At 34.5% G+C, this 288,358-nt stretch overlaps 1 protein-coding gene across 5 annotated transcripts; it reads right to left on the bottom strand.

Annotated features, from left to right (window-relative positions):
• Positions 1–61,329: 61,329 nt before the first annotated feature.
• On the bottom strand, positions 61,330–251,415 carry DPH6 (diphthamine biosynthesis 6). Of its 5 annotated transcripts, XR_004320523.1 has the most exons (12): positions 251,260–251,415; positions 248,865–248,959; positions 242,664–242,857; positions 167,322–167,395; positions 162,994–163,112; positions 131,536–131,597; positions 113,053–113,147; positions 106,539–106,626; positions 98,756–98,880; positions 78,085–78,215; positions 74,377–74,530; positions 68,913–68,955 (listed from the first exon to the last, which is right to left on the bottom strand). XR_004320523.1 is itself a non-coding variant. In XM_032481551.1 (9 exons), exons 1-9 carry the CDS (start codon positions 251,280–251,282, stop codon positions 98,860–98,862), a joined length of 771 nt encoding a protein of 256 aa, XP_032337442.1. In that variant the 5' UTR covers positions 251,283–251,415; the 3' UTR covers positions 97,345–98,859. The 5 variants fall into 5 exon arrangements, 3 of the variants coding, with proteins under 3 accessions (XP_032337442.1, XP_032337441.1, XP_032337443.1); XR_004320524.1 differs by lacking the exons at positions 68,913–68,955; positions 74,377–74,530 and adding an exon at positions 61,330–61,456; XM_032481551.1 differs by lacking the exons at positions 68,913–68,955; positions 74,377–74,530; positions 78,085–78,215 and having other exon boundaries at positions 97,345–98,880.
• Between the last annotated feature and the right edge of the window lie 36,943 nt (positions 251,416–288,358).

Here is a 288,358-nt window from a genome sequence, read left to right as displayed (position 1 = left end):
AAATGCTTGAATTCCTATGTACCACGGTCAGTGCTTACACCCTTACTCTTTCCACAGTGTGCTATATTCGTCGTGAGAGATTCGTTATCTGAGTTGTAGGGAAATATACTGCTGCTGCAGGATATTCAACTTAGAAATTACTGATTGGGACTTCAAAGTTTAATTTGTGGTATGAATATTTTCTTAGTTAAAACAGAAACAACCAAAAAAACCCTGTGACTAATAGTGTACTGAAATAACACCGCCACATATGCTGATTTCAATGTGTGATTAGATGGAATTAAAAACCTAAGTGCTTTCTAATCTACTATTTATATGGAAGCAGGAAGTTTTTTCGGTTTAAGTTTCACGTTCTTAGTTTCATTATATGTATGTAGAAGTATGAGATGCCACATAGGTGACATATTAAGTCAGCCTTATACTGTTTATGGAAAACTAATCATTTCATTTTTATAAATTTGACTTATAGGTCAATATAAATAGTCAAAAAGTACGAAGTTTCAAGTTGGATTTTGGTGAAATTTTTTCAAATAGGAATAATTTTGAATAGTTGAAAAAGTAATAATTATGGGCCATGGAATCTCTTAAAGGAATCTGCCTTATTGTAATTACATGTCAGAAAACGAAGTGTTGTTCTGGTATTTACTGTTTATATGAATTACATACGTATTGTAATGGTAGTCTACCCAGGATTTTGATGTCCTTTCTGTAGACCATCACTAGCTATAAGCTGGTGTAATTTGATGAGTTTAGATAAATAATCAGTAGTAGGAATTAATAATTAAATAATATCATCTGGAAGTCATTTAGTTATTCAATATCTTCAAGACCTGGATTCTTACATAGTTCTTTCTATGACAGAATGTATTCTGTTAATAAACACTGTTTGAAGTTCATAGTGGACAAAATTGATAGATAAATAACAAATGGTTCACTCAAATTATATCATCTGGTGAGTTGTGGACGGCAGTGGACCTGAGAATTCTCAAATTAATAGTTAAGTGGTTAAGAAAGTCTTAGGGAGATTTTAATAAAATGTTACTTGTAAGCCATATAAAACTTATACTTACCTGTGAATTTCACTAGTGGATATTATACTTTCAATAAAATACAATTAGGAAAGCTTTCAATCTAAGACTCATAATGTTGCTAATATAATACAAATATAAGAGAAAACATTGGTCTTTAGGGTTAGACTTGACTTAAAATCCATTTTCTTTAGCTATTGTCATGTTGTGTGACCTTGGACCACCTAGGTAACATCCTTCTAAGTCTTATTTTGATATTAAAGAGGAGATTAAAGCATCTTCTTTGGAGGGTGATTGTGAGGACTATCTAAGCTAATATAAGGAAGATGCTGGTTTATCACTGGCTCTCAATAAATGACAGCTATTATTGTTATTGTTGTTAGTGGTAGAAAACTCTTGAGATTAGAGCATTACTTACAGGTTGAATGCTACTTTCGATCCATAGTGATACTAATCAAGCTAGACTGTTGGTAAAGATTCATGGATTTCACATGGCCTTAGATGCAGTTGGCTTCGTTGTCATCATCTATAAAATTTAAACCAATAGTCATTTTTCAGTTCCTCTTATATGTATAGTACCACTTAGGCACCAACAGAATTCAAGAAATTCTTACCTTTAAATAGTTTACAAACAAGCGGGACAACAGATGAGCCTACAGCAACCTACAATATAAGACAAAGTATGATAAAATCTCATATTTTTAAATAAATGGTTGTTCTCTGTTTTAAGAGTGATTAACAGAGGAAAGTGATGGAAGGCAGTAACCACTACCATCTTTTACTATGATGTTAATACAGATGAGAAAGGGAAAGATCTGTCCATGCAGCTAACAAATGGAAGAGGCAGAATTCAGACCCTGTCTGTCCAGTCCACAAGCTGATGCTCTCAATTTCTGTACTAAACACTGTACACTGTCTAGGTGCTGTAGTTTTCATAGCATATATCATGGTTACTACTGGTTTCCTTGTGTTGGAATGGATACACTTCATCACTGTTTGGCTGCTTTGGTTTTCCTCTACAATTATACTTTGATGGTGACCCTTGTGTTGAATTTTTACCAGATACCAACTTGAAAAGCCAGCAAAGAAGGAGTGACTACAAGCAGTAAATGACGTCATGCTCTCAGGATTGCTTCCTGCCTACAAAATCACTTTATTGGCAGTGGCTGCCTTTCCCCACTACTGGGCAACATTTTATTAAGATATTTCAATATGTTTCCTGCTTTAACTAGCTATGCAAATGGTACACCACCTTAAGGAGCAAATACTAATAAGAACTGAGCCCCTTGGGAAGCAAATTCCCAGATCTGCAATTCAGCAATGAGATTATCTTGGACAAACTTTTTCATATTTCTATGGTTCCCTTTATTTCCTTGGAAATTTGGGAATAGACAATGTTGCTCATACAGTTCTGTCATTTAACTTCTTTCTATTTTGCATCATAGTTATTTACATACTAATTTTATTTGCCTTACCAATGTAAACTACTTCAAGGCAGCACCTAAAGTAGTGTTTTGCACATGACTGATAATTATGGGATGAATGACCCATAAAACTGAAATATTTCCAATGAATGTTTGTATCTTTAATGCTCAAGAAAAGCAGAAATATTGGATTATAATTCAGTACAGTGATGAAAGCTTTGAGGAGAAAACACTTTTTAGCCTTTAAGCTCCTTGAAGGCAGAAGCTATTCACAAATGTCAACTTTTGAATGTTCAGATAAGAGTGGAACATACCAAATGATGTTTAGTTAATGCTTTTGAGTCAATATGAAATGAGAATGATTCATACTACAGTGGTTTTTTTTTTTTTTTTCTTCTTTAAATTCCAAATGGTAGGCTTTTCTATGGCAATTTGCTCCCTACTCTCTTTTTCTTCCCCTCTGGGAACTTGAAGAGCCCCTGGAATGACCTCTTTAGAGGCTAAGCTTTCTCTATAGCACTTTAGTGTGAAATCTTTTCTCCTTCTGAAAAGCTGTAGGGAGCTTCCAGAATGATTGATTGGTGAGGCGTCCCCTGGACATAGTGGTGCAAACACCATGCAACCACTGATTGATGTGCTCGCTCTTTCACGAACACATTCATTTTCTCTTCTCTAACTCACACAATTTATTCATCCCATGATGCATTTATGCATCCATTATCACTGTCTTTCAATTTCTAAGCAGGTGAAAAGATGAAAAGTTAAAGCTTATAAGGTTATATGGCTTATAAGGCAGGTCTATCTTATGTAAAATATCTGATCTTTATATATATCCAGAAGAATATTTTCTCGAGGGTTTCTTTTACTCTCAAATTTATCTCAGATTTATCTCAAATTTAAAACAACTTTGGAATTGTGAAAGGAGATAGTGTGAGGTGGGGAAGTGAAACTACAGACTTCTACTACTTACTTGGGTTGAGTCAGCTGTTAATACCAGGGCTAAAATGGGGGTCAGGAGACCAAAATTCTAATTAGGGGCCTATCATTGCCCATGAGCTTGGGAAAGTACACTTTTTGGAGTTCAGCTTCCTTTTGTGCAAAATGTGAGGACTGAACTAGATAACTCTGAAGGCTCCATCTGGATACAATGTTCTGTCATTCCTTAACTGCCACCGACAGGTATTAACATCATGAAGAAATCTGACACTCATGAGAAATTTACACCAAAGTCAGTACACTTCTGTGGGGAGGCTAATCATGGTCCACATCACTGATGTGATTTAAATATGAACAGCACGCCCACACAGCAAAAATATAGACAATTTACAAAATAATCCATCATATAACTCAAGATTCTATAAAACCAGAAAAAAGTCTCCAATCCATACATAGTTTAGGGGCAAACATTAATCCTTTGAATATTTCTGGGTCATTGTTTACATTGAGGTCAGGAAGAGAAATGAAGGAAAGTAGAAATTTAGTTTTAAAATTGGTTAATTTGGGGGTTTACTAAGGAGAGAAAGCCTTATCTGATGCAAGGGAAGGTTGTTTTTATTTTCAAGAAGACATTTCCATTTGGCTTACCACTTCAGTGAACTGCAGAACAGCCCTTTCAATTCAACCAAATCAACACATTTTAACTTTTCATGAAATTAAGCATTTTGAAATGCCTTAACTCCAAAGCCTCCCGCAAAAAAATAACTTACAGTGTTATCTATAGGAAATTCCAATCACATAAGAAGGCTTAAGGAATATGATCCAGGATGCGCTGAAGCAAATGCTAACAGAGTCTGAGAGATAAGGTTCATTAGCAGGTTAAAACCTACTAGTGAACATTCATTTCTTCAATCATTAATTCAGATAATATTTGTTGAGCCCCACTTAGTTGTCTGGCACAGTCTGTTGTTAATTTTGTTCATCCATATATCCTTACTCGAGATGACACAGACTCAGATGATAATTTGTTTATTGTGATATCAGTTACCATGCTCTACCCGTTTCCCTGTCAGAATCTCCTTTTTGAATAGTATTTTCCTTCAAAGCTCTGCCTGTCTTTTACTGAGCAATGGGATTAGCCCCAGACTGTGGTAAGCAATTTACTCATCCTTGGAGAGCACATTTGCACTACCCCATGATACAGGCATTTAAACGATTTTATTCACTCACCTGTGTTGAACATTAAGGGGGTAAATTTTCAGCCTAGGGATTTCACTTTAAAACTCCAATTGATGTTAATGAGAATTGGTAATGAGCCCCTTCTTCTTAATTAGTGGCACCATACCTGTGACTGTAGGAGGCATGGCTCAGACGTGGGGAGCTTAACGAGGTGATAACAAGGAGAAAATGTTTAAGCCTGGATTTTGGCCTGGTCCATACTTTACTATGCAAACATACTTTAGCAGCTGATGCTTTAAAGTAAATTTATTACCTGACTTTTATGGCTGTGTAGACCTTCCCTAAGAACAATCTGTCTTTTCTATAAAAATACTCTTGTTCCATAGAAAAAGAGTGACATAGAAGAAGCTAAATCAAAGGAGCAAGAACATGATCAGATTTTCTCTCCTTGTTCATGTAGAGCAAATGTGATGTTGAAACAAACTATCTCTTGCCGTTTGTTCTGTTTGCCTCAATTAAGGAACATCACAGCTTATAAATCTCATTCCACACTGAGGGACAAAATTCTTTTCTTTAGGTAAATTGAATCTCTAAATACCATTCAGGATATTACATGGATAATTTAAGAAAGTAAGAGTCTGCCTTTTATAGAATCTTTCCTTGAATATTATATGATCATTATGGTATGTGGGTAAAAACACAAGTTTTGATCTTGCATATTCTATCTACCTGAGATACTTCTTACTGCTACAGCACATGACCTAATCCAGGAAGAATAAAATGATCACAGAATAATAAAATATTCACTGTACCCAGCAAAGGACATAAAATTTGGATTATTGATTTTGTTTGAATGATATGCTGTAATTTTATACATCAACAGAGTGGAGCACAAATCCTGGCCTGCCAGCTGTCATTACTGAGACTCCAAGTAACTTCTACCAAGTCACAGAATAAATACGGATTTCTTACTTTACAGAAAATGAATCTCTTTAGCCCCAGGTAATTAATAGGAATTTCAGGACTATAGTAGATCTGCTTCAATTGGGAAAGGAGGAGAAATACCCAAATATAGATCTGTTACTATTTCTCTAGTCTGCAATTATTCCCATGCCAAAGACAAATATTGTGCATGTGATTTCTAAATCTTGACTGGATCTCTTTGCCCCCTTGATATATCTGTTTCTGGTTCTTTGAACTGGTTTCACTGTGCTGGTTTAAAAAATAGTAATATTAAAGTAAAAAAACTATGCATCAAAACAAGATATAAAAAGCAGGCAGAAGTCAAAGTGGACAGGTCTGATCACTGCATTTACTGTTTTGCTTTAGCTGTCATACATTCATAGACCCAGATCTGAAACCTGGATTAATGGTCTAACAGTTATATTCTACTGAATTTTAAGTGGAAACGTGTGGATGACAGTATAAATTCAATGGTAAGCACTGCAAAGGGCATAACATATTAGTTTGTCCGTGATGCAATCCTATGTACAAAAAAATACTTTAGAAATCCACGTGTAACTAAAAGCATGTGCTGTGCAAGTGACCAACTATCTCAAACTTATTTAACCGCAAGAGGTTTGTGATACAAATGATACGTACCAACTAAATTAGAATTTTACACCACCAGGAGGAGCTGTTTCTATAATAACCAGTGATGGTTATATAATTAAAGGGCAAGTAATTCTTAAAGTTTTACGCATTATAATTTTTCTTCCTTGCTCTAGTAATCGTGTCAAAAGTATCAGAATTAACCATGAATAAAGATGGCGAGCTTGCAGGACTACAGGAAACTGTAGAATTATATTACAAAATTCCAGATTCTTGGAATACTTTATCATCACTTGAAGAAGTGGTGAGTCAGGATGAAGGTTAATATAGTGGCTACACAAATGAGAGCTGTGTTCCTTTTACTGAACAACAGATGGCCTATGTACTTTCAGGGACTACAGTCTCTAACCTTGTCCCTCAAGAAAGCAGTCTCTTATGAACCATATTCATTGTTGTGAATGAAATTACTCTACTACTTGGAGAAAACCTGGCACATTACAGGGAATTAGAAAAGACCTGTGATTAAAAAAAATATGTAAGGGGGAGGGTATAGCTCAAGTGGTAGAGCATATGCTTAGCATGTACAAGGTCCTGGGTTCAATCCCCAGTACCTCCTCTAAAAATAAATAAACCTAATTACCCCACCCCCCACCAAAGTAAAAAATAATTAAATAATAAATAAATTAAATAATTTTTAAAATCTAGATTGAAAAAGTTGAGTATTTAGGTTAAAAGAGGTTTGGGAATGAGAGAAGTTTTCATGGTCACATTCCCTTTTCAAAGCATAAATTCTTTTCCTAAAAATAAAAAGAAAGTAGAAATACAGAGATACATGGTATAAATCTACATTCCTTGTGGTAACAAAGGCATGGATAAATTATTTAAATTATTTTATGAAAAATTCTTTATGGTGGAATGAATAATTATTAAAACTTTTAAGACCTTCCACAGTCTTTATATTGGTTATTTTTTATTTCTTGTCTCTGTGGGACAGATTTATAACCTTGATACTGCTTAAGTAGACTGGAGAGCAGAAAGTAATATGCTGCTCCAATTTGGAAGTTAAGAACAACTTTAAAAATAGCAAATTAGTTCTGAATTCGGAGCCGATAATGTCTTTTCCGCTATCATTTAAGTTCGTGTGACGTGTTAGGGAATGAGGAAAACTGGCACAACATAAAATTAGATGAAAGATACTTATAAGCACAGCATGAGGTAATAGGAAGAGCAGTCAACCAACTTCCGATAAGACTGTGTAACATATAACCTGACGGCCTAACGTCTCCAGAAGACTAGAGCTTCCTGTGTCTTCAGACAGAAGGCAATGCCAACAGAGTCCCACAACCGAGAAGAGAGGCTGATTGTTAAAATAGATGACTTAAAATGCCAGCTTCTTTGATATTTAATAAACACCAAACTAAGAGTTTGGGCTTATTTTTCCACTAATATTCATATAACATGTCAGCTGAAATGTATGCTGCATGGCAATATAACCGTAAGGTTTTGAAGGTATAAGAAACACATTATACAAAAGTTCTTATGTGATATTTTATAACTAATACTGCTGAACACTTTTTTACATTTCTCTTTTTAGAATGAAATTAGACTAACAGTGTTTCAAATATTAGGTACCTAAACCTTTCATGAAGCACTTCCTATGTATCATTTGTGGATGGATCTGGAAATACAAAGACAAATAAGATTCAAGAAACTCAGAATGAGATAGAAAAGAGGAGAGTAGAGGGAAGCACTGGAATAATAAATATAATAAAACTATTAGAAGTGCTTTAGCTGAGCCATGTGTAAAATTTTGTGAGCATGAGATAAGGAAGCAATTTTTCACTATGATTTTTAACTTTGCATATGGCATCTCACATTTAATTTTTAAATGTGTATTCACATATACTTCCAGTAAGTTATTTGGTGAGTTAGTCACTTTTGATTTGTATTACGAGTAGTTTTCATGAGTCGTATCAAGTAATCCACACATATATTCAATTAGTCCCTCTTGACAAGGTCATTGTTATAAAACTGATGGCGGGCTGTGGACAACTGGATGTTTCTTTTTTGAAAAAAGACTTTGAAAAATAGTGTCTCTATTTATAAAACTCAATTGAATCACCATCTACATAATCTTTCAAACTAGACATACCAGCCTTATCTTTGGTTTCTCCATTTTTTTAAATACCTCTTCCCCCAATGGATTCTTGTCAATTCTACCTCAGAAATGTCTCTTTAATCTGCAGTGTCCTCTCAATTCCCACTGCCTCAGTCTAGACTCCCACCCTGTTTTCCTGCCTCCCTTCTCTCATGTCACCTCAGCCCCAGCTGTCAAGTTTTCTTTCTAAAAAACAAGGCTGATCGTGTCACTCTTATACATAAAAATTCTCTATTCACTTTGTCGTCTGAAGGATAAAACTCGAACTTCTGAGTGTGGATACAAGGACCTTCACTCTTGGACTCCAATCTGCCCCGTTAGTGTGCCACACGCCCTTGCCACATCCACGATCCTATTCTTATCCTCATTCCCCAGATATACTAGTCTCTTTCACACAAAGCAACATAGTTCTCTCTTTGGAATTTCCCTATTTCTTCTTCTGGAAGTTTCTGAGACAACCAGTAGCTTGTCAGCTACTAAGTGAAATCTTCAGTGTCTCCTCGAGTTGGCAATAGACTCTTTGTTGTCAGCTTTCCCACAGAGCTTCCGTTCTTGTTTTTGTAATGCCCTGACCATCGTGCTCAGCAATTTAACAGCTTACTTGTCTGCTTTCCCTTATTTCTACCTTATCTTATTGACTCAAAATCTCTAGCGCCAACCTAACGCCTTGTACACAGCTTAACACATATGTACAGTCAGTAAACCAAAGCAAATGAAACCATGGCATTGGTCTCAACAGTAACACTAACAAACTAACAATATTACTAAACAGTACCAATAGCAAATAGTTATATAACACAATGTGACAGACACTGTTTTAACTGCTCTACATATATTAGCTCATTTAGTCCTCATGTCAGTGGGTTCTATTATTACCTCCACGTATAGAATAAGAAATTGAACCATAGAGAAATTAAAGTATTTGCCCAAGGACATTCAAGCATCCTCAAATTTCCATGAATAATGTCCACTGATTTTAAAGGAAGTAAACATACAAACAAACGAAGGTTTTGTGTTCAAATTATTTTTGGAAATCTTGCGTTAAATAGAGATAAACAAGTTTCTGTTTTTACAGAGTCTTTATTCGGCCAACAAGTATTGTGATAATGTGAAACTTCATTAAGGAGATCTATATACCCAGATTCTTTAAACAGAAACTTTTGGTGGCCAAGCATCTTGTGGAACTAGTGATCCATGAAACACACTTTGAAAAGCACTGCTGGAGGGTGATTTAAGGTGACACAGTAAAATCTGTTATCAATTAATACTTGCATGCCTCTTTCTTTTCCTCTCCTCCCTCAATCCTGAGCTAGGTCACAAGTTCTGTGGTCCTGCCTAAGGGCAGAGGTAAACAAATAAACTGTCAAAGACAGTAGTTAATTTCCTTTCCTCCCTTTTTCCTTCAGATTTATAAATACTTTAATTACATATTAAGAAATACATAATCTTCATAATTTTTTCATAATTTTTTTTTACTGATGTCAAGTATAGTTCTTAATCTTAAACTGTAGTACAAATTTTTTTATGTTATAGCTAGAAAATTTCAGCAACTTTCTGTGTCCAGCTGAGAAATGTATCTATCTTCTATTTAGCTTCTACGTGTTTCTGAAGGCTGCAAGCAGGATGCGTACAGGGTTAGGAACAAAGAGACCTGGGAAGGCACCAACTAGCTGTGAGGTCTTACCATATGCCTCAGTTTCTTTACCTGTATATGAAGGATTTTTAAGTAGCAATCTCTTAATCTACCATCTAATTCTAAAATTCAAATACATGCAAATTGTTCCTCCAAATTCACTGAAGCATAGAACAGAAAAATATTAACTAAATATCCTAAACTACATTGGTGGGAGTTCTTTCTCCATATTATAAAGAAACTTCTACCGATGAAATTAAATATAAATAGCAGGTCTGGAAAGCATCATCTGAGTGAAGAACAGGAGGTAAAAGGAATAAAATTTTTACTGCTTCCTTGGTAAAGACAATTTTTCTAGGCTAGAAAAATGGCAGATTCTTATATTCTGGTGTACAGGAACTGTATGAATAAAACATGGCTGTGCAAATGAACTCACAACCTTATTCCAAAGCACCATTCGGGAATAATACGTTTAATGTCTCATCAACTTCCTCAGAAAAGTGAGAGTAAACCTGTGCACACAGACAAAACAACCATAACAAAAACCAAGGTAGAAATAAATCTGCTATGGGGAACAGATTTGATCGACATTTGAAGGTTTTCAAAACTCTAAGTAATATGCTAGTCACTTAAAAATACTCCCACATTTCTGCTCTCTCCCATCATTCTATGCCTTAAGATTCATCTGTCAACTTTGATGCACCGTTTTAAGTACCCCTCCAAGCCTAAAAATCCAGACCACAGAAGAGCCCTCTTTGCTTTGAAACTATCTGATCAATCCATAGATCATTTACCTGCAAGGATTATTTGGTGAAGCTAAAGCAGCACATCAACCAGCAGCATCTGAGGGCTGAGGCGGCAGAACGTCAACAACAAATTGTCATTGGCATTCCATTTATGAACCTTCAAACGGCATCAGATCTTTTCCATGGGAAACCAGATCAGGTCAGACTAGAGCTGAATATTTCTTAACAAGCTAACCATCAAAAGAATTTACGTTTTGAATAAAAAGGCTATCATTTGTTGATTTGAATATCAAAGGGATCCACTGCAAACTCCCAGTCTAGAAAAACCTCCCTAAGCTACACTAGACAGGTGTTTAATAATCTATTATTAAGGCACTATTTTAGGTTACTCAGAATTATAAAAAATAGCTGTAACTGTGAAGCTGCAAATGGGACTGCACAAAGAAATGAATGCTATTAACATACTATTAACAATTCAAAAGAATGAGTTGACATACCAATCAAACTTGTTAATTGACTGTCAATGGCCTGTCCCTGAATATACAACATGACTGCATTATAGATTTCAAATGCTGACAGGAAGACAGTTCCATTTGCATTAACTTCATAAACTGATCAACAACCAAACTGCCACATACATTTATAATGGGAAGCTGAATCATTTCAATATTCATGGAGCTCTGTAATTGTAAATTAGGTACTGGCAAACAATACAATACTGTACATATTCTAAAATATCCTAAATTTCATTGACCTACTTTCATTCTGATTTTAAAAGACAGAAAAAAGTTTCATCTCGAAGTGATCATTACTCTAATTTATGGTTTGTGCCTTAGGCAAAATTTGTTTGCAACCCAATTTGCAACTATGGTTTACAGTTGCAGTCTAGAATCATCGATGGTCTAGAAAATAGGAGGTATAAAAGGTGACGCAAAAGCATTCCTGCCTTACTTGGGTTTTTCAAAACAGAAATATGAAGCAAGACAGTATCATACTTCCGAGGTGACAGCCAAATGATCCATTATGACAAGATACTTAGCACATAAACATTAACATAATAAAAAGGAGGTTACATGTTAGTCCTGCACTGGGGGCTTCTACTTAAATAGACCGGCTGCTCTGAAACCATACTTCAAAATCTTCAATCATCCATCAGTTTGAGAATCAATAGAGTAAAAGCAAAGATAAATGAGGGCTAAAGATTATGCCTAACAGAAGGCTTCGTGAGAAATGATCTGAAATGCAATAGTTACCAGCATGGAAATATTCCTTTCAAATGCCTCCATGACCTCTTCAAGAATTAACAGTGATTTTTTTTTAAAGTTCTTTCCCCCAGAGGTAGATGTTACTTTTGTCTCAGATACTTTTCTCTGATCATTATCCAGGCGTCACTTCTCCAGCCACTAGAAGTTGCTCAGATTTTGTTAAATAATCCTGGAGAATTTGAATGTCTCTTCATGATTTTGGATGTGCCAATTTATTCTCATTGGCTTCAGGAGAACCTGTATGAAACTTTTTTTGTTGACTTTTCAAATTTTTGCCTGTTGCTAAATAATTAACCAAATGAGTTTATTAGTTGACTGAGGGTACTGCTAAATAATTTGAATGTTATACTTAGGTGATTATTCATCCTACAAAATAGGATGAATTTTGCGCACCTAAGTACTCCATGAAAGCAACTAATATACACACACACATATATAATTTACTTTTACTTTTACTTTTATAGTTTGGTAGTGTTGTGGGAGAATGCTGGTAACTTGGGAAAAGAATGGGTACCATTAGCATAAAATTTCATGCCCTCATTTAGTGTCAGTGATGATATGAGCTAGTATCTAACATCAGTATAGAAAACCAGGAAAGGAGGAGAAAAATCACAGAAGCTCCATAAATAGCCATGGGTGCTAGTTTTTTTGTGTTTATGTAAACTATTTCTTAGGGACATGTAACATCTTTGGGAAAAAAATGATAGGGTGGGATTTTTCTCAGAGAGGGCAAAGGATCTAGTCCAATATATACCAGACTAGATAGCTGCTTACCTATAGGCCTGAAAAACCTAGGCTAGAGCCAAAAGGCCCTGGAAGATCACTTACATTCTCTGAGTTTCCATGACCATGATGTGGGATCCAACGTACCTCAAAAAGTTGTTGTGAGACTGTGTACATGAAGGAATGATCTGGAAAGTATAACAACATCTTAAGCAGGTTCCTTGGGCTATATGCAACTCAGGTTTAAGAAATGAAGATTTATGTAGGGATCAAGGACAATGCCTCATGAATACTGGAACTAAAGCCTTGTCCTGGTTTGAAGGAGGGTATAAAAACCTCAGCAGCAGCTGTTCAGGAATCTCCTATTCGTTCAAACAAAAATACAGTTGTTTTCTTGTCTCAGTGTTGTTGTTTGTGTGTGTGTATGTATATGTGTGTGTTTTCTCACTTCTCCTATAATTACAATACTTCTATTGATTGACAGGCGGTACTCCTAAATAATTTAAATGTGTTATCCTTAGAATATAAGTGCAAGCATTAAAGGGAGCTCCACCAAATGGCTATTTACTCTGCCATTCCATGGACTTCCCTACCTGTCAGGTTCTGGTTTCTCATGGATTACAACTTTAGCCTCCTCTGGAACACTGTGCTGCCCCCTAGCTTATGACACCTGTCTATGCATTCTACCTTAGCAGCCTGGTATGAGCCCAACTCTTACCTTCTGGGGGCAGGATGGTATTCTCATTGCTGTTTAGCTTGTGCCAAACCACTTGATAAGATCATTGGATGACTGATGGAACGACTGTCCTTGAGCCATGGACAAAAAGTCACCAAGAGTGTGAGCAGTGGGGGTAGGGGTCATACTGTGCACAAAGAGCAGTCTGGAACTGTTTTCCTCTATAAGGGAGATGGACAGAACAGTTTCTCTTTGAAGGGAACCACAGACTGGCAGTCTCCAGGATAGTCAAGACTTAGTGTAAGACATGAAAAAAGATTCTTTGATGGTGATATCAGTTGGCTATACAAATTCTAAGCCAACACCCTAAAATCTGCTCCTTAGAAAAATCAAAGAATTTTGGAAAGGACATTTGTTGGAAAGGATATTAGAAATCATCTGGTCTAAATCTTTCATAATTTTTCATTATAGAAACAAATAATGAAGCATATAATTATATAATATGTATTTTTCCATTATATAAACTTTTCATTTTGTAATTTTTAGTGAGAAAGCTAGTCTTGAGTTAAGTGCCAGAAGGTTCTTTAGGACAGAGCTAGGCTTACAGCTTAATAGCCTTTCTTCTACCTCAAGTTGTCTTAGGAAGTTTAGAAAAATGCTAATGTAGCAATAAACTTACATCAAAATAGAAATTCAATTTTCTATGAAACATGCTCACTCTTTTCTTTTACCAATACGTGGCCATTTATCTTTTTCATGGTTTCATAAAGATTTTATTTTCACTAGTTGGTGATACACATACCTACATTTTCTTTAGCTCCCAAATCCTTTCACCATCCCTTACATATTTACTGCCCTAGCACTCCATATTCTTCTTCTCCTTAAGATTCCTCCTATATGATTAGCCCTCTGTCCCTTTCCCTTCTTGAAATCTATTCTGTGTTCTAATTTTTATTGTTATCTTTGTAGAGGAAAGTTTAAGCCAACACTTTCTGCCCGCTTCTCTCAAAACCTATGGGGCAACTGACAGAAGAGAATTATTGGCTTAACTGTGAATTATTCAAAGTGGAGATTTTGCTACAAATGTAACTGTGATTATGCATGTATACTACACTTCCCACAAGGAAATGCTGTCTTTGACACATAACCTATCATATAAAGAAATATACGTTCCTATAGTTAATGATAGTATTTATTCACAAGTAATATAAAGTAGATAATAAGATTTCAATTATGAAACACAGCTTCACAGGCTCCCCTTCTAAAATATTATCTACAGTCCCCTTTTATATTTGCAGTAGTGAATATACCAACAATTTCAAACAAGTTAGCTGATACACAGCAATAAGCAATGTCATGATGTTTACTATGTAGAATGCAGTTGACCTGGCAGCAAGGTCCATTAAGTGTTGGCTTAAACTTTCCTCTCCAAAATAAAGTCACTGAGCAGCCAATCTCGGTCCTAAAAGAGCCCCATGCTTAAGTTTACACAGTCTTAGTACAGTTTCTCAGATGTCTCCTCAAAACTCACTCTATTAGTCATGGTTACACCAAGCTTCTTGTCTGTTTTTTTCTGCCTGCAAAGTTAGATGCAACAAATTGTAAAGAAACAGGGAGGAAATCATTAGACTCAAGCTCATGGATGATACCAAGAAATGACGGTAGGTAACTAGCAGCCAGGGAGGAGATGTAAGGACTTCAGAAAGCAAGTACAAATGCTTAGAAATCGAGCAGGACTAACTAGTTCTATTAACTTCAGTCACCTTTGGGAGAATGACTGCTCTCGAGTAAAATAATTAATATTCATCATGTGACTGCAAATCATTAAGAACAAATAAAATCTTCAGTTTATTCTTTTTATCATGCAGGTAAAGTGAAATATATTTTTAAAAGATTTTTTTATTCAAAATATTTACTTAACATAAGTAATCTAAATTCTTCACTAACGTAGGATATTTTATTCTCTGAATTTAGGATAAATGAAGGAGTTTTACACAATGGTTCCTCAACTCACTTTTGCTCTGATGATACTAATTTTCATCTATTTTACCTAGTTTCTTTTTTTCTCCTTCCCTATGTCAAGAGGAGAGCTCCTTTACAACAACTGTATTATCTTCTGGTTTTTACTTTTTAGCCTCTGACTTCAGGCAATTCATTTGAGAAAGCCTCTCAATTGCTTCAGAGTTATCAGAGTATCCTTTTTTTGTTGTTTCTGGATGCAATGGGCCTAAGGACATCAATGTGATCTGTAGAGGATTCCAGCAAAATTGTTACCTGGCGATGTTCATTATTTTGTCTGGAAGAACACTAAGTCATTCTTCTCACTTTATATATTTTCCATACAACATGTTAACACCTACCCATTCTTATAGTTATTCATAGCTTACCTATTGATTTATGAAAAGAAACTTCAAGAAATCAAAGCCCACATTCTAGTAAATCACTTCCTCTTGGAAGTCATTTCTGCATACTTCTTGCCCCATCTCCCACCAGGATGACTTAGTGTTCTTCCTTAATGGGATGCCCCCAGTACATTCTTTATGCAGTTTCACTAGGCTTTTATAGAGAGATTTTATCCTTCCTGATGCAGCTTGGCGATAAAGCGTGCCTCCGAGCATGGTGCCCGTTATTATACCACTCTATTTGCTGTCATGCAGAACTAGAAACATTCGGCTAATCTGAAATCCGATGTTACTGAGAAGCCTTTTTGGCTTTAAGCATTTTCTTTCCTTCTCCTCTCGAAGATCTTTCTTGTCTTGTCTTTTAGTTTAAGTTGAACTTAATTCTCTTCATGGTAATTCTCACGTTGACTACCTTTTGCAGATGCCGCTACATAATTTCTCTGTTTTTAATAGTTCCACCCTGATCGTTAATATAGTCACAGCTATAGATTTAATTATTCCAAATTACTGGATGTAAACTTTACACATATAATGGAAGGGCTTAGGTAAACTGATGTCTCAGGATAAAGTAGAAACGTAGATCTAGAAAGTCAGTGGAAAATAAAACTCCTCCTTTGAATTATAGAAAAGAATAAAGATGTTCAGTTAAACTGACCTAAAACGTGGATTAAAAAAGTTTTAAAAGAATTTACTGCAGTGAAAAAGGAGTGAATATTATGTATATATAAATAAGGTGGTACGCGGTGGAGTCATACAGAAAAGGTCCTCCTGAGATCTGCTGTGTATGGCCCTTGCACTCTTCTCTGTGTTCGTTATCCTGGGAGTTTGGGTGTAATGCAACTAACACATGTATTAGAAAGCCTACTTATAACTCCAGATTCTGTAACAGTCAATACATTTATATAAATTTGTACCATTTTTTATTTCGTTAAATATTTAAATTAGATTTATTAGTAGAGCCCCTTGCCAACTAAAGAATGTCACTTGCCACCCAGTTTTACAAAAATTAGGTCATTAGCCACTGCAGTTGCTGATCTCCAACACACCCTCCAATTCAGGCTGGAGATCAGGAATGAGGCACTCTGTGCTTTGGGAAAAACTAGTAGAACATGGATGGCTTCAGGAAGTTAGATAACTTCAAAAAGAAGTTTTATGAGCCGAGTTCCTTGCATCTTCTCATACCTAGGAAAGCACTACAATCATTAATGGAGACATGCTCCTCATGACTCGCAGCAACCTTCTACTGAGATGTGCGCTTGATTGTATATAACCCCTTTGCCAAATCACATACATACAGACCTCCACCCCATCACTTCTTTGAATCAGTTCCTCTCTGAGAGGCTGTCTCCAAGCTATAGTTTTCAGTAAGTCCTCAAACAAAACTGAACTCACAGCTTTCAGGTTGTGTTTTTTTCTAGTCAACATCTTTAAAATTTCCTATTTGAAATGTAATACCAAATTTTTTCATGTAATCTTCAAAATGCTTCAAAAATTAGATGAACAAATTTCATAAATATCTCTAATTCTAATAATGACTCAGAATACATTTAATCCACATTAACTTACCCTAGTAATTTGGGAAAAATTGGAAAAATATTTCCATATTTTCCCCTAATTCTTAAAAAATTTTCTTCTTAGTGATATTTTAGAAATCTTGATGAATAGCCATTTATCCAAGATTTTCTTTACTTCCTAATTGTATAAATATCTCTTTGTTTTCTTGACATCCTCTATTGAGAGATCTTTATCAAGATACTTTCTAGAAGTCTGCCACTAGATTACTCTCATGCTTACAAGGGGAAAGCTAAAATAGGAGAACCATGCAAAATTTTGTCCTTACAAATAATTAGAAATTAAAATTTTACCCCCAAATAAAGAATACCCCTGTAAAATATCTGAGTTTTGCTGATGACTAGATAAAGATGTTATGGTGTGTGTGTGCATATGTATATGTGTGTGTGTGTGTGTGTGTGTGTGTGTGTGTGTGTGTGTATGTATATATTCATACATGGAACACTACTCAGCCATAAAAAAGGATAAAATAATGCCATTTGTTGCAACATGGATGGACCTGGAGATCGTTATTCTAAGTGAAGTAAGCCATAGAGAGAAAGAAAAAATACCGTATGATACCACTTATTTGTGGAATCTTAAAAAAGACACAAATGAACTTCTCTACAAAACAGAAACAGACTCACAGAGAAAAAACTTAAGGTTACCAGTAGGGGAGGAGGGTGGGGACGGATAAATTGGGAGTTTGGGATTTGTACACACTAACTATTATATATAAAATAAACAACAACTTTATCCTGTATAGCACAGGGAACTATATTCAACATCTTTTAGCAACCTATAATGAAAAAGTACATGAAAATGAATATATGTATGTATAGTATGACTGAAACATTATGCTGTATACCAGAAATCGACACACATTGTAAACTGACTATATTTCAATAAAAAAAAAAAACCCTGAATATTGTGGAATTTCAGCTCAGGGTGTATAATTAAGTGCCAATAGTAAGATCTCTATTTGACATGATAAGGAAAAAAGATATGAAAAGTTTCTAGTGAAGAGAAACATCTCAATGGATTTGAACTCATTACTTTTGAAACTAAAGAAATTATTTTATTCATTAGTTTATCACACCAACTAATAATAATACTCTATATATCACATTTCATCCAGAGATGTCAGACATTTTATAAACATCTCATTAATCTTCACAAACCTCCAGTGAGACTATGGTATTTGGGAATACTACAGGTATACATTAATTCTAGAGAGATTCATTCATGTTTTATCTAAATTCATAATAGGATAATATCAAGAAAGTATTTTAAATGGAACATAACAATTTATAACTTTTAATGACCTTTTTTCTAGCCCATTATGCATTTTCACTCACATGGATCAAGCCACATTTTAAAATTAAGTTGACAAGGAAGGCTATAAGTACTAAAATAAGTATTTCCTAAATGCTATAGTTTCTTTTTCAACTTTAGAGTAAGGAGAAAAATCTATTTCAAGAACTTATGCAGTGTGTTTCTCGAATGTTTTATAAAAATAAAGAATAAGATTTTGTTTGTTTTTTTTTTAGGACTACCTGTTCATTAGAAATTAGATTTCACTCGATATTCATTCTACCTAAATTTTTCACTTTTCTACTATAGGTAATGTCACATTTCCCTTTCAATATTTTCAAAGCTGTGCTCAAAATAGCATTTAAAGTTTTTACTCTGACCTTACTTAATACTTTACTATCTCTTTTCTATTACCCTGTGGCCATGCATAAACCATAATGGACTCTATTTTATTCTCCAGAAATACATGTATACAAGTGTTGTTTGAAAAATAAAAAGGTTCACTATTTTTAATTTTAATTGTAGTTAATAAAGAAATCCCTTAAGTAGTTCCTGCATTTCCCAATTAGGTTGGTGAACTTACCCTCAGATTCAGTGAGTGCGAACAGGGCAATAGTCATGTGGAGTGACCTTTAAATGAGGTTATCAGTTTAACAAGACATGGAAACAACCTAAATGTCCATGGACAGATGACTACATAGAGAAGTTGTGGTATATTTATACAATGGAACACTATTCAGCCTTAGAAACAATAAAATAATGCCATTTGCAGCAACATGGATGGACCTGGAGGTTGTCATTCCAAGTGATGTAAGCCAGAAAGAGAAAGAAAAATATCATATGATAACACTCATATGTGGAATCTTAAAAAAGAAAAATGAAATTATCTACAAAACAGAAACAGACTCACAGACCTAGTAAACAACCTTATGGTTACTGGTGGGGGAAGGGTGAGGGAAGGGATAAATTGGGAGTTCGAGATTTGCAAGTATTAATTAGTATATACAAAATAGATAAATAATAAGTTTCTTCTGTATAGCACAGGGAACTACATTCAATATCTTGTAGTAACCTATAATGAAAAAGAATATGAAAATGAATATATGTATGCGTATGTATGACTGAACTATTATGCTGTACACCAGAAATGGATACAGCATTTTAAACTGACTCTACTTCAACAAAAAAATTAAATTAAAAACAAAACAAAGCACAACACACAGATTCATTTGTGCATGCATTCATTCAACAAACATTTGCTAAGCTAGGTACTGAGAACTCAGAGATGAATACAACATAATGAGGACCATAATGGAATCCCACTTCAATGCCAATACTGTGGGTAAATTGTTATGAGAGCAGACAGGCAGAGTATCTAACTCTGTTGGTGGTAAGGGAAGACTTCCTTGATGAGACATTTGACCTCCACCATCTGATTATGAGCATAACATGAAAAGAAGGGTTTGGAGTACCCTCCTGGACATTCAGAAATAATGGAATGAAAGTATATTATACACCAACGTTCATAATTTTTATGGAGAGAAATAATTATGCCCTTCTAGACTGGGCCATGTTGTCTGTAGCCCACACAGTGAAAAGTCATCCATCATGGCTACTAGAAAAATAACCAAACATAAGCTACAGGCTCCAGTGTCAGCAAACACAAAACAACAGCACTGCCTTTGGCAACAAACATGATAACTTTAAACAAAATGCTGGATATAATGAGAATTCAATAAGATACTTAATTCTAAAGTGCTTTAAAAAGGAAAAAGCACAATACAATTGTAAGAAACCATTATTATAAAAAAGGAATAAACTTTCAATCCAGTCACAAAAAGCCAAAAAACTTCCTTTTGGTAATCCTTAAATTAAATTACATCTTTCAGAATGTGTCTCTTTTCTTGAAGGCATCCACAATCTTCCACATGATGCCTAAGTGTAGCCAGACTGAAGTGACATTCTTTAGGCACTTCTTCAAAGAAAGGAATAAGATCTGACAGATTCCTTTGCACAGGGGGAAAAGGCATAGAAGGACAAGGTCTGGTGGGAATCTTAACATTACTCTCTCCATCTGCAAGAGAGTCCTTCTCTGCTGCACTGTGATAATAGCTTCTGAAGGAGTTAGCACCCAGAAAGACATCTCTCCGTCTTAAAAAAAAATTACATAGCTTTTACTTTTGGACTGAGACTAATCTATTGTCTTTAAAAACATACACACGTATCCCTACGCTATGTTAGAGATCATTTTAGAAATACTAACTTTCACCCTTTGACAGGTAAAATATGGAACCCATACAAAAAACAAACCAAAAAAGGTAAATTGACAAGTTAATAGTACATTATATTAATATAAATTTGATACTCTACCAGTCAAAATCCATTCTGATTGGTCGGTGCCTGTTCAATAATGATTGCTATATTTTGAATATTATTCCTTGCTGGTGTTAAATATCTAAAACAGGCAGACCAGGCTACATACTTTTAGTATAACTTTATTTCACAGTACCATATACACACAATTTAAGAATCAAAAAGATAATATTTAATCAACCAATAATCTTTTATAATTGTTCTCTATTGCCCTCTATAGCTCTGTATTTCCACAGTGTAATAGGTACGATTCCAGGACCGTTGCTTAAAAGAAAAGAAAGACCTGGTTTGTTGGGGCCCCTAAACATGTTAAAGTGGCACACTGATTTTGAATTAAAGTTATTTAAGAAACAGCCAGTGACCCACCTTTGCCTCCAGAAAGCAGGAAATAAACCTCCCATATGAGAGGTACCCTCCCTGCACCAAAAAGTAGAGAGACATCCTTATCATCAGAGTTAGGGAATTCAGGGCAGAGAAGGCTGCAGAAACAAACCTTGTTAATTTTTTACTAATTTACTGCCCTAAGCCCAAACTTCTTTGTCTTACCAGTCTTCACAAATTTGTTGTTTCTTTGTCTAAAAACTGCCTGCTTTGTTTCTTTAGGCCTTATTTCTATGAGACTTCCATAAGAATGAATTAAGTTTATCTTTTTCTCCCATGAATCTATCTGTTTAATTATTTGTCTAGCCAAGAAAACTCAAGAAAAGTAGGGAGGGAATTTTCCCCTCTCTGGCAGGTTCATGCACTTAAGGAGTTTGCGTTGCTATACAAAATGTTCAGACAGTTAAGTGCCAAACTGGGTAGAAATAATTTTGAAAATCACAGATACTCAGAGGAATTTATTAATCACTATGAGCAGAGGTAGTAGAAAATTTTAATAAAGAGCCCACTCACAAACTGCTTTTGAAAGACTATAAGGATCTGGATAAATGAACGATGAAATGTTAACAATCCAGGAAGTGGAAGTGTTTGTGGAATGCATGAAGTGCGGTGAAAATCAAAACAAAACTGAGAGCAGTGAAAAAGAAGGCTGCCAGGGGCTTGATTCCAAAGAGCTTTGTGAACTGTGGCGAGTGGGCAGGGAGGAGATGCTGATTCGACTGGGTGAGATGCCCTGACCTGGACTGGGCCACTTTGACTTAGGTGTGCCAAAAGGTCCCACAAGGGTAAATGCTCTTTGCTGCTTTTCTTCTACCCTTGAAACTAGATCTGTAAAAGAATGAGGGTTTTTCTCTTGGGTCAGGCTAGCACTCTCTCACCTATCAGGCTGAAGTGATAAGCCCTTCTCAAGGCAGGTACTAATTCCTGTCTCATAGTCTGTCTCTGTTTTACCCAGTCCTTCCAGGACTCAGTGTGCCAGGAGTTCTTATTATCTCAGGCTTGGTGATTTGTTTATGGCGATATCTGGTCTTTGCAGGACAGAGATGCTGTGTTTAGGCCTAAGCCTCTAATTGCTCATCAGTTTTCTAGAATAATCTAAAGGTTTTAGACACCTTGCTAATTAATACTATATATGACTCATATTCTCATTTGCTACTGCTCTTTGTGTATTTATCTCCCTTGAGAACCTCATGAGGACAAGGTGTGAATGGTACGACAGGACATGGGGACTCCTGGGTCTCATAGGCCAATGCTTTAACATGATCCTAATGCCACCACTATAATCTACCAGAAGCCAGGCAAAATGATTTAAACTTGATATAGTATATTAGAGGAAACTGAAAGGATTCTGAATAGTAGAGTAACAATAATAAAATAGTTTTGTAGTTGTATTTGCAGGAAGAATTAGGAAAAAAGGAGATGGAGAGAGGTAGACCAGAAGAAGGTAACTGCAGTAGTCTAGATATAAAGTGGCAAGGATGGCAACAGAAGGAATACAGATGAAATACAGATCTGAGACACATTACTAAGGAAAAAAATGGCAGAACTTGGAGACAAACTGATACAGATGTGATGATGAAATATTCAGGGGTGACTCGAGGGCTCCTATTTTGGAAGCCTGGAAGATTAGTGATTTTATAGCACTAAAGAGAACACTGGGGAAAGAGAGTCTTTTTTTTTTCTTTATTTCTCTCTTTTTTTTTTAAGGGAGACATATTAAAAAAAAAACTTAGTGAAGGTGAGGTGACCATAATAATACCGTATTTCTTCTGAAATAAAAGATTAGAAGGCATAAAGTCACACAAGAAGTCACACTACAGAACCATAAGGACAGATAGGCTAATTAATAGAAGGTATAAGAAATAAATAGAAGGGGTTGGGTATAGATCAGTAGTGGAGCACATGTAAGTATGCATGCGGTCTTGGGTTCAATCCTCAGTACTTCCGTTAAAAAGAAAATGAATAGAAGGTCTGAAAAAGAACAAAGGAATTGAACTTTGTGGGAGTAACAACAGGTAGGGCACATGAGGAGACAAAGACAGAAAAAGTGAGGTTAGTAAGGTAGGAGGAAAGACAGGAAAGGCCATTAGTTAGGTAAAGGAGAATGATACAGAATTAAAATAAGGAATATTAAATACGAAATTAAATGACATAAAAACAATATCAAGATGGGTGTTATCAACATGAAAACTACCTATTAATTTATACAAATCTCTTAGCAAATAATTATATTGATGAATCATTTAACTCCCCCAGATAAATCCCCAAGTCCTTTGCTGCTATTCAGACTCACGCGCTGTATCCTATAAAAATAGAAAGCACACCGTAACGACCACCTAAATGAAACCCCTTCACATGTTTAAAGACTATTATTGTTCTTGAAGTCATTCCTTTCTAAGTTAAATGACTTCAATTCCTTAAGACCTATACTCTTTATTTCCCTTCATTGCTGTGCTATGAACTCTCTTAAATTTATTAGCTATTGATTGTTCCTAGGATAAAACATCTGATTATAGGGTCTGTCTAAATCTATCAAAGTAGGGAGAACTTATGCAATCCCTGAAATCTTTCAATACACTGAGATGTTTACTTATTAGTCAGTGAGAATAAACTTATTTCAATGAGTTTCAGGACCTAATTTTCTGTATTTTTTTTCACATTTTCAAGGGTATGTTTTTAAACTCTTAAGAATGTTAACTGAAATACAAGATGTAATAATCGAGAGAGCTGTTAGCAATCAAAAGAATAGTATTCACTGGTACCAACTAGAAAAATAATACATATGAAATAGAAAGAAATGATGGAAATAAAAGCTTGCTATAATCTTTAGTTGGTGCTATGACATGGAAAGTCATTTTCAGAGAAACAATATTGTGGACAGAGTGCATCCAGTGCTGCTAGTCTTGTTAGCTGTCTTGTTATTTGCATTGTAAGGTAAAAGTAAGATGATTTCAGTGGTGAAAAGAAACATCTGGTCTTTTGTTTCCAAATCTTGGACGGAAGTATGAAGAGCAGAATGTTAAAATTTTTTTCCAGCCTTCAAAAATTGTACTTCAAGTAGCAATATGCTGATAAGACAGTTCTGGATATTTTTAAATAGTTATTTCTATACAGTTTTTGCACTTGGTCCACAATATAATAGTGGAAATTTTGTCTATTTGATTTCTTTAAGGCCATCAAGGAAAAGTCTAAATTATTTCTCCAATACCCTTCGATATGCTGAAGTACTAAACGTTCCTTCAGAATGCTCTTGTATGTGGAGAGAATGGCAACACCTAGAAGGATTCAGTTCACCACATATTTTTATTATTATGGTCATATTTTCTAAATAGAGAAACTGGGAAACAAAGCCACTATTGTTGAAGTTCTAACACACACAAGATACTTAGATTTTCATTTAATTCTCATAGCAGTTTTATGATATAAGCATCATTTCCATGTTACAGACTCAGAGAAGTCCAGAAACTTGCCAAAGGTCACATCACTTGTAAAATGGCAGAAGTGGGAGTTGAAGCCAAGACTGTCTACCTACAAGTTCCTTGTTCTTTAGTATTTATCTAACCAGAGAGAGAGAAAGAGTGAAAGTTAAGGTAGGGTATGAACATGCCTATGAAACTACTTTCAGCCAAACATAAGGTCTTCATGAAAAGGACTAGTTCGGCCAAACTTCTTTCACCTCATGAAGCTAACCCTTATCCCCACAAAGCTGCCAAAACCACAGACAGTTCCTTTTGAGCAGAGGGATTGAAACAGAGGTCCACAAAGTCAAACAAACAAATAAGCATTACCCATAATTCCTGGTTTTTCTTTTTCCAGTTGGATACCTTTTCACAATTTGAAGAAAAGCAGGGGGAAAAAACGTATCTTTTACAAATAGTTCCTTAGGCAAGGAGATAAAATAAACAGCCAATGAAAACACCCTCTCAACAATTAAACTTGCTTCAAAGAAAAGCATCTGAATCGAGGTGCCATTTCAGGGAGAACAGCAGTAAAACAAGATGAGTGAACCCAGCAGAGCATGAGTCATCCGTTTTGGCCATGAGTGTAACACATGTTGAGTATAAGCAGTGAGAGTAACACAGAGTAATTATTTTTCCACTTCTTTAATCAATATTGTTAGGTACTAAGCAGGGTGAGTCGGATCCACATTGATAGTAGAATTCTCTTGCTCACACATAAGGGATGCGGCTTGAAAGAATTGTAAAATGGAAACTCTGGGGCTGAGGGTTGGTATGTTTCTCTATGCGGACTGAAGAAGCAAAGGAAGCTATGCTGCAAGGTAGAACAAACACAGACAGAAGCAAAGATGACAGAGGTGGTCCTGCTGGCTTCCAGAGGGGCAGTTTAGCTCAGTGTTCAAAGACACAGACTTTATAGCCAGACAGCTGTGTTTAAACTTGGCTTCATCATTTACAAGCTATACGGTCTTGGGCAAGTTACTTAACCTTTTTCTACTTTCTTCTCCTCATCTATAAAAGGGTGATAAAATAGTACCTATTTTATAGGATCCTTGTGATCATTAAAGAAACTAATATATGTAAAGTGCTTATAATAAGGCCTGGTATCTAGGAAGTACGATGCTATGGACTGACTTGTGTTCTCCCAAAATCATGTGTTGAAGCCTTAACCCTTGATGTGACTGTATTTAGAGTTAAGGGTTTTAGCAGATATTTAAGGTTAAATGAGGCCATAAAGATGGAGTCCTAGTCTGATAGGATTGGTGGCCTTACAAGAAGAAGATCTCTCTCTCTTTCTCTCTCTCTTTTCATGTACATACACTGAGGAAAGGCCATGTGAGGGCACAGAGAGAAAGCAGCTATCTGCAAGCCAGGAAGGGATACCTCACAAGAAACCAATTTGGCTGGCATTAAGATCTTGGACTTCCCAGGGTCCCAAACTGCAAGAAATTTCTATTGTTTAAGCCACCCAGTCTACAGTATTTTGTTCTGGCAGCCTGAGCAGACAAATATACATGACATAAACCTTTGCTATCATTTTTTTCCTCTGATTTTAGTTCCTGGTTCTAGTCTAGTCCCTAGTGACTTTCTGAGGGCTAGCCAATTTCTTCCTTGAGGTTCTAGGAGATAGGGAAGCATCATCATAATGAATTGTCTACTGTTTGCTTAAACAGCTTAAGTAGGCTTCTGTAATTGATAACCAAAGAGTCTTATCAAAAAATGATATTGGGGGTTAAGGCAGACAAAAGATTAGGGTAGGTTAGGGTAGACTTGCAGTTCATAGCTGGGATGAAATTATCATGGAACAGATGGAATTTTAAAATTGCTAAATTTTAAAAGGTAGAAACTGAAAAAGGAAAAAAATTGCATGTACACAAATATCTGGCAATGATAAGCATTCAATAAATGTTAATTATTATTAAAAAAAATTTTTTAAAGGGAGAGAGAGAGAGAAAATGCACTGATAACGGAGACCATAGCATAAAGTTGTATGTGTTGTGCCCACCACAACAGTACACATCAGGCTCAATGGTAATAATCTAAATTTCATATCTTTCATAGCTATAGAGAACTATTTTCATAGCTATGGAGAACTACTTTCTAATGTATCTCAAAAATATTAAATAAAGGCACAAATCTCAAATTTAAACATCTAGATGCTCTAATTAAACCTAAAGCATTGTTAAGTAGGTAAGTTAAAAATTATTTTCTCTTTTGTGTTATGTTCAGTGAGGATGCAAATCCTATGAATTCTATTTTATTCATAATTCTCATTGCAAAGAATCAGTTTTTAAAAGTTCAAGTTCTCTCAGATATTATAGCATATTTGCTAGCTCTTCTTTCTTGGACAGATAATTCTATGCCTTCTACAGATGAATGCTTCTTCAAATGTAATGTTCAGATAGATAAATAATTGCCTATCTGTACCACTTCATTTACAAATTCTGAGTGAAATACCTAGTAAAAATCAAAAGGGCATCTAAAGTCTTTTTCCCTTCAGCAAATTCTTGTTGATAGATTTCAAGGGTGAATTTCATCACTATTTCTTTTTAAAACTTAAAAGATAATTAACTCATTCTAAAACAAAATTATCAGGTATATTCCCCCAAATAGCTCATAAGACCCAAAAAGACGTTGCCTGAAAATTACTATTTATATATTGCCATTTATATATGCATTAACATATTTTGACCTCCAAGTACCTTTTTTAAATTCAGAAAACATGTGCTAATAATACATTTTTTAGTGTCACTTAAAATGTCCTAGAGGAGACATGCCTTTTGACCTGAGTAGGCAGCTGGCAGGCAGGGAACTCATTTTCTTTTCTATGGCTTTTAGCAAAGTCATGACCTCTCAATTTCCATTCTTCTTTCCAAAAAATCGGCCCACCGTTCAGGTGTCATCTGTTTAGCATTCATGAATTCCCAGGCTGGGTAGGAAAAGTTCTCATTCATTCGGCCATTTGGTCATTCTTAAAATATTTATTAAATATCCTGTATGTGTCAGGCAAGGATTCTAAGCAAAGAATCTCATAGAGCCAACACAGCTTAGGAAGGAATGCTCAGTAGAGACATGTACTGTATATATTTTGGGTAGCCTATGTCAGCCTTTCCATACCTTTTGGTCAAGATATTCTTATAAAAACTGTTTTTTTTTATCATTTGTTTGTTTTCACTTAAATTCATTTCTTTGTATACTGGCTTTAATAAAAGAACAACTTCAGCATTATTCTCGTGAAAATACTTCATGATTTAGACAACATAACAATATTCAAGAGTATAATCATATCCAACTCATCTTACCAGTCCTTGCTTTTCCAAGACAATCCCCAATTCTTCTGTTCTCTCCTCATAAAAATTTAATATTCCAGATCTCTACTTGCTTTTGTTATTCTTAAGGCATGATGCAGTTTCTGCACGTAGATTTTAAAGGAGCTTAGTCTTTACTTTATTGGTTCCCTTCTTCCCAAACTTGAAAAATAACGTATGATAACAACATAGATTTGAAGTCAGGTAAAATTGAGGTTCACATCCTTATTCCACAAGTTTCTAGCTGTGTACTTCTGGACAAGTTACACAACCTCTCTGAAACTCAGTTTCCATACCTGAAAATGGTAACAATAATATTCACCTGAAAGAGCGACTGTGAAGGTTCAATAATAAATATTCCATTTAGCATGAGGAATATACTGAGTCTTTATGGTTTGGTCCCTGGCTCCTGACCAGTTTCTTTACTAGGTCTGAACTAACGTGCAGTTAAGAATAGTCCAGCTAGTCAGCGGAGCCAGGCTTCTTCACTCATTGTTTTTATTTACATTCTGGATGTTCTCTCCTAGTAGTCACATAGCCTTGAAGGGGAATGTCATCTTTTTCCTGGCCTCTGACACTATCACATCTGGTCCCTTTCCCGGCCAGAAGCAAGCATTATGTGTCTTCCTCTTACCAGCTAAGCTCTCCCCATTTCTCTTGGTGCTCCTAAAGGACTCATTACTCATACGGTCCTCCCATCCTCTCCAACTCCAGGGAAAGATCCTATAGAAACCCGCCACTAACACCAAGACACTTTCAACCTAAAGTAAAACCAATGACCACCATTTCTGGCAAGAAAGAAGGCCTACCTATATTCACTGGGCAGATAGCATGTGTGCATGCATGCACGGCAGTCTTAGATGGTCTTAGAAAACTTCTGAATGCCTTGGAAAGCTAGTTTTGACATCCTGTATGTATGATGTATTCCACAGCAGTATAAATTGATGGCGGGGAGAACTAGTTCTCCAAGAGTTACATTAGTGATTCTTTTGGCTCTATCTTTGCTGTAGTAACTTCAAATATTTTATTCTTTCATCAAGCATAAATTTTAGAATCCATTAGTTTTAATCCAGTTCCAAGGGGCCAACAGGACATAGGAACACTATTTCCTTTCTGGACATAGTTCTGTTCTGTCAACAGGGAAGCTTTCCACTTAAGTGTGATCTGATCACCTTACACAGTAAGACTAGTGTTTTTTTTTCTTTTGTCATCTATTCTCACTCATCAACTGCCATGCAGTTTCAGGAGCTTTGAGAGCTTGATGACATCCTGCCCCCCGTAAGTACAAAGTATGATCTTACTACATAATTGTAAGTAATATATTTCCCATATAGCTTATGCAAGAAGAAATCCTCACTTGTGAGGAACAAAATGACCACATGTGTGAAGGAAATTAAGTGATGCTTTTTTTCCCTCTAAAGTAAAATGACTATCATTTTGCTAAATTCTTACCTGGAATTCTCTAAGAAGCCTTGTGTACATCATGGACTAACAGACCACAAAAATTGTCTGGGCACTGAAAAATCATGGTTTAAAAATTAATGAAAAAAAAGTGAGATAATGCATTGCTTTATTTATTTTATAACTTCAGAAACATTTTATAATGTAAATTATACATATATTATATAAATTATTTTATAATAGGCAATAGACCCCTACTTTTTTTGGGTGGGGTTCGAAAAGTAAGAATTAGTGAGGAAAGGAACATTTTCTTTCCCCCTTAGTTTTAGTAAAAGGACTAACAGGACTTTAGGGCTTATCTGGCAAGTCTGAGCCAGAAACATGTACAATGACTTTTGTATTAAAACCTATGACAGATGTAAAAGGAAAATTCATGGGTGAGCCTCCAAAAGTTAAGTACACTGAAGTGTATTAGAGATATTTACCCTGGTGGGAGAAAATAAAGCTGTATTTAAGTATATTTTATTCCTTGTCTCAATTTCTTTTTGATTTTTTCCCATAATTAATAGCTTTTCAAAGAATTTATAGTAACCAAATATTTTTCTTTAAAACATAACTTTTAAATAAACATTCCAATAAGTATTAATTACTTAACCTGTTCCCTTTATACTTAGAAATAAATACTTAGCCTTATAGTCTGTGGATGGTGGCTTAGCTAACATTTTCATTTACTCAAGGAAGTTACCTGTCTACTTTGAAATATCTGCCACAGATATCTCTATGGTGCATTATTCTTTAAGCTACATTGGTTCAATGACATCCTTGGCTGACTCAATTATCATTTTATTTTTTATTTTCTTGCTTGAGACATCTTGCCCACCATAGAGAATCCTAAAGAACAACCCTAAAATGATAGCGTTAATAGAGACCGCTACTGAATTTGGGGCAAAATGGAAAAAGCATCCAAACACCATTACACTTCGAGGCATTAAGTGTATTAGAGATGACAGGTCAATGAAACTATAATGGAAAACAAGTGTAGTTTTCTTCCTTAGTACTGGGCAAAAAAATCACTGTATTCTCAAATAAACTGGTGATTTGGGTTGCATCACAGACTAGGTGGACAAAGAACCACAGATCAGATATCCTGCTGCTAACATGAAGATTAGCATGTACTTTGATAAGATGATGAATTTTTCAGGCAAGCACCAAGAACTGGATCCCGACCAGATATGATGATAGCATGTTAATAAACTAATTCCTTTAGTGACTTCTTCATTTTCTGAGGCTCGTTCACAGAGAGCAATGCCATTAACTCTGGATGAAGTGCTTTGCCCAATAAATACTTCTTGATTAAATTCATGATTGGGCCTTCTCTGCTCACTCTATCTCTATGGGATATAAACACTAGCACCGTGTCCTTCATAGGACACAGAAGAGGCACCATATGTGGTAGAAGCGAATACAGACTGAGCGAGCAAACGACTGAACAAACAGTTCATAAGACGTCAAGAGTTAAACTAGCATTGGTAGGTTAGTGGTCACTTGTTTGAGTAACAGAATAATAAAGCTTAAAGACACCGCAAAATTTAATCTATCTACTGCATTCCCCTGGTTAGTCAATTTAGAAAACTTTTTATGAAAAATACATTTAACCTCTTATTTTATTAAAAATTTTAGGAGGTGGGTGGTGAAACATATACATATTTGAAAAAGTTTTTCATCATTTGTCATAATTTTCTACAAAAAAAGCTAAAAGTTTTTTTGTTTTTTTGTTTGTTGGTTTCTCCCCTGAAGATTTTGTAAGAGTATGGCTTTGACGTTTAGAGGAAAATTCTAAAAAAGTTCTAATCCAGGCAAACTATCTGGTACTGCAAGCACATTTCCTGCAAGGGAAGAAAGTTCACAGAAGCAACAGGTGCCTTTTTTTTTTTTTTTTTTTTTGCTCAGGAGTCTCCATCAAAAAGAAGACAATGGAAAAAAATGTGTTAAAATGTAGCACAGACAGTAAAAATGGTGTCTACAATTCCAACCCTTAATGCAACAGGTATGTACAGGACATCTACTTATGGCCACAATGCTGAAATTGGGCTGAAATGTTACAACCCAGCAAACAGGGTTCATTAAAAAAGTCTTTTTATGAGTCAAGAGATGATATATTAGAGAAATAATGTTCATAAAAAACCTAGTTTTGGACAATTGGCACCATAAAGCAGTTATTATCTGTGATTAGTAAAACAGTTTGTTTGAAAGCAATCAGTTTTGAAGAATACAGACAGGAGGGCAAGTTTTAAAACATACGAAGTTTATATAGAGGGCTATTATTTTACAAAAAACAAGTGATTTAAAGTGGCCTGAACTAACAAGTGTTCCGAGTCACTTTCGTGTTCTTGAACTCAATAAATAATACTTTTATAAAACTTCACACAGTTCTTCTTGATCTACTTGTAATTGTAGGACATTATTAGTTTCATGTGTATCATGTTTCCAGATACTGGGTGTTGAAAGATTTATTCATGTTGAGCTGTGCCCTAAGGTAATTTTAGTTTTCATAAAACCTAATTCTACAATTATAACCATCTGAGAAAATGAGTATTCTTCCTATCTAACACTGTAGTAAGAAGAAACATTTTTATTGTAAGCCTGGTCCTCTCAAGTGACTTTTTTTTCGTTTTCCTTAAACTCCTTACTTAAAAAAAATTTTTTCTTATTAGACCCTCAACCCACAAATGTTCAACTGTCATAAAAGATCAGTGTTACTGAACTGCCAGCATTAATCTTTTGTTTGAAATGTATAAAGAAAGACAAATAAAGGAGACATTGCAAAATGTCTCTGTGAAGTAGAAGCAGATACTGAAATGATAAATAACATAACCTGCGAACACTAGTTATAATATTCTTGGGTAGAAGAAACTCCTAAATATCAAAGACAGTGGCATCACTGTCAGGTGCTCCATAAATAAACCATGGACAATTCCTGACACTGGACCTTTCCTTCTTGCAATGCTATGCTAAATAAGCATGCTCTCCTTGCCTGTCTGAATTCTACATGCCCATTTCCAGAAATGCTGCTGCAGATAAGTAACACTGTCATGTTCGTTTTGTCAACTACATGCCAATTATCCCTTCCTATCTGCAGTTTGGGAACATTATCAAGGTCAGAAGCAATCTCTCAGAAAACCTTTCCTAATGTGGCTGCATTTGGTGATTTCTGTAAGGGGCTTCTATCAATAAACTTTGCAGAAACAAACATGTATTTTCCAAGGTCTGACTCTTAGATGAGGAAAAAGGAAAGATTTACCAGTAAGGTTTTGGGAATTTAAAACCAAATAAAGAATGAAGTCTTTCATTCTGTGTATTTTCATTTATTCACTGAAAATGCCATCCCGGAGGATGGCATATTCAATTTCTTTAAGATGCTTTTGCGATGACCTTACTTTCTCTACCTTCCTAACCTCTTCCTATTTATTTATTTTTATTTTGACAAATCATTTATGAAGCATTTGCAACTGATGCACGTATCACAAAATTATTTCTGCCAAGCTTCCTCTGTGACCTGCCCGTGGGACATGACATGCTCCAAGATGCGTCGCTCTATCAACCCGCATTTTTCCAGGACAATGCAAATTATGACAAATTCCATCATCCTGCATTATGTGCTTCATGCTAATCTCACTAATTCTAAAGAATCAGGAGGGCTTGCTGTTCTGCTGAAGGGCATACTGTCTGATTGAAGGATAGGAAAACAACATTTGCCATCCCCGTCTCACAACCCCAGCTGTGGCCACCACTGCCCCACTTCTGCCAGGCAACTGCTGTTGCTGAGCAACTCTCATACCAGAATGATTAACTTTACATCAACAGAACAGTCTTACAGGAAGACCACATACCACCAATCAAGATAGTTTTCAAGTCCAGAAAATAAGAGGCGTTCGGTGGCAAAATGAGAAGAGAAAATAATATTTTTACTGACTGTTGGATCATCGTATTCATTTTTAGGTATTTAAAATGAAGAGTTGAGATCGAACTTATCTTTTATCTGATAAAAACCAGTTTCTAGACTTGAATGCTCTTGATTGGAAGTTTTTTGCAAATGGCCACCTGAGAAGTCTCGAGTCAGACTGCTAACCTTGAGGACAATCCCTCTGAGCTTCAGAAGGTGGCAGTATTACTACATGAAAGAAGGCTAACGTCTACGTGATATTCCATGGCTACATTGCTGAAATAAACATGTTTAATTCCCAAAGAAACATATATTTTATCCGGTGGCATAATTTACTTATAACATTAAAACTCAAACATGGAGCAATTTGTAGCAATAACCATGATTATGCTGTTAGTGGCCCAAATGTCACTGTCTAGATTAGGCTAAATGATACCTAGCACGGAAGAGCTTCAATGATTTATTTTTTATGATCACGGGTAGAACTTGCATGCTTAAAAGGCTCACCAGAAAACTGCCTTCAACAAATAAAGGATGAGAAGAAGGAAAGAATCTCATATTATTGTTTGGAGATGTGGTTGTAAAAAACTGTCACAGGAATGAGATAAATTTTAAATCCGAGACACTCCCCCACCCCCTGCCAAAAAAAATAGGTAAATATCTTGAGCATTTCTAATGTTATGTTTCAGATTTTAAAATATTTTGCTGTGAGCAAATAATTCACCTCATAGAATAGTAAATTAAAACATATCTAAGCAGTTTTGTCATTAACGAGTCTTCTGAAAATGTCAGAACAAAATAAAGACTTTTAAATACATGTAATGCACTAAAATTAATGATTTTAACTATTTCTAAAAATGCAGTAAATAAAAATATGTTGATAAGTGTTAAGAGTAAAATATCTTATTCAAACCTTCAGTAATTCACATTTGGGGAATTTGGGCTTAATGTGTTAACTCTACCTGGAAACTACATAATATTATAGATCTTTTTGGCCATTACCATATATCAAATTGAAATTGTTACACATAATCAAGGAAAAAAGAATGTAAACCATACTATCTAAAGTTGAAAATGGATTTTACAATAAATACGTATTTTGCTAGTTACTAAAATAAGGTCAAACTTAAGTCAGCATTTACATCTATGCTTTAATAGAATGTTGCATTACTGCTTTAATGTTTTAGGGATTCCTTACAGAAGTTTCACAGCACACAGCACAAAACAACATTAAAGTATTACTAAGAAGAGACGGGAGGATCTTTAGCTTTCTACTTTACTTCCAGTCAGATCCAGGCCCCTCAGAGGAACAGACAATGTGAGCATAGCTTCAGCAAAGGCACTGGGCACACCCTGTGCATGCTGTGGCTTGTTGACATGAACCAGGGCAGGCAGACACCAATAATACATGAAGTGCGGTTCAGAGGCAATTAGGATCAGTTGTCAAGGCCAGGCCATTAATGAAAGAACATGTCAGAGGAGCTGGAGACTTCAATGGTTGAGGGCAAGAAGGCGATTTAGTGTGACAGATCGAGTCCTTCCAATGTCCTCAGTGGTACATGCTAATACCAGCCTTAACAACCTTTTGTGGCAGTGTATAATGCGACTAACATGGACTTTGATTCAGCAAAATGACTGCTGCCACTGTTAGTCTGTCTCATTCGAACAGCAGTAAAAGCATTGCTACAAATAATTATCCACTTCCGTCCCTCCCTCCGCCACCTAATGCATCCGCCCTTTGTGCATCCCATAGTATTTGTTACTAGAAGGTTAGTGTTTTTCACTTTGGGTTTATGTGATACATGTGGATTTTTCTGGCAGCAGGTATAATCCCAACTAATTAATTACAATGGGTTTTAGAAGGCAAAAGAAATAATTAAACTCATCCCATTCTCATGTAGTTAACATGAAAAGTTCCCAACGCAAGAAGCCAAATTTGTCAAAAAGAAACAAGGTCTGCTACGTAAGTTACAGGCAATAGGTGAAGTTGCTTACCTAGGCTCCCAAAGCATTAGCAGAATATTAACCTTTTCCTCAAAGAACTGAAAGCAGGAGCATTACAAAAAATCACCTCTGAGATTTTTTCTTTTTTTTTTTTTTTCTTTTCTGTCTTTACAATTTGATACTGATTTAAAATAAAAACCTACATGCCTATGACCTGTCAATCCACAATGAATAAGAAAATTATGTTAACCACTGGTTAGCAATCCAGGTAAACAATAACAAGAGAAGCATAGTATTCTAACATGGTTCAGCCTGTAGATTTTTATGTTATGATAAAACTCCACAATATCACACTCTAAAATTGTTTTTACGTATAAATCCTGTAATTTGCTAATTTTTGGCATTTCTTTTATATTTTCTGCTGATTTGGGTAAGATATTCTTATGACTTAATAGAGGGTAAGTGGCATAGGTTTTACAAACTCTTAATGTTCGCATTCCCTCCTAGTTTTTCAGGATTTACTTCCAGCATCTCAGATACAAAAGATGCTGCTGTAATACCTTAGGGCTTAAGGCAGATAGCACAGCCTTGTCTGATTATGAATGACCAGAGAGATATGAAGAAAGGTGTTTGGGTGGAGATTAATGGGAATCATGTTGTCAGCGTGGTAACTTCTTGTGATATGTACATTTTTTTCCAGGTCTTATTTTGCCTTTTCTTCTGAGATATTTTCACTTCTTTATTTCTGATCTCATATACCACTACTGGCTTTTCAGTAATTTTGTTCAATTCTCTTTGCTTGCTCTTTTTTTCTGACCTTAGCCATTGCTCCTTTCCCCTAATACTTGATGCATTACCAGCTTACTTGCTTCCTTGTATAAGCACTTTTTTCCTTTCTCGGAAGCTTTCAGAACCAAGCCCTAAAAGGAGTACTAGTGTTAAAAGTACAAACACTTAAATGCTTATGCAATCCCCAAACACATTTTCATAAGTACATAATTTTTTTGATAAAAATACATTTAGGTAAAAAGATACTATGTTAAAAAAATATTGCTTATAGCTGGATCCCAAGTAAACACACATTCCAAATATCTGGCAGAGTTATTAAGCTATTATTACATTAAAAATAAACCATAAATGTGAATTGTCTACCTGATCCTAAGTAATAATGAATATATCCTTTTTTAGAGAAGTCCAGTAGACCAGTGATCAACTCTTGGTCAGTCGGTAAGACATCTGGCTTAAGCCCAGTCCTCCAAGTTCGGGTCTCTGTCGTGAGACATATTTCTGCTGCCTGATATGAGAGTATTTGATACCTGTTTTTCCCCCCGGACTGTTAGGACTAATATAATAATAGAACCGGTTCAGCTGGTGACAGGAACTAGTTTTCATTATTTTTTTCAGGCTTCTAGCCTTCATGACACAAAAATAGACCTACTGGGCTAAAAGTTAATAGCACAAAAGCTAGGGATGAAACCACCCATTGGTAGGACTTCAGATTTTGCTGAGATAACAATGACTTTATTCATATATATGATAAAAAATTTTCAAATCTACCAAAAGGAAATTCTGGGAAATCTCCTATTTAAAAAAGCAGTTTTTTGAAGTGAGCAACTTTTCGAGATGGCCTTTGATAGTGTTTAGTCTCTCTCCCTCTTTGAAAACCTGGCGTTTGTCATCTTGTTACCCCAAAAGGTAAAGACCCCAGTTCTTGTCATACGCGAAAGATAAGTTTATAGCTGGGAGACAGTGCGTTGTGTAGCAAAAGATTTTAAAGATTTATTTAGAAAAGAAAAAGTACACTTCCAAGAATAGGAGGCAGGCTGATCCAAGGGAGGAAAAGTGGAGGGTTTTGTCTTCCCTTTTATATCCTCGCTTAGAAGTGGACTTTTGATTGATTGACAGCTCTTGTCCCTGGGATGCTGAGTCATGTCTGGCCCCTTCTGCGCATGTCCTTCCTTACCCATGGTATATACAGAAAAACCCACGGTGGGGCGGGGGCGGCGGCACCTAAATGGAATGTTAATTATAATACAAGGAACATTGGGTCGTGTCTGGTTAAGTCCTTTTTGCTACCGTGCTGTCGGGTTTTAACCAGTTTCTTGCTGGCACTCATTTAGAAGAAATAAATTCCCTTTATGCTGGAGGCGGCATAATGCCATCTTCCGGACCATCCTCCCTCTCCTCCACTTACCTGCCCAGTTCCCCCACTTATCTAACTACATAACAATTTGTCATAATGTGTTTACTTTGAGTATAACATTTTGAGGGTATTCTTTTGTCTTCTAAAAACTCCTAGAAGTTTTATTTTCCTTTACACATAATTATATTTAGTTTCTTCAACCAGTGCTTCACATTTTAATAATGTATTGCCATTTGGGTATAGCTATAACCATAATAATGAACATGGGGTTCAAAGATCACTAGATATATAGATGGCATGAACCATTAGAAAGAAATATTCTATACCGTAGAGATTACACATTAAAAAAAATCTGAAATTCACTATAGAATTTGCTATTCTGACTAAGGCATCTTTCTGTATAATTAACATAAATCTTTTTACAAAACATGCTAGTTCTAATAACAAATAGGGACATTTTTCAGGAAAAATAAAAAACAGACTACAAATAAAATTATAATATGAATAATTTAGTTATCTCTTTCTCATATCTCATAATGATACTGTGTAGCTATAATGGACTTAAACTGGAACTATTTCCCCTAAAAAATAGGCTTTTTTCCTACATGCCATTGAAATTCAGATCATCACTTCCACACAAAAACACATAATTAATCCTAATTGTTTCCAACATTCTGAAGGGAAGAAATGAAATCTGTGGTTTCTCTCTTTCATGTTTGTTAAGCCTTTCTGGCCACAAGGGCACCATTTAGTAAATTACTTCCTCCAAAATGCTGGCCAGTGGCCTCTTGGCCTGAAGGAGTTAATGCAGTTGCAAGAGGTGAGACACTGAATTCCTTTGTGACAGAAAGATGAAACTCAGTGATTGCTCAAAGGTGTCCTATTCTGCTATTGAATGATGATCCAGTAAGGAAAAAAACATCACTTTTCACACGCAGGTCTTAACAAGAAAAATGAAGAGTATGCAGTATAAATGCAGAGTGAGTGGGTGTGAAAGGAATGCAATGGCGTTCCTGACCGGTACAAAATTAAAATGGAAACAGGATGAATTTTCCCTAGAGGTGATTTTTCAACATTGTTATGACTTTTGTCAAAGATGACCTAACTCTGTATTACTGTTTATGATATTTTTCTTGGGTGACACTTGGTAGCATCAGGGAAGAGTATATTTCCCATAAGACCTTTGGCATTTCAATCTCTATATTTCAAGTCCTTCTCAGCTGGAAGAGAGCTCCACATCCCAGGTAGTTAAGTCATTTGCTCCAAGTTTGCTCGTATTGTTTGTTTTCTGAAGGGAAGGTAATTATGTTTTTTTATTGATTTCCACTTGGAGGAGGTACCAGGTATTGAACCTGGGACCTCATGCTTGCTGAGCATGCACTCTACCACTTGAGCTATACCATTCCCCCTCATTTGCTCCAACTTTGACTAACTCTGTCTTTCCCAAATAAATGTCTCTGGCATGGCCATACTCCTTAAAGTGTCCCAGTTCCTAAATCTACTCCAAATATGGCCCATTGCTTCCCTGCTCCAAATGTTGCAATGCTATTTTCTATCCTATTTTCTCATTCTCTTTACCCTGCCCAACCCCACCCCAAAAGCATCTCTTCTTTCCTGAGTCCATCCTGCTCCATCAGATACTAACAGAACTGTAACAGTTATTATTTCCTGAGACAGGACTAGTTTCTTGCAGGAGTTTTGAAGTTGTCTCCAGATTTTTGTTGTTCCCCCAAATTTCCAACTAACAACCCCTCTGGTGATTACCGGTAATTAACACAGCCTTTAAATAGTTCTTTGCTTTCAGACACTAGGTTCCAGTATTGTCCTGTCAAGATCAGCTAGGTCATGGCCATGAGGATTGAGCTGTAGACCTTCAAAAGGAGCCCCAATAACTGCAGCAAGATGTCCTCCTTGCAAATTCAACAGTATTTCCTGTTGGTCCTCTTTAGCTTCCTTTGTGCAAGCTTTACAAAACATGCTAGTTTTAATAACAAATAGGGGCATTTTACAGGAAAAATAAAGACTAGAATGCAAATAAAATTATGATGTGGATAATTTAGTTATCTCCTTCTCACATCTCTTTTGGTCATCAACATCTAGCCCTGATGTCATTAATTCATTCAATTTATCATTGCTGAGCACCTACTATATGCCATACACTGTGTTTGAGATACAACAGTGGGAGGCGAGAACTCTCCCAGTGAACCACCAGTGCTCTTTGAGATACAACAGTGAACAAAAGCAGGTACAGTCCCTTCGGTATGGGGCTTAGTCTGGTAAAGGAGTCAAGTTTGATAAAGCAATCCCACAGAGAGACATAAAACTGTAATTGTGACATATGGGTAAATAGATTTAAAGGTGAAGTGCAAGGTGCTGTGAGAGCCTGGTCAGGGAGGTCAGGGAGGGTTTTCCTGTGGAAGTGAGGCTTGTGCAGAGATCTGAGAGAAGATGGACAGTTAGCTACTTTCCAGGCACAGGGTGAGGTGCGTGCAAAGGTCCTGTTGTAGGAAGAAGCATGGTGAGGTCAGGGGGCTCTCTTCACACAGCAAACCCCTTCCTGTTGCTAAGTTGGCTACCTCAGGATTGAAGAGAAGTCCTTGGAACTGCCTTGCTCCTAGTGAGGTGGCTCTTTCTCAACTGATACGCCACCACCTCACCTCTATAAACTAGCTAAGGAATCTACCCTGTGAAGAAGGCTGCTATGGACCGAACACCTCCCACCTTCTACATTACCATCCAGACTAATCAGATCCATGTTCATTTCAGGCCAAGCCTCCAAGTCATTTTCATTTGACTCCATCTCCCATCCATCTCTGACCTCCCAAAGCCTCTCCCTGGGCCCTACTGAAGGCCCAAACCTAATAAAACAGTCTCACAGCAGTAAAATTCCCCATAGCCACAATCCATTCTCTCAAATCTCTCTTCACCTTATTGCTCACAGTGAAACCAGGCTATATTCCAAGTTCACGTCTTCCCCTGAGGCCCTCAAAATGAAGTTCTTTTTTTCTTTCCCACCCCACATTCTAGGACCTGGGGCTGGTGTGTTCTCCCTAGTCCCTTAAAACCTTTGTCCTCTCAGAAGCACAAACCACCACCAGACTGTACTACCACCTCTCCTACTTGACGTCATCAAGCACCCATCACCTGGGCATTGAACTCATTCACTGACTAAGTTAGCATCTATTTCACTGCCTTCCACTATGCCTTTACTCCTGCCATCTTTGGTGGCTTCCACGTTGAGACAGACAGTCCATCAGATCCTGTGGACTCTAAGGTGTCTGAATTCTACATTTAATCTACATCTAATCTAAAGGTGATACCTCTCCTAATTATTCTCTATCTCTGTGTCCTAATTTATTTCCCTCATAGTACTTAGCAGAATCTGAAATCACTTGTATTTATTTATGTATTTAATGTCTGCTTCTCCACTAAAATATAAATCTGTTAAGTCTAGGGCTGTATATTCAGGTCCTAGAATGTAGCTGAATGAGTGAATGGGAGCTGAAAGTGTGGTCGAGTGGATAAGAGTAGTGATGGAGAAGGAATAATGAGGTCAACACTATCAAATATGCACTTTTAAGAAAATATCACTCTGGCTGGAGAGCCAGGGTTTAAATCAAGACCACTGAGGAAGCTGCTTGCACAATGGATGAGTGATGATGTGAGCTGGTACTAAGACTGAGGGGAGACATGGCAAGAAGTGAATAGATTCCAGAGTTATTTAGGAAGAAGTTCACTTGATGTCCTATCACACTTGGATATGAAAAATGAGGGTAAGGGAAAGGGAGATTTGAAGTATGTCACCTGGACATCGGGAGAGGCCAAGGTTTAAGGGATAAATCATGAATTGTGGTTTGGGCATGCTAAGTCTGATTTCTCTTGACACATTTGTGAAGAGATGACAAAATGGCAGTTAGATATAAAAATCTGGAGCTCTGAGGAATGATCTAGATGAAGGAGATAAATTTGTAAGGCATTTGTACATACATAGGTGGTGACTGAAGTCATATGTATGGATGAAATTACCTAGGAAGGAAACACAGCATGAAGAGGGCCCAGAGCTGAACTCAAGAGTAGGTGAAGAGGACAAGCCTACAAAGGAGATGGAGAAGAAACAGCCAGTGAGATGAAGGAACACAAACAAGCAAGAGCTCAGCACGCTCAGCAGCCTGAATGCCTGCCTCTGATTTCATTCTCCCCCTGCACTTCCTTGACCATTACCACTTGACCCAGCTTTGCATCGTCGCTGATGCCAGGCTCTGCTCTGTCTATACTTCGTAGTGGTACTTAGTAGTGGTGATTCACCTATGCTATTTCTGGTCTTGGTCCTTAAGTGCTGCCCTGGTTTTATCTTCTCTGTACTCATGTTAGTCTTCAAACCCCCCAAAGACTCTCCTGACTACATGGCATGGTTCCCCCTGCTCCAAAGAAAGCAGCACAGTGTAGTGGTAAAGAGTCAGAAAATCTGCGTTCAACAAGATTACACTGTATACAGAGAAAAAAAATGTGACAATGAGTGTGTATATGTCCATGAATGACTGAAAAATTGTGCTGAACACTGGAATTTGACACATTGTAAAATGATTTTAAATCAATAAAAAATGTTAAAAAAAAGAAAAAAATCCATAATAGTTTAAAAAATAAAGCATGAAAATATTTTAGTCATTAAAAAAAAAAATCTGCGTTCAAGTTTCAGTTTTGCACTTCCTAGTGAGTTATTTACCCTTTCTTTGCTTTGCTATAAAGAGAGAATAATAATAGTATCTATATCATAGGATTATTGTGGGAAGTGGAATACACATAAAACCCTTAGAATAGTTTTGGCACATACACAGTAAGTGCTCCATGAATGTTAGTTGCTATGAGAATATTTGCTGAGTGCACTGACAGAGCTAGCTGCAAATCATCATCACTGGTCTAGAACTAGACGGGGGTAATATAGGGGCTAGAGTGAGGGGTAAGTTGAAACAGTACTCAGTAAATAGTCAGGAAAGGCCTCACAAAAGGTAGTCTGATGACAAAAGGAAGCCAGACATGCAGAGGCAACATCAAGCATGAATAAGCTTGAGGGGGAAGGTATAGCTCAGTGGTAGAGTGCATACCTAGCACTCTACCACTGACCTATATTTCCAATCCCCAGTACCTTCATTAAAATAAATAAATAAAAATCTAATTACCTCCCCTGCCAAAAAGAATAAAAAATAAATAAAAAGAATAAGCTTGGAGTCCACAAATGATAAATGCTGGAGAGGGTGTGGAGAAAAGGGAACCCTCCTACACTGCTGGTGGGAATATAGTTTCGTTCAGCCATTATGGAAAACAGTATGGAGAGTCTTTAAAAAACTGAAAATAGACTTACCCTATGATCCAGCAATTCCATTGCTGGGCATATATCTGAAAGAAACTCTAATTTGAAAAGACATATTTACCCCAATGTTGATAGCAGCACTATTTACAATACCCAAGACATGGAAGCAACCTAAATGTCTATTGACAGATGAATGGATAAAGAAGTTGCGGGGTGTGTGTGTGTGTGTGTGTATGTGTATATATATAAATGTGCACGTGTGTGTATATATATATATATATATATGTGTGTGTGTGTATATATATATATATATATATATATACAGAATACTACTCAGCCATAAAAAAGATTAAAATTTTGCCACCTGCAGCAACATAGATGGAACTGGAGATTGTCATTCTAAGCGAAGTCAGCCAGAATGAGAAAGAAAAATACCATATATCGCTTATATGTGGAATCTAAAAAAAATGACTCAAGTGAACTTATTTACAAAACAGAATCAGACTCACGGAAATAGAAAACAAACTTATGGTTACCAGGAGGGTAAGAGGGGATGGAGAGATAAACTGGGAGTTTGGGATTTGCAGATACTAATTACTATACATAAAATACATAAACAGCAAGGTCCTACTGTATAGCACAGGGAGCTATATTCAATATTTTATAATAACCTATATTGAAAAATAATATGAAAATGAATATATGTATATATATAAAGAATAAGTTTGGCATGCTGGATGGACATAAATAAAAGATAGTATGGCTGGAGGATGGGGAAAAGGAAGAGAATGGTAGGAGATGGGGTCTATCATGTAGCGCTCATGGGCCACAGTGAAGAGCTTGGATCTTATCCTCAACTTAATGTAAAGTACTAAATTATGTAATTAGATTTAAATTAAAATTTTTTCATAGTATTATGGTAAGACTACTTAACATGAGATTTACCTTTTCCACATATTTCTAAGTGTACTGCACAGTATTGTTATTTATAGCGACAACATTGTACAGCACATCCATAGAAGTTATTCATCTTGCATAACAAACTTTGTATCTGTTGATTAGCAACACCTCATTTTTCCCTCCCTCCAGCCCTGGCAACCAACATTCTCTCTGCTTCTTGAGTTAGACTACTTCAGATACCTCATATAACTGGAATAATGAATATTTGTCCTTCTGAGACTGACTTATATCACTTAGCAAAATGTCCTCAAGGTTCATCCTTGTTGTTGCATATTGCAGGATTTCCTACTTTTTAAAAGGCTGAATAATATTCTATTGTATGTATATAGCATATGTTTGTTACCCATTCATCTGTCGACGGACATTTAGGTTGATTCAACACATTGGCTATTGTGAATAGTGCTGCAACGAACATGGGAGTGCTAATATTTCATCAAGATCCTGATTTCCATTCTTATGGATAAATATCCAGGAGTGGGATTGCTGGACCATATGGGAGCACTATTTTTAGTTTTTTGAGGAAAACTGAATTAAATTTTGTTTTCCATACCAGCTACACCATTTTGCATTCTAACAGAGTACAAGGATTCCAACTTCTCCACATTCTCCTTAATATTTGTTGCCTTTTTTTAAATGGCCATCTTAATAGTTGTGAGGTGATATCTCATTGCAGTTTTGATTTGCATTTCAGTAATGACTAGTGATGTTAAACATTTTTCCATATACCTGTTGGCCATTTGTGTATCTTCTTTGAAGAACTGTCTATTTAAATCTTTATAGACATTTTAAATTTCAGGTTGCTAGTTTCTTTGCTCTTGAGTTGTAGGAATTCCTTATATATTTTGGACATTTACCCATTATTAGATATATGGTTTGCAAATATTTTCTCCCATTCCATTGTTTGCCTTTTCACTCTGTTGATTGTTTCCTGTGTTGTGTAGTAGCTTTTTAGTTTGATAACATCTCACTTGTCTATTTTTGCAGATTTACATTTTTAAAAAGTTACTTTGGGTACTATATGGAGAATGAATTTTAGGGGAAAAGGCAAGATAAGAAGTGGGGGAATCGGATAACACTGTATTGTAAACCTTGGAGAAGGATGAAGGTATCTTGGACTAGGATTGTAAGGGTGGGGAAGAAAAATAGCAGATAGATTCTGACTGGGTTCTAGGAGGAGAAGTGGCAGAATTTGTTGATGCATACAGTGGTTAAAAGAGGAAATGTGGAAAAACCTTAGGTTTTTGGCTTGAGCAACTGGATGAATATTTATGAAGTTTCCTGTGATGGGGAAGACTGAAAAAGAAATGAGTTTGGGAAGATGGGTGGAAATTAGGTCAGGTTAATAAACTGCTATGTTGCTTATTGTCTTATACCCTACACGGTAAGTCTGGATATTACATAATTCTGGTCACTATTTCCCTACGTTAGTACTGAGGACTGGGAATCTCAAATACTTCTTGCAACATCTGAGGAATAAAGAATCTCCTTGATCATAATCTTCTGTGCCCCTGTAAGGTCACAGCCACATGCACTATCATTATGCTGCATCCTGTACGTTAGTCAACTGCATGGCCTGCTTCACAGAGTACCACTAGTAAAATTCACCAACCTATTCTTTCACTCTCTCTGTGAGTGAGAAGAATCATCCACTTTCCCAGTGTTAGAACTGATAATCATGATGGAGTGAGTGAGTCAAGACTATTCCTTTAAGTGCCTAGTGGTCAGAAAGAGAAATAAAATACTTAGATAAATCATAATTGGAAGGGCAATTCCTATGGAGATGAGAGCAAAATACATATGCCCACAATACATATGACGAGAGCAACAACAAAATGGTCTTGTTTCCAAGTTAAAAAAAGAAGAATATGAATCAAGAAGCAAGGACTTTTCTGAATTTTACGTTAAATCATACCAATTCTATCAGATAGAACTTTAAGGTTTTGAGAAATTTATAATTAACTGTATTACTAAAATATCCCTTCCAATATTCATTTGACTACATAGTTCAGTAGGTGATCATGTACTTTGTCATCCAAGACAGCACATTTTTGAGAGTGAAAGGAGTTATCAATAATTATAGGTAAACAATGAGACTGTACAGGTATACTGGGACCTATATTCACTTATTTTATAAAGCATGATATTTAAGAATGGAAGTCCAGACTAGTATAAATTTTTGTTTAGCTAAATCAGGTAGTAAAATATAAAGAATAAAATGAAGGAAAAATCAGTGTATCAACTTAATCTTCTTGCCTTCTTTTTGTTTTCTTTCTCATTTGATTGATTTAAAATATATAGTAACTGAGTAAGTTTTGAAAAGTCAGTTTGATCACGTACCTGTGAATTAAGTTTGTGGTACAAATCCAGATAAGATACTCATTTCATTATAGCAACCCAGGTCATATATTATTAGTGTTTTAAGAATAAAGATGGTGCTACAGACATACCATCTATACATTCAAAAGAAAAATTAACCTCATTCAAAAACCAAAATAATAAAATCATAAAGATTAAAAAGACTAATCCCAACATTTATTGTAGTTATTGGATAAAATACATATATTAATAGGTTTGTTAAAAATATGCATACAAAGGAAATGCTGCTTACAAATAGAAAAAGGACCTTATGTCTAAGCTAAATCAAGCTGAATACCAAATCTTTAGTAACAAAAGGGAAAAGGTTCCCCATAATGTAAATATATACTTGAGGATGTTTATTTTCTCATTTCAGTTTCATTTTCAAAATATGCTGTATTTTCTGTGTAACCCATTTTTCATCTGCCCAATTACTAGCAATCTTTTTTCTACTATCAAAAATGATCATTTGTTTCTTTATTGTAGTAGATAAAACATCCTTTCATTGTTTCAGCTCACAAGCTGTGCAGATCCTACCCACTGTTCTTGCCTCCAGCACTTCACATTATTGGTGTATTATTTCATGCATGCCCTACTCTTTTATCAATTGCTTTTGAAGTAATGTTAATAGACTAGAAAATTGAGACATTTATGAAGTATAGGCAGTGTTTATGAAAAAATCCATAAAATATGACACAGGCAAGACAAGATAAAAGCAGCATTTTAATAGATTATGGCAAAGAGATCCTGTCAGAGTTGACAACTGACTCCTTCGAGATCACTAATTTTTACGGGATTAATTCTGTGGTATAAAAAATGAAGTTAAATGTCCTAATTAATCTGTAAATAGCACACCCACAATTAAACCTTGTGGCCCCTTATTGGATTAGGGCTGCGATGGTTTTTGAAAAGTAATTATCTCATATTCATAATGAAGAAGGTTTTGCTTTTTTCATTTTTTTCCCTCATGGCATTTCTACTAAAAAATCTACCTGGACTCCACCTTGAATAGCGATCTTCTGATAAGCAAATCAGTTCACAGTCTGCTGTGCAGCCACATCCATTAGACTTGTAGGCTATATACTTATGAATAGTTTACATATTAAGAAAATAAAATTTGGAAAAATGGTACAGGAGTGAGGTGGTAGATGAAAACCTCGTTTCTCCATATTCAAGCAACTGTTCTTTATTTCACAATTGATAGCATCCAGAAAGGTATTTAGTTCTCTTCTCTTATGGTGAGGCCCTATCTCTAATGCAGGAGTTATAAAAAACATTATGTGGGAGTTAGAAAATAAAGCAACCGTCTAGCTTTTCATGATGCTGTGGCAGGGTGCTCAAGAAATGTCGGTTCCATTCCCCTTCCTTTCTTTCACCTTTAATATTTGAGTTTCAGTAATACTATCTGTAAATGTATGATGTTATCTGTATGTAGTCAGATGGAAATAACATAATTTATAAACTATTAATTATTTTTGAATATTTTTGGAAGAGTTAATGTTAACAATACATACTAGCCTTTATCATTCACATTATTTCATTTTATCCAGACAACAGCTCCAAAGACAAGTGTCACTGCTACCATCTTGTTAAAAAAGAAAGCCGAGGCTCACAGATGTTAAAGGAATTACCCATATCATGTTTTTGATAGGAGAGAGAACAGATTCTTGCAGCTAGATCTTCTGACCTGAAACCCGTTGCTTTTTTCATTATAAGAATACTGTGAGGCTATGTCTTTGCAATCAGAAATAATCTGTTGACATAGTAAAACAGTCTATCAGTTTTGGTGAAGAGAAAATTATTCAGATCAGTGAGCTACCAAGTTAAAAAAAAAGGATTTAATGCCTACTTAATTTTCATTTGCGTATTCTGCTTTTTGGAGGAATAGGAATACATGCAGTAGTCTTTTCTTAAGGAGGACAGTTATTTTCTTTCTTGAATCCCATGAGAAAGAAGGGTTGTAAAAGGTAATTTTTTTTTTCACTTATAGTCTATGACCCTGGCAATAGGTAAGCAGTGGTTATAGTCTGGAAGACAACACTGCAGCCAATCGGTATACTACTATTAAATTTGAGAGAAAGATCTTGTACATTGCTATTACTTGGCAAAGTAGTACTAACATTAGGATAAATAAAGCAGATACCATCATTCTCAAGATGCAGTGCAGTTTTCTGATTGTTTGTGGTCTTACTATACACGGTTTAAATATTTTGGCTGAACTGATCAGTTGATGTGGTTAACATCACATCAATTAGGAATCTTGCACTCTAGCCCAAACCTCTTGCATTTCATATGAGGAAACAGGAAACCAGGAGATACCAAGGGATGTGCTCAACATCACATACAAAATATGTTGCAGATTCCTGACTAGAACTCACTTATTCCAAGTCCAAGTTCTCTTCCAATAAATTACCTTATCTGATTTTATCAGACTATTATTCAGTCAAAACCTTGGGTACACACTGACTGGAACATTCTTTAACAGGTAAAACATTTAAGAACAGATAGGCCCAGTATTATAAACATGATTGCAAGGAGAAGTCCTAAGCTGACAGAAAGAGAAAATAATAAATGGCACCTTTTTCATCTCTAAACTCTCTAATACCAAGAAAACACCTTAAAGCCTTTGCCTTGGGTAAAAAATATCTGAAATGCCAAATCCGGTTATCAATTCATCGCGATGTGTGTCGGGAAGGATTACTATAGTTAAGTATATTCTAAGCCTGTTTATATCCAGCATTACTCCTAAAGATCCAATAAGAGTGCCTATTTTTATTTTTATTTTTGAAGTGACACTAACCTGAAAAGAAAGAAAAAAAAAAACAGTATATTTAAGCCATTCTTCAAAGCTCATCTCCATGAAGCTATTTTGATTTTTTTTTTTTTTTAAAGGAAGCAAGCTGCAGCTAAATTGGATAGTCTCACTCGGGCATTCTCTGAATACAAATAGCAAATGAACGTGATGTACTTACAGAGTTTGATAATCAAATTTGAAATTCTGCTTATTTATACAGTTACTATGTCCTAGAATTGAAAATAGAGACAACTAGTCACAGAGGAGCACTTTTAATAGTATTGTTTTCACAGCTTCACGTGAGAGCAAATGGGGAAGTCTCCCTATATGGCACAGTGCATGCAATGAGGAATTTTCACTTGGACAACCCACGTACTCAGTAATGCCACAGAGTTAGGCATAAAGGTTTTTTTCCTTTTATTATTAAGTACTTAGCAATACTTGTTAAATAAAGAAATAAAGTTGGGTACCTCTGAGTCAAATAGTTGATTCTACCATATATAGTGGGTAAATCATTTTAAATATTTTTAAAAGGTACACAGTGACTCTTTTCTAGGGCATGTAATGCCTCTAAATAATTACCACTAACAATCCTTACATTCACAAAGTATTTAATAGCATTGATAGAAGACAATGATCACAGTCATAAAGAATGTAGAAATATTTTTCATGACTTTAACTACAACATATTCTGCATCAGTACAATGAACATTTTCCAAACCATTTTTGTTTTCAGATCCTGATTACTCCCATGACTCAAACCACTTAGATTTTGAATTTTAGGTTACTCCCTTTTCGATTGTCACATCAGAAGGTTCGTAACTGATTTGAGATCTACCATCTCTCTACTTGCCACAAACCACCTCTGCTAAGAGTCTGAGGAATTTTGATGCAAACATAGATAAAATTACACAGCCTTGGTTATTTTGCTTAGTTCATTTAAAAAACCTACTAAAGATCTCACATGAATGGGATTCTATATATATTTCTAAGAAAGAGCTTACATTTTATTTTTCAACTTTTATAAGAAATTCTGGTCTTTTTTCTTATAGTCATCAATCAGAAGATGCAAAAAAAAATAACATTAAAGTAGAAATAGAAAGTTAGTATGGTGGAACAGACACACACATATAGTCAGATCTCAAGGGTCAACATGGTAAATCAGGTTTTGTAATTTTTTAAATGGGGATTCTGTTATTTTTGTGTTAGGTAATGGTATTGTTGGAACAGTAAGCCTTTAACATCTGTGTACTTTGGATCACCTTAAGCCAGCTGGTTCCTCTCAAAATTGCTCATCTTTTGTTCTTATTAAGTTCTGACCTGGGCCCCCAGCCTTAAGACAGCTATGTGCTTTCTGCAGCCAGGATATCCTCTTCAAGGCTGTCAGACAATTTCAAATGATTGATGTGCTAGTCTGGTGCTCTGGTATTTTTCCCTTTTGTAAGTCTCCAGTAAATCTGCAGCTCATTCCGTAAGAATGCTAATTAGGTCTACTCTTACTTAACTTCATGCACATTTTTCTTCTTTTCCTGTATCTTTGAAGGCAAGCTTGAAATTTATACACAGTTTGTTTCTTAAAAAAATATTTTTTTATAATGTTACATATAAACAAAACACATTTCCCACCAAGGGAAACAATTCAAGCAGTGAACTTAGTTGACTCCCTTCCCTCAAGAACTGTACTGTGCATCCATTCTACAAACCTGAAGCATGTTTCCTAGGTACACTCTGAACATTAGAACTCTTTTACCCTTGCCTTTTACTCCTTCCCTCTGCTCCTCTTACTATGATTACTGTTATTTGGATGGCACTCTACCCCTTCCCTCATGATCAGGGGCAACCAGTACAGGAGATCCTGCACTCCTCTATCTCTGAAGGCCATTTCAGGTTCTGCTCCAGGGGGTCACCCAGGGGAATCTCATCTCACATAAGTCATGCCTCTGAGTCAAAGCCCAATCAAGGCAGAGTCTGGCTCTTTTAGGCTGTCAAGCTTGCTTCCTTACTATAGAGATGTTTTCACATAAAGACAGACCTCCATCAATCTCGGGACATTAATTCTAAATCTCTTACATTAACACATATCGTACCATGTTTCCCATCCAATCTCATGATTGATGGTCCTTTTTGGGCCTTGCATGGCCTCTCATTCTGAGGCTTTGAACTGAATTCCTGGCTTCAACATCTGGCTTTCATTCTTGACCATATTTGGACTTTTCCTCTAAATAACTTACCTCCTTCAGTAAACTGCTGGTCCATTATGGTTCCCAGAACCCTGTAACTCCCTGAGCACAGCACCCTACAGGGAACAAAACCAACATCTGACTCCAAAAGTAAGAAGTGGATATCTGATGATGGACATCTTTGGGTCAGCTAACAATTTGGAATATAGATGGAAGATTAGAAAGACATATCATTTTTGAATTTACTTGTGAGGCAATATTCCTATTCTTGGAAAAAGTACACACTGAAGTATATGAGTAAAAGGCAATGCTGCTAACTTTCAAAAAGTTCAGAAAAAGAGCATGTGCACATGTATACACACATACATAAAATACACATAATATATACATGTTTCATATATACACACACATACACATATGCAAAGGCAGAGGGAGAGAGAGCGAATGAGCAGACTCATTCGATAAAGGAAATGGGGCAAAATGTCCACAACAGGTGAATCTGGCTAGAAGATATTTGTGTGTTCTATGTTCTGTTTTCATTATCAAAATTCTTCAGTGAGTTTGAAATAACTGCAAAATAAAACCAGAAGGAAATAAAAATTGTGCCTTAGGATGCCAATAGCTTTTACTCATCAAGCTACAGTCAGCTATGGTGAGGAGGTAGGAAGACCTGAGGAAGACAGGAGAATTTGTGCAGTGCACACAAATCTCTTAATTTAAGTGCCTAGTGGTCAGAAAGAGAAATAAAATACTTAGATAAATCATAATTGGAAGGGCAATTCCTATGGAGATGAGAGCACAATACATATGCCCAGAGAAGACTTTATTCTTTATATACCATAAACATTTAGGAGTTGAAATATTTGTATTTTATGGAGACGTGTAAAAAATGACTTTGTGTATGAATGTCTATGCTGTTTGTACTTCTGCACACTAAATGTAATAAATGTAACTTGAAAGTAACAACAGGAGGATCAACATTATGGATAGAGTTAATATGTGCTTATCTGAAACTTAGTGCATAAAAGAGAGACTGCCAAGATAAACAAGCCCAAAAGTGAGAAGGGACATTCAAAGTACATTATTGTGTTACTGGAACATCTGGTACTAACACTGTCAAGTTTACATATGTTCTCAAATACTTATTTATGTAACAATCAAATGCTAAGCATTCCAGCTGCACTTGTAAACTTTTTATGAACTGGAGTCATATGCACAAGCTCAGTTAAATATACTTGACAGAGGGAGGAGCGTGAGGAAACTATTAACTCTCAGAACTGAAGTCTGACTGCAGTACGACCTTCTGGCAGTGTTACGGACCAGTGTTTGGTATGAGAGCTGAGCTGCTGGTTCACGTGAGATTCATTTCATTCTAGTGAGCAGAATCAGAAATATCTAATCAAAGGGTCAAAATCATAATTTAGCAGCTACCTTTTTTGGAACATAATTTAGTCAGGAAAGAAAATCGTTTACAGATTTAAAAAAAAATAGAGCAAAGGACATGATGACATAAAGTCAGTTAAGAAAAAAAGTATTTGATACTAAAGTGAAAAAATATTTCCCTCAACACATCCTACAGCTAGCATGGGTAGTCTGGCTGACTGTGGCAATGCATAAATCAGAAAAGTAGCACAAAAGGAGGAAGCACTTTTGTATGATGATCTGATATTGCTCCTAATGAAAATTAATTGTGAGAAACTTGTCTCCTTAGAGACAGGATAAATAGTAACTATCTTAAACCCATTTTAAAGAGTAAAAAGGCAAGAACAGAGAGGAACAAGTATTTCCATTCTATTTTTCTCTCCTACTAACACAAGGGAATGGATAGACATTATTTTCCCCAAAGTTTACCTAATCATCACTTTGATCCAATTTCTAGAGTACGCAATATTGTAAAAAGGAACAAACTCACAATGTTATTTTATGAACAGAAGATCTTAAAGTGATTTATGCTAGGGTAAGGTTAAAAGAATATACTTTTGGGGAAAAATAAGAATCTCCACCACCCTTGATCAGATCAGCAAGATTCTGAAAGTTTCCTTTAGAATTAACCAGACATTTCAGAGTGATTCATTGATCTTGAAGTGTGAAAATCTGTAATCTATATGATCATTCTGCATGGACTTTACTTATGGCAGAACTTGCAATCACAAATCTTGGGTCGAGGAAAAATCTCTTTTTTTGCCCCCTGTATAGTTTTAGCATAACGGCTCTCAACCTTAGATATATATAAAAATTCCAAACCCAGGCCCCACCCCAGACCAGTTATGTCAGCATGAAACTCAGGAAACAGTCCCATGTGATGGAGCAGCCAAGACTGAGAACCCTGCTTAGAATGAAGATGGGCATTTGCTAGGGATCATGGGATTACTTTTGCAAAAACAGCTTTTTGCAAATAATTTGGAAGCACTAGGTGCTCCTCATGCTTTGACTTTTAATTAGGTCTGGACATTTGGGATTATGAACACAACAGCTCTGATTCTTCAAACTCTACCTCTTCTCACATCTTGAGAACACCTTAAGGGACGAAACAGTACTGTCCAAGGATAGGTAGTCTAGATTTCCAAGCCTACACTTTCCTCCATTTTAGCTGAAGAAGAGTGGAACAAGAACAATGGATTTATTTCACTTTTGACAAATTATGAAAAAAACCCAGCAAATTTTGCCTACAAAACTACATTGTACAATCATGAATGTGATGGAGAGAGTGGTATTTAAGTGAGATGTTAAATTGTAAGAAGGACAGGACATAATAATGTGTAATACTTTTTATTTAAAGTACCTTTTAGAGCTTTTTAAAACAATGTGGGATATACATGCAAAATTTCTCGGTGAATAGTATCGGCTAATGGGATAACTGGAATTCAACTTTAAGAAGAGTGACTCCAAGTCCTGCTCTGCCTGGACAGTTCCAGGTTGTACCTATTATCTCAGAGTAATTACGAGTAGTACCTACTCTGACTCTCAAAGCATCCTGTTTGAATCATAAATTGCATTATAAGGGATTAGAGAGTTCTTACTGAGCAGAGAACTCAGTCTAAAAGTACAGACAAGATACTTGAATTACATATAGTAAATCCTCAACAAATATTAGCTGCTGTAAGATTACTGTCATCATTATTAATTCACAAGCAACACATTTTAAAGACGGTCTATGTATGGAAAGGAAACAAAAATGCACACCCCCAGATTTCAGTCACATCTCTACAACTGAATATTGTTTGTCTCTACATTCCTACAAGTGGTCATGTAGTGTCATCTTTGAAAACAGATGACAATCTTTTTACTCTTTTTTTTCTTGTATACAAAAATGTAATTCAAGATAATTACAAAAGGATTTTTGTCTTCAAAATGTTAGAGGGATTTGTATAATGTAAAGATAGCTTTTAAATTATTAGCAGGTAGATGGTCTTCCTTATGATTATCATCCCAGTTTAGCAAATCATGTTCAATGCTTTGGGACAAGAAAGCAAAAAAAAAAAATAAATAAATAAATAAAAATAAATAAATAAATAAATAAATAAATAAATAAATAAAAATGAAAAAGATAGGAATGGCATTTAGATCTGCTTTAAATATAGTTATCTGAAATGTTCTCTTGTTTTGACTCATTCCAGAAGGAAAATTTAAAACAATGAGTAAATGAGTTTAAGTTACAAAGAGGCATATTTTAGCTCAACATAAGGATTTTTAAAATAGAGTTGTCCGACAGAATGGTTTGTTTCAGGAAATGATGAGCTCCTTTGCTGAAGATATCCAAATTGAGACTGGATAAGCATATGCCAAGGATGCTGCAGGAAACATTTCTGCAGTGCGTGGGAGAATAGCCAACAGAAGATGATGTCTTAGGTTCCTTCAACACTAAATTTTATAATCTTATGACTATTCCAAACATGAATAACTACTTTAATGATATAAACTCTGAGGGTTCAGTTAAGAAAATGAAAAAGAAGAAAAACAAACAAATAAACTTTACTTGGGTTCCAGGGAAAGTAAACTATATGAGGAAGGGTTTATTTTTTAATGCTATGGTAAGAAAAGTTAGTACATTCTAAAAGCATATGCTTTATGATGCAAGCAATTATTTTATAAGATTTAGTACAAACAATGAAGCATACATTTCCAAAAGATAAATGAACTCGAGAATAAGAAATCATTTGCTGAATTATTAAATTACATAAAACAGAAGAATAAGAAGCTAGGCAGAAAGCCAATGAAGGACTGGCTGAGCAAGGCTTTCTACAGTCTCACAGTTCTGTGGGGACAAAAACTATAGTTCACAAACTTCCAAAGGGGAGAGATCTTGATTAAAAACCCCAACATCTCAAGAAACCCAGGTGTCCACATACTAGAAAAGCAGAGATAAAAGGTAGACGGAGCATCACAAATCTGCAAATGAGTTCCAGAATTAGAATCAGGTAATCTGCCAACCAGATCCATAGAGAAAGATAACATTATCCAGAGTTACTACAGTTTAGCAAACATAATATTGGGCATCAATAAAAAATAAGAAAACAGACATGACCCAAAAGAGGACAGGAGGAAAAAAAACAGATCAATAGGTGACCCATCTATTGGAAATATCAGGTTGGATATAAAGAGCTATGATTAGTAGGTTAAAAAAAAATAACATGAAGAATTTATAGATTCTAAAAAAATCAAATAGACATTCTAAGACCAAAAATGTAATAATTGAAATAAAAACCCAATATGTGGGTTAAATGGAATACTGGAAGCTGAAGCGAGGATAAGTAATCTGGAAGAAATACCAGAAAGTATTTGGGCTGAAGTTTGGTGACTAAAAGAGATGAAATGATAAGAAGTTTATAGCTTTAATACAAGATAAATTTAAAAAGTACACAAATTGGCATCCCAGAGGAAAATCAGGACGGGAAGAAAATAAAGAAATAAAGGCAAAGAATTTCCAAAGCAAAAGATACCAAGTCAACAAAAGCCACACCAAGTCACATCATAGTAAAATGCTGAAAACTAAAGACAAAGGAAAAAATCTTGAAAATAGCTGAAGGGTAAAATATACCTCACCTTCAAAAGTACAGAAATAAGAATGATAGTTGACTTTTCAATGATAATAATGAAAGACAAATATGGAATGGCATTTCAAGCTGCTGAAAGAAAACTGTCATCTTGAGATTTTATATCCACCAAAAATACCCTCTAAAAGTGAAATAAAGACAGTAGTAAACAAACAAAAAGCAAGTGAAATTGTTGCCAACGTATGCTCATTTAAATACAAAAGTGAGTTTTTCTGGTAAAAGAAAAATGATTCCAAGAAAACACAGAATTCAACAGGAAGAGAAAAATGCAGGTAAAGAAAAATGAATACTGATTGTACAAAATAGTAATTATGATGTGTTCTGAAGAATAAAACATATATAGGACTAAAATGATTGATAACAATATCATAAAGAATGGTGATATATGGACTTAAAGTATTCTAAGGTTCTAGCATTGTCCAAGAAGTTTTAAATGTATGATATTATATTAGGTTGTAATAAGTACAAGCTGTATGATGTATTCTTTGGGGTATTACTAAAACATATAAAAGAATGTATAACTAACATGAAGAAAGTCTGATTAACCTTAAATAATGTAAAGAAGGAAAAAAAGAAACACAAAACCAATGAGAAAAGGAGAAAATAGAGGATAAGTATAAACAAAATAGCGTGAATAATTAATTAAAAGTAATTAAATGGCAAATAGCTTCAAACTGGATTAAAATACAGCTAGATGTTCCTCATAATGAATATTCTTTAAGTATAAGTATAGAGAAAACTTGTATGTAAAAGGATGCAAAAAATATCCTATAGAAACACTAACCAAAGAAGCTGGTGCAGTGCAGTTTTTCTACTTTGAAAGTGTATGTATGACAAAAAGAGTATCCATCAGAAAGATAAAATAATTCTAAACTTGCTTTCATATACCTGCAACTATCTACAGCGAAAATTGACAAAACTTAAAGGAAAAGACAAATCCACACAATCACCTCTCTCAATTATTGGTAAAGAAAGGAAAGAAAATAAAATCAGCAAAGCTACAGAATACCTAAAGAATACTTAAAAATAATTGAAGTATAGTTGATTTACAATAATGTGTTAGTTTCAAGTATACAGCATGGTGATTCAGTTTTCTTGCAGGTTGTATTTCATTATAGGTTATTACAAGATATTGGCTATAATTCCCTGGGCTATACAGTAAATGCTTGTTGCTTATCTATTTTATGCGTATTAGTTTATATCTGTTTATCCCATACTCTTCATTTGTCCCTCCCTCTCCCTTTTGGTAACCATAAGTTTGTTTTCTATGTCTCTGAGTCTGTTTCTGTTTTGTATATGGATTCCTTTGTATTATTTTTTAGATTCCACATATAAGTGGTATCATATAGTGTTTGTCTTTCTCTGACTTATTTCACTAAGCATAATGTTCTCTAGGTCCATCCACATTGCTGCAACTGGTGGTATTTTATTCCTTTTTTATGACCAAATAATGTTTCACTATATCTATATACTTATACATAGATGTGTAACATCTTCTTACGTCAATCATCTGTTCACAGGCACTTGCATTGTATCCACGTCTTGTCTATTGTAAATAAACTTATTGTTTAATAAACTTCCTTAATTGGCATATATACAACTCTGCACCAAACAATAAAATAACACATATGTATATGAGTCATTTACCAACACTGATCATGTGCTGGGCCATAAAGCAAGCCTCAACAAATTGGAGGAGACTAAAATTATCTAGAGTACATTCTTTGACCACCATTTAATTAAGCTAGAAATCAATAACCCAAAATTAACAGATATCTTTGTTTCATATTCTAAACTAACACTATAACAAATAAGAATAAATTTATATTTATTCTCAGCTAATTACCAACAATTCTAAATAGTGTTTTAAATTTTCATAAATAAAATATATAGAATAGTTTTTCTTAATTATTTTTGCCTGTAAATCAAATTTCCCCTTTTAAAGATGTCACTATCATGCCTAGGATCACTAATATGATAAAGATGATAACTGAATTGAAAATTTTGTTATTAAAAGAGCCAACTTGTCAATTTATTTCACATATTTAGTTGATTGCTACAAAAACAAGAAAGCCTTAAGCATGTCTACTAACTTTGTCTACTAACTTTGTCTACTAACTTTGATAGACTGACTGTACAATCCAAGGTAGCAGGTACCCAATGAGAAATACTCTGAATATGCAGAATCTCTTTGGGATGAGAGAGACCACCACCAATCTTTATGTTACTCTGATGGACAGGGCAATCTACTAAGAAAAGTGCTTCTTCTGGCAACATAGTTCCTACACACAGTCTGAAAGATAAATCAAATTTAAAGGAACAAGGTAAAACAAACAAACAAACAAAAACAAAACCAAAAGCAAAATAATCAATGTCAAAATGGTCTTCTCTTGTAGTTCAAGGTAACTGATGGAACCGAAATCTTTATTTCTTGTCCCTTTCCAAATTCTACTGAAGTAACAACAGAAATATAAATCTAAAAATATATCTGTAGCAATGCTGCAAAGTTAGAGAGATGTTACTAGCATACAAGTACAGGAAGGAATTTCTAGAAGGTATAAAACAAAATTGGGAAAGAAAGATTAAGAAAGAAGTGCAAGAAAGTTGAGAATCTGCAAATCCAAAAAGGGAACAGAAAGGACATTATGTGCAATAAATTCTCATACTTTTCACCTCTTTACCATTTTACATGGGGTTCTATGAAAATTAATCAATCTATTCAACTTTCCAGTTTACTAAACTGATCTTTGGCTGTTATGTCTACTATTTAGCCTGAGTGATTTTTTTAAAAAAAATCTCTAATCATTTCATAGCAGCCTTTTTAAAAACAGCTCTTATCCACTGGCATGTCACTAAAGATATTAAACAAAAATAATTTTGAAGTTTTCTTTATTTCCCAAATTAATTTTGTTTCCACAAAGGTTACATGGTTTTATTGTTGAGTTTGATGTCTCTTTGTGCTTGGGTTGTTTATTCTTGAATGTTTTGTTCTTGGTTATCTATTTATATTTATAAGCAAGGATCTTGATTACTGAGCACTGTTACCTGGATGAATTTCAAGTGACAATGCTCACCTGGCTCTGATGAGAGTGATGATAATTACATGGTGCCAGCCACACTGTCAGGCTGGCTTGTATACACCCACGTATCTTTTGGGTGGGGGCTCTTCCTTGTCTTTTGGGGTCCATTAATCAGGGGAGACCCTATCTCATCAAAAGCTCTTTTGGGACATTCCTACATCGTATTTGGATTTCCAGATTTGTGGCTTCATCCTGTACATAGTAGAATCAGCTGCACTGAAGGCAGGATACTAGGGCAATTGTTCTACCATTCTATAATTAACTGGCCAAATAGACATAATCTATTCTTCTCAGTTCCCTGCAGCCTTTAATCTTGGGCTTATTTACAGGTTCCTTTTGTTTTGGGGGATATTTTTCATCTCTTTAGAGTTGCAGGTTCCCCTTTGTTGGGATATGCCATCAGTCTTATCCTATTTGAAAAGGATGAAAAACAATGCTGAGGCTTTCACAAATTAAACCTATGTTCTTTTCTTGGTCTTCATCTGTAGTAATGAATACCACTGAACCCTGACTTTCTCTGAAGTTTCTTCCCTAGGATTCCATGGCCCTACTTGAACTCAGTCTTATTCCTACCTTTTGGATAATTCCTTCTGAGTCTGAAGGGTGTCATATAGTGGGGGAGGTTTCTACAATACGGAGTGTAATCTGTAGGATTGTTTAATTTTTTTTTAATTCCTTAAAATTTATCAAAACTTCGAGGGAATAGATGGAAAACAGGGTTGAAAGCAATACGAGCTGAAAGGTGGATCTAAACAGTTAGTTGGGAAACAAAGCAGAAATAGCACTTGGTTTCAGAGTCCATGAGATCTGTATGGGAAGTTGTACTTTTAGTGTTGCCTACGTAGTGGAATGCCTGGCAGATGTCAGGCGCTGGAGTCCTTCAATGTAGAGCATCAGAATAGCGTTTCTAATCCCATCTACCTAATGGGGAATGAGCTTCTCATATCTTGGGCCACTGTCCTCCACTGGTTCTGGGGGCAGATGGGGTAGCCTGCTCATGGCTGGATGCTGCTCACTGTGGCTACCTGAAATGGGCCTAGAGCAAGGCAGAGACCCTGGAAGTACCAATTTCCCTGGTTAATGCTACAATACTCTATTCCTTTATGCCATGTTTACTAGGTATTAAAGCATCCTCTCATCAGTAAATTGTTTTCTGCTTATTTACTTATGATGGGACTTAGGTTGTTTTATAGAAAAATCATTTTTCTCTTTAAGTTTGTCATGGAAAAAGCCTTTTTACTTTCTTTCTTTTTGAAATATATGTCCCTAATATGGTGGTCTGTATCAAAATTAAATGAAAATCTACTTCAGAAATCTTCCTATAAAAATTGACTTTTCTGTCAAACTACTGGAATTTTCTTTAAGCATTTTCTCTTGTACAAGCAAAACTATTTTTATTTCTTCATTCACTTTTTAATTTCAAGATTATGTATTTTAAAACAGTTGGAAAAATAATTAAATATTACTAAATTTTTTTGGTTAGTCCTACGTAGGCAAAATAACAACAAAATATCTGGTGTTCAGTTGCTTAAGATTATATCTGAGACTATTTATTTTAAGAATAAGGAAAACAAGGCCAAATTAGACCATTTGAAAATGACCATAGACTGGAGATATAGAGATGAGCTGAGGGACTAAAAGGAAGAGAGTACTATTTCCATGAAGATTCATTCTTTACTGCCAATGCCACTTTCCAATATTAATATGTCCTCTCCATATATCCCAGAATCCCTTTATCTCTCAAGCCGTACCATAAACGTGTATCTCCATTTGTGAATTACTGACAATTGTTGTTAAGAAATGGGAAGAGGAGATAAATAAGAGAGGGAAATAAAAGACACCTGTTATAATAATCCATGCTAGAAAACACAAAAACCACATAAATTGGAAAAAATACACAACCACTATACCAATGGGAGAGAGCATGATAAATAACAGGTTTCAGAGCCAGGGATATCAGAGAATGAACCCTGAATAAGGATTAAAGGAGATAACCAGAGAAGTGCCTGGTATTAGGCATTCAGGCAAATTTCCCTTCACAGAACAGTAACAGTTACATACCTTGCAGGCAGGCAGTTTGGATGTGGTCACATATGCTGAGTTAATAGCTGAGACATCTTTCATGTTCTTCAGATAGAGATGGGCGAAAATAATATCTTTCAATTCCAATCTCTTAGATTTAATAGAGCTAGAAAAGATATATCCATCAGATAGGAAAATTATAATTCTGCTAAGAAAATAATTAGTGCTATCTTGAGTAGACATTATACAAAATATATCCCACTTATAATATTTATATTCTTGATAATGGATTAGTGTGATTGCATGATTTGGAGATGGAATAATGCAGAGGTTGGCAAACTTTTTCTGTAAAGTACCAGATAGTAAGTATTTCAAGCTTTGCAGGCCAAGAGGAAAAATTGAAGATATCATATGGAACATAACAAATTATAGAAAACCTAACAAAATGTAGAAAACAAATTGCTTATTAACAAAATTCAAAATACAACAATAATTGAGAACATTAGAAAAATACATGTCTACTACTGAGGAGAATGAGGTTCTCTTTTTTTCCTTTTGGGATAACACTTCACTTAAGGGTTGGAAGTTAGTATTATTCCCTGGCATCAATATGGTTGCAAATATTCATTTGTAAAAATCCTTCTTCGTTTGTAGGTGGTATCAAAATGGCAGGAAGCTGGCTTTGGTCTGAGAGCCTTAAGTTTATTGACTTCTATAGTAATGAGCTTTAAAGCTTTCATAATTTGACATTTTATAAAAGGTGAAGTGTGACTTTAGTTTTTATGAAATAAAGAAACTGCAACTCATCAAGGTTTTTTTTTGTGTATAAGCGGCATGTTAATAAGATTAGATCAGTGAATACACTTTAAAATGTTACCTTAGGCAGAAAACAATCTATTGGTTTTTTTTATTTCAAAATGAATACTTCCAATGAGTAATCTCAATGATTTTAGTATCTTATTCCTTAGCAAACAACAGCCAGAGTAAGGAAATAAACTATTACCCAAATTTCAATTAAAACAAAGTGATCCAATTTCTGACTTCTGAAATTGCTTGTAAAATAATCTACACAAGGTCTGAGATTTGGACACTTCCCAATTAGATCTACTGTAGATGACAGATTGTAAATACTAAGAAATTAATGCCATTTTCTTAAAGGTTGTTGATTGTTTTTATATACTGTTATCCTTTACTTTCTCCAAAGCTCTAGAAATGAGAAAAATCTTCACTGGACCCAAGAAACAGAAGATTTAACCTGACAGAAGTTAAGAAGTCAGAATGACATCTAATGAGAACGAAGTTTACTAATAAAACAGAAAAGGGCAGTGAAGTTCTAGAGATGAACTGAATCCTGGGGATGATCACTGACTTTATGGGACTTAATTATTAAGGAACTTGAGGGAAAGCATCTCTCTTTAAGGGTGCTCCAGTTAGAACTGAGAATTTCAGGCAAAGAATGCTTAAAAATTGAGCAGCTAATCATCAATAAAGCACATAAAAGAAGTAGGATTTAATATATGTTATATATTCTGAATAGAAGAAAATAGATAGGAAACAGAATAACTTACAAAGAGTTCCATTTGAAGATCTTATGCTGTTTTTAAAATTAATATTATTTCATTCTTACACATTGAAAAATTAATTTAAATATAATAACCAATTTTCCTCTTGTGTCAGCAGATGGCCATTTTTTTTTGTGTGTGGGCCACTAAATTCACTTATTCAATTTATTCAAGAACATTGGCTATGTTCTTTCTTGAAGTACTAAAAAACTGAATTTAAATTATGCTGAAGGGTTATAGCTTGACATGCAAGTTAACACTTAAAAGTGATAAGATAAAAAAGGTAAAGGAAAATCCCTAAGCAAATATTAAAGATTTAGTATTAAAATCTAAAAGAAAATTCCATTTATAAGGAACTTCTTGCTTCAAGAATTATATGAAACACTGGAAAGACTTTTGAGTTTCATTCTTTGTACATTTCAAAGAAAAACAGACTGCTATTTTTATGAGATCAAGTAAGTTTAATTAGAAACTTTCCTAACTCACATCTGTGGTTTAAAGTGTCTGATAGCTGAAGAGAGACCTTGAATTGGAACTCAAGGTATACAAAATATGTCAATGAATGGGACTCAGGGCTCCCAACCCAAAGCTATTCCTTGAGGAAAATGTGCAGGTTATAATGCTTTCCTGCTCCATTTGCAGGCAACAACTGGCTGGTTTGCTTGCCTACTAAGAACCCTTGGGATGGAGCTGCTTCCACTTGTGATTTTTGGAGACACAGATGTCTTTGCACTATCATGCTGGGAAAACTAGGTGTCCTGCTTATGTGCAGCTACTGCCAAACAGTAGTAGATAAGAGATGGTCCAAAAGGTCCACTATTATACATATCTTCCCAGAAGATGACGGTCATCTGTTACTGTGGTCAATCTCTTTCTTTTCTGAACAAATCTATACTGGGTGAGTGTGTCAGGGAATGCTACTTTGGGACCATCAAGATACTCTATTGCTTTTTAATCCTTTGGATTAAATTGGACTTCACATTATTCTATTGGACTATCTAGGTTCATGACATTTTTAATGCCAAGAGTTTTAAACTGAGGGATTTCTACATAGACACATAATTTTTATCCTAGAAATTAATTCATAAGAGAACATTTATTCATGCACATGTAAACCTCTCATTCTTAAAATGATCTGAGACAGCACTTGTGAAAATTTACCTTGCCAATAACTTTGTTAGAATCTATTATCATACTAATGTTATAAACAAGATAATTGACCATGACTCTCAAAGTGCTTGGTCTCTGTGTTTAGAAGACTCTATTTCAAATAGCCAATATTACAAAGAAATCTGGGTTATGGATACTTGAGTGTGTATTTTGAATATAATATTTCTGGTCATTTTTGCATATCTTGAATATCTCACAAATTTCACTAATAAAAAGCTACACCTTACTTGCCATATTGGTAAAAAGAAAAGTCATTAATAATAGCTAGTTTGGGCAAGTTTTGGCAAGTGTGTGAGAAGCTGGAATGCTCATGAACATTTCAGTAGACATTTAAATGGATTCAAACTTTTTGAATAGCAATTTAACTAAATGTTCATAGTCCATATTTGCAATGTGAAAGTTAAAACAGTACAGCTTTTGGAAGACAACATGGTCTTCATGACCTTGAGATAGGGAAAGAATTTTCTTAAATGAGACACAGAAAGAACTAACCTTAAAAGACAAGAAAAAGAATCAACTGTTGTTCAAAAGACACCATTAAGAGAGTAAAACAGGAAGCCACGGTATAGAAGATGATATTGCAATACACGTATCTGACAAAGAACTCACATCTAAAATAGAAAAAGAATTCTTACCAATTAATTTAAAACTATGTCAGATAATCCTGCAGGAGAATGTACAAGAGACTTAAACAGGTACTTTACAAAAGAAGATATCCAAATGGCTAGAAAACATAATCAGAAAACTACAGATTAGAAATACAATGAGATACCACTAACTACTCATTGGAATGGCAAGTATTAAAAAGACTGACAATACAAAGTGTTGATGAGGTTACGGAGCAAATAGAACTCTAATACACTGCTGGTGGGAGTGCAAATTGCTTTAACCATTTTAGAAAACCCAGCAATTCTACTCAATAAAAATGCATACAAAATCTGTATAAGAATATTCATAGCACTGTTATTTGTAAACCCATAAAATATCCAAATGTCCATCATAGAATGGATACGTGAATTATAGTACATCTGCACAATGGAATACTTCTCAGGAAAAAAAGTAAAAAGGAAAGTAAAATCCTAACCATTCATACAGCAATATGGATGAATTTTATATCCATGTTGTTGAGTGAAATAAAGTGGAAGAAGCCAGGCACAAAAGAATATGTAAGAATAAATACTAAATATTTTAATTTATATAGAGTTCAAAAACAAGCAAAACTAATTATCTGTGGTATTAATTGTGAGAATGGTGTTTATCATCAAAGAAGGGAGAAGGAACAGTGACTGAGAAGGGCACAAAGCTGTGGGGAGGACTCCTGCAGGCTTCATACTGTTTTATTTTTTGACCTGGGCAGCAGTTACAAAGGTGTGATCACTTTGCAAAAATTAATCTATATATTTGAACTGTGCTCTTTTTGTGTCTTGATATTTCAATAATACGCCAAAACACACAATACTTTTTTGTGTTAATACTTCAATGTAAGAAAAAAAGCAGACGTATGGCTTTCCTAATAGAGATCCTCTCAATATCATTTCATTCATCCTAAGGTGACTCTTAACAGTCACATTTCTTCCTGCTTCTCAATTTGCACTGCCACCATCTTCTAACAAGTTTTGGTTATATTATTCCTGTATTAGTTAGCATTTTCTTTCATTGCCCTTTCTGTGTTATTGTACTTCTCTTTTTCCTTAGAGTGACAAAATGTAACCCTGATAGCATCCAAGAGCCATTTTTGGGGGGGCAGTTTCAATATGAATAATTTTGTCTTTATTAACTAAAGACAATTTCCTTCTATTTTCAAAAATTATCTCTCCTCTACCACCTATTTCTGTCTTGTTTATTTGCAAGTGGGACCTCCCAGATTTTTCTTCCATATCTCTCAATTTTTCTCCCCTATTTTCCAAACTTTCTGTCATATATTCTGGGACATATTCTTGACTGGTAGGAAATCATGGTATTATTAACTTGTTCTTGTGTTTAGAACTATATTATATGCCTCTTAACATCATGTTAATCTCAGGCTAAACATACTTGCTTGTAGGAATAATTTTTTGAATGAATTTATCAATATCTTGGAAACATCTTAATTTTTACTGAATTTTTAAAGTTTTCACTCAAATATTATGTTATTTAAACATAGTTAAAGAATAAAGGAAAAATAATGAAGACACTGCTTATGGATGAGTTTGAGAAAGATTTTAAACTCTCCCTCCTCAATCTTATATAGTGCAGACATAAGTAATTAAGTTGGACTTAAAAAGTAAGGTCAATTTCTGAACATGACATTTAAAAAACATTTTGTTTAAGAATGACATTAAGGTGTAACATACTTTAGACATGTCATTGTCCAATGAATGCCACTGAAACAGCTTTCCCATAGAGAATTTTGGCTTTACGTCTGGATTGAAACACTTTTGGGTTGCGTTTCAATGAACATATTTGTGGGACAAAAACCAAGAAAATGAGTCATTTGGGGAAAGAAGGGAAAACATTTTGTTTTCTTTTTCTCTTGGGATATTTTTATTTACAGAGTGAACATAAGTTACCATCAAACTTCCAAAGCTAAACAGTAGAGGTGACTCTGTCAGCATCACTTTGTTCCCAAAGTCAGTAGCTTTCCAAAACAGTGCAGTTGCCAGCACACCTCTTTAGTTATTGCTACATTTCGACACTAACAAAAGCCCATTGTTCACCTTAAGTGGTATCATTTCATTTTTATGTATCGTTTGTCCAAGGTGAATTTATTTATAAGTAAAAATTAATGTTGTAAAATGATTCCACTATTGAATTGCTTTAACAACAGTGAGAAATTATTTTCACAGTCACTTATTAAAAACTAAATGCAGCACCAGAATCCATCCAGTAAACATTTGTTTTGCTTCAGCACTGAGAAACCATTGCTATTAGAATTCCATTGGAAGTAATTTATCTTATAACCTATGACAAATGTCTACACTTAAATTTCTCACTTAAAATTTTATAGCTAAGCAGCTTGAGAAAAGTACCTATAAGTTTACATAATCTTCAATAACAGTCTTAAAGGCATATCCCTGACCTAGGGAGAGGCCATACAGAACAGAAGCTAAAAGCAAAAGCATAAGAGCCCAGCTGCTTCTGTGTATCCCACCAATTACTTCTGTAAACTTGGTCTAGACAACTTCTAAGTACTCCAGTTTCATCATCTGTGAGATGGGAATAGTTGTACCTAACTCACAGGGTTGCTGTGAGGATAAATGAGTTAATACAGTATCAGGCATATAGTGAATATTAAATAAAATTTAGCTAATTATTCACCCTTTATAGTGAAGAGATAACAGAGAATGTTAGAAGATGCTAAATCAGTAGAGATATAAGTGTATTGTATAAAGTCATATCATTTTCCAAAAGATCTGTAAACAGAAATTTATAGGAGCAGGGGTAATGGGAGGAAAAGATAGACCCCCCCCCCTTTTCCTTAAACCCAATAAAAATAGAATGAAGAATAAAGAAAGGTTCATAAGCTAATTAAATACAAAACCACTCCTTCTCACTGTGCCTTCTGTTATTCTAAAAGCTTTCCAACACTTCCCTTTATGACTTCAAACATTTCTTATGTCTTATCTCCCCAAAACAAAACATGTACACACAATCACATTAAGCTGAGGAATCTGAAAACCTCCAAGAGAGAAATAAAGGGCACCAAATATAACAAACTCCTATACTTTTTCATCTCTGTGATTTTGCACTGGGTTATGTAAAAATTCCTCAGGTTAAGCTTCCAGTTCCCTAAGCTAATGTTTAGACCAACCAGTTCTTTTTACTATTCATCCCATTCTAATAACCTTTATTTTTAAATTTTTTATTGAAATATATTTGAGTTACATTATTTTATTAGTTTCAAGTGTACAACATAGTGAGTCAATATTTTTATAGGTTATATACCATATAAAGTTATTATAAAGTATTGGCTACATTCCCTGTGATGTACATTACATCTTGGTAGCTTATTTATTTTATACCTAGTAGTTTCTACCTCTTAATCTCCTTTACCTATCTTGCCCCAACCCCATCCCTCTCCCTACTGGTAATGACTAGCTTGTTTTCTGTATCTGTGAGTCTATTTCATTTTTTTTTAATATTCATTCACTTGCTTTAGTTTTTAGATTCCACATATAAGTGAAAACATACAGTTTTGTCCTTCTCTGTTTTGACTTATTTTGCTAAACATAATACCTTCCAAGTCCAACCATGTTGTTGCAAATGGCAAAATTTTATTGTTTTTTATGGCTGAGTAATATTCTATTACATAAAGATGTCATATCTTCTTTATCCATTCACCTGTTGATGAATACTTGAGTTGCTCCCATACCTTGGCTATTGTAAATGATGCTACTGTGAACACTGTGGTGCATGTATCTTATCAAATTTTTTTTTTTTTGTTCTCCTCAGATATATACCTAGTGGTGGATATTGCTGGATCATGTGGTAGTTATATTTTTAATTTTTTGAGGAACCTCCATACTGATTTTCATAGTGGCAGCACCAATTTTCTTCCCACCAACAGTGCACAAGCGTTCCCTTTTCTCCACATACTATCATTTCACAACTGTCAGAATGGCTATCATCAATAAGACAAGTGAGAGGTGATGCCTCCCTGTGTTTTTGACTTGCATTTCCTTGATGATCAGTGACGAGGGGCATATTTTCATGTGCCTATCTTCTTTGAAAAATGACTATTCAGATTCTCTACTCATTTTTAAATCAAGTTATTTTCGATACTGAGTTTTATGAGTATTTTATATATTTTAGATATTATCACTTACCAGACATATCATTTGCAAGTATCTTCTCCCATGCAGTAGACTGCCCTTTCATTTTAATGATTTCCTTCATTGTGCAAAAGCCTTTACGTTTGATTAGATCCCATTTGTTTATTTTTGTTTTCATTTACCTTGTCAGAGGAAAGAGATACAAAAAAAAAAAAGAAAAAGAAAAAGAAAAAAAAGTTGCTAAGATTTATGTTGAAGAGTGTAGTGCCTATGCTTTTTCCTAGGAGTTTTATGGTTTTAGGTCTTACATTAAGGTATTTAATACTTTTTGAGCTTATTTTTGTATATAGTATATGAAAATGTCCTTATTTCACACTTTTACATGTAGATGTCCAGTTTTCCCAATACCACTTACTGAAGAGACTTTCTCCATTGACTATTCTTGCCTCCTTTGTCATAGATTAACCATATGTTCATGGGTTTATTTCTGAGGTCTCTACTCTATTCTATTGATCTATGTCTGTTTTTGTCCCAGCACCAAAGTGTTGATTACTTTACCTTTGTAATATATTCTGAAGTCAGGGAATGATACCTCCAGTATTGTTTTTTTACTCAATATTGCACTGGCTTATGTGGGGTTTCTGTAATCCCATACAAATTTTAGAATTATTTTTCTAATTCTATGAAAAATGTCATGGATATTTTGATAGGAATTACATTAAATCTGTAGGTTGTTTTGGGTACTATGGACATGTTAACAATATAATTCTTCCAATCTATAAATATGTGATAACATACCATTTATTTGTATCATCTTTCTGATAATTCATTATTAGTATAAAAAAAGAGATTTCTGATATTAAACCTGTATTTTATAATATTACTGAATTCATTTATTACTTCTAATAGTTTTTTGAGTTTTCTATATTTAATATTCTGTCATGTGCAAACAATGAGTTTTACTTCTTCCCTTCCTATTTGGATGCCTTTTATTTTTCTTGTCTGCTTGCTGTGGCTAAGACTTCCAATACTATGTTAAATAGAGATGGAAAGAGTGGGCATCTTTGCTCCTGATTTTAGAGGAAAAGCATTTAGCTTTTCAACACTGAGTATGTTAGCTGCGGGTCTGTCATAAATGATCTTCATTATATTGAAATGTGTTCCTTTTATACCAGCTTCATTGCGAGTTTTTTCATGAATGGATGCTGAATTTTGTCAAATATTTTTGTGCATCTATTATAATAATCATGTGATTTTTATCCTTTGTTTAGTTAATGTGGTGTATCACATTGATTGATTTGTGGATATTGAACCACCCCTTTGCATTCCTACTTGATCACGGTGTATGATCCTTTTTATGTATTGCTGAATTAGGTTTGCTAATATTTAGTTGAGAGTTTTTGTACTATGTTCATCAGAGCTATTGACCTGTAATTTTTTTCCTGTAGTGTCTTTAGTGTTGGTATCAGGGTAATGCTGGCTTCATGAGTTAGTTTGGGGACGTTCCTTCCTCTTCAATTTTTTCTGGAATAGTTTGAGAAAGATAAGTATTAATTCTTCTTTAAATATTTGGTAGAATTCTCCTGTGCAGTCATTCAGTCCTGAACTTTTGTTTGTTGAGAGTTTTTGTTTTTGTTTTTGTTTTACTGATTCAATTTCAAACTAGTATAGTCTGTTTAAACTATCTGTTTCTTCCTGATTCAGTATTTTTAATGATTGTATGTTCATAGGAATTTATCCATTTCTTCCAGGTTGTCCAATTTGTTGGTGTATAACTTTTTGTAGTATTCTCTTATGATTGTATTTCTATGATACCAGTTGTAACTTGTCTCCTTTCATTTCTAACTTTGTTTACTTGGGCTCTCTCTTTTTTCTTAATAAGTCTGGCTAAAGGTTTATCAATTTTTTTATCTTTTAAAAAAATCAGTCTTTGGTTTCATTGATATTTTCTACAGTTTTTATTTGTTTGTTCTTCTTTTTCTAATATTTTTACATAGTATTTTAGGTTATATACTTGATATTTTTCTTGTTTCCTGAGATATGTCTGTATTGCTATAAACTTCACTCTTAGCATTGCTTTTGCTGCATCTCATAGAATTTGGAAAGCTGTGTTTTTATTTTCATTTGTCTCAAGATATTTTCTGGGTACCTCTTTGATTTCTTTGTTGACTCATTGGCTTTTTTAAAAAATAGAAAGTAGTTAGTCTCCACATGTTTGTGTTTTTTCCTGTAATTGACTTCAATTTTTATATTGTAGTGGTTAGCAAAGATTCTTGATATAATTTCAATCTTTTAAAATTTACTGATACTTGTTTTGTGGCCTAGAAGGTGGTCTACACTGGACAATGTTCCATTTGCACTTGAAAAAAATGTGTGTTCTGCTGTTTGGAGATGGAATATCTTACAGATATCTATTAAGTCCATCTGACATAATGTGTCATTTAAGCCATTGTTTTCTTATTGATTTTCTGTCTGGATGATCTATCTATACACTGACATAAGTGCTGGTTAAAATCCCCTACTATTATTCTATCATTGTAAGTTTCTCCCTTTATGCCAGTTAATATGCAGTTTATGTATTTTACTGCTCCTATATTAGGTGCACACGTTTATGAATATTATACCCTCTCATTATCATTATACAGTGCCCTTCTCTGTCTTTCTTTGTAGACTTTGTTTTAAATTCTGCTTTGTCTGATACAAGAATTTCTACCCCAGCTTTCATTTCCATTTACCTGAAATATCTTTTCCCTTTCCCTCACTTTCAGTCTGTGTATTTTAACTCTGAAGTGAATCTCTTGTAGGCAGAATATAGATGGGTTTTGTGTTTTAATCCAATCAGCCACCTTATTAATAAGTCTTTTAATTGGAGCATTTAGTCTATTGACATTTAAAGTGATTATTGGTATGTCTGTACTCAATGCCATTTTGTTACTTGTTTTCTGGTTGTTTTTGTAGTTCTTCTCTGTTCTTACTTCTTTTAGTCTCTTCCCTTGTGGTATGATGATTTTCTTTAGTGTTATGTTTGGGTTCCTTTCTTTTTAATTTTTGTCTACTCATTATAGTTTTTTCATTTGTGGTTACCATGGATTTCATATAAATTGACCTATATCTATGTGTTTTAAACTTATAGTCATTTAAATTCAAACATGTTTGAAAAGATTTTGCACCCTCCCCATCACATTTTGGATTTTTGATGTTATATTTTACATCCTCATGCTTATCTTTTAATTGTCTATTATAGTAATAGTTGATTTTACAACTTTTGTCTTATAACCTTTGTACTAGCTTATTTAAGTGGCTGATCCACTGTCTTTACTATTTATTTGCCTTTGTCAGTGGAATTTTTCCCTTTCTATAGTTTATTTCTTGTTATAGCCTTTATTTTTCACTTAAAGAAGATCCTTAACATTTCATGTAAGGTTGGTTTAATGGTCATAAACACTTTCAGTTTTTGCTTGTCTGAGAAATTCTTTCTCTCTCATTCAATTTTGCTGGGTAGAATATCCTTGACTGTAGGTTTTTTCCTTTCTGCACTTTAAATGTATCATGCTACCCTCTTCTGGCCTGCAACATTCCTGATGAAAAATCAGATGAGAGCCTTATGGGGGATCCCTTGTAAGTGACTCTGTTTTTCTTTTTCTGCCTTTAAAGTCTCTATTTATCTTTAACTTTTGCTATTTCAATTATGGTACATTTTGGTGTGGATCTCTTTCAGTTCACCTTGTTTTGGGACTCTTGGTGCTTTCTGTACCTGTATATATCTGTCTCCTTCTTCAGGTAAGGGAAATTTCTAGTCATGATTTTATCATATTCATTTCTGCCCGTTTCTGTCTCCTTCTCAGACCCTATAATGCAAATGTTAGTATGACTGATGTTGTCCCAGAGGTCCTTTAAACTATCCACAATTTAAAAAATTATTTTCATTTTGCTGTTCTGATTGAGTGATTTCCACTATTCTATCTTCCAGATTTCTTATATGTTCTGTATCACCTAATCTGCTGTCAATTCCTTCTAGTGTATTTTTCATTTCACTTATTTTATTCTTCATCTCTGACTGGTTCTTTTTTAATATTTGCTAGTACTTTGTTGAAGGTCTCACTGTATTTGTCTATTCTTTTCCTGAGTTCAGTTAGCATTTTTAAAAAATTTGCATTGACATCTTTATCAGGTAAATTAATTATTTCTGTTTCGTTAGGGATTTTTTTTCCTGGAGTTTTATCTTGTTCTTTCATTTGAAATACATTTCTCTGTCTTCATATTTTGTTTAACTTTCTCTGTCTATCTCTATGAAATTAGTTAAAACAGTTACCTGTCCTAGTATTGAAGGCATGTCTTTGTGTGGAGGGTCCCTATGTGCCCAGGGGCTTTGGCTGGAGAGCTGCATCTAAAGTAAGCATAGGCCCCATCTTCTCCTGGGGTGTGCTGCCAGCTAGTGCCTTGGTGGGAGGTAGGGCTAGAGTTGGAGGGGCTACAGTCAGGGTCAGGTGCGAGCTGGGGTTTCTCCTAGGCTCAGTGGCAGCTGTCACCCCTTCAGGGGTAGGGCCAGGACCCAAGAGACTGGAGCAGGAGCCCTGAGGGAGTTGGGCTTGTCCCCATTGTGATGCCAGTCTCTGCCTTGGTTGGGGTCATGGCCAGGACCTGAGGGCTTGGCGCTGCATTTCTGAGTTGGGTCTACTTCTTCCCCAGTGTGAGTGCCTTGATTAGAAGCAGGGTTGGGGTCCAAGGGGTTGGGAGCCTCACTTCTGAGATGGCTCTGCTATTTCTCTGATGTGCACAAGTGCTGGCAATGGTGATCTTCACTCTGGCTAGAGGCAGGCCCATGTCTGATCTGGCTCTGCTCCTTCCCCAGGGTGCATGCACATGCATTGACATTGGCCGCCTCCACCTTAGCAGAAAGCAGTGCTGGAGCAGGAGCCTGGTGGAGGCTTGGGGGCAGTGCAGGCTGGTCAGAGAACCAGGCAGTTTTCAGCCTGCTGCCTTGGTGCTGCAGTCTGTGTGCAGTTCTTCAAGAGAAGAGTCTCAATTCTTTATCAGCCCTCTGGTAGCCCCACTGGTTTTCAAACCAGCCAAGGAGGCTCATCTTCCTGGTGCTGGACCTCAAGGGTAGAGTGCCTAATTTGTGGCTCAAACCCTTTGCTCTACAGGGAGGATCTGTTCTTGTCAGTTCTTTCATCTTCACTGTAACACAAACCATCAAAACTTCAACGCAAAGGAATAAAAATAGGAAAATATATATGTGAAAAGTAATAATAAGCTCCTAATTTCCTCATTATGAAAAAGTAGCAGCTGTCATACTGGGGCAAAAACACACCCAGGACAGTTAGCAAGCACCTGCCTTTTACGCAACTAATGCAGATAAGATGGCCAGGAGAGACTTCATAGAATAAAAGCACAATTCCTTGAGAAACAAAAACAAAAAACTCCCCCTAAAACCCACAATACTTCATCTTAAGTCCTTAATACAAATTTAATGCTGCCAGTAGATTGCACACAAGCCCTTTTGAGGGCAGGACCTATTCCTTAGCTGTCTTGGTATCTCAATGGCATAGCACAGTACCACACACAATACACATTCAATTCATGCTTGTAGATCAACTTACAGTAATTTCTGCCTCCCTTTTCTGTCACTATCTTCAAGCCTTCTCTGGCATCATACTGTCTTGCTTCTAGGCCTCAAAATGCTATGCATTGCTTCTGACAGGGAGCATTTTCCCCCTCCTTTCTCCTATCTTCACCTGGTGACTCCCTAGACACCTGAAATCCAAAAAAAAAATCTAGGTTACATGTATTCTTCTTTCTCCTCCTTATCTTTTTTGAATTATGGATATTATTTCCACTAGACTCTAAATCCTGTGAGTGCAGAAATAAGTCTATTTCATGCTCTGTAGTAAAGCTAGCATCTAGTACTTGGCACAGAACAGGCACTAAAGAGTATTTCCTGAATACATGTTATGGAAAAGAGGAATGCTAGCATGGGGCTGGCTAAAAGAAGAAAAGGTGATAGAGGAAATAAAGACTTAAAATTATGTTTCAAGAAAGATAAATCATATAAAAAATTCATATGAAACTAGTATTACAAAATGATTGCCAAAAAATTAAACTGAAGAATCTTCATAAGATCAGTCTTTCATGAGATTATTTTTTGTTCCAAAAGGATAGGAACAAAATGCGATTAGTCCAATCCCTACGTAAATCAATGAAGTTAGAACACTCCCTCAAAAATATACTCAAAATGGCTTAAAGACTTAAATATAAGACAAGACACTATAAACCTCCTAGAAGAAAACATAGGCAAAACATAAATCTTAGCAATGTTCTCCTAGGGTAGTCTACCCAGGCAATAGAAATAAAAGCAAAAATAAACAAATGGGACCTAGTTAAACTTACAAGCTTTTGCACAGCAAAGGAAACCATAAGCAAAACAAACCAACAACCTACAGAATGGGAGAAAATATTTGCAAATGATGTGACTCACAAAGATTTAATTTTCAGAATATATAAACAGCTCATACAACTTAATAAGAAAAAAACAAACAACCCAATCCAAAAATGTGCAGAAGACCTAAACAAGCAATTTGTCAATAAAGACATACAAACGGCCAAAACGCACATTAAACAATGCTCAATATCCCTTATTATCAGAGAAATGGAAATCAAAGCTACAATGAGGTATCATATCATACCAGTCAGAATGGCCATGATTCAAAAGTCCACAAACGATAAATGCTGGAGAGGATGTGGAGAAAAGGGAATCTTCCTACACTGCTGATGGGAATGTAGTTTGGTGCAGCCATTATGGAAGACAGTTTGGAGATTCCTCAGAAAACTAAAAACAGATTTACTCTATGATCCAGCAATCCTATTCCTGGGCAAATATCTGGAGGGAACTCTAATTTGAAAAGATACATGCACTCCAATGTTCACAGCAGCACTAAACACAATAGCCAAGACATGGAAGCAAAGTAAATGTCCATTGACAGATGACTGGATAAAGAAGATGTGGTATATTTATATAATGGAATACTATTCAGTGATAAAAGGGAATGAATTAAAAAAAAAAAGAGAGAGAAAAAAGAGGACACTAATGAACTCATCTACAAAACAGAAACAGACTTGCAGACACAGTAAAAAATCTATGGTTACTGGAGGAAAGGGGATGGGAAGGGATAAATTTGAGAGTTTGAGATTTGCAAAAGATAACCACTACATATAAAAATAGATAAAGAACACATTTCTTATATAGCACAGGGAACTATATTCAATATATTATAATAACCTTTTATGAAAACAAATATATGTATGTATACGTGTGACTGGGACATTGTGCTATACACCAGAAATTGGCACATTGTAACTGACTATACTTCAATTAAAAAAGAATAAAGACAAGTTGTTAGATTGCAAAAAAAAGAACGACAACAACAACAACAACAACAACAACAACAAAAATGTCATTAGTCCAAGCAAGGATACTTCCTTAAGGGGTCACTGAAATATATTAGTACATCTCAAGTAATGGTTACTGAGCAACACGTAAGCATGGCAGACTATAGTTATACAGTATCGGATAATTATAATATACGTTAGCTACAGTCACATTCAGAAGGTATTGATTTCAAAGATTATAACACACAAGTGTTATCTGGTGATATCTGCTATTCTACATCTAGGAAAATAAATTTGTGAAGGCTGGAAAGAGTAATAAACAAAATTAATACAAGACAAATGTCTCCTCCATAAGCTATTTACATTAAGAAGCAACTCAGTCTTCGTTTTAACATTTCTTAAGTTCAGTTGTAAAATTTTAAGTTCCTAAATTTTGATGTCTAAATTTCTCTGGCAAAATTCAACTTCTTTGGGGGTTATTAAGTCAATTAACCTTGCAAAGGGAAGGTTAAAAGGACTCCTGTAGGCTATATTGTCACAGCACGAAAAGAGAACAGGCAGCAGCCTGAGTGAACTGCTGGGAGGGCCAAGGAAAGGCTTATACTAGCAGATGATCAGCTCTGTTCTTGCTAAAATTTGGCAAAGAAATACACTGTGGTTTCTTCAGATGACAGCATCATAATTCATTTAGCTCTCCCTTACCTTTTCACAAAAAGGCCAAAACCCCACAGGAAATGTGAGCACTGACATTTTCTACCCGGGATCAAAAACTGACTATTTTGCCAGAAATTGAAAACAATATAGCTAAAACAGTAAATACACAGCAATGTGTTGAAAGAAATAGGCTGCTGGACTAGCCAGTGACACAATCCATCATTTCTATTTTAACTTCTGATGGATAGAAAGGTAAAAAATAAATAAAAATAAATATACATTTAGGTTGGCAGATTTCCATGCACATATAATGAAAACCAAATAAATTTTAAAGAATCCCTTTGCATTATTTCACAGATCATGATCTAAAAATTTACACTAAACACTATGCCTTTAATGGCAAGTTTGATTATACATTTCTAGCTGATTTCCAGGCAGTTAAAAGCTAGCTTAAGGGCCATCTAGAAGGCATGATTTCTTTTCTTTCCACAAAATGCTAAAGCTTCTTTATCATTCTGTATTCAGTCATGAACTCAGCTGCACAAGCCAAACGTAAAGATTTTATGGGGTGATCTATCATGTGAATTCGTGAACAAGAATACAAGCCTACTCATGCAGTCACTGAGAGTGATTTCCATTTTTATGAATGAAAAAGAACCTTGCATAAACATTCTTTATTTAAAGTTTTAAATGAAGAAAGATGCAAAACAAAATGGGAATATTTTGTTTTATATGTCAATATCTTACAAGAGGGGCAAAGTAAGGAATCTGGCTCACATGATTCCCAAGACAGCAGTATCTCCTTTGCATTAAGTACATAAATGAGATTTATGGTCACTGACCTAATCTTAGATGCCAAAATGTACAGCAGGAACAGCTTTCTGAAAAACTTAATTTAAAATGATGGTGTTAACAAAAGCACTTTAGGAAGCAGGCAACACACCCGGCATGCATACACACATGCATTGAAGAGACTTGACTATAGAAAGGAGCCACGGATATTTGCATAAAGCTTTACAATACATTTCACAGATAATTCAAATTCACAGGTTTTACTTTTCTCCCTATCACCTTGATGTTTATGAATTTCCAAATAAATACATATCACCAGACAGCTAACTTTCATCACTAAAGGTCATTTAATACCAAGATATTCATAGATTTAGGTTTGCAGAAGGATTAGAATTAAAAAAAAATGAACCTGTTAATTCTTTTTCTGAATTTTAAAAGCAGTGGCCTTACTCACTAAGTACTAACTAAATTAGCACCTTGGAGTGAAGAAAAGGCTTGAGCAGCTGCACTTATAACACTTTCTTCACTGAGTGAGAGAAAGGCGGCTGTGATGCAGCTAATCCCCTGGTAACCACTTGGAGATTTTCCTAAACACACTGATTTTGACCTGAAAAAGGATAAGAAAGAAAGAAAACAGTAAATGAAACCTGTAATGACAGATGTCAAATCAACACTTTCTTAATGTAGTTCCATAAAACAAAATTCCTGGAAAAAAATAACATCCTGCAGAATAAAATGTCAGGTTAAAGAAACACACTCTTTCCCTTATCACTGGGTTTTAACAAGTGAATTATGCAGAGTCAGAGGAGGTAAATATAGAGTAACAAATCTTTTTCAAATGATTTCAGAAGTTTTTACTTTTAAATATAGATTTGAAGCTCTGAAATGTACATTTCAGGTATACATAAATATATCATCCCTGAAACAGATAAATCGTGCTATTATGTAATTCGTGCATATGGTAAAAAGATTTTTAAAGAGTACCTTTAAAAATTGAAATTAAAGTGCAAGATTAAAAAGAACACTGGGTTTTATAAGTTATCTATACATTCAATTCTAAATTCCTTTCATAGATAAGACTGTTTCAAAAGAGGGTTTAAAATAAGAACTTGTTGGAGGTACCTTATTTGGGAGATAACTCCCAAAAAGCTGAGAGAGGAGGCGTGGGGAGTGAGACAGGAAAGGAAAAGCTTTTGAGTTGGTTAATGATCTGAGCAACCAAGTATCAATTCTACTGGGAATTCTCTGAGGAACTCTGTCGAATGTAGCTCAGAATTGCTCATCCAAAGGATCTCAGGCTGGTGTATTTATTCACAATATCCTGTCTCCCATTAGTTGAGTGTTGCTACAAGTGGCAATATCTCCCTCACTCTTCTTGGCTTCCCTGGCACAAGGACTGAGTAAGCTCCCTTGGCTTCAGAGAAAGTCCTGAGGCAGAAGAATGGAGAAATGCACAGCCCAAGTTTTGGTAGAACATTGCTGTGTGCCCAAAACTATTTGGCAGTGCTCAATAGCAGGTGACAAGGGCACCAGAAACCTGTGCCTCAGATACCAGGTCACCTACAAAAGTTATCACTCCATTACTTTAAATCAGCTCACAGGATAGAGATTAGTAAGACTCTTCATAAATCTAAAGCTTTTGCATTCTAAAATATATTTTTATTTGTAATTTTAAAAATCTGAAAACAATCTAATTTATAAAAATAAATTATATGTTCATATAACCAATCCAATTCCCATTCCAATTAACATTTTTTGGGGGGGTGTGTGTGTGTACTTTCAGAAGAAATTCATGTTTAAACTAGGCAAAAGGATAAATTTGAAGTTTAAAGAAAAAGAAGCCAATGATGCTAAAAGGGAGAAAAAGTATCACCTAAATATGACAACTAATTTTCACATCGTTTCTATACTACAAAACTGTTTAAATGGAAAATAATGTAATTTGATCAGTTTTATTCTTTTTTTAAATCTCAATAAAAAACAATCTGGTTTGGATTAATTTCCCATTTTTCACCTAGCTGTTTCAGCATCATGAAGAAACACATCGTCTTAATTGCACTTTTTTTCAAAAGGCCATATATCATAGTAGTTAAAATTATTCAGACCTTGAGGTCAGATGCCTATGTTTGAATTCTCACTCCACAACTTACCAGCTGTGCAGAATGGTGACAATGACAGTACTTAGTTATATATTCAGTAATTGGTACTTTAGGATTAAATTATATAACACATACGAAGCCTTCAGAAAAGTCTCCATCTCATAATAACTGCTCAGTAATATTACTGATGATGATTATTATGTATTGTTAATAATCTGCAAAAATTAGGAGGTAAAAAGCTATAACAGCAAGTTTATAATTAAGTGTGCATTCATATACAGTTATACTACAAAGCAATAAAGGAGAAAAAGAGCCTCTGAGTAAAACATAAACTCATTGTTTTGTAGAAGGGGAGTCAATGATTTCCAGATGAAAGGTGGAGTTTCATTTTGGTCTTCCTCTGTGAGAGCAAGGAAGTTATTCTCATTACAGTCCACCTCACATGAGCAGTTACCCATAAACAGCTTGTTTGAGGATGTCAAATGCTAAGAATAAAGATCAGTGAGCAGAATAAGAAATGATGAAGCAGGAAGCTAAAACAATTTGAAACTGGATAGATAAATGCAATTTACATTTACTCAAGAAAAAACTGAAAGGAAAAGTAAGAAGTTTATCCACTAACAGGAAAATGTAATATCTAAGAATGGCAAACAGTTAATATTGGTGACCTAAGTGGTCAATGACTAATGTGGAATAATGGATTACAGTCACACAAATGACTGGTGTAGGGCAATCGCATTAAAGAGCAAAAGCATTATACTACAATAAGATACAGTTAGGTCGTGAATTTCTCAAAGAAAAGGGAAAAATACCACAAAGCTGTTGAAGGCAAAAGAGACAAAGTAAAAAAGCATTAATTAAAATAAAAAAATTTTAATTCCAGTAGGAAAAAAGGCTGACCATGCAGTGGCAAGCCAGCATTAGAAAGTTATATGTTAGTACCATTAATATATAAGTTCAATAAAATAAATTAATTAATATATAAATAAATAACATAGTCTAAAGTAGGACAAAGTAATATAAATGAACAAACTTAAAGCACTGGCATACCTTAGGAAACTAAATTTATGTTCAATCTGGGATAAATTTGTTATTACACTTGGCACAATGGATCTTATTACTATTGATATATAATGGGCACCAAGTAGGCATCTTCAAAGTTTCCTGATTTTGAATTTAAAAGCGGACTAGAGAAGGATACTTATTTGAGATACTGTAATTGCCGCTCTAAAAGAAACATCATTTTTTAAAAAATGAGAACTGTCTAAGGTCACCTGAAAGAACAACTTTCATCAATCCCAGAAGGCTATGTATTGAATTTCTAACTAGGTCTGATTCAATATAGGTAGACATACATAAAATATATCTTGAAGTTAAATTTGTATATGACAATAGAAAATTTTCAGCTTTTCAAAGTAGTTTCTAAGTAGTTTTTTAAACTGCGTTTTCATATCAAAACATAGTGTTCTTCTTACGGGTTTTCATAATATGAACCCGAGAAAAAATGTTGGATGTTTTCCTGTAAAATTAACCAATAAATTTTAGAAAAGCCAAAGATAATTTATGCTCATCAGATCTGTTTTTTTCCCCCCAATAATGTTAAAAGAAATTTCAGTAATTCCATGGGTTGGCTGATTTCCTTCCTTTGGATTCAGCTAAATGAGCAGACAACTCAGTCTAGTGTTCCAGCCAGTCAGGTCTAACACTTACCTACTCAAGGTTAATATTCATCTATACTTCACCCACTTTTTATTGTCACTGTGATTATGTTGAAGATCCCAGATATTGTAACATTTCATCTGTATGTATTTCAGTAAGTGAAGATAAAGAACTCCTTTTTTTCTTTTTAAATATAACCGCCACAGAATTATTACACCTAAAAAAAATAATTCCTTAATGCCATCAACTATCTTGTCAAAGTTCCCAACAAAATTTGATGAAATACTACAAAACATAAGATATCTTAACAAGCAGTAAAATAAATGGCTAGAGCAAAATCCTCACCTAATCTGTATCTGTGTCTTAATTTTTAAAACACATTTGGTAAGTAATTGAACATTGTTTTCATATGAATTATTATCAGGTAAAGTTCTTAAGTATTCATTATTATTTAATTTGAAATTTCCACTAAGCAATACAGAAAGATTTTTAACTTTAAGATTCAGTGCTCACCAGTGAGTTATCTCCAATGTGTTCACTTTTTTCTGTGAATAATCACCCTAAGTTATATCTACACATGCACAAAAACTGAGAAGGTATAATGCTACTTCTACGCCTACCACACAAAAGTACACGATGTCTTTCTAGTTATACTGCTGCCTCATTTTCTATTATATACTGCCTCATGTTCCAACAACTACTTTATCTATGGTAGCAATGGATAGGTAAGGCCCTAGACTACTTTAAATCAATCATTCATCCTTTGACAAATTAAAAAAGTTGGCCAATTGACTTCAACTTAATAAATATTTATTGAGTGCCTAATAAATGCTAGGCTCCATGATGTTATATGCACTGTTATGTTAGCAGTCAATAGGCGAGAAATGATCTCCCCTCTCATCAAGTTTACAATCTAGTAGAGTAGGGACTGTAAAAATATGCCAAAGCAATACCCATGTGATCTATTTCCAAAATTAGGAAATGTGATATTTAAAAAAATTTTTTTCTAACAACATTTGTTTCTCATGTGGAAGATACGATTTTACTAAGGAAAAAAAACGAGGGAAGGCAGAAAGATTTGCACGTAGGAGGCCATTCAATTAGTAGTGATGGAACTAAACTGAGTAACCTAGGGTTTCTTCTGAATAAGGTATCATTACTTTCCACTTTAGTAACAGTTAGCTCTGTTCAAGGCAGGTTAAACAACCTGTAATCAAATCTGAAGTAATCAGTTAAGATAAGTTTCAAACATCAAGCCTATGTTTTATTGTTTGATAGCTTTCTTTTTTAGATGTTTATGATTACCACTGATGATAAAGAGAAGCCACTAGAAGGAAAAAGGATTGGAAGAACATGCACTAAGTTCAAAGAGGACATATAAATTGACAACTCTAAATCCCCCAAAAATGTTCTCTATCTTTAGGGAAATATTTGTTCCAAGCTGAAAGCCCCATTATATGCACTGGAACTGAACTTTAGCTTATAATTAGGGTTGGGTCAAAAGTCTAAACCAGAAATTCAAAATACACATAAATACTTGACCTGAATAAGGAAAGAAAGTCTCTGTTAAGTGAAAGTTGCATGTTTGAAAGTTCTCAGGAGACTCAATTACTACTCCCCATTCTTTTAGGAAACATAAATCAGGAGAGGCTTAAAAGGAAATTAAAAAGACGCTAGATTCCCAAAGGATTTTATATACTCTCATTAGATTGTCACTTGATTAGGCAAATAAATGACCAAGTTATAGAAACTGAATCAACAAAAAGAAGCAATTAAATAGTACATGCTATAATACATTGTATAATATTTTCTTACCTGTGGACCACTGTCTAAATTATAAACAAAATAAGTAGGTTACTGGAGTATATAATTTTGTTCTGAACTTTATTTTGTTACAAAGAAGATGGGCAATTCTTTATGTATTATGTCACAGTTAAAGAATGTGCAAAAATATAAGCAGGTATCAGTTTCTGTTTTATTTCAAACAGAACTTGAACTACCTCAGGACCTAGTCCAGGGATATTACTATGAAAACAGTAATGAATCTTATTTTTAAAATGACTTTAATCCTTTGTCTTTAGTAAACTAGTAGAAAAAGGATCCATTTCTGAGAAGGAAATGCTTTTTATACAGTTGATATGGATCAATAACTTATGACCTCACACTCACATATGAAAGGATCAACAGAGACTGTCAAATATGTAGCTGCAAATATCATTGTAGACAGTATTTGCTCAATAAGGATAGATTTCTTGGCACCCAACACATTGCTAACATTCATTGTGAAAATACTATCACTCAAATAACATAACAATTTAAACATTTCCTATGATTATACTAGCTATTTTCTAATTAATAGATATCATTAAATATTACTGTAATTGCTTAATAATATCATTATTAAATAGTAGCTAATTTCTAATATTTGAGACTTCCTTACTTTATGGGGATATTGCATTAATCATTATTATTCTTGAGACCTTTTTTTCCTATACTGTCCACAACTACTTTATTGCTTCCAAGGACTGACTTTAACTTCTCATCCCATTTTTAATGTATTGAAAATGCCAAATATAAAAATAAAAGCATCATACTGAAAAAATAATATTCTGCTTGCTCACAAAAATTCTCTATTTGCAACAGATTGAGAAGTTTCCCTCTACCTTTAACATGGAAGTAAAAATTGTATCTTTAGATTATAAACCATTAACATATTTTTAAAGATTATTACCTAATCTTAGCACGAATAAGAAAAATTTAGAAGCAAAAATCTAGAATTCCTTCCTAACAAATCATTTTCCATGTTCCTTCTTGTCCTTTTTTTAGATGCATAAATTTTACACATCTACAACCATACTATAGCCACAGTTGTGCCTTTATCATTTAAAGGTATGTGATATGCAGTTATCAATGTTGTACAATAAATACTTTCAATGGTTGTATACTAGTTCAATGAGTTAATGTGCTATAATGTAATTGTTTGTTATTACAAAGAAAAAGGCAAGGGTGTCCATATTTGAAATGCTTAAAAGAGTACCTGGTTTACAGTAAGTTCTACTTAGTGTTGACTTTCATTATTACCATTATTATTGTTATCATGCTATTATTACTGTAATTATAATTGTTCTCAGAGTACTGGAAAAAATGAAACTTGAAAAGAATAAAATGAGACAAAAATATTCAAATGAAATTTATATATATATATATAAAATATATATTCTTGTGAAATCCAATGGAAACAACTAAAAAAGATATTAGAAATAATAAAACTTTTACAAGCTAGTTCTATAAAAAGAAACTCTAAAGAAGCAGAAGCTTTCTTTATATAAATAATAACTTGTTAGAAAAAGTAATGTAAGAAAATCATAATTAAATCTAACATTTATTGAACATTTGTTAAGTGCCAGGCATTGTTGTAAATACCTTAAATTTACTGTATTGACCCAGGAATCCTGCTCCTGGGCATATATCCAGAAGGAACCCTACTTCAAAATGACACCTGCACCCCAATGTTCATAGCAGCACTATTTACAATAGCCAAGACATAGAAACAGGCTAAATGTCTATCAACAAATGACTGGATAAAGAAGATGTGGTATATTTATACAATGGAATACTATTCAGCCATAAAAACTGACAACATAACGCCATTTGCAGCAACATGGATGTTCCTGGAGAATGTCATTCTAAGTGAAGTAAGCCAGAAGGAGGAAGAAAAATACCATATGAGATTGCTCATATGTGGAATCTAAAATAAAAGAAAAAACCATAAATACAAAACAGAAAAAGACTCATAGACATAGAATACAAACTTGTTGCCAGGGGGTCAGGGGTGGGAAGGCACAGACTGGGATTTCAAAATGTAGAACAGATAAACAAGATTGTACTGTGTAGCACAGGGAAATATATACAGGATCTTGTGGTGGCTCACAGCGAAAGAGAATGTGACAATGAATGTATGTATATTCATGTATAACTGAAAAATTGTGCTCTACACTGGAATTTGACACAACACTGTAAAATGACTATAACTCAATAAAAAAAAGTTAAAAAAAAGAAAAAAAATCAGAAACCCTAAAAAAAAATCTACCGTATTTACTAATTTAATCTTCAAAACCACATTATGAGGCATATGACACCATATTTCATAAAATCTAAGACAACATTACTGTTAAGACACATCACAATTTCAAAAATATTAAAATATGGAAAAAATGTGTGTCTTAGTATCACTAAGATACAGTTTTATCATTCCTATTTTACAGAAGAAACCGAGAGACAAGAGGTTAGAATATTTGGTTACTCAGTATGAAAGTGGAAGGCTGCCTGGTTGACTTAACTATTTCTTGTTGTCCATAAATAAAACCATTTTTCTAAATTAACCTCATATCCAGAAACCTTACAAAACTCAGTATTAATTCTAAGGATGTGTCTGTAGATCTGTTTCACATTTTCTATTTATACAATCATAATCTGCAAATAGTGATAGCTTTATTTCTTCCTTTTCCTAACTTAATACATTTATTTATTTTTCTTGCCTTCCCCACTGACTGAATAGAAGTGGTGATTTCAGGCACCCTTAACCTGTCCTTAAATGAAAAGTTTTTATCATTTCACACTTAGGTATGATATTTGCGCTATTTATTGCAGATGATCATACGTTTCTGACTTTGTTATTTTGTTAATATGTGAATTCTTTGATTTATTTTAGCTATTAAATTAGTCTCACATCCCTAGAATAACCCAACTTTGTCACGCTATATTATTCATTTGATAAATCACAAGTTTAATTTGATAATATTTTGTGAAGGATTTAAAAATCTATGTTCATGAGTAAGACTGGTTTATAATTTTTCTATTTCTTAATACCAGCAGATATTCATTTCCAAGTAAACATTTTTAAAAAATTAGAATTATGAGTCTAAGAGAAACAGATTAAACATGTGTCAGATACCAAAAATGGTTATGTCCTAATGGGCAATAATACTGTAACTTTTCAGCCTATCTTTCCTACTTCACAGAAATAATTCACATCCCTATTGGACAAAAATCTATATATTAATTAGCAACTTCATAGAGTCTAGGCTTTAATCTAAATAGTAAGTGAAATTAAAGTTCATTTCCTAAAGAAATAAATATTCCCTGAGTCAGCTTTTTAACAGTACTCCAGAATAACATTGAAAGCACATGCAGTCATATTTTCCAAATATTTTTCAAAAAAAATCAATTATATGTAACAGAATATAGATTATACTAAACTCATAAAATGAGTCCCCTCTTCTGTTTTCTTGAAGTTTCTATAAAATTGGCAATTTTCCCCTTAAATGCTTGGTAAAATTACCCACGAAGCCATTTAGATCTGGAAGTAATATAGATAGGGCCATTCAGATTTGCCATATTTTTCTGAAGTCCTGGTTTTTAAGGAATTATTCCATTTTGTCTAGGTTTTCAAGTTTACTAGCATTGAGTAGTTGGCAGTTTTATCTTTCTAGCATATGAAGGAACCATAATGATGTCTTCTTTTTAAGATTTCTGGGACTGATTATTTGTGCCTTCATTCTTTTTAGCTCAATCAGTGTCGCCAGGGATTGATCAAGTTGAGTCATTTTCGAGAACCACTACTGGCTTTGGTGACCTCTGTTTTATGTTTATATTCTATCTAATTAATTTCTTTTTGAACTTTGTTATTTGTTTCCTTGGGTTCTATCCTTTACCTAACTTATGATTATTGCTTAGCTCACTGATTTTCAGCCATTATTCTTCTGATATGTGTGTGTGTGTGTGTGTATTTGAGACTATATATTTCCTTGGAAATACTGCTTTAATGTTATTTCACAATTTTAATATATCAAATCTGCAACTAGCAATTTGTTAAAAAAATTACTAGTTTCCCTTGGCGTTTATTCTTTGTGCCATGGGTTATTTAGAAATTTGTTTAATTTCCACATATTTGAAGATTTTCTAGCTATCTTTTTTATTGTTGTTAAAGACATGTAACATAAAATTTACCATTTTAACCATTTTTAAATGTGTGGTACAGTAGTGTGAAATATATGCACCTTGTTGTGCAACTAATCTCTAGAACTTTTCACTGTGCAAAACTGAAACTCTATACCCATTGAGCAGGTTCTCTTTTCCCCTTCCCTCCGACTCTCACAACCAACATTCTACTTTCTGTTTCTATGCGTTTGCATACTTTAGGTAGCACATATAAGTGGAATCACAGAGCATTTTCCTTTTGTGGCTAGCTTATTTCATGTAGTATAGTGTCCTCAAGGTTCATCCATGTAGTTGCATATGAATTTCCTCTTTTTTATGGCTGAATAATATTCTGTTGTATGTATACACCACTTTTCATTATTTGTTCATCTGTCAATGAACATTTAGGTTGTTCTCACATCTCAACTATTGTGAATAATGCTGCAATGAATGTAGAGTGCAAATGTCCCTTTAACATCTTGATTTCAATTATTTTGGATAAATTCCCAGGTGTAGGACTGCTGGGTCATATGGAAGCTTTATTTTTAATTTTTTGAGGAAACTCCATACTTTCTTCCATAGCTGCTGTACTATTTACGTTCCCAGCAAGAGTGCACAAAGGTTACAATTTCTTTGCATCCTCACCAACACTTGGTATTTTTTTCTGTTTTTTTTTTTTTGATAGTGGGCATCCTAATGGATGTGAATTGACATCTCATTGTAGGTTTTATTAGCACATCCCTGATAATTAGTGATGATGAACATTTTTTCATATACCTAGTGGCCATCTGTACATCTTTTTTGGAGAGATGTCTATTCCTTTGCCCATTTTAAAATTGGATTATTCTTGCTGTTATTGTTGAATTGTAGCTGTTCTTTACATATATATTCTGAATACCACAAGGTTTACAAATATTTTCCCCCATTCTGTAAGTTGTATTCTTTTAAAAAATTTATTACCTATTTTTAATTGAAGTGTAGTTGACTTACAATATTATACTACTTTCAGGGATACAACATAGTGAGTCTATATTTTTAGATTATGCTCCATATACATTTAATATAAAATATTAGCTATATTCCCTGGGCTATGCATTATATCATTGTATCTTATTTATTTTATACCTAGTAGTTGGTACCTCTTAATCCTCTTCCTCTATCTTGTCCCTCCTCCCATACCTCTCCCCAATGGTAACACTAATTTGTTCTCTGTATTGGTGAGTCTGTTTCTGTTTTGTTATATTTGTCAGTTTTATTTTTTAGATTCCACGTATAAGTGAAAACATATAGTACTTGCCATTCTCTATCTGACTTATTTCATTAAGCATAGGTCCATCCATGTTGTTGCAAATATTAAGATTTATTCTTTATTATGGCTGAAAAATATTCCATTTTATGTGTATACCACATCATCTTTATCTGTTCATCTATTGAAAAACAGTTTGTTTACATATCTTGGCTATTGTAAATAATACTGGTATGAACATTTTAGCGCACGTATCTTTTTGAATTAGTGCTTTGGTTTTTCTTCAGATGTATACCCAGGATTGGTATTGCTGGGTCATATAGTAGTTCTTTTTTTTTTTTTTTTTTTTTTTTTGAGAAATCTCCATACCGTTTTCCACAGTGGCTGCACCAATTTACATTCACACCAGCAACACACAGGGGTTCCCTTTTCTCCAAATCCTCACCAACACTTAATTAATACCTAATTTATTGTCATTTTCTCCCTTTATATTTATTAATAATTGCTGTATATGTTTAGGTCCACCTATATTAGGTGCATATATATTTACAAATGTTATGTCCTCTTCTTGTCTTTACCCCATTATCATCATACAATGCCCTTCTTCATCTTTTATTATTAACTTTAAAGTCTGTTCTGTCTGATAAAAGCATTGCTACTTCAGCTTTCTTTTTGTTTCCATTTGCATGGAATGTCTTCTTCCATCCTCTCACTTTCAGGCTGTGTGCATCTTTCACTATGAAGTAAGTCTCTTTTAGGCAACATACAGATAGGATTCATTGTTTTTGTTTTTGCTTTTGTTTTTAATCCAGTCAACCATCCTACATCCTTTGACTGGAACATTTAGTCCATTGACATTTAAAGCGATTATTGAGAATATGTACTTATTGCCATTTTGTTACTTGTTTTCTGGTTATTTTTGTAGTTCTTCTGTGTTCTTTTACTCTCTTCTTTTTTGGTTTGATTTTCTTTAGTGTTATGTTCCTTTCTCTCTAATTTTTGTATATCAAGTGTAGGTTTTTGATTTGTGGCTACCATGGAGTTTATAGGTTGTATTCTGTTGATTTAGTCCTTTGCTGTGCAGAAGTCTTTAAGTTTGATGTTAGCCTATTTTTCCATATACATGTTTTTGTTGTCTGTGCTTTTGGTGTCATATTCAGGAAATCACTGCCAAAGGCAATGTCATGAAGCTTTTCCCCTGTGTTTTCTTCTATGAGTTTTACAGTTTCAGATCTTATGTTTAGGTATTTAATCCATTTTGAGTTAATTTTTATATATGGTGTAAGGTAAGGGTCTAAATTCATTCTTTTGCATGTGTGGATATCCAGTTTTCCCACAATCATTTGCTGAAAATACCATGCTTTCCCCATTGAAGAGACTTAGCATTCTTGCTGAAGATCATTTGACCATGTACTTGAAGTTTTATTTCTGGGTTCTCTACTCTGTTTTATTGGTTTACATGTCTATCTTTATGTTAGTACCATACTGTCTTATTTACTATAGCTTTGTAGTATGTTTTGAAATCAGGACGTGTGAAGCCTCCAGCATTGTTTCACATTCTCCAGATTGCTTTGGCTACTGGAATTCTTTGAGATTCCATATGACTGGTATTCTCTATTTCTGCAAAACAAATGCTGCTGGGATTTTAACAGGGACTGCACTGAAGCTGTGGATTGTTCTGGGTAGTATGGGGAATTTAATAATATTAAGTATTCCAATCTATGAAGGTGGGATGTCTTTCCATTCATTTGTATTTTTAATTTTTTTCCACAATGTTTTGTAGTTCTCAGTGTATAAGGCTCCCGTCTCCTTGTTAAGCTTATTCCTATGTATTTTATTCTTTTTGAGGCTACTATAAATGGTAGTTTTCTTAATTTTATTTTTTGATTGTTTGCTGTTGGTGTATAAAAATGTAACTGGTTTTGTGAGTTAATTTTGTATCTTGCAACTTTGCTGAATTTGTTGCTTAGGTTCTAACAATTTGTGTGTGTGTGTGTGTGTGTGTAATCCTTAAGGTTTTCTGCATATTAGATTGTGTCATCTGCCAACAGAGAAAATTTTACATCTTCCTTTCTGATTTAGATGCCTTTTAGTTCTTCTTCTTGCCTAACTGCTCTGATTAGGACTTCTAGTACCACGTTGAATAGAAGTGGTGAGCGATGGCATCCTTGCCTTGGTTCTAATCTTAGGGGCGAAGATTTCAGTTTTTTATCATTGAGTACAAAGATAGCTGTGGGCTTTCAACTACGAGTTTTATTAAGTTGAGTAATTTCCTTCTATTCTTAGTTTGTTGAGTGCCTTCATCATGAAAATGTGTTGAATTCTGTCAAATGCTTTTTCTGCATCAATCAAGATAATCATGTGGTTTTTGTCCTTCATTCTGTTTATGTAGTATTTATATTGATTGATTTTAATAAACTGGATCATCTTAGCATTCCATGAATAAATCTCATTTGGTCATGGTCTATAATTCTTTTAATGTATTGTTGAGTTTAGTTTGCCTGTAGTTTATTGAGGATTTTTGCATCAACATTCATCAGGTATATTGGACTGCAGTTTCCTTTTCTTCTACTATCTTTGCCTGATTTTCTTTTCTTGTAGTATCTTTGTCAGGGTATTGCTGGCATCATAAAATGAGCTTAGAAGTGTTCCCTTCTTTTCCCTTTTTTGGTTTTGGAAGAGTTTGAGAAAAATTGGTGTTAATTCTTTAAATGTTTGTTATAATTCTTCAGTGAAGCCACCTGGTCTTGTGCTTTTCTTTGGGAAAAAGAAAATAAATTTTTGATTACTTATTCAATCTCCTTACTAGTTATAGGTGTGCTCAGATTTTAAATTTCTTCATGATTCAGTCTTGATAGGCTGTTATTGTTCTAGAAATCCATCCATTACCTGTAAGTGATCTATTTTTTGGCATACAATTGTTCATAATAATCTCTTGTGCTTCTTATTTTTTCTGTGATACCAGTTGCAACATCTCCATTATTTTTGATTTTTCTTATTTGATTCTTCTATTTTTCTTAGTGTAGCAAAAGATTTGATAATTTTGTTGATCTTTTCAAAAAATCAACTTAGTTTTGCTACTTTTTTCCTATCATTCTTCTGTTCTTTACTTCATTTATTTCTACTTTAACCTTTATTATTTCCTTCCTTCTGTTAAGTTTGGGTTTAGTGTGTTCTTTTTCTAGTTTCTTGAGGTTAAAGTTAGGTTGTTGATTTGAGATCATTTTTATTTCTTTACCCCAATCATTTAAAAAATTTTGAGGTAACATTGGTTTATAACATTATGTAAGTTTCACATGTACAACATTATATTTCTACTTCTGTATACATTACAGTGTGCTCACCACCAAAAATTTAGTTTCCATCCATCACCATACAGTTGACCTCCTTTACATATTTCACCCTCTCCTTTCACTAATTCCCCTCTGGTAACCACCTCTCTTCTCCGTATACAGGTGTTTGTTTTTGTTTAGTTTACTTTGCTCATTTATTTTATTTTACTACTTTAAATTTAAATACTTCAATATATTCCACATATGAATGAAATCATATGGTATTTGTCTTTTTACATGTGACTTAATTCACTTAGCATGACACTCTCAAGGTCGATCCATGTTGTAAATGGCAGGATTTCATCTTTTTATAACTGAGTGGTATTCCATTTTGTGTGTGTGTGTGTGTGTACATCTATATATCTATATAAAATTATAAAATTCACATCTTCTTTATTCATACATTGATGAGCACTTAGGCTGTTTCCATATCCTGGCTATTGTAAATAATGTTGCTGTGAACACAGAGGTGCATATATCATTTTGAATTAGTGTTTTCATATTCCTTGGATAAATTCCAAAATAGAATAGCTGGATCAAACGATAGGTCTTTTCTTAATTTTTGAGAATCTTCATATTGTTTTCCATGGTGGTTTCACCAGTGTGTATTTCTACCAACAGTGGAAATTTCTTCACATTATTGCCAACAGTTACTATTTCTTGCCTTTATAATAATAGACATTCTAACAAGTGTGAGGTGATACCTCACTGTGGATTTGACCTGCATTTCTTTAATAATGAGAAAGGCTGAAAGTCTTTTCATGTGCCTATTGGCCATTTTTATCTCTTCTTTGGAAAAATATTCAGTTCCTCTGTCCATTTTTTGATTTGTTTTTGGTTTTGTTATTGAATTGTATGAGTTCTTTATATATTTTGGATATTAAGCACTTAACAGATAAATGATTTGCAAATATCTTCTCTCATTTAGTAGGCTGTCCCTTTGTTTTGTTGATGGTTTCCTTTGCTGTAGATAAGGTTTTTACTGTGCTGTCTCATTTGTTTATTTTTGCTTCTGCTTCCCTTGCCTGAGGAGACATATCCAGAAAAATATTGTTCAGACTGGTATAAAAAAGGATACTGCTTATGTTTTCTTCTAGAAGTTTCAGGGTTTCAGGGCTTACACTCTAGTTTTTAACCCATTTCAAGTTGATTTTTGCATATAGCGTAGAATAATAGTCTATTTTCATTTTTTTTGTATATGCCTGTCCAATTTTCCAATAGCATTTATTAAAGAGAGTACACTTTCTCCATTGTTCTTTGCTTTCTCATAAATTAATTATCCAAATATGTCTATGTTTATTTCTATGTTCTCATTTCTGTTCCATTGATCTATGTATCTGTTTTTCTGCTAATCCCTCTTGACTTTGTCTTGATCTTAGAGGGACAGCTTTCAGGTTTTCACAATTAAGTATGATGTTAGCTGTGGGTTTGTCATATATGGCCCTTATTAAGTTGAGGCATGGTCCTTTTATACCCATTTTACTGACAGTTTTTATATAAATGGATGTTGCATATTGTCAAATAATTATTTTGCATCTATTGAGGTTATCATATGGTTTTTACCCCTGATTTTGTTAATGTGATGACTCACACTGATTGATTTGCAGATGCGGAACCATCCTTTGCATCCTTGGAATAAATTGTACTTGATCATGGTTCATGATCTTTTTAACACAATGTTGTATTCAGTTTGCTAATGTTTAGCTGAGGATTTTTGCATCTATGTTCATCAAAGATATTGGTCTATAACTTTGTGTGTGTGTGTTACCTTTGTCTTGGTATCAGGGCAATGTTGCTCTTATAAGTAGTGTTAGGAAGCATTACCTCCTCTTCAACTTTTTGGAAGAGTTTGAGAAGAACAGGTGTTACATCTTCTTTGAATGATTGGTTGAATTCATCTGTAAAGCTGCCTGGCCCTGGACTTATGTTTTTTAAGAGGTTTTTAATTACTATTTCAATCTCTTTATTAGTGATTGGACTATTCAGATTTTCTACCTCTTTATGATTCAGTCTCAGAAGTTTTTATGATTCGAAGAATTTGTCCATTCTTTTGGGTTGTTCAATTTATCAGCATATAGCTGAGCATTATTTTCTTTTGGCTGCCATTTGCTTGGAGTATCATCTTCAATCCCTTCACTTTGAGCCTAAGTTTGTCTTTAGAGCTGAAGTGAGCCTTCTGGAGGCAGCATATAGTCATTATTGCTGTTTTAAATCCATCCAATCACTCTGTGTCTTTTGATTTGGTGTATTCAATTCATTTACATTTAGGGTGATTACTGATAAATGAAGGCTTAGTAATACCATTTTGTCTTTCATTTTCTGGTTGGTCTATATCTCCATTGTTCCTTTTCCCTTGTATTCCTGTATTCTTTGACTTGATGGCTTTTTATGATGTTTTTCTCAGAAGTTTTCTTTTTTTTTTATGTTTTGTGTCTCTGCTCTAGATTTATATATTATGGTTACCATGAAGCTTGTACAAAACAGCTCATAGATAAAATAGTCACTTTTCTGCTTTGATAGCTTCATATCTTCATTTGCCAATATGGGTTCTGTCTTTTTCCTCTGCCCTTTTTATGTTTTTGTTGTCTCAAATTATCCCTTTTTATGTCATAAACTTGTTACCAAATGGAAGTAGCTATAGTTATTTTTACTGCTTGTTTCTCCTTTAAATTTTATGCTATACCAATGTGTTTCAATACCTATTCTGATATAGAGTTGAAATTTTCTGATTATTTATCTATTATTTATTACCTATTTATTATTTATTATCTATTATTATTATTTATCTATTATTTATTATTTATTACCTTACTCAAAGTTTTATGTATTTTTGCCTTTTTGTTTCTGGTAGAAGAGCTCTTTTTTTTACATTTCTTATAAGGCTGGTCTAGTGTTGTTGAACTCCCTCAGATTTTATGTGTCTGGGAAAGCCTTTATTTCCCTTTCATATCTGAATTTTAACTGCAGGATAGAGTATTCCTGGTTGACAGTTTTTATTTTTCTGTATTTTGAGAATTTCATTCCACTCCTTCCTGGCTTGCAGGATTTCAGCTGATATATCTGCTGATAACCTTATTGGAGGTGGGTGTCCTTTGTAGGTTACCATCCATTTTCCCTGGCCATCTTTAAAATTCTTTCTCATTGACTTTTGAGTTTTAATATAATGTATCTTGGAGAAGGTCTTTTTGTGTTGAAGTAATCAGGTGTTCTTTTAGCTTCATGGACTTGAATATCCAGTTCCTTCCCCAGGTCTGAGAATTTCTTAGTTATTTAAAAAAACAAACAAACAACTATTCTCCTTCTGGGATACCCATTACCTAATTGTGCCATTCCTAAAAGAGTCAGATAACTCTTACAGAAATTCCTTTCTTTTTTAGACTTTAATTATCTTTCCTTTTCAACTTGTATCTTTTCTAGATTTCTCTCTTTGAGTTCACTAATTCTCTCTTCCATGGCCTGCTCTACTCCCAATGCATTCTTCATCTCGTTTACTGATTTCTTCAGCTCCAAACTTTGATTCTTCCTTAGAGTTTTAATCTCTTTGGTGAAGTGTTCCTTCTGTTCATTAATTTTATTTCTGAGCTCACTGAACTGCCTTTTTGAGTTTTCTCTTAGCTTGTTGACTTTATTCATGACAGCTATTTTGGATTTTTTATTAGTTAGACTGCATTATTCCATGACTTTACATTTTGTTTCTGGAGAATTATCATTTTCTATGAGCTGTTTTGTACAAATGTCATGGTAACCATAATATATAAATCTAGAGCACTGCAGTCTTCTTAAATTTATCAAGAAGTGTTTTGTGGCCTAACAAGTGATCTGTCCTGAAAAACATTCCCTGTATGCTTGAGAAGAATGTGTATTTTGTTGTTGTTGAGTGGAGTGTTATTTTAATGTCTGTTGGGTACAATTAGTCTACAATACTGTTCAAGTCCTCTGTTCCTTTATTGACCTTTGATTTGGTTGATTTCTACATTATTGAAAGTGAGATATTGAAATCTCTACCATTATTGTGTTAATTTCTATTTCTCATTTCAATTCTGTCAATGTTGGCTTTATATATTTGGATGCTCTGTTGTTAGGTGTATATATACTTATAGTTGCTATACTTTCCCGGGGGGACTGACTCATTTATGATTATTTAATGACCTTCTTTGTCTCTTGTTATGGTTTTTGACTTAAAATTTATTTATCTGATATAAATATGGTGTGTCCTGCTCTCTTTTGGTTACCATTTTCATGGAATATTGTTTCCCATCCTTTCACATTCAGCCTATATATCTAACATGTGTCTTTTGTAAATGACATATTGTGTATTTTTTTAATCCATTCACACTCTGTATCTTTGGTTTTCTGTGAGAATTGTTCCACATGCAGATGTCATTTTTGATGTGTTTGCTGGAGGGAGGTAAGTTCCACGTCCTCCTACTTCACCATCTTGATCTTTACCCTAACTCTCTCTCCTTTGATTGGGAGTTTAATCTATTTCTATTTAAAGCAATTACTGGTAGAGAAGAATTCACTATTGTCATTTTGTTAATTGTTTATGTCTTCTAGTCTTCTAGTTATTTTGTCACTCTTTCCTCTCTTGCAGCTGTCCTTTGTGTATTGTTAATATTTTTTATAGTGATATACTTTGATTCCTTTCTCATTTTCTTTTCTGCATCCTCTATAGGTATTTTCTTTGTGGTTACCATGGGGATTGCATCAGACATCTGTAACAATCTATTTTAAACTGATAAAAACTTAACATCAATTACATATAAAACTCTACTCCTTTATACTTCCTCCCTCCTACTTTGTGTTATCAATGTCAAGTAGTCTTTGTGTATTTTGTATCGGTTAACATAGTTTTATAGTTATAGTTACTTTTCATGATTTTATTTGTAAAATTCTATAACAGAATGAGAAGTAATTTACACACTATCATTACAATATAAAACTCTATATGTTTATATATTTACCTTTATCAGAGAGCTTTACATTTTCATATGCTTTAGAGTTGCTGTCTAGTCTCCTTTGTTTTTCAACTTGAAGAACTCCCTTTAGCAATATTCATAAGAAAGGTGAGTCTAGAGCTCTGTGGTTTGTTTTTGTTTTTGTTTTTGTTTTTCAAATCAGGGAAGGTCTTTCTTTCTTTTTAGACTTTTCTGTATGTTTAAAATTTTCCTTAGTAAAATGTTGGTGTAAAAAAATAGTTAAATATTCAAACAAAAACTTGGAAAAATTACTAGCAGACACAACAAAGCTTAATAAAAGATGCTAAGGTCTTAACATAAATGCTGTTAACTAGAGTTAAATATTTGTTTATTTCTTCAGGATAAAAATTAGAGTGAAACACACAAGCCAGAAGTGCACTATCAATGAGTTTTGACAAATGCATTACTGTCATCCTGAAAGTACATTCACTTTAATTTTTGAAGTATATTTTACCTGGCTACTGATTCTAGGATGATAGTTATTTTCATTTAACACTACAAAGGATATGATTCCATTGTTTTGGCTTCTTTTCTTTCTGTTGAAAAGTTAGGTTTCATTTTAACAGCTGCTTTATTGAATGCAGCCTTTTAAAAAATGCATCTTGATAATTTTCAAATTATTTTGCTTTTTGTTTCCAACAGTTTTCTTGCCATATACCTAAATATGGATCTCTTTTTATTTCATTTGTGGCTCATAAGACTTCTTGAATCTGTGTGTTTCATTAATTTTGCTAAGTTCTGAACCATTATCTTTTCAATTATTGCACTTTTCCCTTTATACCTCTCCTCTCTTATACTTCAATTATGTGTTTTAGACCTTTTCACGGTTTTTATTTCTCAGCTTCTAATGTGTACTTTTATCTTTGTTTCTCTCCATGCTTCATCCTGAATATTTTCTTAACTTCTCTTCCAATTCACTGAATCACTCTTTAACTGTATACAAGACTCTTAAAAGGCTTTTACAAGACTCTTAGCCCTTCCCTACCGAAATCCAACTACTCACAGCTCACTACCACTATCTGCTATCGGACCAAAAGAACTACTTTTATTACCCTCAGTTTGGGCTTAAACCTGATACCACCACAGCCTAGCATTCTCAGATCATGTTTATTCCATAAATTCCAATCTCCATTTCTATGGGCAGTGAGGCAATTTCCCCCCCATCTTCTCTATTTTACATATTTGATTATTTATCTGTCTCATTCCATAGGATAAAAGCTCCAGGAGCAAATAATTTTTGGTTATCCAGTTCACTGTTGTATCCCCACTGCATGAACAGTGCCAGAAATATTAATGTAAGCACTCAATAAATATGTTAAATGAAAAAGTAGTATGCTACATCTCTTTTATAAGAAATCATTAAAGTGAAACTTTACAAAAACACCAATCAGAAATTTTATTTTTAAAAACACCACCAACAAGAAAAAGCTACATGGGAAAGCGTAACAACTAAGTAAATATCAAAGAAAAATAATAGTCAATTAGAATTCGAAAGAAGAGAAGGAAATAAATTAATTTGTTATTTTTATTATCCTCCCCCAAACTAACTAAGTCTATCACAGATTTGGGTTCAGAAACACTCCTCCACTGCCCAGTTTGATTCATGACGTCCTGACACAGTGGTAAACTGTTGGTACTACTGAAATCTACGCATTAGGGGCACAAAATGAGTTAAGTAGCTCTCCGAATTTGGGTGACTCTGATGCTTGATTCATTAATCTGCTCCAATGATCATTAATGGCAGCATCGACCCACTGGCACCTAAGGCCATAAACTATCTGAATCCCAAGTTGTATCAACATGGCTTACAGAATTAGGTTTCAAAACCTTTTAAATGTCTTGCTTACTCTTACCAGATCAGTTTTCTGCTCTTTAACTTGAAGGCAAAGATGAGGAGAGGGTGGAGTGGGCTAGGAAAGTTGTGATGAACCAAACGTTGATGAATAAAAGTCATCCTTTATATTTCTCCTTTGTCTCTCTGTAAGGAAATATTTTTGAGGTGGTATAAAGACAGTGGTAACATACCTCTATGGAGATCTTTGAATTTATACATGCTGCTATGAGCTGCGACAATAAATTTCTGTGCATAACATACTCAAGAAGCTTGCCATCAAAATAGTTTTAGTCAATTGATATATACATATATACATACATACATATATAGTTGTCGTCGTTGTTGTTGTTGTTGTTGTTGTTTTTGTTGCTATTGCTCTTGTTGTTGTTGTTCCTCCAGGATCTACTGCTTAGACTTTACTATAAGATCAACTAGTCAACCTACATTGTAGGCACTGTTTTCACTTACATTATATGGGAAGTTTTAAAGGGCTCTAGTGTGTCTCCTTCTAATGAGACTACTAAAATGTTGTACAATAACATTAAGAATTTACTTAGCACTAGAACTCATTAGACTGTCCCCCTACCTCATTTTCTTAATCAAATACTTTTAAATTTAAAAATATATGCTCACTGTAAGAAGTCACAATTACAGATATATTAAGCTTTTCTGTATTTCCCACTTCATTCACCCTTTACCCAAAGAAACCATATTATCAGTAATAGTTATTACATGCTCACATCTTACTATCTCATTAAAATATAATAGATAAATAAGCTTATTAAAATATAAAAATATCCTTATTAAAATACAAATCCTTATTAGAATATAAATAAATATACAAGCACCCTGTCTGGCCCACTACATATCAGAAAAACAAGATCATATCATAGACATCAGTTTTCATCTTGTTCAAACTAGTGACATATGTTACTGTATTTATAACATTGGGAATAATGGTTACCCATAATAACTTCAATTTAAAGTTAGAATTAGAATTACACTGTAATCTAGCCATATTTATAGTGAATTCCATGTAGGCCTAACAGTTTTAAACAGAGTATATTTGTTGGATTGAAGAGAAAAATAAAAGCACAGAGATGATTTAATGTTACTAATTTTTTCAAGATATTTGATGAGATTTCTGAAATAAAGTAAAATAAAATGAAAGACTAAAGAATGGACTCTGAGATTATGTTTCTAAAAGTAACAACTTCTCGGACTATGAGCTATTATAATGATATAAACCATATAATTGTCCCATGGATTATTTCAACAAAAAATAAAATTAAGTACTAAGTGATAATAGGGTACATCAGTAAATTGGGGCTAAATTTCTGTGAACCTTGTCTCTTTATAAATGCAGTGGCTTTGCAAAAATTAATTTGAAATATTACTTCTCATAAAGCTGTGTGAAAAAATCTAAAACAACTACATAAGGAAGAAGGAGCTTCTGAATTGTTAAAAGTCTTGATTCTTCTGTTAAAGGTTATGCATTTTAATATGATCTTTTGGCTGATTTATGTAAAGCTTTGTGTTTTTCATTTTCTCAAGCCTGTCACGGTAGTGATGTATAGTACATTTTAGCATCAAGTTTGCCATAAGCAATAAAGTCAAAGCCCCAAAAGAAATTTTAATATATTTCCCCATTTAACCTGGAGCATTCCATTATTCAGTTACTTTGTTTAGGACCCAATGTTTAGTTGATACACTTTTTACATTCATATAAATAATTTAGGATTTTAACTTAAAGGTAAAATTTAAATAGATTAATTATTCAATGGAAAAGTTTAAGGGTCATTATACATAAAACAAAAATGTTAGTGATAACTTAGATACTACACTAAAAACCTCTCTCAAAGTTGTATGTTACATTCCACTTTGCTTGGAGTATTTTTCTCTAACAAGATAAGAGAAAAATAAACAAGAAATTGACTTTTATTAAATGATATGCAACATGAAATGGAAGCATGTCTATAAATTTCCATAAGAGGGAAAAATAAAGTATGAAAATAACAAACAGTTAAATTAAAAAATTCTTACTGCAGAACTAATAGTTGTTACAGAGGGTATGAAGATAAAAGAAGAGTCCTTAAGAAATTTACAACCTCGTAGAAATAAGATAAATCCTTTAGCAACTATAACATAAGCTACTTAAGTTAATTGTCACAAGAAAGGGAGAAACAAAGTGGTAGAGCAGTTCTTCTGGTGTGGCTAAGTGTATGACAGTATGTGAATTCAATCTTGCGTCATGGGCCGGACGTAAAAAGTTAAAGAAAGGGAAGAAGAAAGTAAGACAGATACGATAGAATAAGCAAACGCAAGGGGGGAGAGAAGCAGAAGGCATGGTAAGGGGGCCCTGCGTTAACAGAGCAAAAGAACATGTGTGGGAGTCCTGGGAGCAAGACTGAACAAGCATGTTATGGCAACATGTGAGATGACCCTCAATTCATGGCTAAACATCTTATTTATAGAGAAAACAATGTAGCACCATTATGTATTTTTGTGCAGAGAAACAAAAACTAGAAAGAAAAATCTAATTTGGCAGTGGAGTAGAATATGGGGAGAATAAAAGCAAAAGACCACTTAAAGTCAAAGTTCTATCTTATTCAAGAGTTTGGGCATGAACTTTAACTAGAAAGATGGGCATGAATATGGAATAGTGTAAGAGACACTAAAACTAGCCTACAAGGATCAGATAACCAACTGAATGCTCATGGTAAAGGAGAGACAGCTATAAGAGATGATTCATTTTTTCTGTGTGTACATTACTGGGGGAAAACAGCTGTGTTAAATAACAAAAACAAGGAAAAAGTACACTTGGAGGGGAAAATGAGTTCAAGGTTTGTACATAATGAGTTTGATACATGTTGGTAGTTATGTACAATAGCCAGTCAGAAATAAGGATATAGAGTTAAGGAAAGAGAATAGGTATTACTAGAAAGACCAGAAAGAGAGTGACTTGAGAATTATCTGAATAGAGGTAAAAAGTAAACTTGTGGGAAAAGACAAAATCTCAGAAAAAGAAAATATTGAAAAAGAATAAAATGGACCATAAAAAGAACTTGAGGCATACATACACGTTGAAGGTAAGAAGCAAAGAAGCTATTGAAGGAGAAGGAATCTTGAGAGAGTAGAAGTAAAGTCAGAATAGTACAATAACACATATACATTATAAAAATATTTTTCAAGGAGATGATGGCCAATATTATCAGGGAAAATGATTTAAGAATTATGAAGACTGAGAATAGACCAACAGCAATTGGTCAAAGTAATTGAGGTCAAACTAGATTGCAAATGTGTTATAAAGTAAATGGAAACTAAAAAAATCTAGGGAACAGATACACATTTCAGAGTGGTATTTGAAGTATACATTCAAGGTCTCACTATTATTTGGTGTAGAGTGTTGATTAATTTGTTAATATGAATTTGAAATGACAATGTGATTTTGATAAAACATGTAAAAGACTATCTGTCATTTTTGCCCTCTAGCATTTACTTTTTATTTTGTTAATTATACACTGTTTTCTCGCTATAGAATCCCTTTCTCTATTATCTGGGTGGGGTCAGGATAAAGTTGGTGACTTGGCCAATGCTTGGCCAATCCTTTGTAACAGGATTTCTGGGAAAGAAACTCTTACTGTTTACCTCCAGATTTACACTAAGAATGCCATCTTGAAGACTGTATTTGCAAAAATAAAGAAAATAAAAATAAAAAGCCCTGAAGGAGGCAACATTAAACATATTAAGTTAGAACAATGAAGACAAAAAGGATGTCTAAGCATATATACATAAAACTCTGATGAAAGAAATCAAGGAAGAACTAAATAAATAGATATTACATGATAATGGATAGGAAGACTCAATACTGTTAAGATGTCAGTTCTTTCCAACTGGATCTATAGATTCAATGTGATCCCATTCATAATCTCAGCAAATTACTTCGTGGATATCAAAAAACTAATTCTAATGTTTATATGGAAAAGTGAAAGAAAAGGTCAGCACAATATTGAAGGAGAACAAAGTCAGAATCTGACATTTTCTGACTTTAAGACATACCATAAAGCTACAGTCATCAAGACATTGTAGTATTGGCAAAAAGTACAGAAAAAAAACAGATCAATGGAATAGAACAGAGAGCCCAGAAATAGGTCTACACAAATACAATCAACTGATCTTTGACAAAGGAGCAAGGCAATATAATGGACAAAAGATAGCCTTTGCAACAAATGGTGCTAGAATCACTAGATATCCACACACAGAAAAATGATTCCAGACACAGACCTCATACCCCTTTAGAAAAATTATCTCAGTGAATAACAGACCCAAATGTAAAATGCAAAACTATAAAATTCCTAGAAGACAAAATAGGAAATTCAGATGACCTTGGGTTTGGTGATGACTTTTTAGATACAACACCAAGGGCGTGGTCCATGAAAGAAATAATAATCTGGACTTTATTAAAATTAAAAACTTCTGCTCTGTGAAAGACACTGCCAAGAGAATGAATAGACAAGCCATAGACAGGGAGAAAAATATTTGCAAAAAACATAGCTGATAAAGAACTATTTCCAAAATATACAGAAAACTCTTAAAACTCAATAATAAGAAAACAAAGAGTTAAAATAAAGAATGGGCAAAAGATCTGAATAGACATCTCCCCAAATACAATATAGAGATGGCAAACAAACATATGAAAAGATGTTCCACATTATATCATTGGGGAAATGCAAATTAAAACAGCAATGAGATACCCTTAACATACCTATTACAATACCGAAAGTCCAAAACGCTGACAATACCAAAATCTGGCAAGGATGTGGAACAAAAGGAATTCTCATTCATTGCTAGTGGAAATGCAAAATGGCACAGCCACTTTGGAAGACAGTTTGGTAGCTTCTTGCAAAACTAAACATAATCTTACCATATAATCGAGCAATCACATTCCTTGGTATTTACCCAAAAGAGTTGAAAATTTAAGTCCACACAAAAACTCGCACATGGATGTTTTACAGCAGCTTTATTCACAATTGCCAAAATTTGGAAGCAACCACGATGTCCTTCAGTAGGTGAATGGATAAATAAATTGTGGTATATCCAGACAATAGAATATTATTAAGTACTTAAAAACTCATGAAAAAGCATGCAGGAAACTTAATTGCATATTACTAAGTGAAAAAAGCCAATCTAAATGGCAACATACTATATTATTCTAACTATACGGCATTCTGGAAAAGGGAAGATGTGGTTGCCAGGGGTTGGACTAAGCAATGAATGGTGGGGCATGGAGGATTTTTAGGACAGTGAATATATTCCATATGACACCATAATGATGGATACACATATGTAAACTATGAACTTTGAGTGATGATGATGTGTAATGTAGGTTCATTAATTGTAACAAATGTACCCCTCCCCTCTCTGGTGGGGCAGGCTGATAATGAGGGAGACTCTGTATGTGTAGGGGCAGGGGATATATGGAAAATTTCTATACTTGCCTTCTAATTTTTCTGTGAACCTAAAACTGCTCTAAAAAATTGTCTTAATTTAAAAACAAGAAAGAAATGAGATACCAAGCCATGAAAAGACATGACATGACAGAATCTAAATGTGTATTAGTAAGTGAAAGAAGCCAAACTGAAAAGGCAACATACCAAATGATTCCAACTGCATGACATTCTGGAAAAGGTAAAACTATGAAAATAGTAAAATCATCAGGAGTTACAGGAAAAAGAAAGATGACTAGGCAGAGCACAGAGGATTTTTAGGGTAATGAAATTATTCTGTATTAGACTATGATGGTAGATACAAGTCATCATGCACTTGCCCAAACTCACAAAACGTTCAACACCAAGAGTGAATCATGTCACTGTGAACTTTGCTGATAATGATGGGTCAGTGTAAATTCATTGACTGTAACAAATGTACTGCTGTGGTGTGGGATGTTGACAGTGGGGGCACTGTGCATGTGTGGGAACTCTGTATTTTCTGCTCAGTTTTGCTGTGAACTCGAAAAGTAGTCTAAGGTCAGCACAGGTAATACTGAAAAACTGCATTTTTTGATCAGTTATAAAATAACCAGTAAGAGTTAATGATATTCTTCCTGATTGTCCAAAAATGTTGAAACAATGAATATATTCAAAACAAAGAAAGTGACACCCAGTAGAATAAACCTGATTGGCTAAATATAGTGTTTGCCTTTTGTCCTCCTTTTTGAATGCCTCTGCATCATATTATTGGCAGAGATGAGAGCAGGAAAGAGAAAGAGGAAAATAAATAAATGAGTGTGATGACAGCAAAGAAATGTTATAGAAATGAGGACTGTAGATGAAGTAAAAGGGGGGAAAGGGTACAGAGCACTAAGATCATGGATAGGATGTGTGAACCAATTGATTAATGGTTCTATTAACTGTTGATGAAGATATATATATGTATGTGTTTTATATATATATATCTAAGAATAAAAAAAGTAATGAGAAAAAGTGGGACATAACAACTGAGAAAATTCTATGTAATTTTTTAAAATATAGAAATAGCAGCTTAGTAAACAATGTTCAAAAATGCTTTTCAAGAGTTATGTATATAATTAGATGTTCTGCAGTTGTCAGGTACTGGGGACACCTGGAAAAAAAAACAAGGGAAATGCACCATATTTATTCAGTGTCAGTGAGTACTGCACCTTACAGAAGTAACATTCTTTTCTGCAAGAGGGCAAATGGACAGTGAAGATCAATGAAATACCAAAACAGTGTGAATAATGAGCTATTTAGGTAAAGCTGAACATGTAACAGCCAATGCATCTAATTCAGGATTCAGGTTTTGATTTTTCTGCAAGTGCACACAGCAGAAAAGTAGCAGAGAAGAGGTTCCTTTCAGTGGTTCTGAAAGATGTCTGGATAGTATAACTTTATTCTCTTGAGGGTTACAAGCTTTTTGGTAAAAGGTCACCAATAGTGATTTTCCAGCCCAATTCAATGATCTACTTTCAATCCTGTCTATCCCAATTTTTCTGGAGAAATCAAGTATTATTCTCTACATTTGGAAGCCCATTCTAAGATTGCTGGGGTCACCATTTTTTCCTTCCTTTGCTGATCCTCGATTCTCTTGACTCTTCAGATTCTCTATCATACATGTAACTGTGGGTGTGCCTCAGGACTTGGTGATAGAACACGAAAGATGCAGAAGACTTTTTCCAATCCTTCACATCTCGAGAAGCAGGACTTTAATCATATGGTCTAACCCAGATCTTAACTATTCCACAAAACATTTTAAAATTGACATTCTGCTATATCTTGACAATCAATATATTTTAAATAAAACTCTTTTTCACACTTTTGCTTCACTTTCCATCTTTCACTTGTACGTCTGCTCCCTTGTATATTTTTGGAAAAGCTTTTATTTCTCCTTTTCTTTTCCTCTTATACTTTGTATAAGAAGATCCAATTTATCCTCAAGTCTTTCCCCTAATGCTGATGCTCAATAACCCAATCCCTAATTTACCAGGTGATTTAATATTTGGTTATTCATTGCCCTGTCTTCTCCTTGATTAATGTATATATGATTTCCTTTTCAACTGAACTACAAACTCTTCAGAAATGTAGTATCTTCTATATCATATAGAGCTCTTAAAACTATAAACATTTGCAAAACTCTTAGTTATTGACTGAGGATCTGAAAAAAAATCACTTATGATAAAATCATTTGTTTACCTTTTCATCTGTTGTTACAGAATTACATATACAGAGACAATGCATGTATCTCAGTGTTCTCATTAAATCACTGTGAATCTTAGATTTACTTGCCTTGTCCTCCAAGTGCAATTCTAAAAAGCGTAGGTAAGCCACAGGTGCAAATGCATCAGCCGAATGTATGACTACTTCTGATGAATCCCTGAAATACAAAAATGTTATAATGCATTAATCTACTATGCAAAATCTGTTTTGTGGCAAATTACTCCTACTAGCGACTAGTAAAGACCCCAAATCCTCATTTTGTGTTTATTTCCACTAGTATACTGTTGCATACATATTTACTATCTAATTAGTGAATAACATCTATTTTTAATAATCCAGTATTTAATTGGGAAAAAGAATGAGGGTACTAAACTTTCAAGAGTATGTGAAGAAGCTTTTCATCTTTATGAGGACACCCAGTTCAACTTTCAGGTTCACTCAAAGCTCTCCGAACAGTTTTACAACTTGAAACTTCTATTCAATTTCATTTTCACAAATTTCGTTGGTATGAGCTAACCATTAAACAATAGTGCTTTATCTTCATTATTCTTTTCATTTTCAAGTGGTAATTCGCTCAGTGTTTCACACAAAATTTCAATTATCCTTCACAAAAGCAGTCCTGGTGATGGTTTTAAGCTCTAGATGAACTCTTCACACTGCAATATCACTGCTATTAAAATTGATTGTCTGACATACTAATTACCACGTTCAGGTAAAATGGTATGAACTGCTTGCTGGCACCATATGGATACATGTAAATTAACTCAACCTTTATCAAAGATACCCTGTAAAGCACATATGAATAACTAAGATTATGTGCTAAGTTCTAATAACTAATTATTTTTATTGTTGTTTATTAAGAAAGCAATAGTATTTCTGCATTTTAACTGAAATTCTAAAAGCAGAAATTCCTCATATTTCTTTAATGTCTCAGGAAATAGTCCCAGTGTTTATATTAATAGATTGCTAGCATTTTAACCACTGTAGTAAAGCAAAATAAATTCTTACTTTGACTCTTTGCCACTAATGTAAAATTTTTGACTCCGTTTTTGTAATGCAAAGTTATTTACTTAGTGACAATAGAATAAATCTCAAAATACTTGGATCCGATATATTACATTTTCATGGGCAATGTGTTTACTTTCCTCTTGAAAGATCAGAGAGAGAGAAAAAAGGTTTGATGACAAAAAAATATCAACCACCATTCATGAACCTTTGGCATCAAATATGCATCTTGTCAGTGCTTTAAAAAATTACATTAAAAATAAGGGCTTCTATGACATTAAAAGAAAAGTAACGTATTATAACAAAAACAGAATCATTAAAGAGTCAGGATCATGAAAGAAAGTAATAACCTGCCTTTACAGACTACATCAACCAAAGATGCCTCTGTAGAGTGAGCAAGAGAGGAGAAGAAAGAGAAAGTAGAGGAGACCCTCTTGCTTTCTATTACCTGCCTCTCTGTCTTGCTAGCCCTTGTTGCTGTTCTGATCCTATCTTGGCTCATCGATAGATTTGAATTACAATTCCTGTGTACAATCTCATTCTCACACTAAATTCCAATCTCTCTGCTCCTGATCCCAGCTGTGGAAACTGACCTTGAGCCTTAATTATGCTTAATCTAGACTGCTTGGTCTTGAGAGCCTTGACAGTGGGTACACCCAAACTATAATTAACCAGAACCAATGATATGTCAGTAGAAAGGGTTTCAGGCCCTCCCTTCTCATGCCAGTTATCCCCTCTGGAAACAGAAGGTCGACAGTGAATAGCTCACTTAATTGCTATAATTACTGCATTCTGAAATAAGATTGTTAACCAGAGAAAATATGTAACATTCTGAACATGAAATGAAGAATATGATTTTTATGGATTCCATTAAATCCATAATCTCTAATTGACTAACATCATTTCATTCACTTACACAAAGCCAGAGTCAACTGGGAGACCACGTATCAAAGGAACAGCTTTTAGTTTCAGACAGAATAATGCCACTATTGCTCTTCTTTTCTTTCATATACTACGACCTGACACCTTTCAAGGGTCTGTGGTTTCTGTCCACTTCATGGACTTCTCTGAAATCTAGATCAGGATCTGCTGGAATACCCTCAGAGTAACCCAGAAAATTAAGAACAACTGTGCCATAGCAAAAATGCTTCCCAGTTGGCTACCTTCCTTCTCCTTCCCCATTAATACAAGCAATCAGTGCCATCCCTACCTCTTATACAATTGAGGTTTCCTGTAGCCAAAAGTAGGCTCCAATGTTCCGTTTCTCTGCTGGGTTAGGCTTATCCTGAGTTACAACTTCAAAAGGGCAGCTAATTGAGTCAGGTCTGTCTCTTTCTTCCCTAACCCCAGGCTCTCAAGGTATGAGGTCGGGCCCTATCTTCTCACTTCACTTTCTCTTGAGATGCAGCCTTGGTCTAGGTTCCTACTTCCCCTCTAAAAAGACAACTGCACATAGATAATCTCCATGGACTCAAACTTATCCTCACAGACATCTCTGATGTCACTTCTGTGAATCCTTGCCTGACATTCTCAAATGGTGCTAGTTTTCGGCTTTATATGCTTTGGTAATGCATTTACAGCCCTTTCATAACATGTCCACTATATTATAATTATGTTTTTGTGTGCTTGTCTTCCCTCTTAGAGAGGGACCAAGTCTGCCTGTCCCCCCACACTCCACCCCTGGCTCAGTGCAGACTACACTGTCTGGTATTCATTCATTTATTGAATAAACAAATAACTGTATAGTTTAACTTGGTTAAGTATCTTTACATTTACACTCTAACTACTGACACTATCAAAAACCCACAGTGATTTTTCCAATTACCTGTCTTCACATAAATACATACATTTTCATACATGCATACTGTATGTATATGCATACATAACCATATGCACATATACATACCAATAACACGATATAGCATCTCTAGCATTATAAAAATAACGCTTAATAGTTCTATAAATTTAAATACCAGGAAAATAGCTCATAAATTTTAATAAATTTCTGAGTGATACAGAATAGATATGAGAAGGCAGATAAGGAAATTACTTGATTCATTCTCACTGCTAAATGCCGCATTATGATGCTCTAGGCTGAGTTATGTCTTGAATGGCTAGAAAATAAAAGTGGAGGAAATGAGGGCACAATGTTTTAATCACAGAATTTAGTTCTTCCTTTCATCCCTCCTTCTTTCCCATTGTTTGTTTCATCCATCCATCCCATACATAGCAACTCTATAGCAGTAGTATATTAATAGTGATAATTCAAATGAAAATATGGGGTTGTATCAAATACTGACATTAAAAATGTAACAGAGAAGAAAATTATTACTCTCATTAATACAACTTTGGGATTTTAGTTCTTACAATCTTTTCCCCAAAATATTGGTTATATTCCCCATGTTTTAGTTCTTACTTTTGATATGCATCCATATATATTTCAAAGTAAGAAGTAATAAGAAAGTAGCTTTTTTATTTGAGGACCTATAATTGTCTTCTTCTCTTAAACGCTAGGCTGTAATTCTTTATATCAAGTCTCCTCAGGGAAAAAAAATCCTCTTTTTCTGACCTGAAAATCTGTATCTAGAGGTCAGTAGTCACATACTAATTGATGGGAAAAGTGAATTGTAAAATGTTCTAGTCAGAAATTTTAAAAATTACTTCCAGACAAAGACTATTATACCAGTCTTTCCTATAAGATTTTTAAAATGTTAATTGGACTGTGGGGCAAAATGTATTTCATAATAAACTTCTAGAACCACCTAAATTACTTCATTATACAACAGAGATTCAATCTGTGTTTTTGAAAAAAAAATGCTGATTATAATCAAATCATTTGCATGCAGAAGTTTATTTTTTCTCTTGTTAGGGGTACTCTTCTCCTCCTCTATCAAAAAATTTTAAATCAGACATTTAAAACAGGATTCCCAATAATCAAACAGTTGCATGCTAACTGTGAAAGCACTAGTATATCCAACATAACAGGGGAAACTGTCCCCAAAATAAGCTCTAACTTGCAGGATCCAGTATGATTAATAGTCAGTTGTTAAGTAGTTAGAGGAACTAAACTTATCTTTTAATTGTATTACAAGGAAAATTATCTCTAAATCAAATAAATTTAATTTACATAAGTTTAAAAATGTGCAATGCATAGTCATTCACATCATCACATTTAGTGCTTATCAGACAGGTATGCCAAAGACATTTTCTATTTTAAAGAGGAGAAAAGATTTTGAATTCAGTAGATGACATTCTTTTTCCATTAACTAGGATATGTCTCAGCTTATAACTTCTGGTTATAACCTAAAACAGGAATAGATAAAAGTGAAATAGAATGACAATCTCAGTAAACCAGAAACTGACACATTGTAAATGGACTACACTTCAAAAATATATACATATAAAAAACAGGAAAAGGAAATACAGGAAAAAATAAAAACAATAAAAAAGTGAAAGAGGATATGGAAAAAGAAACAACAATAAATGAAAAATTAATTCAGTGATATTTAACACTACATTTATTAGTACCTACTGTGTGTTCTGAGAGTTGAGGTATGAGAACAAGCACTGAAGACAATAACAGCCAGAGCCTTTAAAAATGGAAGGATTTAGCAAAGTGGGGAGAAATGAGAAGGAAATCTAGAGAAAATACGGCAAATCAGAAAGTTATGAAGCTGACGTGGGGTGAAGAAAAAAAGCAAAGAATATGCTTAAGCATCAGAATTAGGTTAGAGATTAGCTGATAAGTGAGTAAGAAAGAAAAGTCAGTGCTTCCTCTTCCATACTCAAGGTACCCACCTATATGTTAGCACTTACAGTGTTGCTGCCTCTCTATTCTTACAGAAGAACTCCTACAGAGCACGGAGGCAGCTCGCAGAGTTCCACACACATAATTCACATAATTCTCCTCAATAAATGATTATCCAGTTCAACTCAACAGCTCATTTGGCACTAGAGGGTTCTAATACACCTCCTTCAACATTCCTCTCTTCCATAGCATGACTAACTCCTGTCATGTCATTGTCTTAGTCAGGCTTAGGTTTCCTTGTCTACAAAACAACAAGGGAAAAAGATTCATTTTTCAGATCTAAAGTGATAAACAAATCTTCTGGGTCTGTAGTGTAAAGCAGTATATGTCTTACAATTCTAGGTTATCCATAAAGACCTCTGGGTGCTCCAGGAACTCAAGTTGTCACATAAATAGGAGGAGTATTATTCTCTGGTATTTTTTCTCTTATTGTGCTATTTTCCCCCTAATTTGGCTAGTTCCATATTAACAAGTAAATATATTGCACGTTTCTCATTAGACTATAATTTCACCTTAGCAATGCAAATGCTTTTCTTAAATAATCAAACAGTATTATTTCACAGAAGCAATACCTAATGCACAGTTCATTTATGAATTGTTCAGTGATCACTGAAGCCAGAAGAAATAACTCCCATTTACGAACTTATTTTTGTGACTCATCTTCTACCATCTTGTATCATAATTATGAACAGATAGGTTTTCCTCCCACCCCTCTGGAGGCAGGAATTATGTTTGAATATCAATGGTACCCTGTAAAATGCTTTAGACATAACAGGTACTTGATAAATATTTGCCAAATAAATTATTATTATGTTGATGATTATTAATGGGAAGGAAGTTAGAAGAAGTGAAAGAAGCAAGAGTGGATGAATATTGCATATGGTAATGAAAAGGTCTTGGCAATGTTTCCCAAGATAAATATATTATTTTGAAAATTCACATAGAGTTGTCTTAACTTTCTTGGATAGCTCCTTCTCTCATTATTAATATGTACAATGAAGTCACCTCTCAGTGTTGAAAATACTGCAGCTGTCTATTCGATACAAGATTCTAATCTTTCATCATTAGATGAGATTTCTGAAATTAAGCATAATTCTGACAGTTCTTTTCAAGAAATTTAAGAGCTTAGGAAAAGCAGATAAAGTGTTCTCTTAGCGTATGAGGAGAACGACAAAGAGTACAGATAATAATGCAACAAACTGAAGAAAGTTCCTGTTTTTTGCTACCCAATGTTTAATAATTTATGGCAAAGAAATCACACTATTCACCATAAACAGAATTCATTTAAAAACAAAGTTTATATGTAAAAATAACTCCAAATAACTGAAGAGAAATGTTTAGTATTACCACTGTAAGTTGTTAAAGCCAAGAAAAAGGAAAAAGAGGACAGAGTTAATGGAAGCCACAGGCTACTGATATGGCAGTTTATCAAATGTAGCTGTAATGAAAGATAAATAATACAGGCAATTCACACTTCATGAAAGGATAAAAGTGTCAGTGTGTAGGTACCAGTTTTACTGCAGGCCATAATCAGCAAGTAAACGAAAGTGCAATGTCTAAAAAGTTTATAGGCTTCTATGAAGGCCTCGTCTTGTCAGGTATTGATTTAGGTATTCAGACGACTTCACTGGTATTAAACAAATTGAGTGTTTGTGAACTTGGAGGACATGTTCTATTTCTTCCAACAAAAGTCGCCTCCAGCTTAATGTTAAGTTGCTTCCATCACTTAAATTTAAGGAAGGGGAAGAAAATGCTGAAATGATATCTTACACAATTATTTTCTTCTTAAATAGAGGGCAATCCAAAGTGAACGTTTCATACTCTCCACCTTCTCCACAAACATGGACTCCATACTTCCTAGAAAGCTGAAAACAGGGGGGAGAGAAGTAAGAGAGAAACACGAATCTTAAAGTTAGCAAAAATGCTCACTTAAATTTATTTTGTTTTAAAAAATGTCCATGCAAGAAACTTTTAATTCCTAAATAGATTATGAGCTACAGGAAAATAACTATATTTCTGCTTAAAACATGTGCTTAAAACCATCTGAAAAATACTACCATAAAGCATAGCATTTTTAATAATCCCCAAACCCTTACAAAAAGATGCAAGAGAGCAACATTTTTCTGAATAATGAGAAAACTTAAAGATTACTATACAGTTTAGGAATGACACTAGCTCTAGATTCAAAGGGAGGCAGAGGAAAGTTACTAAGTCAGTGTGTAGTAAATGAGAATATACTCAGCCAAACTTGCTTTCCTCTGCCCTTTGACCTATATGTGGGAGGGGGAAAATGTGTTTAGGGCATTTCTCAGAGACAGAGAACGTAATCTAACCTTTCCTTGGACCTGTGAACAAAAAGAGGCTATAAGCATGGTTATTATGCTTGAGGTTAACATTAGTAGTAAAGTTCCAAGGGTAGTGAGAACTAGTGAAGTTCCAAAGCTGCAGACTAGCCTTAGGAAGATCTAACTCTAAGAAAGGTTGGGATAGTTTATAATGTCTAATTAAACAGGAAATTAAAAAGCAAACAAGCAAACAAAGAAATTAAACAAACAAACAAACCTTGTGATGTGCATTAAATAAAAGCTATGTTACTTAAATGATCCTGATACTGAGAGTAAAACCATCTCTTAATTTGGCCGATACGTGGCTGGAGTAAGTGCTACAGAGTGCTCTGATTGGCTGTGTCACAGAATCTTTCTGCTCCTGTGTCGAGGCTTTATCACCATGATCCCATCTCCTTCATTCTGAATTTCATAGCTTTCCCTGCCCAAAGTCCTCACAGTCCAAAGGATGAGTGACTCCACTGACGTGCTCTGTTATTGCCAGTGCTGGGACTGCGGCCTAAGTCTTCAGTTTTACCTACAGAGTTACGCGTTTATTTGCTTATTTTCATGGTTGTGCTACCATTCTGAATCCATTACATTTCAACTACTGACTATGTGCCCTTAGGGATTTACAGCATGGCTCTATGAAAATTCTACCAATTCCTCCAAGAATCAGTAGTAATGTGAATGACTGGTAAGGCAAGAAAAGTGAGGGAAAGCAAATGGGGTGGCATTTTCTATAAGAACTCAAAAGAGCGAAGTAGATAGATTTGCATCACGGTAGCTCATGAAGTAGGGAATCAGCAAGGTAGAATTTGGGCAGCTGGTCCTTATGGGAGCATCTAACAGGAACAGATTACTTTACCATAGCAAACCAAATTAAATTAACACCTGTTTCGCAATAAAAATGTAGAAAAAACAATGGGTTATGGATTTCAGGAGTAATTCCTTGTTCCGCCAGCTAGTGCGCAACCCCTTCTTTGCTCATCTCCCTTTCACTGCTCTTCCTATTCTAGCAACTTTCTACCAAGTGAACCTTCTACTTTCACCTTTACGGTCAGTCTTTTTATGGGGAGTATACTTTATCAAATACTAGCTTCCTTTTACTAAAAACATTATACTGAAGCTTTGCAAAATTTCTATAATCCAACACCAAAGAATAACTGGATTTTTTATTAAAGTTGGCATGGCTGCTATCCTACTGAAATAGTTTTCTTAGTCCCTAGTAAAAATACTGTAAGCTGCTTTGTTAAACAAACACATTATCATTATTTAAAAAACTGCCAGAGCTAAGAAATCTAAAATTTGGATATTTTATCCAGTGATATTTTCAGTTCACATAAAATACTTCCATAATATTCATCCAATCATGCTCTTCAATAAATATTTATTGAACAATGATTATTAGGCAGGCCTTGTGAGATGAGAAAGATCCAAAAGTACACAAGACAATGTCTCTGGTTTCTTGACGCTTACTAAATACACTGCATCCTACATTTCAACACCATGATATGATGAAACAGCGATGCTGCTTCTATAAATAATGTGTGCAATCTCTCCTCCCCTTCTACTACTGATTCACCAGCACAGACACAGATTCCAAGTCTAGAAATTTGGGTAAATAGTCCAGTGGTTTTTGTGGCTGGTGAACCAAGAAGTAGTCTATGAATCCTTAAGATGTCTTTTGCAGCCTCTATAAACTCTAATAGCTTCAAGCTCTAGTAGACACAAGTATTCAGAAAATTCCATCTTTATTGGCTGATGCTGAGCTGGCTCCAAGGCCCTTTGATGTCTTAAGAGAACCTTCTGAAGTAGCAAAGCCTATGCCAGTCACTTTCTTTAAGGAATCTGCAGCTAAGACATAGCACCCTATTAGAAATCAACATCTTGGTAGGACAAAAGCATGATGTTATGTATGTGATAAAAAGAGTCAGTTTAGGTAAGTAGAGAATCCAGATGTGTACATTCCAGAATCATATTTGTGGTGCACAACATTCAATTTACTTTTCTAAATCCTGTAAGTCACTGTTACTCATATTTATAATATCCACAGAAAGTAGCAACTTTTTTCTAACATGTCTCAGGTCTGTGTGTGGGTTTCAACTCAAAATTGGCATTACTGTATGCTAGCACTTAATCGCTTCAAATAGCTTTTGCAGTTTGCTTTGGTAAGTTTCACTGTCAGTATCACTGTAATTGAAAATACTAGATAGGTAATAGTTTTTCTAAGGTTTAGTTTCTCACTGAATTATCGTTATTCCCCCCATAATTTAAGTACATAAAATAGCAATCTATATTGAAAAATAAAAAAAACATTTTTCATATTGCTTTTTTTCCCACTAAGGCCTAAGATCTATTAATGATTAAAACATATTTAATAGTTTCAGTTAGCATTGAAAAAGTGGAAGTAGACAGCTGTTATCACCATAATAGCAAAAATATGCCAGATAGGCTATATAAAACCATGCTTTTGTGTTTTACATACAGAGATCTGAGAATATAGAGAAGTCTGGATGAACTGAATTACAGATCAGGGTGAGCCTTTCCTAGGTGAGTGAAGATCCATGGCCACTTTCCTAGCAAGGGAACAGAGTAGAATCAAACTTCCGTAGATGAGGGATGTCTATCAGCATATGTTGAAAGCAGCCAAACTCTTATGGCCATCTGTGGACTTCTGTGATAGATTATTACTGTCCTCAGGAGACCCAGGGAGTTTGGACTGTCTGCCAATTCTTTTTCACAGAGTCTTAACCAAGTGCACACAGTAGCTACATGCAGAAAGCTAGGGCAAGGGCAGAAGAGGGGAGAGAGATCCCTTTGAGAATATCTGCCCATCAAGTCTTTTCTATTGAACTTCCACTGCACCAAATGCTGGGGACAGGGCAGGAATACTGAGGGATTTCAGCCAACGCTTAGAAAGCCAGAGCGGAGGTAGGGAAAGGCTGAGAGCAGTAAGCTCTTGAAAAGGCACAAAACAGTGCTGGCAACACTTTAAAGCAGGGGACTAGGTGGTGGTGGGGAGGAGAGAGGGATCTCTAGACCCACTGGAGCATAGATCACAAGCCCTGATAAAAGGAGAGCCCTTATTTTGCTCTTAAAACATTTCAAACAAGTAGCAAACTAAAACAAAAAGCAACTCAAACCAGACACAGCTTAATTGGAGATTAAGGAGAACAAACATTCTGGACTAGCTGTCAGACAGAGGAAGGGGTGTGGCTTTTCTGCAGTGAATATTATTTACTTCAGTCCCTACTATTCTTTTTTTTATTTAGTTTCTACCATAAAATATATGAAATAAATTAAGAGATAAAAAGTGAAAAATGTGACCTGTATTCAAGAGAAAAACAAAACAGAAACAGACCCAAGCATTAGCCAAATATTGAACTCAGTAGCAAGGACTTTAAACATTAATTACTATAAATACATTAAAGATTTACTGGAAAAGATAGACAAAATTTATGAACAGAGAGTAATTTAGCAGAGTTGAAAAATTAGGGATAAACAGTTCTAGGTTCATATTCTAGCTCCAACACTCATTGAGCATAGGACCTGGGATGAATTGCCTAAATTCTCTGAATTCCCATTTTCCTAGGTAATACGTACTCTTAGGGGAGTATTGTATTAAAAGAGATAATACAAAGCTCTTAACTCAATGCCTAGTGCACAGCAAGTACTTAACACATGTTATATTTTCTCTATTAGATTAATTTGCCTTTCCCTATGACCCTCTGTCTTTTATCTATATACTGCCTACTGTAAGGATCATAACCCCTACTGTATCTATTACTTCTACTGCAAATGACTGCTCAAAGCAAAAACCCTAGTCATCAACCTCTCTCCCCGATATTAGGCACTCCCAAAATGTTTATGGAGTGTTTTGCTTGGGAGCATTGTTGTTTTAAATTCTACATGAATAAAACACAGCTCTTGATTTTTCCTCAAAACCTTCTCTCCCTTCTCAATTCCTCATTCTGTAACAGTTCAATCAAGCTTGGAATACTGGAGCAGAACTAAACTTCCTTTCTTTCTGCCACTTCACCTACATTTTAAATTTTTCATTGATTCAATTATTGAATCAACAAATATTTACTCAGCACTTAACAAGTGTCAGATCTATTCTATACACTAGAATTCTGTACACTTCCATACTAACTTTCCTTAACAATATATGACATGGCACTCATCTACTCAAAAACTTTTGGTGTCTGACCATTGCCTATCCAAAAAAGATCAAGCTCTGTAAACTGACAATAAAAGACTTCAGACATTTGGTCCCATCCTTTACAAGAATACAAAGACATAAAGCTAATACAATAGGTAAAATAAAGTAAAATAAAGATCCGTAAGAATCTTGACTGGCTGAAAAAAAAATCCCAAAGAGTAAATCTTATGAAGATAAATATAAAATGATAAACATAAACCCCAACATGTAGTTTCCTTCTCTTCAACTAACAGAAATCACCCTTTTAACTGCCTGGTGGGATTATCCTATGCTGCCTTGTGACATATTTCTGTATTGCATCACTATGTAACTCTTGAACTTAAATGTTTCTCATGAGACTATAAGTTTCTAAATTTCTTAGACCTTCTCATAGTTCTTTCCTAGCAGTGTGTAGAACATAGTACTCAATGATCAACTGGCTGTCTTCTCCATGGTCCAGATACCTTGCATGCTCGCAGAAAAGGGTGTCACTGGCAGTTTTAGACAGAAAGAAAGCCACTCCCAACAGAATTATCAAGTAAAAGGGAGGAGAAAGTTACTGATTTCTTTTTTTATACCCTCAGGAAAAGGATAAAAATAGAGGATACAAATTTTCTATTTTCAGAACTGTAAAAGTGAATAAAATTCACACATGATAGTCAATGTTTTTCTTATCTCATTACTTATTAAATCAGTGATGTTACTATTTCTCCCTGTTTTTAACCATTTGGAGAATGTTAAAACAGAAAAAGATTCAGATCAGGTGACCATTCAGTAAGATTAACACACCTGCTATTAACTGGTCCCATTCTTTGTATAAATACAAAGATGTAAAGCTAACACAATAGATAAAATAAAATAAAATTTCAAAAGGACCATGACCAGCTAAAAAGAAATATGTTGATGTTTTCTAACTGGTTAAATTAACTTTAATAAAACAGTAAGATCAAAGATCATTTTTTACTTACTTAACATTGTAATTTTCATTAAAAGTATGTTCCTTCATATATATGTAAATTTTGCTATGTTCTCTTCTGGATAACATTTTTAGGGAAAGTGAACATTTTCCAACTAACTATTGTTAAGATAAGCTTTTAAAAAACATTTTGAACAGATGTGGCTGACTTGGGTCATTTCATGGCTTATAAGAATACCTTGGAGTCTGAGCATTTAAAAAGTGAATTCCTAGTAAATGAAAAGGAAATTACTTATATGATTCTATTTTTTTTCTGGCACACTTATTCATATAGATAAATATTCATACTCATAATAACTCCATCTGAATGCTCCTGATTATTGAACCAAAAAGGTTACAGGCATCATGATTTCCCTGTTTACTTTTTTTATCCCTTTAAAAGATTGTAATAACCATAATTGTGAGAATTCCTTATTAAATCAAGAATTTTCTTCTTTTAAACCTACCTCACTTGCTGTTAGCCATCTTAAAACTGAAAAAAAAAAAGCCACGTGAAATTGCACCTCCCTCACTCCTCCCACCATCTGAAGAAAACCATGAGGTTTATAAAACCCATCACAATTTCATTTTATAAGTGATGTGTTTAACACACAAAACAATCTCATGCTGTATATGCTCATTCATAGCACTTATTAAAGAAGTCTTTATTGCATGTCAACTATAGGTTTGGCATTGTTTCAAGTGCTGAGAATAACAATGGAACAGACATAAATTCTGTACAAAACAGCTGTCTGGAAGTATAGACAGAAAATTAAACAAGCAATTGCAAGAAAGAGTAGTGATTGCTTTGGTGGGTGCATGAGATGCTGTGGGAGTATAAAGCAAACTGGACCAAATTGGAACTGTTTGGACCAAACTGGAAGAAACTCAAAAGCTTTATCAAAGCAAGTAAAACTTAAGCTGAGATCTGAAGGATGAGTTAACCAGGAAAGTCTGGAGGAAGAGAGAAAGAGGGAGAGAGAGAGAAAGGGAGAGAAGGCAGGAGAGAAGGGAAAACTGTTCCAGAAGGAACAGCATGTGTTAAGTCCCAGAATACACAATGGGTATTTGAAATGAGTTTGGCACAGCTGAAGTATAACTAGATGAGTAATAGTGGAGAGATGAGGCTGATAAACTAGGAGGAGGATAGATCTAAGGGGGCTTCATAAGCCATGCTAAGTTATTATCCTGAAATCAGTGAGAACCTATGGGGATGTTTTAAACAGAAAACTGAACCAGTCTCATTTGTCTTTTGGAAACATCATTCTGGCTGCATAATGGAGAATGGTTTGGAGGGCAATAAGTCAAGAAGCAGAAAGAACTGAGGAGTTGCTGGAGGGACTGAGGCAGGAGGTGAAGATTCCTTGAACTGGGGAAGTAGCAGTGAGGATGGAAAGGAGAGGGCAGAATGCTGAGAGAGATTTTAGTACTCTGAGATAAGTTAATTAACTGAATGTAGAGTAAGGAAAGTTAAAAAAAAATAAGAAAAATTCCCAGATTTCTGCATTGGGAAACTAGATAGATGGTAGTTCTGTTTACCGGTATTTCAGTATAAGTAGCAACAGAGTCTAATGACCTTATCTTTCTCAAATTTTATGTGGCATGCGATGCCACTGGTGTCTCCAATCTTTGCGATATTTTCCTTAGGCTTCTAACCTATGGTTAAACTTCTCTGACTCCTTTCCCTCTTGCTTCTCCTAAATTCCCTCATGATTCTCTCTGTAATACATTCTTTACCAGTTTATGCCCTCAGGTAGCTTATGCACTCCATGATTTCAACCATCATCTTTATGTTATTCTACTGTTGTGTACACTATCACTACTAATTAAAGACAATTTCCCTATGCCTTAAAATTAAGAAAATGATAAAAAATTACCTTATTTCATCTTCAAAATGACCTTTAAGAATAAAAAAAGAGTATAAGCTCTGAAATCAGATGGATTTAAAGCATAAACTCCAGTTCTGCAACTTCCCAGCTGTGTGACTTTGGAAAAGTAAGTCACCCTCTAGGTGATTCCTCATCTTCAAAAGGTAAACATTAACAGTAGCAACCTCATAGGCTTGTTAGGTGATTAAATAAAATGCATAAAAAGCACTTCACACACAGTATGGCACTTAGTAAACACTTAATAAATACACAGCTTAACTACGGGGGTAGATAAAGAACACATTGTAGTGAAGCACAGTGAAAGCAGCTTTGCAGAATTGGTTAAAAGCAGTAGCTTTGGAGACAGACAGTCCTTGGTTCAAATCCCAGCTCTGTCACTTTATGGCTGTGTTATCTTAGGTCATGCAAACTCTTGGACCCTCACATTACTGACAGCTACAATGGAGAAAACAGCAGCACCTACCTCATGGGAGAACTGTTTTCAGGAATAAAACCATGTGGGAAAGAAAAGTCTATTTTATTGCCCAGTACATAATATATACTCAATGGAATGGTTGTTAATTTTATTTTTTCTTTTTTCCAGAGGGGAAAACTAGATTAATTTGATAAGTGTTAGCTTAGAACTAAACAAAACCAGAATTTAAAGTCATGTCTGACTCTGATAAATAACACATCCTAGTCTTTAGCCTGAACATCTCAATTGTGCCAACTTCATAGTTTAAAACAAGATGTCTTTGGTGTATATATTATAATTTAAAACTCAGTATGTTTAAGACCAAGCTTATCATGTCCTTTCTCAACCCTGATCATCTCTGCAAAAATATGTGCTTCTAATTTCCTCTGTCATTATGTGTGGATTAATCTTGGATTCTTCCTTTTCCAGATTCTGGCAATTTTGGTGCCAATTTCTTTCTCATTCTTCCATCAGAATCTTTCTCTCAGTTTTGTTCTCTCTCTCCATCCCTACCGTCAGTGGCGTCATGCTTGAAGCCCTCACACGTGTTCCCTTTAATGGCATACTGTACTCTTTTTCATTTCCAATTTTTTCTACTTCCAATCCATGAATACCGCTGTCAGACTAAATTTCCTGAGATACCTTTTAATAATATAAATCCTTGCTGATGAGCCTTCTGTATCTTGTTATTTCTCGCCCGAAATCACTTGGTCCATCTCTCTAGGCCCTTTATGATTGGGTCTTAAATTCCCAACTCACCTGTTTCTTAGTAATCTACCAACACCAGCTCTTGGTTTCATTTAAAGCTCCTCATTGTCCAGGCATGTCTTCTTGCCAACAAATCTTCTTCATATTGATTCACTTTGTTGCCACCACCCATGTAAATTTCACCCACACTTCAAACCAGTTTAAGTGCTAACGCTTCTATGACATTGCTCTCAGCTACTCCAGGTCATGTGGCCACCATCCATCTTTTAGCTCCCAATTACATTTATAGTTAATACCAATTTGGCTTTATATGGTCCAAGTTATTAGGGTCCCCCTTCTCCAACAAGACTCTAAATTCCATGAAAAATACCAACTCTTTGACTTATTTTGTGCCCTTTATAGAAGTTAGCATAGAACTGGGCACATAAGAAGTCCTTACAAATACTTACGTTCAGTTCTATTAGTAGCACATGACACCAGCAATTAAGAGTTCTACAATACACACTCAGAGAAATGTAAGAGACATGTTCAAGATCATATATTGGAACAGCCACTAACTATGGAAAACTTCACCTCTTCTCTTTAACTACAGCAATTAATGGGCACTACTACCAGGTCAAATTCCTCAAAGTATACCTTTAAGAATTTTACTCACTTCTCTAAAACCTTCAATTACTCCTCATTGTTTAGATAATTAAATCCTCATTTCAGTATTCAAAATCTCTCACTATATGGCTTCAATTTTTTTTTTCAGCTTCCTCTCATAGTACTCAACATATACTCCAAACAATCCAGTCAGTCAAAATCCTATCCACTTCTTAAAAGTCCAGTATGGCTGTCAGTTTATCTCTGAATTTACTCAGAATTCTCTCAACAATATAGAATTTTTTTTCTTCGAAATTCTGTTGTACATATTTTAAAGTTTTTTAGAGTACATTTTAATACACCTTGGAATTTATATTTATAATAGTCATTGGACAACTCAACCATAGAGTTCCACATATACTCCCCACTCAGTTATGTTCAAAATTCAAAATCTCCTCTCAAGGATGTTCTGCCTTCTCTTGACTTTCAAGATCGGTTAAAGGTGTTCTTTACCATAAAGTGAGAAGTGCAGGGATCAAGGATTAAACTTCTGTCTCTCTTACTCACAACATCAGATCAACTTCAGTGAAATTCTCTTTCCCTTTTGCTTTTTTAGTGATAGGTAACTGACACTGTAAATTATTCTTTTGTCAAACCCATAAGGGAAGAGAAGTTAACTCATATGAAACAGAGCTTTAAGCTTGAAATCAGCATTACACTCATCCTGCTTTAGCTCTTACAGCAACCAGCTGAGTGGTATACTCCTTTGTCAATACGTACCTGCTTACTTTTGACTCAGGCTAGAAGCCAGATTTCCCAATTCTATGTGAATAGTCCTGGAAAAAGCAACCAGATCTATAGACTCACAATTTTTATATAATATGGTTTCAACTCTTCCACTTAGCAGACAACTTATACTTATCTCTTGATTAAAGAGTAACTGCTGCTGGTAAAGATAGTAGACTGAATCCACGCATCTACTCCCACTCCCTTCTAAAACCTTTGTGGGAGGTAGTTCATAAAAAGGCATAAACTCCAAAAGATAGAGAGCAGAAGAGAGGAAGTGACAAAGTCAAGGAACTTAACAGAACCAAAAACACTGGGTCCTAGGCCAACAGTGGAGAATGTGGAGGACCAACCCAACTTACACAGTAAAATAACTCCTTCCTCTAAACAACTAAGAAACTGGTGGCACCAGGTATTTCTGGAAGTAAAGGGGAAATAAAAAGGACATCGAAATAAGAAGCGTTGATTGGTGGTCTGTTTCACAAGCAGTCAAGTTTCCCAGATCCCTTCCCTCTAGGCTAGCAACTGACTCTCCTCCAACCTGGCAGAACTGTGAAGGTTTATTCTCTGCAGAGGGTAAAACTGAGGAACTAGCCTGGGAGAAATGAGATGCCGCTAACGGCAGAGGTACTATAATAAAAACAGAAGGATTCAATTAATGTATGCCGGTAAGATTCCATAGCCATTCTCCTTGTTCAACTCCCAGGGGAAAAAAACAAACAGAAACAAAAACAAAAAGCCTGAAGCGTATCTTCATTTCAAGAGGATATTTCAGAATTCTTTTCTTTGGAATCTAACCAGCTCAGATTAAATGATCTAGCTATATTTCTCAATGGTGAAACTCAAGGTCACAAAACCCCATCCACTTAGTGCCTAAAGAAAAATTTTAGGTCTCTACTCTTAAATGTGAGTAGAACACCAAAGATTATCAGAAACATCTCTAAAATGAAAATTAGAGACCAAAGTAAACAATGGAGACAACAGATTATGCAAGAGAGAAGAAAAATTATAATAAAGGTAAAGTATTATAGATTAATTAAAAGAACATTCAGAAAACAAAAATGAGCTTTTATAAATTAAAAATAAGATATGAAGAAATGTAATTGAAAAGTCTGAAGGTAAAATTGAGAAATTTTCCCAGAAAGGGCAAAAAATGATGTAGGTAAAAATTAAAAGAGAAAAGTTAGAAATTAAAGGAACATCTAAATAATAGGAATTCAAAGAAGCAAAAACAAAGGAGAGGTAAACCAGTGAAATAAATCAAGAGAATTTCCTAGAACTGAAATTTTCAAACTAAAGATTCTACCTGTCTTAGCACAATGGATAAAAGCATGCACACCCAAGACACGGCACACTAGAGTTTACAATTCTTGGGGCAAAAGAAGTATCTTTACATAGTCTTACAGAGAGGAGATGGAGAGAGAAATAAATAAGGTTGCATACATATAAACAGGAATCAGAATGACTTGGGCTTCTAAACAGCATACTAAGACACAAGGGAATGAAGCAACACTATCAAGATCCAGAAGGAAAAACATTCCAAATATAGAATTTATGACTTGCTAAAAAACCAATCAAATGTGAGGAAAGAATGAAGACATTAACAGATACTCACGGTGTCTCAAAACACTTACCTCCTGTGGACATTTTCTTAAAAATCTTATTAAGAATGAGAATAAACTAAAGAAAAAGGAAGACACTGGATTCAGGAAACAAGGGCTCCAAAACAGAAAGAGGGTAAAGGGATCTCCAGGATTATGAGGAGTGATAGAATGACATAGCCTTGTAACAGGCACAGAAGAAAACGGGTCCAGCTTACATACACCAGGTCAGAAGGCCCTAGAAGAGACTTTAGGAGAAGGAAACTGAAGAAATATATGTGAACATCTGGCTGAGAGATTAGCAAACTGGCAATGAGTATAGCATTGAATTAGTGGTTAGTACTCAGAAAGCTAAATAAGTGAACAAGACAATTATTAATTCAAATGAAAAAATTAAAAAAGTTGTACAGGAAAGGTTTATTACCAGAGTTTATTACTTAACTCAGCTGTGTTTTTTATTTTCATAGTTAATGTAAACACTATTGATCCAACTGGAATTGCAAAATAACCATTTGGGAAGTTGGAAGATGAGTACACACATGTGATGGAGACAAAGGGAGTAAAGATAACCACATCTGCACAATACAGAATGAGAAGTCAATAAATAATACTAAAATTGGGGGAAATCATAAGTAGTAATATGAAGACAGGGAAGTCCATATCAAATAATCAAGTATGAGAGATGAAAGTAAGATAGTGAAATGAGTGAGAGTCAGGAGAGACTCAGAGGCTTGTTTCTGTAGCGAAGTTTGAAGAATCATTTCAGAGTATTAACTTTGACAAACATTGTAAAATATCACAAAAATAGGAATATTCTTAACAAACATATAAAGAGCAGTCCAAAACTTTTAAAATTTGATGTAACGTTCATATTAAAATTCATCTCCCTTTTTGAACAATGAGAAAATAATCTTATGGAGGAAAAACAAAAAAGATAAAATAATTTTACAATCCATTGTTCACTTATCAGATGATAATTTTAGGATTCTGCAGAAGTTTAAGAAGCAATGGCTAAAATAATCCCACAGTTAATTTAGAGTTACATACTTCTAAGACTTCAAGTTGTATTTTTGACCCAGAAATCACATTCTAGGAATTTATCTAAAGAAAATAATAATGAGAAATGTACATGAAAATTTATTAGGAAAGATAATAATCCCAGTATTATTTATAGTAACTTAAAATGAATGAAATTATTTATAATAATTTAGTAACAACAAATACTCCTAACAAAAGAGAACTTGTTAAATTTGTCATGCTATATTCATATGCAGAATATAAATATGATGGAATTTATACAGCCATTAATTAATGTATTTTCAAAGCAGTTATGTGGGAAAATAAATACAGCATATTAGGAGAAAAAAGGAGACAACTTGTATGTATAGTTGACCCCAATTACATAGATAAAATATGTGCAAGTGTCTAACTTCATGAACTTGTGTGTACAACAAACTCTCAGGAAATAAAACATCATGGAATATACTGATATGTTAGCAGTGTATATCATGGGGCAGAAGAACTATGCTTTTTATTTCCTTCCTTATACTTTTTCATACCTCAGATTTTCAGCATTAGTCAGGTATTCTTATGTAGTTTTTCAAAAACTCCCATTTATTTACTAGTGGGAACAGGGAAGGGAAAGGGGCAATACAGGCATGGGGGATTAAGAGGTACACAGTATTATGTATAACATAAGCTACAGGGATCTATTGTACAACACAGGGAATACAGCCAGTATTTTACAGTAAATATAAATGGAGTATAATCTTGAAAAATTGTGACTCACTATATTGTATACCCATAATTTATACAATATTGTACATCAACTATACTTCAATTAAAAAATAAAAATTCCAACTTATCTCTATTTCTTATCCCTATTTTTTTTCTTTATCACAGGGAAACACTTTAAAGAATTCAGTGTCCTTGAAAATGTATTATTATTTTGTGTACCTGTAGTTTTAATTTATTTCAATGTTGCTTTTATTCATTCAGTACTTGGCTGCCATCTGCACACTGAATAGATTTAACTGTAGACTTGCACTTTGTAATGTGTACCCACCACATTTTAACTAAAAGCTCTCCCAGGAATGGATACCCATATTGCCCCCAACAACCCCTAAACCATCAAAAATAACCCTGCAAAGACTATTCTCACTCAGGAGGTCGGAGGGGATACTCACTCTAGGGAAACCATCCATTGTTTAAAATTGATGAAGCAGACTATAACTTCCAAGCTTATTTTCCCATGGATAGACTATGCTGTGTTGAGGAATTTTAATTTTATTTTGAGACAATGGGGAGCAACTCAAAAGTTGATAATAGAAGTGTGATATGATCAGATTTGCATTTCATATATAACATGATGGCAACATTGTACACAGTGGATAGACAAGGGGCAAGACAGTGAGGAGATAGACTTGAGCAAGATGATAGGGAAGACAGATTCTAATGCGGTGACACGAGGATAAAAAGGGACAGATAATATGGTATTAAGAAGGCAGAATCAAGAGAATGTGGGGCCTTATTTATGAATAATGGAACATATGAAATCATTTATTTCAATCCTTTTTTTTTTTTTTTTTTTGGCTTGGATACCAGAGGAAACAATGGGGACTTTCACTCAGGAAACATAAACACGGCAGAAATATGTCAGAAGATAAATGTTCAGTCCTGCACAGTTGAGGCTGAGGTGCTTGAAGACATCTAAGAGACAAAGGTGCCCAGCTGGCAGCTGAATACATGTCTCGAGCATCAAAAAATGATGGAGAAACAGGCTTAATTGTCATAAGAATAATATTGGTAGTTGAAGTCATGGAGGTATTTGATATCATCACAGGAGGAAGGTTGTGGATGGAACCACAACGTATAAGGGCTGGAAGATAATGGGAAGCCCCAATAGGAAGCTAAGAAAGTACTCAGAAATTCAGGAGTGAGTAGTATCATAGAAACCAAAGGATGACAGTTTCAAGAGGGCACACACTCTTCCAGGGAAATCTAGAAAGACAGGGCCTGAGGTATGTTGCTGGTACTGAGAAACTAGAAGATGATATAGTTGGTCATTACATCAAAATTACCTTGTGCTTGCTAAAAGAACTTGTTTAAAGGTCCTTCAGAACCTAAATTTCACAGTGGTTAAAGAGTATAGGCATTCTTAACAAGGTTCCAGTGAACTGTACCCTCAGGTCTGAAAACAACTGTGGCAGATTGTAAAGAATAAGGATCTTGTTTACTTAATTCATCACATATACTCAGTGCTCATCACAGCATCTGTCATATTCATTTCAGGGCCTCAGTAAATGGTAAATAATTAAAGATGAGAGCAAATGAATGGATAGATAGAAGAACAAATGACTGAATGACAGAACTGAAAAACTCACATCCTTGCCAAAATCTTGGTAAGATTATTGGAGCTTATATTCTGGTGGGGTAAGAGAAGGGGCAACAGAAAATATACATGGAGACAGATAAATAAATAAGATAATTCGAGGAGATCTCCTTTAGCTGGGGTAGTCAGGAAGCTTCTCTGAGGAAGTAGCATTTGAGCTGTCACTTAAATTTTGAGAAAGCCTTAACCATGTGATGGTCCCAGGAAAAAAATATTTCAGGCAGAGGAAAGTCCTAAGGAGAAGAAGAGTAAATAAAGTGTGCTTAAGTAATAAAGAGGCATACGTGGCTATGGCTCAGTAAGACAGAGACTGGTAGAAATCGAGCCTGAAAAGATTGATCAATGCTGACCGTACAGGGAGGGTCTCATTGGTTGTGATATCACAGGAGTTTGTATGTTATTATAATTGAAATGAGAAACCATTTAAACTTTAAACAAAGTAGTAATATATTTGATTTACACTTAAAAAAAATCACTCTGTCATCTGTATGACTAATGGACCATAGCAGGACAATGACAGAAGAAAGCAGACCAGTTAGGAGTTGATGTGGTATTCCAGACAAGAGATGATTACAGTCTGGTGGTAGCAGCAGAGACAGTGAGAAGTGCTTGGATTTGGAATATATTCTGGAGATAGAATAGACAAGAGTATGTTAATAGGTTGGATATGGTAGTTGAGGGAGTGTAAAGAATTTGAATTTTAGCCTGTAGGCAATGGGGACTCATTTAAAGTTTTGAAGTAAGTGAGTGACACAATTACACTAGAATATATTAGAACAATGATCTTGAGGCAATAAGCAAGATGAATTCTTTGGGAAATAAAATGAAAGGTAGAGGCAAATTTGGAGGTATCAGTAACATGCTAGGTCTGAAGTGACAGTCATCTGAATTAAGGTGATGACAAAGGGAACGGCAAAAAGTGGTGGATATAAAGGCTGCAATCAAGTTTGTAGAGATTTAATTTGCAGTGCCTTTGGGCACTACAATTTAGCAGAGAAATCTGGGCTAGAAATATTGGGGAGTCAGCGGAATAGAGCTAGTAATTAAAGCCATGTGAGTGATTGAGATCACCCAGGAAAAGTTTGTAGACCAAAAATGGAGCCTAGACTAGGAACTAGCAAAAAAGAGACTAACAGTGACCAGAACCAAAGGAGAAAAACTAGGAAAATGTGACATCATGAATGCCAATATAAGCATTTCAAGAAGAAATGTTTAAAACTGTCAAATAAGGACTGAGAAGTATCTATTGGGTTTGGTAAAACTGGAGACCATGGGTGATCTTGATCAGAGCTCTATCCATTTAGAGGTAGAAAAAAGAAGCCACGTGCTAGGTATATGAGGCATCTGAGACATGAAGAAGTACTGATTATGAATACAGATAATACTTCTGATATTTTTATTTTTGAAGCAAAGAAGAAAGAGAAGTGGAAGAAAGAGAGAAACAACTAGAGTAGAAAGGGAATCTTTAGGATGGGAGAGGGTAGCATGTTTCAACAGTCATGTGGAGGAGACCATAAAGAGAGAGAAGAGGAAGACCCTGGGGTGGGGAGGGGGAGGGTTGAATGCAAGTTCTCTAAGAAGGCAGATGCTAATGGGATCCAGAGCACAGAGTGGGTTCGCCTTATACAGGACAAAGGACACTTGTCCAAGTCATAGCAAGCAAGGATAGGTGTGGGTGCATGGTTAGGAGTGGTGCTCAGAGGTAGAGGGTTTCCCAGGATGCTGATTTCTGTTTTCTCTGTGAAGAAAGAACCAAGTCATCCTCTCAACATGAGGGTGAGATATGAAGGGATTTGAAATTTGAGGAGACTAGAGAAGGAATAAAATGGCCATCATGGAGAATTGGTAGAGAATGTCTCCAGAGAAATGTAAGATTGCCAGGTCACGTGAAGAACTTGCTGAAGTTGAATAAAATAGTTTCTGCATTTCTATGTTTAAACATCCTATGATAATACCCAGGTTAATTCACAATCAACATTATGGCAATCCTAAAACTTTACTTGCCTTTTCTACAAAGAATCCCTATGTGCTTGAAACCTGAACTCACAAATTCAAGTCTTAGAAGCAGCTTACAAAAACTCTTCTGCCAAAGCTCCAGTCTCTCATTTCTGAAGTTCTCTTTCTTTCACTCTCATAAATGTAATTTCATTATTCATCTACACTGTTTTTGCATAAGCAAAATTTAGTCTGATGGTAGTGAATAGATATGAACATATAACTATGTCGGCCATAGAACAAACTGCTGTGAGAAGAGTCCTACCAGAGGGGCATGGAAAGCAACCATGTTCATTAGATAGACTTAAATAAATAACACCAAATTATCTAGAAATTGAATATAATTTACCACGATTATAGAATCATTTTATTTTTATTTTAATTTTCACTATTTTCCTAGCACATATTAGATGCTTAAATAATGCTTAAAAGAAGAAATTAACATTAAGGATTTCTAAGCATTTGATACATACTGATAAACCAGAAAATAATCAGATACAAGTAAGTCTGAAAGAAAATGTGAAACCCAAACAGCTTGCGAAGAGTATAACTGCTAATAGTTCACATCATAGCAATGGGGTTAATAATTCCAAAGACAATTTTGATGAAATAAGAGCATGGGAGGGAAAAATGTTAACATAATAAAGGAGTTCACTTCTTTCACAGAAGGTGATTTTTTTTTCCACCATGATTGTAGAATTTATAAAAAAAAAAAAGCAAAACACCCTAAAGATTACATCATTCTACTTAATTTCGCATTTCCATACTAATAATAACATCTGATCCCTCACTCATAAAATACAACACAGTTAATAGAAAAGAGCAAAAATAACAAAATCTTTCTTTAATATTTAGAAACTTGGAGTTGACACTTAGGACTTGACAATGATAAGTATTGAACAGTGGTAATTTAAAGCCTTGGGATAATGTCTTTACTACTCTGCAAGTTAATTTCCTAATTGGTGAAAAAGAAGAGATTAGATTAGATAATCTTGAAATGAACTTTCCACTCACATTTCTGATGGAAACGCATCTGATCGTGGAGACCATCAGGTACTGCGGGAGTACAGTACTTTACAATGTCCATTTGAATTTATTAAAACTTTTGACAGAACAATTTCCTTTTAGACATAGCTTACTTACTCTTTTTGTGAGCTCAACAAGCTGGTCATAACTTTCATAATTAATTTTAAACATAATTTTAAACATTCTCATATCCATTAGAGGTTTAATTTTTTCATAAAACCGTATCATCAATATATCTGATTTTTTCTAAAAATTGATTTTATAATCATCACATCATGGCATTGCTTTTTCTCCTTTCAGATGCCCACATTTTGAAAGCTGGTATAAATTCTTACCTCTAAGAGATAAGGCTCCATTTGATCCAAGGTTTTTCCAAGATGTTTACCTGGATCTAAACCTGCCAAGAAAGATTAAATATTTTTTAGTTAACTATTAAATTGGAGGTTTAAAGACACATTTCCCTTCCCTAGGCTCTTCCTTGCATAGGAAACCAGTGTGTGTGTGTATTTTAAATTACTTTGATCCTAAATCAAAATGTACTTTTGCTAGTATTTTCTTGGGTAACTGGTTTTCTTGCTCCTGAAAAATAAGTTTCATTCCAATTCATCTCAATTGCACTTCATCAAATACCAGATGCATTGTTTCAACCCCTTTTACATTTTTGAGGAACTGTAATTAGGATGGGAAAAAAGGTATCATTTCAAAGATATGAAATTTAAATCCTTGTTACTATTATTACTATTATTATTTTGTTTTACTCATGGACAACAGTGAGAATTTTCTGACTTATACTAATTTATCTCAGCCTTATTTGGAGAGTAAAAGTACAAAATCAAGGAGTAGTAGACTTTATGCCTATATAATTAACTCATTTAGTGGCATCTAAACACAAATAATCGTATTACCAAATTAAGTAATATTTCATTTCAGTGACCACTTATGTGACAATATGTTTTTCAAGAAAAGACAGAAACATTCTGAAAAATCATTATAGTACCAATAGCATGTGCATAATCTCTGATAAAGATATTCAACTGATGTAATAGTAGAGTTTATGTGGGTGATGGGGTATAGGTGAACTACTGTGGACAAAAGGAATTCTTCCCATACGTCAAAACTAACCTGTCAGAGGGAAAAAAGAATCACACGTCGCAAGTCAGCTATGAAATTAATAAACTAATATTAGATATTTATACCCATAATACATGTATTAGCTTAGGTTTGTTTATTTTTTACTATTTTTATGTTTATTATTAGTTTAAACCATTTAGGTTATTAATTATACAAACTGAATAATAATTTTCTCCTTCTAGTCAGATGTCTTTTTTGGTAATATAACATTTCTTATAATCACATACAAAATAATAAAAGAGAAGTCAGGTAAAGCTTAAGGATTCTTCTGCTACTGAGTATTAAGTTACATCAAGTCCAAAGCAAACAACTCAGACTAGCAGCATTAGTAGATTATTTGAGTCTACTCCCTTCACAACAATCTTATTTTCATGGTTGTATTCACTAAAATTTCACAAAAATTCACTAAAATTCACAAAATTTCAATTGGCTGTGTAAATGCAGAGATGAAATAATTGTTGACTTTGTCCAGTTCCTTTATTCCTGTCAACCAGTTTGCAATTCAATGTTTAAAATGAGTAAGAAAATGAAGTATTTTGAGACAAACACTCATTAATCATCACTCAGATTTAACAAGCATTAATATCTTGCCATATCTTCTCTACAACTTTGAGAAATAAACACCACCAACATAATAGAATTTCAGTAGTATATCAATCCCTAATCAATCTATTTCCTCTAGCTTTTCTACATGGATAACCATTCTTTTGAAGTTGGTATGTTATTTCCTAACTATGCTTTTATAACTACAAAGGTACATATCCAAAACAATATTTGGTATTGTTCATATATATTAAATTTTTACATGAATGATAAGTTTTCACTTGTTCTGTTCAATTTAATTATTAATGAGATTTACTTACATTGATGACTATGGCTCTGGTCCACCCGCTTTTATTGTTTATTGTATCCCATTATATGGATATATCAGAATTTACCCATCCACTTTACAGTAGATGGACAGTTGGGCATTGACTTATTTTTAACATCTGTTTTGCCACTGGTAAGTACTTTCTATGCTGCAGTAAATATGTTTTATGTGAAATTACTATGATCGAGAAGAAAAAAACACATGTATATACAAACATATATATGGTTATATAATCTTCAGGTCTATTAGATATTGCCAAACTCCTCTCCAAAGCAGCACTGCCACTTTGTACTTTTACTATTAAAGAAATAGAATTCTTATTTCCTATAATGTGAAAATAACTGAATGTTGTCAGATTTTTCATCTTTGTCAATCTGAGATATATGGACATATAAAAATGTTTTGGATACTTGTTTTAATTTTCATTTTCTGCTTACTATTAAAAGTAAGCACTTTTTCATATTTCATTGCCCGTTCATTCAGGTTTTCACTTCTATGAATTGCTTATTAATCACTTGCCCATTTTTAATGCTGAGTTTTCTCTTTTACTTGATGATTCTAGTTCTTGGTATATTCTGAATGCTAATTCTTCATCATTATGGGCATAGTAAACATCTTCCTATTCAGTGGCTTGTAATTACAGTTCTTTTAATTGGGGGAGATCTTTTGATCAACATAAACTTTTTACCTTTTAGTAGTCAAAAGAATTGTTATTTTAAAATGTTTTTCTTTGTATTATAACAAACCCTTTCATGTCCCAAAGTCATAATATTAGTCCCTTATATTTTCTTTTCAAAGTTTCAAAAATTTTCTCCTCACATTTAGATCCTCAATCCATGTACAATTTACTGTCAGTTCTCATAGATGTAGTGTTATAACTGTATCTCTTATTTATGGATAAGCACTGTTTATGGAATCCCTTCCCTACCAATGTATATGCCACCTCTGCCAAACACAAAATTTCCATTCATATGTAAATCTGTGTCATGTTGCCTACAACTTACTTTAAAATATTTCAGCATAACCAATATACAAGTGTCTGTTTTAATCTACACTTAGAGATGGTTACTTGACAACCGAAGGACTCAAATCAGAACCCGTAACTCCAGAGGCTATAACTTTTACTGCTACAGTTATCTTTATAACTTCTGGTATTACAGTTATCTTAGATCAGCAAGAGAAAGTTTGCTAATTAACATGTCTGTTAGAAATGATTTTTCCTTGTGAAATTTATTTATTTAAAAAACAAATTATATAGTACTACTATGTGCAAGGCACTGTGACAAGTACCCTACAAATATTAACTAACTAAATTCTTATAACATCCAATGAATGGTATTATCATTGTCCCCACTTATATAAGAAAAATTGAGGCAAACAGAAGTTTAATGACTCCAAAGTCACCACTTCCAACAGATGAAACTAGGATTCAAACTTAGGAAGTCTGGCTGTGGAGTCCAGGCTTTTGACTACTGGATCATGTTGATTCTCTATGTTGTTAGGCATGCTTCCATCCATACTTCATTTACTAAGATTTCTTTGCTGTTTTCTTGATCATACTTGTTAATTCTGCTGTTTCACAGCATGAACAAACACCAAATTTTAAAAACACTTTGTCCATAACTACTGAAATGTGTTCTCCAACATCTTCACCAATACTAGATTAAATTTAAAGCTTTTGCCATTCTGGAAGAAAAAATGGTATGTTCTTGGTATTTTTATTTGCATATCTTTACTCATGTATGATTGAGGTGTAACAAGTTTTTCAGAAATTTGTGGCCAGATTTATAACTTTTTTTTTTTTACTGTGAATTGACTATTCATATTCTTTGACTATTTTTCTAACAGACTGTTCATTATTTTTTCTTAATAATACTTAAACATTTCTAAATCAAGGCCATTTGCTTTATGAATTCACACATGGTAGAACATTTTATTGGTGATTGGTCTTTGATTCTTGATGGATCTTGTCACATACTTAGCAACTTGGAGAGTCTCATCAAGGTGCCAGCTTTTCGTTGCTGTTTTTAAAATTTTTTCACGTTTCAACCTCATAAATTTTACTCTTATGTCTATCATTTTCTTATTTCTGCTTTCTTTTTATTTATTCAATAGCTTATTTATTTCTAGCTTATTGATTTGAACACTTAATTCATTTATACTTACACATTTCTTATTTTTCAAACAAAGATTTAAGTACCAATTTAGCTACATCTCAGAGGATTAGAAAAGTGGCATATTTATTGTCATTCAGTTTTCAATATTCTGTCATTTTTATTAAGTTATTTAGAATTACTCTTGTAAGTGTCAAGACATATTTGTTTATTTTTACTACCTTTTGTTGTTTTCTAATTTGATTGCATTATGGTCAAGACTGTAGTCTTTATACGATAATTCTTCAAAATTTGATAAAGTTCCTTTGTGACTTCTGGATAGTTAAGTTTTATAAATGCCCCACTTGTGCATGGAAAATGGGTCTGTTGAGAGCAAAACACAATTCTATACTTACACACACCTCATGATCTTAATTGTTAATTCTGTTGTTCAAATCTTCTGTAACCTTACCACTATCTCCACACATGACTTTCATCATATATTCTATTTATCAATGTTATAAAACCAGCTTTCTTTTGTTAATATTTTCCTGATATACATGCAACCAGATTTTGAAAAATTTTATCTTATAAATACAGGTTCAAAGAATTATAAATGTTTTTTACATTTTACAATTTTTGTCTGGACCTGTTTCTCTCATCTTATTGTGGACATTTTGTTACATTAAACTTTATACATATATAATTTCCTTTGCCATTTTCTGCCTCATAATGGATCAAAAAGATTTTTCGTGTTTTCTCTGTTGATTATAAAGCTCTAGACTGAATTTCTACTCTTCAGTAATCACAATTTTTAACACACATTCAAAACCACAGTATTGAAGTCTAAAGGTATTAAGTATCTAAAAATGTATGAATCTTATAAATAATAATAGTTATTAATCTAATAATGTGTTTAGCATCTTTTTGACCAAGAGAAATTAGCATGTTTTAACTAGACACTAAGTATGTTCCACCATTTAAGTTGTTAACATTGTGTTAAATTTTAGTTTCATCATTTTTGGTAAGAAAATGTAAGCTTACCAACACATTTTACTATGTCTATGCTCACTACTGTCTCTCATTCATTTCTCCTGGAACTCAATTCATTTGTAACTGAAGTCCACTCTCAATTTTTCACTGAAGATCTGTGAGTGGTAAACTCTCCTAGTTTTTACATGTCTGATAATGTCCTATTTCCTCATCACCACCATGTAACAGTTTAGTTGTAATATATTAATTCTTTAGGCATTAGTTGCTCCCAATGAGATTTACACTGTCAGTCTGATAGTGGTTCCCACATAAGGAATTTTTATTTTCTTTGTGCTAGATCATACAATTTTCACTTTACTTATTACGTTCTGTAATTTTAAAACAAGGTGTCTAAGGTTCTGTTAAATTTTATTCATGCTGCACAGCACCCGATATGCATTTTCAATTCCACAACTCCTATCTTTCTTCAAACCTAGAAAATTTTCAGCCATTACATCTGTAAATACTGTTTTTCTGCTTTTCTTTTATTTTTTTTCTGAAACATCTACTACACAAATATTGCAATTTCCCAATCTATCCTCCATATTTTAAAGTTGCTCTTTCAATTCTTTACTTCTCTGTGTTGTCTTTTGGGTGAATTACTTTTTTCTGCTTCATTCATTCTCTCTCTGACTTGGTTCATCTAGAGTTTATTCTGCCCACTGAATATTTTGTTTTTTAAACGACTATGTTTCACTGCCAAAATTTCTAATTGGTGACTTCATATCATACTGTTGTTGTTTCATTTTGAGTGCTTTATTTTTCTAACTGATTGCTTTCTCTTTAATGGATGCTTTATTTTTTCTTTATCTGAGTTTCTCCCAAACAGGGGGCACTTTCAGGCTGTTGCCCCACAGTTGCTTTTGCCTGTTTCCTGACCCTTTGTATTACAGCCCCACAGCTTCAGTCCTGTACTATTTTGTACACTTTGTCTATTCATTTCTAATTCACAGAGATGTTTACAATGCTTTCCAGCACAAGTATGTCTTTCATACTTTTCCTTCATATATTCATCTATTACTGCCATGGTTTGGGGTGGAAATTTGGAAAACTCAAGGCAAGAATGTACAAGGCCAGAATGGCAGGAAGCCACTTTTTAGTCTCGCTTCCAGCTCCTTGATTCTCGTATATATTGATCACACAACACATACATATCACCTCAGCACTTAGCACTAGGCTACACATCATTAAAATCATTTAAAAGGTCTCTCATAATTGAATCTAATAATTTATGTTTTGTGTTCTCTCCAAGGATCTGGGAGTAAATAAATACCTATCTAAAAGGCATGAGAGGGAATTTAAGACCATATGGTTTTATGTAGAGCACTGAAAGATCAAACTGACAATCTTCCCATTTTTCTTGCAATCTTTTAATTCACTGCAGAAGCATCAGGCCCCAGTTCCGAACTGTTAACGTAGAGAAATAACTGTTGTATCTCATTTCAAAGACAACTGCAGTCCATGATGGGTAAAGTGATTTGGCTCAGCTTTAGATAAGAGAGTCAGTAAAATAAGTAAACAAAAGCCACACTGGGCAGAATTTTTCCACATGAGTCTGTATTTATCACAGAGGTATACCCTGGTAAAAATTAGCTGATTATTTCAAGACTTCTGTGTATTCATAGAAATATTTTCAATTTATTTATTCCTGGGATAAACACTGAAAATTCTATGGATCTAAAACAAGTAGAATAAATTGAACTTTAAAACTTTAAGGAAGATTTTAAAACATTTTTCTTAAAGACATTATAGATCATTTCACTGAGAGATTATTGTAAAATTCTAAAATAGCTATAAGACAGCTACATTTCTTTTTCCTCAGAGTTAATAATAAAATAAGCTGCAGGGATGAATCTTTATAGTTTGGTGATGGGGTCTGCACCATGTTTAGTGACGGGGTAGATGCCATTATGATTCATGGTCTGATGCTTTAGATATTTCACGCAGGGCAGACAATCAGTAACCACACTTCACTTACACATAATGATAGATAATTTCAATGGACATGTAAAACCAAGGAGATGGCAGAATCTAAGAAATAAGCAATTTTGACACATTATAAATTTATCAGAGGTTATGTTTGGTGGTTTTGGCAGGCTTCTTTGGCATAAACAATGATTTAGGAGTTGTTACCTCATAAGATTGTACTATTTAAATAGATTAATTCTCTTCCAAAAACTGTCTAAGTTTTAATAATGAAACTGGTTGTCTAGATTCAATAGAATAGTCTATGTACCCTTCTGAATGAATCATTCTACTTTAAATCAACACTGTGTATAATACATACTTGTGTCAGGCTAACTTGTTCCACCGTACTTGGTAATGACTACTTAAGTCCTTTTCTCCTGACACCTTGCTGGTTACTCCATCTGAGTGCAGTCTGTCTTTGCTTCCATTTTTCTTTTCATTAGAAAGTGACAAGTCATTGGGGACCTCATGGTAACTGCCTATATGATGTGCACTTCAAATTGTTTTTAAAAAATATTTTCTCAGATAAGATCCAGAGATCTCTATCAATTCAAGCTTTTGTCCTTGAGAAATCAATGGCCTGAAGCCATCCTGATTTCTGAGATCTCTTCTAAACTAGTTGAGACCATTACACGAGATGGTATTTGTCAGGGATGTGGCAGGAAGATTATTCATCCTACCCCAGAATACATTCAGATATGGAACTTTTCTCAAGAAATTTTTTACTGCCTAAAACACTGATGATTCCATAAATATTAAACTATATGCAAATGAAAACTCTTTGTGAGATATTTTTATAAATATAATGAATGATTGAATATTTAATTTTCTTACACTTGCACATTTTTTCACAACTTTCTTCATTTAGAAACATCTTAGTATTATATGTACAATCTTTATGATATTTGCTTTAATTTCTCTAAATGGAACAAGACAATTATAAAGATAATTTTAAAACAAGGATCTGGAGAAACAGATCACTTAAACTTAAGAAAAAAAAAAAAACTGTTAGCTTATCTATAATTGTGAAGCCCAAAGATGTTAATCTTTATCTCATGTATTTTGGTTTTGGCATTTTCTAACTAGATGATATGCACAGAGAGTTCTAACATTGAAGATCCTTCATAATTGAGAATGGAAGGTCAGGGTCAGATTAGCATCAGTAAATAATACATTTATCATCGGATTTATGCTTTAAGTCGTTTAGAGAGAAATATTTTAAATAATAAAGTCAATGTTTGATTAAAATTTAACACAAAGCTAAGACAACATAAATAACTTCTCAGTTTAATTTACTTGTTTTATCAACAGGAATCCACTTATATTTCTAAGCACAACTAAAGAAAGATGCTAATATATCACTATACTTGCTCTCAAATGATTCTAGTATATAGACTCATTTTAGAGTATATGAATATATAACAATACCTCAGTAATTTAATTGTATATATTCATTCTATTTTCAATTTTTAAGCATTAGCCATTCTACTTGTAAATGCAGCCAGTCCAAAGGCATAACCTTCTCTTTCTTTAAATAAATCCTAGTATCTAGACCCAATACAATTTCAGTATAATTTGAAAATCTCTCTCCTAATCTTTGTAATGTCATCATTCCCATTTTATTTTATATAAAACTGCATTATGTTAAAAACCTTTGAGGGACTGTGAAAAGCCTATGAAAAAGCCTTACTCGTTCATGAGCTGGGTCATGAATGGACATAAACTGTGCTTCACCAAAACCCTAGCTGTCTGTTCAATTTACCTCCTGAGTCAGTCAGTTGTGGAATATGAGTCCCAGTGCATCTAACTCTCTTTTGAAAACCTTTACAATCATTGAGATGGTTACATTTATTAATATTGATATAAATATCAGTATCAAAAATATCAATATTAATAAAGATTATTACAATCCATAGGACCCAAGATGATATTATATTTAAAGTACATTTTAACTCAAATACATAAATAAGTTACTTTAAATTACTAACAAAATTTTCTCCAAAGCAGAGAAAAAATTTATTATAAATTCTGACACCTAACCATTTAATCATGTCTTATACACATTCCTTGATGGAAGCTGGGTGGATGAATAAACCCACAACAAGACCTAGGCACTGGATAACTCCATGCAGAATTAAGAAATTAATTAGGAGGAAGAACCATAATTTGCAGAGCTGACATCTATTTTACTTTCCTTGCATGTATCAATGGGAAGCAATTACAATTCAATTAAAATATTCAATTTTATTACTTTACTGACTGACCTTGAAGTTAATGCCTATTTTATTTAATTGCATCATCTATGAATAAATGTTAACCCTACAATGATATGCCCCATTATTTTCAATGCATTTTTCAACTTCTCAACTGAATTATATCAGTCAATTTATTGTCTACTGTCATGAAAGCAAGTGGAGGTTTATTTCTTCGCGACAGCCCAATATATGATATGAGAGAAATATCACAAAATGTTTGATAATGCTATTTTTAACAGAGTCAAGTAAAATGAATTGTGTTCTCATCTCAACTTTTGTAGCCTAGACTTTTACTGTAAAATCAGTAGGCAATATTAGAAAAGGTATAATCACTCTGAGAAGCAATTTCTAGTCTGCCTATAATTCTTGATAAATTTCAATGCAGACAAGAATGGAGCATCCTGTGTATCTTCAAAAGTTGAACACACACACACACACACACACACAGCCCTAATAATTTCTTCCTATTTTCACCAAGCTCACTGGCCATCAGAATAAGCAAATTCCATTTTAAAAGCTCTAATGGTTTTGTGGGTAAATGTAACCCTTTTTTTATTGTTGTTCCCAGACTCCAACTGAGCACACCATTACTGTACAATTGAGCACTTTGTAAATAAAATGACCATATTTATGTCAAAAAGAATAGCTATGAAAGACTGACTATGTGATATTTAAGGTAAAAATTAGCTCACATATTTTCACAGTTGACCATTTGGGGAAGTATCTTATTTCAATTTCCAGATTTTCCATTTCTAAAATTAGATCACCAAAAGTTTACCTATCTTAGAGGTTGTGCTAGGACTCATCTCAAAATGCAGTTTCTTTCTGAAATCTATGAACTGGTATTTTATGCCCAAGTAAGTAACATAAAAGAGACCCAGACACTTTATGGACTCACTTTTAAGATTCATGGCATCCAAGAAACTAATAAATCATATTAAGTATAATTATGCAGTTAATGATAATCAATACTTGCTGATGATAGCCGAAATGATCCTTTCTTCTACATTTAAAAATACCACACAGTTTTAATATGCAAAAATTAATAAAAAGCAAGACATGATTCAAACAAATTCTCTTAAAGGGGGATTTGAAATATTTTATTTTATATCTAAAATAAAATACTTTTATATTTATTTAGAATAAAATATAATATTTTACTTTAGAAATATCTTCCCAATCTTTCACATGAGTTTTCAACATGATGAGTACTGGAAACGGAAAGATGCTCGATATGAGCAGGGAGGGTTTGAAGGGGTGAAAGTTGAGGTTAAAAAAGTAGACAAAGCCAAATTCTATAGGATCTCATGTTTCATTTCCAAGAGTTTATACTTGAATGTAAGGTTACAGAGAAGAGAGAAATTCTAAGCAGAGGAATAATATGATCCAATTTAACCTTCAGAGAGATCACTCCAGCTTCAGCCTAATCGCTTACCAGGAAACAAAACTGAAGGGAAGAAGGGAAATAAAGGGACTGCTGAGATAATTAGTGAGACAGGACACAACAGACAAAAGCAATCGGTATGGAAGGAAAAGAACAGATTTGACAGCAACGTAGGTAGGGTATATAGTACTTGCTGATGAACTGGGTATGGTGAATACAGGAAAAAGAAAAGACAAGGATGATTCGCAGGTTTCTTATTTGGTCACATTGTAAGATGGTGGCACCAAACACCATTTATTTCAGACATAGAACACAAGAGAATTTGGGAAGGAAAATAAAGGGCAAATTTAACTTTAGACATCTGAGGTTTCAGGGAGTCGCTCAAGAAGAGATATTTAATTGAGAAATAGGTATATAGGGTTAGAGCTCAGCATGGTAGTCTGAGCTAGAGATACTAATGTAGAAACAGAAACTATGAGACGAAATCACTCAAGGAGAATTTGTAGAGTGAGAAGATAAAATACAGATAAGAACTTAGGGAATATCAAATTTTAATGGACACTACAGTCAGAGAGCTGTCCAAAATGCAAATCTGATCTGGTTATCTTCATTTTATAACCATTCATACTTCCGGGCAAGATGGTTATATGAGCACTGGCATCCAATTTTTTCCTTTTCTTACTGTGATGGTTAATTTTATGTGTTAACCTGAGTGGGCTTGGGATGCCCAGATAAAACACTGTTTCTGGGTATACCTGTGAGAATGTTTGCGGATTAGATTGGCATTTGAATCAGTGGTCTCAGTAAAGTAAATTGCCCTTTCCAATGTGGGCGGGCTTCATTCAATCTGTTAGGGGCCTGAATAGTACAAGGGGCAGAGGAAAGAGGAAGTCACCTTTCCTCCTGCTTCACTATATGAACTGGGACATCTCATCTCATCTTCTCCTGCTTTCAGACTAGGATGTACATCATTGGCTCGCATGGTTCTGAGGTGAACTTGGATTGAATTATACTACTGGCTTTGCTGGGTCTCCAGTTTACAGACAGCAGACTGTGGGACTTCTCAGCCTCCATAATCATGTGAGCCAGTTCCTCATAATACACCTCCTTTTATATCATGTTGGTTCTGTTTCTCTGAAGAATCCTGACTAACACATGCCCCCTCTCTTTTACAAACTCCACAGAAAAGATCGCTGAATAAGGGAAGAAGAAAACATCAGGATTGAAAATACCCCAAACTAGAACTGAATTTTGCTTGCTTGAATGAGGTTGGAATCAAATTCAGAAGAAAATCTGTCCTAAGACTTTTCCAGTGAAAGAGTAACTTGCTAGAAAAAGAAGTACAGGAGACTCCAGAGAACCCTGATTATCATCCATACCTTAGATCTTGCACTGTGAGATGCAATACCTCACCTGGTTCTCAGGTAAACTTACACTGACTGTGACCTATAAACATTTATACATACTTACCTACATAGGTCTGAGATGTCAACCAATACAATAGTTCCTGTCTGATAGAGACTTTGCCAGAGCACAAGCCCTACAAACTATAACATATTCTTGCTCCAAGCAGTTTTAATACATAAATGTTAGGCCCTCAGCTAAGACAGGAAAGTCTCACTTTCCAATCATGGCAGATATAGAATGACATTGTAATTTTCTACACACAAATATTTATTTGGCACTATAGTTATTAAAAAGTCTTACTACTAAATAGATAAATGGGAAAAGACTCAAAAGACTTATCTTTCCAGAAGGAGTTTTCAGTTACTTGTTACATATTATCATGCAAGTTGTTTTAGTGTAAGCTGCCTGACACAGCCATAAAGGTTACTACAGAGGGATAACTTTGATAATAACATGTGTTAAAATAAGATTTTATCTTATTTATTTGTGAATATTACAGTTTGCATATTTTAAACAATAAAGGGAATTAGAGCTGTTGGTAGAGACTAAACTAGAAAGACAGGTTTTAGAATTGTATTATGGTACATATTTCTTAGTATATATACATATATATATGTATGTATACACACACACACACACACACACACACACACACACACACACACACAATGGCTTGGGATGGATAGAACCTTAATCTATTCAAAAATTCAAAGAAAATATCCATCTCAGTACCAAATAGTTATATGCCTAACTTATTTTTAGAACAGTCTGCCCTACCTAGTGAAGGAAAAGATGTGCTAGCAATAAAATGAACAAAATCAGCATTTATTTCCTCTGCTGTTATAATCTGTTACTTCCCTTTACAAACTGAGCAAAAAGCACTCTATTCAGAGATGGGTGGTGGTGGGACTGGTGGTATTTGTGTTTGAATCTTAAGGAAAGATTATCCTGCATATACTCAGAATTTGATATTTAAACTTTGATTGTTTTCCCTCAATTCTAAATGGTAGGTATTTACAAGACATTTGAGAGACGTTAAGTTTCAACTTTTAATGTTTTAAAATACTTGAGTTATAAGTTTAAAAATTCTGTGCTAAAGTACTCTGTGTAGAGGTAAAAATATATTTCTAATAGCAATTAACTACACTTGAATGCACATTAAGTAACCTTTTTTAAACAAAACAATTATTTGAACAAAGTTCAGGTTTAAAAAATGTTATGTTAACCACAGACTATGAAAGAATAATGCAAATTGCTTTTAACCTTTACTGTTCAGCATTCTTTTCTAGGAAGGCTATTGCAATGAATGATTTTAATTATGGCCATTATTATCCAAAAGAATGACAGAAGAGTACAATGAGTAGAAGCAATAATTAATATGCCTTATCATGGCTTATTTGGACAGTGATAAAAGAGGAAACAGATTAATGTATCGCATAGGAATTACTACAGGTGAGTATGTGTAGGAGTGGAACTCAGCAACTGGGAAGTCTGCACAATTAAAGCTTGTTTTCTAATTAGTATGGGCATCTCTTAATATTAACCCAAAGGGTGAAACTTTAAAAAGTATATGTTAAAAATTTGAAGGAAAAAAATGATTAGCAGCCCTCCAAGAGGCAAGTAAGGGAGTTTAAAAACTACTCAGGCTGCTTGGAAGACAGGAAAGGACAATGTCAATGATAGATACATATAATATATCCATTATTTGAAAGGTCAAAAGAGAAATCTGTGGATGGCTTAGGGAAAAAAACCCTGGTAATAATTCCATAGAATCACTTATGAATACACTGAACATATCTAGACTATCTTTAACACTTGCCTTTTTTCCCCCTAAATTAAATACTGAAAACTTATTATCAGGGAGAAAAAGAATTTGAAAATTAAAAGAACAAAAGGTAACATGAGGACCAAACAGCCAATATGAGCAGCTGGACTAACTGCTGAGTTTCTCCCTATCAGTGAGGATTGTGATAAGGACAAGTAGGAGGATAAGGAGAAGTTTAATTCAGTTTTATTTGGCATTGACCTTTCCTGTAGGGATCCCGGGGAAACGACTACTCCAAGGGCACTTTCTGAGAAAATCAGTGGGGCAGGAGCAGAGAGCAATCTCCTAGGAGGAAATAATAGAGCAACTTGAGAAATTCCACAGTAATAAATCACCATGACCAGATGGTATTCAACTGAGAGTTTCTGAAGGAAATAAAGTGTGAAATGGCTGAGTTACAGATGAGGATATGCAATGTATTCAGAAAACCAGCAACTGTTTCTAAATATTGCAATTTTGCTAATATGGTAGCTTTTCTGTAAGAAAGAAAAACAATCAAATTAAGATTTACAGAATTACAGACCACTGGCTCTCTTGGTGATAATGGAGAAACTGATAGAGTCTAATTAAGAATAGCTTCCTTCAACATCAGGATAAGGTTAACCTGCTAAGGTCAAATCACCCACTGAGTCTATAAAGAGAACACTGTTTCTCTCCATCCTATTAAACTTATCTGGAAATGTCAATAAAATACTAGATAGAAGTAAACCAGTAAATGTAATTTATTTGGGAATTACATGAAGCTTTTAACAAGGTCACATGAGACTACTGGGGAAAATAAATAAGCACAGTCTTTGGGAGGAGAGGCCACAGGAGAAACTTCTGTCATTAATTGTAAAACTTGCTAAGTAATGAAAACAAAGTTTCAGGGACAATTTCTCTTTTCTTCCCTAACACTGGGTTACTCTTCCAGACACATATAGATCACCTTCAATTTTAAAAAAAGAATTTCACTATAGACAAAACACAGAGAAAAAGTAGGGAAGGAAGATGTGTTTCCAAATCAAGAAAAAACAGTAAGAGACTAACAGGCAATGGTGAAATAAGCATGAAACAAAATTTCCACCTAGCAAATGGAATCTGAAAACCATAACTGAATTTAAATTTCTCATCATTGTGCTCTGTGTAAGCATCAGATTTTAATGAAAACTAACAAGTAATAAAGCAATGAGACTAATTTTTATGTATTCAAATGAGGGCTCTCATCTTCAAAGTGGTCACCTTTGCATACTATATATGCTTATTCCAGTAGTATATATTTGCCCTTAATCAATCCATTTCCAAAATCCCCTCTAAAGAACTGTTTTCAGAGCCAGTGGCATCTTGTTCTGAAGTTATCCAATGGTGGCAAAACTTCACCCTTCAAGAGCAGAGCCAGAAGCCATTACGGAAGGATGGAATTCCTTCCCAAAAGCAACCTTCACTAGTCCAATTCTAAGCTCAGGTTACTTCTGTTTTGGCATGAAAGAGCAGCAGCATGTAGGAAAGAGCAAAGGCATGCAGTAGAAGCTTGAAGAAACCCACACAAGGGCCTGTGGCAACCTCCTATGCCACTATTTGAAAGCTCCAAATATTAGAAAGTTCTGATGCCAAACCAAGACTTGTTTCACTATATAACCTACACTTTCTCTTAGAATTGTTCTCTGAAGCCACAGAAAGTACCAGCAGCCTTTCAAATACCGTGGATTGCTATAAAAATCCCCATTCTCCTTGGTCCAGTAACTTCCTGCCTTCACTTTAGGCTAAATACACAGCTCCTTTAGATAGTCCTCCTATGGCACCATTTCTGGTCCTTTCAGTGTTCTGGTCACTCTCCACTCACTGAATTATGGTTGTTTGTATGTCCCATTTGAATGCAATCTTTCCCCCTGTTTAAAAAAGTAATTTCTGTTCCTTAAGGGGAATATAGGAAACATAAAAAGAAAATTTAAATTTTTCTTATTAACACTTTCTGGAGACATCTGCTGCAAATCCAGTATCTTTTATATTTTCAGGGTTTTTCTTAGAATACCTTTTGCATAGACTGGAGATCCGTTTATTTATCCTGCCTTTTTCTTACTTTACTATCGCTGTGACCTTCTTAAATGAAGGTGCTACAACAAAGACAATATTCCACACTGACTCTGTCCTCAGATCTCCTTAGCTACTTCAGCAGCCTCAGTGTACCACCGACCCACACAAGTGTAATGCCACAAAACCTCATTTTTTCTCTCAAGTCCCAGTGTTAAGCAATATCTTACCCGTTCTATCTTTTGAAACTGATTTTAGGGATTAACATTCAAAACACTTTATATTTACCTCTATTACATTTTCCCTGGTCAGATTTAATCTCTAGTCCCAGCCAGTTAATATAAGTCAGTGTTCTGATTCTATCGTTCAAAATATAAAACTTGTGTATTATTTGCAAGTTTAGTCAGCCTACCTTTCGAGTGTTTTTCAAATAATTGCTTTAAAGAGTAAAAAGGAAGGATAAATTAAGAATGATGTGAAAAATCAACACGGGTATGTTGACACTGGCCTATTATCAACTTCATATTTGGTTTATTTGTTTAACTGAATATGAATTTAATTATTAAGTCATTTGTTTTATTACTTACAGACACATTCTTACACACACACAAAACCTGGTGTCTTTACACAAGAGCTGTGTCTTTGGAAAACTATAAGTAAGTTAAATCATATTTTAAATATCAACAGAATTCAATACTGAAAAGATGTCTGTAATGGAAAAAAAATTCATCCCCAATATGAGTAATATTTTGGTGATGCTATTTTTTCTTAACTGAATATTGGTGTGTAGTTTTTATGAGTTAAGAGTGGCAAAATCAAAACAGTGATTAAATGGGAGCTACATCCCAGGAGATTATGGACAGAAAAGCTAAATCTAGACTTCAGTGAAAAAAGAGAGGAAAGGATTACTTTGTTATGTGGATCTGGGTCTTGAGACAATGTTAAACCTTTTCAATTTGTAAAGATTGAATTGGAAAAGAAATTATCAAAATATAATATTTACTTGTTCAAATACATGTTGTTTAAGTGAACTTTGAACTTTTACAGTAAAAGTATATGGAATAAAGGAGAACAAAGGATGGGAGTAGTCTAAAGTCATGCTAATGATAGTGAATTAGGGACACAGTATAATTGCATATCATCAGCCACTTTCTCCTCACTAGGGTCTATTATTGTTAATGCATTCCTTGCTACTTGGTTTATAAAGTATATATGGTTATTTACCTAAAAGACAAATAAACAACCTGTACTTTAACTAATCTTTGCTGCTTGATATGTTAAACCACCTTCATACTTAAAAAAATACAATTATTGAAGCACAGCTGAATGGCCTCAGAGCACACAGGCTCCATTAAATCTGCTTATATCTAATTACTCCTGCCTAAGGCAGGTGAGAAATTTATAAGATCTTTCTTTATCTGGTAGCCAAAAAATAAAATGAAATAAAATCAGTGATTTTCAATCTAATTACTATCTAAAACTATTTGTAGTATTTGGTCTTTAAGACCCTATAAAGATAGGTTTTTGCAACATAATTATAATTATGTTTCTAGCTGCTTAATACAAACATTTCCTCCTAGAAAAATTGTGTAAGTCATCATCAATGTCAATTATGAATTTGTATCTTTTATCTTTCAAATTAAACATTTGGGTCACTTAAAAACATTGTTATTTTGAAACCGTGATACAGTGTCCCAAAGCATATAATTATATCTGATCTGAAATATCCTTAACAAAGCAAATGAAAATGTGAGATTAACAAGTACAGCATAGGAAACGAAAAAGCCCCAAGATTTAACTGCTCTTTAGACAACTGACTTTTCTGAACTTGTCAAAAAAAAAAAAAAAAAAAGAGAGAAAGAGAAAAATACATCTCCTAGCTGAAAACCAGAGGCTTTAATTGTCTTGCCTATATTCCATCTGCTGCACGGAAAACTTCCAGTGATTTTTAGAGACAGAAATAAGAAAGAGAGATCTACTGGATTTATGCTGCAGGACAGCCATCCAACACCTAAGTTTCTCTTTTGTATAACAGGAGGTTGAAATGGCAAATGAAATATGTGAGAAAACCAAACAATCAAGCTAGTTACTTACAAATGGAGAAAACTCAGATAATCCATAAACATGTGCTGGCTTTCATACATTAAGGCAAAAGAAAGACAATCTGAGCTCAAGGAAAAAGAATTTTTTTTTGAAATACATACAATTCCTGAGACAAGTATTAAAGACATATTCCACCTGAATAAATTAAGAAAAAAAAAAGCAGTCAAGAATAGAGAGGTTGTAACATAAAATAATTGGTGTCAAGAACCAAAGCCAATCAGATATATAATTGTGTCAAAGAAGTTTTGTAAATCAGATTGTTAGATGCAAATGTCAAGTTCATTTTTGAAAGAGAAGCAACACATATATAACATTATATATATTATATATATATATATAAAGCAATAATTAGTAATAGTAACAACAATAATATGGATTCAAACCTCAGGAACTAGAAAATGAGGAAGAAATGGATTAGAAAAAATAAAGGATGATAGTAACTGACATATACACTAAAAGATACAGGAAAAGGATTCGAATTCCTTTAAATTAGAATAAATAAGAACTATATAAAGACAGCTTTTCAACTCAGGGAATCAGTGGCACTCCCCCATGCAGAAAGGCAAGATTCTAGATCTTAAATCCCCTCAAAGTCACCAAGCTACCAATGAAACTGTTGGACTAGCGTGAAGCCCACCAGGTCTCTCTAGACTAGAACTGGCAAGCACTTTCCATAGGAAACCGGACAGTAAATATTTTAGGTTTTTGGAGGCCATATAGCCTCTTTTGCAATTACTCACCTCTTCCATTGTAACCAGAAAGCAGCCACAGACAACATGTAAACAATGAGCTAGCTTCTAATAACACTGTATTTAAATATTAAGGTGGAGCCAGATTTGGCCTATAAGTAACAATCTGACAATCTTTTTACTAGACCAATAGCTCCCCACCTTGGCTTCATATTGGAATTATCTGGGGAGCTCTAAAAACATATGTGTACCTTGGTTCCATCTCTTGATATTCTGATTTAATTACTCTGGGGTGAAGCTTGGGCACAGGGATTTCTAAAAGCTCAACAGGTGACTCTGATGTGCAGTTGAGGTTGAAAACCGTTGTTCCAGAAACTTGACCTGGGTCCCTGATATATGTGTCTATAGAGGGGAAAAAAGAAGAGGAGTAGCAATGTCTTTCCCTGTCTGTGACATTTCCAAGTGTATTGCATCAGGCTGTCCTGTATAATACAGAAATTAACTGTCCGGATACCAGAGCATCTTGCACTGAAAATGTTTCTATTAGTCTTTATTACCAGCTTATAAACAAGTACATATGAGGCCCAACATGTTAAACATGTTTCTATAAAAATACAGCAATCCAGTTTGAATCAAAGGTCAATCTTTCATATTACTGGGATATAAGGATCCTGAACAGGACTGTTTCTGACCTGTCTATGGGCCTGGCCCCTTAAATTTCTATATTGATAGGAAAGACTGAAAAGACGTTATTGCATTTTTTATATTGATATTTTAAAAATTATAAGTTGAAGAATACTTTTGAAAAGATTAAAACTAATTACCAATAGGATGCATAACAACAGAGAACATTAAAATATTCCACACAGCAAAAGGGAGCAAATAAAGAAAAAAAATCATGAAAAAATAGATAACGTCAAATGGATAAAAGAAGAAGAAAAATTTAAAAATAACATTGATTACACCATATACCAGGTTATAAAGCATTCCCTCAAATTTTCAAAAAAAAGAATATAATCCTGAGTGTATTATCTGAGCAAAATGTGATTGAGCCAGAAATTAATAATACAAAGATAAATAAAAAACCATCATGTTTGAGAATTAAGCAATGCTTGAAACTAAGCAACACATTTCTAAATAACCACGACTTAGAGAAGAACTTTAAAAAGAAAGCATTTTGAACTAACTGGTAATGAAAATACAACTACAGCAGCAATTTAGGAAAAATCATAGCATAAAAATATGTATTAGAAAACAAGGGTGAAACAGTGTATACGTATGTATTAAGAAATTGGAAAACACAATGTTCGCAAATATTGAATCATTATATTGTACACCTGAAACTAACATGACATTATATGTTAATCACATCTCAATTAAAAAAATAAAAATGATGAACAGCAAATTAAACCCAAAGAAAGTATAATGGAAGGATTAATAAAGATAGCAACAGAAATTAATAGAAACAGAAGACCAACATATAATTTAGAAAATCAACAAAATGAAAAGACTAATAAAATCAATAAACCCCTACAAGACTGATAAAGATCAAGAGAACAACAAATAACCAATTGGAATTTAAAAAAAAATCACTACTAATCCTATAGATGATAAAAAGACAGTAAGAAGACATTAGGAACTACTTTACACCTATAATTTTCAAAACCTTGGGTAAATTCAGAGAAAAACACACATTTATCAAACTGAAATAAGAAATAGAAAATCCAAATAGTCTTAATCTAACAAAGCAATGGAATCACTAATTGAAAATCCTCCCCAGAAGAAATCTCCATGTCCAGATGGCTTAAGCAATAATAATAATTCCTTCTTCAAAACACTGAAGAAGGAATTAATACCAACCTTACAGAAAATCTTTCAGACAACAGAAAAAGAAGAAACACTTCTAAGCTTTATGAGGCCAGGGTAAACTTATTACCCACATCTGTTATAACTAGGAAAGGAAATTATGGGTCAATCCCTTTTATGAACATATACGTAAAGTTCCTAAACAGAGTACCAGCAAACTGAATCAAGCAATTTAAAAAAGGACAATTCATTGTGGAATGTTATATGGTAATAAAAAGAAACCAAATACTGATCCAGGCTATCATATAGATAAACCTTGAAAACACTATTCCAAGTGAAAGAAGCCAGTCACAGGACCACATATTGTAGGATTCCACTCATATGAAATATCCAGAATAGTGAGTATATAAAGATATAAAGATGCAAAGTAGTTTTGTGGGGCTTAGGTTAAGGGGAGATGGGGAATGTCTGCTATGGGTATAGGTACGGGGATACAAAAATGTCCTAAAATTTGATTATGATGATGGTTGCAAAACTCTGCTAATATACTAAAAAACATTGAATGGTACATTTTAAATGGGTGAATTGCATAGCATGTTAATTATACCTCCATAAAACTGTTAAAAAATAGCATACAGTAAATAATAGTTATATGCTCAGACAAAACATATAGAACTCTTAAAAATGGGAAGTGAAATTCAGAAAGAACATGTAAAAATTATTTTTAATGGTTCACAACAATCACATTGGTGTGGTATTAGCATTGTTATTCTGAGACTGTTTCATACACAGCTAAATTTTTAACATCTATATTTATTAATATGCTGAATGCCAATCTTAACCAATGTACCATGGAAAGATTAAGAGTTTCCTGGAGCAGAACGGATTATCATTACTACTTACGTACAGTAAGTAGATGTTACTTTTTTGGTTCTTTTCTGCCCCAGCTCTTATCCTAGATCATATCTCATTGCTCCTGGGATAAGATGAGAATGAGATATAATCTCTCCAGTAACTGTATCCACTGTAGGTAAGGAGTCTCCCCAAAATAAAATGGCATATTTACTCAGGAAAAAAAGAAACAGTTGTTTCCCTTCCCTTTCTGAGAGTTTCTTTGTAAAAGTAAAGGCAAAGACTTGTGTCTTCACATTTTGGAATGTTAAAAAAAAAAAAATCTCTCTAGGGAGGAATAAAACTAGTGTCTCCAGCTTTACAACCCAGGAGATGTCTCCAAGGTCCTGGTCTCATCCCCCACCCTTGAAACATAAACACAGACCTCCATAGAAGTAAATCTCTCTGGAGTCCTCTCTGTCTATTCCATCATACATTAAAGTCTAATGCTTGTCTTTCAGCCTAGGTCCCAAGTTTCTGTAAAATTTGCTCAGAAAGCCCTAATTGTGCAGAAACATAAGCATATTTTCTTTACAATCTTATGTACGTAATGTCATACAAAATAAATGAGAAACTGAGTTAAATCAAAAGACTGGATTGTCAAATCAGATTCAAACATATCCGAGACTTTATTCAGTATCAATCTTTGCTAATAATTTAAATAGAAATGAACAGCACAGCAAATCAGGGAAAGGTCCAGCACCATCAGAACAGCTTTCCAGGTCCCTCCTTGTCACATTGGTTATGCCCTGGCCCAGGCTGGCATAAAGGGTCAATTAGAATTACAGCACCATTCTCCATTTCTTCTCAACAAAAACAGCTTTTCTCACCTACATTCACATTCACAGTGACTGGGGTAGTGACCAGCGATCACTGCTCAGTCAGGTTGTGGATTCCATCTCATCTGAAGATTTAATTATATCCCAGATATCATAGTATAGGTTTTAACACTCATTGGCTTCCAGATGTCACTATGCAACATGCTCTCTTCAGGTCAACACAGTTGTTATTCCTATATCTGTTCAATCTCAACCAATGTACCATGGAAAGATTAATCCCCTATATATCTGTGGTACCTGGGCCATTAGAAAACAAATATAAAGGTCACACTGTCCAGTAATGTCCTACCATAATCTAGGCAATGGTAGTATTCCCATAAATTGACAACCTTAGCTTGGTTTCTGACACTCCTGGTCATTGATCTCTAAAAACAGGAACTTCCACAATGATTAGAATATTAAATAGCCTTTCCTGGGTAAGTATTCAGGCCTTCCTCCTACACTGTTGACTGATAACGATGTTCCAAGAAAGTATATATTCTATTAGGGTAGCCATTTAAAGCTTTGTTATCCCTCCAGAGCCATTTCTAGATGTAGCCAGTCTCCTGGAAAAGATCTCCCTCTAGTGTCTATATTTGGACTAGCAAGTCCTTTTCATCATGATGAGCTTTCAGGAACATTACGTATTTTGGTATGATGTAGTACCCCAAGACAAGGACTAAAATGCCCTATAGAATACTGGCATAGCAGAGACAATAGGACTCAAGCCACAGTATGTGTTACTACCATGGTACATTAGTGACATCTGTGCAATTTAGGAAAATGGTTTGCATACAAAAGTAAGTCCCTTGAGATTATCAGTTGGTATATCATAATAAATACAGATCTGCCTGAGTGTCATAGGTTTTTCATAAGTGCACTGTGCATAACTCCAGAGAAGAGTCATCAGTAGTATCAGTTCATTATATCTACTAAATCCATCTCTCTCAAGGATGGTGTTCCAATTTCTTTCAATGAAGTCCATTATATTCACATATTCTATACTGAAGGACTGACTGATCAAGCTATGACAGGCGGTAAAAATCTGCTTTCCATTATACCTAGGTAGATGTCTTAGTAACATATTGTTTTGCTTTATGCCACAAAGAGTGAAAAAGCCCTACTGTTCAGAATCCTTCACCTACATAATTCATTACTAATAGCCAAGTCATCAGGAAAATGATCAGAACAGTAACTACAGACAATAAACCAATAACTGAGTGGTAAGTGTAGTAAACTGCTCCCACACTGGATCATCAGTTGGTAGGTACTCTGTCATTTTGTTGCTTCAACTCATCCAGGTAAAATTTTCAGATAGAGCTCATATATCAGCAACTTCCCTTCTCTGCAGAAAAGAGGTCCAGAGTTTTCTCTCACCATCAGTTAAGTGGTCAACATCAGATTTGAGAATGATGCCTAAGAGTATTATTCTCTAACCCAGAGGCTCTGGCACGGACACATGATCACACCCCTCCATAGAACTGTAATCTACTTATAAGTACTTTTCCATCTCCTCTGATTCCCTCCATTTCCATTTATTACCTCTTTTGACCCATCCCCTTTCCCCTATGATTGGCCTTTCTGGCTCAGCAGACGTACTATAAACCCACGAGGGCAGTAAAAACAGCAGCCTTGTTAACACTTCTTGGACTCACTCCCAGGCTGATATTCCAGGATTTGACAAATAAAGAATCACAGGACACATGGCCCTGTGTTTACAGTAGGCCTTAATTTATCTGCATGGGTGAAGCTATAACATATCCCTAGGAGTTTAAGAAAATTCACTGTCAAATGTAGTGGTACTGCTATTGTGTTTTGTGCACTGATACCACTTTCTTTTGGTACATGTAACTTTAAACTCAGGCCTGGGACCAACAGATCAGGCAAAACAAAAGAAAAATTTTGTGAAATAGGAAAAATACATAGTTGTGTATTTGCATCGTTCCCACATCAACTCATTCCAACCTCCTGGTCCTAGAAGCCTTTCTAGTAGTGTCTTGGCATTACTTCCTTTCATAGCCAATATTAGCACAAAATAATTTAATTAAGCTAACCATTACATCTTTTTTTCTTACCTGCCATCTTAATTAACTAGTGCATCAATTCCCCATCCCAATTTTCAATGACTCTCTGCTCTAAGCATGTTAACAAATGTAGTAGGTCCATGAGATTTTTCTTGTCCATTTCTGTGTATTTATAGCAGTGAACTTTACACAATGGTCAGAAAATACTGAAGGGACAAAAGGATGGGGAATTGGCTGCTCCAGCCTTTAACTGTACTTCCCAGTGTTGCTTCCTTAACAAGTTAAATAAAGCTTAGCATAGAATAGGCACCATCCTAGTTAATCCTCGTTTGTAGTCTCTTGGGGCTTCTGGTAAAGGTCCAATATAATCCATTGGCCAGCTAACATGCTACTACTTGTCTTGGAAATTTTATTCACTGCCATGCTTATTTGCATTTTTAAAATTAGTTTTACAATAAAATTCACCAATTTTAAGTTTCAGTGAATACATACAGACATATAACCACTATCAGAATGATACAGAACATTTCTACCACTCAAAAGTTCATGAGAGAAGTTGCAGGCTATTCTTTTCCTGCTTTGCAGTCAATCCTTCCCCCAACTCCCAGCATCTGGCAACCAGTTATTTACCGTGTGTCTGTATATTACTTTATTTTTAAAATGTCATATAAATTGAATTCTATAATATGGAGCTTTACTTGTATCCCATAGTTGTGAAGTGTTACAGTCTTAGTTTCATTCAATTCAAATACCTTCTTCTTTGACTGGTGGGTTATTTCGAAGTATACTGGTTGGGAATTCGAGATTTGCAGATACTAACTACTATATATAAAATAGATAAACAACAAGTTTATACTGCACAGCACAGGGAACAAAATTCAGTATCTTGCAGTAACTTATGGTTAAAAAGAATATGAAAACTAATGTACGTATGTACATTATGTATGACTTAAATATTGTGCTGTACACCAGAAACTGACACAACATTGTAAACTGACAATATTTCAATAAAAATATATTAAAAATAAAAAATAAAATAAAAGTATATTGGTTAATGTCAAAATGCAGGAAAATTTCCAGATGTATCTGTTAATTTTTGTATAGTCAAAAAACACACTTTGCCTGATCTCAGTATGATTACATATTCTGAGATTTCTTTTATTATATACAATATGGCTTATCTTGATAAGTGGTCCATGTGCACTTGAATGTGCAGTTTGCTGTTAATGGATAAAGTGTTTTGTAAGACGCAAGAAGATTAAATTGTTTGGTAGTGTTGTTCAAACATTCTATATCCTTAATAATTTTCTGTCTACTTGGTTTATCTATTACTGAAAAAAAATGTTGAAAGCTCCATGTATAATTATAGATTTATCCATTTCTCCTTATGTCAGTTTCATGTTGTGCTATGCTCTCTTGATAAATTGACCCCTTTATCATTAGGAAATGTCCTTCTTCATTCCCAATAATATTCTTTGTTCTAAAGACTACTTTGTCTGACAGTAATATAACCATCTCAGCTTTCTTTGAGTTCGTGTTACCATGGGATATCTTTTTCCATCCTTTCACTTTTACAATATCTGTCTTTATAATTAAGGCAAGTTTCTTATAGACAGCATATAGTTGGGCCTTCATTTTTGTTATTTGAATTCCATCTGCAAACCCCTCCTTTTTAATTGGAGGTGTTAAGATAATTTACATTTAATGTAATCATTGGAATGATTAGGTTTAAATCTACCAACTTACTTTTTATTTTCTATTTGTCTCATCTGTTCTGTTTGTTTTTTCCCTTTCTTGCCTTCTTTTGGATTATTTTACAATATTCAATTTACTCTCCACTATTGGCCTATTACCTACACACCTGTTTTATTTTTTAGTAGTTTTTTATGGTTTACATTTTACATCTATAAGTTATCAGTCTACCAACAAATAGTATTATATCATCATGTAAAATTTAAGAATCTTACACATTGAGCAACTTTCATTTCATTGTACTTTCCCTTTTATGCTATTTGCGATACTATAATTATATATTTACTTCCCATATAAACCCCACAACTCACTGTCTCTTTTTGCTTTAAATAACCTAGTTTATCTCTTAAAGGGATTCAAAAAGTTAGAATAGATCTAAAGTTTATCTACTCTATTATTTCATTGCTCTTTATCCCCTTCAAATTTCATTAATTTCCTTCTGTCCAAAAGGTGTCCTTTAATATTACTTGAAATGCAGATCTGCAAGTGATGAATCCCTCAACTTTTGTACAGCTGAAAATGTCTTTGTATGATCTTCATTTTGAAATTTACTTCTACTGGGTATAAAATTCTTGGGGACTTTCACTGATTTTCAGTACTTTAAAGACAAATTCATCAAATTCCATTTTGGACAGCCTCTGAAGCAAAGGCTGTTGATTCTTTTATCTTTGCTTTCTGTGTAGAATTAATTTTTCACATTGGCCACTTTTAAGATTTTCTCTTTGCCCCTGGTTTTCAGAAATTTGATTATAATGTGCCTTGTGATTTTCCTCATGATTCTTCTGCTTGGGGTTCATTGAAATTTTGGATCTGTACATTGATAGTTTTCATCAAATTAGAAAAATCTTTTGCCCATTATTTCTTCAACTGTTCTCCCCATCCCCTTTCCTGGGACTCTGCACCTAGGTTAGTCTGCTTGTTATGGTCCCATAGCTGACTGATTCCATGATAATTATTTTCAGTCCCTTTTTTTCCTCTGTGCTTCATTTTTGACAGTTACTATTTGTCTTCAAATTCACTCGTCTTTTCTGCAATGTCTAATTGCTGTGTATTGTTCCTTTCAGATAAAGTATTTTTGAAGTTCTGTTTGGGCCTTTTCATATTTCTTCTTTCTTTCCTTATCATAATCATGTTTTCTTCTAGTTTCTTGGGCATAATGATCATATTATAAGAGCTGTTTCAACTTCCTTGCCTGCTAATTACAAATCTGGGTCTACTTTGATTCATTTTCTTGGGATTAATCAAATTTTCTTGCTTCTTTGCATGCCTGGTAACTTAGACGTAAGGCATTATGAATTTTATATTATTATGTGTTGGATTTTATTGTATTCCTTTAAATCGTTTTGGATTTTGTTCTGGTATGGGTTAATTTATTTGAAATCAGTTTGATTCTTTTGAGGCTTGCTTTTAAATTTTGCTAGATCAGATTCATAGCAGCTTTTAATCTAACGCTCATTACTACTAAGGTGATATATGTTTGAGGATTCTACCTGGTATCATATACATGATGAGGTCTTTCCACTGGTGGCAAGATGGATATTCCCCTTATATGAACTGCTTTTGACGATTCCTTCTTCAACCAGAGGCAGTTCCTTTTCACACGTTCACAGGTTCATACTCAGCCAAGGACCGGAGGGGATCTTTCTGTAGGTCCACAGAGCTTTCTCTCCAGGAAGATCCCTTCTGTCTGGTATTGTCTTACAAAATCTCAGCCCTTAGCCTCTCTGAATTCTGAGCTCTGTCTCCTAAATTCAGTGAAACTACCTGAGCTCTCTTTGGGTTCTTTTCCACTGCGCTGCAGTGTAGAAATTACCTCCAGGCAGCTAGCTGAGGAGAAGGGTCTGAGGGACTAGTATGCCATTATAGCCCTGACCAACACCTACTTTACAATTTCAATTTCAGAGTCCATTCATGTATGATGTTCCATTCTCAGGGACTGGAACCCAATACACATTTGCTATAATGCCACTATAATATTTGAATTAGCCATCATAATCCAACAAGATAAAAGCAACATACACTGTTCACACATAATAACCAGACTAACTATGCATTCAGGTAAAGGTGAAATGACCATAAAAGAAGGTCAACAGTTATATTTCCCAAATCTTAACATTAGTCTAATTTGGTTTTCTCTTCTACAGCATCCTTATATACCACAAATTTCACTCTCTGAGACTTTCAGTGTACAATTCCTACCTTTCATAGGGATTACCTAGGATACTGAGCCCAGTATCTAACAATCCTAAGAAGATCTGTATTCCACCCCATCCATATACATGGCGTAAGATTCCCTGTTGGGGATTTGGGCAAACAAATCTGATTTCTCAGTATTTTTCAGATCTATGGCTTAACTGAGAGAATAAATCCAGCCCCCCCCCCCTGGTTTATTTCCATAGTAAATCATGATCTTCATAATTGGGTGAATTCCTCCAGGTTGAAATAGATAGAATGAATTAGTGGAAGCAAGTTAAAAGGTGGTGCCAAAATGTTTCTCCCATCTCCTGAAACTTAATAGTGCTTTATTAAATCCTTAGTGGAGATTCTACCAATTTCCTATTTTGTCATCCCAATTTTCAGAAGTCATCTAAACTATTCCACCTGGTTGAGCCAGTTATTTGCTCTCTTTATCTTTTCATTTCTCTCTTTTCTTGCCGCCTTTCTTTTGGATAGCTTGTAAGTTTTCTCACTATGCAGCCCTATGCATGGTAACTGAGCCAGCAGATTTGTCACTCCCCACTGAATAGTCTCTTGGCTTCCCAAGAGCAAGGTTTTCATGACCTATTCCTGTAACATCATCATTTGCGCCAATGACATCAAATTATATGTCTCCCTCTGGTCATAATAAAGCCAGTCTAGGGTTGACTGTAAGTTGAACCATTTCCATATTGCATTGGAAGGAGTATTCCATTTGTGATTCAGGGAAGGAGTGAGACACTTAGTCCTCTCAGAGTAAATTGCCAAATCCCAAATAATGCACTATAGCAGGTTAGTTGTCACACCATTCAGAAGCATACAGAATAGACTGTTACACCATCCATTTGCTCAACCTAAATAATCCTTCACATTCAACAATGTCTAGAAGAATGATATGGCCTCCTGACTGTTAATTCTAACAATCCCTGTCAATAATTACTATTCAGGCTTCTAGTATTTTCTATAAGCCCTAACACGTAAACAGAATACTCTTAGCATTGAGTAGTCACCTGACTTTGGTCTTCAAATATCTGTACGGTATTCCTACTGATCAATTTAGTTACTTTTCAAGCAAATGTATCTTTCAAGAAGTAGAAGATTTTCCAGTGATGGGTAAATATGGTCTCAAGCTTTTTATTCAACTACCATTTCTTTTTGTTGTTGTTTTTAAACTTTTCTGTTTTACCAGGGCTGCTAATAATAGTTAAGTCTTCTGCCATTATTTTCTATCCTCTTTTTTCTTGCCAAAAGGTGTCTTATGTATCTGTGGGTTTGAAAAACAAAATCCCACTGACTAGGCCAATTTGTAATAACAAAAGACTGGACTGTCAAATCAAATTCATACAAAGCATAGGTCTCACCTAGCATCAGGCTTTACTAATAATTTCAAGTATACAAGCAATCAAATGGCCAGGTGAAGCAGGGACAGAGCCAGGACTATTGGTATAGACCTCCAGATTTTTTCTGGTCAACATTGAACATGCTGTGAACCAGGTTAACATGTAAGGTCTCTAAGCAATACATGTAGTTTACATCACTTACACAGAAAACAGCTGCCTCAGTCATAAAACATTTCAATTTCATATTCAGATAGTTACATACCTTACATGACAAGTTCCAGGGAACCATGTTCTCAAACCCAAAGATTCCAGGTTTCTTTACCAAAATCCATCATAGCAACCAGAAACATCCTGCTAATGGCAGTTCGAAGATAAGGACTCCTCCCTACTATTAAGTATCATTAGTGATTTTTGTTTTGTTTGTTTATTTTTGCCATGAAGCCTATAATTAATATTTATAAGGAGATTATATGGGTTCTTCCTTCTTTTTTCCCAGGGGACTTATCCCAGTTACTAGAAAGAATGGATTACAGATCTGCTACTTGGTCTTTTTGTTCCCAGTAATTATGGGATTTTCTAATCAATAACATCTATGACCTTGAGAATCAAGAAACATTTTTCACTGTGGAAGACAGAAAGATTTTTCACAGATGGGAGGCAGAATTATTATAGTCCTTAAATAGTCCTGAATGTAATTTCAAAATACCATGAACTTATGAGGTTTTATATATATACATACACACATACACATATATCATTTCCATCAAAAGAAACCAAGGCTTCTTGAAGAAATGGATGTTCTAGGTCTGGGGCAGAAAATGTACAAGATGACACTATAGTTCATAACAGTACTATTTATAATGATTCCAAACTAGAAACTACCTACATGCCATCATTGATAAATAACAATTAAATTGTGGTTTATTCCTACACTGGAACTATACTATAATGAGAAATGAACAAACTATTGCTTTATTTAATAAGGTGGATGAATCTTACAAGCATAATGTTGAGCCAAAGAAGCCAGACACAACAGAGCACACATTGTATGACACAATGATATAAAACTCAAAAACAGGTAAAAGAATCTACAGTATTAAGTGTCAGAAGAGCTGTTACCTTCAGGAGGGCAAGTATTGACTCAGGAGATATTAGCATTGCTCTATACATTCATATAGAAACTCATATGACAAATATATCTATAGTGACAAATTCAATCTTAGGAACTGCTGAGCAACCTTTCTCAAAAATGAGAACACACCACCACCTCAATCTTTTTCTTTTTAACAGCTAAGGAGATCAACTGCATGTTCTCTAAATCAGGCTTTCCACTAAAGACACCACCTCGACTTCCACAAGAAGAGAATAAGCTTGGTGTTTACCAAGAAGAAATACGGAATCTTCCTTTTAATGCTGTTTGCAAAGTGAGTTTATCTGTAAAACCTTCCACAGCATGAGACCTTGTTATTTCAGAGATCAGCAAGGCAAACACTCTCAAATGAGGTACATGAATTAGGCTTTGAGAACCCCGAGGCTCCCGGGCATTTACTGTAATAGGTTCATGAAATAAATGAATTGGGCTCAAACCCCACAGTTTCTCGAAAAAATTCAACACAACAAATTAAACGTGTTCGAATGTAATATCCATATTTGAATCAGATTACCACTTGCCTGTTATCTCTATGCTAACTGATCAAATGATATTTCTTCAAATATGATTTTCTTGCCATCCTCAACAAAACCCACTACCCTGCTCATTTCTGATACCACAAAGCCAATCATTCCATTTTTGCTTTATTCAAAATACATTAAAAAATACAAGGAAAATATCACGTGTTTTAAAAAGCTTAAAATAGAGGTTTTAAAAGCTTAAAAAAACCCAAACTATATTTCTGTTTTCTATGAACCTAAGTTTCATAACTCAGAAAAGGAACTCAAATTGAAGGACCATAATATAATACCAGTTTTAGAGGTAGTTATATATTAAAAAAAAAAAAAAATGAAGAAGCTCACTACTTATCACTTTGGTAAATGGTCAAATGCCCATTTTAAAATTTCCCCTTACTCAGTTTCTTCAACTTGTGACTCCACAATTTTATACTCTAACCCATTCTTCTTTTTTTGTTGAAATTGCTTATTAGTGAACTCAGATTAGCTGTGTGGTAACAGACGGCTCCCTTAAAAGTCTGGCTACATACCCAGAGCTGCTACTTTGATGATGATTGCTTGAATATTAGATGATATCATCTCTCGGAGCAAATCTTCCTGGTTTCTCTGCCAAAGGTAAGCTAAAGTCTGGAGATTAAGCCTTTTACACCTATTAAAAAAAAAATGATATTTTAATGTTCTGTACTTGGATCCATAGCAATTACTTTGATTTTAAACATACTGCTTCTCTCAAGGATTTTAGCATATAAAATGCTTCAAAAAACATGTTTTGCATAATGAAGTTTATATATACAACATAAACATATTTAATTTCCATGGGCTATGCATAAACAGATAAAAATGAAATCTCTAGGCAGATTAAAAATATTAATTTTAGTACGACTCTAAGTTTAGAAATCTATGCAAAAAAAGCTTCCAAATGCTAATAGATGATTATTCTTGTTTTTAGAACTTCCCTGGGTATCAAAATTGTGCAGCATATGCAAAACAGGCAAATGAATTTATCTTAATAAAATAACCATATATTGATTAAATTTATAATACCTATGGTTACATTAATTATTCTTAACTACTAACTTTGAAATTTTTTTAAAGAATTTGACCCTGAGATGGGGAGAGGTAAGTTAGGAGTATGGGATTAACAGATAAACTATTATCATAAAATAGATAAGGAACAAGGATTTACTGTATAGCATAGGGAACTATATTCAGTGTCTTCAAATAACCTATAATGGAAAATAATATGAAACAATATATAGCTGAATCACTTTGCTGGACACCTGAAACTAATACCATATTGTAAATCAACTATACTTCAGTTAAAAAAGAGGAAAAGATGTGAGATAAAGACATTTTAATACAAATAAGCAAAAACAACTAAGAATAAACATAATTATGACAGCAAAAAAAAAAAAAAGAATTTGACTCTGAAAAGAAAATAATAATAATGAAAAGTACAATATATTGAGCACCTAATGCACTGCAGGCATTGTGCTACACATTCTACACCATGATGCTGTAGAAAGATGGCCAATTTTGGAGCCCAGACAAACCTGGATTTGAAACATCCTTCTACACTCAATAGCTGCATGACTTTGGCAAATCAGAACTACGCTCTAGGTCTTTAATTTCCTAGTTCATACATAGGGACAAAAATATTTCTTTTCAAAGTTCTTGAGAAGATTAAAAGATTAGAAAGTAAAATCATCCTTTATCCCCCTTTTCTTCACATTCCACATCCAAATCTACCACAATGCAGATAATTATGATCAGTCCTCACAAGTACCACTGCTAACCTGCTGGTGTGAGTCACCACTATCTTTCCTAACTTCTTTCCCTGTTTCCATTCTTGCCCTTTTAAAATCAGTTTTCAGTACAGTAGCCAGTGTGATCCTTTTAAAACATAAAACAGGTGATGGGATTCCTGTTCTCTGAACCCTCCCCATTACTCCTGGTAAAATAGCTCTACAGGGATCCTGCCCTGGTTGGCTCTCCTACCTCATCTCCTTCTACTCTCTCCTCACTCCAACCCACCACTCCAGCCTGCTGGCTCCTGCCTAGCATACCAGCCACATTCCCTGCCTTCTTCACTTGCTTCCTGCCCTCACTTTTAAATGTCACTTTCTCAGGGAGGACCATAACTGATTGATTTAAAGTAATGTAGATTAATTGATTGATCAATTAAAAATAACATAGGTAAAGAATGTAGTTAAATGCCTGGATAAAATAGGTATTCAATAAATGGTAGTCAGAGTCAAGTCACACAGTAAGCGGCTGAGATCAGAGTTCACATAAAAGATATTTGCAGATACTATCTACTATATATAAAATAGGCAAACAACAAGTTTCTACTGCACAGCACAGGAAACTATATCAATATCTTGTAGTAATGTATAATGAAAAAAATATGAAAACGAGTATGTTGTATATGTATGACTGAAACATTATGCTGTACACCAGAAATTGACACAACATTGCAAACTGACTATACTTTAATTAAAAAAAATACATATATATATATATATTTAGCTCTAAACCTCATCATCCCTAATGTCAGGAAGGTTTTCTGCTTGACTACTCCAGTCCACACTGAACTCTCTTTCTCTCAAGAAATCCCAATATTTACTAAATGTACCACATGTTTGGTCATTTACTCACAAATGGTCTTAGAAATATCATTCTTTTTTTCATCCACATATACCCTGCCTTTCAAAGAAATCAAAATCTTCATTAACATAGAGACTGTTTTATCTTTTTTCTTTGTAAAATGTCCCGAGCATAGAAAGCAATGTTGAGGAAATTAACAAATACAAAAATAATAAAACTGTAACTACCCACGTAACACAAGCATTACAATTTTTGCTGTCCCATCACCAATGTTTAATACCTACTAAACAAACTTGTCTCTCTACCTTTTTTAGCTAAGTTTTTTTTTTTTTTTGGGGGGGGAAAAATTTTTTTATTCTTTCCTGGTCATACGGCAAGTTCTTTGCTGCTGCTTTGGTATCCAAGATCTTTTGACCATTTGTAGACTTAAGTCACACTTCTTTACCTATTTAAATTCTTTAACAATTCAAAATATCATGGCTAAAATAAGCCTCCTCTGTAAACCACTGTTGTATTTGAGCCTGTGACATCTATCAAAAGTTTTATATCTTGAAAATATAATGGCGCAACACAAACTACAAACTGAAGATCAGTTAATTCAAAACTGAGTTTGTAGACCAATGGACTTCTAGCAACACTGCTTTAAATCTTCAAGGATAAAAGTAGTGCAGATATGCTCTATGGTACATAATCTGGGCATCTTAAATTATGTGCTGAAGTGTACCTCAGACTGCATGAGAAACAGCTTGCCTCTGTCTATGAGTATGCTGTGGATGCTTCTTCCACATAGATAAAAAGCCGTTCCTAATCAGGAGCACATTTTCATTTGGTTCTGTAAAACTTTCATAAATAGATGTCAGCCCTACCTATAGTTTAGCTACCCATTAAACTATGTAGGTTTGAAATTATTCAAAAACATAGATTTTTAAGCAAAATAATTTGCAGAAGATATGACTTACAACTTGATGAAAATAATATTTTTAACATATGGCTTAAGGGATATGAAGGGATATGTAATCTATCTCCATCTGCAGATGAGCTGTTTGTTCTCAAATGTAGGCAGACAGAATGTAAGAAAAACTTTTTCAAAATATACATGTTCGCCCCCTCCCCCACACCCACCTCCTCTCTCCATTCTGCAGAGTTTCTGCTGGTTCCCTAAATATTAGATCATAATATTTCCTTCCCTTTAGTTATGCTTTGCCTTGCTTTACTTTCATTTACTTTTAAAATTCTGTATGTTTAACTGCCATAAATTCACTGTAGAGTTAGAGAGAAAATATATAAACAAACAAAATAAAATAACTTTTCAAGTCCATTAATATGCAAGTTTTTAATGAAACAGTCAATACGAATGTTTCTGTGTCAGTGAGATAGTTAATATAAATGAATATTATATAAATACAGCCCTTATCTTATTTCCATTTATCCTTTTGAATGGCAAAATCATTTATTTCTAGGTCAAGTTGTGCTTAAGATTAATAATGGGGACCTTATTTTCTTTTTTGCTAATATAATTACATGTAAAGTCTCTATACAGTATGTTATTTATCCAAATAAATTAAAAATAAAAATTAAATTCATTCAGGTGGTGTTTTGGTAAGCCAACATTAAATAATCATTATTATCATTTGACCTGATGCTTTTTGAATAGATCAAAGGAATTGACTGTTTTGTTACTTGCAGATACATCAATATTTTATTAGTGCTACCATTGCTTGGGAGGTAAGGGAGAATGGAGTAGCAACAGTCTAAACATTTCTTGAAAGTTGAATGGCTTTTTATAGGAATATTTCAGTTGTATGAATATTTTTAGCCAATAATTGAATTTTAAGAACCAAAGAGGAGGAGGTTTCTTAATATGCCTTTTTAAATTTAAAATATGACTGTATTCTTCCATTTGCTCCTGATTTTTATCAAAAATGATGATGAGTTAAAAGAGATTAAAAGGGTGTATTGATTCAAATAAGGAAAAATTGAAAATAATACTTTGACTTTTAAAATCTTTGTTTCAATTTTTTATTATAAATAATTTTTCCTTGAGGTAACTAAATTTTCTTATATAAGGATATAAGGATAGGAAAAAAGTAAAAGTGCTACTTTAATTACTTAGGGAAATACATTTAATTTCATGGGGCATGTAGAATACCATATCTACTTATTATTTGGATACAATTATTAATTTTTTATTTATTCACATTCTTAAAATACATATATTTTTAAAATATAGAACAAATTGATGTTCTCTTACACATTTTCGACTCGAACACGCTGATAATCAGAGAGTATAGCACCGACTGATATTCCCTCTACTTTTTCTTTTTCCTGAAAATGAAGAAAAAAAATATAACTTTAAAAAATAAACATGTGACCCTGCCACATGTTCTGAAAAGTACAGATTAACTAGGTTTCACCTAGAAAATCACCATAAAGGAGAATAATTCACTAAAAATACTGAGAATAAAAATCTACATTTCAGGAGGGAAAAAAAAGCATACTAGAAAATATATACTGAAGTCATCCTCTCAGCTATGGGGCAAATAATTATTCTTTTTACCTAAAATCCAAATAATTAGAGATCATTTTTCATGGAGAAGGTAAAGGAAGCACTTCCAAAATATTTTCTTATTTGACATATTTTTAAAGACTCACTGATGTTCAATGGAAATTTCTTAGAAATTTCTACTAAGGACAAAGTTTTCCTAGATAAAGTAACTTAAAAAAAAAAAAAAGCTATGGCAAAGAAGGTAAAGAAACATAATGATTTTAATCTCTATCTTAGAAAAGAGTGATTGACATAGGAGCATCCAGAAAGCAGAGATGATAGAGGCATTACCCGTGTAACAGCATAGCATAGTGAATAAAGAAATCTAGGATAAGAAGAAAGCAATGAATTATTATCAACTGAGTTACAACTGAGGACATCCAGCAGTATATGTAGCAGAGTGCCCCAGGGAGGAGGACTAGTCTATCCAGCATACCCATTAATGATGTGGAGGAGAATGAAAATGCAAATATTATCAAGTTTATAGATGACACAAAGCTAGGATAGATTAAAAAGAAAAGAAAATTAATCAAGTACATGGATGGATATGGACAACTTGGGGATTTGGAAGGACAGGTGTAAGATGAGATTTAAGGTAAAGAAGTATAAGATAATACACTTAGGGAAGAATCACACACAAAAGGTATAAACTAGGGAACTGTTATCTAGAAAACAGATATGAAGAAAGTGACTGGGGGGTAATTACTAATAATAAACTGAATAGAAATTCTCTGACTAGGCATAAAAAAAAAATACACCCTAGCAAATGGAACACAGAAGAAACTACTTCAGAGAAATGACTCCATTATTAACACTCTGGTCTTTACAAACTTGGAACAAAAGAACAACTGTGTTTCACATTAAAACAGATGTAATACTTTGAGACATGATGAAATAACCTTGTATGTTCTAACATGATGCCATAATAAAGAAACAAAAATGCACAGCAGGAATCCCTCATGTCTTTGAAAATAAATCCAATTTAATATTTCCCCTCTAAAATGATAGAGAAATACCTGCCCAAACCCCCCAAATAAAATGACTCTTTCTAGTAGATAAGGATTCCAAGAAAAGAGCTATTTCCTTTGCTTTCCTATTTCAGCAACTTTGTGAGAACATTTGCTTGTAACCTTTGCCTAACCTTCCTAGCCATTTTCTTTTCATAAAAGTCATTGTATTCATTAGAAAAAGTCAAGGCACAGCCCTCCTCATTAAATGAAAATGTGGCATAGATCATCGAGTAGTGAATGATGTTATCAAAAGACCAAAATTTTAGTTATATTCTTATACCATATAGTTGTTTATCTGAAGTTCCGCCAAAAGAAAATATAAGGTACTGAATTGTGTGTGTGTATGTTTCTCTATAGATCATGAAAACTAAGACAAGAGTTTCTAAAATAAGTGAAGCCACTGTTAAACTAATAATTGGCATTTATTATCCATTTAAAATGTGTTAAAGTTCTATAATTCTCATTTAATGTTCATCACAATTCTAAAATAATTATTTTTAGTTTTTCCTAGTCTACGTGTGGTCTCTGGAATTCTCTTCTACTTCTATCTCTTATTTTCTATTTGATAATACTCAACAAATCAGCTCTAGAATTATATACCCTACTGAATTTGACTGTTCTTCAACACTTGGCCTAAATGTAGATTATTAGTTGCGTTTTTTCAACAATCATGATCACTACTACCTGTTAGAAATCCAGATCTACCATCTCTTAGCTCTGTGATTCTGAACAAGTTGTAAAATTTCTGTGTCTCAGTTTCCTTATCTATATAGTGAGGATAATAAGAGTTCTATTTTCTAGGGTTATTATGAAAATGGAGTAAAATAATACAGATTAATAACAATGACCACATCTAGTAAGCACTCAGTAAATATTATCTTCTGTCATTATCATAGTCTTCTTTAGTATTTCTACTATTATTAGTAGAAATTACTGACTACCACCAGTAACTAACACCACCACCACCACCACCACCACTACTACAACTAGATAAAGCTCTACCTTGACAGACAAAGCCCTTCATTCCTGAGCTTTAACCTCTTGCTCACTATTCCTTTTTAACACTAACTTACTGACCTGTGATAATTAATTTTATGTATCAACTTGTCTAGGTTAGGGGATTCCTGGATGGCTGGTAAGACATTACTTCTGGAAAAGATTAGGATTTGAATTGGTACTCAGTAAAAATGATAGTCCTGGTTTAACCAATGTAGGGGGGAATCATCTAATCTGTTGAGGGCCTGAAAAGAACAAAAACATAGAGGAAGAACGTATTTACTCTCTGCTTGAGCTGGGACATCCATCTTCTCTTGTCCTCAGATATCAGTTTTCCTGGTTCTTGGGCCTTTGGACTCAGACTGGGATTTACAACACAGGGCCCCCCTGTTATTGGGCTTTTTGGTTTGGACTAAAACAATACCACCAGCTCTCTCTGGCCTCCATTTAACAAAAAGGGTCTACATTATAAATTAACAAATTAGCATTTTGGCTTATACATTAGTTTTAAATGGCATTGGTCTGTATTAGTCTATATACACAACTAAAAACGTTTTCTATGTCCATACTATGTCCTATTTTCATAAATAAGATTACCCCTACTGCTGGGAGATTCAGGCACCAAAACTAAGTAATAAAGAAGCAAAAAGCTGGGGAAAGTTTCACAAAGAGTTGACTTTAGGGCCTAGTCATGAAGGATACACATGATGTTGCTGAGAAAGAAAAGAAAGGTAGTAGGTAACAATTCACACAGAGTGAAGAATATGAACCAAAGCAACAAAATTAAGTGGTTGGCATATCAGAGGATGGTCAGCAGTGTGCGGTAACTGCAAGTGGAAGCACACATTAAGAAGTGGAAGGAAAAAAAGCTGGAAAAAAACTGGGATTAGATTGTTCAGAAATGTGGCCTGCCTCCTGAAGGTAATATACAGCCCGCCCCTGTAGAAATTTTTTTCTAATCACCTCTATTGTGGTCCAATTTACGTACAATAAACTGCATCCATTTAAAGTGCACAATTCAGTTAGTTCTGACAAATGCACACACCAGTGAAACTGCCACCACAATCAAGATACAAATCATTCTGATTACTCCCAAAAGACACCTTGTGCCTCTTTGCAGCTCAACCCTCCCGGCTTCACTCCTGGATTCAGGTAACTACTGACCTATTTTATGTCATTACATATTAGTTTATATTTTCTGGAACATTATATAAATAGCATCCTATAATATGTATTCTTTGTTTCTAGCTTCTTTCACTCAGTATAATGATTCTGAGGTTCACCCATGTTGTATGTGTATCCACAGTTCATTCTTTTTATTCCATTTTAATCCATTGCATGGATTTGCCACATTTGTTTATCCATTCACTTGCTGATGGATATTTGTGTTGATTCCAGTTTGGTGTTCTTATGAATAAAGTTATGAATTTTCCTTTATGTCTTTGTGTGAATATAATGTTTTCATTTTTCTTGAATTACTACAGAATTTGAGAAGTGAGATAATGATCATATTTGCAAGTAGAGAGATAAACCAGGCAACAGTGTGAAAGATAGATGGAATACAGAAATAGAAGGAGACAAATTTGAAAGAACTGAAGAATAGGGGATATGAGGGCAAGTTCCAAAAATAGTTTAAAGACAAAACTAGTAGGACTTGGGAACCAAGTGAACAGGAACAAGACGTACACATAAAGGGTGGGACAAATGACTGAATTTAAGTGATTATTAACTGAGAAAGCAAATACATGTCTTAAAAGAAAATACTGAATTTATTTAGCACTGTATAGTTGTGTTCGATGTGTCTGCTACATAACCAAAGCAGATAAGACTAGTAGGTATACTGAATACAATTAGCCCTCCACATCTGTGGGTTTTGCATCAACAGTGGATCAAAAATATATATTTTTTAATTTTCCATGAAGTTCCAAAAAGTGAAATTTGAATTTGCCACACACTGGTAATTATTCACATAGCATTTACATTGTAGTAGGTATTACAAGTAATCCAGAGAGGACTAAAAGTACGGGAGAATGTGTGTAGGTTACATGCAAATACCACACCATTTTATATAAGAGACTTGAGCATCCTCAGATTTTGGTATCCACGGTGGAATCCTGCTGACTGACCAGTTTCCTGTGGATACCGAGCGATGACTACACCGGTAGTCAAGGGAGAAAAGAGAAAGATGGAGGTGCTGTCAGCATATGGGAGAACTTGCAGCCACAGGAGCAAACAAGAACCTCAAGAAGCAAGACACAGAGTGAGAAGACGGCTCAGCGTATGAACCTGAGGATGAAGTGACTTATAAGAAGAAGGAGGAGATGGAAAATTCAGTGAATACATTGAGAAAGCCCAGTATGAAAACAACAGACACAACCAGGATAGAACAGTGCACAGAATTTTGTTAAAATTTCTTAGCATCCCTTTGTTTACAAAACAAGATAATGATAATATACTTGGGGGCATTGTTGAGAGCAGTAACTAATATAAAGAATGACATTATGTACTGATGTTTCTGGTACTCAGTAAAGCTATTGTTGATTTTACTATTTTCTGAGTTGAACTTACATCCACCGTCAATAGTGACAATGGCTTAAACTATATAGTTTACACTTGTGTTTGAGAGTCCCTGTGGCTTAAAATGTGCTAGACTATTTAGGTTCCAGTCCTTTGTCGCTAACTCCTCTATAACTGACGTTATTTTTATTTTTATTTTTGTCACCTTTGGTCTTAACTATTTCATGACAGGAATGTAATTTGTGTTCAGTTCTTCAAGTTTTCTGAATTGTGTTGAATTTAACAATAGATATTCATTAATGGATTAATTATGTTTATTTTACTAAGGATCTGAAATTTAATCTTTGAAGAATTTGGCAATAATGTGCATCAAATGTTTCGTTCTTGCTTTCATTAAACATGATAACTTTCCCCTCAGTGGCCATAACTAATCTCCTAGTTGTAAAATATTGTAAAATACAGTGGTTCTGTTGAACTTTCTACAGCATATGGTGCTATGTATGTAAGAAGGAACACAGGTATGGTTGGCAAACAGGCCTTAAAACAGGTCTTAAAGGCTGGTTATTCTACTTAACAGCTATGTCAGCCTGAATGGGTTAATCTCCTTGTATTTTTATATATAAAATCTGGTTAGTAATATTTTGGACTATTATAAGGAATTACTGAGATAAGATATACAAAGCACCTAGCACAAATCTTGGTACATAACAGGAACTTGGTAATATTGTTACTTTATCCTTCCTTTTCAACAAAATTCAGTCTGTGCACACACCATTACTCCATCCTGGCTGTGTCTCTTATTATCATGACCGGTCTTTCTCAATGTCTTCACTTACTTTTCCTTTTCCTCCCTCTTCTTACAAGCCACTGCATTCTCAGGATTAAACACTGAGCCCTCTTCTCACTCTGTGTCCTGCTACTTGAGGTTCTTGTTTGCTCCTGTGGCTTCAAGTTCTCCTATATGCTGACAGCACCTCCATCTTTCTCTATACTCTTTTAAGCACTAGGGTACAGCTGTCCCTTGGTATCCAAGGAGGGCTAGTTCCAGGACTCTGTTGTGGACACCAAAATCTGAGGATGTTCATCTCTTATATAAAGTGGGGTGTATTTGCATATAACCTACATACATTCTCCCATATACTTTAAATCTTCTCTAGATTACATGAAATATCTGATACAATGTAATTGCTATGTAATAGTTGTAAATACAATAACCAAATTAGCCAAGGAGACATCACAAGCTTATCTGTTGCTTAGACCACTCTTTTCCCCAATTTCTTCAATGTGAAACACACCTGCAAGACTGCTGGAGAGCTAGTCCAGGCAGCTATCTGACCTACATCGCCATTCATAACAGTAGAAAAGTCACTTGCAAAAATGGACATATAAACTGGTACAAACAGGTTCATTATTACTGTTTCCACACCTACCTGTATGCAAAAAGGACAGAGATACAAAGGATTTATTCAGAAAACGCAAATACATCAATATATCAACACTATCTTTAAGAATCCAAAGTCTGAATACAGATGGTCAATCATGCTTCTCAGAATGCTTTCTCATTATAGGCCATTACAAGGTATTGAATATAGTTTCCTGTGTTATACAGTAGGACCTTGCAGTTTATATATTTTAAATATAGTAAATGGTATCTACCCCACCCGCTTTTCCCCCTAGTAGAATATAAAAAAGAATATATATATATATATATATATATATATATATATATATATATATATGCATCTCTATGCTGTACACTAGAAATTAACACATTGTAAATTGACTATATTTCAATTAAGAAAAAAAGAATACATTTTCAATTTCTGGAGACCAGAAATAGGCCAGATTGTAATAATGCCTATTTCTGTACAGTGATTTATTTTTGCTATTTTATTTCCAACCTTATACTTTCCCAAATATTTTTAACAACATGTGTATCACTTTTTCAATTAAGGGAAAAGTTATTAAAATCCATTTGTGCACATATGTACTCATCTCTTACCCTATGTGCTGATAAGCTGGCAGGAGAAATTATTCATGTATTTATTATCCAGTAATTTATAAAGGCCTATTGTGTGACAGGTCCTCTACTAAGAAGAGTGAAACATTTGAAAATAGCACAGTTGCCTTAAGAAGTTAAAATCTAGTGGTAAGGGATATGGGAGAATGGACATACAGAGAAATTAAATAAAATAAGTAATGTAAGTCTATACAGATTATAATGGACCACAAAGGAAAGAATTCTTGCCTGGGGTGATGGCACTAGAAAATACTAAAAAAAAATTATACTCCAAATACCAAACAGCCAGAAATGTTGATTCTTTGCCCTTCTTGACTATAAGAAAAGAGAAAACAGCTCCTACTACTGTCTTCCTACACCCTCCTTCATATAGCATTTATGTACAAAATCCACCAAATATTTTTTTCAAAGAAACAAATCTGGTTCTAAGAAAAGAAATATATATAATTTATCAGCTAAGAAATCTGTGTAATTCTAATTGTTTATCTCCATTTGGTGTCTGATTGTGTGGTTGAATCTTCCATATTAAACAGTAATCAATATGCTATTAGACCTATTCTAATCACCAAAATAAGTATGAACATGGACCTGTCCATATGAGTTTATAACCTAGTTCTAAAGCCTTAATAACTACTAAGCCTTATTGACTACTCTTAAAATCAATAATACCCTTAGTACATAGACACATAAGGATAGAAATGGACTTCTACTATGAAATGTACCTAATGTGTCTTCATTTATATGCAAAGTTCTACCATATAATAGTTAAAAGGCACCCAGTATAGAAAGTGGGATGATGAAGGCATTCAGCCATATGGCAACAGTGATGATTACAAGTTTAGAAGAAAGGTTTAAAAGTAGAAATCTAGACCCAAATTATTTATTCACTCAATATGCACTTGTCTTCATACTGAGATGCTGATTCACAAAGCCAATAAGATTAACTTCTTAAACAACTTTTAAAATGCAATTTATATAAATGAGGATTATTTTTTATGTTTTTCTAAACAATTCCAGCTTTTTTGAGGTATAATTGGCCAATAAAATTGTAAGATGTTTAAAATGGCAACGTGATGAAAACAAGCTGTCCTTTTTTTACAAATGAAAACTAGACCTATTTATTCCAAAGATGAGAAGATATACAACTTGCATTTATCGGGGATATTACTTTCTTTGAAAAATGCCTCAGTTACCAGTATTATTCTGTTAATGAGTTCCTGCCTGTTGAGAAAAAAATGATCTGCTGAATTTAAAGTGTTTTTCATCCGAAATGCATTCTAACATTTTTAATATGAACCATTCATTATAGAAGCACACTTGCATTATAACTCTGAGTGGTAATATTTGGACTTCTGGCAACATGACATTATTAAATAAAAAAACATTTGGAATGCCAATGATATTCCGGGTACTGGATAACTAAACAAGAAATTTATGTGGCCAGTAAAGCACTAGGTACTTTTTTCCTTAAAATTCCAATTCTTCACTTTAATAGAATTACTCAAGCCCAGGTTAATAAAAGATAACCACAGAAATGAATACTATTTTATATGAAATAATTCTGAAAGTGACACACAGAATTTCCAAGTGATATATTCACACATTTGACTAAAATTTTTGTTTGACTTGTTACTGTGTTTCTTAGCATCATCAATATAAAACATTTCCAAAATGGAAAATGATCACCATCTGGAGTTCTACCATTAAACAGTGAGCTCATGACAGAGTATTAGGTCACTAATTTGTAACATTACTGTCTCCCTTTGTGAGCTTTCTCAATTAAATAGGAAAAAAGTTGTTAAGACTGAAAACTAAATGACAATGAAACTGCAGAAAATCATAATCATTTGTCATTTATTTCCATCTTAAAACTAATGTGTATTCTTTTACTTTTGAGTCTCCATCTTAGTTACAACACTATGACGCTCCTAGTTCTGAATAAATCAGTTGTTTGTTACATAAAGTGTGTTCCAGCCTCAATGGAGAAACTTAGAGATTGTTGGTCATCCTAGACCAAATTCAACACAAAATGAAACCAAATGGAAGTCTAGAGCTACATTTTATTTTTCCTTAAGTTTCCCAAGAATACTCATCCTTGCTAACAAGACAAGGTGAAATTTTGAGGACTTCAGTGAAACTCTTTAACAACAAAATAAACAAAGGATTAAGTTGTTAATCTTTGATGAGAGAATAAAGAAACAATCAAGAAGTATTCATTTCCAAGAAAACCAGTTTGGTAGCAGGTGTTTGGATATTAATCCTTTATCATGTATGTTGTTTGCATATATTTTCTTACATTTAATAGGATGCCTTTTTATTTTGTGGAGGGTTTCTGAGGCTGTAGAGAAGCTTTCTTAGTTTTATGCAGTCCCACTTATTTATTTTCGATTTCATTGCCTTTGCTTTCAGTATCAAGTCCAAAAAATCATTGCCAAGACCAATGTCTAAGAGTTTACCCTCTATGTTTTTCTCTAGGAAATGAAAAGTTTCAGATCTTACATTCAACTCTTCAACCCATATTGAAAAAGTGACACACAGAATTTCCAAGTAATACATTCACCCATTTTGAGTTGATTTTTATGTATGGTGTAAGATAGGGGTTTGGTGTTACTCTTTCGCATGTGGCTAATTAGTTTTCCCATCAGTGTTTATTGAAGAAACTATCATTTCCCCATTGTATATTCTTGCTTTTTGTCAAAAATTAATTGACCATAAATGCAAAGGTTTATTTCTGGGCTCTCTTTTCTGTTCCATTGATCTATGTGTCTGCTTTTACAGCAGTATCATACTGTTTTGATTACTATAGATTTGTAATATAGCCTGCCTCTATTTTTGTTCTTCTTTCTCAAGACTGCTTTGGCTATTCGGGAGTTTTTGTGGTTCCTTACAAAGTTTAGGATTTTTTTCTATTTCTATGAAAAAAGAGTCACTACAATATTGATAGGACTGCAATGCATCTATAAATTGCTTTGGGCAGTATGGACATTTTAACAATATGAACCCTTCCAATTGATGAGCACAGAATATTGAGCACATTAACACTGTTGTGCAATTGGTTTTACATTTTTAAATGATTATGTAGGAATACTGATCAGAAAAGTATAGAGAAGCAGAATAACTACTTAGGAAAACCTAAAGGAATCTAAGTAATAAATGATGAAGATCTAAAGTAAAGAGGTGGTTATGATGATGACAAGGAGGAGGCAGATATGTGATATAAGAAAAGATCGATGGATTTTGGTGGCATGTGGCTGAAAAAGAAATCCAGAATCCTCTGAAGTTTTTTGGCTTGGTCACTTGATGGAGAGCAACAGCATTAATTTTTATAAGAAACACACAAATTTGGGGAGAAATATGATGACTACTATTTTGGACATTAAGCCTTACAAATGAGAGCTGTCCAGCAGACAGCTGGATGTGGAACGCAAAAGACAGAATATAAGTGGGTGATAAAAACATGAACATCAGTAGTAACTGAAGCCATAAGAAGAGATGAAATCAAACAGCAAGGAAGTGTAGAGTGAAACAGGGTGAAAAATGATGCCATGATGAATCATAAATGGTAGAAAAAGGAGGGTCTTGAAAGAAAACTAAGGACAGAGAAACAGATGGAAAACTAGAGGGAAGGATTCCACAGAAGCCAAGGTCATAGAAGAAAAGCTTACAAAATCCCACAGATCAAAGAAAGGAAAGATTGGGAGTGAAAAAGAATAAAACATGTCCACTGGATTTAGCTGTTACTGACCTTAACGACAGAAGTTTAAATGCACTAGTGTTGATGGGAACTAAACTGAAGCAGGGTAAGAGAATGGACAATGAGAAAGAAAATAAATATAAATAAATATTCTAAAAAGATCTGTTGTAGAGAGATGGTACAATTGCTAGAAGGGGAAGGAGGATGAAGAGGGAATACATCATGTTTAGTATTTCAAGTTCACAAAACATATTGGTGGCACCAGCATGAAAAGAATTGGACATACCATTTCCCAGTTCAGTCTTACTTCTACTAACATACAGAAACATTATCCAGGTCAAGAATGACACAACCATAAGAAAATATATGTATCTCCATAATCTCTAAAAGCACAGGTGTCTTCCAAAAAGTAAAGCAAAAACAAGAGAAAACTCCATACTTTTACCTCAATAATTGTAGTGTCAGCAGAAAAACTTTTTAAACAATTTATAACTTTCCTTTAAAAATATGTCCAAAATTAAACTTACTATAATTACTATGGAAGCTGTGATTCACAGTCAAAAGAAAATATGGAATGTGATCAAGGAAGCTAATAAACAGGGAAAGAGAAGAACTGAGTTAAAATGTTCAGGTTTACAACATACCCAATAGCAAAATTTTGTACAAATCTCAACTCTCATAAGCAGAGTTTCTTCATAAAATATACACGGCATTAACTAGTTCATAGGGTTGTGTGAGGCACTAGTATAACATATAGAAAAGTGCTCAAATAATCATAAAGGGCAGAACAAAATGCTACTTATTTGCTCATTAACCTCTTTTATGTTCTCATTTCTCTATATTTGTCACTAACATCAACTCAGGTTCAAACGTACAAGCAACCTTAAACTCTCCACTCTCTGTGAGTGCTTACCTGGAGCCAGACAGACACTGAGACTAGAAAGACTCCCCATATCCAGTCACTACTAGTTAATAGTAGTTCAGATGTTCTCAGCTCACCCTAGAATAGTATCAATGGAGCCATCACTGCTCTCTCCACCTTTAATTTCTTCTCCCTCCAGTTGGTCCAACTAACAGATTCATCTTCCTAAAGCAATCCCTTCACACTTCCCCATCTGCCAATACATTTCTTTCTCTAATCTGCATCTATTTACATAAATTTTTACATAAGTATCTACTATTTAGAGTGAATGTACTAATTTCCTATCTCCATGCCTTTGTTCTTACTCTTCTTTCCATTTGCAATTTTCTACCAGTCCACTGGCCCCAACCTCCACCAGGTGCAATCCTACTCATTCTTCACAACCCATGAAGCCTTTACCTGATCCCTCTGATCAAAGGTGATTTCTTCTGCCTTTAAACCCTTTATGCCTCTTACTCTGTACACTTCTTGAGGCACTTTAAATATTATTTCATGTATATACACATATATATAAGTTCTATTTGATTCTGTTAGCATCCACAGGCAGCCAGTATAGTGTCTTACATTCAATCATCAACGAAGTGCATGAGAAGAATTCAGTCATTTCTATAGATCCAACAAAGATAAAAGTAAAGGGATGACTAATTTATTTAGCATATTAAAGTTATACATTGTAAGATTTGCACTTCAATGACTGTATCAGTCAAAGTACAAGTAGAAAAAAAATGAAACTACTCTAAGAATTTAAAGAAAAGTACAGGGAATTGATTATACAGATTACAGGTCACAGAACTAAGAAGCCAAACAGAGCACAGTAAGGGAACCCAGGGATCAGCAAGAGCAGAAAGCAGTTACTATCCCTGGGCGGAAGGGACAAAGGACGATTTTCCAGAGCCCAAGAATCAACTACTCTGGTAGACACTGGAACCTCAGAGGGCCCGTCCAACAGGAGCTGAAGCAAGTGGTGAGCCACTCACAGAAAAAAAGAGAAGAATCAGGGTTTCTCACTACCTTTTGACCTTCAATATCCCCAGTTGCTCCCACTGGCCAAATCTAAGGGACAGCCAGCTAATGAGAGTGTCAGAAACAAAGCCCACTAAGTCCCCTTGGGATTCCAGGCAGTGCCTGGAAGGGGCAACAAGCAGATATGAAGGCAGAGGCCCAGGACCTGTACAATGATCTTAACAGCATGTAATCACTTAAGAAAAAAAAAAGTTTAAAGAAAAGAAAAAACTACTTATGAAAGTAAAATGTGTAAAAATCAGCAGAAGACAAATCCCAACAGACTATTTTTTTTTCACTCCGTAAGTTATTTCAAAGACAGCTGAGTTCCTATATGCTTGGCATCACTGATAGAGCAATATACAGGCAGACATCATCCTTATCTTAATGACCTTACTGTCTAGCGAAGGCTTTCTAGAATAATCAATGTTAATAAATAAGATGTAGTAATACATCATAAAATTTGGTGGTTTCCAGCATCACCACATAAATGGTTAAGAATTGTGAGCCATCAGCTCTATTTGAAATGTTATTTTCTTCTGATTGTCTTAGGTATTATTTCTGAAACTGAGAGAAGCAACTTCAACCAACTATACCCATAATGGAAACTGAGGAGGAACAGTCTTTAAGATGCTTGGTTTCAACTATAGCATACTTTGCTTACAGACATAGTAAACAATCTTATGGCTACCCGAGGGGAAGGGGGGTGGGAAGGGATAAATTTGGGAGTTCGAAATTTGCAAATATTAACTACTATATATAAAGATAGATAAAAAACACATTTCTTCTGTACAGCATAGGGAACTATATTCAGTATCTTGTTGTAACCTTTAATAAAAATAATGAAAATGAATATATGTATGTATATGTATTACTGGACATTATGCTGTACACCAGAGATTGATATGCTATAACTGACTATACTTCAATTTTAAAAAAAGGGAAAAAAATACTTTGCTAGAAGTCAGGGATAGCAAGAGAATCCATGTTTACATATGCTAATAATAAATTTCATGTAGATCACTCAACAAACAGGAGTTGTCTCATTTTTACATGAAGTCTGGTAACAATCCTGGGAAAGAAAAGTCATGGTGCCAGTTTTAAAAATGAAGCAAGTGCTATAATTTTTATAAGTTCACCAAGTAAATCAGAGGCATCATTATCAGGAAAAGGACTCAGGTCTCCCAACATCAGTTATAAGTTATTTTTATTAAGGAAATGAAAATAAAAGCTTACATCAGTCATAACATAATCACTGTGATAGAAAAAAGCCCAATTCCTCCTGTGTTTCTCCTTTATTCTCACACTACTACCACACTTATAACACTTCTGACACCAAATGTATGGGGAAGATTGTCCCACATCAAACAATTCTGCAACAACTGCTGAGTGTCCTACAATTTAACTCAACTCTGACACTATCTGCCTGGAAATAACATTAGATTTCACAGGTTAGGGGAGCCTGTCCCACAAGACTGCCCCCATCCCACCATCTCTTCAGATGCCAAGAGCAAGTAAGTGGGTCCCCAGGTTACTCACAACTTCTGTCCAATTTGGATACAAACCAGAGGTCCCCATAAACATTTTGAATTTTGAACCAGGTGAATGCACTGTCTATTCAATAAATAAAGAAAATGAATCGCAACTTTCACAGCAAAATCCTCTGAATCTTTTTGCCCTTAGCAAATTTGGCAGGAAACTAATTTTTAAACCAAGTTAATTTTTTTCCCCTCTCTTTAAGAGAGAGAAAAATTCAAGGGAAAATTTCCAATTAGCCCTGATCTACATATTATTGCCTGAAGTGCTGTTACAACTATAAAGTCACTAGGTTTAAAACTCTAGCAGAATGTTGCCATATCAACATATGGAATTATACAAAGGAGAAGCAAAGACTGAGGACCAGTCACATTCTTAACTCTTCTTTGCCCTTGATAAACTCAAATTTAAAAAAAAAAATCACCAACAGATAGATATAACATCAAAGTTTCAAGGCAGGGATTGTACTTTTCAGAATTCTTTTAAGGTTAACCTGCCAATGATCTGCACATGGTTAGGCTAATTAAGTCAAAACACAAATCTATTTGCCAGTTTTTCTTGGTAGATCATCTTTTAGTTATTCACGTCAGCACCACTGAGGAAAAAGAATGCTAACCATGAGTCAAACTGTGATTCTCTCAACACACTGGGATGCTATATAAATGCAAAGGGTTAAAATAAGGAAGTTTTTAATGTTTAATATTAGTCATCAATAAGCCAGCATTATCTAATTAACGAATATTAGCTCCATAACTGAACAGGAAAGTAGTAAATGCATGAAAGGTCTTCATTCAGATCTTTGATATCAAGAGTTGGGACACAAAGGCGCATCCTATGAAGGGGGTGGTTAGAAAACTGCCCCTCATGCTACCTGCTCACACTGGGAGAACTGAAAAAGGCTTAAATAAACAGCTACCACCATTCTTGATTTTCTGTCTCCTTCCAGCTTCACTCCTGTGCCTGGAAAATGAAGCACTGCAACAGCAGACTTGGTAAAGTGTACTATCCTGGTTCCAACTGCCAAAGAGTAAATATTGCATAGAATAAGAACAGAGTGGAAAGTGACAATTAAACAAAACGTGGAGGTGTCTTTTATAAGTCTTCTTCCCATACATACATACATAACATCCCAGAGAACGCTGGTGCGATTTTCTACTTTCAGAAAGGTCACTATCAGCTATAGGGCAGATTTGGAAATAACCCAAAGATCAGTAATAGTTTCAGAAGCTATAGACACCAATGTTTCTTTAGTTTCTCTAAACTCTCTGCAATTGAAGGCCCTCAGAAACCATAAAACTGGAGAACCTAGCCAAAACCAGTATTCCAAACTTGTCAGGGTCCTTCCAGACTGAGTATTGACTAAAATGACATCCAGTTGCAACGAAAGAGACTGTAGCACTATTGGGGACATGTTAAGTTGAAGTTTGTATTTCTTAGGTCAAGTCTTTGATCTTCCGTGGTTAAAGAAAAGCAAACTTTTTTTGATGCATTTGATGAAAAACATGGAATTTTAATGTTGCTTTGAAGCATTCTGTATTTTGCCAGAGTTGTATACATAACAACATTTTAATAGTGTTAATTTCTGGACATAAACTATCAGAGTAACCTGAAGTCAATGTAGAAAAGACTGGTTAAAAAGATAGTCAAGAAGGGCAGTAAGAGTGGCAGAGCAAAACTACTACTAAATAATACATCATCATTAGACCTCCCCTACAAGATATACTACAGTAATTATCCTTTTAGACAAAAGGAAAATGGTGATGGATGGAAGTCAAGATAGAATAGAGAATAAAAAATGGTAAAAAAAAAAATAATAAATTATAACATGAGCCAAAAAGAAACAGGGAAGAATATTAAAAAGCAATATAAGCCACGGTCTCTGCCCTCAAGAAGCTTACATGTAGCTGGAAAAAAATATGTGAATAGACTAATACAAAACAGTAAATAAAAAGCACTTAATAAAACGTTTTATAAAAGAAAACAGCAAAAATCACTGTAAATGGCTACAAAGGGTGCAGAACACATGAAAAGAAAAACTGAGATAAGAGAAAGCTAATTTTTAATAAAAAGCTTTAAAATATATAGCCATTTTTAATCATAAAAATCATTAGATGATTTATAAAAGTAAGAAATATTCATTTATGGTGAAAAAGAATATGAAAATAAATATATGTATGTTCAGGTATGACTGAAGCATTATGCTGCACACCAGACATTGACACACTATAAACTGACTACATTTGAATAAAAAATATATATATATACACACACACACAAAGAAATATTCCTAGCTGAGTTCCTATGATAGAAATAGTATCTTACCTGGTATATGTTTTTGATAATCACTAACCATGGGGTTTTACCCAAGATTCCTAATCTGTGGATCTCAGTTCCCTCATTGGTAAATAAGAAGTTTAGACTTCTTCGTGTGTCTATTATCCTGGTTGTGAGCAGTGAAACTAATAAATATGGTTGTGCCTAAAGTTAGGATGATGGAATAAAAGATGACCTGAGAATGCAGAACCTGACTTGGTCCTCCTGTGTTAAATCAAATAAATGAAACACAGCCTCACTTTTTCTAAAGCAGGTTATCAGAGAAATTAGTACAAATAAATACTAGGAATGATCTTCAATTCCAAAATACCACAAAATTAGAATATTATCAATTTAAACACAATCTAAAAATCTTAGTTTTTTGGAAATCCACACAGAAGCACAAAGATTTAGCGCTAATGGGCTTTTTCTACTTGATGATTTTAGTCTATTGCTACTACAGTGCATTCAATGCATAGAAGAAAAATTAAATTACATTAAAACTTTGTGATTACAAAGTCTTTAAGATCTATCCTGTGGTATTACTTAGAGGTGAAACATCTTTAAAATGAGGTCCTATGATTAATTAGGTACAACAGATTGATTTTAGATGGAGTTTCACTTACTAGTAATAATGTGTATTATAAAGAAATCCCAACGCATTTAGCTTTAGAGCATTCACTATAGAACAGTTATAGAACAGTAAGTGTTACGACAAATAATCTAGGATATATAGGTAGCAAGAGACTATTCAGATTTCAAGTTAACAAAGCTTTTCACTTTTTATAACATTTTCTTTCCATGGAAGCTACTAAACTTTTCTTTCTAAAAATGAACACAACATGAGACTTTTAAAAACCAAACCAAACAAAACAAAAAGAAGTACATTTGTGAAATGTGACAAAAGACATTTAGAGGGAGCACAATACTTTATTATATCTACAAAGATAAGACTTCTTAATTATAGGTTTTATTTTCATACAAGCTGAAATGATTATATTATTTTCATTTTTATTATACCCTATGCATATCATTAATGAAAGTGGGGAAAAACCCTGGAGGCTTACTGCTAGATTAAAATGTACAATTATACAGTAACTATATATCAAAGTATAACATTTATTGTCTGAATTACATAAATTTCGAATAAATCTTTAAAAACAATGATTGTTTTTGTTGTTTTGTTAAGGGATCTTTAGTGGGGAGATAGTTTTCCCTTAAACGTTAACATGGAGTTACTTTGTTATACAACAGGATATATTTTTCTAGGCAAAAAATGAATCATATGTGTTAATAGCTATGTAACAAACAAAGGCACTGCAAAGGCCCCATAGCATCAGTGTACTCCATCAATCCAGCACATTCATTCGTTAGAGGAGTGCCATCACACACACGGACAGTAGTGATGCACTGGTTCTTGGTAATGTATTACTTTTACAAGTTAGACCAGTGTAATATTTTATAAACTTACAGGACACAGTGATTTCATTCATTTAGAAATTTCATTTCCTTATCACAGCCTAAAATGAGTTTTCAGAACATTCACAGTAGTTTCATTTTCTATCTCTAAAATGTTTTAACTGGCCAACTAATCAATTGTTTTAATTGGTGTGACTATATGTGTTTTCTTCAATTTCCATTCTCACTTCTTATCTAACCATCTTAGGGTTCAGCAAAAAGAAAATTAGTGATAATGCTTTCAATTTAATTAGTATATTACATGCACTGTAATTATTAGCGGGAAATGTTATATTAATGAATGTAAAAGTTAGCAGTAAATTACCTTGTAGCTATTATCAATTTCCCAAGCCACTGCTCCTTAGGATAACCCTTTCCCTATGGTCCTTCCGGTAATTTTTCCTTGTCTGATAAACATGATGATTAAATAGCACACAGAGCAAACCTTTGATACTTTTTAAATTAAATCCATGCCCAGCCTAAGGGCTGTGTCTGATTTCAACTAAATGTGTCAGTTAATCAGATAAAAAATTATCAGTAACTCAAAGAAACAGCAGCCTTAGGCTTCATCAGTGCCAAGGAAAGCTGAACAAAATAAGACATTCAGACAATATCACATTAAGTGTAAAGGTTACTGATAAGCCTATAACTAAACAGAACTGCTTACCACTGTAACAATGTCTGTCTGGAAAGATACCCTATAGTCAACATTTAAATTACTCTAAAAATTTAGAGAAAAGACTTGTGACATTTTATCCATACACACATAAAAACAAATGTGCACACACTCATATATAAACAAACCCACACATAGATAGTAAAAATATGCAGTGGCTTAGGGAAATGGAATTCTTAAAAGATTATCAGTGAGATTTTATTGAAGAAGTGCTTATTATCTCCAACACTACTTCTTGGACACTTCAAAAATTATACTAAGTAAATCAAATATTTAATGGTTAAGGAAAGGCGTATATGAATTCAAGATTATTCATCTGCACAGTTCTACCTAGTGCCTAAAATTATGCAATTTCATCATTTTTTAAAAATCTGGGGTAGACTGAACTATAGCAAGACTCTAAATTAATTAAGAAAGCAGATCATTTTTTAACCTGTAACAATGAGCACCAACAGTCATTTGCAATATTACCAATTAAAATAAAACATATCATCAGGGGCCTGATTACTTTAATAAGAGGATTTAAAAGCTCCCACAATTATTATTAGATAGAGAGGCTGGCAAACCTTTAAAGTTTCAGAGCATATTATTATTTTCAAAGCATTCTCAGATTCCTAATTAAGATTGCTTTAGCTATAGAAAGAGGGCTATCTTATAAACTGATATATCAGTAACCACTGCAAAAAAGAAACCAAATATGAAAAGAATGGAAAATTATCTTTGAAAGACATAGTAGGCAGTAGTTATGAAAAATTCATTTATAGAGCAGAGCAGGAGTCCCCAGCCCTCTGACAAAGAAATTTTCAAATTAATACCCCATCATTATATTCTTCTCTTCTACTGTGATCAGATAATATGTTCAACTTAGACAAGATTCTCAAACTCTTTATCAAATGCAACTTCTCAATATCTACGTAGACTATTGACAGGAGGAGAAGTGGGCCAATTCTACACAAATAAAAGCTGCTAAATATCAGAGGCCCATACAAATTAAAGTTATTCAACAGCATTTCAAACTTACTACCTCCATCTGGATATAGGATCACTCTATCTTAAAGTTCTGCTTCTCAATACATTAAAAAGTTTAATACTGGCCCTATTAAATTCTCTGTTTTTGTCAAGAATTATCTGAAGTGCAGAGGAAGTGGTTTTGCTTTCCTAACTGCTACAAACAGCAATGTATACCTTTCAGGAAACACTCTGATGATGGGAGTCCATCAAGGACTAACGCTGCTCAAAACCAGGTTAAAGCTTCTCCAACATGTCTACACATTTCAGAGTTCACCAAAGAGCAGCTGAAAAATTATCTTAGGGTTACAAGATGAAATTCAAACCGGTCACCATGAGGTGACTTAATTTAGCTGCTTCTAGCAATCCCTGGGGCTCTTTGGTCTCCTCTCATACCACAGGGTTTGTTAATGAATGCTCCTTCTGACCTCTGCATGGCTCACATTAATGGTCACAACACTGTTCCTCTGAATGCTCCACTTCAAATCTATGCAAGAGTGTTAACAGCTTGTTTAAATAAAAAGGGTAATGATTCATAAATATTAAAAATTCCAATTGAAAAGAAATTATCCAAAGCTTGAGACTTTAGTTTAGTTTAGTTGAGACTAAAATTACAATACTAGATCCATCCTCTAAGGAAAATAAGAATAAAGTCTTTTATTAAAATAAAATATTTATTATTGGATTCTAAACACAATTTACTATATTTTCAAATGCAGTTTCCTAATAGTTAAAATGTTACTCTTTTAAAAAATTACTCTAATAACAAAATTTATTTTGGTATGTGATTACTGATACAAAACTGATGTAAATAAGTATGATATAAATATGATGGCATACTAAACTTTAAAGAAAACAAAATAAAAATTAATCTTGAATTTTTTAAGTTTTATAGTAATAATCCAATTTTGCTTCTAGAATGAGCTCAAGTCAACCAAAGGACTTCATGACAAATTAGTTTTAAAAAGTTAATAATAGGTAGATGATTATTTGCAGTGAAATATATATGAATTTTGTGGTTTATTACTTCAAAAGCTCAAATATTTACAGAGCATTTACCTACAGATAATTCCTTCAGAAAATCCTATATACAAGAAGGACCTCCACTAGAGACCTGATAATAACATATTTAAAACTAAATTTGGCATAAACAAGTTTCCCAAGATTTAATACACTAAAATTTTTCTACAGTGATACGGTGCCAGTGGTATCATCTGAAGACTCAACTGGGGCAAAATGTGCTTCCAAACTCACACTGTTGTTGGCAAAATTCAGTTCCTTGTGGACTGTTGGACTGAGAATGTCAGGTTCTCACTGGCTGTTAGCCAAAGGCCTCTCTTAGTTTCTTGCCCTGTGAGCTTCATGAGGCAGCTCAAACGTGGCAGCTAACTTCCCTCAGACTGACTGTGAGAGAGAGGAAAGGAAGCACACAAGATAAAAAATACAGTCTTTTTGTAATCTCATCTTGGAGTGACATCACATCACTTTTGTTGTATTCTGTTGGTTAAAAGTAAGTCATTAGGTCTAGCACACAAGAAAAGGGAGAAGATTACAAAAGAGCATAAACACTAGAAAGCAGAGATCATTGGGAACCATCTTAGAGGCTGCCAAACGCAATAGGTGATGGGTAATCAGGTTATACTATTCTTTCTACTTTTGTAAATGTTTGAAATTTTTCCTAATAAAACGTTCAAGAAGAGAAAATAGTATTTGCAGAAACCAAATGTAAGTAAACATTCCTTATGTTAAGCAAAATTTCAGAGGTTTCTACAAAGTAGCAAAAGAATAAAAATTTCATTAAATAAAAAACATTAAAATGATTATTTTAACATTTATTGACAACTTACCACATACACTGTTCTAAATACCTAACATGTATTAGTGTAATTTAATTTTCACAACAATCCTCTATAGTAGGTATTACTAATATCCCAATTTCAAAGATTAAAAAAGTGAGACACAAAGAGTTTAATAACTTGGCTAAGGTCACATAGCTAGTAATCAATAGAGCCAAAACGTTCCATGGATGGTGGGGGGGTCGGGTAGGGGTGGGGATTGAATGATACATGGAAAACAAATCAAAAGTTAATAATAAGGAATTCTTAGAGAAGGGGATTAAGACTTTTTTGTGTTGCCATGTGCTGTCTTATTAATGTTTAAATCATTACTACACAATTCATGTGTCAGGGTATGTTATTATGTCAAAATAACTAAATGAGCTTACTCTCCCTTGTCAATCCATTACAAGATCAGGTTATTACAAAGACAAGTTTAGTCTATGGTTCACCCTCTGCTCAAAATATCAGCATGGATTATTTTCAGACGTAAGCAATCTTTAATAGTTAATGTAATTTCACATTTATACATATTATAAATGTGGCCAGCTGTCCTTTTCAACCCTCTTTGTTCTTCTACCAAATCACATGCCTCCATCAGTCTCTGACAGTTGGCAAAACAAGACTTTCTCTTCCTAGGCTTCACTCTCACTCTGTCAAAGTCAAATGTCTAATAACTGTTTGGGTAGAATACTTCTGAAGTTATGAAGTAAATTCATATATATTATCTTATATGATCCTTCACACAACTAGCCTTGAGTTGAACTTGAGTGTATGAACTTGAGTGTACAGTACTGCCCTATTTAGACTATAGTGATACCATGAGCAGATGGTGAATTGAAAACTCATAGCCAGACTCCTGCTTCTGAGTTCAGGGGCCTTCCTAGTACCCACTAGCCTTCCCCAAATAGTTCTGGAGTTTAGGAGTCCATAAATCACTAGTTAGTTTAAGTAATTAAATATTGGTTTGAAAAGAACAAAAAAGGAATTGTACATTGTATAAAATAAAGTTCAATGGGGCTATAAAAGAGATAAAAATGATGAGGAAAGGAAATTATAATCAGGAAAGTGGAATAAAAAAAAATCTGGTTGAGGGCCATAGACATTTTAATGCAGAAATAATGAGACTTGAATTTTACTAAATTCTCGAAAAATAAAAAATCAATACTGCAACTTTGTGCACAGTAAAACATAAAATCACCTAGTGCCTTGTAATTTCAGTCAATAAATATAGTAAACACACGTTTAGTTGTCTGTCCAGCATCTCTTTTGTGCAAAACGTCACCCATCATCTATGTGGTAACCATAACAATTTTTTACAAGATGATTTGGCCCCTGTGGCAATAACTAATTGATTAAAAAGTAGTCACTCCATGCTGGGCAATAGTTTGCTTCTTAGAAATTTAAAATGGAAACTAACAGATTTCAATCTCAGGCTAAGAAGGACTCTTAAAAAAACTTATAACCTTGGTAACTATGAGCACTATGTTTTCTACCACATTATCTGGAGATCTGAGAAAACCAGTCTATTCAGAGAAAATAGAATGGATGTACAACAAGCAGCAGAAATGAGAGATACGAGTTTTGAAAGTGCTCCAATCCCTTGTTGTAGTTTCATGAGGTTCCATTTTGTCCTGAAAACATTTTTTTCTAGCTAAAACTAGATTCATTTGGTTTCTGTCATCTGTAACCAGAGACCCAACTAATATATTACATAAAAGGAATATGATGCATGCTAATAAATATTAACTAGAATTACAAACAAAACTTATTCACTAAATAAACATTTCACTTTTACAGGAAAGGGCCTATATCTTTCTCCTGTTTCTATTACAGTGTACATAGAATAAGATCTTTTTTGTCAACATAATAAAATATTAAATATAAAAACCACTTTATTGGTGTAACATGTAAAAACTATTAAATGTTTTGCTTTGGGGGGATGGAAAACAATTTCTATACCTTCATGTGCAATTCTACTTGTTTAATAATATACTTTTTTTAAGAATGTCAACGAATGTTATCTGGGTTATGAGATTACAAGATATTTTAAAATATTTTCTTGAATTAAAAACCTAATAATGATTACTTTTAAAAGTAGCAAAAAGCAACAAACTATTTTTGAAAAACAATTAGACAAAACTACTGAAAATGCACAGCCCTGAAGCAATACTGAAGGAGCACCCAAACTTAAAATCCAAGGCTAAAAGAAGATTGAGCATTTATCTCCATACTGGGATTAAATCTACTCTAGGATCACGGGCCCTTTTTCAACTGCACCTCAATTCTTGGGTTAATTTGCACTTCACTAAGTAAAGTCTGAGGTTTTTGTGGCTCCTGCTTAGTCCTTTAAGAAAAACACATCCACAAAAAAAAAAAAAGAAGACAGCCTGAATTGTCAGTCATAAAGAGAGATTTGTAGTAGATCAAATGAATCTGGAATATAGCTAATGAACTATGTTCCATCACTATAAAACAAAATACCTTCAGTTTATTTGGCCAGAAAAGGAAAAAAAATTATAAATTACTATTTGTATGTGACCACAAAGAGTCATATAATGGCAGTAATCTGTTGTGTCAACGTTTCATTTTCTTTAGGTCCAGGACTATACAAAAGAATATTTTCTTGTAATAAATTCTTGTGTGCCTCTTCATTCATGCTATTTTATTTAGAATTTTTCTTTTCTAAGATAGCCTCCTGGGACATGCATCTCATTTTCATGAGGGTCCCTGAGAGACTTGAGCATACAGTATTTACTTCAGTACAATGTCAACAACATATTGCAGAACATTTCATCTAAAATAATAATAGAAAATGTTGAGCCATCTTTCCATTTGGAAAAATATATCTGGAAGAATGTGATGTCTGACGAAATCCACATTGCTTAAACACACTATGCCATCTCAGCTTGCTTTGGGAATTTAAAGATACATATATATATCTTTAAATATATATATAACTTTTTTAAAGAATGGAAGAATGAAGACAGATAAAAGGCTATCCAACATTAGGGAAGAAAAAAATTAATGGATATTGACATACAGTGCCTGGCACAGAGTAAACAAGAACGCCATAAGGTTTGCTGAACACCTGGCTTGGTCAAAAGTAAAAAGACTGGATTTATAGATAAAGAAAATTTTTCTACAAAATAAACTATTACTGAAATTAATATCATAAACCAAGTTATTTCAAGTTCTTCCTATAATCACCTTCTCAGTGGCATTTTCAATTAATCATCGAACTGCTATGGTCAACATCAAATATGAGGCCAATGAAAGAAGATAATTAATTCAACTATTATGTTATTCAAGTTTTTCACTCTGATATGAGAATATTTGCCAGGTAACAAATGAAAATTATACATCAAATGGGTCCTAGAAGGTAATCCATAAAATTCCCCTCCCTTTTTACCAGTGATAATAATCTATAGGAATAAGATTTCCTAAAATTCAGAAACATTTTCCTCTCACTAAGGATCATTTCCACTGGTCTCCACTGAATGAAATTTCAAGTTTGAGAGTACTATTAAAATCACTGAGGTGTTAAATAGGTGCATGCTCTCTGCTAATGGTTTTACATGTATTATCTCATTTAATCTTCATTTATTTTTGATTTTACTAGTAAGAAAACTGAAGCACAGTGGGATTAAGTAATTTGTTCAAGAACATACAACTACTAGTGCAGGTTGGCTCCAGAGTCTGGGCTTGTAACCGCTACACTGAAACATCAGAGCAAACAAAGGTATAGAAAGAAGTGAATAATGAATTTCACTCTTCTGGTTTACTAGACACAAGACAGAGCTTTACAAGTATAAATCCAAATGTGTGAACTACTTTTATCTGATTTTTAGTACTATCTGTAACATTTTTTAAAAAATGGTTCTATTTCCTACCTCAGGAAGGCCAATAACTTTTAAGCTCTTTATTCAAGAGTAGTGGATTTATGCTGGTCTACCAACATTCTCTCATCTGCATTCTAAATAAAATATATGAAGTAGTTTGGTGTAGGAAGTGGAGTATTAGGGTGAGGTTTAGACAAACAGCCTAAGAAGAAAAGGAGGGAGAACTATGTACCCCAAGTACATGTCCAGGGGCAAATAATGAAGTCATAATGTAAAGAACTCTACATTTCAGGTAGGAGTATTTTAATAACATTTTTATTGCTTCTGCTGTATTTTTTGAGTCTGAGATTAAAATGTACTATTATCCATCTATTTTAAGATTCTACTTTAAAATTTAAGATTTCTATCCCAGCATAACCTAACATAGCCTTCTAGAGCTAACTGCCTGGGTTCAAATTACAATTCCATCATTTATTAGCTGTGTGGCCTGGTGAATGTTACTTATCTTTCTGTGCCTCAGACTCCCTATCTGTGAAAAGGAAAGATAAAGTAGTATGAGAGTTATTATAAAGACTATATTAATACATATAAATCACTTAGAACAGTGTCTACTCAAAGCAGGCAATTTTTAATGGCTCAAAAATTATTATCTTTAGTTATTATTACTATTACCATTATTATTAGGACTACCATTATGACTACTCCTTGTCATCCATCTATTTCTGAATGACATACTTTTTAATGATTTCCAGATATATTCAAATGATAGCAATATGTACAATGCACAGTTTAACCTTTTACACATACTCATTATTTTGGAGCACCAAACTCCAAAATACCAAAGCAAAGAAACCAGAGTAGTTATTTCCAGCATTAACTGAAAATAAACTGGATAACAACATTAGTTGGCCAAAACTGAAAAAATTAAATTAAATTAAAATCATTTAAAAATACTCAAGTGTTGATGATTATAAATACTTGAATCTTTAGAAATATTAGATGGCTGAATTCTTAACTTTTTCAATGAAACTTCACACTTCAAACAAGAAAGTTCTCTTTCCACCTTTTCCCATTCTCCATATCAAAATTATCCATCAATAAATTCTACCAAATTTTCTCCATTATAGCAGTAGTTATCATTTATGTAGTCTAAGAACTTCAAAGTCAGTTTGTAGTTAAAAAAAAAATAACTAAGCAATACCTAGAAAGCTACCATAATTTGATTAAAAGTGTCTATAAGAAGCCCTACATAGGGTACACTAAAGGCTTTCACTCTGAGATCAGGAATAAAACTGCCATTATTCAAAGTGATGTGATTATGTACAAATCCAAAACAGTTATCAGAAACGCTATTAGATTAGTAAGTGAATTTAGCAAGATCATCATATACAAAGTCAATTTTAAAAATAAAAAATTTTTATATGTCAGCAACAAATAATTTGATACCATTGTGTTATGGACTGAATTGTGTCCCCACAGAATTCATATGTTGAAGTCCCAAACCCCAGTACATCAGAATGTGATTTGGAGATGGGGTCTTTAAAGAAGTAATTATGGTAAAATGAGGTCTTATGGGTGGGTCCTACTCCAATATGAGTGTGTCTTTGTAAGAAGAGTCACAGATACACTAAAAGACACAGAGGAAAGACCATATGAATACATACAGAGATGAAGGTCATTTATAAACCAATGAAAGAGGCCTCAGAATGAAACCAACCCTATTGGCACCTTGATCTTAGACTTTTAGCCTCCAGAACTGTGAGGGAATAAATTTCTGCAGTTTAAGCCATTCACTCTTTGGTACTTTGCTATGGCAGTCCTAACAAACAGATACACATTAGCACTAGCGTCAAAACACTCAGACATAAATCTAAAAAAAAATGTGAATGACTTCTACACAGATAACTTCAAAACATTGAGAGGAAGTAAAGAAGACCCAAATAAATTCACGGATTAAAGACTCAATGTTGTAATGATGCCAGAGCTCTTCAAATTAATTTAGAGATTCAGTATAATTCCAATAAAAGTTCCAACAGATTATTTTTGTAGAAACTGGCAACCTAATTCTAAAACAGCTGAAAACAGCCATAGCACTCTTAAAAAAGAACAAAGTTGGAGAAATTATACTGCCAGATAGTACACTTAGTATAAAGCTACAATAATTTAAAAAGTGCTCTAATGGCATAAGAAGAAACAAATGAGCCAACAGAAGAAAACAGAAAATTCAGAAACAGATCCACTTGATTGACAATTACTTGATTTATGTCAAAGATAACAATGCGGTATAGTGAGGTCTTTTCAGTATATAATATTGGGACAAATGGATGTATGGGAACATAAATTGGTACAACCATTTTGGAAAACTATATGGAGTATCTACCAAAGCTGATCACATGCATCCCCTATAACCTAGCAATGTGACTCCTATACACATTTCTGACAAAAATGGGTCCACAAGCACACTAAAAGATATATACAAAATATTCATAGCAGCACTTTCTCTAACAGCCTCAAACTGGAAACAGCACAAATGATCATCCATAGTAGAATGAATAAACAAAATATGGTATATTTATACATTGAGGTACTATGCTGCAATAAAAGTGCACAAGTTACTGCTCTGTGCAACAAAGTATCCCACAGACACAAAATGGATCAAAAGAAGCCAGACATAAACTCATAAATATTATGATTCCAATTATTTGATGTTTAACAATAGACAAAAAAACTCATGGTGATGACAGCCAGGATAGTGGCTGCCTTTAGTGAAGGGACAGTAGTAATGGGGAACGGATATAAGAGAATTACTTAAGTGCTCTTTTGTATAAAATTTTGGAGCTTTAAAATATTCACTGAAGTGAACCCAAACAAATTTTAAGCAAATTTTTTAACTGAAGTAAAACGCACATACAGAAAATGTATCAAAAGTCGACAGCTTGATGAATACTTCTGAATAAAATAACCCAAATCTACCTACTTCTCCAGCCTTTTCACATTCCACTCTCAACTTTCACTTTGGGCACTGCAGCTGAATCAGCTTTCTCTCAGCCTAATACTATTCACCAGGCTGCTCTCCTGCCTGCTAGGAGACTTTGCTCACATCCAACTGTGGGACGGAAACACTCTTCCTTCTCAGCACTTAATCAGATAATGTCCAATCAGAGAAACTTCTTACATTTCAACCGCACTTCAAGAAAGCCTTTCCTAATCTTTGACCAGTTTAAATTCCTTCTCATGGCCTTTTGCACGTCTCCTTTGTAGCACTGGTCATATCTGCAATTTTATGTTTTAGATGGTTTATCTGATTAATGTCTGCAGATACTAATAACTAATTATGTAGTGAATTACTAATTAACATAGACATTAATTACTAGACTAGAAGCAGATGCTCACCATTATACTCCTAACAGTGCTCATAGTGCCTGTCACACAACAAGTACTCAATGATTACTTGTTAAATAGATGAATGAAAAGAAGTTTGATGAAATCAAACAATAAAATATTATGGAATCAACAAACAGATATTAGCTTTCCCCTACACAGCAATCTATATTTTTTTCTGTTGTTCAAGAGTAACATTACAAATATTTACACTTTTCGGAAACCGTCATTGACACCCAGATACAAAGTTTTCTGGTAGAGCTGGAATCAACTCTATTCTCTAAAATGTGTTCCTTTTCCATAGCGCACGTTCCCTTGCCCTAGGGAGGGTGCCCCCAAGTTTTCTGTAACCGTATCCATAGTCAGAAGTTGAGAAAGCAGAGCTCCATAACATGGTTAACTATTGATAGCAAAAACAAAATCAAAACCAAAACAAACCAAAACCCTCAAAAGACCTCTTTTTTAATCAGTCTCTATATTTTGGGGTGGAAAGGAGGAGAAAAGGAATACCAACCCTGCCAATATAACAAAATTTTAATCAATTCTCAATATAATTGGGAGAAAAAGATGAATCAAAATCACAGTTAAAAGTAATAAAACCAAGACACCAAATGGATCTATTCAAACTTACTTAGTTAACATTATCCAATGTCATTCCAAAGCCATTTACTGAAAGTAACAGGTATTTAAGAACAATTACTATTCTACAAACATTACCCAATAGTGTAAAAATGATAGGAGTATGACAGTTTAGAAACACTAAATATCACCAGAATGGATGACAGATCAAAAGACTGCCATCTGTTAAAATGGCCTATTATTGTTGACTGGTACAGAGCTTTATTCTTCTTTCAGAACTAAAAAGAAGCCTATGCAACATTAGTTCACTCTGCAAACCATCCTCTTCACTTGCTATACGTTGAGCAGACACAAAACTATTAAGCCCAGAACCATGCAAGATCATAGTTTAATAGTTAGTACCTTCTCTCTGTTAAGTTTAGAGATGTCCCTTAGTTTAGAAGTTAAAAAACCCATGCCCTTACTACTATCTCAAATGTATTTCTAACCATGCTCTCTTAGATGTTTATAAGCTCACAGAGAGGCTTGTCCTAAATAGATCCAGAATAATAAAATGTTTACAATACAAAAAACAACAATAAGAAAAAACCCTTTCATGCTCAGGTCCCTCATTTTTAACAGCAAAGTCACGAGCTTATGTGAGTACTAGTTTCTCTCTTCCCTAGCCCTCATTTACTCCTTCCTCCCCACTTTCAGATTTTAAAATAAAATCACCTTTTAGGGGAAAATCAGAGGTCCTTTTATTCCTTGCCTACCATAAGAAACAGAGTTTTACACAGGTTGTCATGTGGTTATCAGAGCATAACATTATGGTTATTCAGAAATTTTCTACTCATTTCCCTTACCCCTTTCCACATTTCCCCACTTCCCAGGAAGTACAGTTAAGAAATGGTCATGAGTGGCAATTACATGTTTCATTGTTGACAGGAATGGCCATCCTACTGTGGGAGTAAATACAATCTGATCCTTAATGATTCCTATATAATTCCAAACAACAGACATTTTCTAGTATGTTGTAACTTTTTTTTGACAATGCCAAGTCTAGCATTATAATTTACCACTCCGACTAATGCAGTTGAAATTATTCCATTTTTGTTATATTCCCTATTAGTCTCAACTCATATAGTTGTTTTTACAAAGATGCTGTCAAAGTATATGTGTAATCTTCTATCTTGTTACATCATATTCATTTTATGTGTTAATAAAGAGGCGTTGGCACTTAAAAATCCCATTGGGATATTTAATGGGATATCCCGTTGGGATATTAAATGGGATTCCATTAAATATCCTGCACAAAATATCCCATTAAATGGGATAATTTATTTAATCATTCCCACAATGTTGTAATTCTTAGAGTAGCAAGTTCCAGTAGTTTCTCCCTGAGAAAGCCACTCTATTCTTTTCCATTTTCCTAAATCTGTCTCCTGCCAGTTCTAGCATATTAAATACAGAATGGCCTTGTTCATCCTTCTCATACTCCTTTCCAATTCCCTTTGCTCTTGACATATTTTCTCTTGAGATGCTATGACCAGAACCAAATGAAACAGTCTAAGGGCAGAACTTTCAGAACTTATACCAAGGTAGGATCCCCCCTCCTTTACTCCCCTCTTCCTTTCTCTCCAACCCTCCTTCCCTCCCTCCCTTCCCTTCCTCTCCCCACCCCAAGTTCTTTTCTGATGATTATGAGACTTAACTCACCTTTTCGGTTACAAATACATTTTAGGCTGATGTCTATAATTCCTCTGTTACAACCCACCAAATTTGGGCCTGGTACAAATTTTACTAATGGCCCTAGAATATACAAATATCTCTGTCTCCTCTCCTAAGCCTATGGAAATCTAAGAAAAGGTTTAGATGTGAAATAAGAATTTTTCCACCCTGTGTTTTAGGAGGAAAGAGAAGATAAAGAGAGAAGAGTTAAGAGAGATGGTCTTTTGGCTCTTGCTATAGGGATAGAGGCCCCAGGGTCCTAATGTCAACAGCATGATTATCCTAGCCAAAATCACTGTGCCAATAAGTGAACTTGTTAAGTATTAAAGGGAATAACTAGTCACAGCAGCAAAGGGAAATCACAGGTTCATGGGTGTAGCAGATGCTTGCTCCATCACTTTCTATCCACTGTATTTGGCAAGTTTGCCTGGTGGGTACAGGTGCAGAAGTGTCATGCTTGTGAGCTTCCCATTTAACTCAGGAAGTACCTTGCCAATAGCTGCAGTAGCGCTAATAGAAGCAAGAACAAAGTTCCTGCCAATAATATACCCATAACAACAAGCTTGCTAAAGGGAACATTCAGTCTTCTGAGTATCAACAAGGTCACAGACTGTATTCTGTATTCTTCCACAGTGCAAAGAAGTCAAGAAGTTGATAAGAGGTAAAAGTAATGATTTTTAGGAAGCTGTCATATTTTTCACCCCTATCATGAATATGACATACATTTTGGTCCTATCCTTTAAGATAAATCCTCTATTTTCCAGGATAATGGATCTATCAGTGCACACCACGACATAATCAGTATCATAATCACTCTATAACATGCTGATGGATCCTACCCTAGGAAGACAGTGATGGGCTCTCCCTTGATCAGAAGCCTCCTACTCTTAGTCCTGAACCTTATACTTTCCATAAGTCGAATCATATTGTTAGTCAATGAACAGATCATTGATGGCTATACTCTCCACCTTATAAATGTTCTCAGCATACTAACAAGGAACTCAATATGATCCAAGTCAATTTAATTTGATACTTACTATCTTTTCTCAGAACTGCATCTGCTGGCAATGCAATCCAGTGATCAAGGAGAATGAGAGTGCTAGGGCTATTTTATGAGCAAGTCTGTATTGATTTGGGGATCCCTGTCATGATTTAAACAATAATTCAACCTATTATTTCACAAGCAGTGTTGGTTATTTTACTACATGTTCACAAGAAGACTAAACTCCTACTGCTTTGTTCACTGGTATTTATTCATTTAATAACTGGGGTTCCCTAATATGGACAAGGTTACCTCTTATCTTATTTTGCTACTTTTGAGCAGACTGACTCTCATGAATGCCAGAGCAGCTTTCCTGTTAACATGAGTATTTAGCTTAGTCAAAAACTCAATTAGTCCTCTAAAGTGCTAACATGGGTCAATTTCTAACAAGTAACTTTTCCTAGAAATCTTCACCATGTTTCACATAAAAGAAGACATAGAAAAATTAGTTGCACATTACAACTTTTCTTCAACTTTCTGAAAACAAAGGCTTAGTCTCTGTTATACACAAAGAAAAAAATTTTGGAACCATTGAGTTGATTTGAGTACTAGAAAGTCAGTCTATTTGTTTCTTTGTGTGTGTGTGTTTTTTTTAATAGAATAAATATGTTCCAGAAATGTTAACCTTAAAATAAAACTCTGATCATATTTTTGTTCTTTCATTAAGAAACTTCAGAAACTCAAGTTATTACATTTATCTTCTGGAGAAAAAGTAGGAGGCCATTCTAATTTTAATTTGTTCATATACTTTTAAGGGTGGCTATATTTTAAAACAGTTCTGAGATTTCCTAATCAAAGTAAAAATAACTATTCTATGGGTCAAAGACATTCTTAAGCCAGACCTTAACTCATCCAATTTAAGTTTATCATGGAACATTCTGAAGGTCAGTTCAATCCTTATCACCTACGTGGCATATATGGCAAATATTGTTAACTTTAATCTCTCATTTTGATAAATAACCTAGAATTATGCTTTAATTTTCCTAACTAGAAAGCAATAAAAACAATGGCTTTAAAATACTCATTTAGAGAATGGGGGGAAAACATACTCCTTCAAAGTCTTTGTATGCAAACTGACAATTTTAAATGCTACTCTGGAGTTTTCTGTATTTATAATTAAGATGTAGCTAACTACATTGGCACCAAGACATCACAGGAATTGGTATATTTTAAATGAAGCATTCCACGAGTCGAAAATTATTGAATTTGGGAGACACATATGTGAGGATACACAATGCTATTCTCTCTACTTTAGACATGTTTGAAATTTTCCTCATTTGAAAGTTAAAAAAGAAAAGGAAAAATTTGCATTAAATAGCCACCAGTGAGAGGAAACAAACAAAATACCACTAGAATGTCTCTACATTACTATTTCCAACCACTGATCCCCTATTGACAAATAACTGCCCATTCAATTTGTTTGTTTTCTATAGGTGAACCCAAACTATAAGCCATACATTACTCAACAGTTAAAGAACAGTAAGTAGTTAACACTGGGATACAGATTCATCCTTTGAAATATAAATTAATAGAAACAATGTGATAACATTTTAAAGATTATCCTCTATTATTAAAAATGGGAAAACTTTTATAAATTAAATATAAGGTAAGCATTTAATAAGGAATATTTGAAAAATAAAAAAGCTGATTGGAATAACTTTTGAAGCAAGTTATACATAATATAGAAAAATTGCAACACTATGTTGTTATGCAGGCATTTATTTAACTTATTTGTGGACATCTCATTTTGTTTTTTAATTCATTTAAGTAGGCAGTCTGGGTGCCTATTTCAACTTAGCATCATTATTAACACTACAGTGGGAGGACTATTTGATTAAGTTTATGAGTTGTTTTCTGGCATGTTGTTCTTTCACCACTGACATAGTTAAGTGAGAATCATAAAGTGACTACATCATCTGTTGTCTGTTGCCCAGAAAATACAGTCTTTGAGCAGTTGTATTTATTTAAATTCATACTAATATTGTATTCTCCCCTCTGAAGTGTGGATGGTTATTTTCATAGAAATTTTACCTAGCAATTGTTGTCTGCTATGGTTTCTGGAATGCTTTATTTATTTGTCCCATAATAAAATATATTTATTACTTACCTTTGATACAAATAAATAACCTGCCTGCTAAAAAGTGATCTTACCCATCCAAAATTCCTACTTCTTTTCAATTTAACTAAAGTTAAATTTTAAAAACTGTCTCCTTTTCAAATTTCTGATTTCCAACCACACATGGGCTCTGGGCAGTGTGGTAAGCCTCGGTCCCCTTTTCCTTTCTTCTCAGGGATCATTCCAAATATTTAAAATTCTCCTCAAATCCCTTAATTACCTTCATCCTCTCCACCCACTTGAGGTAAATGGTCTTGCCTCCAAGATCACAGAGAAAAATTGCAAAGAACAAGTAATCCTTTATCATTCCATTCCTTTCTCAACATACCTGTATTCTGCCCAGAGCTACCCCTGCCAACCTGTGCTCTTCACACCATTACCTTGCTATCTTTCTGGATGACTCAGTCACTTGACCTTCAATAACTTCTCTACTGACTGTTTTTTCTTAACTTATAAACACATCCCAATTGCTCTCATCTTACAAAACTCTCTTTCTACTGATTACCATTTCTTTCTTCCTCCTTATCAAAAACACTTCATGGGAAAAAACAAAACAAAAAAACCTTACTCTCAACGCTAAATAATAGTTTTAATAATAAACAATAATAATAATATATAACACTACATTAACTCATTAGATCCTTACCATAATTCTATACGGTAGGCATTTAAAATTTTTTTAATTGAGGTATAGTTGATTAACAATGTTGCATTGAAGGTAGGCAGTTTTTATCTTTATTTTAATGGAAAAGTAAACTGAGGCACAAAGAGGTAAGGTGGCTTGCCCAAAGTCACATAGCCAGTAGGTGGTGGCTGGGCAACTAGGTACCAGAGCCAAAGTTCTTTCCCACTATGCAATACTTCATCCCCTAGGTAAGCATGTTTACTCTCAAGACTTTGATTATTAATTATACACTAATAATCACTACCATCAATTTATCCAGTCTTGATTTTTCCAGAGTTAGTTTCACTATCTCCTATTTTGAGATACTTTGATCTCAATATATATTGGAAAGACCTGGCCTCCATCTCTTCTCTCTCTATGCTTCCCCTACACTGCTACAAAATAAAAATCTATCTATTTTGCTTTTTAACTTAGAAACCTCCAATGACTGGCCATTACCTACAGAATAGGGTCTCCAAACTCTTCAGCAAGGCACAAAAGACTCTTCACAACCTGCTCCAGTATTACCTTCTCACTTCAACTCCTGTGGTAACTTATACATATCCTCTAATCAACAAACTCTTAGTAGTATGTGCCATTCTTTGTCACATCCTACGCTGCACATGGAATGGTCTCTCAGTTTGGGAAGTGATTTTTTCATCCTCTCTTGATGAATCATTACTCATCTGTATTTCCCCAACTGCCCATCCTGTGCCTTCTCCAGGTGGAGCTAATCTCTCTCTCTCCTACTTCTATATTCCTAAAACATTTTTTTTTAAAAACAACTCTTATCATCACAGGATAATACTGTCCAGTCATTAGTAATATAGACTATGAGCTCTTAGTGAGCTGGGACATTCTCTTATTGATATTTGTATCCAGTACCCAGAACAGAGCAGTCATTCAGAACACATTTGATGAATGAATAGATGTAGCTCTTCCTCACTATTCAAAATCAATGTGCTCTGGACATGGGGAAGATAAATGAATGCATCATAGGAGACATTATAATCCTAATTAATCATTTGCCTATAAAATGCCTAAAAACATTGCAGAGAATAGTTTTGTTAAATATGCAGAGAATAGTTTTGTTAAATATTAACACAAGTATAGACTCTTGAAGTGCCAGTGAACAAAGAACTCTACCATTCACACAAGCAATCTTTAAGTAAATAATAAAATACAAGGAAACAAAAAGAAGTCAGAAATGTTAGGTCTGTCTTCAAGCCACAAAACTTGATCATGAATAGCCATCAGATCATAAATATTACAAAATATCCACACCAAACAAACACTGAAGTTTTAGTCTCAATAGTTTTTCCTGCTACTCTAATTCCTACTTGTATAAAATATTTAGGCACTGGTGTGACACACCATGGCATTTACTAGATGGTTTATTAAATTACATTTATAAATCACAAAGGCATCAGCTTACATTCCTGACTGAATGTAAGTGTGAGGTGGATTGAAGCTGCCTCACTCAGCCTTAAGTGGGGGAAACTCATCACAGTTTTGCTTCTAAGAGAGGAGGGAAATTGCTTTAAGCAGATCTTTATAGAAAACTCAACAAGAAAGCAATGTGATTTCCACTATGTTTTAAATGGTGGTCTCTGCAGGCATTTCCTCTTAATTCTACTGAGAAAAAAAAAAGCAGAGGTTACAAAATAAGGTGATGAGAGGAATGCAAAGTAGCACAAACAGAGCAATGATGAAATGCTCAGAGCAGTTTAGTTACTTTAGCTACAATGAAGTCAAGTAAATGTGTCTTATTTCTTTAAAAACTGTGGAGTATCTCACTGAGAATTTTTTCCTAATTTATATTAAATTCTAATATCAACATTCTTTGATGGCATTTAATAATATGAGTGGCCTAGAGTGATTCTGATCTTGAAGCTACTGACTTGCTTATACACTAAGGTTCACACATGGGCTGGTCTAAAGTTCAGAGTTCAAAATAATTCAACTTTTAATACATATAATGAAAAATTATACCTAAGTCACTCACCAGAACACAAAAGCAACATTAATATTGCTGTTGTAGACTAAACAAAAGCAGGAGTCGGCAGTCTTTAAAACTTCTACTGTTTTTCTAGCCTCTAACAGGAAAAGCATTTTGGAAATATAGGGCTCATTAAAAAAGCCCTTTAAACTACTGTTGGAACTCAGGATTTTTGCCTTATAGGTGGAACTCAAAGGAGAGATTTAATGATCATTCTTATTTATACTTGTCAGTGTTTTTCAATTTTATACTCTACAGAGAACAGCTGATGTCTGACATCACAAGTTCATTAGTAAAACCATAGTTTGACAAGCGCAAGCCACAAAAAGAGAAATAAAACTTTGATTTGTTAAGGAAAACCTCATCATGTACAGTTTACTTTTCTTCCTGCATCACCGAGTTTATATTTTTGTCTTACTTTACAATTTTTGGCCTAAAAATAAAATAAATTAAAATTAATTAATTAAGAATACTCTAATGTAAATATTAAATCACCAAAATACTAAAACAAAAACAAATCTCTAGGAATGCTTAAACAAAAATTCTGGAGCTTTAAAAAAGCTATTTACAAGCTCTCCTGCATTAACAAAAGGCAGGTAATAATGATGGCTTGTATGACAATATTGTCTTTGTTAGTTTAGCCCCAACAGAACTAAAGATTTCCTGATTACAACTTGGTAATCTAAGTCAACTGAAAAGATTTCTGGGGAAGGGAAACAAAGAGGAGTCTGAGTGCTAGCTTGTAAGTGGAATATATTACCTAAGTTTACTCTTCAGTGTAGGACACTGTAAATAAGACGGGCGCCTACATTGACAGCCCATGCTAGGTCATGACCTGAACTCACTGTACTGGTGTAAAAGAGAAAGTTCTGCTGGAGTTTCCGATTTGCATGCTTCTCTGCTTCACCTTCAGGATCCTGGAATCACATAGGGCCTTACAATGAAGTGTTCACTCTGTACTGTATCTCATTGTCAAGATTTTTAAACAGTTGCTTTTTTATTGTAATGAGCCAATTATGAGCCAGTCACTCAAGCAGTCATTAACAATAGATTTTTTTAATTGCATTTTTAATGAATTTTATTTTGGATAAAAGCCCTTAAAAGTACCTATGGCAAAGGGTAATCATACATTGAATTAACAGCAAAATCTGTTTAATAATGACTTGTCTTTTATTTACTACAACAAAATAAATTCCACTGAGAACGCTAAAAAATTGACAGTGTCAGGGAAAAAAGGTTGCAGGGTGGGAGAGGGAGTTGCATTGTACACTGGTAAAAATTAAAAATGAAAACATGCCTTCTTTGTATTTAGCTATCTCCTTGTTCTTTCCTAATTTTAAGGTACAAATATAACATTATCTTATCAATATAGATCTTCCTCTATATTCAGAAAATAATGAGTTATTAATATTTTATCCATAAGCTATTAATAATGCTTAACATAATTATAAAACAAGCTAAATTAAAAAGAGAAAAAAAGGCAAATTTAAAGTACTCATTTCCAGTTTAATGGACTCATTTCTAAAGATACATGGGTAAGATGGTAAAATTTATTTTAAAAACTGTGCTGCTTAAACAAAACACTATAGTGTAAAAATCTTGATTCATCTCAAAATATTTTCTGTGCATGTAAGAATGGAAATGTCCTTGCTGAAGATAAAAAGTAATCTTCATTAAAACGTGAATGTACATAATTTGTGATCACATACATAAATGTATTTTTTTAGGTTGACTCTGTTGAAACTCCATAAGTCTTAACCATAATTAAGAGCGCTCACTACCCAATGTGATTTAGTAAAGTCATTAATTAGGAAGTTTTTAAGATGCACAGTGACACTAGAAAAATCCTCTCTTTGGGGACTATACTTGTCATACTCTGGTTGGATTTAAAATTTTTTAATTCATTAAAATCACTCATTGGTACAAAGAAAAAAAATTATATATGTATATATACACATACATGTTATATATATGTTTATATATGTGTAATTAAAATTATTCCCAGAAAAAGTGTCACTACACACTCTGATTTTGTTAAGAAAATAAGAACTTTTTTGAATGTTCAAGGCTTTAAAAACCTTGTATTTTCTGCCTCAAGAATGGGCTGACTGAAAGCATGAGGCTCTGCAGTCTCTGGTTAATTAATCTGCCGGCTGAATGACAGCGCGCCTAGGGGCACGGCGCTGGCATCCCACACAGGGTCCCAACGTGCTTTACGCCTTGGATAGCTACATTCTGCACGCCAAGACTTTACCCAACAAATAGCAGAGAGGCCTTCAGAGCCTTTCTTCCTCTGTCTGAGACATTCCATTTAATTAATGTAATCCCTCTTTTTTTTTAAATTTTAATAAATTTAGGTGAGGCAAAATCAACACATTTATGGCACTGAAGGCAGTAACTCGTTGCTCTAATGCTTTTCTTATTTACCCCAAAAGGCTTTTTCACAAAGCATAAAGAAAATGAAAGCAAAAAAAAATGTTATAACATATTCAGAAATTTTCAAACATGCTACTTGATCTATTAAATATATAGATATATGTACAACCCAATGTTTAAGAATTTGATTAAATGAATCTAGTAATTTCCATTTCACTAGGCTTACAGATTTTATGTTATAAAAATATAAATCATACATCCACCCCAAAACACTTTGAAAATTACTAGTACCTAATCTTGAGCAAGGTAAGGCTATTTTTTTAGCAACAGGATACAAAGGACATTCTCCTAATCCCTTTTACTGCCAGAACAAAACATCTTTCAAATCAAGATAAAATCGCTACATCATGAATGTTAATATCATTCTGAGAAAAATAATACCTTATGACTAGAAAAGACCATCCCTTTAGGGAGAAATGTTGTGTTAAAGTGGATTATTCTTTTAGTAGTGTAATAGAATGGCTTCTACCTAGTCCCAGTTGGAAAATCAAAATCTGCATTTAAATGGAAATATTTTAAAACAGATAGGACAAAAGGCTAAAACCGTAAGGAATACCTCCTTCTTTACATTCTAAAAAACCAAAATGATTCATGAGAACTTTTCTGTACAGTATAGCTTTAAGATTTTGTTCGTATGTTTGTTTCATTTTTTGAAGAGCTTGCAGTGCAACATAATTTCACAGTTTTGTGATTAACACATACTATTTGTGGCTATTATATCAAATTCACAAATTGGATCAAGAAGTTGAGCTGCAAAATTTTTACTATTACAAGAAACAGATTTATGGTTTAGGTTTATGCGGAGTTAAGAATGAGTCCTCTATTTTCTTCCTATTTTTAACCATGCTGTTTTATATGTAATTCTTACAAGGCAATAGCAGTTTGTTGAAATCAAATAAAATCTGAGTTTCTCCAGCATTGACTCAAATCACCACTATGGTTAGAGTAAAAAGAAAGCAAAATGCTAGGCAATATTATAACAACTGCTCTTTGCGACCTGAAAGATTATTTTCAGTTTTTCAATAGTTGGGGCAATTTTCTTAAATCCTGAAGGAGCCTGACAGCACGGCACAATTCTTAATGCTTGCATTTACTTTTACATTATAAAACAATAAAACAGCAGGATAATGCTCATGCAGTTTAGAGACTTGTAACATTACCACAAATAATTCTACTGTATTATGGCAAAACATAAGCTTTTTAAATGTAGGCTGACTAAAGAAAGGGCAATCTATATTCATTGAAAGTACATAGACAAATAAAATTAGAAATATAACTTAAATGTTGTACCTACTTCTAAAATAGTGTTTGAAAAGGGTTGAAAAATCAAAATCCACACTGAATGAATTTTTTTGTTATAAATTAAAATACAATTAATTTCAAGCACAACGTTTATTGGCAAGGGAAAGGCTTCTCAGCTTTCTTCCTTTGAGTTTATAATAGAGTACATGGCTTTGCCACCTCAGGAACCAACCACATTAGGTAATTTGATCATTTCCCTCAACAATGCTGTAAACCAAGATACTCTACAATTACCAGCCTCAAAGATGCAGGTGTTTCAGTGGTAGTCACATTGGACTACTGGACTGCAAATAATGGGCCAATCTGCAAAACTTGGCCATATCATCTCCTTCCTAAAATCAGCCCATCATGTAATCACTCTGCTGCAGGTTCTGATATTTTCTTATTGCTAGAATCTGTTGGCTTTTGTACAGGAAACTTCTGTACAGGAAACTATGTGGATACCTTTATTTAGAAGACATAAAAGACATCTTATTCCAAAGACTAATGAAAACAACAACTCTTGCATATGTTTTGGGTGGTTTCCTCACTTTCAACAGGTAATTCATTTCAACCCAGTTGTCCATGATTCGCCTGGTGATAACCGTAGGGATGAAAAAGAATAAAAACACTTCTCTGCAGTAACCTAATTCTCATTTACACTATAGCCTCGTGCTTCCAATTCCCCACCCCTCACTCTCACTCCCAGCACAAAAACTTTCTATCAGTAGAAGATGCTACACCATAAAATCTAATCACCAAAATAAACCTTGATACATGTCATCATCAGTCTACACTAAGTAGCAAACTAAATTAGAGAAGCTGTATATGGAACCATCACAGAAGATTCAAGACTCATGGATCTTTTAAATCACTGTGCTTTACAATTGCCTAATTTAGAGGACAACTATAGATGGTAAATTTGTTTTAAAAGAAAATGTACCCTCCTATCCTTGCAGATATTAGACTCACAGCTAACGTATAAAGAAATTTGACTTTTAAACTCAAATATTCCTGTTCGAAGTAAATGATACTCTCAGCAGAGAAGCAGATTAAACCTCACTATTCGAAGTGTAGCCTCAGACCAGCAGCAATGGCATCACCCGGCACTTGTTAGAAAAATCTCAGGCTCTACCCAGACCAACTGAATCAGAACGCGAATTTTTAATAAAATGCGCAGATAATTCATCTGCAGTTTGTGAAGCTCTGGTTTAAATTTTTCTAGTTCCACCATTTATTCTATTGAGAGACAAAAAAAAAAAGTGAAGAACAAAACAGCTTATACTCATAAAAACACATAAATATTACAGATAACCAAAATTTAAACAGTGAAATAGAAAAAAGGGAGAAAATATAAGCAAAACGTAAGTAATTAAATTAGATCTTTGTTTTTAACACTTAAAAATTCACTTGTATGTGTGTATGCACAAACACATGTGAGAGGTGAAAAAGGAAGTGAAAAAGGAAAAGTAGAGTGAGAATGAGAGGAAAAAGAATAGGAAGAGAATGGAACCATAAAGTGTACATAGTGTGTTTATGTAGATGTCTTTAGGGCTGAAAGGTAGAAGAAACAAAGTGAGAACCCAGCAGCTTGGAGAAGAGCAGCAATGCAGCCTTCTCAACTGCACTCTCTCATTTTCCCTCTTATATGTGCCCAAGAAGTGTGGTAGGGACAGTTTTTATCTCAGTAACAAGAAACTACCAAAAAATAAGCATTAAAAAACAAACTATGTCACAGAAGCAGTATTCCCTAATTGTATTAAACAATACAGGTAAACATGGAAAGATTTTGTTCTGAGAAAGTAAAGAGACCAATAGCACAAGGTAGTTATAATATTAAAAAGGTGATGGGGGGGGTGGGTATATCTTAGTGGTAGAGCACCTGCTTAGCAAACAGGAGGTCCTGGGTTCAATCCCTGGTACCTTCACCAAAAAAAAAAAAAAAAAAAAAAAAAAAAGTGATCTAATATTCTTTTTCCAAAATCTAAATAATCATTTAGAAATAGTTACCATAAAATAAGCACCATTAGTTTTGTTCTTACAAATGAATGTACTATTGTTATTGTTATTATTATTATACTAAAATCAATAATTCAAAATAGTAGCACTATAGTTTTGATTGTTATTAATGATATAATAAAACTAGTCAACATTAATAACACAGGTTTTAAAAAAAAGAGAAACAGATACTGATTTAGTGGGCATAAAGTAATGGTTTAAACATGAAATAATAATTTTTAGAGAATGAAGTTTACCTAAAATATTACATTTGATATTATATTAAAATATTATACATATATCCAAAATGATCAATCTACTATGATTAACCTAACATTTTACCATGATTTACTTAATGAGAGAAAATTAGAAATAATTTCTAAACATTGCCAAACTTGATGATACTGATAGAAAATAAATCAGCTGATATCCAGAACACAGTGGCTAGTCAGAAAACAAAACTTACTGGAAAAAATGAATTGTAATTAATGCTACATAGCATACCTATTTAAAAAAAGAATATATATGTGTCTATATCTATATCTGTATTAACCACATGGCACATTATTAGTATACAGGATACTAAAATTCAGCTCACTTTGCAGCTGATCATTTATTGAATGTAACCCCATTAAATCACTGGACACTGACTTCCCACAATAATAGGGGGAAAAAAATCACCCTGTCTTGCATTTCATGACTGAGTTGGCCTAACACAATCTCTTTGGTTTGGTTCCAAGAAGAAAATACAGTCAAAGATGGGCAGAATGCTACTCCCAGCTTGTATTCACCAAATGCCAGGAACTGTAAAAATAGGATTCCAAGTTGAGGTTTCATATACTTATTAAACAAAGACTTTGAATTTCCAAATATAAATAATGCATGCATAAACAGGTATATTATTTACAGAAATCAACTAGGCAATATATATCAATGGCTTTAGAAATAATCATATAGTTTGAACCATTAATTCTATGTCTGAAAACCTATCCTAAGGAATCAAGTTTTTTAAGGCAGACAATAATTGATGTACCCACATCAAAATGCTATTATTTATAGTAAAAATTAGATTCAACCTAATTTACAAAATTAGGGAATCATTAAGGAAATTATTATACAGCCACATGATGGAATATTAAGTAGACATTAGGGTATGTTCATGAAGAGGTTTTACTGACATGAAAAATGCTCCTGATACTTTAAGTTAAAAAAAAGCAGTGTATAAAGTTATATACATAAATAATTATATGTGTGTGTATATCTATGCATGTCTGTTAAACATACATGTGGGGAAAATATGTCAAAATAACTCTAAATAGTTGAATTTTAAGTAAGATCTTTTTTATACTTTTATGTATGTTCCTCAATTTAAAAACCAAATGTTTTAAGTATCAAAGAAAATTAAGTAATAATTTAGATAAAAAACAAGGTTTGAAGAACAAAGGTGAGGACACTGAAAGTTTACAATGAAGCTATTCCACTGAATAAAAAAATTATGTATTGTCTACAAGAGCAGTAAGAAGAACCTCGTCTCAGAAGAAAGAAGCTCTTTCTTCCCACTACCTGAGAGGTAAAAGACAGATGAAACAGATAGTTAAGCATAAAAACAATAAAAAATAAAAGAATACAGAAAAGTTGGGTCTATCAGAATCTCATTACCGGACAAAGAAAGCAAAGGAGGTATCATCAAGGCCAATGTGATTTTTACTGCACAATAGTGTCAAACAGTTGCAGTAAATAAGTTAAGAAAATAAATTATAACAATGCTTAGTTTTAGAATGCTTATTCCAAGCCAGGTTGAATGCAAGGAAAGAAACTAGTTATTATCAAATCATAACAAAACAAATTTCTAGAACCTCATTTTGTTTTTTAGAAAGTTGAGCTACAAAGGCTGCTTTTTTCATTTCTTTTGAAAGTTAAAACACAACTTTAAACTGTGCAGATAATAAAAACTGTATACTGAAACATGTACAATCCACAAGCTATGTCTTTTATGAAACAATATTTTAACTACTATGTTAATTAGTAACAATAAGTTATAACTTATGCTTTCTCTTAACTTTTTTGGCTGTAAATACTTCAAAATCTTTTTCATTTTAGACTGCTTGGTTGATCAATTGATTCCAATAAAAAAATGGAATAAAGAGTAGTCATACTAAATCCATTATATAAAATAGGGAATTCAGTGAATGCACTGATTTTATATACAGTAGGGAATCAGTAATTATCAATTAACCATAAAGCAGAAAGCATCAACATAAGTTTGGCATCTTATAATCATGTGAAATCTTCACAAACTAAATTAGCTTTACCTATTATGTATCATTGTTTTGTCTAAAATATACACAAGTAACAGTCTGAGAAGAAACTATATATGCACAATCACATGAAGGAGAAAACAAGCTACTCAAAGCAGAAGATAGAATTTCTACATAAGTATAAACGCCCAAGAACTCCATCTGAAAACCATGTCCCTAGACATTAACCTAAAATTAAAGTTTGTATTACCTAGTCTTTGACAGAATCTAGTCTATGATAGCCCTACAGAATATTTGAAATTAATATGATGATGGTTCCATAAATAGTGAGTAGAGGTGGTTTCTGGCTTTCCAAAGCAACTAATTTAAAACAGCAAAATGTGTCCAATTAATGACCTCAGGACACACTGAATTGGAAGTATGACTTAATTCTAGTACTAAATCATACTTCACTTTAACAAACACTAGTACTTTGGTGGAGGCATTGATAAACTATGTTAATACATAATTATTTGCTTTGGGGAGGACCAAGACAGGGAAGAAACCTACAGACTCTAAGACTAAGTTGGTTAAAAATAAACTACTAAATTATTTCAAGGTATTAATCAGAATTATAAGCTAAATCGAGAATGCTACGTATAATTCACAAACAGGCCCAGATAGAGCAATACTGAACCTTGAAGACTATCAGATTCTTAGGAGAAACTCAGTGACAATGGCAAGACAAGGAAGGATGAATGCCAACTCATGAAACAAAGAGGTATGCTACAAGGAATATGGCACATTTTTACAAGAACAAAGAATTCATCACAAATAATAATTTTGATAAATACCTAACAGTCACTCTCTCCCTTAAAACTCAAAGTGCTTAGTCCTTGAGACAGGCACTGGGCCTTAACCATTTATATCTCTAGCAACTAGAAAAGAGCCTGAAGAAAGAAAAGAGAAAAAATAAATGTATGTTAGTATGCGACTTCTCCTCTTTGCACCTCTTGCATTTATCATTTTACTGAAGCCCAAAGAAAAAAAGCGTATAGAACAAAATCATATGAAAAAGTTCCTCCTCATAATGTTTTCTTACATAAACTTTTCAAATTCTAGTGATGCGTCCATCTTCTGTCTGCAAAGCTTTCCCAGTTAAGAAGTTTTTAGTAGGTAGGTATCTGAAAGACTCTTTAGAAGAACTGAACCCTGAAAAATGTTCAATTAATCCCAGTGGTATCAAGCTAAAGTCAAAAACAGACATATTGAAAGGCATAAGCTTTGACATCATATTCACCAATGCCAAAGCAACAGATATCTGAAGGACTAAGAGGAAAGACAAAGACAAAATAAAGAGCAGGAAAATTTCTACCACAGTATAACTGAAGACACAGAAGAGCATGATTAACTTCTCTAAGAACCAGATCAACAGACAAACCACATCAGATAAAAATGATCTTAAGTATGAGTAATGCTCTATTGCTCCAATGCAAAAGAAACACAGGAACATTATACCTAGTGACTAATAATAAAAATAAAATTATTAACATCTATTGAAGTTTCCTCTATGTTCTATTTTACTGTCCCATTAAATGCTCATAATAATCCTGTGATGCAGGTACTATGAAATGTGAAAGCCAAAGTGTAGAGACATTAACTAAACCAAGGTCATACAGCTAGCATATGGAAGAGCCTTGAACACAGGTAAGTCTGACTCCAGAATCCCCACTTATCCTTTGGACACAAACAAAAAAGCCCCAACATTTCCTGTTACACACAAACCTGGTTTTCTGAAATATAGTAATTATTAAGATATCATTGGTCATATCATTAAAGTAAATACAAAAATATGCAGTGTTAAAGGGGCTCTCAACCTCTTTTTGGTCTCCAGACACTGACATGCAATATATTATCTCTGTCACAATGCAGGGATGGAGTTGGGAAGGAAATACCATCCAGCTAAACCTGATAGACCCACCTTGAGAATCCCACAGTATACATACCTATATCTTTACTTGTAAGCAATACTACTTATGGCTCTACCCAAATCTTGCTTGTGGCTCCAAAAGATTTTTAAATAAAATGTATATTCAAAGATTTTGCCATGTTTCTCTCGTGCAAGGCTCACGTAAAGAAAAAAATACGTATTTTATCACATACTTCAATATCAACTTATGATAAAGAAAACAGAATTAATTAAAAAAATAATAAAATGCTGTTTTTTCCTCAGGTTTAATCTGTTTCATTCAGTAGTAGTAATGATCCCGTCTCACGTTCTACCACCTTGAAGAAATTTAAAGAAGGATTTTTTTCAGACGGCTGCTATAAAATTATCATTGACATTTTAATTAAAAAAAGAAATGTATGTAGAATAAACAGGACATTTCCTCTAACAGTCTGCAGTGGCTGCTCCATTGCTTCTTTGTACAGTCTGGGTAAATTATGCAGGCTCTCACTAGACACAGCAGCTGTATTTCACTGTCTTCAGTAATGTAATCTACATTTATCATTATTTTAATTAAACGGATTCTTAATTTGGTACTTTCACTGCAAAGAAAAAATACCTTATTCATTTTTTTTTTTTTTGGTAGACAGCATCTTGTCAGTCTTATAAGCCAGAATTTAATTTTAAACATGTTTCCTACTGCAACTGGCCATTATTATAAAAAGAACTACTATACTTGGTTTATTAAGAGCTTGTTCATTTTCAAAATATTGGTTCGTTCTTTTAAATGATTAAAAAAGATGCTTTTGCAGTTTTCAATTTTAAGCCAAGTGGTATAATAAAAATAATATGTAGTTTATTATATTAAACTCAAACCAATATGAAGCACAAATAAGAACTTTACAGGAAAAACAAAGCTTTACAGAATGTTGAGAAAAATTCAATTCAGTAGTTCTTTGTGAAAGATTATTTTTATCATTAGGTTATTTGAAATGTCTGAATCTTTAGCTAAATCCATTACTGTGGAATACAAGAGCTTTTAATTGTTTTGAAGACAGGCTCTGATTTTTTTTTAATTTATTTCCCATTATTAGTAGTAGTTACAATTTGACTTTAAAGAATAAACTAATGAATTACTCTGGAGGTGTTCTTGTTTTTAAATGGTTCACAGAGAAACAATTACTGTCATATTACATCACCACATTAAATTGTATACTTTAATACATAAGGCATCTCAAATCTTACATGTCAATAAAAAAGGTGATGTTAAAAAGTTTTTGTATTCAGCACACATTAATTGAGCATCTTTTATGTGCCAGGTAAAGAATTAAGTGCTCTGAATTCAAACCAAAGTAGAACAAAGCCTTTGCACAAAAAAGGAGGGTATGAGTGTGTGTGTGTGTGTGTGTGTGTGTGTATGTACATGTGTACACATACATACACATTTATGGTACAGTATCAAGTGCTTTTTAAACTCTGTTTCTATGAAGGGGAGGGACTTTAGTCTTCCATGTTCACTTCAACCAGAAAAATTCTACTTCCATCTATTTTACACAGCTTTTTGTAGCTAGGTGACGAAAGCAAAAGCCACTTACCTAGAAAACAGAATAAGGGCTCTAAACTATCACTAAGAACACAGGTAAATGAAAAGTATTCTAAGTGTTCCCAGATACACTGATGGGAAAAAAAAATTAAAGATTTCTTTTTTTGAGTTTTATTTATTATCAGTTTTCACATGTTGCCAAATACTGGCTTCTGTAAATATCTACTAAAGTAGAGTTTATAAACATGACCTATTAGAGAAGTTTGGGGATGAGATCTGCAGGGAATTGAAAGTTAATGCACATTTCACTTTGTCAGTTCACGTTACCAAGGAATGCCATGCCAGCTTCCAGATTTATATAAATCATCAGAAGTTATGAGGTCAGAATGTAAAAGGAAAAAACTCTATAACGCATTTAATGTGTTTTAGATTTTTATATTAAAATTTCCCCATATAATACAATGCCATTTACCTTCACACTGTGATTTTTGGACTAAAGTTACCATTTGAACATCTATGACTTGGCCAATTAATGGACATTATCTCTCATCCCACACAAAACCCTCAAAAGATAAGCTATGTTTACTCTCATTTGGCAGATGAAAAAGCAGGCTCAGAGTTTAAGAAATGTGTTCAATAATTCACAGTGAATACAGGGAGAAGCTAGGATTTAGGCCCAAGCTCTTTTCATTAAAGCTTTCAGAAGCAAAACAAACTTAGCTCATGGAATTTTTTTCTATTCTCCTCACAGGTAAATATGATACCTGCTTTACTATAATCTAATAGCTTTGCATAAAGTTGTTTTACAATGAAAAATTTGCTATCAACATATATGATCAAAAAGGTAACCAAAAAAGAGAGAAAGGAAAATCTAAAATTTAAATCAATGCTAATGAATGACAAATACTTTAGTCATTGTGTAACTCCTTAGTTTGAATTTAAATAATGTCATGTATAAAGCCTGGGTTACCCAATTCAGGAACAAGTAAAAGTTAAGTTCTAGGCAGCCTACTCAGGCTCTAATTAAATAGAAGAAATGAGCACAAAGGAACTAAACTATTTTTTTAAATACTCCTATTGGAACTCAACTTCAAAAAGATATTTCATGAACAGACAGTTCAGCTTGTAAGATTCCTTCTATCTCAAATTACTCTGATGAATGTCTGATAAAACTTGAGATTTACCACTGGGTAACCACAAGAGGTAGCCAATAATTCTAAATGAAAACTCAGAATGGTCTTTTGTTCCCTTTGTTTAAACTAAAGCCGCTAGTGAAAAACAAGAATGTCTGCTTAGGAAAAAGGAGTCTCTTGTCTGAGCAAAAATTAAATTTAAATATCCTGCTTCTTACCTGAATATTCCAAATTATCTACGTTTATCTACTGTTCACTAAAAGACTATAGAGGGCACTGTTGCATTAGCTTTGAAGCTTTACAATAGATGCCTAGAAAAACGTCTAAAATGTGTAATTTCTTTAAAGGGTCAAATGCAAGGAAATCTACTAAGCCTAATAAAGGGGAAAAACCAAAATGTATGTTTTTCTAAAATAGGCTGGACTTCAATGGGGCAAAAAACTTAACAAAAACAACTGTCAAATTGAAAACACCGCATTGCACACATTTTGCATTTCCCTTTGTAGTGCTTTCATGAGAAAGGTAACTAATCATAGCACCTCCTTATCCAATAGAAACAGCACCCCACTGCAGAATCCTCTTCACAATCAATAGGAAAATGAATGTGGCACCTCATGCAATCCTTCCATAATTCTATCAACAGAAAGAATGCAGTCTGTTTGCATACTTTTGTCTAAAAGGCCAATTCCATTTGTCCCTTCTTTGGGAAAAATGACAGCTACAGATCAATCATGCTCACATGAAAGTAAACACACTGCAAAAAAAAAAAAAAAAAAAGGATCAAAACTGAAATCTTCACCTTTGTTTAAACAAAATTTTATTATACATAAACACTCTAACTCAAAGCAAAATTTAAAAAAAAAACCAAGTTTTTCCTCAGAGATACAAATTTTGTGCTACTGTGTAGTAGTACTGAGATATAAAATAAATAAGTTACATACAATAATACTCACAAGTTTTATAATTACATATGGATAGCATTTAATTAAGCTTCCATATTTTTTTTGGTTCTTTCACATTATTCCTGTTACAATTTTTTGAAACTAAATTCAATTAAGTACAGTGCCAAAGGTCTTTTTTAATACATATGTTTGCAATGTATGACAATAAGACTAGTATATAAAATATAAAGCTTCTTATTACACTACCACTTAATCTGTTTATACTTGTTTATTCACCAAAAATTAAAGTTTCTGACACAACAAATAACATAAAAGTGAAAGGGAAATAAATTATTTTATTTTGGTAATTTAAAAATAACGTCATGAATTGCTGAACGCTCTGTAGAAACAAAAATATTAGATATAAGAATAAGAACATCATGCCAGGAACTAGAGGTAATATGTAAAATGAGAAAGGAGAATACTCCATTAATGCAAATCAAATCACAACACCACATCACAGATTAGACAAATCAACATTAATACAGGTACCATCATAAAACTAAGGCCTCTAATAAAGAATCCCAAATTCCCTAGAAAAACAGTATACAACTCATTTTGTCACTCTCAAACTTCCAGAGAGATTAGCACCTTCTCTGAAATCAAAGTGCAGAACTGTGAAAGTGTTAAAAATTCTTCAATAATATGTCAACCTACTTATAAATCAAAAAGAGGAGAAGGGGCTTCAGATGGTATGTAGATTTCATTTTATTACAAAAGCCTCAGTTTAACAAGTTATTTTCAGCCAATAAAAGTCAAAAGTAAAGCATTGTTAAAGTGGCCAACACTGACTCTAAGGCTTTAACTTATTAACTTAACCAAAATGCTACTTGAGTATTGCTCCCTTAAATTATTAATTTATGAGTTTTGCTTAGTCTCCTGAGGCAAGGCAGTTTGTAGGTATGTTGAGTGCATGTAAATAAACAGAAAGCTTTTATAATAGTCTAATAAGACACTAAACATAATAAAACAACCCTTTTTAATGAACATTGAATGCACAATTCTATGAACCAAGTTTATATAAATGGGCTATAAAATTTAAAGAAACTGTAAGATCCTCCAGGAAGTAAGTGCACAAAACCAGAAAAATTAAACACAAGTCTATTGCTTTTCATTGATCTGATAAAATGCACACAACACAATCAAAGCCCACTGTGACTATGAAGAGTATGTCACGTGCAATTTCAAAGAAATCTAAGAGAAATGTCATAAACTGTGAAAATTTATTTGCAATATTGTTTTTCATCTACCATAAGGATGATTGCAAAAAAAAAGAAGAAAAATAGGTAATGTCGTTAATATTCAGGATACTTAACTAGATATTTAAGTTTACTATCATAGAAAGAAATGAAGCACATTAAAATCAATTTTGGTTAATTCTAATTTATGCAAAGCTTGATTGTGAGCAATAGCTGCTAAAAGGATGCAGCATTGTTGATTCATATACAAGCATTTTACTTAACTACATTGGATAATAGCAGTGCTCCTAAAGGAGTATAAAAAGCAAAGTGATTAGCAGTCATTACTGTTAATTAGCGCTCACATTACATTCCTTGGGGTGAATCTCCTTTAACTTGAATACATGGAAAGTTTATTTTTGAATGACTGCCAAACCTTGCTTAGGTAAGTATTGGAATAAACCGTCGACTACCAGTAAGCAAAATAAATAACAGGGACAGATCAGCATCCAATGAGTATGTCTAAGTTTTTAAACAGGAAAAGGGTTGAGGGGAATGAGTAAAACTGGAAACTCATACTTCACATTCTGCAATCTCACTGATAAAAGGAGGAAATGTGTGTTTATCAAACTTGCTGTGAGTGCACAGTTCATTTGGAGTCCTGTAAACAATCGCCTGGCTGCCCACTTCCAAATGTATGTGAAAATCTTGGAGATTCAGAGCATCATATTCAGCAAGCAAGGTCACTCTAGTGATGCCCTGGAAATGGGAAATTAGGAAAACGTGGCAATCAGAGGTTTAGGGCTGACCAGAAAAAGCCCTGAGGCGGGCTTACCATCTTTCACCACCAGTCAGGCTGTCTCTGCCTATTCAGTATTAACACAACAGGGCTGCAAGTAAATGAAAAGAACTCCACACACCTAACTGGGACATTGGCTTTCTTGTTTAGAAAATGATAGACATTTGTCACAGAAGGAAAAAAAAAAAACCAAAAAACAAACCTCAAACACAGCTTTCAAGAACCAGTTCTGAAAGAAAAGAAAAACAGGCTCCTGGTGAACCCTCAGAAAAGGACCTGGGGAAAGGCGACATCCTGTTGATTATCAGATTTCCTTTACTCCTAAACCATTCCATGCATTTTAAAATGGAGGCCAAATCTTCAACAAAGAAGCTTCAAAAGCAATGCATGCTCATTACAGGAAAAAAATCAAAAATTCAAATGTGCAAAAATTATACAAACACTCTTAATATGTTCCATATACAGACTTAAAATATAGCCTTCAGATCTTTTTCTACACATACATTTGCACAAACACATCTACGAAAATGTAATTATATCATACAGAGTATTTGGTAATCCATTTCCTTCTCTTAGTAATACATATAGATTTGTTGTCTTTCTGCAACTTCATTTTTAATGCTATACCATATTCCATTGTATGGATACACCATAATTTAGCTTGCCAATCATGTCTAAATCTTTGAGTACAACTTAATTTCCGTAGAATACATCCCCCAAAGTGGAGGGGCTGGATAAAGAGACAGTGTATTTTTTGTTGTTGTCATCTGACGAGTTCTGCCAAATTACCCTCAAGAAGGCTGAACCAACGTATAGGGCTGCTGGCAGCACATAAAAGTACTCACTTCTCCAAAATCAGTATCATTTCTTAATCTTGCCCACATCATGACTGCATTTTTGAGTTAGTGAGGTTGAAAATTCCTTGGCTATTTGAATTTCTTTCTCTGTGAAATGCCTGTTCATATCCTTAGCCCATTTCTCTATTTGGTGGCCAGCTTTTAAACATGCAAAAATATTGCGGTGGATTCCTCATCAAATACTATTTTACGGGATCACCAAAAAGAGATTATTTTAAAAAGGAGATGGTAACTGCATGGACAATGAAAGACCCTATTAGGGTTGGTAACTGAGCATGAAACTATTTTACAACATGTTATATAATAGAAGACTTCCCAACCCACCCAAAAAGAAAAAGAAAAATTAAAAACTGAATGGTGTCGCAAATATTATTTCAGTGAAGCTATCTTTGCTTTCCACAAATAGAAAAATGTATTACACCTAGCTGGCATCATCAGCAATGTTTTATTGTTGTTCTTATCTTTTTTTACTTTTCTGTTATTCTAGGGAACCATTTGAACCCACAAAAAATTCAAAGTACCTTATTAGCTACTTTGGTAGGTCAAGGAAGGAGATAGTAACTATAAATGATAGATAAGTTCTTCAGGCAACTAACCTGGATCAAGGACTTAATTCAGATGTGTCATTCTTCAGAAAAAGTACTAAGTAGAAAAACAAAAATGAAAAATGCCCCATTTCCCTAAGAAGTCCATTCAATTTAGGGCCTTCTCTCACAGAATCAAGAAACTGAAAAAGCAGCCAAATACACTAATTCCAAATTTATTTTCAACACCAGGTTTAGATTAGAACATAATTTCAAGTTACAGATGATGTATTTTCTTTTTCAGACAAACAACAGCCCTAAAATCTTGAAAAACTGTTACCTAGAACAGTCCTTCTAAAATTAAGGACCATTTTTTTTTAATTTCCAAATTAAACTTTTGTAAAGTTTTGTAAAACTGAAACTTTTGTAAAATACAATTAAATGAATTACAAAAAATATTTTTTTAAGATTAAAAAAATGCAGGCCAAATTTTTATTATTATAGTCAACAAATACAAAATTACTCTCAAATGACTATAAAAGTTTCTGAATACTTATTTTTAACTTCCATAAATAGCTGACCTTGGACTAAGAGCAAACACTTCATGGACTAGCACCAGCCTCTGGACATACTTTGAGTAGCAATAATCTAAAACTATTATAAGATCTTCGAAATAAGATGAGATCACAGATAGATCATTTTAACCCATGACTTAATAATCCCCCTTATCAAACCATATGCCTGTTCCTCTGTCTCACTGTCAATTCACACATGCCTTATTGGTCTATATATGCATTACATATGCATTGTTATATGGTAATATCTGCATGAATTAATTACACATTACACATATGTAATGCTGGGAGGCAGCAGAACACAGTGATTAAAAGTACATGTTCTACTACTTTCTAGCTATGTAACCTTGGACAAGTTACTTAACCTGCATATCTCAATGACTTATCTGCAAAATGGATAATAAATCAGGGTTGATGTAAGGATAAATCAGAATATAAGGCACAGAGTTTAGGACAGTGCCTGGCAAGTAGTGCTACATAAACAATACACAAAATTAAATGAAACAGAATCATATGGCTCTGGGCCTTCTAACAGTCAATATAAATAGGAAATATAATGAGTTGAATGATTTAGTATTCACACAGCAAAAACTATGTAATAGTTACAGTAAGGCAAACTATTATAAAGACTAAATTCCAAGACAGTCAACGTAAATCAATGAAGTTAGAACACTCCCTCACACCATACACAAAAATAAACTCAAAATGGCTTAAAGACTTCATCAAAGACAAGACACTATAAATCCCCTGGAAGAAAACATAGGCAAAACATTCTCTGACATAAACCTTAGCAATGTTCTCCTACAGCAGTATACAAGGTAACAGAAATAAAAGTGAAAATAAATAAATGGGACCTAATTAAACTTATAAGCTTTTGCACAGCAAAGGAAACTATGAACAAAACAAAAAGACAACCTATAGAATGGGAAAAAGTATTTGCAAAAGATAAGACTGAAGAGGGCTTAATCTCCAGAATATATATAAACAACTCATAAAACTTAATAACAGAAAAACAAGCAACCCAATCCAAAAATGGACAGAAGACCTAAACAAGCAATTCTCCAATGAAGACATACAAATGGCCAATAGGCATGTGAAAAAAAAATGCTTAACATCCCTAATTATCAGAGAAATGCAAATCAAAACTACAGCGAGGTATCACCTCACACCAATCAGAATGGCCATCATTCAAAAGTCCACAAACAGTAAATTCTGGAGAGGGTGTGAAGAAAAGGGAACCCTCCTACACTGCTGGTGGGAATGTAGTTTAGTGCAGCCATTATGGAAAACAGTACAGAGATTCCTTAAAAAACTAAAAGTAGACTTACCATATGATCCAGCAATCCCACTCCTGGGCATATATCCAGCGGGAATTTTAATTCAAAAGGATACATGCACCCCAACTCTCATAGCAACACTATTTACAATAGCTAAGACATGGAAACAACATAAATGTTCATCGACAGATGACTAGATAAAGAAATTGTCATATATTTATACAATGGAATACTACTCAGCCATAAAAAAGAATGAAATAATACCATTTGCTGCAACATGGATGGACCTGGAGACCGTAACCAGAAAGAGAAAGAAAAATACCATATGATATCACTCAAACGTGGAATCTTAAAAAAAAAAGACACAAATGAACTTAACTACAAAACAGTAACAGACTGACAGCCATGGAAAACAAGCTTATGGTTGCTGGGTGGAAGGGATAAACTGGGAGATACGAGATTTGCAAATACTAACTACTATATATAAAATGGATAAACAATTTTCTTCTGTATAGCACAGGAACTATATTCAGTATCTTGTAGTAACTTATATGAAAAAGAATATGAAGACGAATATATGTATGTATATGTATGACTGAAACATTATGTTGTGTACCAGAAATTGACACAACATTGTAAACTGTATACTTCAATTAAAAAAAAAAATAATGACTAAGCCCTAAGAGAAATTTCACCCTTGGACTGTTATAAAGTTGAATATCTAATAAGGTGAAAATCGTCAACGGCATCCCTAGGGCAAATACACAACAAAAAATTCTGCGCACCTCCTATGGACAAAGCACTATGATGAGCACTGCAGAGTATCCAAAGTTGAAAACCACAGGGTCATGCTTTCAAGAGGTTGTAAACTAACAGAGAAGATACATATGCAAATAATGATGTAAAACAAGGTATAATGTAATAACAACCCAAAAGAATAACTAAACACAACAGAAATTTAAAAAAAAAAAAAGGCTACATTTGAGGAAATTAGGAACACTGCCTTTTGCATCCTTATCCTTCAACATAAAATCCAAAGGCCTATTAAGAACCAGCCAGAACACAAAGAAGGTCGAAGCCTGTTGGCCCTTCTCTGGTCTTCATCATTTCTTATCTGAAATTATAAGATGCCACTTTGCACTCTTCTATCTTGGAGAGCTTAATATCCTTCTTGAGAGATGCATGGCATCCTCATCTGCTCTCAGATGCTACCTCCATGCTACTCTCCTCTTCACTCTTTGGAAGCCACAGAAGCCCCCTGTGACCTCACAAGCACGTAGCACAGCATGTGCTACAGGCTCAGAGGACAATAGAGTTCCAACTTAAGTAGACAGGACTACCCCTGGGCTACAAGGCTTTCTGAAATCAATGGTTAAAACAGTAGTTCTTAAACTTTTGAAAAGAACAGACCGCTGTGTTAAAATAAAAATTTGGACCTCTCCCCAGAAAAATTTACATTCACAAAAAATTTGCACAACATTTCAGAGTTCAAAAACACCTCCCTCCTCTAGCTTAAGAAATCCTGTCTTAAAGTATCACATTTTCTTGCACTGAAGTCTACTAGATTGATTCTTCCTAACTTTCTATGATTAAGCCCAGGTTACATGACCACTCAAAATCAATAGAACCCTGGAGAGGGTTAAGGAAAATGGCAGTGAGACCAATAAAAATTGTTAAAGGAGTGAAATTATGAAAGGCTCAAAAGGGAAGACCATGTGTTACATACCAAGTGATGATGATTCCTCTCCTCTCCTCATCTCCCTGCAAAATGACTGCCTAGAAAAGAATCCATGAGGAAACTGGTCTTAAGACAGACCACGAACCATTTCACTAGCTCTAGAACCAATCTTATAGTAGGTAGCAAAGAATCCTCCACAAAGAAGGGAAATAAATCTCTGATAGTTTCTGCCTCTTCTGATTTGTCTCCATTTTTATAAAAATCTATAAGGATCAATATTAGCTAAATTTTGTCAAGGTTAAATATACTTAACTTTGTTCAGTAAGTTTAATTTAACAATTGCTCATTGAGCATCTACTCTGTGTAAGTACAGAAAGTGACCACAGCACTCAGCACTGTAGATTCTATGAATAAGGGTGGTGTAATTCTCCTGGCAATGAGACACAACTGCTCTTACATACAGGAGTGCACATAATAGTCCCATTTTACTGCCTCTGGACATTCAAAGAGCCATTTTTTAAATCTCTCAATTCTTCATATACTATTTCAAAAGTCTAAATTCTGTAAACTTAGTTCATGTAACTTTCAATGAAAGTCCTTGCTTGAGGCTTTTCACAAATGAGTTAATAGAAAATATACTGCTTCGATTTTAAAGATAAGCATAGCGTTAAATCCCAAACGAATACACCAAATGAATTTTCAATGGAAAAAAGGCATCTATTAATAAGAACCTTTGTCATCTTTGTAGTCACTTCTTTACCTTATTTTGAAAGAATCCATGCCTCAGTTTACTCATATAGGAAAATAGACAGAAAACATTAATTCCTTGGAAGGCTGAATTATCTCCCTGAAAGAGTCTTAATAAAGACTCAGAAGGGCCAAAAATAATTGGCAACAAATGTAGAAGAATAAATTCAATCCAATATATAATGTAAATTTGCCCCCATTAAAACCTCTTTCACAATCTGAACGATTACCATTCTTTTTCCTCTGCATTAATGTACTAATAAAGTCAAGAGGAATTACACTCATCTCAATGCCAACTTGCAGCTACTACTTAGTATTAATATACTAATGGAAATGTGTATGCAATGAGAACAACTGACTATTTAGCTTTACTGGATTATTTTGGAAGACAGGGAATAGAAGAGAAAGTAGGTCTGAGACTGACATGAAGCTGGCAGGCTTTAAAAAACAACTAATTTTTATAGCATCTTCCAGAAACCTAAAGAGGCTCTCATATATTTTCTCATTTATCCTCAAATAGATAAATAAAAGGAAAAAATACTCAAATTTTACAGACGGAAAAACTAAATTCCACAGGGAAATAATTCAACACAATGCCTGTAGAGTTTAAGGGTTATATGGATTCCCACAAGAAATAAAAAAGAATAAAATATAATCCTTGCCCCTTGAAGTAATCATAACCTTTATTCAAAAACCCACAACAAAAACAAAACACTCAATAAAACAAAATCAGTAGCTCTGTATATCAAAATAGATTAAGTACTAGAAGAGAAATACAATGTTATATGAAGGTTCCAGAGAGGGGGTTGTTACATTCAGTGAGAGCATATCAAGGAAGACATCAAGAAGAAGATGCCATGTAAAAGAAGGAATTGGACAGGAAATGTTTTTGACTAACTCATAGCACTGAGCAGGACAGATATGGACTAAGTGGTGAAGAATGAGTTCTGACAATAGTCTAGTGCAGGTGAAACACAGGTTCCATGTGACGAAATACTGGGAAAATATGAAAGATAAGATGAAGTCATATTGCAGAGCACCTAGGGGATCAATGGTAAACAACGAAGATTTTTTATGAAGAGATAAATATAACTGAATCTACCTTCTAGAAAGACTAACCTGGCAGGAGTTTGCAGGATATATTATAGAGTGAGAAAGACTGGAGAAAGACCATAATAATCTGAATCCCATCTACATGCATTACTATTACGTTAAAAGCATTAATATCTTACATTGTCTTCCCACAAGGTGTTTTCATTTAGAGAAATAAGGACAAAATATTTTAGTTGATGTGTACTACATATAACTCTATGAAGAAAATGTAAAAGAACCACTAAGACTAACACTTACTAAGAATTAATCTTGATTAAATGAACCTGGATTGATATGAAGCATCTTCTACGCTATCTTATACCAGATTAAAAAGACGACAAAGATAGGGTGCTGCAAAATTGAGGATCACACTATTTTTAATATATAGCTATCGTAATTCACTTTGATTACCAACACTGTGCAGTGAAAACTGAGTAAATTAGCATGGAACTGTCAATTTACAAGATATCTTATGTAGACTCCTTGTCACTTTTTATTTAAATATTACCATCAGCCCTATCAACCCACCTCTTCAACTTTCTCACTGCTACTCCCCCAGTTCAGATTCTCAGATCCTTTCACCTGGCATAGCATTTCACTTTTCAATCTGAACTCATCTCCAGAATTCCACTTCCCTAATCCATTTCTTGCATTATTAGTGATGCAACCTAATGCCCTTAAAGTTCCATTCAGCCATATAATTCTACGTCACTCTTTTTGCAAAATCCTTCAAGGTAGTAGCTTTCAAATTTGTTTGACCACAACAATTTGTTTAACAGTAGGAAGTATATATATACATATATGTGTGTGTGTGTGTGTGTGTGTGTGTGTATATCTCAATATCATGTTAATAGTCTACCATACATATAAAGTATGTATATATGTGTTTCACAAAATAATAACCTTACTATTTATAAGGCATTTTGATATTTTATATTTTATTTTAGTCTCTTTTATTTAAAGAAAAAAAAATGTGCCCACTAAGCCGAGCTTGGAAAGTACCACCTTAGGCACTCTTCACTGCCTGAGCAATCCTTAGTCTAAAATTTAAGACACTTTCTTTTTTTGGGCTCCAATCTACCCTTCCAGACTTATTTCCCACTACTCCTTAAACTCTGAGCTCTAGCCAAACTGAACCGCTACTTCTTTACTACATCTTATGATTTCCTGCTTCAGTGACTTTGGCTAAGCTGGGCCCTTAATTTGCAACATACTCCTAGTCATTCTTCATGCCCGCCACTGTTAAAATTGAAACAATTTTTAAGGATATCAAGTGCAACCTCCCCTATAAGGTCTCCCCTGATCCCCCAACACAGAGGACTTTTTTCTCCTCTGAATTCCCATAGCCCTTTAAATGGAGACTTAATGGCAACTCTACCTTATATTAGCTTCTCTGTATACATGTCTTATCTCAACATGGTCAGTGAAGGCAGAGACTAAATCTTGTATATCTTTTTACTCTACAGTACTGGTATATTATAAGCATCCAATTAATGTTTGCAAAATGAAAGACATAAGAAAAATCTCTAAATGGTAGCAGTATAGGTTAAAGTTACAGGAAAAGTCAAGGTCAAATAACATATCCTTTTGATTCACTCAATTTTTTCTCACATGCCACAGAAAAAGCCTCTATTAAATAACTTCTTACCAGTAAAAAAAAAAAAAAAGAAAGAAAGAAAGAAAAAACCTCTAAATGCTTATTGATATTCTCATTGATTTTATGGCTACTTTATGATTTAGATACTACAAATTTGCTGAATTAAGATGTTCGCAATTTAAAAGTGAAAGTCAACATTAAAAGATCAGTTCAAGATCTATCACATTGCTGTGTAACCACCAATAAAGTCCTGTGCTACAAAAAATATAAGGACAACAATAAAGGAATAAAGTAATGCATACTTATAAATCTTCATAATGTGTTCTCAGTCATTTAATAGAGAATATAACAAAGACAAGGTAAATTACAGGTCTAGAAATGAAGTAAGAGGTTTGGAGAAGATGGCGGAGTAGAAGGACGCTCGCAAGTCACCCTCTCCCACAAATACACCAAGACCCACATCTACAGACCCACTAAGCCAACCAGAGCACCTGTGGAACTCCGACAGAACATCGCCCTCTTCAAAAGATAAAGACGCCAAAAATCTGGTAATCAAGAAAAGGAAAAAAGAAAGAACAAAAGGCAAAGCAGCGCGGGACGGGTCCCGCGGAGAGGGAGCAGCAAAGGAGGACTGGCGCTCGCTCGCTGGGTCTCCCCTCTCCAACTGAGAGGCCAGCGGGACGGAGGGGGAGCCTCCGAGGCTCGGATCTGTACAGAGCAGCCCTTGACTGACAGAACTAAGTTAAACAGGCACAGAGCGTCCCCCCGACACCCAGCCTGAGATGCGGGCCGGCAGCGGCGGGCAGGGCCAGGCTGCACAAGCCGGGCGGAGGACGGAAGTGGCTGCACGGAGGCAGCCCAGGGGGAACGCAAGGGGCTGCGTGCTGTGGCTGTGGGTGCACAGGGCAGAACAACCTGGGCCCTCCATAAAAAAGCAAGGTTCATGTGCTCTCGGGGAAAGGGTGCACACCCCCATCTCTGAAAACCCGCGGAAAGTTTTCGGGGGAAGAGAGGCGGGGCTCAGGCACAGCCGCCATATCCTCCGCGCTGAGCACTCAGGCGGGGGCGGGGGTGAAACCTGCATCCGCACCGAAGGTCTTAGCAGCCTCAAAGGCCAGACTGAGACTGGCCTGCAGCCCGGGGCAGAACCTGGTCCCTCAGAGACTTGCTCCACAAAGACAAACAAGGAGCTGGTTTTGGCTCAGAGCAGGGACAGGGCTGTCCCTCGGTCTTCCCCGAGCCCACCTGCGGAGCGCCGACCAGGGCGGAGCGCGCAGCCGCACAGAGAGCGGAACTACCGGCGGTGCAAGTAGAGGGAGAGCGGCCCCCCCCCCCCCCCCCGCCTTTCGGGCAGGAGCACAGCCCCTGACCGAGGTGCTGGGAGGGGGCACGACCCGCCCTCCTACCCGGCCAGTCTGCAACATCTGACTGCGGCATCCGGAGGCGCAGCGACCCGCCCGCCCACAGCAGAGAGCTGCACCTGACCCAGTGTTAGGAGGAGGCGCGATCAGCTTGCCGACAGGTGCTGGGAGCAGCACAGAAGAGGGCGCCAATGGAGGGCCTCTGAAAACAGCAAGCTGAGCTTCCAAAACAGGACAAAGACAGAAAGACTTCACATTAAAAGCACACAGACTCCAGGAGAACACCGACAACCCCCCCCCTTTTTTTTTTTAAATCTGTTTTTACCTGTTCTATTTTCTATTACTCTCTTAATCTTTACTTCTTAATTCATTTCTATTTCTCTTGGGTTTTGATGTCCTGCTATTGATTAGACACAGGTTTCAAATACATCTATTCATCTCCCACCCCCCTTTTTTTGTAAAGGTTTTAAAAGGACGTCTCAACCCGATTAATACTCTGCTTCAACTCACTCTTCTATTATTCATTATACACTGTTTTCAAACCCTCTTTCTCCCTTCTTTTAAAATTCTTTCTCTCTCTCATTTTTTTTCTTTTTTTCCTAAGTTTTATTCCTAAATAGGCATCAGATAGATAAAATCCTTAAGGACCAAAATAAACACCTGATACTCCATAAACCACAGTGCCAAAGAGGTATGAGCAAGATGAAGAAGCAGAAAAACCTTTCCCAATTAAAAGAACAAGAGAAATCCCCTGAAAGAAAGATCAACAAAATAGACATCGATAGCCTACTAGATCAAGATTTCAAAAAAGGAGTGATCGAATTGCTGAAGGAATTAAAAGAGATAGTGTTTAGAGATATAAAATATGTCAAAAATGAAATTGAAGCTATAAAGAAGAGCCAAGTAGAATGGGTAAACTCATTGACAGAGATGAGGAATGATCTAATAGCTGTGCAAAGCCGACTAGATAATGCAGAGGAACGAATTAGGGATCTAGAAGACACGGCAATAGAAAGCACCCATTCAGAAGAACTACAAGAGAAGCAAATAAAAAATAATGAAAATAGCATAAGGGACCTATGGGATAATATAAAGCATCCCAATCTTCGCATAATAGGGGTCCCAGAAGGAGAAGAAAGATCAAAGGGGATTGAAAAGGTTTTTGAAGAAAGCATGACTGAAAACTTCCCAAACTTAAAGAAGGAATCAGATATCCAAGTACAGGAAGCTCAGAGGGTCCCAAACAGGAAGAACCCAAATAGACCCACACCTAAGACATATCATAATCAAGATGGCCAGAGTCAAGGATAAAGAAATGATTCTAAAGGCAGCAAGAGAAAAGCAAAGAGTAAGTTACAAGGGAACCCCCATAAGGCTCTCAGCTGATTTCTCTACACAAACACTACAGGCCAGAAGGGAGTGGCAAGATATATTCAAAGCCCTGAATGAAAAAAAGATGCAGCCTAGGATCCTTTATCCAGCAAGGCTATCCTTGAGGATAGAAGGAGAAATAAAGAGTTTCACAGACAAAAAAAAGCTGCAGAAGTTTAGCAACACTAAACCCATGCTAAAAGAAATATTGAAAGGGCTATTCTAAATAGAAAAGCAGCAGGATGCTACAGAAATGAGAAACACACAACTGGAAAGGTGATAACTCATGAATTACAAATAAAGTAAACATGAAATTATAAAAGAAGACATACAAATCACTGAGAGTGGGAGAGGGAGGCAGGGAAATATAGAATACTTTTTTCTTTCTTTTTTAAATTTTTTTAACAGTAGGATGGGTTTGAGATCATGTTACTATCAGTTTACTAAAAACAGTTATAGTAATGGGTTGATAGATTTACAAAAAAGGGTAACCACAAGCCAAAAATTTACAAAGGAGTCACAAAAATTAAATAAAATCCATGATAATACAAAGGAAAATTACCAAACCACAAAAGGAAGAAGAAAGGAACAAAGAGGATATACCAATTCAACTGCAAAGATAAGTTCAAAATGGCAATAAACACACATCTATCATTAATTACTGTAAATGTTAATGGACTAAATGCTCCAGTCAAAAGACATAGAGTGGCAGACTGGATAATAAAGCAAGAACCTTCAATATGCTGCATACAAGAGACCCACTTTAGGGAGAAGGACACATATAGATTGAGAGTGAAAGGATGGAAAAGGATATTCCATGCAAATGGAAAAGCCAAAAAAGCAGGTGTTGCAGTACTGATTTCAGACAAAATAGACTTTAAAACAAAGGCCATAAAGAAAGATAAAGAAGGACATTTTATAATGATTAAAGGAGTGATACAAGATGAGGATATTACACTCGTTAATATATATGCACCCAATATAGGAGCACCTAAGTACATACAAGAATTACTAACAGAGATAAAGGGGGATATTGATGGGAATACAATCATAGTTGGAGATTTTAACACTGCATTAACATCACTAGACAGATCTTCCAGACAGAAAATAAACAAGGCAACAGAGAAATTAAATACTACAATAGAAAAACGAGATTTGGTGGATATTTTCAGAGCATTACACCCCCAAAAAATAGGATATACATTCTTTTCAAGTGCACATGGAACATTTTCCAGGATCGATCATGTACTTGGGCACAAAAGAAACCTCAACAATTTTAAGAAGATAGAAATTATCTCAAGCATCTTTACTGACCACAATGCCATGAAACTGGAAATCAACAACAGAGAAACAAAGGAGAAAAAAAGGAAAGCATGGAGATTAAACAATATGTTATTGAAAAAACAATGGATCAGTGAGGAAATCAAAGCTGAAATTAAAAAATACCTTGAGACAAATGATAATGAAAGCACAACCACTCAAAACCTATGGGACACAGCAAAGGCAGTGCTAAGAGGGAAGTGTATAGCGATACAGGCCTTCCTCAAAAAAGAACAATCTCAAATAAACAATTTAACCCACCACCTGAATCAATTAGAAAAAGAAGAACAAAAAGCCCCAAAAAGCAGCAGAAGGAAGGAAATAATAAAGATCAGAGAGGAATTAAATACAATAGAGATTAACAAGACCATAGAAAAAATCAACCAAACCAAAAGCTGGTTTTTTGAAAAAGTAAATAAAATCGACAAACCTCTGGCCAAACTCACAAAGAAGAAAAAAGAGAGAGCACAAATTAGCAAAATAAGAAAGGAAAATGGAGAAATTACAACAAACAAAATAGAAATACAGAATATCATACGAGAATATTATGAAAAACTATATGGAACCAAACTGGATAACCTAGAGGAGATGGACAAGTTTCTGGAAACATACTGTCCACCAAAACTGAATCAAGAAGAATCTGAACACTTGAACAATCCGATCACTAGAAAGGAAATAGAAATAGCAATTAAAAACCTCCCTACAAATAAAAGTCCAGGACCGGATGGCTTCACCGGGGAATTCTACCAAACATACAAAGAAGAACTCATACCAGTCCTTCTCAAACTCTTCCAGACAATTGAAAAGGAGGGATTACTCCCAAACTCATTCTATGAAGCCACCATCACCCTGATACCAAAACCAGGCAAAGACACTACAAAAAAAGAGAATTATAGGCCAATATCACTGATGAACATAGACGCCAAAATCCTCACCAAAATTTTAGCAAATAGAATCCAACAACATGTAAAAAAGATTATACATCATGACCAAGTGGGGTTCATCCCAGGGACACAAGGCTGGTTCAACATACGCAAATCAATCAGTGTAATACATCACATCAACAAGAGAAAGGACAAAAACCACATGATCATCTCAATCGATGCAGAAAAAGCATTTGATAAAATTCAACACCCATTTATGATAAAAACTCTCACCAGAGTGGGTATAGAGGGAACATATCTCAACATAATAAAAGCTATATATGACAAACCTACAGCCAGCATAGTACTCAACGGTGAAAAACTCAAAAGCTTCCCACTAAAATCTGGGACAAGACAAGGATGCCCACTATCACCACAAGTCCTAGCCACAGCAGTCAGGCAAGAGAAAGAAATAAAAGGGATCCAAATTGGAAAAGAGGTAAAAGTGTCATTATATGCTGATGACATGATACTATATATAGAAAACCCTAAAAGGTCCACACAAAAGCTACTAGAGCTGATTGAAGAATTCAGCAAGGTAGCAGGTTACAAAATTAACGTTCAAAAATCAGTTGCATTTCTTTACACTAACGATAAATCAACAGAAGAAGAAAGTAAAGAAACAATCCCCTTTAAAATAGCACCCAAAGTAATAAAATATCTGGGAATAAATCTAACCAAGGAGGTGAAAGAACTATACACAGAAAACTATAAACCATTGATGAAGGAAATTAAAGAAGACTTTACAAAATGGAAAGATATTCCATGCTCTTGGATTGGAAGAATCAATATTGTTAAAATGGTCACACTGCCCAAGGCAATCTACAGATTTAATGCAATCCCTATCCAATTACCCAGGACATATTTCACAGAACTAGAAAAAATCATAATAAAATTCATATGGAACCATCAAAGACCTAGAATTGCCAAAGCATTACTGAAGAGAAAGAAAGAGGCTGGAGGAATAACTCTCCCAGACTTCAGACAATACTATAGAGCTACAGTCATCAAGACAGCATGGTATTGGTACCAAAACAGACATACAGACCAATGGAACAGAATAGAGAGCCCAGAAATGAACCCACAAACTTTTGGTCAACTCATCTTTGACAAAGGAGGCAAGAATATACATTGGAATAAAGACAGTCTCTTCAGCAAATGGTGTTGGGAAAACTGGACAGCAGCATGTAAAACAATGAAGCTAGAACACTCCCTTACACCATATACAAAAATCAACTCAAAATGGATTAAAGACTTAAACATAAGACAAGATACAATAAACCTCCTAGAGGAAAACATAGGCAAAACATTATCTGACATACATCTCAAAAATTTTCTCCTAGAAGAAATAAAAGCAAGAATAAACAAATGGGACCTAATGAAACTTACAAGCTTCTGCACAGCAAAGGAAAGCAGAAGTAAAACAAGAAGAAAACCTACGGAATGGGAGAAAATTTTTGCAAGTGAAACCGACAAAGGCTTGATCTCCAGAATATATAAGCAGCTCATACGACTCAATAAGAAAAAAATAAACAACCCAATCCAAAAATGGGCAGAAGACCTAAACAAGCAATTCTCCAAGGAAGACATACAAATGATCAAAAAGCACATGAAAAAATGCTCAATATCACTAACTATCAGAGAAATGCAAATCAAAACTACAATGAGGTATCACCTCACACCAGTCAGAATGGCCGTCATTCAAAAATCCACAAATGACAAATGCTGGAGAGGCTGTGGAGAAAGGGGAATCCTCCTACACTGCTGGTGGGAATGCAGTTTGGTGCAGCCACTATGGAAAACAGTGTGGAGATTCCTCAAAAGACTAGGAATAGACTTACCATATGACCCAGGAATCCCACTCCTGGGCTTGTATCCAGAAGGAAATCTACTTCAGGATGACACCTGCACCCCAATGTTCATAGCAGCACTATTTACAATAGCCAAAACATGGAAACAGCCTAAATGTCCATCAACAGGTGACTGGATAAAGAAGATGTGGTATATTTATACAATGGAATACTACTCAGCCATAAAAACCGACAACATAATGCCATTTGCAGCAACATGGATGTTCCTGGAGAATGTCATTCTAAGTGAAGTAAGCCAGAAAGAGAAAGAAAAATTCCATATGAGATCGCTCATATGTGGAATCTAAAAAACAAACAAACAAACAAACAAACAAAAACAAAGCGTAAATAAAGGACAGAAATAGACTCACAGACAGAGAATACAGACTTGTGGTTACCAGGGGGGTGGAGGGTGGGAAGGGATAGACTGGGATTTCAAAATTTTAGAATAGACTACACTGTATAGCACAGGGAAATATACACAAAATGTTATGATAACTCACAGAGAAAAAAATGTGACAATGAGTGTGTATATGTCCATGAATAACTGAAAAATTGTGCTGAACACTGGAATTTGACACAACATTGTAAAATGATGATAAATCAATAAAAAATGTTAAAAAAAAATAGAAATGAAGTAAGAGAAAGTAGGACAGAAACATATACATCAAATGTCTTAGACAACACAACTCCAAAACTAAACATTGACAAAAGATTTCTTAAGAAATAAATAGTAGCATAGTTAGGAAAAAAAGTAAAAAAGTCAATAGGACACAAATGCCAAGAGGTTGAAGAGCATAAGGAAAGAAATCTGAAAGAAAAGTCAAACATAACCAACATACTTTAAAATATATAGAGTAGATGATAAGATAGAAAGAAATCTATAGCTCAAAGAAGAAAGGAATACAAGGACATAAAAGTAAGTCAACTGATGAATTTATAGAGAGGCAATGAATCAGGCAAAAGACAAAAAAAAAGAGTATATATGTATATATGTATAATATATTGATACCATGTGGAGAAAGTTCAAGGTTGAGGAGACAGAATAGTTTTGCCAGAATGAAGGAATTACATTTTCTAGGCTTAAGGAGAAATCTATAGATGAAGACTCCAGACCTGTGATAAGTGTACACACTGTAATAATTGATAACTATGATCCAACATTTTATTTCCAGACAGATCAGCCATCATGTGCCTTCTCATGCATCTTGACTTTATTATCTGAAAGGGCCAGAGATGGCATAGCCTCAATAAAGCCGCACCTGGGAGTCAAAATGACACTGGTGTATGCTAATTCCAACTCTTCCTGTTCGGAGTCCAGAATCAACATTAGCAAAGCATTTCTTGTGCCAAGGGACTAAGCTTAATGTCCAAAATCTTGGGAACGGACAGGGCTTGAGGCAAGCTGTGCAATGCTAAAGAGCCAGGACCAATCTGTACAGGGCTATGTGCCTGTTTAATTAGCACGATAGGCCTCCCTGCAAATCTTAAGGCCATGTTATATTTTCCTCCCACTCCAAACCCTTTGGATTTGCCTCAAGTGGACCAATGATACAGGGTTTTTTCCCCCTAAGATCCAAAGTGAAAAGAAATCCATAAAGTAATTTTGCACCATAATAAACAGGTTTTCTAAGACACAGATATCAAAAATTACTTGAAAAAGTGGCTACTCAGCATTTTCATAAAATATTCTGCAGCTGGAGATTATTTTTGGTACACTTAGTGGTGACACTGCCAAATCTGATAGGATACCCTATTTTGAAAAGTTACACTATGAGGCTCATTCCACTTAAGCTTCTAAATGAAAAAAATAAATGAAATGAATTAACTAATGGTTTTATATAGTATTTTGTAACAATGTTGTCGCTCCCCTACATTAGATAAATTATTATCTAAAAATAGGTTCTTAAATTTTGCACTAATTTGTTGAACAAACCTTTAAAAGTCCTCCATATGCTAAGAATACAGCTGCACACTAGAGCTATAAAAATGAAGAGCACCAAGATTCTCTTTGAGGGTCCCACAATCTAGCAAGAGACAACCATATAAACAATCCTAGTAATTCCCAAGAAGCACAGCAGAGGTACAGACAAGCTGCCAAAGAAGAGATAGAAAGGTAAACTAGAGCCGATTCCATAAAAGGGTATGAAGTGAGAAGGGTTCTTCATGAGAATAAAGATAGAAAAGCACAGAAAAGCACAAGCAAAGACTCAGATATGAAAAAAAAAATCTCTTAAAAACCTAATTCGTTCATTATAATTTGAACCCAGAAGTTTGTGTGAGAATGGCAGGATCAGACAGGTAGGACTGCAAGGGTTTCTCCTTAGTCTTCTGTGCCAGGCTAATGTGTTTGGACTTTATCTTAAGAGTGGGTTATTTAAGTATTTATGCAGATTAGCTGATGACAATATGGTAGAAAGTCTTGATGGTTCACAAGGCAATACTGAAGGCAAGCAGACTAGTTAGGAGACTCTTGCACAGTACAGATGAGAGACCAGTATGGTGGAAATGAAGTCAAAGGGTCCAATTTCAGAAGTCATAGAAGTAGTATCAAAAGGTCTTGAAGATTTAATGGTTGTGGCTGGGGTAGGAAGGAACTGAAAAAAGTGGAAGCCTAATAGAGAGGCCCCAGGTTATAGGTTACACTTAGGTGACGGGGTAAATACTATGTTTTTAACTAAGCAGGAAATATAAGAAAGGGAGAAAGTTTGCACAGAAAGATAGTAAGTTTTGAACTTGTTGAGTTTACCATGCCTGTAGGATATTAAGGTAGAGAAATCATGAGCAACTGAATATAGAGGTCCCAGAGTATAAGCTCACTATTGTGGCACCAATTGTGTACTATTTTTGAAGGAAGCCAAGAAGGAAGGAAAGAGGGGGAGGAAAGAAGAGAAAGGGGTGGGGGGATGGAGGGAGACAGGGAGGAAGATATTTAAAAGAAGAACCATTTAAAATTTCAAGTTTACAAGGAGCTGGAACCTATTTATATAAAATGGTTCTCAAGTTTGTAAGGAGTTGGAAACTTTTTATTTTCAGGAAACTTGTTGCTCTTTACCCTCCTGCCACAGATCACCTTATACCAGCCTGCTTTATATATGAAGATCTGCCTTCCACCAGTGGGTTCTGTTCTTCCCATAGAACCATAGACAATGTGGTTCCAGTAATCATGACTCAGTCTCTCACTCCAGGAATGGCTCACCATCTAGACCTGTCCAATCCAATGAAATCATCTCCCAACAACAACTGGCTTGTGGATGATACAAGTTAGGCCACTGAGTGACAATGAAACATAATATTCCTTTGAGCTATTTAAGATAGGAGCTTTTCCTACTAGATATGAACCAGGAAGAATGTAATGGTGACCCATCCTCTAACTACAAGGGTCCAGACTGAGAATAGAATCAACAGAAAGTAAAGGCAAGAGATAAAAACAAGGGAAAAAATGACGCTGATCACATAATTTGTGTCTTGTATCTAATCTACTTGAAGTCAAACTTATCTTTAGGTTATTGTCAGCAAATTCCCTTTTTATTTAAACCAGCTTGACCATGACTTTCTGTTCCTTGTAATCAAAAGAATTTTAACCAGTAAAAAGAGTAAAGCAGCACCTGATGTTTCCTAAAAATAATTTTTAAAAATCATTCACAAACCTTTCTATCAACAGTAACTATTCTATTTTAAAAAAGAAAAAAGATAATTATTCATTTATTGTTGTATTCAAACAAGTGTCCATTAAGTAATTTAGCATCATCAATACAAAGATAAAATGCCTAATGAGGAAAGGAACATGAGAAAAGAAAAGTACCAAAGATTAAAAGAGGAAGACTGAAACTAAATATTCAACTTAGGAAAGAATATTAAGTGAATTCCATTAGAATAAAGTTAGCATAGATTTATGAATCAAGAAATTTCATTAAAACTGAGAACAAAGTTATAAACTTCAAAAAAAAAAAAAAACCAAAGAAAACAGGGGAAAGACATCAATGGAAAAGGGATTTCAATTAGTTTCTTGAGTCAGAAAGCAGATGAAGAAGGAACAATGATTAATAAATCAACAGGGGAAGGTGTAACCCACTGTTTGTTGGAAGAGAGGAAAGCAAAGAAAGAAATCAAATCGAACCACATTATCCTGAACTCCAGGTATAACAAGTATAAAATGTTAGGCTGGAAAAACTCTAAAGGCAAAAGTGTTCAGAGTCAGCTTTTCTCTTGCATTATTCTTAGATATGACCAAGCAACTGGAACATTTGAGAAAAGCCTACAACATGAAAGAGAAAAAAAAAAAAGAGAGAGAGAAAAAAGACCTCAAAGAAAACACTAATATTTCAGGGAACAAAAGACTATGCTTAAAATCTCTAATCTGTATTTTAAGAGGGCTGTAGGGATGTTACACCTATAGAAGGAGAAACAGGTTGTTATAAAAAAAGAAACAATAAACAAGTAAAGTTCCTGGCTATTGAAAATATGATTACTAAAATTAAAAAAAAAAAAAAACTCAACAAGAAAGTAAGGCATTTAAAAAAGAAACTTCCCAGAATGTACAACAAAAAGATACAGATATGGAAAATTTGTGAGAAAAGACAAGAGATATGAAAATTCAATCTAGGAGGTCAAATGTCTGACCAGTTAGAGTACCAGCAAAAGGGAATTTAAAAGGCAAGAGGAGTAAATTAACAAACAAATAACGGAAGAGGATTTTGAAGAGCCATCCTCAGGCTGCAATTCTATTGGCTCTACCATTTTTGGTGTGTGCAGATTTGACAGCAACTTCTGCTCCCTCAAAAAAAAAAAATTAGTAGTTCAAGGTCTCACATCCACACATCCCTCTGCTTGGGACAAAGACTTTATCTTCTGTCAATGATCCAACAACTTAGGCTTCATTCTATTTGGTACAACATAGGTTACACGATGGCCAGGAGAATGCCATGTTATGAATGGCTTTCACCTGCATTAATGCCATCCCTCAACCATCATTAAGGGAAAGAGGACAGAAGTGTATTGCTACTAAATAGAAGGGATACAGGGGAAGCACCTTCAATGTTCAATGCATTGTTGTGACATTTCAGCACATAAAACATAAAGTCACAATCACATAAAATAACAGAGAAAAAAAATGAGTCAGCTAAAAAGGAACAAAAATCATATTAGCATCAAACTTCCCATCAGCAAAATGCTCGAAGACCAATGGAGCAATGCCTTCAATGGTTTGAGGAAAAACAACTTTCATTCTAAAATTTTAAATTCAACCAATGTATAAATTAAGTATGATGGCAGAATAAAAACATTTTCAAAATGAAGAATACACATCCTTAATTCTCAGTACACATTCTCAATAGAGATATGGTGTACATATGTATCCTTAAGTAACTATTACATTGCTTATGTGACTTAAAAGGAAAACACCCACAGTATTTAAAGAAATCATACAAGTTATCTATGTACCAAACTAATTCAGATGAGAACCAAAGTGGCATTTTAATATTAAGGAAAGTCTAAAGAATAAAAGAAAGACTAGCTATATGAAAACCAGATATTTTGCAAACAGCTTGACATATATACATATATATAAATACACATATTTATCTACCTGTCATAATCACCAGTCTATGAGACATAAAGGCTTATTCTATTTCTATTAGTTTTCATGACTTCTACAGAATAGTTAGGAAATTTTTAATTCTATAAATTCTTCCAAGTCTTTCCTATTTCTTTCCAGCAACTGGTTTTAACTAAACTCTTTACAAAAATAATTATCTCCTACTCAAAAATTAGCTCCAATATTTGGGAGGGAAAAGAGTTACAAAAACATAAATAGACTGACTTACATATGAAAGTCACAAAACTGCAACCTGTTATAAATAAATGTTTAAAATAAAAATAAATCTAACTGCTTTCAATTCTTCATTAAATTCAAAGGCTTTTAAAAAATGCAGTTCCATCTTTTTCTCAGAATGAGTGAAGACTAACTTGAAGAATTATAGCTCTTCTGGATTCCTTTTTTTTCCCATAATTACTCAACTATTCATTAGAATATGTAAGACTGCTATTGGAATCTTTGCACCAGTGTTTCATAAATGGATTTAACTATAAAAGCCTGGTTATACAATCCCTTCCATTAAAGTAATACATTTCCGATATTTATGTCCTGAGAATATCCTATAGTAAAATTAGTATTTTGCACAGGAAAAGAAGGAATTATTTAGTCCTAGACAACTTGATAACATCTCTCTCAGTTATAGTTATAATTATCATGTACGAACTTCCAAAGCAGAAGTTGTCAAAATTTAACATTAGCATTAATTTATGTCATAACTGACGGTTACTATAAAGATAATGGCAAAGCATCCATTTCTCCCAAGACAGCATGGATTGAAAGAGAAAGTTCTTCTTAATTACTACTAATCAGCCCATTTTTAATTAAATTGATTAGTAATTTATTATCTTTCCCTTTCTCGGAAGGCTGTTATCAAGTAGCTCCTCCAAAGTTATCAGTTATCAGTGATTTTTAAGCAATTCGATTACCTCTATTGTTGATTCCTACCATTGTGTAATGTTGGTTTATGCTAAAAACTTAATACCTAGTTTCTTTGTACCCTGAAAAAGAAAATTTGAAAATGTAGAATTTGTAATATTTCACACCTCGAAGTGAATACTGTCAATGTCTCAGTTGCCCACTTGGAGAGAAGTGAAATTTCTTTTATGCCTTCCCCTTTGATAATCAAAATAGTTGTTATTAGTACACATAATCCCAGAGGGAAGAAACCAGGTCCCTGTGATTTCCTTTGAAAAGTATCTACCTCTTATGCTATTGATACCTAAACAGCAAATTATGGAACTACTGTACGTGTTTTTTCCCTACCAGCTTCTTTTTTAAAGGGTAAATAAAAATAGAAATGTTCTGACATACAAAATAAGAAGTATTTGCAAATTTAAAAGAATTAAAGAGCTTCATTTATTTTTTTAATCAAGTCCTTAATTAATATTAAGCTTTGATCAGCATCAAATTTAAAGTACAACACTGAAGTAGCTATCAGAGAGCAGCAAAATTTTTTCATGACAGGGGTTCATAACATAACTTCTGAAAAGCTGAACTTTTCTAAAGAATCAGAAATAAAATGTAATGTCCCTTGGTAGAAGAAAGGACAGAAATCTTCCTTCCTTTCCTTTGTGAAAAAATGTTGACACATCAAGGAAATACTGGTTAATTCTATTTCATTAGATACACCTTATATGAATTGACTGTAGCTGAATGGATAAAATTCATATTTAAGAAGAATACTGAACTGTATTGAAATAGTTGATTATCAATGAAAATGAAAAGATAATTGCTTAATATAAAAGAATCTCTATTAATTAACATTTACTGAGTATAATACCTCCTAGATATATGAGCCCCATACTTCCTTTCCTAAATTTTCTTTCTAGAGAAATTAAGAATAAATGCACAATGGCTGCCAAACTCTTATATACTGGGACTTAAGTATTTAATTCATTCCTCTTCCACTAACTTAAGTCTCTCACTTTCTTTAGGTTTATTTAAATTTCACCATATCAGAAAGGTCCTGCTTGACCACCCACTGCCATCACCCGCTATTGCTTTATCCTTTTTCACAGTACTCTTCACCACCAAGCATATAATTTGTTTACTGACTGTCTCCTTCCACTGGAAAGTAAGCTCCAACAGAACAGAACTGTTCTGTTCATTGTCCTATTCCTAGTGCCTAGAACTATATATAACAAGCACACAGTAGGCATTCAAAAAGCATTTGCTAAAAACATGATTGAAAGGTCCGAAATCAGCTCCAAAATCCTAAGGGAAAGAAAACCTAGTTAAATATCATTTGACAATCATGGGTGCCATACTGTACTAAAAGATCTATTTTTAAATACTATTTAATATAAAGGCATAGTGACAACTTTCTATCCAAAAAGACAAAATATCCTTTCAAAGGATAGTTGGGCTACTAAGAGTTGTAAATTATTTATTACTAAATAATGCAATAAATGTAATTTGTTAAATTACATGGTAAATTCAGTAATTGTGATTAGTTACTTGGCATACCTTAACAAGTTTCAGAAGCTCATAGAGATCTTCAACCTCATCACCTTCACATTTGGTGTACACTCGTCCTGTATCCATGCTCCTTCCCCTTATGGTGCGGCGATAGAGGGGAAGAGCCATCGCTTCTGCATACAAATCAATGGCGTGATGACCTACCGTCTGATACATGTAGCTATCCAGTTCATCTGACCCCACTGCAATAATTAAAGGGGAAATAATCAGTAAAACAGTGAAAAAGAGAGGGAATTTGAAAGTCCATCTTTGTTTTACTGCTTGAAGAGCAGTCAACACATAACATAAAAGCTTACTATGCTATATCTCTCTCCATTTATGAAGTGAAATAAAATATGTAAGAGTTGCACATTTGTTCAAGCTGGATCCAGTTCACACCAACTTTGGTCATCTCTACTGCTAATTACAAACACAATTATACATAAATTTTTAAAACTACATATTGAACATTTAAGGAAAAGAGTAACGTAGCCAATAAATTTTCATTAGTTTATTCAATTAAAGATTTTATGACATAAATGTTTTTTTCTAACCATTCAAGGTTATTCACAAAGTCATCCAGAGTTGCAGAAGAAACCCTCCCTTAATTACATATCTACTTAGTTATTAAGTGACAAATATTTGTAAGAAAAAATTTAAATGTGCTTGATATAGTTAATATTCTTACTTCAACAATACACAGTGAAGAAAGAAATTGAAGATGACACAAACAGACGGAAAGGTACACCGAGTTCTTGTACTGGAAGAAACAATATTGTTAAAATGACCATACTACCCAAGGCAATCTACAGATTCAGTGCAATCCCTATCAAATTACCAATGGCATTTGTCACAGAACTAAACAAATAATCCAAAAATTAGTATGGAAACACAAAAGACCCCAAATAGCCAAAACAATCTTGAGAAAGAAGAACAGAACAGGAGGAATCATGTTCCCTGACTTCAGACTATACTGCAAAGCTACAGTAATCAAAACAGCATGGTACCAGTCAGAATGGTCATCATTAAACAGTCCAAAAATGATAAATGCTGGGGAGGCTGTGGAGAAAAGGGAACCCTCCTACATTGCTGGTGGGAATGCAGTTTGGTGCAGCCGTTATGGAAAACAGTATGCAGAGTCCTCAAAAGACTAAAAATAGACTTACCATATGATCCAGAAATCCCACTCCTGGGCATATATCTAGAGGGAACCTTAATTTAGAAGGACACCTGCACCCCAATGTTCACAGCAACAATATTTGCAATAGCCAAGACATGGAAGCAGCCTAAAAGTCCATCAACACATGAATGGATAAAGATGTGGTATACATGTACACAATGGAATACTACTCAGCCATTAAAAATTGAAATAATGCCATCTGCAGCAATATGGATGGCCCTAGAGATTATCATACAAAGTGAAGTCAGAAAGCAGAAGACAAATATCGTATCATTTATATGTGTAATCTAAAAAAATAATACAAATGAACTTATTTACAAAACAGAAATAGGCTCAAAGATACAGAAAACAAACATGGTTACCAAAGTGAGGGGAGAGGGATAAATTAGGAGTTTGGGATTAACATATACACACTATTATATAAAAAACAGATGAACAACAAGGGCCTACTATATAGCACAGGGAACTATATTCAATATCTTGTAATAATCTACAATGGAAAATAATCTAAAAAGCATATATCTCTATATATATATCTTTCTGAATCACTTTGCTGTACACATGAAACTAACACAACATTGTAAATTAACTATACTTCAATTTCAATAGTTGATTTAAAAAAAGGGCCCTATTCACCAAAAAAAAACAAACAAAACATATAAACATATATAAATTCAATATCGTTAGAGCAGTTACAAGTATGTACAGAAACATAAGCTGATAAGTAACACAATCACTGGTTGCCATAAGATTCCACAAATATCAAGTAAACTATTCAAAAGAGATGAGCCACATCAGACTTTGATGATACAAATGAACTTAGAAATATATTAGAATAGGCTTTTTTATTTCTTAACTCTATAGAAAAAAGAATCATGGATATACACAAGAATCATTTGCAAAGATATTCATCACAATATTGTTTATAATAGATTAAAAATTATAATATAGTCACATATTGAAATACTTTGTAGCCATTAATACAATTTTGAAGAAGAGCATTTTCTAAAGTATGTTCTGCAGAATAAAAATCCCATGATAGTAAAAAGTATTGGATTTAAAAAAAGGATTTCAATGGTCAACTAAATTTATAAAAAATGAGGATAAACTATGTTAAACAGGTGTCTGCTGCAATTCTTCCCAGGCTAATGTGCTTTAAGGTGCTCTAATAAGGGGAGAGTGTATGAATTATCACTCAAATTTATTCACAGAACACATATTACATGGAGTATTTGTGTTTCAAAGACAATATCTAGAAAATGCTATGGTAGAATAATACTTAATAATATGAAAAAGGTTCATGATACATTATTAAGCTTAAAAAATGTTATAAAACAACATTTGACATATATGTATGTATATGTGTATGTATGTTTACATGTCAAGCAGGTCTAGGCTTTCCACTGAATGTGAAAGTATCTGATTAAAAGGCATGAGAATGATACTGTAAATTATCAAAGCTGCCACCATATGCCATCAGATTCTGGCTCAACAGGTTTCTGAACCCACACAACAGATCGGCTTCCACGTACTCACATTATTTTTATTAATCTGTCTACTCCTGGTCCCAGTAGGAAAGTAGGAGATAGCCAAAGTTACCTAAAAACCTTTCAGGCTACCTTCATCTCAAATTTAGACTAGCTCTTTAAATGTATTACTTTTAAGGTTATTGATAACAATCAAATTAATATACTTAAAGTACTTCGAGCTTCTCAGCAAGAAACTTCCTGATGTTAGCATAACATTTTACTGACTTCAAAAACCTAGAAGACAATTTTCCTTTAAGGCTCCATTCAGTCCCAACCACAATGTAACTTTTATTAATGGAAGCTACATAGCAAAAATGGTATGAGATCAAATAAAACCAAAAGGCTCCACTGTTGCCTGAAGCACCTCAATTAACATGCCACAAAAGTTCCTACTACAAATTTAAAGAGATGGCTTTGCGAATTTTATGACAAGTTCACATTTATCCCCATTAATAGGGATAAATTCCTTTTCAGACTACCCACTGTAAACTCAGGGCTGTGAATAAATTCCAGCCTTTAAATAACCAACTTTATACTGGAGTCTTCTCTACCAGTCATCCCTCATTAAGGTTCCTGTTTTGGGGGAAAAGAAGCCAGTCAATGAATCATTCAATAATCACCAACTTCCTGCTGACTTTAAATCAAGATTAGCTAAACTCTCACTATTTACCAACCCACAGCCATCTATTCTCTTCCACTACAATTACAGCTTCAGCTGATTTTTTCCAGCTTTTACTTTATAATATTCAATTCCATTTACTATTAAATTCTTTCTCAGTAACAATATTCTAAATAAATATCTCCATTCCACTATGAGGCATAATTTAAAGATCTCCTTTGCTTGTCATCTTCCCAACCCTGCTAGTGAACTCTGAGCACATGGAAGATTATAATAATTGTTCAATGGAGGATTTTTCTACTTGACGATGGTGCAAAAGCAATACACTGAGTAGAAACTGTACTTCAAATTCTGAATTTTCATCTTTTCCCAGGCTATGATATATAGTTGATGCTCTTTTGTGATGCTGGGCAGTGACAGAGAGCCACAGCTCCCAGTCAGCCACGTGATCATGAGGGTAAACAAACTGATACACTTACAACCATTCTGTACCCACATAGCCACTCTGTTTTTCACTTTCACACACTATAGTATTCAATAAATTACATAAGATAGTCAACACTTTATTATAAAATAGGCTTTGATTAGATGACTTTGCCCAACTGTACGCCAACATAAGTATTTTGAGCACAGTTAAGGTAGGCTAGGCTAAGCCATTATGATCAGTAGGTTAGGTGTATTAAATGAATTTTTGATTTAGGATATTTTCTTTTTTACTTATATATTTCAACATAACCTCACTGTAAGTCAAGGAAGACATGAGCATTAATGATTCTATACAAGGTAACTATAATAATTCATGTAGAAAAGCTAAAAACAAGGTAGAAACTCCAGAGAGGGAAATTATATCATATATGTATTGCACATTATACAAACAATCTGCTTTTCATACCAAGACCTTCTTAAGATAGAAAGCTTAAAAAACCCACTTGCCTAACTGGCCACAAGGGATAAAGGAATTTCTTTCCTGGTAACAAACACAATCCTACAAGGAAATTCTGCCCCTTCTTTTGTAATATAGAAGTTACGGTATATTTTCCATTCATCTTTAGTTGAAGAATTTTCTCTTTATTATTTAAAGTCAGAAATAGTAGGTCATTTTCTAAACACATCACTTCTAAAAAGCTATTATTATTCATCCTTAGAAGCCCCGTACAAAATCCTAAAGCATGTGTTTACCCTTGACCCTCTACAGGACCTCTACAGGACCTGTTCTATTTCTTCTTATAAAATATTTCTAATCTCTATCTTCCAACTTCACTTCCAGTATTATTTGAGTCTTAATCACAGAAGGAATGAAAATTCAAAGATCTGACTGAAACAACTGCTTGCTATTCCAGGGCTAATTCCAGTTAGTTCATTATTCATCTGTCCATCAATAAACTCTGAGTGAACCAGAGGCACAGAGCTGTTCCAAGTGCTGAGGAGCAATTAAATGCACATAGAAGATGTGACTTCTCCTCTCAAGAAGCTTACAATCTATTTGAGGATTTAAAAAAAAAAAACAAAACAATGAAACCTAAATAAATTAAAAACAACTGTAAAATGATATGAAACCAAAAATTCAATAGACTGGAAGCACTGAAAAAGGAAAGAAGAGATTAAAAAGAAGGAAATATTTAGTACTAGATTCAGATTCAACTAAATTTACTGGGTGCCTACTTCATGCCAGGAACTATGATTAGCATTTTCACATATAATATTCATTTAATTTAGCCTAAAATATAGTGGAGCAAAAGAATGGAATCTTAAAAGTAGTTGAGTAAAGGAGATAATAAAAAGATCTTACTAGAATAGTAATAATAAAGTTAGACAAGAGTTCATCTTCCCTATTACACTCTAGCAGTTAATATCTATGGTTGTATGGGTATAATAAGAGTATAAAAAGTAAATCAGTGAATATTTTTCTGTTTTTAAGAGTCTAACTGGGAAAATAATTATAACTATGTGTGGTGATGGATGTTAAGTAACTTATTGTGGTAATCATTTCCATATATATATATAGGAAACCATTTATGTTATACATCTAAAATGAATACAATATTATACAACAATTATATCCTGATTTTTTAAAAAAGATATTGTTGGTTGTATTGTGTTACCCCCAAATTCTTGTGTTGAATTCCTAATACCCAGTACCTCAAAAGATGATCTTACTTGGGAATAGCGTCACTTGCAGATACAATTATTTGAGATGAGGTTACTGGGGTGAGCCTTTATCCAATATGATTGGTGTCCTTATTAAAAGAGGAAATCTGAACAATGACACAGACACAGAGAAAAAAAGTTCTAATTGAGGAGGCTTCATTGAGGAGAAAACTGAAAAAAAATTGCTAAAATAAGGTCTGTGGATTATTTGTACATGTCCTTATTACCACAAATAAAAAGTGGAAGTGTATTGCTCTATGCCTCTCTCAAGTCTCACATTTTGCTTACAAATTAGATGGCTAAACTGAATGCTTTTAGTAATCAAATTCCTATATTATCATTTATTAATGTGTCTTACTCCCCAAGCTCCAAGGAACTGAATCTTATTACCTGTGAAATGCCAAGAAAATTTGGGAAAGTGTTGTGTTGGAACAGCAGTGCACTCTGAAGTAAAAGGGTTCAACTCTCAACTCTGCAAGTTTGTTCTAGCTATTATTCCACAAATTTATAAAGTTCTAAGCTTCAGTATCCCTCTCTAATAAAACTCTCTAGGAGTTCTTTGGAGGATTAAAGGATATGCAATTGAAAACACTTAGCATAGAATGTAGCATCTAACAGGTGCTAAAGATACGTGAGTTCCTTTTATGTCTTTGCATACTGCATACAATAGAATGCAATTATGAAGCGGGAGTTTCAGTCATTTAGAGAACTTTCCAATAAACTTACACACTTACCTTGGTTTTCAGCTGGTCTTAGGTTTGCTAAAGCAACAATCTGATGCCCAGCAGCAATGCACTGCATCATGTTATAACAGCTGTCCTTCCCACCACTAAAAAATAAATAAATAAAGAGATAAATAAATATCAGGTTACTGACCATTATTCAAAATAGAATTATTAGACATCAAAATAGAATACATTATTTTTTCAGCTCTTCTGAATACTTGAGGGACTATTTTATATTAGAATGTAAAAACCACGTGTAATTTCCATAGCATACGCAACTGATCAAATGAATCTGAATATCTAAGGTTGCTACTCATAAGGACTTACGAAATTACATGCCATTTCAATGAATATTCTAAACAAAAAATGGTAACTCTTTGGTTTTCAATAGTGGCTTTGCTTATACACAAAGTGCTTTGCAAATAAAAAATGATTTAATTTTACATTCCAGTTAAACACTTATTATATATACTCCTCGGGTGAAATTTTCTATGAAAAAGTAGAAAATACATCTGTTCTACTTTAAGAAGTCTAAAAACTGGTCATCATCACCAATTAAAGAATCAAATTAAAGATTGAGATTCAATCAAATGACAAAATTTCATGTACTTGGTTCAAATTTTGCAGAGGCTGAAAGCAAAATGCTGAATTACACTGATGAAAGCTAAACGTCAGTACTATCAAAATGTCAGCTTTCAGTCATCACTACATATGATGACAGGATAAGGCCTGAGTTATAGATCTAATAAACAGATTGACAGGAACTTCTAAATTCTGGTACCAAACCACTTAGTCAAGACCAGCAGTAGTGTACCTACAAGACTGAATGGCAACTTCTATACTATTTTGGTGTAATACTCTACTGCTTCTCACTATGCATAAAAATCATTGCCCCTCTTCCTCTTTTTTTTTCCCTCCTGTTTCCCTTCGTTCCAATCTTTGCTTCAGCCCTGCAAATGTACCAATGTTTAGACTTATTCATATGGAAAGAAACTAAGAGACTGATTATCCTAGAAGCTGGCCCTTTAGCCTTTTATTTTAGTTCCCAACATTTGTCTGCCTTGGAACAGTAACAACTGTCATTCCAGAATTTCTCAAGGGGAGGGAAATGACAAGGGGAAAAGTGAAGTTACACATCATGCTCTTTCCTCAGATTCTGATATTCCCCTAAGAACATCTTTCACAGCTTCCCTGATTGAACCTCAGTTTCATTTCCACAGGACAAAACGATCTAATTCTTTAGAATATTCAGAATATTAAAGATTAAAGGGTAGAACTTGGCCTTTTATTTTAAAATGTTAAGATTTCAAATATGATTTTAAAATAGTATTTCCCAAATTGTGTTTTGTGGAACACTAGTGTCCAACAAATACTCTTAAGAACAAAAGATTTTCAAGGTTAAGTAAGTTAGGAAAATGCCGAGTACCTTATTCATTTCTTAGAACATCACAAAGTACATAAGCATATGTTAGGTGTAATGTCCTACAGAAGTCAGAATTGTAGTCACCAATTCTGGGATACTAAGTTAAGTTACACGGGTTTACATGCTTCATTATAAAATTAGAGAATGGCCTAACTAATCCTTAAGGTGTCATTCAACCATAAAATTCAATGATTCAATCCTTCTGTGTATTAGGAAAATAATGTTCATCATCTATAGATATGTAAGTATCTTGGTTTCACTTATTCCATATAACACACACATATTCCATCTTTTAGTGCACACACACACTATATATTGCAAGCAGGTCACTGTATTAAGTTTAAATCCAAGTACTTTCAAGTGCTTATGTATATAAATGTATATATGTATTATGTATGCATTCACATATAGGTATAGCATGTCTTCCAACATTTATATAGATCTTACATTATCTAGTAAAAATTTTTCCAACTCTGCCCTCTCGTTTAAGAGGGCCCGGCAGATAGACTGAAGGGAACTACAGAGGAGGATGAAGAAAGTGAGGAGAAATGGGAGAGGATAGTTCAGTAAGTGGCGCGAAGCAGCGCCTCTCAAACTTCACAGCCCATTACAGCTTGTGGGAATTCGACCCCGGGCAGGGTCAGAGTAATTAAGCCAGCGCTCTGACGGAGAGACCCAGGCACCGGTAGTTTTTAAAGTTCTCCTCGGTAAATCTAGTGTGAGTCCGAGTTTGGGGGCCAGAAGGCCAAAGACACGCAACGGTCAGAGAGTTGGAGCGCGAGCCCGGGACCGGGGAGCCGGGCAGGGAAAAGCCCGGAGGCTCCGCCTCTTCCTGCGGCCGGGAGGAGCCGCCGACCTCCGGACACACGGCTCCCATAGGGACACCCTCCGTTCGGCGGCGGCGGCGGCAGCTCCCGCCCCTCAGCGGGAAAGGACTAGAGGCTGGCAGGGAGGAGGAAGGCGGCAGCGGCGCCGCGTTACCTGATCAGAGCCGCGACCCTCATGCTGTGCGCAGTGCGCGTGCGTGCGCGGGCGCGGGGGGGGGGGGAGCCGGGAAATCGCCGCGCCCGCCGTGACGCGTCGCGGGGCCTCGCCCGGGTGTTCGCCCCACCGCCTGTTAGGCGACCGGCGCTGAGGTCCCTGCGGCTGCCGGCGGGACACTTGGGCGCGGAGGACGCGCCACGTTGGCGCTTTGTCCCTGTGGCGGGGACGTCCCGGCCCGGAAAAGAAGGATGTTTAGGCGCGGCCTGACCACCTAAGTGAGGGCACTGAAGCTGCCAGGAGAAGGGCAAAGCCCGCGTCGCAGAGCCCAGGCTCGGTGGCCCTGCATTTGTTTTGGTAGGAAAATGTCCAAAGTCACCTATGCTGCCAATTGAAACACTTGTGGACGTGCAAAAGGAGAGGAAGTTTGTATGTGCCTCCTCAGCCGCCCCCAAGAAGCGAACTGCATTCTTTAGTTTTGTTTGGCTTCTGTCTCCTCAGTTCTCCAAACCTACCTCTGGGGCTAGTTCCGTGACAGCTAGGCTCCCTGTGATTTGGGCCCTTTGTGTAAAGAAGCTCAGAAGTCGATTAAGCCTCATCACCAAAGAGCAGTGGCCTTGCAGGAAGAAAATCTAGCTTCTGAATTCATTCATCAAGTATTCATTGAGTGCCGTTCAGGTACCCAGCACTGTTTTAGGCTCTTAAGATACATTCGTGAATAAGGCAAGAATCGCTTACCTCATGGAGTTTATATGGGAGGGTGGAGAGGGCAGACAATATACAGCCAAAAAATTACATAGTATGTTTAAAAAATAAGAAGTGCCATTTAAAAACATAGAGCTTAAAAGGAATCAGGAAGGAGGTGGAAGGGCAAGTTGCCAACTTGAAGGAGAGTCAACTGTGTATGTAACTGTGGGTATGCCCTAGTGACAGTCTGCTTATCAGTTTCAGCATCTAAAATGTAGTTTTAAAGTTTTGTGATCGTGGATATTTACCAAATGAGTCAGATATTTACGGAGCTTGCAGTCTCGTTGGGGAGATTAGACAATGCATGAAACAAATATTCACAATACAAGATGGTATATTTTGAAAGTAACAAGTTATGTAATGTATATGGTAAGAGCCCTATGAGTTGAATCCACAGGGTAAATGCTAAAAAACAAAAACAAAAAAAAAAAAAAACAGGACTTGAAAGATGAGCAGAAATGAACAAGAGGAATAGGTGGGCTTTACAAAGACAGATAAAAGTTCAGAGCATGTCACTCCAAAATGTGCCATTTTAGCGAATTGATTATTTTAAGTTAAGGGCACTTGAGAAGCAGCAGATACAAAAGGGCACTCTGACATTCTTTTTATTTCTGACAACAGGAGATAAAACTCCCATGTAAAAGGTGCCCTCCTTGTGCTTGAGTGGGAAAGACATTCTCATTGCCAAGGATAGGAAATGGGGAATTAAGGCCAGAAAATTATCTGTGCAAACAGAACTTGTTAATATGTGCATTCTTAACTTTCTTTTGCCTCTCCACATAGTTTACTTTTCCACAATTGCCTTTCTTGGTTCAACCTACTATAAAGGCATATAGTTTCTGTCATCTTTTGAGCAGGGATGTTCATTCTTATGTGAAGGCTCCTGTGTCCATGTAAGAAATTTTAGTAAAACTTATATGCTTTTTGCCTGTTAACCTGTCGTATGTGAGTTTAATTCTTAGCCAGAGAACCTAAGACGGTAGAGGAGAGTTTTTCTTCCTCTACGCAGGAATGAGTATGTGTGTTCAGCGGCAGTGGGGAAACCAGCCTGATGAGTTGTCAGGGTATATTGGAGAGAAGGGAAAATAAATTGGATGGATAAGATGATGCCAGATTATCCAGTGTCGTGGAAAGTTAAAACGAGGAATTTCAACCAGTATTTTTGCGGAAATGCTTTAACTTACTTTGAAACTAATATACTAATCCTGAACATAGTAACATACTAATACTGAAATTTGACAAAGTGTTTTTAAAAGAACTCATAAGTTAATAAGAGAAGTATACTTTTAACTAGTAATATCCATTTGTTGATTAGCAATTTGCCCAGACTTCAAGAAAAGATGGCTTAGCAAGACCCTTATATGCAGTGTTCTACATGGATAGTGTAAAGGTAACAGCAGCCCAGTCAATGACAACAAGTTAATAGGTTTTATATCAGTATAGTCTAAAATAATTCCTTTTATAATATGTTGAAATAACTTGCCCAAGATTCACCTTTCCAAGGCATTGTGATTTCACTTCATACAATCTCAAACTGTTAAAAATGACTGTGGATTAGTTTGTAGAGCCAACAAAATAGGTGAATGGAAGATCAGCCTCAAAACATTTCAGTCCCTTGCCAGTTTACTTGAGGGATACTCTTCATGGACAAACACTGTTGCTGAATAAAAAGTTGCAAACTTGTTGCTGAATTCTGCCTCCTTGGTAGCACATCTCAATGATGTACTGATTGATAAAGACAAGGGTAATCAGATCAAAAACTCTATAGGTACTTACTCCTTAGAGAGCGTTAAAGTATTTGCATTTCTAACCGATGCATCTCCCTGAAGTCATGACATACGGGGAGTCATCAGAAGGATTCCTGGGGAGGATTTAGGGAAAAAATGAATTAAGTAATTATTTGGACCATAAATTTAAAGGGCAGCGTTATATGAGTGTCTGATGCATTTATATTACTAATGACAACTTATATGGCCCATGCACTCTTCTAAGTGTTTCATGTATAATGACATTTAAATATGGCTGCAAACCTATGAAGCAGGATACATTGTTACTCTCATTTGCAGATGAGAAAACTGAGCACAGAGAAGTTAAATAACCTGCCTGTTTTAGTCAGTTTGGGCTGCTTTAACAAAATACCTGCTCTGGGTGGCTTAAACAACAGATATTTCTTACAGTTCTGGAGGTTGGGAAGTCTGAGATCAGAATGCCAGTATGGTCAGGTTCTAGTGAGAGCTCTCTTCCTGGGTAGATGGATGTGTCCTCACATGGCAGAGAGACTATTTACTTATAACAGCACTAATCCTGTTCATGAGGGTACATGAATACCATTTTAGCGTATTGATTATTTTAGGGAAATAAATGACCTAATTACCTCACCTCCAAATACCATCACACTGGGGGATTAGGGCTCCAACATATGAATTTTGGGGTGATACATTCAGTCCACAGCACTGCCTTAAGTCCTAGAGCTAATAAGTAGCAGAACCAATATTCAAACCTAGGCAGTCTAGCTCTAAAGTCTTTGCTCTTAACCACTAAGCTATATCTGTCACTGAAGGAGCCGGCTGGTTATTTTGGCTGAAATATCCTGTTTCCAAGATATACTTGGAAGAGCATTGCTATCTTTCACCTCCAGAATTTCCTTTTTCTTTGCTTTCAAGCTAACCAACCCCTTTTCTAAAAGACACAAATTGTATTGTATGAATTAATACATTGCATGAAGTCATGGTTAAACATGATAGGCCTGAGAGTCATTCAGGCTCCTTTAGATTATCTCTTTCCCTCTACTTCTACTCCTTAATGGAGAACAGCAAACTCAGAACCTATAGGAGCCAATCAGGTAACATAAATGAATGAAATAGCTTGGTATAAGACCATTTGGAATGGTGGACTATGGCAAACCACCACTTAGTCATCACTTTGCTGTAGCTGCCCTGTGCAAATGTGGAAAATCAGATCCTCTGATTTTCCAAAAGATGATAGAAATCTTCATTTTAATCAACTCCTTTTTTTGATGTTGGAAACTAATTTTTAAAATTGTAATCACTGTGCACAGCAAATAAAACATCTGCTTATTATTAATTTTATAACTTAACTTTAGAGAGCAGTGTTTCCTTAACTAGTAATTATTGATGTTCTATTATATGTTTATATATCAAAAATTTTTAATGTTTACACTCCTATAGAAATATTTTGCAGTCGTATAAGCAAAAATGTTTGGGAATGTCCACTGCAACATTATTTGTAAACGGAAATATCAGGACTGGGACTTTTTTATTACATAATTTTTGTTATATATATATGTTTTCATATAATATTATTTATTATATCTTATTAATTTACAGTATTATTTGTTATTTATTTCTTGAACAGTCCTGGTACATAGTAGGTACTTACTATATATTCATTGGCTATATAAATATGTATTTAATTAACCTAATTTTCATTGACAGAACTAGTTAAATAAGTTATGATGCCTCCATACACTGAAATAATGTGTAACAGCTACAGAAAAATGAAAAATTCTTTAAGACATATTTTCAAGTGTAAAAAGCAAGTTGCAGAAGTTGTTTTCATTTGTATCAAAGGAAAACTAAACATATATATACATAGATGTATAAATAGATACTAAAGGCTATACAAAATAATATACTAAGCTGTTACAGTGATACTTCTGATGAGAAAAATGGGAGATGGGAATTCTACTTTTACTTCACATAAGTCTGTATTGTTTGACTATTTTTGGTGAATATATATGCATTACTTGTATATTTTAAGAGACTAACTGCTTAGCTCCATTAATAAGTAAATGAAATAAAGTAACATGTAATATGATTTCTTAACATTCAGGTTAGAAGAGATTATTAAAAACAAAAACAAAAACAAAAGCTGGTGAGGATAGAGACCAGTGTTGACAAGGATACAGGGAAAGGAACCATCTCATGCTCAGTTGCTGGAGAAGTAAGTACAACTTTTCTGGAGGGCAATTTTGGACTACATATTAAATCTTTAATGTGCATACACTCTGACTAAGGAGTCCCATCACCAGGAATTTATCTTAAGGAATTACGTGGACAATAGTGCAGAGAATGCTCTTTTCAGTGTTGTTTATAATATTGGAAAATAGAAAACAAACTAAATATCAAAAATTAGGGGATTGGTTAAATAAATATGCCATGGTAAATGTATCACAGAACACCGATACAGTAAAAGATTATGCAATTATCCATATTTGTTAGTGCGTAGACATAACCATGAGATGTAATTGGATTACCTTAACATACGAAGAATACATACAGATGCACATATATGGGAGAGAGTGCAGAATCATGGTTAAGCACTTGTACGGTGGAGTCAGACTCCCTGAATTTGAATGTCAGTACTACCACTTACTAAGGTATGTAAGTTGAGACAATTTACTGGAGCTTTCTTTTCTTTAGTTTTGTTACCTGGAAAGTGGGATTAAAATATGGTCTACTACACATAGTTGTTGTAAGAATTAAATTAACCAGTTCATTATAATAAGATAGCCTACTTTTATTTTACATAAAGAGACATCTGGAAAAAAATCATCAAAATGCTGATGGTGGAGTCTTTGGGTGGTAAAACTGAATGAATTGTTTTCTTCCTTTTATATACCTTTCTATATCATTTTAATTTCCCAAAATTAACACATATCTTTGTAAATAGAGTAGATATTTGGGAAAATGGAAGATTAATAGAATGGAAGGAAGGAAGACAGGCAGAATACCCAACTGCTTCAGGCTTGGTCTCACAGGGAGGCAATACTCTGATGAAGTTACAGAAAAGTATAGGATCTAGTCTTCAGCTCCATAGATTCAAAAAGTCTTTACCATACACCCAGTGTGAATAACAATGTAGAGAATTGATGGATGCTACATAGCTTCATGGATGACTCATTAATAAACCAGAGTCAGTTGAGGGTTTTGCCAATAGTAAAGTACAAAGTGAAAATGCAACTTTTTCATTGAAATATTGCTTGGCAAATTAAAACCTCAATAAGATAAAAAATATGTACCTACTAAAATAGCTAATGTTATAAAGACTGACAATATAAGTATTGACAAGACTAGGGGGCAACTGAAACTCCAGTATATTGTTAGTAGGAATGCAAAAATGGTACAGCCTCTTTGTAAAACAGTTTGACAATGCTTTATAAAATTGAACACACTTTATCCTATGACCCAGCAAATCCACTCCTAGTATTTACTTTAGAGAAATAGACACATAGGTCTACACAAAAATGTAGTATGTGAATGTTCATAGCAGTATTATTTATAATAGCTAAAAATGTAAGGCAACCCAAATTTCCATCACAAATTAAACAAATTATGGTATATTCATACTATGGTATACTGCTCAGCAATGTGGATAAATTTTAAAAGCGTGCTAACATGAAAGAAGTCAAAACACAAAAGGCTGTATTTTGTATGATTGCATTTTTATGATATTCTAGAAAAGGCAAATCTATCAGTGACAAGAGAGGGTATCAGCATTGCATTGGGTCAGAAATGAGAAGTCGTCAATGGTAAAAGGCCTTCAGGAGATTTTTTAGGGTGAAGGAATTTTTCTACATCTTAATAGTAGAAGTGGTTACACAATGGTATTTGCAGTTACCAGAACTCATCAAATTGTCCACTTAAAATTGGTTAAATTTATTGTACGCAATTAATATCTTAATTAACAAAATAGCTATTGGTAAGGATGGAGTCAGTTTTTATTATCTGTTAAATAGTATTTCATGAATTCCCTTTTTCAAAAAATACAAATATGCATGAGTATATGTACCATCGGAATTAAACTTTGAAGGAGACTAGAATATCCACATCCAATGATAGGATATCATTTCCTTTATTTTTTTTCTCAAACAATGAGGGTTCTAGAATTTTTGTATCAAAAATGTTTTGGGAGTGACTATATAGCTAAAAATGTAGACAAGGGGACTTGTTTTAAAACTGTGTTTGTATATTAAGCACACTCGTTATTCAAGTTGTGAGTTTATCTTAGGGGTGTATTAGAGATTATCAGGGGGCTAACCATCTTTAGAGGCAGTTGCATTTTCAAGCACTGTATTGATTTTGATCAGGTACTAGTCAGTTATAAATATCCGAAAGGAAATTTGCATTACACATTAATATTATCAGCAACATATTTTAAAACTTCTCCTTAAGGGTAAGTTTTACTTCTGCAGATAGTTAATTTCTTCATTGTTCTGTTTTCTTACATTTAGTTTCAGAGAGAGAGAGAGAGCAATAACAGTACCATATTCTTGAATTTATTTTCAAATTCTGGCAATCCATTATGTTTAGACCCTATATCTCTTTACAATCTTCACGTATATATTCAGTAATTTAAAATGTAATAATAATTCAGTTTTTAGCCTAGGTCTTCTTTATGGACTTCTGATTGTATCAAGATTTAAAGTCATTACAGACATTTTCCTTCTATTACAATGTCTATTTTGGAGTTAGGTAAACCTGGGTTTGAATTCTGGTTCGGAGACAATAATTTGTAATTTCAGCAAAATGTTTTTCCTTCATCTGTAAAGTAGTGATATCCATATTTACCTTATGAGATAAGGATGAACTATATATAAATATATTATATATATATATATATATAAATAAACATATATATATATATATAAATGCACTGGTCACAGTATCTGTCACATGTAAACCCTGAAGCACACACGAAAAAATTATAAAGCAAAAGATTTACTGCTAAGAAGCCAAAGATGAGTTAAGATGGAATCATAAAAAATGCTCTATTAGTCCAAAAGGAGGCAGAAAAAAAGAGGAAAGGGGGAAAAATGAGACAGAAAACAAATATCAAGATGGTAAATTTAAATCCAACAATATCAATAGTTGCATTAAATGTCAATGTCTAAATGCCTAAAATGCAGGTTGAAAGACTGGACAAGGAAGCAAGACCCAGCTATATCATTTTTATAAGACATTCACTCTAAAGATGAAGACACAGACAGGTTAAAATAAAAGGATGAAAAATATATATTTGTACTATATAAACACTATGCAAAAAAAATTAGCTGGGGTGGCTATATACATATCAGACAATATAGATTTGGGGGCAAAGAATAAAATTAGTTTCTCTTCCTCCTGAGACCCCCAGCCCCTCAGACCCCTTCCTGTGAGGCAACACATTACCCATTGTTCTCTATCTTTTCAGAATGAGTTTATGAATATATAAACATGTATCACTTTATTTTTTACCAACGGGAACATACTATACTCACCGTTGTGTACCTTGTTTTTCCAAATATATCTAGGGCTTTATATCACTACATAGAGATTTAGCTCATTCTTTTTAACTACTGCATAGTAAAGAAAAAAATTTTCTTTAAGTTCTCCATTAAGAACATCAGGGTCTCCAAGCTCTAGCTAATAAAGGTTAGGTGAAGCCCCTCTAGAATAAGACTGTGGGGTAAATAATTTAAAAAACACTGGACAAGTTGCATCTCCAGGGCATTCAAAACTAAGATCAATATCTTGACATGTCACACTCCAATGCCATTATATCAACACACACTTCTATACTTGAGGACATCATCCTCCACCTATTTAGTCTCCAGGGTAATTCTTAACTTCTCCTTTTCCTTTATCCTTCCCCAAACTGTGACCAAGTCTTAAAGATTCTACTGTCAAGGTGTCTCAGTATGTTAGAGATGCATGATGAAATTCTTTTTGAAGTTTATTGCTGCCTCTTCAGGGTATTGGAAATAAGATTAATATCTGCACCCAATTTCAATCTCCATTGCCAGATGTTTGTCTATAAAATTGCATTATAGAAGAAATTTAGAGTTATTAATAGTGATAAATTGGTATTTTTAATATTTCCTATTCAAAAAGTTTCTTCCCAGATTCCTTCTTTATAACTTTATACATTGTTCTTATTTGAGAAAATGTTTCTGGTCTGGTGGGATATGTAGTGTTGTATAACTATAATGGGGATTTATGGATCATCTTTTGACAAGTGCCAAATACTTTACCAAGTTCTGTTTCATGTATCCTAATAATACCCCTTTGAAATAGAAAGAAAATATTTTCATTTCAACTTATTAATGAAAGAACAGGCATAGATACCTCAGGTAATTAGTACTTGCCTACACAGTGGATTAGTGACAGTGCTTGGACGAGAACCCAGGTTTCCTGACTTACAAGCCTGATTCAAGTTTCAGAATCATTAAACTGTCTTCTCTGCAATTTTGAAAAATTACTAGCATATACTCTCACACATTCTGAATTTCTAGAGCTTAATAATAGTCCATTAAAAAAGAAAAATATCTCTCTTCAAATCATATTGGAAAAGAACATTTCTCAAGAAACGTGGAGAATACGTATTCAACCACTGATTCTCTTCATCAAGAACTTCTCTGTAAAATGACCTTAAAATGTGATGACATCAGGCTCAATGTTATACATATTTTTATTCCTCTAAATTATTGTCCAAACATATAAATGCCCTAGACTTTAAATCAATCATTTGAAACTGGTTGACTACAGCTTTGAAAACATTGGGAGCATCATACACATCAAGCCCGTCTGTCACTTGTCTTTCATCATGGAACATATACAGTCTAAAATCTTCATAGAAATATCTCATGGCTCTGGTAAAAGCTTATGAATAACCTTCTTTGTCCAGCTGTGTATTTCTTAGTAATTAGATGAATTAAAAAAAATCCAACAGACTCAGTTCTAAATAGTGACTCAACGGCAACAGGAATAGTTGAATAAACGAGTTTATTTAAATGGGAAACATATATTTCTCTGAAGTGGAGCAATTTGCAAGAAGAACTGAAAAAAAAAACAGCCTATAAAAGAGAATTTAAACTTGGAAAATTTTTATTGCAATTATAGTAATATGTTAGAAGTTGATTGAACATTTTAATTATGGTTATTTTCTCTTTGAGCTTTAATTTCATCAATAAGATTTCTATACATTGGCTTTGCTCTTTGTAGAACTCAATAGATTAAATTTTTGTTCTGTTTAGTAATGTGTATTTTGGATTATGTGTGTACATAATTCTAGTATTGTTTTTTTATTTTACATCTCTGAGCATGTGCACATACATGGAGAATAAGTGATGTTTGAGAACTATTCAGCAATGAGGAAGGAGAACACATAGTTGGTATGATTTAATTTATCTACAGTTAAAAACATGACAGAAATAAAATAGGATTTTTAAGCAAGCAAAATTTACTATATAAGCAATGATAAAATGAATATGAGGGAGATGTTTGATGATTAAATAATAGACAATGAATACTTAAATTTATCTGTCACACAGTTAGTATTATAATTCCAGAAATTAAACAAAGAAAACCACTTCTGTAACTCTTTACAAAAATTGATTTTAATTTTTCTTCATTTAATTTCTGTTTGTACCTATATATAAACATAATTTTAACATAATTGTTATTTTGAGTGGGTATTGTTTTGTGTTTTGACTTGGGAAAATGAATGCTTTTTATAGGTAAGAAATTATTTAGAAAAATGTGGTGGATATTAATTTCATTTGATATTTCAAAATATTGATAATAAAAATAATGAGGAAGAATCATTCTCTGAAATCTCCTCCAGTATTTCTTTAAATAAGAGATGGAGATATAAATTAATAAAGAACAAATAATTAACCTACCTGATTTGCTTTTAGGATTTTCTTTCTTTTTCTTCATCACTCACTCCTTTTTCCCTCTCGGGCAAAAGGAAATGTATACATCCTTAATTCTACTCTCTTTTGAAATGCATAATAATTGTTGTCAGTCAGTTGAAATATTCTAATGCCATTAGTGCAAAATACTAATGAGTGAATGGATAGCAACATTTTGCCCATATCAACTAAACCTAGTAAAAACTCAACAAAATTAATTTTGTTATCTTGTGGAAAAGATTTTGCTTCCTAAGACTAACGAAGACTTTTCAAGACTACATGATTCCTATTCATTGGCAAGATACCATCTGGTACATATAGTAGCTTTTATTACTGTTCACCAAATGTTCTATGTTTCCCCTATGGAGTCCTTTGCTGAGAGACCACTGATTTCTGCCTGATGATCATGTGATTTGTTTTGGCCAATGAAATGAGGAGAGGTGACAGAAGTCACTTCTGATGAACCTTTAAGAGCAAGCATTTGGTTCACTGGTTCTCTTTTTCATCTGCCAAGACACTGGTTATCAACCAATCATTGCTCTACCAACCTAGGTCCGGAAACAAAGCCCCTAGCTGTCCTGAGATGGATGCTTAGCATGACTGAGAAGTAAACCTTAGTTGTTGCAAACCACTGAGATTTTAGAGGTCACTGAAATTTGGAAGCCACCAAATAATCTCAGGGAGGAAGTAATCCTGTCAGTTTGCATGGGCAGCAACCTGGCAAGCACGTGTAGGATTAGCTTCTTAGGGGTGTTAGGTCAAAGACAATTAAATGTGAAATTGAAGTAGGCAAAATTTACCTTATCCTAATAGATACAAAAACAGCAGATTTTTTTTTCCTTGAAGTCATTTTTCAAGATTCTCAAATAATTTTAGTTCACGGACCTCTTTGATACAAACACAGCAGACTTTATTTGCCAGAACATCAATGCACACATACTTGCCTTCCTACTCTTGGCTTTGTGACATTTAACATGTCACACAACAAACCTTCTTGTATATTGCAGGCTAGATAAGAAACCTTCTGTGTGGTCCTATCCCACCTTGTCCTTTCCAGTCATAATATATTAAATGTCTCTATTCTCTACTACATTGTCAGTTTTATGAGGGCAAAGACTGTCCCGTTCTGTTGTACCAGTCAAGCTAATGACAGGAAGCTTGGGATTTGAAGGAAATTGAATGAAAGGACTTTTTTTAGAGTTGTAGGCAAGATAAAGCTATCACCAAGAGATGTTGAGATGCTCAGGAACTAGCAACGCCAGGAAGATAATACTATCCAAATCTGAAGAGGAAAGGGAAGAAAATGGCATCATTGGACCTTTTTAGATACTGTAGTGATAGTAGAAGGGTCACTCAGTAGGAGCTATAGTGATTGAGGGATACAGTCACTACCATAATAGTGCACCAAGAAAGGGAAATTGTTGATCTCTTTCTCCATCTGCTTTTCTATCTCCTGCTAGTATCTCCCACTGCCTAAATTTCACAGAAAGAGGATAAGGAAGCATGTGAATACAGTTCACAGAAGTCAGCCTTTGGGGCACAGAGAAGGCAGAGAAAGATAAAGAATTGATCTTGGGAGGGCAAACAGAAGAATATACACACCTCTTTATTGCTATATTTCCAGTTCCTGTGTGTTTACCTGGTACATAGGAAGTGCTTAAAGATATTTGATGGATGAAAGAATGGATAACATAGACATCAAATGCAAAGTAATTAATATGGATTCTAAGTTCACAATGCAGTTCTTATTTTTTAGGAAATTAATTTACTTCAACAAGTTGTATTGTCACTGAATTTTGTTGTGAGAGCCTTTTAGCTATTGATATTAGGTACTTTTAGACCACATTTTGAACTCCTATGAAGAATACTAAGAAGTAAAGTAATTGGGGAAGCAATTGTGAAAGAGGTCTTATTGGTATGCAAAACTGAGGTGACTCAGTTTGTAACAAGTTTATTGAGTAGATAATTAAGTGAAGAAGGTGAGTCAGAAAATGTAATTCAAGTCATGCAGTTACAACACATTACTCAAATTATCACTGATATTGATGTTGGGTAGAGTGTCAGGGCAAGGCATTAGGAGATCACGTGATTGTGGCATTTGATCACTGTGGCAATGATGATGATTAAAAGATTGTGGGATGGGCTAGCTATCTCTGTGTTGTAAAGTTTGTGAAAGAGAAAAAGATAAGCTTCGTGCTTGAACTCTTAAGCTGAAGCATGGAGAGAATATCAGAAAGTTTCTATGGAAGTTTTAAGCAAGATTTCCTAACCTAGGGTCGACATGAAGAATTCACATTTCTTATGCTAAAATAGGGGCACTTACTGGGAAGAAGTGAAACACTGTGATTTGAGATGGAGACATTTGGGCAGGCATAGATGAGGCTGAGAACTTAAAACCTCAGATTCCTTTGAACCTGCCTTGAGAGTGGAAGCTGCTCTCTCCTACTGTCTGAGGAAACCAATCTTTTTTTGTAGAGAAACTTTTCAATAACATCTCTTGGGGCAGCTGCCTCTCAAGGGGGTATCTATTCTTCTCAAGACACTTATGCCCCATTCACCATGTCTTATTGTCTCCAGGACCATAATAAAAATTAAATCCCAACGTAACCCTGAGCCCCAGCGTATCCCTGAGAGAAAATTGCAAGGTCTGCTCTGGGAGATCTTTTTGCCAATTTATATAAGCAGAATCTGGCAAACATGAATTAGATTGAATTCTGAAGAGATTAACTAGGTTAAGGTGAATGAACAGTAAGATTTAATAGGCCGGTGGGACCAGCCAGCATCAGCATCACTTGTGAACTTGTGCAAATTTCCTAGACCCCATCCCAGACCCTAAACTCTAGGGCATGGGCCCTGGAAGTCTGTTTCAACAAATCATCCAAGTGATTCTGGTGCATGTTAAAATTTGAGAACCACGGAATATGATAAATGTATATATGCAGCCTCTACAAGAATTTGAGATTTTAGTATTTCAGCTAGGAAAGTTGGGAGTGAGCCTAACAGTTGACTGGTTAATGGAAGCCTGTACTCAACAGTTGCCTGCGGTCAATGAGGCTGAGATTAGAGAATTACCCTGGCATAATGTAGAAAAGGAAACTTGATGGCTTAAAGAAATAAGAATTTTAAAACAGATTTAAAATATGAAGTTTGCTCCACATTCTCTGGCCTTTCTTACCCCAGAACATCCTAGAGGATACCTCCTTCATTCTAAGCATATTAAAATGCAGTGGCAAAAGGAACAGCAGCATCCCTGAAAACCTCTATGATGGCTATCCCTAACAGCTGATGATGGACATGAGAGATGTTGCCATGGAAATGAACTCCCTGATTTGAGTAGGAAAAAAAATAGAGCCCCAGAATAGTAGGGCCAAGTGGCTGCTCTTAACTATTATTATTGTTGTTGTTAATAATAATGTCTTATTAGACACAATTTAAAGAGTGGTAATCAAAGCATGGACATGTGCCAATGACTGATCGTAAGGTCACAGGGAATTAAATCGATGGGCAACCTTCTAAGGTGTTTCTTGACTTATATAAAATAAAAACCAATTTAAGTTGTCATAGTGAGAATTCTTAGCCTCATAGCCAGTTCCCAGACTTAAGCCAATTCACAGATCTGAAGCCCTTTAATTAAGGAGTAGGCCAGGTCCTTCTGAGGAAGAATGTAGCCTGTAGTATGGCCACAAATGGTGTTCATGGCTTTTCCAGATGAACCTATTATCACTTACCAGGGTGATTTTTACTGGGGAGGAAATCTCCAGTCCTTTTGGGTGTTTTTAAATAGTGATTCTGAGGTAATTCTAGTCCTTAGGATACAAAACATTGTCATGGCCCAGTGGTCAGCGTATGGACTTATGAAAGTCGGGTGATAAATAAAGTCTTGACTCCATTTAATCCAACCATGGCTCCATTAGGTCCACAGATCCATCCTGTGGTTATTTCCATAGTTTCTGAATATATTAAAAAAATATGCATTTTTATCAGCTGAGGCATCAACTTAGAAACAACAGCTGGTGAGTTTAGGTTGTTATGCTATAGAATGTAGTGTATGCCTTAAACTAATATTAGATGTACAGTGCCATTTTCCCTATAGCCAGAATTTAGAGATTTAGGAACCAAAGAGTGGAGGTAGGAGTTATTTCTCTCACTATTATATCTCATATCTCCCTTAAGTGTTCAGAAGATGTAGAAATACTAATTCCCAAGGTAAAATAATTTCTGCCAGGAAACATAATTGTTCCATTAAATTAAGAGCTGAGACAAAACTTTGGCAATTTGGGGCTTCTTGTGCTGAGGAACGAACAGGAAGACCTTCCCTTACTGGCTAAAATAGCTTCCATGAGGAAACTGGGTTGCTGTGATAAAACAGAGGCAAGGAGAACATGTGTGGAACTCAGGGCTTTTACTGAGGAACCTCTTACTTTTCCTTAAGAATGATCCATGGGAAAATGTGGAATCTCAATAAAGCCAACATCACTAAGAATTTTAAGTTGTGGAAATAAGAGTTTAGGTCACTCTACCAGGTAAATCAGAAAAACACAGGAAAGAAGTGATGGATATAAGTTTAGGTCTTATGACCAGCTATAGAAGCAGATATTATAGGGCTTTATCGAATGTTAATTTGTTTTCATTTTTCTCCTTCTTCTGCTACTGAATGTCAAAAGTTCTGATGGAAGGTTAATTACAATTCAAGTTTCAGGACAGGGCATGAATGAGCTGAAATCATTTTGTGTTTATAGACTAGCTGATGGGATTTAGTGTCACTTTTGTGTATGAGACCAGAGTTTCTTCATGAGATGGAGGGGTAAAAATGAATGCTGTGGGGCAAAAATGATGAATTGGGCTGGTTATTCTTTGTCCCTCCTCTTCCCATGAACTGGTTACGTATTGTTGCATAAGAAATTACTCCCCAAATCTAGCATCTTAAAACAATAACCTTTTATTATTTCATAATTTCTGTGGGTCTGAAACACAGACGTGGCTTAGCTGGATCCTCTTTTCAGTTTCTCTCAGAGGGCTAAAGCCTCATCCAAAGAATTGTCTTGTGAAGGATCTACTTCCAAGCTCTCTCATGAGGCCATTGGCAGGATTCAGTTCCTCAGAGCTATTGGACTGAGGGCCTTAGTTCCTTGCTAGGCTGGAGACTTTTCTCATTTCCTTGCCCTGTGAGACTCTCCGTAGAGCAGGTCATAAAATGGCAGCTGACTTCCCACAGAATGTGGAAGTGAGAGAGCAAGAGAAAGTGCCCAAAACAGAAGCCTAAGATGGAAGCTAGGATGGAATCACATCATGGAAGTGACATTCCAACAATTTTGTCATATTCTATTCATCAGAAGTATGTGACTTTGTCCAGCCTACCTTCAGGGGGAGAAGACACAAGGGAATGAATACCAGGAGGCAGTGGTCATTGGGAGCCACCTTGGAGGCTGCTTCTCATACCCTCAGTTCATTCTCTGCCCTACTCTTCCCTGATATGGATCCCAGTTGGAATGCATCACTCAGGCTCTTGCCCTCTGGCTTTCTGTTGGGTTTTACCAATGGGAGGGCCAGGCAGAAAAATAAAAAAGAAAAGTAGAAATTTTTTCCCCTGCTTTATTTCTGCCTTTGTTCTGTGTTTCTGGCAGTGGCTGTAATCTTCTGCCTCATAATTTTGGTTGCCTAGTTCCAGACCTCACTAAGTACTGGTAACACCATTTTCTCCTCTTCCCCCTTCAGGCTTAGGAATGATTTAGGCTTCCCACAGTTGCCAGTCCTTGAATACCTCAACATCCCTTGCTGATTCTTCAATTCTGCACACACATCTATAAATGTTCCTTTCATTAAATTCTTTTGTTTCCCTAATAGCACTTTAAATAGTATACATCTCTTAAGGAAGAAATTATGTATTATTATTTCTTTAGTCCTAGTACCTAACATGGTAGGCATTTAATGTGTTGGCTGATTAAATGAATAAGAAGATGGGTAGATGGATAAACCTAGTTTGAGCAATGTGAAAGAAAGGGAAGTTAAAATATTTTAATATATGAAAATTCTTCACTGACACAGAGACATTAGGCTCCTTACGTTTTGTCTGAAACTATAAAAAAGAAAAGAATTAGATGATCTCTAACGAAAAATGGCAATTTTAAAGAAGTAATTTTTGAATCTTTTGATAGAGAAGGAAAAAAAGAAACTAAAACAAGCCAACAAGTCTACAGTGGTGTAAGAGGAGTTTTTTTCCCAGAGGAGTACCAAGTTTATAGAGGCAAAATGCATACTGAATGGGCTTAATATTAAATAACTAAATATTAAGTAACCATAACCAAAGGGTATAGTTATTTTATACCATTCCTAAACAATTTAAGATTATTTCAGCTATATGTTTCAGGAAAAAACTTTTATCAATGAGTTTTAAATTTATGTTGATAATCAAGAGCAATTAAGCTGATGTCTGGAACCATTTAAGAGTTTTAGGCTTAAAGTACTTCACAACAAACCATACTGTAATCTAAATATTAATGTACAATTAGTAGAGAACCCTGACTCATTGGAAAAAAGACAACTAAAATACTTACTATTAGGTTACTTCATTCTGCAAAATGTAGTATTGTGGAAATTTGGCATTTTCACAATTTACTTTGTCAGAGTAAAGTACCACATCCTCTGAAATTTCGTTTGGATCCTTTTGTCACCATAGTAAGAAATACCCTTCATGTTCTGGGTTAGAATTTCCCTGTTAATAGAAGGCAGATTCTAAAGACTATCTGTTTTATTTCTGTAAAGTGTGTTATAGCAGCCTTGGAAATTGTTTTCAAAATTTGACTTGATCATTATTTTTCCCTACTTGCCCTCACCTCAGGAAACATATATTTGAACAGTAAATTCATTGTCTTTATTACTCTTCTGTTACACATGGTTACTTGCAGTGGGAAAGTAAGGGAATATTTGCAAGACTGGGGTAAAGACTGTGAGGAAGAGCAAAATTTATAGGTAGAGTCCAATTGACTCAAAAGCATTTTATCAGTGGGAAATCTATTTTTTAATGTATTTTTATATAACCCTACTGCCTGGCTAATTTATGTTTTAAAAAATCTCTAGGAGTAACTTTTCTTGTTTTAATTGGCAGTTTTATTGGCATTGCGTTGAAAACAGTCCTCATTAATACAACATTCATTGCACTTAAAGAAACCTAAGATGGTGTACTGCAGGGTGTAAAAATATCTCAAACAACTCTGCACCTTCTTCCCAACATTTGCAATCAGTAAAATAAAAAAGCTGAGAGAAATTAATAAAGTGACAGAAACCAGCAATGTTCAAAAAGAAACTCTAACACTAAAAACCTCAACTTCTTAATTATATCCTCTCCTCCATTTCAAACACACACATGCACAGACCTACATATATCTTAATATCAGCATATTCAAAGATATTCTCACTTTTGCATACTTGAACTAACTTACGATCCCCAAAGAGTTACAGGGTCTAGGAAATTGTTCAGTTAATAGAGAACCAAGAATTCTTTAGACTAAAAATATTTGTAATCAAGCTTCCAAGTGGGTAATAGAATATGTGACTGAATGTGAAGCAGGCAAAAGAAAAAAAAATGACAAATCCATTTATTTCTTAAAAATCAAAACATTATATTGGGAAATCTGTTACTCACTCACCTGCCAAGTTCTAAGATTAGAAATCTTTGTTTTCACTGCAACAGTTGATGCTACTGAAAACTGCTAAAGTCACTTGAGGAACCTGTTCCCTGTTCTATTTCTGATGTTTCTTCTTCAATAACTTTTTAATTAAAAAGCTTTTTACAGATAACCCTAGAGTCATAAGAGCAATGCTTTTAGATTCCCCCCTCTCTTATGTGTATATATATGTCTGTGGTTCTTCAAATCTATTAAAATAAGTGCCGTCCTGCAGGCTGAAATAAAGCTACAAGTACATCCGACTCAGTTCTCTAATTATCTCGTATATTTCTACCACTGTGTTAATTAACTTCTAAACTTTATGACTCTGTCAGCCCTACAGTTCTTTCTCTCAGTGTCATCTGTTCTCAGTATTGTTCATAGTTTTAGAAGTTAAATCAAGCTTTTCCTATAGGTTTCATTTGAATATGACTTGACAAATCACCATAGCCATTTAGTCCACCATTTCATTAAGACACTGTTTCTTTACACATAGTATTATCACAGTATATTTACTTCTTTGTTTTCAATAGAGAGAAATGTAATAAACCACTAATAGTATCATGGGTTAAGAAGTGCTGAAGGACCAGAGTCTACTGAAAACCATTCATCTTCCTACATGGTATGGTGTATGGTACTCTCATCAGCAGTGTCACTTTATTTAGTTAAGTTGAATGGCTAGGACAATAAAATAGTCTGATAACGTTACAAGGAAATAATCCAATAATACAACAAATCAAGCATGCTTGGTGTAACTCAAAACCTATCTAAACAAAAAAAACCCATAATCCTTGCCGATAAGTTCGAGACCAAATTTAACTTTATATTGAGTCTTCAAATTCTACAACTTTTCCATTATTTAATATATGCTTTTCAAAACTCCAGAAAGAAATTAAAGAAAAAAAGGATCTTCTTTTCCCCTCCACACACCATTACATAACAGAGGTTTAGAGAAAGCTCCAAAGGTTGAGGAATGTGTGTAAAAGATCTTAAACGACAGAGCTGTTTTTGTTCACTCTCCCCTCCTCTGCTACAAAGAAAAACAAGAACATGGGTGACCTATAAGGATAAGGGAAACAGATTTCCATCTGTAAGCCAATAAGGGGCCACTGAAAACAAGGGTATGAAAAGAAGTTTCAAAAGTTATAAGGAACACATTCAGAGAAGACTTTCAAATGAAAACAAGCAATTAATGAGTTGGGTAACAACAGAAATTGAGCGTATGCCAAGGCCTGATATCTAACTCATGCCTCTTTGGTGAGAGAAATTGCTTTCTTTTACTGTGTAGCTCTGTCATGAACTTTGTGACCTTTGGAGGAAAGAAAGGTGCTCATGAAATAAAATTAGGATTATCGTTACTGAAAGCAAAATGAGAGACTAGTGGGTTTATTATTTATAAATCACTCTAAGTAAGAATACCAAAGCAGGAAAGTTAGTTTGTCTAAAAATAAGCTTGATACAAAGAACACATTGTGGCTGCAAATCTATAAACTGCATAATGTTCTAGAATAGTTACATGGGCAATATGAAATGATATTTTAAGGAATTTGCTTATATATGTAGATAATTAATATGGATAATTTAAAGAAGTAGTTGTGACCTTGGGCAATTTTGATAATCTCACTTTGTGTAGCTCAGTTTCCCTATCCTTAAAATATAAATAACAAAGAACCCATCTCAAAATTTGTTTTGTTGCTACTAATCTATACAATATGTTTAAGGTATTTAGACCTGTGCCTGACACAAAGTAAGCACTCAATAAATATTATTACCATAGCCTTAAAAATACAGACTTTTGTTAAAATATCTGAATAAGTGCTTCAATTCTCCAGTATGCCTTAAAAAGATAGGTTCTGTGTGAATGCCTATAATAAACAGAATAATATGCCCCAAAGATACCCAGGTAAATCCTAACCTCTGGAAACTGTGAATGCTACTTTATATAGCAAAAGCATCTTTGCAGATGTGATTGCATTAAGGATCCTGAGATGATGAGATTTTCCTGAATTACCTGGGTGGGTTTTAAATGTGTCCTTATGCTCTAGAGAGAGGCAGAGGGAGATCTGTGTACAGAAGAAAGCCATGTGATGACTAAAGCAAAATGATTGCTGGCTTTGAAGATAGAGGAAGGAGCCACAAGCCAAGGAATGCAAGGAATGCAGCTCTTGAAGCTGGAAAAGACAAAGAAGCAGATTCCCCCCTAGAATCTCTGGAGGGAGCAAGGCCCTCATCACATCTTGATTTTAGCCTAGTGAAACTGATTTTAGACATCTGTACTCTAGAGCTGTAAAATAATGAATTTCTAGTGTTTCAAGTCGCTAAGTTTGGGGTAATTTGTTACATCAGCAACATGAAACTAATGCAATGTCACACCACCTTTTCTTTAATTAATTAATTATACTTATTAACCACATGCTATGGAGTGAAATGGTTATGGGAAAGTATGATTATCTGGTTTACATAGTCAAAATAGGGATCTGTTTGATTAAATTTTAAGAACTGATACGGTTTCTCCACCTTCCCCTTTCCCATCCCAGTGTCTGAAACTGTTTTATTTTAACCATTCAGACAGAGCTATGGGCATTTAGTGAGAGGCTGTTTTAGCTTTCTTTCTATACTTAATTTACCATTTCAAACAAGCACTCTTTAATTTGATAATCTAAGGCAAGATGGTATTACTGTTTAGGTAGCTATCGTGAATACAGGCATAGAGACTTGCCACATTTAACACAGCAAGAAGTGGTTGGATCAGGCAGGGAAATTCTTGGTGTTTTGGAAGAGTACCAGCTTTGTAGCCAGGGAAATTCAGGTTTGAATCCTGGGTCTACTGTAAGCTTTGAGACCTTTATCATCTTTGGACTACAGTTTCCTCCTGTGTAAAATAAGAATTTTTTAAAACTGGCTATATATGATAAATATGGTCTCATTTTATTTATAGCCAGATTACAATGCTCCAAGTCCACATTGCCTTTAGAAGTAGGAATTTCAGTCCTTTTCCCAGAGGGTCCCCTCATCAAATGTTTCTGAGAATTTAAGTCTCCACTCATTGCCTGAGAATGGAGCAGCAAATTAGATGATGCTTCTAGCTCGACATCAACATACAATGTTGGTATCTACTGGTTGCAGAGGCCCTGGGGCCACGTCGCTTCCTGCGCTACCTCTGAGGCAGGCTGCACTGAGGCAGGCTGCAGCCTGCCCTGGTGCCCTCAGTGTAGCAGATCTGCACTAAGTCCTCAAGAAAAAACGGCAAGAATGGATTCTTGAGGTGAGTGATCAGGCAGAGGGTGAAAGATGCCCTTCCTTCTGTGTTATACTGAGTCAGTGTATGTTCCATGGAAGATAGCCAGTCACAAAGCAGCATCCTGGAGATTTTATGTTTTTCAGCTCTTTTGATTCTCCCACACATGATTGTTCTCCCCTGGGGCATAATTCCTAGTACTGAATTTGATGAATCCAGAAGGATAGTAGCAAGCAAAATTTAGATAAACCCATAATTGACAAATCCAACAAGTATTAATTGGGAGACATCAGCTCTATTTAGGGGAGCTTCTAAATCTCTTGTAAATTGTATCAAGAAAGAACTGTGACCTTCTAGGAACTATCCCACAGTGTCATTGACTAAGATACAGCACTTGGCCCAGATCAGAAATTTAATCTCAGACTCTGCATAAAACAGAATTCACCAAAATTGCTGATGCTTTCCTTAAAATCTACCATTTTCCAAATTCTTAGGAATTTATGTGAGTCTTATAAGCCTGGAAGCTACAAACCAGTAAACTGTCTTAGAAAACTTTTGGCCATCAGAAAAAAATGGTTTATCTGGTCCTCTGACAAATTTTCACATGATCTTCTTCACTGAGTCAAGTTCTCATTGCGAACCAGCCAGATCATTCATTTGATGATAAATGATTGCCCATCTGAACCTATTAATTAAAATATACAGCATTCGATTTTTTTTTCTTCTGTCAGGGAACATCTCTGTTGCCTACTGATTGGTCAAATAGAAATAGTGCCCCAAGATTTAAGTGGTTCTTAACTTTTGGGGATGACACATTTCTTCCCATTGCAATGAATGTATGCAAAGTCTACAAAATGTGGTAGTAAGAAATATCAAGAGGATTTTGTGGCCAATGGACTCCAGGTTAATAACCATTGAGACACAAAGAATTTCAAATATGAAGGAAGATTTTCAGACATCTGTGTGACAACAGAATTTAGGGGATCAGTTTGGATTTTTGTTCTACTATCACATTGAGTTGCTAACAGTCAGTTGGATTCTGTATCTTTAATGCATTTGGGTGGTAGAGTTGGCCAAAGTAAATATTATATTTGGTTTGGTGTTGAAAATAGATTGTTATTAGAAATTTTCTATTTATATAGGATAGTATATTAGTTTGCTAAGGAAGCTATAAGAAAATACTATAGACTGATTGTCTTAAACAATAGAAATTATTTTCTCACTGTTATGGAGCCTGGAAGTTCAAGATAAAGGTGCTGGCAGGATTGATTTCTTCTGAGGTGTTTTGCAGATGGTTGCCTTCTTCTGACCTCTTCTTATGTTTATCCCTCTGTGGGTTTATAGGGAAAAGACCCCTACTGTCTTTTCATATAACCAAATTTTCCCTTCTTAGAAGGACACTAGTCAGATTGGTTTAGGACTCACCCATATGACCCCATTTAACCTTTATGACTTCTTTAAAAGCCCTATTTCCTATATACTCACATTCTTAGGTACTGGAGGGCTAGGGATTAAACATATGAATTTGGGGGTGGGGCACGATTCAGGCCATATAGCACAGTATCTGAATTTACTTGTCTTTATTTGCTTCTAAAAGTATTACTTCAAATTCCAAATTTTCACAGTTGAATTTTCCCTCAGAAATATTACGTGGTGTAGAAATTGTGCCTCATTTTCTTAGGTTAACCTTATGTCAATAAAACTGGCAATGGTTAATTTGTGGCCCAAAGGAAACACCACAGACAAAAGGCTTTATAAAGTGAAAATAGTAATAATTCAAAGAAAAGCTTCGAAGAGTTTTTCTTCATTTTAAATGTCATCATGGAACAAGTAATGTAAATAATTAATATGTAGTTTTGAAAAGATTTATAAAATTTGTTTAATTGTCATGTTTGCTTTTTATGTAGAAGAACTGGTACACAAGTTGTTCTTGGCAATGTAAGAACTATACAAATTATATTTTAATCCTCACCACACTATGGCTTTTGCTATGTTACAAACATATCAATAATATATTTGCAAATCTGCCAGCTGAGGTTGAAAATTTCAAGGGAGAAAGAACTGGTGGGTTTATATAATACAGTAGGCTGAAAGATCAAAACATTAGACATTAATTTAGAAATAGTATGTTTATTGTTAACTTTCATTGTTAAAATAATCTTCCCAAATAAAATATCTTATATTGGTGTGCATGTAGAACTGACAAAAGGTGAATACAGAAAGGTAAAAATTATACAGCTGAAGCATGGACATAAATCCAAAGCAAATAAAATTAATATTGGATATGAAAATGATAAATATTCAGGCAATAAATCTTAGAATATCAAGGTTATCAGTAGATCAACTTTTACATTTGTGAAAAAGGTATCAAAAAGAGACCAGTCGACTCAGTCCTTTTCCCTTACCAAATATCATCTCTACAAAGAGGAAATCAGAATTTCGTGAGAATTGGATTTTTTCATTTTCCAGTCTGCAACCAATTTTGAGCAATATTAAAGGCATTTAAACCCAGAAAATATGCAAAATATCAACAAATGTTAACCCTATTGCACAGTGCATCGGATGAACGACAGAAATAATTGCTGTCAGTTTGTACTTTTTTGACCAATAATTCTCTGTATTTCCTGCAAGTAACTTGAGTGATGCAAATGACCTTATTTTTACAGCATGCTTTTATTAAATAGTTTATTATTTTGGCAGACTAATAAAGATTTTGGTATTTGCTTTTATTTGCAATAATATTACCACCACATAAAAAAGGATTTTATGTTCTTTTTGAGGAACAAGGAGGATAAAAGTGGTGATGGATAGCGCAACTGAGGCATCAGCAATGAGCTGGAAATGAGACACATAAATATGAAAGCAGAGCTAAGAAAATAGAACTGCACCCTTGGCCTTTCTTAAAAGAACATGCACACTTCACGGTTCATTCACACTGTTACAGAAACTCCTTTTGTTTCCAATGAATCAGGGAATGCACCTAAAGTCTGAAACACTATTCTTACTCATAGCTGACTGACTCCTTCTATTTAATTAGGCTCATTCCAGGGAAATATTTCCAAGCTTTCTAGGATGTTTTGATTTGAGGAAAAAAATAATCAATTGAATGAAAAGTTCATGGCTGGAGGAGCTGAAGGGGAATCAAAAGAGATTTACTATTTTTACCATTATTTAGCACGGAGCACAGAAATGAAAGCATTCCACACTGTAGCATCGTAGAGTTGATTGAGCAATTGTGTAGTATTTAAGGATATTCATTGTAGGTGTCTTGACAATTGAATGTGTCATTAAGGACAAATGATATTCAGCATATACATAGAAACATTGGGCAGACCACATTAGACGGAGGTTTGGGGAGTTATATAGCATTGTATCTTGCCAGCGAAGGTATGTGTTTATTCAAAAATTATAATTTCTTGTTGCATGTTTTCTGATTTAATGTCAGTATGTAAATTTTACATATCAAATATCATACATTTATTGTCACTGGAGTATGTTGAGCATTAATTTTATCTTCTTCCATTAATAACTTGTTTCCTTGTAGCACCATTTAATTGTTAACATGAATGAAAGCAGATTGTGATGAAGAAACCGGAGGGAAGGAAAAGCTCTTATTCAGGGGAAGAACCTGAATTGGCACACAGTAGCTCTTAGCTCCGTAATATTCAAACGTGGAACTCTTTTTCTTTGCACATGAAAGTGCAGCCAATAGATGAAAGTAGGAGGAAGTAATATGTTGTGAGCCGAGAAATCCACTGCTTCATTATCGACATAATTCTTCAGAGCTCACAGAGGGAGAGAGCTCTACCATTTGGACTCTTGTCGCAAAAGCTTACAATAGACATGATTCTGACAAGAGGTTGGTGGTAGCTGAACAGACTTAACAATTAATGGTATGCCAAGCCTGAGTTCAGAGAATTGCTTTACCCAATGCCAATCATTCATTCCTGGCAGTAGCACTTCACATCTTTCCTGGGATGCCATCCAACCACAGTGGCATCTAAAATATATCAAGCAGTGTTGTTACAGTTGGAGGTGAAATTGAAATTTGCGCCAAACAGACGTGACAAATTCACATGGCTGAGTGTTGCCTAGCAATCAGGTCCAGGGGGGATGTGGCAATTCTGCCTTTACCCATGGGGGTGAGTAAGGGGGGAAGGAGACATTATCATTAGAGCTTAGGTGGTCTCACAAGTAGAGCCAGGTGTATGAGAGACTTCAGAGTGTAAGGAGGTAGGTATTAAAGTGGCTTAGGGGAAGGAAGGCAGCAGCTGAAGTTGGTAGGATAAGCAGCTTTCAAGTCTTTGGTTCTCAGCAATTAACCTGGGGGAGGGGGAGAGCAGCAAGATGCCAAGATGCCAGACTTGCTGCAGAAATTCATGGCAATTGGCCATCCTGCTGCCTTTTTACTGCAGGCCTCTGATGCACCTCTGTTCAGCTGACACTTGGCAGCTGGGTGGCCCCAGGGTAAAGCGAGCAAATGGCGGCTTTCTCTTCCTAGAAATTCACCTGGAGCAAAGCTCCCGATGGGCAGCCAGACTCAAGGGATTAGTGGAAGGAATGGAACACTCAAGCTGAAATTCTTGTCTTATGCCCTCATTTACTGTTTCTTTTGAGGGTTTCCCATTCCACCTATTTTCTATTGGTTTTCTTCTTCTTCTTTTTTTTTTTAATCTTGGGAAATGCTGCTTAAACTCCCCCTACCCTATGCTCTAAAGTGTGAAGTAACTATTGACTCAATGATCAACATATGAGACAGCAAGTGGATATACCAAAATACTGACTCTGGGGAAAGAGACACAAGTGCTTGCCTCATCAAAATTTCTCAGGTAACAACCTGAAAAATTTTGTGCAAATGATTTTGTCTTGGGTTTCCCACTTCTTCTTACTTGAAAGAAGCATAAACCTGGAGATTTGTAAAGTAGATTTAACTGTTTACTGGAAGAACTCATGGAGGTATTGCAGCCACCGCAGCATAGATTGTTTTCCTTTTGGCCTAGTTTTTCATTGTTCTCTTTCTCTTGAACTGTTAGAGCCTCATTAACCTGCTGAGTCTAGTCTTCACAGTGCTGTATGAGAGGAAAGCCCAATTTAGACTGAGATGGTGGACACTGTCATTCCCTGGTGTGGTGCTCCCTACTCCATAGGCTTACTCAATGAATCTCAGTACTGAGTGAGTGCCCATTCCCAATGCTGCAAAACTTCAATACTGTGGTTATGGTGTTTGGGTGAATTTGTATGTAATCTCTTGTTTTCTCAAGGAGACTATAACTTCCTAAGGACAGAAACCCTTCTAAGTAGGGTCAGATACAATAAAAAGGTGAAAATGTGAAGTGCTATATAATTGTAATATTTTTGTTATTCCTATTATGTGTAGTATGCTATTCATTTTGTAGTAGCTGTTTAATAAATGCTGGTGGATCCATGGATGGACTAAATTCATCAGTGAGTTTATAATGACGGATGAATGTATAAAACCACATACACAATAGATTCTATAGGGCATAACTGGCTGATAATAATAACAATTGAATTTATGGATTGCTTATTTTGTGTCATCCTAAATTCTTTACATTATTAACTCATTTAATTCTCATAATATGAGAGAGATATTTTTTGTATATTGAAGTATAGTCAGTTTACAATGTTGTGTCAATTTCTGGTATGTAGCATAATGCTTCAGTCATACATGAACATACATACATTCATTTTCCTATTCTTTTTCACTATAAGTTACAAGATATATAATGTAGTTCTCTGTCCTATACAGTACAAACTTGTTGTTTATCTATTTTATATATAGTAGGTAGTATCTGCAAATCTCAAACTCCCAATTTATCCCTTCCCCACTGGTAACCATGTTTGTTTTCTATGTCTGTGAATCTCTTTCTGTTCTGTAAATAAGTTCATTTGTCTTGTTTTTAGATTACACATATAAGTGATATCATGTGGTATTTTTCTTTCTCTTTCTGGCTTACTTCACTTAGAATGACAATCTCCAGTTCTATCCACGTTGCTGTGAATGGCATTATTTTTTCTTTTTTATGGCTGAGTAGTATTCCATTGTATAAATATACAACAACTTCTTTATCCAATCATCTGTTGATGGACATTTAGGTTGTTTCCATGTCTTGGCTATTGTAAATAGTGCTGCTATGAACATTGGAGTGCATGTATCTTTTTAAATTAAGTTTCACTCTGGATATATGCCCAGGAGAGGGATTGCTGGATCATATGGTAATTCCATTTTTTGTCTTTTGAGGAATCTCCAAACTGTTTTCCATAATGACTGCACCAAACTACATTCCTACCAACAGTGTAGGAGGGTTCCCTTTCCTCCACACCCTTTCCAGCATTTATTGTTGTGGACTTTTGAATGATAGCCATTCTGACTGGTGTGAGGTGATACCTCATTGTAGTTTTGATTTGCATTTCTCTGATAATTAGCAATATTGAGCATTTTTTCATGTGCCTGTTGGCCATTTGTGTGTCTTCATTGGAGAATTGCTTGTTTAGGTCTTCGGTCTATCTTTGGATTGAATTGTTTTGTTGTTGTTGTTGTTGTTGTTGTTGTTGTTGTTGTTAAGTTGTATGAGCTGTTTATATATTCTGGAATTTAAGCCCTTGTCAGTCTCATCTTTTACAGATATTTTCTCTCATTCCATAGGTTGTCTTTTTGTTTTGCTTATGGTTTCCTTTGATGTGCAAAAGCTTTTAATTTTAATTAGGTCCCATTTGTTTATTTTTGCTTTTATTTCTATTGCTCTGGTAGATTGCCCTAGGAGAACATTGCTAAGATATATGTCAGATAATGTTTTGCCTGTGTTTTCTCCTAAGAGGTTTATAGAGTCTTGTCTTATGTTTAAGTCTTTAATTCATTTTGAGTTTATTTTTGTTTATGGTTTGAAGGAGTATTCTAACTTCATTGATTTACATGCTACTGTTCAGTTTTCCCAGCACCATTTGCTGAAGAGACTGTCTTTACTCCATTTTATATTTTTGCCTCCTTTGTCAAAGATTAATTGACCAAAAGTTTATGGGTTTATTTCTGGGCTCTCTATTGTGTTCCATTGATCCATGTCTGTTTTTGTATGAATACCATGCTGTTTCGAATACTGTAGCTCTGTAATATTGTCTGAAGTCTGGGAGGTTTATTCCTCCAGCTTTATTCTTTTTCTTTAGCATTGCTTTGGCAATTCTGGCTCTTTTATGATTCCATATAAATTTTAGTATTATTCTAGTTCTGTGAAAAATGTCCTAAGTAATTTGATAGGGATCACATTAAATCTGTAGGTTGCTTTGGGTAGTATGGCCATTTTAACAATATTAATTCTTCCAATCCAAGAACATGGGATATCTTTCCATTTCTTTAAGTCCTCTTTAATTTCCTTAGTCAACATTTTGTAGTTCTCTGCATATAAGTCTTTCACTTCCTTAGTCAGGTTTATTCCCAAGTATTTTATTGTTTTGGATGCAATTTTAAAAGGGATTGTTTCTTTACTTTTCTTTTCTTATATTTCATTGTTAGTGTAAAGAAATGCCACTGATTTCTGTATGTTATTCTTGTATCCTGTTACCTTACCGAATTCTTTTATCAGCTCTAGTAGTTTTGGTGTGGAGCCTTTAGGGTTTTCTATATATAGTATCACGTCATCTACATATAATGACAATTTTACCCCTTCCCAATTTGGATTCCTTTTATTTCTTTTTCTTGTCTAATTGCTATAGTTAGGACTTCCAATAATATAATCAATAGAAATGGTGAGAGTGGGCATCCTTGTCTTGTTCTGAATTTTAGCAGGAAGGCTTTCAACTTTTCGCCTTTGAGTGTTGTGCTGGCTGTAGGTTGTAATAAATAGCTTTTATTGTGTTGAGATATGTTCCCTCTATACCCACTTTGGTAAGAGTTTTTATCATAAATGGGTGTTGAATTTTATCAAATGCTTTTTCTGCATCTATTGAAATGATCATGTGATTTTTGTCTTTTCTTTTGCTGATGTGGTGTATCATGTTGATTGATTTGTGTAGGTGGAACCACCCTTGTGTCCCTGGGATGAACCCAACTTGATCATGGTGTATAATCTTCTTAACACGTTGTTGGATTCTGTTTGCTAATATTTTGTTGAGGATTTTTGCATCTATGTTCATCAATGATATTGGCCTATAGTTTTCTTTTTTGGTAATGTCTTTGTCTCTCCTTGATATCAGGATGATGATGGCTTCATAGAATGAGTTTGGGAGTACTCCCTCCTCTTTAATCTTTTGGAAGAGTTTAAGAAAGATCGGTATGAGTTCTTCTTTGTATGTTTGTTAGAATTCCCCAGTGAAGCCATCTGGTCCTGGACTTTTGTTTGCAGGGAGGTTTTTTATTGCTGATTCTATTTCACTTCTAGTGATTGGTCTTTCCATATGATCTATTTTTTCTTGATTCAGTTTTGTTGGACTATATGTTTCTAGAAACTTGACCATTTCTTCTAAGTTGTCCAATTTATTGCCTTATAGTTGTTCATAGTATTTTCTTATGATTTTTTGTATTTCTATGGTGTTGATTATAATTTCTCCATTTTCATTTCTTATTTTGTTTGTGTCCTCTCTCTTTTCTTCTTGGTGAGCCTGGCCAGAGGCTTGTCAATTATGTTTACTCTTTCAAAACAAGAGCTCTTGGTTTGATTGGGTTTTTTTTTTCTATTTTTTTAAATCTCTATTTTATTTATTTCCTTCCTGACCTTTATTATTTCTTTTCTTCTGCTGACTTTAGGTTTTATTTGTTCTTCTTTTTCTAATTCTTTTAGGTGGTAGGTTAGGTTGTTTATTTGAGATTGTTCTTGTTCTTTGAGGAAGGACTGTATCACTATGAACTTCCCTGTTAGCACTGGTTTTGCTGTATCCCATAGATTTTGTGTGGTTATGTTTTCATTGTCGTTTGTCTCAAGGTATTTTTTCATTTCTTCTTTGATTTCATCATTGACCCATTGATTTTTTAGTAGCATGCTATTTAGTCTCCATGCTGTCTTTTTTCCTCTTTTGTTTTTCAGTGGTTGATTTTAGTTTCATTCCATTGTGGTCAAAGAAGATGCTTGAAATAATTTTTATCCTCTTAAATTTGTTAAGGTTTCTTTTATGCCTGAGTATGTGGCCTGTCCTAGAGAATGTTCCATGAGCACTTGAAAAGAATGTATATTCTCTTTTGGGGGGATGTAATGTCCTAAATATATCAACCAGGTTCAAGTGTTTTATTGTGTCATTTAATATCTCTGTTGCTTTTTTGATTTTCTGTCTGGAAGACCTGTCTAATGATGTTAGTGAGGTGTTAAAGTCTCCTACTATTATTGTATTCCCATCAATTTCTCCCTTTATGTCTGTTAGTATTTGTTTTATATATTTAGGTGCTCCTGTGTTGGGTGCATATATGTTTTTGCTTGTCTGTAAAATTCTTTCTCTCCCCTTCTATTGTAAAGGATAGCCTTGCTGGATAGAGTATCCTAGGTTGCAGCTTTTTGTCATTCAGGACTTTGAATATATCTTGCCACTCCCTTCTGGTCAGCAGTGTTTGTGTAGAGAAATCAGCTGAAAGCCTTATGGGAGTTCCCTTGTAACTAACTCTTTATCTTTATGGTTTCTATTTCCTTTTCACAGTATTCTCTGTATTCATAGTCTCTTACTTTCTTCAGTGTTTTTATCATCCTCTTTTTGAACTCATGATCTAGTAGACTGTTAAGGTCTCTCTCATTGTTTGTTCTTTCAGGCGACTTCTCTTATTATTTTAATTGGGAGTGGTTCCTCTGCTTCTTCATTTTGCTTATATTTCTCTGGCTCTATGGATTTGGGAGTATCAGTTATCTACTGTGGTCTTGAAGGGCTGTTTTATTTTTTGTTTGTTTTTATTTAAATGGGAGCATTCCTGTGTACGCTGTGTGCATCTAATAGTTTTGCTGCGAGGGCTGTTGTTAGCATGGATGGTTGTCTTTCTTCTATGTGTGTTGGCTGCTATCCCTTTGACTGGGGGTATGGTTGGTGTTGTGGTGATCAGAGCCTGCCTTGATTGTTGTTGTTGAGTCAGGCCTCCTTTTTTGTTCTGTGGTTGCCACAGCCTTGACAGGGGCTGGGTCTTCTCCCCTGTTGCTTGAATAGAGGCTTCTAGACTTGTTTCTGAGCTGTGGTGTGTGGTATACTGGGTTGGAGTGCTTCAGCTGGGAAGAAGAGTGGGCAGGAGATGTCCACTGGGAAGTGCCCTCTGTGGTGTTGTCTGTCACTAGTTATGAGCGCTTACAAAGTACTCTTTGTTGACGCTGCCTTTGTCCCCACCTTAGCTGTGGGAATGTTGGCCACCTGCTCTGATGTGTCCCAGGTTCTGGGCCCCAGGAACCACCAGTGCAGATCCACCAATGTCAGGTGCTAGGACCCACGAGAGCAAACATGGAGTCACACACCCTGAATCTGTGGTGCACCATGGAGTCAGCACAGACCCCAGCCCCACCTCCACGTAGCTACAATATGGTATGCTGGCCTGTTGTAAAAACCTGTACTCACCCCTGCCATGTGCCAGAACTCCACTCACTGCCTGTTTGTCCCAGAGGTGCAGGTCCACAAAGGGTCCAGAGAGAGCAAATCCACCCTCTCTGCCTGAGGCTTTAAACAAATCTCAGTCCTGCCTGTGAAGTTGCAGGGCCACTGTGTATGGATTCAGCTTTCAGCCCTGCCTCCATGCAGCAGTGATGGCTATGACCAAGCCCCAGTTCTCTTCTCGTGACAACACACCAAAAATGGAGCCAAGTGGAGAAAGTGGCTATGGTGCAGCTGTGTTGTGGCCCTCCCCGCCATGCACACCAGCAGTGGTGCTTTTTTATGGGGGTCCCAGGCTGTTCTGTTCTGCACACACCCCCAGCCAGAGGTCACACCACCCTCCAGTCCCCTGAGGCTGCCTCTATGCATTGGGCCCCAGCCCACTGCCGGGCTCCTCACAAATCTCAAGCAGCCAGTCCCCTGGTGGCTCATGTCTAGGGCTGGGGATCACAGGGACCCTCCATGCCAGTCTCTCCAGTTCTGTCTGCCAAGTGACTGCCACTTTCTCTTCTGAGCCTCGGAAGCTCTGCTTCTGTCCCTGCTGACCTCCCAGCTGGAGAAGGGGCATCCCAGCATGAGGGTGCCTTTCTCCCTATGCAGCTTCCTCCCTTCAGGACCAGTCCTGTACTGATTTTTTTCTCTCTTTCTCTTACTGGATTTTGTGAGAGTCCTGTATTTTTAAGCAAGAGACATTCTGCTAGAGTTCAGTAGGTGTTCTGTGTGATTCAGTGGGTTTGGAGATATAATTCTTGGTGTATTTGTGGGAGCAGGTAAACTGTGAGTTTGTCTTTCTACTCCGCCATCTTGGCACCTCTGAAACAGACATTATGATTCATTTAAAGTGAGAGGGTTGCACAGAATGGTTCATCAGTTTTCTCAAGTTGTTAGTAAGGGTGGAGAACTGGTTTCTAACTGGACTTCTGAAGTAACCTCTGTTAATGGTATTAATTACCCTTATATATGAAAATGTAAATTTTGGATCTATTCTATTTAATTATGTATGCATGAAAAGCAGAAGGCAGTCAGTAAACTTTTGTGGTAGGCAGAATAAGTCACTTTAAAAATCACCACATCTAAATCCCTAGAACCCCTGAATATGTTAAATTACATGGCAAAGGGGAATTAATTTTGCAGATGGAATTATGGTTGCTTATCAGATGACCTTGATCCAGGGAGAAATTATCCTGTATTAATCCGGTGAGCCCAATGTAATCACAAGGAAATACAGAAATACTGAAGAGAGAGGCAGAAGAGTTAGTATTAGAGGGATGCATTGTGAGAAAGAGTTGACTGGCCAATACTAGCTTTGAAGATGGAAGGGGACAATGATCCAAGAAATGCATACAGTCTCTAGAAGCTGGAAAAGGCAAGAAAGTGGACTTTCCTCTTGGCCCTGATCATACTTTGATTTTATCACAGTGAGACCCATTTCAGACTTCTGACCTCTAAAACCATGGGATAATAAATTCATGTTATTAGGTTTGTGGTAATTTGTTACAGCAGAAGCAGGTGACTAATACAGCTTTCACATTCCAAGGTTACAGAATGAGTTTTGATTCCTTGTGTCAACTGAAATAAACACGCAGCCTAAAAGTTGAGAGTTATGTTTTATTTGGCGTGAGGACTTGAGTCAGGATGACAGCCTCTCAGATGGCTCTGAGGGACTGCTCCGAAGAGGTACGGGAGGAGCTAGGATATATAGGAGCTTTACAACAAAGACCAAGTAGTTGGAAAGATAAAAAATTACTTGTTATCTAAAGAAAACCAGGCATCTCAAGTTAAAAAATTTAGTGCTTTTCTTTGTATGGGAGGAAGCAAACATTTGGGCTCATTGAATTCATTCCTTTGACAAGCATCTAGCTATCTAGGGCCACTATCTTGTCCTTTCTTATTCTGAGTCCCCTCAGAATGCACCATTGTGAGTGGCTGCAGAGGCCGGGCTGCAGGCTTGTCTTCACTGGGGGGTGGAGGCAGCGGCTGATGACTTGATGGCTTCAGCATTCTTTGTTTACTGCTATGGTTTGCAGTATTTTTCGTTCACACTTGCTAATCCATTACTGGAGTTTACTGACAAAAGTCGGAAATTGGAAGTCTTGGCCTGACTTAGCTTCATTGTTAATATCATTTTCATTTAAACTATGTGTAAAGAAAGTCTACATAATATTCTATAATTTCTGAACATTTTCTTTTCTCTAAAACAAGCTATGTCTATTTTTATTCCATTTAAAGCATATTATAATCGTTAAAATTATAGACATAGGCACCCAAAATTACCCAGAAAAGAGAGACATCAAGTCCTATGGTCCATGATTTAAACTTTTCTGCCTGTTGCTTCACCTTCCTTGCTCTCTTTGTTTTTCCTCTTCTTTTCTATCTACCTTCACCTGTCCTTTGTTTAACTCTCAAAACAATGATCTCAAAACTAATACTTCCCTGGCTAAAGATACATTAGAATGCATCCTTTTTTTTTAAAAGTCTCAGTATCCTAATATTTTTATTTCACTTCTTTCCTCTTTTAATAATAATAATAATAATAATAATAATAATAATAATAATAATTTATTAAGTACTTACTATGTGCCAATATTATGTTAAATACTTTACATACATTATATCATTTAATCCTCATAAAACTCTAGGAGATAAGTACTCTTATTATTTCTGTTTTTCAGATAAGAAAAGGGAGTCATAAAGAGTGTAGCAACTTGCCCTATGTCCTTCAGCTCAAAAGTGAAAGAGCTGGGATTCAAATCCAGAGAAGTGTCCACTTCAGGTCAGTGATCTTAACCTTACATTCAACTTCACATTCTGCTGCCTTCTTGTTTAGTTTCACCCTGGGAGCAGTTCCTAGACTCACTCCTAAGCAAAATGTACCTGAATTATGCACAGTGCTTAAGACAACAAAAGACAAAAGTGTTAAGTGCTCTGTCCTAAGGAGAACCAAGCTGGTTAAGAAATAAATAGAGCAAAAAATGGAGAAGGTGAGAAATCCAGGCAGATATTGTGCATGCAAAAGTCAAAGTTATCCATATCAGAAGGTAGACCCTGAGAATATTAAGGAAGGGCCCTTGGCTTTTTTAGTTTCATATTTTGAGCACTTAGTGCGAAGTTCAAAGTACAGTGACTGTTCCACTGGTGATTTTAAACCTGGGCTTACTAGACCACCAGGGATGTGATGATAATATTTGGAGAATTCATGTGTTTTGCTGTCAATATTCTAAAAATGTTGAAGCAAATTATCTATCTACAAAGATAAGGCTGTACAGACTGTTTAAAAAGATGAATTTCTTGGCTATTGTCTAGAATTATACCAGTTCTGTAAGGTTATATCCTGGTGCTTCATGATGACCAGAAGCTTTGATTAACAGGTGTGTATGTGTAATAGAATAAGAAACCAAATATTGTTTAAAATAAATTTTGTTTGCCAAACAAAAGATTTCAAAACACAAGACCCAGGGAGTGTCATGAATTATAAAAGCTTTACTTAATGATGAAGAAGTTGAGAACCATAAGGTGTACTCAAATGTTAATTAAACATTGAGTGAATAGGTTCAAATTTTGTCTCCAAATATCCCCGGTTATAACCTAATGCTTCTATTAACAGACGAATGAATTGCTTTTTTTAGTCTTCATACTTTAGTGCTAATTAGCTTCTCAACTCAACTTCTGTGACAGGTGATATGTAGCTGAGATCAGGCCACAGAAGGAATACGAGTTTTAATCAGAAGAAGACTAATTTTCTGGAAAGGGTTACACAAGTTTACCTAGTAGGAAGTATTAATGGGTTAGTTTCTGTTGGACTGGGGGATGTAGGTGTAGAAGAGAGTAACATAAAAGAGAAGGAAAAGTATGGAAAGAAAAGCTAATACAACTAGAAGCAAACATTGTCTATTATAAAATTTACCTATTCCTGGCAATTTCAACCAAAATAAGAGCCATTAATAAATAATTTCTGGGCTTCTACTTTACAGGACTGTGCTATATAAAATATGACTCTTGATCTTTGTCCTCAAGGAGACGTGAGATTTAAGCACAGGGCTGGTGCTAGAATGAAGAGAGTATGGCCCTTCATCTAAGCATATGAAAATGCAAATAATGACATAAAATAAACCATAATTTCATTCAACAATACAGTAGATATCTTGAGGCAGTACCAAAAGAATTAACCAGAAACAAGAAATGATGCAAAATTTGGGGAAGGGAGCCATCATTATGGCCTGGAATCAAGAGGTACAGACAGTGTGCTGGGGTCTGGAGGGGGCATACATCTGACAAGCCCTATATTCCTAGACATGTACCACACTGGATTACTCTTACTAAAATAGACTTTGTTTCATTCCCTCTTCTCCTAATAAATAGAAGAGAGCAGCTGAAGTTCAAGGGACCCCTTGTTCTTCTCATGACAGCTCTAATATTCTCAACCTAGCTGGCAAATGCTGTAGTACTAATCAGAGTCCTGGGCCCATAGATCCACTCAGTAAATACCTGCTAATTGTATGGTAAAGCATAAAAAACATTTAACTTGGAGAAGATCTCACCAAATGGTGATTATACCGCTTCCCAGCAGCATGATCTTGGGTTAGTTACATGTTGATTTTTTTCCCCTTATCTGTATAACAGGACTCCTAACTTCTATAAGAGGTTAACCATAAGCATAACTGAAATAACATATAAACATCTGATGCCTATTAGACACTCAAATGTTGATTATAAATTTGGAAGGTGACCATATTGCTATAGACAGATGGAGATTGACACCTGTCCTTGAGGGAAGTTGTATGGGATTTAGAAATTGAGCCCTGCTGGTCCTCGATTGTCTTACCTACAAATGAAGGCCTTAAACAAGTGGATGTGGAGGGTCACTGAAATTCTAATGGTCTTTGTTTTGAGAAGCAAGTTGTTGGTGAACCATCTAATCAAATTCTTTCTAGGCCCCAAAGCACTGATACAATGCTGAATACAAAAAAAAAAAAAAAAAAAAGTGAAAAACTCACCACTAACTGAAAAGACAGCATAGCATCTCTCTCCTCATTGGGCATATGCTTCTATCTTGGATATATATCAGTTGGTGCCAGCCAGTAGTGATATTATTAGACTGGGGAAAACAAAAACAAAAAGTAGTGAGCATTTTTTTGAGCCAAATTAATTAAATTTGATAAGAAACTACATATTATTCAGGGATTCTTCCTACTA

Source organism: Camelus ferus, chromosome 6 (genome assembly GCF_009834535.1).
Source record: "Camelus ferus isolate YT-003-E chromosome 6, BCGSAC_Cfer_1.0, whole genome shotgun sequence".
Taxonomy (NCBI): domain Eukaryota; kingdom Metazoa; phylum Chordata; class Mammalia; order Artiodactyla; family Camelidae; genus Camelus; species Camelus ferus.
The sequence above is the reverse complement of the archived record's forward strand: the minus strand, read 5'-3'. Positions and strand labels throughout refer to the sequence as shown.

Bases quoted from the DNA above. Each gene is read 5' to 3' on its own strand.
- DPH6 (XM_032481550.1), bottom strand. From the start codon at position 251,282: ATGAGGGTCGCGGCTCTGATCAG. The intron at 248,960-251,259 runs GTAACGCGGCGC...TTTATTTTTTAG, and splicing joins AGGGTCGCGGCTCTGATCAG to TGGTGGGAAGGACAGCTGTT. The intron at 167,396-242,663 runs GTATGCCAAGTA...CTTCATTTTCAG, and splicing joins AGCTTCTGAAACTTGTTAAG to GAAAAAGAAAAAGTAGAGGG.